Genomic DNA, 239065 nt, shown 5'->3' with positions numbered 1-239065 from the left:
AACCCGCGACCCTTGGATTAAGAGTCGAGTGCCTTACCTACCTGGCTTTGCCGGGCTGAAAGAAGAATTCTTAGAACGTGTGTTTGATCTTAATGTATTTAAAGCTGGATCTGTGCGAGGTTAAATTTCTCTGAAAGTAGTTTTGTGAAAGTGAAAACGAATAACAGGAAACCTCGAAAAATGTCTCCCATTAAAGGTCAAAATCTAGCTGGTGTTAACAACCACTGTTATTCTTAAGAAGTAAAACGAAACGGAAAATGTCTCCAATCATTAAGGTTTTTTTTTGTTTTTTTTTTAATTAAGCACAAAGCTACACGATGGGCTATCTGTGTTTTGCCCATCATGGGTATCAAAACCCAGTTTCTAACGGTGTAAGTCTATACACGTACCGCTGTGCCACTGGGTGGATAAACGGTAAGACTTTAGACTTATGACACTAAAAATTGGGTTTCGAAACCCGCAGACAGCCCATTGTGTAGCTTAACGACAACCAACCTAAAAGCGAATTACGATATAAATCTTCAAAACCTTTCGAATTTTCTTCGTTAGCTCAAAAATGTGCGTAAACGAGCTAACATAATTATTTTAACAAGAGCTAGCTGACCAAGGTGACTGAAAATATTTTCCGAAAGAAATGATGTGGAAACAGAGAACAATGTCTCGTGAGTGTTCTTTAAACTGCTCTAGGTTAAATGTTGTTTGTAATTAAGCACAACGCTGCACAATGGTGTATTTATTCTGTGTCCACCACGGGTATTGAAACCCGCTTGGTCGCGTTGGAAATCCGGAGACATACCGCTGTGTCATTGGAGGTGGAAAGTGTTATATAGACACATAAATAAATGTATAAGGACGTTGTATTCTGATGGATTTATTTAACGTGGTAGACGGGTAATGCTGGGTAGAAGTTTACCGTGAATGTATATGGTACTTAGCCCAACTAGAACTTATATCTCTAGATTTACTAAAAAACATATAGTATCTAACACACCCATAACTTAGATCTCCAGACGTACTAAGTTACATGTGGTATTTAATACAGCCAAAAGTTAGATTTCTAGTGGTACTAAATAACATGTAGTGTTTAACACAACCAGAAGTTAGATTTCTAGTGGTACAAAATAACATGTATATTTAACACAACCAGAAGTTAGATTTCTAGTGGTACAAAATAACATGTGGTATTTAACACAACCAGAAGTTAGATTTCTAGTGGTACAAAATAACATGTAGTGTTTAACACAACCAGAAGTTAGATTTCTAGTGGTACAAAATAACATGTAGTGTTTAACACAACCAGAAGTTAGATTTCTAGTGGTACAAAATAACATGTGGTATTTAACACAACCAGAAGTTAGATTTTTAGAGGTAATAAATAACATGTAGTGTTTAACACAACCATAAGTTAGATTTCTAGTGATACTAAATAACATGTAGTGTTTAACACAACCATAAGTTAGATTTTTAGAGGTACTAAATAACATGTAGTGTTTAACACAACCATAAGTTAGATTTCTAGTGGTACTAAAATAACATGTAGTGTTTAACACAACCATAAGTTAGATTTTTAGAGGTACTAAATAACATGTAATTCTTCGTACAGCTATAAATGATTTTGATTATAAATTAAATATATGGACATTTGTAATCAAAATGAATGACCAACTTCATCACAGTTAAGAAGTTCTGTTATAAATGTGAAATAATGGTTTAAAAAAAGTTTACATTTTACTATAAATATGAGGTTCACGTATATTTTTCAGAGATATTTATTCAAGAGCACACACATAAAGGGCTAAGTACGTTATATCAAAACCAATTTAAATCGGCAAATCAGTAAGACATGTGACACGCACAGTCGCAGTGAAACGAAATATAATAGAACTACATTTTGAATTTGTTTAGCGTCACGTGATTAGTGTGATGTCACTGAAAATTGATTGATTTAGGGAAAGGTATGCCACAGTCTTTCCCAACGTAATATAATCATACACTAAAGTCACAAAAATATGTTGAGATCAGAAGTGTAGAATTTTCAAAACGAGGATGTCTTTTGTATTCAATGACATCAGAAAACAAAGAATATGGATCAACTTGGGGACTTAGGACCAGTCAGAAAGAAATGTACAAAAAGTCGTGCATCAGCCGTGGTAAGCAAAGTGCGGCGTTTTGTAAAATAAGTTAAAGTGTGTATTAAATATGTAATTTTATAAACCCTTATATTCTTAAAGTAATTTCACGTGTGTATAATCACAATTTAAAAACACTGTAGGTAGTGTACTCTATGATTAATTGTAACAAATTAACTTAAAGATATGAGTTTATTCGTTATACAACAGAATATCAACCATGTAGATTTATAATTTAAAATTGCAATAGATTAAAAGTTCACAATAAACCAAATATTTAATGATTATCATTTATAACTTAGTACACAGTTAAATAGTTGTATACACGAGATGTTCAGAAAGTTACCACACTGTTGGTACTAAAGTCAATGTCACGAAGGCCTCGCATGGCCAGGTGGGTTAAGGCGTTCGACTCGTAAACTGAGGATCGCGGGTTCGAATCCCTGTCGCACCAAACATGCTCGCCCTTTTAGTCGTGTGGGGGGGGTTATAATGTGACAGTCAATCCCACTAATCGTTGGTAAAAGAGTAGCCCAAGAATTGGCGGTAGGTGGCGATGACTAGCTGCTCTTCCTCTAGACTTTCACTGCTAAATTAGGGACGGCTAGCGCAGATAGCCCTCGTGTAGCTTTGCGCGAAATTCCAAAACAAACAAACAAACAATATTACGAAGAAAATTTGTTCCACTGTAAAAGGTTATAAGTGAAATTATGTTCCAAATGTTACTCCATTTTTTATATAAATACACAACTAATTCCTTGTATAAACACTTTGACATTAAGTAACAGATATTTCACAGTTATAATCTATATTTGACCTTTATGTAACTGGAGTTTACTCTATAAACTTACTAAACTTAAGCCTAGTGTTTATAAACTGTTTGACAAACATCGTACATGCGTAAACGGTTACTTTCGTGTTTACCTGCAGTTGTTTACAAGTTATTAGACCATAAAGTAAAATTTAAGGAGAATACGAAACCTATTGGTCCAGCTAAGCCTTCCTATCCGTTATGGCCATGTGGTTAAAGCACTCGACTCGTAATCTGAGGGTCGCGGGTTTGAATCCCCATAACTCTAAAACATGCTCGCCCTTTCAGCCGTGGGAGCGTTATAATGTAACGGTCAATCCCACTATTCGTTGGTAAAAGAGTAGCCCAAGCGTTGGCGGTGGGTAGTGATGACTAGCTGCCTTCCCTCTAGTCTTATACTGTAAAAGTAGGGACGGCTAGTGCAGATAGTCCTCGTGTAGCTTTGAGCGAAATTCAAACCAAACCCATCCATTAAATTAAATTAAAATTAAAAAGTCACTTAAAGCTAACCCTTGTTATTCAACCTTTTTTATTCAAATATTTATGTAGCCTTCCCTTAAATTCCATAAAAGCAACTGCATCTACCACGTTTGAAAACATCCGAACCCAAAAGCAAACCACTGTGAGAGAAAAATTAAACAGTTTAATCTGAAACTGACTCCAATCCATTTGTGTCATCCTCGCCATTATGAACGAAGAAAAGATGACACAATGACACTTTCAAATCCTTCAAGGCCTTAAGCACCTCAGTCAGAACTTTTCTTTTCTTAATTATAAAACAGTATCGGATATGTTCTCAAGACGGCTGGTGTGAATGTTAACTTTTTTACTAATAAAGCAGAGAAGAACGTTTCGACCTTCTTAGGTCATCTTCAGGTTAACAAAGAGAGAGCTCACAACTGACCGTTGTCGAGCACATGTCTTAGAGTCGAGTGTATAAACGGCTACAAGACTCTAGGGGACGTTGCAGTTAGATGTTAAGATATTAATTAGTATTGGTATAAAGGTGTTCCTTTATATTGGTTTAATTTTGGTTTTAGTTGCTGCATAAGTAGGACTTCTTTGATTTTTCCTTTGTTTATATTTGTTTCTCTACTTAATATCTGGGTGTTTTCTATGGTTATGTTGTGTTTATTTGATTTGCAGTGTTCAAAAACATGTGAAGGTGTTTTTGTGAATCTAGTTTCCATTTTTCTGCGTGTTTCTCCAATATAAGTCGTGGCAGTTGTTGCATTGTAGTTTATAAATTATGTTGGTGTTGTGTTTGTCAGTGTAGTTTTTACATAATATGGACTTTAGTTTTGTGTCTAGTTTTTGAATAAATTTGGTGTTTACTGGAATGTTGTGTTTTGTTATAAGATTTTCCACATGTTGGTTATTTTTTTGCTGATGTGGGGAACATATGGTATGCAGCAGTGTGAGGTTCTGTAGTTTGTTGTATCTTGGGATTTATTGTTGTTTGTCTAGGTGTGTGGGTATAATTTTTTCCACGGTTTGTTGAGGAAATTTGTTGATGCTGATGAAGTGTTGTTTTATTTTGTTCATTTCATCGTTAATTTTATCAGGTGAACACAGTTTTGTGGCTGTGTTTATTTGGTTTCTTAATATGTTGAGTTTTTGTTTTGTTTCATGTGCTGGGAATGTATAACCCAGTATGGGTGATTTTCTGTGGATTTCTGTTTTGAATTGTGTATCAGTTCTAGTGATCTTGAGGTTAAGAAATACTAGTTGGTTAGTGTTTGTCCTGTTCACAGGTGAACTTAATGTTGGGGTGTATGGAGTTAACGTGATTGAACAAACTAAGTGTGTGTTATCTAGATGTGAATCCAGTATCATCAACATACGTGTACCAGTATAGTGGTGGTCGTAAGGCTGAACTAGTAGCGACCCATCAATATAATAAAATAGTGAAACCTTAACCTTTTCTACACCAAAAGCAGGGAGACGTTTCAGTTTGAAAACTTTAAATAAATTAAACATTTTACTGGAAACTATGTATAACAATCGCTCTATTGTACCTAGTTTTACAATCTACTGCTATAACATGTTATTTTGTGTAGTGATAATGAAGATTTAAAAACAGTGTGGTGGATCTCAGTTTGGAAATTTACGTTTTCTTATTATTATTAAGGTCGCCAGATGGCAGCATAATACATTCAGGATTACAGTTCTAAAGATTGTATCGAAATACAGGTTGAAAAACAAAAACTTTATGATTAATCAAATCAAGTGTTAAATTGAAGAACAAACAAGGACAAAAATATTTAGAATCCCAGAATTATTAGTTAATTAACTAGTTAATTTACAGTTTAGGTCTGGTTGTGTGTCTCTCTGCCTTCCAACCGAATTGTGTATACATTTATCTGGCTGTTTGCTCTATCACTTTAAAAATAAACTTTCAGTTTTCCCTTAGCGTTTCTTTTGTAGATGTAACACGTTAGTAGCTAGTTGATGTTAAAACAATAAAAAACATATCCTAATATTAGGACGGCTGGTATGGGTATTAACACTTTTACTAATAAAACAGAGAACAGATTTTTGACCTTCTTAGGGAATATTCAGGTTAACAAAGAGAGAGCTCACAACTGACCGCTGCCGGGCACAACGACCACACGCAAACTCTTTCTTTGTTATAGGCCCGGCATGGCCAAGCGCGTTAAGGCGTGCGACTCGTAATCTGAGGGTCGCGGGTTCGCATCCCCGTCGCGCCAAACATGCTCGCCCTTTCAGCCGTGGGGGCGTTATAACGTACTGTCAATCCCACTATTCGTTGGTAAAAGAGTAGTCCAAGAGTTGGCGGTGGGTGGTGATGACTAGCTGCCTTCCCTCTAGTCTTACACTGCTAAATTAGGGACGGCTAGCACAGATAGCCCTCGAGTAGCTTTGTGCGAAATTCAAAACAAATAAACAAACCTTCTTTGTTAATATGAAGATGACTTAAGAAAGTCGAAACGTTGTTTTCTGCTTTATTATAATAAATGTTTTATTACCTTTACCAACCGTCCTGAGATACATTTTCACTTCAAGTGGGTTTCTCGACATTACAAATTACTTTCCTAATGTCGTTGTGCAGCATAATTGGAATCGTTTCTTCGTGTTTCTGGATTATTTTTTACCGGCCTTATTTTTCCTGTCTATACTTCTCTTGTCTTTTGCAACAGTTCCAACACACATAACCATTTTTGTATAATTATTTAACATTATCATAATGGCGATTTCTCATTCAATTATTAAATGGTTTGGTGTTTCATGGCGCAAAGCAACTAGGCTATCTCCGCATCTCATTCAATATTTACAAAACGATCCGCTGCTGTGATTTCTGTTTACCAACTACTAACATGCGCAGTGCATTTCCGCCCAAAAAGCGAGGCCACGTGACACTGACATGCGCAGTGCAACTCGTGATGTTTTCACCCTGGAGTGAAATCACGTAAGTTAGCGGAAATTTGGCCCCAGTGACAGCAATACAAAACATTTATACTCTCACAGATTACAATACCCTCCACCACAGAGACCAGAAAGAAACTATTACACATATCTGGAAAAACAAACCAATCCCCAAACAGTTTTAATAAGGTTTAATATCAGAACCAAATATCCGTATTCAAATGCAGTTTTCTTGAACACGTAATTTAAAAATAATTTTTAACAACCAATGGCAATATTATATACTTACGGTCAAGCCAATAGAATTAATTCGATTATTCTCTTCTCAATCATAATACGGAGCGATTGAATTTCTAAAACATTCAGTAAAACAAATTTACAAAAAAAAATGACAGAAAATACATTAAACTTATTTTTTATAAGAACAGATAATAAACTCGTTAACATCAAAATACGTGAGCATTATCACACGAAATTATCGTAATCACATGTTGTTTTAAAAGATCCAAGTTGTATTTTGATCGAGTCAAACAGCTACACTTACTCAGTTAAGAGTCGTTTGGTTTTAGTTTGTTTACAGTTCATTTTCGCGCAAAGTCACACCCTCGCTCTGTCATCTCTTAGTCAGTAAGATCTTTAGTCTTAATATAAAACTTCCCATCTAAAAGCACGTGATTGCAGGTTTTTATATAACTTTAATCTCTTCGACAGTCAAAAGAAAACAGAACATTAATTTTAACGCAAGCTGTAAAAAGTAATTTAGTCTTACTTTAAAAATTCACGTGATTAGAAGGCAATCCTCCCTGGTTTGTTTTGAATTTCGCGCAAAGCTACACGAGGGCTATCTGTGCTAGCCGTCCCTAATTTAGCAGTGTAAGACCAGTAAGAAGGCAGCTGGTCATCACCACCCACCGCCAACTATAGGGCTAGTCTTTTACCAATGAATAGTTTGATTGACAATCACACTGTAACGCCCCCACGACCAAAAGGTCAAGCATATTTAGTGCGACGGGGATTCGAACCGCGACCCTGAGGTTATGAGTCGAGTGTCTTAACCAGCTGGCCATGCAGGGCCACAGAAAGGAAATTAACTAGTGAACAAAACTAGATGGAAGTTAACTAGTGAACAAAACTAGAAGGAAGTTAACTATAAACAAAACTAGAGAGAGGAAAGTTAACTAGTGAACAAAACCAGAAGGAAGTTAAATATAAACAAAACTATAGAGAGGGAAGTTAACTAGTGAACAAAACTAGAAGGAAGTTAACTATAAACAAAACCAGAGAGAGGGAAGTTAACTAATGAACAAAACTAGAAGGAAGTTAACTAGTGAACAAAACTAGAAGGAAGTTAACTGTAAACAAAACTAGAGAGAGGGAAGTTAAGTAGTGAACAAAACTAGATGGAAGTTAACTAGTGAACAAAACTAGAAGGAAGTTAACTAGTGAACAAAACTAGAGAGAGGGAAGTTAACTAGTGAACAAAACTAGAAGGAAAATAACTATAAACAAAACTAGAGAGAGGTAAGTTAACTAATGAACAAGACTAGAAGTAAGTTAACTATAAACAAAACTAGAGAGAGGGAAGTTAACTAATGAAGAAGACTAGAAGGAAGTTAACTATAAACAAAACCAGAGAGAGGGAAGTTAACTAATGAACAAAACTAGAAGGAAGTTAACTATAAACAAAACTAGAGAGAGGGAAGTTAACTAGTGAACAAAACTAGAAGGAAGTTAACTATAAACAAAACCAGAGAGAGGGAAGTTAACTAATGAACAAAACTAGAAGGAAGTTAACTAGTGAACAAAACTAGAAGGAAGTTAACTGTAAACAAAACTAGAGAGAGGGAAGTTAAGTAGTGAACAAAACTAGATGGAAGTTAACTAGTGAACAAAACTAGAAGGAAGATAACTATAAACAAAACTAGAAGGAAGATAATTATAAACAAAACTAGAGAGAGGAAAGTTAACTAATGAAGAAGACTAGAAGTAAGTTAACTATAAACAAAACTAGAGAGAGGGAAGTTAACTAATAAGAAAGACTAGAAGGAATTTAACTAATGAACAATACTAGAGAAAGAGAAGTTAACTACTAAACAACACTCACCACTGTCTTTTGGTCCATGTTTTTCTCACCAAAAAACGGGTTTTGACAGTCACACTTATTTCGCTTCTACTTTTCCAAAGTGCACAACAGGATCTCTCTATAAGGGTATGCGAATATAAGATCATCAAATTCATCAATGTACACGTTAAATACTGGGTTGCACTTAGCTACAGTTCGATTGTCAAATCTCATGGAATAAATAAGTACAATAAAATATATTTTACCAACATACGTTGTTAAACTTTATTATATTTTCTCATATATCCTTTACTTGTGCAAACAAGGAACGAATTATTTATATGTTAATATTGATTCTGTGGCTTCCGGTCTTCCAGTCAATTCATTTACTGTCTTCTTTTTATCCAAACGACTGCCTAATTTCAAAAGCCGTATTATGTTTTTAGTGTAGTTGAATAGTTCTTTGTTTTTTCAAACATGCTCGCCCTTTCAACCGTGGGGGCGTTATAATGTGACGGTCAATCCCACTATTCGTTGGTAAAAGAGTAGCCCAAGAGTTGGCGGTGGGTGGTGATGACTAGCTGCCTTCCCTCGAGTAGCTTTGTGCGAAATTCAAAAACAAACAAACAAACAAACTTTGTTTTTTCTGGTATCCCTGGATAACTCGTAGCATCTGTGATGACTTTGGCAGCTGTCAGATGATCTGAGCAAGACAGACAACAGTTTTCGTTAGGACCCTTTGTAAGCGTGTACAAATTTATTTCTAGTTTGATTGTTTGTTTGTTTTTGAATTTCGCGCAAAGCTACATGAGAGCTATCTGCACTAGAGGGAAGGCAGCTTGTCATCATCACCCACCGCCAACTCTTGGGCTACTCTTATACCAACGAATAGTGGGATTGACCATCACATTATAACGCCACCACGGCTGAAAGAGCGAGCATGTTTGGTGCGACCTGGATTTGAACCCGCAACACTCAGATTACGAGTCAAACGCCTTAACCTACCTGGCAATGCTGAATCCTGCATCAGCTGTGTAATGCAGAAATTACGTACAGAAAGACCAGGTGATCGTAAAACCTCACAAATCAATCTGGTTGGGTGGGCTCCTGATGGGATAAAGGTACGTTTATGGAGTCACATGTTAAAATCTGGAGTTTGATTCCCCGTGTTAGACACAGCAGATAGCCCAACAAAGCTTTGCACTATAATAAACAGTCTGTTTGGGGTGAGCAAAATAATGATGTATTTTCTCACTAGGAGTCCGCCGGCTTTTATAATAAACAGAAGAGCTGATAGGCTACTCATTAAAAAATTAGTAACTTGTGCGCGTGAAAGAGCAGTTCAGGATACGCTTCCTTATTCCATCGGATCAACGTTTATTAGATTTTTCATATTAAGAAAGACAACCTTATGGGAAAAGCATACCTCTTTCGGCCTGACAAGACCATGTGGTTTGTACACGCGACTCCCAGGATCGCGGTTTGAATGCCAAAACTAACAAGTAAAACCAACCAAACAAATCTAATTAAAAGTCAAGATTACAGATTCTCTACCCTCTTAACCGTCAGCTTATGGTTATTTAGTCCTTGCTACATTCTGTTTGATAATTCGATCAAGAAAGGTGTGGTCTGTGCTAGTTTCGCAAAAATAAAAGAAATGCTTATACGAAACGAGATATAGAAATTGTACACTAAATGTCACCCAACAGGTGTCACTAAACACGCTCAATAATATGACTGTATATACCATAAAAGTTTAAAATACACTGTAATGGTAATAATAGGAAAACAGAGAAAAGTCGGATTTTATAAGGCTAAGTACGTGATATTTTGACCCGGCCTGTTGAGGCACTCGACTCGTAATCTGAGGATCGCGGGTTCGAATAGTTGTCACACCAAACAGGCTCGCCCTTTCAGCTGTAGGGACGTTATAATGTAACGGTTAATCCCACTATTCGTTGGTAAAATGGTAGCCCAAGAGTTGGCGGTGAGTGGTGATGACTAGCTGCCTTCCCTCTAGTCTTACACTGCTAAATTAGGAACGGCTAGCGCAGATAGCCCTCAAGTAGCTTAGTGCGAAATTCAAAACAAACAAACCAAACAGTTTAGTCTTACACTGGAAAATTAGGGACGGCTAGCGCAGATAGCCCTGACGTAGCTTCGCGTTTAATTCAAAACAAACCAAACGTGATAATTTAGAAATATAAATCAATAAGTCACATGACAACGTGGATAGATCTGTTTCCACAATATGTACCACGAAACAAAGACGTTCATAATATTTTCTGTATCATAGCCTTTATTACGCAGTTATTTGAAAAACGAAAAACAAAACAAAAAACAGCGGCGCGAAGAAGATTTGTTTTGAATTTCGCGCAAAGTTTCACGAGGGCTATCTGCGCGAGCCGTCCCTAATTTAGCAGTGTAAGACTAGAGGGAAGGCAGCTAGTCATCACCACCCACCGCCAACTCTTGGGTTACTCTTTTACCAACGAATAGTGGGGTTGATAGTAACATTATTACGCCCCTACGGATGAAAGAGCGAGCATGTTTGATGCGACCGGGATTCGAACCCGTGACCCTCGGATTACGAGTCGAACGCCTTAATCCACCTGGCCATGCCGGGGCGCGCGAAGAAGAACATTTCCGAATATCAACAAGGAAAGTTTAGGATGTGAAATTAATTTTTTTACAAGTTGTTTAACATTCGGTTTCTTTCTTTTCTGTCCAGTACGTAACAAAACATTTTTATTTATGGACACACGCATTCAACACTAGCAGAATACATTTATTACCAAACCTGTTTCTCAAGTAATCGAAAATAAATTTTAAACTGACCAACGCCAGAAATCGCGGGACTTTTGTGTATGTCTTAAAGCACGTGATTACTTTACTGTACTAGTAATGCATACCGCAAGGTGTCGTTGTAGTTAGGCTATTTTCCTATATAAAAATTATATTTACATATTTTATTATAAAAATAAGTTGCCTGACATTTTCTTTTAAGTAGTAAAACAGCTAGTAAAACATGCTATTTATTTTAATTTGTCTAATTTTCAAACACAAACGAACAGCTAGTTTCTTGTTAAAAAATCATATGAATAAATCTGTCTATAATCAGTCACCAAAATCAAATGAACTTGAAAGTTTGTTGCGTTATAAATATTTTGACGTAGTGAAATAGTGTGGCTAAACTGCATACAGGAGCTTGTTAAGACCCGGCATGGCCAAGCGTGTTAAGGCGTGCGACTCGTAATCCGAGGGTCGCGGGTTCGAATCCCGGTCGCATCAAAGATGCTGGCCCTTTCAGTTGTGGGGGCGTTATAATGATACGGTCAATCCCACTATTCGTTGGTAAAAGACTAGCCCTATAGTTGACGGTGGGTGGTGATGACTAGCTGCCTTCCCTCTAGTCTTGCACTGCTAAATTAGGGACGGCCAGCGCAGTTAGCCCTCGAGTAGCTTTGCGCATAATTCAAAACAAACAAACAAGCGAGCTCGTTAAAACTCAAGAAGCGCCAACTGTTCAAGTTTAGAGGTTCGGTCACATAAAGTACGGAACTTAACGCTAAAATTAGTGGTTCGATCCATGAAACGAGGTGTTGCATGATTTTGATGCTGCTGTTGACCGCTCAGAGCTTGTAATGTTAAAATTCTGGGTTAGATTCCTTTACAGAAAGCTGTTATGTAGCTCTATTCTTAAGTAAGCGCACGGTGTTTTGCCCCCCGCTAGTACAGCGGTATGTCTCCGGATTTACAACGCTAAAATTAGGGGTTCGATTCCCCTCGGTGGGCTGAGCAGATAGCCCTTTGTGGCTTTGCTATACGAAAAACACACACACGGTGTTTTATTTCTTGAAAAGTATGATAAGTTTTCCGGATTTACATTAACAAAAACACATGTAATTTTTACCAGGAAGTAAAACTGGAATAATCCAGGAATTTTCATGCTAAACAAACTAACTACATTTCAGATCAAAGCCTGAGAACAGAAGGTATTTTTATATATAAAAACAAAGCTAATTGAGAAAAGAAGGCATTTTTAAATGTAAAAATATTTTTAATCAAACACTGAAAACAGAAGGAATTGTTTTACATATAAAAAGATCCAACATAAAAAATTCATTGTACAAGAAAATGCATAAGTGTATAATTATTTAGCGTTTAATTTGTCTATAGAATATTCTGACACTACAAATTACAATGTACTAACGACAGATGTTATTAAAATAAATATTTGTTTGTGTGTTTTCTTATAACGAAGCCACATCGAGCTATCTATTGAGTCAATCGATGGGAATCGAACCCATAATTTTAGCCTTGTAAGTCCGTTGACTTATCGCTGTACCTGCACGAAGTTACATAATAGGTTATCTGTGGTGTAGCCACAAGGCATGTTTTGAAACTCGGTGTTTAGGGTTAGAAGCCTTCAGACTTATCTCTAAGCCACTAGGGCTATTTAAAAGAAATATTTTCACACACATAGACACATTATTGTGATTATTGATGTTAATAGGATAATACAGATCTTATTAATGCTTTGAAGTAATAAACTTGAGAAATACTAGAGGGCGGTGTAAACTCATGGAAATAAACATTAATTAAAGTGAAATTGTTTGCAGCCTGACAGCACGCTCGTGACTTGTTATATTGAGCTGCATTTAGGAAGAGATTATATGGCAGCTACCACCTTATTAGGATATAGTGAGACAGTGGGGCAGCGCGAGGGTCATTAGCCCACATATTTTACTTGAGAGAATGATCTGGTTGCGTTTTCTACCGTAAAGAAGAAGGGTTAAAAAAAACCACTCAGTGTAATTTATCAAGACGATTTGACGGCAAGTGAAACCTGTTCTTTAGCTGGGAGATTATCTTACGCTTACAAAAAATTAAAAACGTTGCTTTCTATTCCCCTCTCTCATAAGATTGTATTTATGATAAAGCTACTCGAGGCTATTTGCTGCAGTCCGCATTTTCAGGTACTTTCGTCACCCACTGTCCACCCAATGAATTGACTGTCATTCTTATAACACATCCGAAGCTTAAAGAGTGGATGGCTTCACCCAAATTCTAACCTATTTCACCAGCTCCAAATTCGAGAGCTCTAACACAGAGACAAACCATATCAACTTGCCATAAATGAAACAACTATTGCTTTCTCTAAGGACTTTTCACCAGCTTGTAACTTACAAGATAACTTAGAGTTCTTATTAAACAAATTATTGATTTTCTAGACATGTTATTCTCACGAGATGTTGTCCTTGTGAGAGGGAGGAAAGTGTTTACGAAGTCATGGCGTTTCTGTAAACGAAACGGTCATTGAAAGTAGTTCACACATTGTCTGAAGTATTTTGTTTTTGACACGTGCTGGTATCGTAGCAACTGATGGACTACGCTCGTTATTTAAGAATATTGTACTACTAGCTTTGTTCTGTTCAATTAATTATTCTCTACCGACAACAAACATATCGCCCCCTCGGCTGAAATGGGTGATCACCTAGACATATCGGGCCGCGTCAAAGTGACACACCAAACTGCAACGAGCTATATCTGAGTCGTTCCTAGTCTTAAGATGACGCATCAAACTAACACGAGGTATTCCTTAACAGAACATTCAGAATTGGTTTGTTTTGAATTTCGCGCAAAGCTACACGATGATTATCTGTGCTAGCCGTCTCTAATTTTTGCAGTGTAAGACTAGAGGAAAGGCAGCTAGTCATCGCCACCCACCGCCAACTCTTGGGCTACTCTATTACCAACGAACAGTGGGATTGACCGCAACATTATAACGCCCCTACGGATGAAAGGGCGAGCATGTTTGGTGCGACCGGGATTTGAACTCGCAACCCTCAGATTACGACTCGAACGCCTTAACCCGCCTGGCCATGCTGAATCCTGCATCAGCTATGTAATGCAGAAATTACGTACAGAAAGAACAGGTGATCGTAAAACCTCACAAATCAATCTGGTTGGGTGGGCTCTTGATAGGATAAAGGTACGTTTATGGAGTCACATGTTAAAATCTAGAGTTTGATTCCCCGTGTTAGACATAGCAGATAGCCCAACAAAGCTTTGCTCTATAATAAACAGCCTGTTTGGAGTGAGCAAAATAATGAAGTATTTTCCCACTAGGAGTCCGCCGGCTTTTGTAATAAACAGAAGAGCTGATAGGCTACTCGTTACAACGAAGCAACTAAATAAACTTATAGCTGTTCGTAAACCGCTGCTAAGAAACAGTTACAAAATGAAGAAACTGGAATGAATACCCGAACACAAACGGTAAAACTTGACGAAAGCTGAACGCGCGTGTTTTTGCAGATGAAACCAAATTAAAGTTGCTAAGATCGATCAACGACAGGTGGAGCGAAGGTGCATAGGAGAAAGTTGTCATGGCAACATAGAACATCTACAGTGAATTATGACGAGAGAGAAATACGAGTTTGGGGTTGCTTCTCAGGCAACAGAGTCGTTGATCTGCACAAAACTGATGGCACCGTGACTGCTGACACGTACAGGAACGCGTTTTATCTGACGAAGATTCATGTTCTAAAACAATAATTATCCCAAACTTACTACAAATATAGTGAAACTATGTAGTGATATTAAAGAAGTCGAGGGAACAGTCATAATAATGGTTTGACCTGCAAAACATTCCAATTTAAATATTCTAGAGTCTGTATTAAAAAAAAACAACAACTTTTCTGAACTGTGGAGAGTAATACAGGGTATTTGGAACAATATTTCACAATCGTACTTACACAAACTACACGAAAGCACGTGAACAATGTTTAATACTCTTTACACACAAAATACTAGCGCCCCCAAGTGGCACAGCAGCATGTCTGCGAACTCATACCGATAAAAAACGGGTTTCAATATCCGTGGTGGACAGAGCACAGATAGCCCATTGCGTAGTTTTGTGTTTAATTCTAAATAAACAAATCTAAATACCAGTGCATTGTACAACTTTCATTACCATCTACTTACCATTATTCGTTGTTTACATGTGTAACATTTACATTTCCACAGTTATTTTAACTACTGTAAATATATATACATACCAAAAATACATATTATTACTATACTGTATATCAACATATAAAATCTAATAATTACACGCAATGTTCATAATCCATTTTCATAAACAGATAAATAACAAAATACACGTAATTGAAAAATGATGTCTTAATACTACATTTAAAATACACAAAAAACAAAAATGATGTCTCAATACTACATTTAAAATACACAAAAAATAAAAACGATGTCTCAATACTACATTTAAAATACACAAAAAACAAAAATAATGTCATAATACTACATTACAAAAACACATAAAACAAAAATAATGTTTTAATACTACATTTAAAATACACATAAATACAAAAATGATGTCTCAATACTAAATTAAAAATACACAAAAAACAAAAATAATGTCTTAAAACTACATTTAAAATACATAAAAACAAAAATGATGTCTTAATACTACATTTAAAATACACACAAAACAAAAATCATGTCTTAATACTACATTTAAAATACACACAAAACAATAATGATGTCTTAATACTACATTTAAAATACACAAAACAAAAATGATGTATTAATACTACATTTCAAATACACAAAAAACAAAAATGATGTCATAATACTACATTTCAAATACACATAAAACAAAAATGATGTCTTAATACTACATTTAAAATACACATAAAAGAAAAATCATATCTTAATACTACATTTAAAATACACATAAAACAAAAATGATGTCTTAATACTACATTTAAAATACACAAAAACAAAAATGATGTCTTAATACTACATTTAAATTACACATAAAACAAAAATGATGACTTAATACTACATTTAAAATACACATAAAAAATGATGTCTTAACACTACATTTAAAATACAGACAAAACAAAAATGATGTCTTAATACTACATTTAAAATACACAAAAAACAAAAATCATGTCTTAATACTACATTTAAAATACACAAAAAACAAAAATCATGTCTTAATACTACATTTAAAATACACAAAAACAAAAATGATGTCTTAATACTACATTTAAAATACACAAAAACAAAAATGATGTCTTAATACTACATTTAAAATACACATAAAAAATGATGTCTTAACACTACATTTAAAATACAGACAAAACAAAAATGATGCCTTAATACTATATTTAAAATACACAAAAACAAAAATCATGTCTTAATACTACATTTAAAATACACATAAAACAAAAATCATATCTTAATACTACATTTAAAATACAGACAAAACAAAAATGATGTCTTAATACTACATTTAAAATACACATAAAACAAACATCATATCTTAATACTACATTTAAAATACACATAAAAGAAAAATCACATCTTAATACTACATTTAAAATACACATAAAACAAAAATGATGTCTTAATACTACATTTAAAATACACATAAAACAAAAATCATGTCTTAATACTACATTTAAAATACACAAAAACAAAAATGATGTCTTAATACTACATTTAAAATACACATAAAACAAAAATCATATCTTAATACTACATTTAAAATACAGACAAAACAAAAATGATGCCTTAATACTATATTTAAAATACACAAAAACAAAAATCATGTCTTAATACTACATTTAAAATACACATAAAACAAAAATCATATCTTAATACTACATTTAAAATACAGACAAAACAAAAATGATGTCTTAATACTACATTTAAAATACACATAAAACAAACATCATATCTTAATACTACATTTAAAATACAGACAAAACAAAAATGATGTCTTAATACTACATTTAAAATACACATAAAACAAAAATGATGTCTTAATACTACATTTAAAATACACATAAAACAAAAATCATGTCTTAATACTACATTTAAAATACACAAAAACAAAAATGATGTCTTAATACTACATTTAAAATACACATAAAACAAAAATCATATCTTAATACTACATTTAAAATACAGACAAAACAAAAATGATGTCTTAATACTACATTTATAATACACAAAAACAAAAATGATGTCTTAATACTACATTTAAAATACACATAAAGCAAAAATGATGTCTTAACACTACATTTAAAATACACATAAAACAAAAATGATGTCTTAATACTACATTTAAAATACACATAAAACAAAAATGATGTATTAATATTACATTTAAATACAGACAAAACAAAAATCATGTCTTAATACTACATTTAAAATACACATAAAACAAAAATCATATCTTAATACTACATTTAAAATACAGACAAAACAAAATGATGTCTTAATACTACATTTAAAATACACATGAAGCAAAATGATGTCTTAACACTACATTTAAAATACACATAAAACAAAAAATGATGTCTTAATACTACATTTAAAATACACATAAAACAAAAATGATGTATTAATATTACATTTAAAATACAGACAAAACAAAAATCATGTCTTAATACTACATTTAAAATACACATAAAACAAAAATCATATCTTAATACTACATTTAAAATACAGACAAAACAAAAATGATGTCTTAATACTACATTTAAAATACACATAAAACAAACATCATATCTTAATACTACATTTAAAATACACATAAAACAAAAATGATGTCTTAATACTACATTTAAAATACACAAAAACAAAAATGATGTCTTAATACTACATTTAAATTACACATAAAACAAAAATGATGACTTAATACTACATTTAAAATACACATAAAAAATGATGTCTTAACACTACATTTAAAATACAGACAAAACAAAAATGATGTCTTAATACTACATTTAAAATACACAAAAAACAAAAATCATGTCTTAATACTACATTTAAAATACACAAAAAACAAAAATCATGTCTTAATACTACATTTAAAATACACAAAAACAAAAATGATGTCTTAATACTACATTTAAAATACACAAAAACAAAAATGATGTCTTAATACTACATTTAAAATACACATAAAAAATGATGTCTTAACACTACATTTAAAATACAGACAAAACAAAAATGATGCCTTAATACTATATTTAAAATACACAAAAACAAAAATCATGTCTTAATACTACATTTAAAATACACATAAAACAAAAATCATATCTTAATACTACATTTAAAATACAGACAAAACAAAAATGATGTCTTAATACTACATTTAAAATACACATAAAACAAACATCATATCTTAATACTACATTTAAAATACACATAAAAGAAAAATCACATCTTAATACTACATTTAAAATACACATAAAACAAAAATGATGTCTTAATACTACATTTAAAATACACATAAAACAAAAATCATGTCTTAATACTACATTTAAAATACACAAAAACAAAAATGATGTCTTAATACTACATTTAAAATACACATAAAACAAAATCATATCTTAATACTACATTTAAAATACAGACAAAACAAAATGATGCCTTAATACTATATTTAAAATACACAAAAACCAAAAATCATGTCTTAATACTACATTTAAAATACACATAAAACAAAAATCATATCTTAATACTACATTTAAAATACAGACAAAACAAAAATGATGTCTTAATACTACATTTAAAATACACATAAAACAAACATCATATCTTAATACTACATTTAAAATACAGACAAAACAAAAATGATGTCTTAATACTACATTTAAAATACACATAAAACAAAAATGATGTCTTAATACTACATTTAAAATACACATAAAACAAAAATCATGTCTTAATACTACATTTAAAATACACAAAAACAAAAATGATGTCTTAATACTACATTTAAAATACACATAAAACAAAAATCATATCTTAATACTACATTTAAAATACAGACAAAACAAAAATGATGTCTTAATACTACATTTATAATACACAAAAACAAAAATGATGTCTTAATACTACATTTAAAATACACATAAAGCAAAAAAATGATGTCTTAACACTACATTTAAAATACACATAAAACAAAATGATGTCTTAATACTACATTTAAAATACACATAAAACAAAATGATGTATTAATATTACATTTAAATACAGACAAAACAAAAATCATGTCTTAATACTACATTTAAAATACACATAAAACAAAAATCATATCTTAATACTACATTTAAAATACAGACAAAACAAAAATGATGTCTTAATACTACATTTAAAATACACATGAAGCAAAAATGATGTCTTAACACTACATTTAAAATACACATAAAACAAAAATGATGTCTTAATACTACATTTAAAATACACATAAAACAAAAATGATGTATTAATATTACATTTAAAATACAGACAAAACAAAAATCATGTCTTAATACTACATTTAAAATACACATAAAACAAAAATCATATCTTAATACTACATTTAAAATACAGACAAAACAAAAATGATGTCTTAATACTACATTTAAAATACACATAAAACAAACATCATATCTTAATACTACATTTAAAATACAGACAAAACAAAAATGATGTCTTAATACTACATTTAAAATACACAAAAACAAAAATGATGTCTTAATACTACATTTAAAATACACATAAAACAAAAAATCATGTCTTAATACTACATTTAAAATACACAAAAACAAAAATGATGTCTTAATACTACATTTAAAATACACATAAAACAAAAATCATATCTTAATACTACATTTAAAATACAGACAAAACAAAAATGATGTCTTAATACTACATTTATAATACACAAAAACAAAAATGATGTCTTAATACTACATTTAAAATACACATAAAGCAAAAATGATGTCTTAACACTACATTTAAAATACACATAAAACAAAAATGATGTCTTAATACTACATTTAAAATACACATAAAACAAAAATGATGTATTAATATTACATTTAAAATACAGACAAAACAAAAATCATGTCTTAATACTACATTTAAAATACACACAAAACAAAAATCATGTCTTAATACTACATTTAAAATACACATAAAACAAAAATGATGCCTTAATACTACATTTAAAATACACATAAAACAAAAATGATGTCTTTATACTAAATTTAAAATACACATAAAACAAAAATCATATCTTAATACTACATTTAAAATACAGACAAAACAAAAATGATGTCTTAATACTACATTTAAAATACACATAAAACAAAAATGATGTCTTACTACTACATTTAAAATACACAAAAACAAAAATGATGTCTTAATACTACATTTAAAATACACAAAAACAAAAATGATGTCTTAATACTACATTTAAAATACACAAAAACAAAAATGATGTCTTAATACTACATTTAAAATACACAAAAAGAAAAATGATGTCTTAATACTACATTTAAAATACACATAAAACAAAAATGATGTCTTAACACTACATTTAAAATACAGACAAAACAAAAATGATGCCTTAATACTATATTTAAAATACACAAAAACAAAAATCATGTCTTAATACTACATTTAAAATACACATAAAACAAAAATCATATCTTAATACTACATTTAAAATATAGACAAAACAAAAATGATGTCTTAATACTACATTTAAAATACACATAAAACAAAAATGATGTCTTAATACTACATTTAAAATACACATAAAACAAATGATGTCTTAATACTACTTTTAAAATACACATAAATCAAAAATGATGTCTTAATACTACATTTAAAATACATATAAAACAAAAATTATATCTTAATACTACATTTAAAATACACAAAAAACAAAAATGATGTCTTAATACTACATTTAAAATACACAAAAACAAAAATGATGTCTTAATACTACATTTAAAATACACATAAAACAAAAATCATATCTTAATACTACATTTAAAATACAGACAAAACAAAAATGATGTCTTAATACTACTTTTAAAATACATATAAAACAAAAATGATGTCTTAACACTCACTACATTTAAAATACACATAAAACAAAAATCATATCTTAATACTACATTTAAAATACACATAAAACAAAAATGATGTCTTAATACTACATTTAAAACATACAAACCAAACATTATGTACTTTAATACTACGTTTGAATATAAACAAAACAAAAATGGCGCTGTTTTCATACTATATTAAAAATATATTCAAAAAATGCAGTTAGTATTGATATTACGTTTGGATATATACGTATCAACATTTCATGTTACATTTAAAAATATGTAATACGCTTGTTTTTCATACTACGTTTAATACCTATGCAAAACAATAATGAGCGTGCTTTCCGAATTACGTCTAAATATGTGTTAATAATGTGTGTTATTTTCATAGTGTATTTAAATTTATGCATACCAAACACACGCGTAATTTTCACAATTCATTTAATTATACAGACAAACTCTTTATTGAATGATTACATACTGGGTGGCTTTGATAGTGTATCTAAAAGTACACGTGCAGACACTTCCACGTGGTTTGACGTTAATTAATTTCTCCTTCGAGGGTTAACGAACTTAAACATAACTTACGCAGCTAATTGACATAATAGTAAACACGGTATCGTTTTATTTTTACATTTTTGATTACTACAATGCGCAATTTTGAATTTTTTTTTTCTTTTTACAGTGAGCATAATTTAAGGATTGTGTGTACAATGTATTGTACGTATATGCACTTAGAAATGAAGTGTTTCTGAGAATGCATGTTACTTTCGATAGCCTTGTTATTAGTGATAACCAAAACAAACCTTCTGATTCTATAAGATAAAAGCAGCCGTTAACCTTACAAGTGAATACAATTAACCCTCACGACAAATTTCTTCTTTGGGGTTTATTTCAAATTATCAGAACTTGTCTGATGTTCTGAATTTTCGTGCAAAGTTGTACAAAGGCTATTTCCATGTAGTCCGTGTAGCTATGCCTAATTTTAAAACGACAGACTGGAGGAAAGGCATTTATCAACCACTACAAAGTCTTCTCTAACCAAACAGTGTGACACGACTGTCTCTCTTATAGAACATCTGCGGTACCAAAGTACAGGGTGCGTTTTTCATGGCAACGAGACACGAACTTTTAACCTTCGGATTCACATCCTGGGTAAGCTAAATGTTAGGCTACACCGGGCCCAAATCTGAAGGAAAACTTTGAAATATTAACCTCAAAATGTTATTGCTGTTGCTACCAACTGATGTTTACCGCAAAGAAACGGACATAAAACACAGCCTCATAACACATGTAAGAAACCGACACATCAACACAGCATCATAACACATGTAAGAAACCGACACATCAACACAGCATCATAACACCATTACAAAACTCATACACAAACACAGCATCATAACACTATTAAGAAACCGACATACACCCATAAAGCATCATAACATTACTAAGAAACTGACACACCCCTTGAGTGCATCATAATACAGCTAAGGAATTAACGCCCGCAACAGAACATCTTAACACCTCTAAGAAACTGACAAACCAACCCTTATAGAGCATCATAACACAGCTAAAAATCTGACAGGTCTCACACAGCATCATAGTACCAGTAAAAAATTAACACATCTTCCCAAAGAACCATAGCCCTACCAAGAAAGTGACACATCCCGATACAACATCATAACACCACTAAGAATCTGGCACCTCCCATATAGTATCATAGCATCATTAAGAACAGAAGATCTACATAGCCATTTAACACTACTAACGGGGTCCGGCATGGCCAGGTGGTTAAGGCGTTTGACTCGTAATCTGAGGGTCGCGAGTTCGAATCGCCGTTGCACCAAACATGCTCGCCATTTCAGCCGTGAAGGCGTTATAATGTGACGGTCAATCCCACTATTCGTTGGTAAAAGAGTAGCTCAAGAGTTGGCGGTGGGTGGTGATGACTAGCTGCCTTCCCTCTAGTCTTACACTACTAAATTAGGGACGGCTATCGCAGATAGCCCTCGTGTAGCTTTGCGCAAAAATTCAAAAAACAAACAAATACTACTATCAAAGTGACATACACAGGTTTTTAAATGATACCTCATATTGTGGAATAATGCACTATTGTGACAGAAAGGAAACAAACTCAAGATAAATATCTCTTATGAAATGTAATTAATCGGATTTTTAAATATAAATCTCAACAATATTTTCGTGTTTAACGAGGCAAGTGTTTCGTTCTAATTATTAAATATTTTTTGTTTAAAATGAAATTAAAGACTAGTTAGCGCTCTATATGCGTGTGAACGCCATACTTTTAAACTACCGTTAAACTTTATACGCAAATAACTTTAAACTCTGGTCATTGAAATCAATTTTTTTTCAATGATAACAGTATCTACTGTGCAACAATTATTGTTCAATGACCAACAATATCGGATGACCAACACTACTTTCTAACGTTTACCTTAAGGTTTGCCCGTTTGGATATTAATTGGTCAGAGCTTCAAATTTTCATCATTAACCGTTATGATAAATATTAAACCGGTTTCACTCAGTGGAATGAACTCTTAGATTAGTCATCCTGTTAAAAATAAATTCCTTCACTGTGAGGTTAACTAACAGCGAGTACTAAGTATTACACTGAAAGATCTAAATATTTCTGTGTACTTAAAACGTAGAGTACAAAATTTAGTTACAGATAAAACTTTCTGTAGAACTGTTTGCTTTTGTTTGTTTTGTTTTATTGAATTTCGCACAAAGCTACTCGAGGGCTATCCGCGATAGCCGTCCCTAATTTAGTAGTGTAAGACTAGAGGGAAGGCAGCTAGTCATCACCACCCACCGCCAACCTTTGGGCTACTGTTTTACCAACGAATAGTGGGATATGACCGTAAAATTATAACGCCCCCACTGCTGAAAGGGCGAGCATGTTTGGCGCGACGGGGATGCGAACTCGCCATCCTCCGATTACGAGTCGCACGCCTTAACACGCTTGGCCGTGCCGGGCCTTCTGTACAACTGCTTGAGGGTCAAGAACTTCTGTAATTACAGATATGGACAAGAATGACATCATACGACGACTCGTCTCTTCCCCCCCTCACGATAGTACAGCGGTAAGTCTGTGGATTTACAACGCTAAAATCAGGGATTCGATTCCCCTCGTGGGCTCAGCAGATAGGCCGATGTGACTTTGCTATAACAAAACACGAGCACGCACTCACGACTCGTCTCGTATGTTCAAATTGGCACAACTCTCACCAGCTACGCTAATGATAAGGTTGAAAACCCCAAAGATTTTTTTTTTTTTAATTTAGACTGAATTGGAAAGAAAAAAGCTCCCAGTTCAAGAAGGGACAGTTTTCCCCATGAAACTAATGTCTGATGTTTAACTTACTCTCCTGGTGTTTCTTCAGTAAAACAAAGAGAAAACAAAAGTTCAAAGTTGACTGTGTAGAAGATAGTAGAGTATTTTTTAAGTTAAGGACCAGAAAGAGGTTTCCCGCATCTTAATAACACAAGAAAGAGAACTATAAGAGAACTGTTTAATGAGTCATTACAAACAAAGTGTAAAACTGTCAGCAGATAGTTTTGTGAGTCATAAAAACGACACAAACATAAGTGTAAAAAGCTTATTTCGTGAGTCATAAAAGACAGAGGGTATATATCTGAGAGAAATGTTTCGTGAATTGAAAACAGCAGATAGCTCAATATGGCTTTGCTATAAGAAAATACACATACACACACATTGAAAACAGACACATGGCAGGACTGTAACAAATATCTTCTCGAGTCTTAAGGACTAGAAATCTTAGAGGTTTCGTTTTGCAAATGAATAATTTACGAAGAATATAACTGACAAAAGATGGGTTGCGAATGTTAAGAAGTCCTTGAACTTCCAAGAATAGGAATGAAGAAGGAGGATTCCGTTTGTTTGTTTTTTTGGAAGATGCAAGGAACAAACCCTCAAAAATGACTTCCTGCGTGACTGACAGACGTGACTTCACAAGCTAAATTTGTAGCAGAGGCTAGACTTTTACAAGATGGATTTCTAGGTCTTGAAGAAACAGAGAGACAGGAATGTCGAAGCACGTGTTTTTGTTTGTTGGTAGAGTTTTCAAGTTAGCAAAAAAAAATATGTTGTTTTCTCTTCTGAGGACACGATGGATAAACCATCCATCAGGAGTTATTTTCTGACCTGAACAACGCCATCTTTTGTTTTTTACAGTTTTGTCTAAAGACATACAGTGGTTTACTTTGGCACAAACAGCATCAAAATAAACAGGATATTTTCCAAAATGAATGAGTTCTGTAAACGAGTTTTAGAGCGTCGAATATGCAAGTCCATTTATACAAGAGCGAGTCATCACAACGTTTCGAATAGAAGAGTTCTGTCAGTTATGAGGCGATTCTTTCTGTTATCATGTTTCTTTTATCTCTTTACCTTCAGATTTAAAGTACTTTAGATGAACACTCATTTGAAATGAGATTATCCTGATAAGGTGAGGACCCAGGTAAAGGTCCTTATAAGTTTGTCCCCGGTTTTTTTCTGGTAAAATTGATTTCTTTTTATAAAAGATGGACGTCCTTTGCTCCTATACCAAGTCCATCGTCAAGGTTACGTTAGGCTCTCATTTAGAACTCAAATAAAAACTGCATTCGTAAAATTCATCCAATACTTTATTTTTTTTTTTAATTTCGCGCAAAGCTACTCGAGAGCTACCTGCGCTAGCCGTCCCTAATTTAGCAATGTAAGACTAGAGGGAAGGCAGCTAGTCATCATCACCCACCGCCAACTCTTAAGCTACTCTTTTACCAACAAATTGCGGGATTGACCGTAACATTATAACGCCCCCACGGCTGAAAGGGAGAGCATGTTTGGTGCGACCGGGATTCGAACCCGCGACCCTTGGATTACGAGTCGAACGCCTTAACACACTTGGCCATGCCGGGCCAAAAACCAAACAACCTTAAAACATGGCTATATTAAAATATTTAGTTTTCAGTTAAATGTAAACAATTTCAACATGATTTTAATGTACCGTTCTTTATCATGTTTACGTTTCAACTTCACGATGTAACAAGCACACAACTAAAACCGTGAAAATTCAGCGTGATCTTACAAGTAGAAAAAAATATTAATAGTTCACAGTCCAAAATCCTGAGCGTAATTTCTAATTGTGACGTTTATCGATCACGCGCCAGAACAGTAAATTAGTTATGACGTCACAAAGAGAGTAAGAGATTGTTTGTTTGTTTTAGAATTTCGCGCAAAGCTACACGAGGATATCTGCGCTTGCCGTCCCTAATTTAGCAGTGTAAGAATAGAGGGAAGGCAGCTAGTATTCACCACCTACCGCTAACTCTTCGGCTACTCTTTCACCAATGAATAGTGGGATTGATTGTAACAGTATAACGCCCCCACGGCTAGAAGGGCGAGCATGTTTGGTGTAATGGGGATTCGAATCCGTGACCTTCGGATTACGAGTCGAGTACTTTACCCACCTAGTAAGAGAAGATAAAATGTACACAAAATCATATGGAAACTTAAACTTTACGAATTTTAAACAAAACACTAACTACAGGTAATCGGTATGTCACGTGGTTATATATTATCCACTGATAATAAACGTATACTTTTCAAGAACTTGGATAAAAGGAATTTGTTTGTTTTAATGCAAAGTCAGGCGCATTGAGCTATCTGCTGTGTCTGCCGCGGAGAAACGAAACCAGAATTTTAGCGTTTTAAATTCGAATCTTACCGCTGACTCGCCGGATGAGCGGATAAAATAAAAATACGGATATTATTTATACATTGTATTTACAGTAAAGCTGTTGAGGCTAACCGTCACGGTCTCACGTTTTAAGCCAGTGACTGGAGTTGAGATGAACTAAGTACTGGGTGATATTCTCAGGGATTGCACCCTGACTTTCTCAAGTTGAAACCAGCTTCCCGGCTGGAGAGGAAGAAAATTTCCTGCAGTGATGACGTCAACGCCTTTACTGAGTGAGTTCTCTTACTGATTCCCCGTATGTTGCTTTTCCTGGCTACACCACGCGGTACCTTTCTGCCAGCAGTCTCTTTCCCTCTGAGCCTTCATTAAGACTTTCCATGGTTGCTGTTTTCATGAGGTCAGTGTCCTGCTAGAAGTGTTGTTCCAGATTTAATAAAGTGACTGTCAGTTTCCTCGTTTAATTGTACTGCTGCATGGCCTGGCATATATACATTCAGGCGATATTCGTAACATACAGTTGCCGTTCCATCAAAGAACCGACTAATCTGAATTTTATTCACCACTAGCTGTGAGTCAGCTACAAATATGTTGGTGGTCCTGTCTATTAATTGTTTAGTGCTTTCAGCAACCCTGAATTAAGATTGCTTCATAGCTTCCTAGGCCTGGCATGACCAGGTGGTTAGGATGCTCGACTCGTAATATGAGGGTTGCGAGTTCGAGTCCCCATCATATCAAACATGCTCGACCTTTCAGCCGTAGGCGCAATATAATGTGATGATTAATCCAACTATTCATTGGTAAAAGAAGAGGCCCAAGAATTGGCAGTTGGTGTTGATGACCAGCTGTCGTCCTTAATTTAGCAGTGTAAAATTAAAGGGGAGGCAACCAGTCATTCTCTTGTTGAGCAATGAATCCCCAGTCTCTCTCGGTATCTTTAATATGGAACCATCTATGACTTTGATGCAGAATAATTATCCACCATGGTTTGTAAACGAAAATACTGGCATGATATGTTTCTGATTCATTACCCCATACATCCACCCTCTGTTTCATATGTTTATGTATTCGAGATCTAGTTCTGATGAATTATTTCAGTAGTAACTGTATAGCATATGTCTACCCATGTCTATCTCTTCAGGTGGCTGTATTGCATCTTTCCACCCATGTCTATCTCTTCAGGTGGCTGTATTGCATCTTTCCACCCATGTCTATCTCTTCAGGTGGCTGTATTGCATCTTTCCACCCATGTATGTCTCTTCAGGTGGCTGTAATGCATTTTTCCACCCATGTCTATCTCTTCAGGTGGCTGTATTGTATCTTTCCACCCATGTATATCTCTTCAGGTGGCTGTAATGCATCTTTCCACCCATGTATATCTCTTCAGGTGGCTGTAATGCATCTTTCCACCCATGTATATCTCTTCAGGTGGCTGTAATGCATCTTTCCACCCATGTCTATCTCTTTTTTTTTTCAGGCGGCTGTGTAACAATTGTTCACTCATATCTATATCCTGTGGTGGCTGTATAGCATCTGTCCATCAATGTCTATCTCTTTAAATGTCTATGTAACCTGTCCACCGATGCTTGTCTTTTGAGGACGTTTTCAGACAATCTCCTGCTTGGTCGATGTATACAGGATAGGTTGCTGTAGAGTTAGAAAGTCCCAATTAAGAAGGGCAGTGGCTCGATGATCTGGTGCATTGTCTTTATACTGCAAGAAGAATTATGATTGTCCTGGCTTGTAAGACATAACAGGACTTTGATGGTCCGTGGCTTAAGAATATCTGATGTCCAGTCTCAAAGAGATGGTTTGTATCTCTTCAATCTTATCCAGCTATGTAGCACTGTTACTAATCATTGATGGTGTGACACCCATGACGGAGCTGATAAGGCTTTGGTCAAGCATAACCAAGTGACCAACTATCCAGTACTTCAAGTTTCAGTATACTGATGTTGTTTTCTCATTCTTATTAACACGGTGTTGATGTGGCCGATGAAGATCAGTTGTCGGTCAAGAGTTAACCTCGGATACTACAATGTTTTCTCCAGAGGGACATCAGAGTCCGCATAAGATGATGAAGTCTTATACCACGTGTTGGTGAGTGTTCAGAAAACGGTTTCGGCTTTTATCTCAGGATTTATGACTTTTCCTGTGCTAGTACATCATTTGATCACCTCGATAAGGGACTGATCCTGCATCCAATTTTTAACTTCAACTTTTCTATATCTTCTGTTGTACACTAGAATGTTGTCATCAACTGATTGGCCTGTCAGCCAAGATCAAGGAAATAACATTCTCCCACGCAAAATCTACGCTAAGGGATTTGCTGTCACTCTTATAACACACTCACAATTTAAATGTGGGGAACCCAACTCTCAAGCTTCAAAATCCAAAGCTTTAACACAAGGCAAGCCTCTGCTGTATAAAGCGCATAAAATAAAAATGTTTTCTGTCATTTCTTTGAAAATGAAACTAAACAGAGTCAAAAATACAAGCTAAGTAAAGTAACTGGTCGAGAAAACTTAAACATTTATACGATTCTTTATCAACAACATTTATTATTAAGTTAGTTCTCGTTAGTTTTGAATTAGATTTGGCTTTATTTTAGAATATTAATCAAAGTTACATTCACATAAGACAGAGTGTTATGCAATATGAAAATATTATGCATGAAAAACTTTGTTTGTTTTTGAGTTTCGCGCAAAGCTACGCGAGGACTATCTGCGCTAGCCGTCCCTAATTTAGTAGTGTAAAACTAGAGGGAAAGCAGCTAGTTGTCACCACCCACCGCCAACTCTTGGGCTACTCTTTTACCAACGAATAGTGGGCTTGGTCGTCACTTTATATCGCCCTCACGGCTGAAAGGGCATGTTTGGTATGAAGAGGATTCGAATCCACGACCCTCAGATTACGAGTCGTACGCCTTAACCACCTGGCCATATCGGGCCTGCATGAAAAATGCCATGCAACCATCACTAAAATTATTTTAAAATGTTGTGGATCCATCACAATTTGTTATATAATAATCAGTAATGAGAAGTAACCTCACATGTAGAGAAATATATAAAATATAAAATATATAAAACAGATCGTTTGGGTTGAGAAAATTGTTTATGTAGAGGAGCGAACAACGTTTCGACCTTCTTCGGTCATCGTCAGGTTCACAAAGAAAGAAAGAGGTAACTGAACGGAAGCTGGCCACATGTTTGAAAGGGATTGTGTAACTGAGTGTCGGAATGTAGAGGGCGTGCTTATATATTTGAATATATATATGTGTGTGTATATATATACTTGTATTTATATTTTAATATCGGTATAAAGGTGTTCCTTTGTATTGGTTTATTTTGGGTTTAAGTTGTTGTATAAGTAAGGCTTTAATTTTGCGTTTGTTTCTTTATTTGGTATTTGAGTGTTTTCTATGGTTATGTTGTGTTTATTTGACTTGCAGTGTTCAAAAACGTGTGAAGGTGACTTTTTATGTTCTTTGAATCAGGTTTCCATTTTTCTACTTGTTTCTCCAATATAGAAGTCGTGGCAGTTATCACATTGTATTTTATAAATAATGTTGGTGTGGTGTTTGTCAGTGTAGTTTTTACACAGTATAGACCTCAGTTTTGTGCCTGGTTTTTGAATAAATTTGGTATTAACTGGAATGTCATATTTTGTTACTAGTTTTTGCCAAATGTTGGTTATTTTTTTCCTGATGTCGGGAATATATGGTATACAGCAGTATATGATTTCGTGATTTTTTGATTCGTGGGATATATTTACTTTTGTTGGTTGATTTTGCTTTCTGTCTAGGTGTGTGCGTATAATGTTTTCTACGGTTTGTGGAGGAAACTTATTGATGTTGATGAACTATTGTTATATGTTGGGCAAATAAATTAAAGATAAATAAAGTCACGGGTTCGAACCCTTGCTGATCCTCATTATCCTGTCTTCTTCAGAGTAATTACTAATATATTTGGTCTTGGTTGTTGTTAAGCGTTAAGCTTCACAACTGGTTATTTATAGCTCATCACGACTATCAAACTTGGATCATGAACGTTGTAAGTCTGCAGACTGATCGATAAGTCACTGGGGAGAGAGAGGGGGAGGTACTAACATAACGTGTAATCTGGGGAGGCAGACAGGGGGAGGTGCTAACAAGATACCATAACGTGTAATTTTAATGCATGTTATTGTTAGGTTATGTTAGTATGTTATTATTTTTTTTGTGACAGAAAATCCTATTGTCACTTTTTAAATCAAATAACAGAAACTTTCTAGTTTCCAAACACTACAATAACAACATCTTATCTTAAGATTCTGACGAAACACTACAATAACAACATTTTATCTTAAGATTCTGACGAAACACTACAATAACAACATCTTATCTTAAGATTCTAACGAAACACTATAATAACAACATCTTATCTTAAGATTTCGAAGAAACACTACAATAACAACATTTTATCTTAAGATTCTAACGAAACACTATAATAACAACATTTTATCTTAAGATTCTGACGAAACACTACAATAACAACATTTTATCTTAAGATTCTGACTAAACACTACAATAACAACATCTTATCTTAAGATTCTAACGAAACACTATAATAACAACATCTTATCTTAAGATTTCGAAGAAACACTACAATAACAACATTTTATCTTAAGATTCTAACGAAACACTACAACAACAACATCTTATCTTAAGATTCTGACGAAACACTACAATAACAACATTTTATCTTAAGATTCTGACGAAACACTACAATAACAACATTTTATCTTAAGATTCTGACGAAACACTACAATAACAACATCTTATCTTAAGATTCTGACGAAACACTACAATAACATCTTATCTTAAGATTCTGACGAAACACTACAATAACAACATCTTATCTTAAGATTCTGACAAAACACTACAATAACAACATTTTATCTTAAGATTCTGACGAAACACTACAATAACAACATTTTATCTTAAGATTCTGACGACACACTACAATAACATCTTATCTTAAGATTCTGACGAAACACTACAATAACAACATCTTATCTTAAGATTCTGACGAAACACTACAATAACAACATTTTATCTTAAGATTCTGACGAAACACTACAATAACAACATCTTATCTTAAGATTCTGACGAAACACTACAATAACAACATTTTATCTTAAGATTCTGACGAAACACTACAATAACAACATCTTATCTTAAGATTCTGACGAAACACTATAATAACAACATCTTATCTTAAGATTCTGACGAAACACTACAATAACAACATCTTATCTTAAGATTCTGACGAAACACTACAATAACAACATCTTATCTTAAGATTCTGACGAAACACTACAATAACAACATCTTATCTTAAGATTCTGACGAAACACTACAATAACAACATTTTATCTTAAGATGCTGACGAAACACTACAATAACAACATCTTATCTTAAGATTCTGACGAAACACTACAATAACAACATCTTATCTTAAGATTCTGACGAAACACTACAATAACACAACATCTTATCTTAAGATTCTGACGAAACACTACAATAACAACATCTTATCTTAAGATTCTGACGAAACACTACAATAACAACATCTTATCTTAAGATTCTGACGAAACACTACAATAACAACATCTTATCTTAAGATTCTGACGAAACACTACAATAACACAACATCTTATATTAAGATTCTGACAAAACACTACAATAACAACATCTTATCTTAAGATTCTGACGAAACACTACAATAAGAACATCTTATCTTAAGATTCTGACGAAACACTACAATAACAACATTTTATCTTAAGATTCTGACGAAACACTACAATAACAACATTTTATCTTAAGATTCTGACGAAACACTACAATAACAACATCTTATCATAAGATTCTGACGAAACACTACAATAACAACATTTTTCTTAAGATTCTGACGAAACACTACAATAACAACATCTTATCTTAAGATTCTGACGAAACACTACAATAACAACATCTTATCTTAAGATTCTGACGAAACACTACAATAACAACATCTTATCTTAAGATTCTGACGAAACACTACAATAACAACATCTTATCTTAAGATTCTGACGAAACACTACAATAACAACATTTTATCTTAAGATTCTGACGAAACACTACAATAACAACATCTTATCTTAAGATTCTGACGAAACACTACAATAACAACATCTTATCTTAAGATTCTGACGAAACACTACAATAACAACATTTTATCTTAAGATGCTGACGAAACACTACAATAACAACATCTTATCTTAAGATTCTGACGAAACACTACAATAACAACATCTTATCTTAAGATTCTGACGAAACACTACAATAACAACATCTTATCTTAAGATTCTGACGAAACACTACAATAACACAACATCTTATCTTAAGATTCTGACGAAACACTACAATAACAACATCTTATCTTAAGATTCTGACGAAACACTACAATAACAACATCTTATCTTAAGATTCTGACGAAACACTACAATAACAACATCTTATCTTAAGATTCTGACGAAACACTACAATAACACAACATCTTATATTAAGATTCTGACGAAACACTACAATAACAACATCTTATCTTACGATTCTGACGAAACACTACAATAACAACATCTTATCTTAAGATTCTGACGAAACACTACAATAACAACATCTAATCTTAAGATTCTGACGAAACACGAACGGTAAATGATCATTAACAATTTTATTTCCACGATTATGAGGACTTGGCGACGCCTTGTAATTACTGGGCTCGAATATTTGAATCTGGGAGTTCGTGGTTCGCGATCGCTTGGCACAAAATCGTGCCTCCCTCATCAGGGTTGTAGGCACGCAATAACAATGACGTCAAATCCCGTGTCAGACGGGAATAGCCCAAGATTTAGCAGTGAATACACTCCTCACTAGCAGCCTTCCTTCTAATCCATTAGTTCAAAATTAAGGATGGATATGTGCGCAGAGCACTTTGTATAGGTTTGAGCTAAAATTCTCAAAGAAAGAGAACACCCTTTTAAATATGGAATTCGTTATTTAATTACTGGTTATAATAAAAAGCCCGAATCTAATCTAGTCTATTAGCTCTATTCTTACTGCCTTTAAATGTTCATGAAAAGCCTGCTTAGAGTTTTTAAAATAATGTAGGTGGCGTTTGCTGGCCAGAAAAGGAAAAGGTGGAGAAACACTTACATAAGAAAGAAGCGCGTTCAGCCCATTTGGTTGGCAATTATTCCGTTGTTTAAATAACCTGGAATTTTGTGGGGTTTTTTTAAATAACGCACCAGTTTTTCAACGCCACCTCTTATCGTAGTTGTGGGGCTGTATCACCTTACCCCCTTGTATCGTAGTTGTGGGGCTGTATCACTTGTATGTTGTAATAAGTTTCGTTTCATATAAACGATGGGTTTAAATACCCATGTTTAGCTTTTGTTTTGCGAATATTGTCAGTTCCTCTCTTCTCACAGTAGTGTGGCTCGTCTCTTGTTACCCTTGATAAAGATAGGTTTTAAAAATCAGGACGGTCTTATTTCTGAGGTAACATCTAAGCTAACTGATAAGCGTAGAGTATTATTCCCAAGGCCTCGGGTCTTGGACTTATCTGATAGCAAAGGTCACGTTCTGTAGGTTGTGAACCTAATAGTCAAACAACCGCGAAACTTTTGCCGTAACCACAGTCTTCTGTCACAGTGACTATTATTACGATACTAAAGTCACAGTGACTATAATATATAAATATCACTATTATTATTATAAATCTATGAAAGTCACAGTGACTATAATATATAAAAATCACAGTTATTATTAAAAATCTGTGAAAGTCACAGTGACTATAATATATAAAAATCACAGTTATTATTATAAATCTGTGAAAGTCACAGTGACTATAATATATAAAAATCACAGTTATTATTATAAATCTATGAAAGTCACAGTGACTATAATATATAAAAATCACAGTGATTATTATAAATCTGTGAAAGTCACAGTGACTATAATATATAAAAATCAGTTATTATTATAAATTTATGAAAGTCACAGTGACTATAATATATAAAAGCCACAGTTATTATTATAAATCTGTGAAAGTCACAGTGACTGTAATATATAAAAATCACAGCTATTATTATACATGTATGAAAGTCACAATGAGTATAATATATAAAAGCCACAGTTATTATTATAAATCTGTGAAAGTCACAGTGACTGTAATATATAAAAATCAGTTATTATTATACATGTATGAAAGTCACAGTGACTATAATATATAAAAGCCACAGTTATTATTATAAATCTGTGAAAGTCACAGTGACTGTAATATATAAAAATCACAGTTATTATTATACATGTATGAAAGTCACAATAAGTATAATATATAAAATCACAGTTATTATTATAAATCTGTGAAAGTCATTGTAACTGTGTGTTTGATGCGTATTTTTATAGTAAAGCCGTATCAGGCTGTCTGCTGTCTCTACCGAGGGGATCTAACCCCTGATTTTATAGTTTCACTATAAAATGACACTATTAACTCTCTTCATGGGAAGTAGGAATCAACATTGTAGTTTATTGACGGTCTTTTACATTAAACATACAAGATTGTTATAAAACATTATATCTATATAAATATAACAATACTGTCTGTTGTATGTCTGTGTAACTACTTATTTATATAAATATAATAATACTGTCTTTTCTATGTTCATGTAACTACTTATCTATATAAATATAATAGTACTGTCTGTTATATATCCATGTAACTACTTATCTATATAAATATAATAATACTGTCTACTGTATGTCCCTGTAACTACTTATCTATATAAATATAATAATACTGTCTGTTATATATCCATTTGACTACTTATCTATATAAATATAATAATACTGTCTGTTGTATGTTCATGTAACTACTTATCTATATAAATATAATAGTACTGTCTGTTGTATGTCTGTGTAACTACTTATCTATATAAATATAATAATACTGTCTGTTATATATCCATTTGACTACTTATCTATATAAATATAATAATACTGTCTGTTGTATGTTCATGTAACTACTTATCTATATAAATATAATAGTACTGTCTGTTGTATGTTCATGTAACTACTTATCTATATAAATATAATAATACTGTCTGTTATATATCCATTTGACTACTTATCTATATAAATATAATAATACTGTCTGTTGTATGTTCATGTAACTACTTATCTATATAAATATAATAGTACTGTCTGTTGTATGTCTGTGTAACTACTTATCTATATAAATATAATAGTACTGTCTGTGGTATGTTCATGTAACTACATATCTATATAAATATAATAGTACTGTCTGTTGTATGTCCATGTAACTACTTATCTATATAAATATAATAGTACTTTCTGTTGTATGTCTGTGTAACTACTTATCTATATAAATATAATAGTACTGTCTGTTGTATGTCTGTGTAACTACTTATCTATATAAATATAATAATACTGTCTACTGTATGTCCCTGTAACTACTTACCTATATAAATATGATAGTACTGTCTACTGTGAGGGACGATGAACAGATGCCTTTCCTCTAGTCTTTTTCCGCTAGATTAGGGGCGGCTAGTGTTTATAACCCTCGAAGTTGATAAAAGATAGAGAAGATAATGATGTTCGAGCAAATTCCCAAAATAAAATAAAATAACTCTCGACGTATTCCAGGTTTTCTGAGAAAATAAACTCTAAGCGTTTAATGAATTGTTGTCCCCCTGTGACACAGCGGCATGTCTGCGGAGTTTATTTTTATTATGTTTTTGAAAAGTTAACTTGTCTTTCTTATTAATTCATGTGTCGATTTTTATTTTACCTCTCTGATCGAGCGTGCCGGAGTATGGATCCATGGGATGTATATAGTTTTGCTTTGTGGGTGCCTCATAAGAGTGACGTTCATTTCTATAGAATAGTCAAAGAACTAGTGACGGGTACTCGTGATTAGCAGTGATTACTACTTGTTCAAGTTAAGGACAGATACTCTAGACATCCTTCATGTGGTACTGTGTGAATATCTGAAAAAGACAGATAATTTTCCTTTGTTCTTCATTGACATATCTGTTAGTTTTTATTTTATTTCTGATAAACGTATCTGTCAATTTCTGTTCTATTTCTCTCTATCTATCATCTAATACTTATGTCGGGCGTTATTGTATTTCATACAAACAAACCTGTCAGTATTTATCGTATTTCACACAAACAAACCTGTCAGTATTTATCGTATTTCACACAAACAAACCTGTCAGTATTTATCGTATTTCATACAAACAAACCTGTCAGTATTTATCGTATTTCACACAAACAAACCTGTCAGTATTTATCTTGTTTCACACAAACAAACCTGTCAGTATTTATCGTATTTCAAACAAACAAATCTGTCAGTATTTATTGTATTTCACACAAAGAAACCTGTCAGTATTTATCGTATTTCATACAAACAAACCTGTCAGTATTTATCGTATTTCATACAAACAAACCTGTCAGTATTTGTCGTATTTCATACAAACAAACCTGTCAGTATTTGTCGTATTTCAAACAAACAAATCTGTCAGTATTTATCGTATTTCAAACAAACAGATCTGTCAGTATTTATCGTGTTTCACACAAACAAACATGTCAGTATTTATCGTATTTCACACAAACAAACCTGTCAGTATTTATCGTATTTCATACAAACAAACCTGTCAGTATTTGTCGTATTTCAAACAAACAAATCTGTCAGTATTTGTCGTATTTCAAACAAACAAATCTGTCAGTATTTATCGTATTTCAAACAAACAAATCTGTCAGTATTTATCGTATTTCATACAAACAAACCTGTCAGTATTTATCGTATTTCATACAAACAAACCTGTCAGTATTTGTCGTATTTCAAACAAACAAATCTGTCAGTATTTATCGTATTTCAAACAAACAAATCTGTCAGTATTTATCGTATTTCATACAAACAAACCTGTCAGTATTTATCGTATTTCATACAAACAAACCTGTCAGTATTTATCGTATTTCACACAAACAAATCTGTCAGTATTTATCGTATTTCAAACAAACAAATCTGTCAGTATTTATCGTATTTCACACAAACAAACCTGTCAGTATTTATCGTATTTCACACAAACAAATCTGTCAGTATTTATCGTATTTCATACAAACAAACCTGTCAGTATTTATCGTATTTCACACAAACAAATCTGTCAGTATTTATCGTATTTCAAACAAACAAATCTGTCAGTATTTATGGTGTTTCACACAAACAAACATGTCAGTATTTATCGTATTTCAAACAAACAAACTTGTCAGTATTTATCTATTTCACACAAACAATACCTGCCAGTCTTCGTGGTACTCCGCACAAACAACACCTATCAGTGTTTATCACATCTATAATTGTTGTTTACTTTGTAAACTTAATTCTTTGTCCATGAGATGACTAGGTAAGTAAGAACAAACAGGGGAGAGATGTTGAGGGGTGGGAGAAGGGAAAGGGGGTACGGCACTTCAGCTGACTCATCTTGCATATGTGATTAGTTTCGCTGACCTTGGGTAAACACCAGGGGTGGGACTTAAGGCAGAAAATTGCTTGGTTGAAGTACCTCGACCTGTATACACTTCCTTGGCTTGTTAGACTGAAAGTAAGGCTTAGCGCTCGGAGCTACCGTGCCTCTCACTGGGACTTAACAAAGTGTAAAACATTCTGTATTTCCGTCACTGTGACACACAGGAGAAGACAGAAATCTGGCAACATTTGAAACTCAAGAAACAGATATAGGAGGTAAGTACTCTCCACAATAATCTGTGTATTAGTATTATCAGAAAATATTGTTAATATTGTTATTTACATTCTATAGTGAATACAGGTGCTTGTATTCTGCTCCATAAATTCGTAATAAAATTGTTTGTATTTGCTAATAGTATTGTGCCGAAGGAACGAGCTGTGTTCTTTTAATATTTCCAGTTTACAGGATAAAGAGACACCTTGGGATTAAGGTTCCGGATTTTAAACATTAGAATTCAGGATAGCGAGCAAATGGCCAGGTTGTTAAAGCATTCGACTCGTAATCCGAGGGTCGCGGGTTCGAATTCCCCGTGACACCAAAGATGTTCGTTCTTTCAGCAGTGGGGCGCTATAAAGTGACGGTCAATCCCACTATTCGTTGGTAAGAGAGTAGTCCAAGAGTTGGCGGTGGGTGGTGATGACTAGCTGCCTTCCCTCTGGTCTTACACTGCTAAATTAGGGACGGCTAGCACAGATAGCCCTCGTGTAGCTCTGCGCGAAATTCAAAACAAACAAACAAACATTAGACTTAGTGTGTTTTCAAATATTATATTCTTTGTTCAGTTCCTTAGGGTTTTTGCAAGAAGAACAATTTAAAATGGTATAAACTGCCGATGAAGCGTTTCTTTCAATAACAGAGCTCATCAGGCGCTCTGGGTTATAACAGAAGTAAAGAATGGATGTGAAGCTAATCTATCATTCAGTTAATTGATTGTCTCTCGGTTATACTAGGGGGAATTCCACCCCTCATCAGTAACTTTGACCGAGGACAAGTCGAATATATAATTCTGGGCTTTGTATAGTGATGGATCGTATATAGTGTTTTATTCACACCGTGGTCAGAACATCGTTTATATAAGCCATTTTTTGTAACAACAACTGTTATTTCGTGAACACGTCGTCCACCGTGGAAATCGTTAATTTAAAGTATTTTCAAAATGCAGGAAACTCCAACTAAACCCTAATATTTAACACTTTCCGGCCTTCTTTTCTGATTCATGGGTTTTATCAGTGAGCAGGAACATAGGTAGTGCCCTCTTTTGATAGATAGAGAAACTAATCCCTCCTGGTAACCACTGGGTTATGCGGTAGTTTAGTCCGGTCATCAGGAGGAACAACTAACGTAACAGTTTTAAAGTTACCACGAACGTTTTAGACATTTTCTCAAGAGTAGGAAGAGTGTGTGTGTGTGTGTTGTCATGTAGCAAAGCCACACTGGGCTATCTGTTGAGTCCACCGAAGGGAATCGAACCCCTGATTTTAACGTTGCAACTCCATAGACGTACCACAGACAATTATGTTTTAAGCCTATATCAGGTACTGAAAGTTACAGTATTTGTGAGTTCAGACCAAAATTACATGTCCAAACTACAGGACTACGTCCAGAAGAATTAGACAAATCAAACACACCAGGTTTTTAGGAAAGCAGAATGAATTACGTTAAGAAAACCAGAACACGAATATCTTCTCTATCTTGAAGCCGATCAGACTGTCGTTCATTCTTACTAATCCACTAAGATTAGGCTGAATGGTATTTAAGAGATCATGTAATTTAACTGAACGATAACCAATGCCGCCATTTTTAATCGCTGTCGGTTTGAAAGAACAAACAAACTGCTGAGTGCGTTGTTAATTTGTTTTCTTGATAAGTTGGATTAAGATAATCTCGACATCTGGTGAGTATTTGTAGAACATCAATAGTGATTTATTTATAATTATTATTTTTTCATGTTTGTTACGCTTTAAGCATCTTCGACATTTCATATTTTCAAGACATTAAGCAAATTTTTCTCCGCTTTTATTTTTGTTTGTCGTTTTGTACACTGCCAACAGATTTGAACCAACAACATAGTCTCCATAACATTCACTGCCAACAGATTTGAACCAACAACATAGTCTCCCTAACATTCACTGCCAACAGATTTGAACCAACAACATAGTCTCCCTAATATTCACTGCCATCACAGTTGAACCAAAAACATAGTCTTATTTATGGAACTTTATAACATTCACTTCCACCAGAGCTGAACCATAAACATAGTCTGATTTAGATAACTTTATAACATTCACTGCCACCATAGTTGAACCAAAAACGTAGTCTCATTTAAGGGACTTTATAACATTCACTTCCGCCACAGTTGAACCAAAAACATAGTCTCATTTAGAGGACTTCATAACATTCACTTCCACCAGAGTTGAACCAAAAACATAGTCTTATTTAGAGAGCTTTATAACATTCACTGCCACCATAGTTGAACCAAAAACATAGTCTCATTTAGGGGACTTTATAACATTGACTGTCACCAGAGTTGAACCAAAAACATAGTTTCATTTAGTGGATTTTATAACATTCACTTCCACCACAGTTGAACCAAAAACATAGTCTCATTTAGGTGTCTAATCAACTTAATTTATCTTACGCGACTTTGTAAATCTGATGACAGTGTCAAACCAACATAATGTTTTTATAACTTTACTATTAGTATCACACCAACAAAATTAACTTCGTGGATTTATAACACTAACGACATTACGAAACCAAATATTCTGAAATACGAAAAGAAAAATTTGAAAATATTACTTTTATTTATGGGCCTGGCATGGCCTAGCTCGTTAAGGCGTGCGCTTCGTAATCTGAGGGTCGCGGGTTCGCGCCCGAGTCGCGCCAAACATGCTCGCCCTCCCAGCCGTGGGGGCGTTATAATGTGACGATCAATCCCACTTTTCGTTGGTACAAGAGTAGCCCAAGAGTTGGCGGTGGGTGGTGATGACTAGCTGCCTTCCCTCTAGTCTTACACTACTAAATTAGGGACGGCTCGGTGCAGTGGGCTAACATCCTACTCACTTACATACCTGTTCATGAAACCGCAAGTGATTGCGGCCCTTTGTTCCTTGACGGAATTGAGTGGTAAATGATGATGATGATGACTTTTATTTATATAAATATTTATACGAACATTAAATGTAAATAAATCACTTTCCACATTTGGGAAAGTCCTAAGTGTATTGTTGCGACTAGATGAAAGAATTTGTTTGACGCCATTATTAAAACCATCAATCTTTCATAATCTCGTCATTGTTATAAAGACATCTAATATACTTTGTTGATTTATCAGTGTAAGACAAGAGGAAAGACAACTAGTCATCACCACCCACCGCCAACTATTAGGCTACTCTTTTACCAACGAATAGTGGGATTGACCGTCACATTATAACGCCCTAATGACGGAAAGGGCAAACATGTTTGGTGCGACGGGGAGTCGAACCCACGATCCTCAGATTACGAGTCGAACGCCTTAACCCACCTGGCTATGCCGGGCCTTATGCTGTTGGTAATGGTACGAACACATTACGTTGGTTCGACACTGTTGGCAGTGTTACATGAAATGGATAAAAACAACTAAACAGTAAATATGTTTCTGTCGTCAGAACTACACCCGTTAGTTATTATGAGGGTGGAAGTTATTAGCCTTTAAAAACCTGATCAAAGGTGATAAATCACGTTCCTATCGGTTATATTCCAAGCTACTTACTTATCCCAATGACTATTCCTCTTTGTCTGGAAACACCTCGAAGTTTCAACAACTATTTCCTTATCGGCAGGAACCTTAAAAACTAGCTTTCTACTCTCTCTGACAGTAGAGTTAGCTAAAAGGTTAGATACATGTTGGGAAAATAACATAATTTGATACCAATTTACACATTTATTTGAATGTATAGAAAAGCAGAAAGGTTTTGATACAAAATTACAGTCTTTTGTGTGAAGCAAAGTAGGCTTAGATACATTCATAAATTACAGTCTTTTGTGTGAAGCAAAGTAGGCTTAGGTACATTAATAAATTACAGTCTTTTGTGTGAAGCAAAGTAGGCTTAGATACATTAATAAATTACAGTCTTTTGTGTGAAGCAAAGTAGGCTTAGATACATTCATAAATTACAGTCTTTTGTGTGAAGAAAGTAGGCTTAGGTACATTAATAAATTCGTTTAATTAATGTTCAATCATATATTGCATTAACTCATAGCTTGAGAGAAGGTTCAAAGATGAGACTCGTTAAACTTGACCCAGCATGGCCAGGTAGTTAAGGCGCTCGACTGGTAATCTGAAGGTCGCGGGTTCAAATTCCAGTCACACCAAACATGCTCGTCCTTTCCGCCATGAGGCGTTATAATTTGACTGTAAATACCACTATTCGTTGGTAAAAGAATAGCCGAAGAGTTCCATTCTTACACTGCTAAATTAGGGACGGCTAGCGCAGACAGCTCTCCTGTAGCTGTGCGCAAAATTCAGAAACAAACAAACTGTTAAACTTATTACAAGTGTGTCTGCCGAAAGCAAGAAGAAACTAGAAAAGATCAGGGTACACTCCCCCCTTCGAAAAGTTTTGTAATTAAAGTAGTAAATTTTACGTATTTTGATGCACGTTAGATCAAGAAATATTAGAAATCACGGAAAACAGTCAAGTGAAAATAAAAATACGTAGATAAGGTTAAATAACCTTCTATCCATTGCTGTTTCTTATCTTATATTATCCTTTATATCTCGCTAATAGTTAATTTTAGGATCATTATATGCTTCCAGTGGTTCGTTATTTCAGACCAAAAGCTCTCTTCAATAGCTGACGATAGCCGAAGAAGGTCGAAACGCTGTTCGCTCCTCTACATAAAATTTTTCTCAACCCAAACGAGCCGTTTTTACATATATATAATTCTGGATCAGCTCTTTTATCTTTTCCGGACACCAGTGACGTAGTTAAATCTTACTCCCGAATACTTTCATCTAGTCAAAATAATTTTCCTAAATCTGGAAAGAGATTTGTTTAAATTTACTGTTCGTATAAATATTTATTTAAATGAAAATAATATCCTTAAAAATTACCAAAATATATTTTTAGATGTTAAGGACACAGAGGGCGTTGTGTACGATTTTGTTTTTGGTTTTGTTTGGAATTTCGCGCAAAGTTACACGAGGGCTATCTGCGCTAACCGTCCCTAATTTAGCAGTGTACGACTAGAGGGAAAACAGCTAGTCAACACCACCCACAGCCAACTCTTGGACTACTCTTTTACTAACGAATACGTAGTAGGATTGACCGAAACATTATAATGCCCCCACGGCTGAAAGAGCGAGCGTGTTTGGTACGACTGGGATTCGACTCCCGCGACCTTCAGATGGCCATGCTACAAGTTACTTCGAACACCCAAAGAGATAATTTTATGTGGAATAATAATAACTGATATTTCGCGTAATTCTATTGCTATGTTCCTTCTTCCTGAAATATGAAAAACCTCAATAATATTGAACGTAACCTTCCTCCCCCTGTCCAGATGTCGCTTTACCAGATAAACTACCAATACCAGTGCGTCACTTCATTATAAAATTCTCATTTATAAACAGAGGTCTCCCGTCATGGTCACCGTGTTTGTAAACAGTAGCTTAAAGCAGTTCGAGATAACACGAGACCTACATCACAAATCATCTGTCATCTACTGTAACCCTCGTCGTCAGCAGTTTACCTTATCACTGGCATTTACTAATGACCATCCGATTCTGTAGACCTTGGTGAACACGAGAAATCAATAGCGATAACTTTTATCTCTTTTCACATGCTAGAAGTTTTGTTGCGTCTTTCTGGGGCTCGCAGAGACTCATTAGCATTGAGGTCACGGTCTTTGAAAAACATTTAACACTTGAAGTTGCTTCGTAATGGCTTACGAATTTAAAACAGACCCTCTGTTGGTGGTGAAGAAATATGCTGTTTTCGTCGGTTCTTCTCCGGGTTTCGGTATACGTTGACCTACATCTTAACCAATTGGGTTTGTAACATTAATACTTTAACGAAGTTGTTGTAGTACACGATAAGGATTCATATTCACAATAATACTAAAAACATGTAATAGGCCTAGCTCGCTTTGCTGATGAGATGTCGCGTATTTACCAACTAAAAACTGACTTAGTGAATTAATTACAATACATTTGTGTCCAATGTTATATTTTAAAGACATATCTGGTCTTTTAACCTTCAGTAGTGCAGGTTTAACTGGTAATAAGAATTGTGATTTTAACTGTGAAATCTTCTGCTGAATGGTAAGCTAAAGACATGGCTACTTACTAGAAGCCAAATTTGGCTATAGGTTTTCTTCAGCGAATAAAGTTGTCTAATCGACTTTAGTGTCTTTGTTTACTTGGATTGGAGAATTATTTCAGTTTTATCAACTGTAATGTCCGGCATGGCCACGTGGGTTAAGGCGTTCGACTCGTTATCCGAGGGTCGCAGGTTCGAATCCCGATCGCACCAAACATGTTCGCCATTTCAGCCGTGGGGGCGTTATAAAGTTACGGTCAATCCCATTATTCGTTGGTAAAAGAGTAGCCCAAGAGTTCGCGGTGGGTGGTGATGACTAGCTGCCTTCCCTTTAGTCTCACACTGCTAAATTAGGGACGGCTAGTGCAGATAGCCGTGTAGCTTTGTGCGAAATTCAAAACAAACAAACAAAATCAACTGTACACGTTTCGATCAATTTCTTAGGTAGATTAAAGCGATAAAGATTTTTCGACTATTTTCCATAATCAAGTTTGAGGGTTAAATCTTTTTTGTTTGCCTTCTTTAATCATAAGGTTCAGTAACTGAGTCAAAGAGCAAACATTTTGATTGTCTTTTTATAAGGGAATTATTAATATATACATACAGACAATTCGTTTACAAGTTGGCCTTTATTACAGGCTGTATTACTTCTCTGAGCTGTCTATGGGTTACTGCTATTTGTTACTTCGTATAAGAAGGCTGTATTACTTCTCTGAGCTGTCTATAGTTTACTGCTATTTGTCACTTAGTATAAGAAGGTTGTATTACTTCTCTGAGCTGTCTAAGAAGGCTGTATTACTTCTCTGAGCTGTCTATAGATTACTGCTATTTGTTACTTAGTATAAGAAGGCTGTATTATTTCTCTGAGCTGTCTATGGGTTACTGCTATTTGTTACTTAGTATAAGAAGGCTGTATTACTTTTCTGACTGTCTAAGAAGGCTGTGCTACTTCTCTGACTGTCTATAGATTACTGCTATTTGTTACTTAGTATAAGAAGGCTGTATTACTTCTCTGACTGTCTAAGAAGGCTGTGCTACTTCTCTGACTGTCTATGGATTACTGCTATTTGTTACTTAGTATAAGAAGGCTGTATTACTTCTCTGAGTTGTCTAAGAAGGCTGTGCTACTTCTCTGACTGTCTATGGATTACTGCTATTAGTTACTTAGTATAAGAAGGCTGTACTACTTCTCAGAGCTGTCTAAGAAGGCTGTGCTACTACTCTGAGCAAGTTTCACTTCATTGTATCTCATGAATTCACTTGTGATTTTTTACTCTGAATACCAAAGTAAATATTCGGGCAAACGGTTTTAAAACTGAGGTTCTCTAAACGAGTAAAACTGACAACAGTTTTTCTTCATTGATTTTATGTGTGCATGAGTACGTATCTATCCAACTCCCTATGTTCAGCTCAACATGTTTCCAAATTCTTCGGACAGTGCTAGCGTTATTATTGTTATTTGAACTCATTAAGAGAAGATACCACGTCACCACACAAAGTTGAACTTTCAGTAAAAATTTTAACAGATTTAGCCAATTTAAGCCGTCACTTCGCTGTCATAACCGATTCCAGATATTAATCAGAGTCACTGAGTTCTTTTCCGGCCCAGTTTTCACTCAATTTACTGTTTACTCGATTTCAAACTAGACACTTAGTTATAACATGTTCGATAGACATAAATCGTATTCCATTAGACAGGCCCAGAATGGCCGAGTGGTTAGAACACTCGACTCGTAATTTGAGGGTCAAGGGTTCGAATCTCCATCACACCAAACATGCTCGCTCTTTCAGCCGTGGGGGCGTTATAATTTGACAGTCAATCCCACCATTCGTTGATGAAAGAGTAACCCTAAATTGGTGGTGGATGTTGATGGCTAGCTACATTTTCTCTAGTCTCACACTGCTAAATTAGGGACGGCTAGCGCAGATGGCGCTCGTGTAGCTTTGTACGAAATTCAGAAAGTAAGCAAACAAATCCATCAGATATCTTATCTTACTAAGAGTTTTTATTATTATATATATAGACACAAAGCAGTCTTAATTTTAAGTCAGCGTTATAGATTACTAGTTGTAATTTGTTCGTGTCGTTAGCAAATCATAATATTCACTCAAGCGTCGCGCTTAACTTTTCGTTCATTGGTTTGGTTTGGTTTGAATTTCGCACAAAGCTATACGAGGGCTATCTGCGCTAGCCGTCCCTAATTTAGCAGTGTAAGACTAGAGGAAAGGCAGCTAGTCATCACCACCCATCGTCATCTCTTGGGCTACTCTTTTACCAACGAATAGTGAGATTAACTGTAACATTATAACGCCCCCACGGCTGAAAGGGAGAGCATGTTTGGTGTGCCGGGGATTCGAACCCCCGACCCTCGAGTTACAAGTCGAGTACCTTTTCATTGATAAAGATATCCACACGTCGCGAATCACTGCTTTTAACTCTCCACACCGACATGAAACATGTGAAAACTCCAAGTGAAGGGGAATCCTATTTATGTCCTACTGGAATTTGTTTTAGCCTAATTATCCGACGAAAGACGTTGTGAGGAAGCTAGAGAGTCAAAGAAACCTAGAAAAACATTCGTTTGAGACTGACTGCAAGCACGCCATCTTAACACAATATTATGCTGTTTAAATAGGTTTTGTTTTGTTTTTTTCACTTCAAGCCTACTTTCAGTTACCTCATACAAAATTTGTCCCTGTGTGTTTTTTTCAGCAGTCTCGCTCGAATATTCTACTACGCAAGAGGTCATCAAAGTCGTCCCAGGTCAAGAATGTTCTTTGCACAGATCGAATGAACTGCATGAAATTATGGTTGTAATAAAAAGTACAAATTGTGCTTATGAAGCACATGTACACGACTAATCTTACACTTACAGAGATTATGATGTAGCAGTCGTCCACCATATTGGAGCGGATTTTCTATGTATTAGTAATCATTTGACCTTGACCTATGATTAATGACCTTCAAACGTTTATCAGGTAGGCGATTTTTCAGTGTAGCACCTGGTCACTATCAATTCATTCTGTAATAAAATATCGTGCTCACAAAGTTAGAGAAGATTTCATGTATGTCAGTGACCTTTTGACTCTTTAACCCATGACCTTGAAAGTTAATCAGTTATAGAACTTTATACGTAGGACTACTTACATAAGCTTGGTCCAAATCCATCCATCTAATCTTTAGATACCCTAACTGGGACGCATAGAGGCAAATCAAAGAAATAACCCCCGTAAATTTCATCAATTCCAAATAAAAATACGCTTCTGTGATACGAAAATATAAATATTAAATAATTAATATCGTTCATATGTAATAACTACTAATGATCATATTAATACACCGTGTGTTTTGTTCAATGTGTTTAACACAAAGGGCTGTCCGTGTATAGCTGTCCTTAATTTTATGGTGATAGATTAGTCACAAGGAAGAGATAACTAGTCAACAGCACACTCTGCCAAGTCTTTGACTACACTTTTCTGATCAAACAGTGGTAAGATTTGACCTTCGCTTTTATAGCATATCCACAACCCCAAAGTGTGGAGCGCATTTAAATATAACATGACATTAAAGGACAACAAAGGATCTTTTGGTCCATCTAAGCCATTCTATCCACGAAATTAAACAATAAGAAAACTCAAATCCAGCTTCTATCATTCAAATATTTATCAAGTTCTACCTTAAAACTCCTTAAATTAATTATATTTACAACATTCCAAAAGCAAACCATCCTGATAAACAAATAAAGTTATCTTAGTTGAAATGATTCCTACTGTACCAAACCTTTTGTGTGACTCCAGTCTTACCACTGTCACGACTAAATATGAACAAAGATGATATATCAACGCTATCAATCCTAAACATCTCACTACTAAATATGAACAAAGATGATACATCAACGCTATCAATTCTAAACATCTCACTACTAAACATGAACAAAGATGATACATCAACGCTATCAATTCTAAACATCTCACTACTAAACATGAACAAAGATGATACATCAACGCTATCAATTCTAAACATCTCACTACTAAATATGAACAAAGATAGTACATCAACGCTATCAATTCTAAACATCTCACTACTAAATATGAACAAAGATGATACATCAACGCTATCAATTCTAAACATCTCACTACTAAATATGAACAAAGATGATACATCAACGCTATCAATTCTAAACATCTCACTACTAAACATGAACAAAGATAGTACATCAACGCTATCAATTCTAAACATCTCACTACTAAACATGAACAAAGATAGTACATCAACGCTATCAATTCTAAACATCTCACTACTAAATATGAACAAAGATGATACATCAACGCTATCAATTCTAAACATCTCACTACTAAACATGAACAAAGATGATACATCAACGCTATCAATTCTAAACATCTCACTACTAAACATGAACAAAGATAGTACATCAACGCTATCAATTCTAAACATCTCACTACTAAATATGAACAAAGATGGTACATCAACGCTATCAATTCTAAACATCTCACTACTAAATATGAACAAAGATGATACATCAACGCTATCAATTCTAAACATCTCACTACTAAATATGAACAAAGATGATACATCAACGCTATCAATTCTAAACATCTCACTACTAAACATGAACAAAGATGATACATCAACGCTATCAATTCTAAACATCTCACTACTAAACATGAACAAAGATAGTACATCAACGCTATCAATTCTAAACATCTCACTACTAAACATGAACAAAGATGGTACATCAACGCTATCAATTCTAAACATCTCACTACTAAACATGAACAAAGATAGTACATCAACGCTATCAATTCTAAACATCTCACTACTAAATATGAACAAGATGATACATCAACGCTATCAATTCTAAACATCTCACTACTAAATATGAACAAAGATGATACATCAACGCTATCAATTCTAAACATCTCACTACTAAACATGAACAAAGATGGTACATCAACGCTATCAATTCTAAACATCTCACTACTAAATATGAACAAAGATAGTACATCAACGCTATCAATTCTAAACATCTCACTACTAAACATGAACAAAGATAGTACATCAACGCTATCAATTCTAAACATCTCACTACTAAATATGAACAAAGATAGTACATCAACGCTATCAATTCTAAACATCTCACTACTAAATATGAACAAAGATGATACATCAACGCTATCAATTCTAAACATCTCACTACTAAATATGAACAAAGATGATACATCAACGCTATCAATTCTAAACATCTCACTACTAAACATGAACAAAGATAGTACATCAACGCTATCAATTCTAAACATCTCACTACTAAATATGAACAAAGATGGTACATCAACGCTATCAATTCTAAACATCTCACTACTAAACATGAACAAAGATAGTACATCAACGCTATCAATTCTAAACATCTCACTACTAAACATGAACAAAGATAGTACATCAACGCTATCAATTCTAAACATCTCACTACTAAACATGAACAAAGATAGTACATCAACGCTATCAATTCTAAACATCTCACTACTAAATATGAACAAAGATGATACATCAACGCTATCAATTCTAAACATCTCACTACTAAACATGAACAAAGATAGTACATCAACGCTATCAATTCTAAACATCTCACTACTAAATATGAACAAAGATAGTACATCAACGCTATCAATTCTAAACATCTCACTACTAAATATGAACAGAGATGATACATCAACGCTATCAATTCTAAGCATCTCACTACTAAATATGAACAAAGATGATACATCAACGCTATCAATTCTAAACATCTCACTACTAAATATGAACAAAGATGATACATCAACGCTATCAATTCTAAACATCTCACTACTAAACATGAACAAAGATAGTACATCAACGCTATCAATTCTAAACATCTCACTACTAAACATGAACAAAGATGGTACATCAACGCTATCAATTCTAAACATCTCACTACTAAATATGAACAAAGATGATACATCAACGCTATCAATTCTAAACATCTCACTACTAAACTTGAACAAAGATGATACATCAACGCTATCAATTCTAAACATCTCACTACTAAACATGAACAAAGATAGTACATCAACGCTATCAATTCTAAACATCTCACTACTAAATATGAACAAAGATGATACATCAACGCTATCAATTCTAAACATCTCACTACTAAATATGAACAAAGATGATACATCAACGCTATCAATTCTAAACATCTCACTACTAAACATGAACAAAAATAGTACATCAACGCTATCAATTCTAAACATCTCACTACTAAATATGAACAAAGATAGTACATCAACGCTATCAATTCTAAACATCTCACTACTAAACATGAACAAAGATAGTACATCAACGCTATCAATTCTAAACATCTCACTACTAAACATGAACAAAGATAGTACATCAACGCTATCAATTCTAAACATCTCACTACTAAATATGAACAAAGATGGTACATCAACGCTATCAATTCTAAACATCTCACTACTAAATATGAACAAAGATGATACATCAACGCTATCAATTCTAAACATCTCACTACTAAACATGAACAAAGATAGTACATCAACGCTATCAATTCTAAACATCTCACTACTAAATATGAACAAAGATAGTACATCAACGCTATCAATTCTAAACATCTCACTACTAAATATGAACAAAGATGATACATCAACGCTATCAATTCTAAACATCTCACTACTAAATATGAACAAAGATGATACATCAACGCTATCAATTCTAAACATCTCACTACTAAACATGAACAAAGATAGTACATCAACGCTATCAATTCTAAACATCTCACTACTAAACATGAACAAAGATGGTACATCAACGCTATCAATTCTAAACATCTCACTACTAAATATGAACAAAGATGATACATCAACGCTATCAATTCTAAACATCTCACTACTAAACATGAACAAAGATAGTACATCAACGCTATCAATTCTAAACATCTCACTACTAAATATGAACAAAGATAGTACATCAACGCTATCAATTCTAAACATCTCACTACTAAGCACGAACAAAGATAGTACATCAACGCTATCAATTCTAAACATCTCACTACTAAATATGAATAAAGATGATACATCAACGCTATCAATTCTAAACATCTCACTACTAAATATGAACAAAGATGATACATCAACGCTATCAATTCTAAACATCTCACTACTAAATATGAACAAAGATGATACATCAACGCTATCAATTCTAAACATCTCACTACTAAACATGAACAAAGATAGTACATCAACGCTATCAATTCTAAACATCTCACTACTAAATATGAACAAAGATAGTACATCAACGCTATCAATTCTAAACATCTCACTACTAAATATGAATAAAGATGATACATCAACGCTATCAATTCTAAACATCTCACTACTAAATATGAACAAAGATGATACATCAACGCTATCAATTCTAAACATCTCACTACTAAACATGAACAAAGATAGTACATCAACGCTATCAATTCTAAACATCTCACTACTAAATATGAACAAAGATGATACATCAACGCTATCAATTCTAAACATCTCACTACTAAATATGAACAAAGATGATACATCAACGCTATCAATTCTAAACATCTCACTACTAAATATGAACAAAGATGATACATCAACGCTATCAATTCTTAACATCTCAAACAGATTCCCTCTAAGGTTGGTTTTTTCAAAAGAAAACAAGTTCAGATATGTTAACGTATCCTCGTATGACAATGAATTAAGATTGATAGTCCTAAGATTGAGAGTCCGAGTTCACTGACCACTAAGCACGCCCGGAATCGTCAGCTGATTAATAAATTGTGCGTCTTTACGAGATATAATTGGCCGTAAATGAAACTTTGTCTGAGTCTAAGATTCTGAGACATACGCCCTTCAGTGGCACAGTGGCACGTCTACGGATTACAGTTAGAAACCGGGGTTTCTGAAGCCGTGATGGGCAGAGCACAGGTAGCTTAATAAGTAGCTTTGTGCTTAGTTATGAGACGTGCACGTACTATTAACAAGCGACACCTTTAGTTGATTTCTGAACATAATTTCTGTTTGTTGGTGACGTCCAGTCCAACTGGAACGTGGCAAACTAACCCGGATTAACAATAATCATCCTTATTGGGTGGCCAAGCATGTTAAGGCGTGCGACTCGTAATCCGAGGGTCGCGGGTTCGCGCCCAACATGCTCGTCCTCCCAGCCGTGGGGGCGTTATAATGTCACGGTCAATCCCACTATTCGTTGGTAAAAGAGTAGCCCAAGAGTTGGTGGTGGGTGGTGGTGACTAGCTCCCTTCCCTCTAGTCTTACACTGCTAAATTAGGGACGGCTAGCCCTCGAGTAGCTTTGTGCGAAATTCACAAACAAACAAACAAACAAACCTTATTGGGTGGCGTGCCTTAGTTGTTACAAACACTTCCGCAGTAATTACACATCACATCAGAGCTTGGCAGTATTTCTTTGAAAATACCTGTCATCCTTTGGTTCACGTGACGAGCTACTCTCGAAGTAGAGTAAAAGTGCATCCCTAGCCTGATTAATGAAATAAAGTAGATTTTAATTACATATGTCACGTATGTACTCGGAAATTAAGAATGGTAGACATTTTAAATATTGTAGTTATAATTACGAGTCCTTAAAACAAATAAGAAATCCAGACTGTATTTTTTCTTATAGCAAAGCCACGTCGGGCTCTCTGTTGTGTCCACCCAGGAGACTCTAACTCCTGATTTTAACGTTGTAAATCTGTAGACTTACCGCTGTACCAGCAGGGGACGGAATCTATAGCTACACGTAAGTTGTAGTTCTACAGACCATAGACGGTATATGCTACTCAGGCTGTAGCCGTGAAGAAGATATGTTATCAGTTATTTCAGTTAATAATAAAATTTTAAAAACGTAGAATTATTAAAAACACTTGGAAAAATGGCAGACACAAACATCCAAAGAAGCGATAGTTTTTATTATCATAGACGTGGAGCATTAAGAATATGTGTCTACTAATGTGCAGGGGACATTTAGAGGGTAGGGGTTGAATGACAAAAACAAAAAACCTACTTTTTAAGCAATCCAAGCGTTGTTGTGAGGGTGGAGTGAGGGTGTTTAGATGATACTATAGGAACTGCGAGTTGTTTCTAGTACACATAGGATAAAAGTTTTTGAAAAAAGCCACCTTTATCTAGTTACTGTATCCACCGCGGGGAATCCAACACCGGATTTTAGCGTTGTAAATCCGTAAGCTTACAACTGTTCCAACTGAAGACACAGGCATGGTCAGGTGATTAGGGCGTTTGATTTGCAATCTAAGGGCCGCAGGCTCGAATCTTCATTCTACTAAACATGCTCGTCCTTTCAGTTGTTGGGGCGTTAAATGGAATCTTTTATCCCACTTTATTGTTGGTAAAAGAGTAGTCCAAGAGTTGGCGGTGGGTGGTGATGACTAGTTGTCTTCCCTCTAGCCTTTTACTGTTAAATTAAGGACGGCTAATGCAAATATCCCTCGTGTAGCTTTGCGCGAAATTCGAACCGGGGAATCTTTGATTCACTTCACCTTATAACCATTTTATGATCAAAGGTTAAACAGTAAATTATTGCATATTTAATAACATATGAAAATGACCTTTTTAAATATGAAGACTCAGACGTCTCTGAGTTCTAAAGTTGAAATCCTCATTAAGTTTCAGGTGCGGAATTAGTTGCATTGAGAATTTTTATGAAGAGAGAAAAAAAGGGCAGTTTTGGAGGTATAAGAGTTTGAACCCCCCCCCCCCCTCTGTCCCTGTGCAGGCCTGGCATGGCCAGATGGTTTGTTTGTTTTCAAATTTCGCGCAAAGCTACTCGAGGGCTATCTGCGTTAGCCTTCCTTAATTTAGTAGTGTAAGAATAGAGGAAAGGCAGCTAGTCATCACCACCCACCGCCAACTCTTGGGCTACTCTTTTACTAACGAATAGTGGGATTGAGCATCACGTTATAACGTCCCAACGGCTGAAAGAGCGAACATGTTTAGTGCGACGAGGATTCGAACCCGCGACCCTCAGATTACGAGTAGCACGCCTTAACCCACCTGGCCATGCCGGGCCATTAATTTTGTTTTGTTTGTTGTTAAGCTCAATACACAAAAGAAAATTTGCTGTGTTGGAATCCGGATTTTATAAAACAAAAGACTTACTGCCCAGCATGGCCAAGTGGTTAAGGCATTCGACTCGTAATATGAGGGCCGCGGGTTAGAATCCCCCGTGACACCAAACATGCTCGCCCTTTCAGCCATGGGGGCATTATAATGTTACTAATAGTTCTACTATTAAGATCAGCCCAAGAATTGGCGGTGAGTGGTGATGACTAGCTGCCTTCCCTCTAGTCTTACACTTCTAAATTAGGGACGGCTAGCGCAGATAGCCCTAGTGTAGCTTTGCGCGAAATTCAAAACAAACAAACATTAGGCTTAGTGTGTTTTCAAATATTATATTCTTTGTTCAGTTCCTTAGGGTTTTTTCCAAGAAAAACAGTTTAAAATGGTATTTCAACCACATTACTTCTGTCATATAAACTGCCGACGAAGCGTTTCTTTCAATAACAGAGCTCATCAGGCGCTCTGGGTTATAACAGAAGTAAAGAATGGATGTGAAGCTAATCTATCATTCAGTTAATCGATTGTCACTCAGTTATACTAGGGGGAATTCCACCCCTCATCAGTCACTTTGACAGAGGACAAATCGAATATATAATTCTGGGCTTTGTATAGTGATGGATCGTATATAGTGTTTTATTCACACCGTGGTCAGAACACCGTTTATATAAGCCATTTGTTGTAACAACAATTGTTATTTCGTGAAAACGTCGTCCACCGTGGAAATTGTTTATTTAAAGTGTTTTGAAAGTGGTTATATTATTTTAATTATTGTATTATGTGACATATTCTTCGATTTTGAAACAGTTTTAACTTAAACCAAAGGAAAAAATTCACTTTTGAAGTGAGTAATTTATGTTTATATATTGAGATATATCGGTGATTACAAAAATTGAAAAGACAGTAAGAAAGACACGTGGTTTTATTAAAAACCTATTAATTCACGACAATATTAAATTTTTTATAATAATTACCTTCACATACTAAATTATATATTTCATTTTGCATAACCTGGTTGTAAGGGCCAAAGTTCATATCTCTTCCTCAAATATGTTCGCTTTTTTAGGAGAGAGGACGTTATAACGTGAAGGTAAATCCCACTGTTCGTTGTTAGAGAGTTGCTCAACAGCTGGTGGTGGATGGTGTTAAATATTATTTCAATATTATGGACGGCTTGCACAAATAACCTTCTAGTAGCTTTGCGCGAAATGAACAAAACAAAACAAACAAAAACAGTATTTCGTAAAGAAAAACACATTAGATTTATTTATCATTTGCGTCAAGAACAGAAAAATATATATAAAACTGAAATCGTTTAAATTTTGGACTGAAAGTGAGAAAGTTCTGTTACATTTCTACGTCTTGCACACAGCTGAAAAACTGGTGCTATTTTTGCCTCGTGACATTCATCAACCAGCCAGTCGTAGAGATATCCGAACTATCGTAAAGAGGGACACTTAACGAATGTTCTTATTTTCAACTGGCAAACTTCCTGTTTCCGTGAAGAGGACCAGCTTATCTTATGTTAGCATTTACTTTCTGGTAACAAACGGTCAAACAACTCGAATTAATAACGTTTCAGATTTCTTCAGCGATAGTTACTAACGGACTTTTCACTCAGTCCAAAGAAGACAGAAGGGGATTCTCCATCTAAACTATTTTGCTTTATTGCAGAGCCCAACACAAACGGACCCCTTACCAACTTTGTTTAAAATGTCCCTTAACTGTTACAAGGAATCTTTGTACAGTGACACGTGGCACCCAAGAACATCAGGTTACTGAGCTGAACGTGGCCCAGTTTTTAGCGTGTTGAGCTATAGATCTAAGATCTATATCGATCTAATTTTAACGTCCTATTGCCACAAATAAAATAAAACTAATGATAACAATACTACACGCGTCAGATTACGGGGGCGTGAGTGCGTTATAAGAGTGATAGTCAAACCTCACTGTTCGGCCAGAGGAGAATAGACGAAAAGTTGACTGTGTATGTGAGGGGTTACAATTTATTATTGATTCCACTCTAATATAACATTCAAAATTAGGGATTGCTATAACATATTGGTCCTATCTGTAAATATCTGCTATCACAGATTGGTCCCATGTGTGAATATCTGCCATCACAGATTAGTCCTATGTGTGAATATCTGCTATCACAGATTGGTCTTATGTGTGAATATCTGCTATCACAGATTGGTCCCATGTGTGAATATCTGCTATCACAGATTGGTCCTATGTGTGAATATCTGCTATCACAGATTGGTCTTATGTGTGAATATCTGTTATCACAGATTGGTCCCATGTGGGAATATCTGCTATCACAGATTGGTCCCATGTGTGAATATCTGCTATCACAGATTGGTCCTATGTGTGAATATCTGCTATAACAGATTGGTCCTATGTGTGAATATCTGCTATCACAGATTGGTCTTATGTGTGAATATCTGTTATCACAGATTGGTCTTATGTGTGAATACCTGAAAAATAAACATTTCCTTTCAGCCTGAGAAAGAAACCCAGCTTTAGAAGCAGAAATGAGTTTAGAAACTAAACTTCGATCACTGTCCATGAGGTTTAAAATGGGGGGTGCTTAATATAAAACGAAAAACCACTGTTACTGTAATGTCCCATTTATAAAACTTCATGACCACTTTCTTATAAGTTAACCACGAGACAATGGGTTCTCTTTTTAAAGGCACTTGACTCGCAACCTGAGGGTTGCGGGTTCAAATCCCCGTCACACCAAACATGTTCGCCCTTTCAGCCGTAAGGGCGTTATAAAGTAAAGGTCAATCCCACTATTTGTTGGTAAAAAAGTACCCCAAGTGTTAGCGGTGGGTGGTGATGACTAACTGCTTTCCCTCTAGTCTTACACTGCTAAATTAGGGACGGCTAACGCAGATAGTCCTCGAGTAGCTTTGCGCGAAATTCAAAATAAACCAAACCAATCTTTTAAAGAATATTTTTTCTACTGTGATATTACCGTCTAATTGTTGTTTGTTTGTTTTGACGCATGCGCTTTATCAGAAGTGAAGGCAGCAAGATGTTAAAAGGAAAAAGAAAACAAAACCAGAACCGTTGTCAAAGTAATCTTATTTAAACAAGTGTGACTGAGTATCATTTATGTGATATTTTATCTTTCTTCCTGTACGTTTCAACAAGTTTGATACTTGTGAAAAGTGTTGTCAGTGCTGCATTTCGGTTTTTTTTTGTAATTTACACTAAACGGTGTTTTGGAAACTTTAAAGATATGTTGACGTCGGACACGTTTTTGGTGAACACAGAAATGATTTTTGAGTCTGTCATTTCTTCACGCAGAATCACGAACTGTTCGCAAAATGATGAGAGATTACGATACGAACGTCCTATTTTGTCCATCGTGTAATATGCCCTTTGACAAAGGAAAAAGGAGACCACTAATTGACAGATGTGGTCACGAGAGTTGTTTCACTTGCATCAGCAACACTGAGAGATGTAACGTTTGTGTGAGTAGTGGTAAGTAACGCTTTCTTTGATTGTTTGTTTGTTTTTACATCGAGAGCCTAACAGTTACAGGAATTATAGACTTAAACGAATTTTGATGTAAAATTAAAAATTGTTTTCGACTTTTTAAAGTATGCCACCTAGTGGTGGAGTAGTTTGTATGCAGACTTACACCTCTCGAAACCGGGTTTTGTTACCCGTGTTGAGAAGGGCATAGATAACCCATTGTATCGCCTTGTGCTTAATTTCAAACAAAGAAAAAAACGTAGGTTATTTTGGTTTGTAAATTACATAATAAATTAGTATTTAATGTTAGGAATAGTCAGCATTTATTTGCCGTAAAAATGAGGTTTAGCATAAATTGTTTTACAGGACTTAGGCCTAGTAATGCCATGAATAATAGAGTGAACACAGGGTATAAGTCACGAATGGAAATTCTGATATTTTGTGTTGTATATATATAACATTTTTATTAAGTATACATTTCTTGAATAATTAACCAGTAAAAATATTTTACTTGACATTGGTATCAAAACATACTAGGCCTTTCAGCTGGCAGGCTACAACCAGAAGAGACCGTTTCATTGTACCGGGCATTGGCGTAAAAACATACCTGAATTCTCAGTCTGAGAGATACGTTTAAGTTACAAAAACTATTAAACATTAAATATTATACATTACTCACTTACTTCCCGCAGACGACAACAACATCATTATACCTAAAAGCGTTGTATACCTAAAGTTTAATTTTTTTAAATTTGCTATCAACAAATTTTTGAAGAGAAAGAAGCCATTTCCCCTCAGTATATGGGCAGTGGTATAGCTTTTGTACGATGTAAAACGTTTGAATCTCATTATTCTTGGACACCTCAGACAGTTTTGTTTGTTTTTAGCTTAAAGACATTTGTCAGGAAGATATCCACTTGATACATCACACTTCTTGCTTGAAGTAACATTTAATCAGTTTTTCCAAATAAAATAAATTACCTCAGAGTTGCAACGTGATGGAACGGCTTACCGACCTCCATGTTCTTTGTTTTCTGAACAATTTCTGCTGAAGATGCTTTAACAAACAAGAAGAGACATCTTCTTTGGTTGACACAAATCTCGATAAAGAGACACATTGTGCTTAAGTTTTCCGTTCTACGTGTTGTCGTTCTCAGTGTCACCTTTCCTACATCTTGTCTTCCTTAGTGTCAGTCAGTGTCACTTAGTGACGTCGAGAAAACCCACTTGTAGAGAACCATAAACAGCTGTTTCTACATATATTTTTCAGTGTCAGTTACGTTATATCTTGCATACCTAGATATAAGGATTGCCTGTTCAGCATCCTGTCTTTTTCAATGTCTCTGTCATCTGTTCCACATCTTGTCTTTGTTGTTAGTAATGTCATCTGTTCCACATCTTGTCTTTGTTGTTAGTAATGTCATCTGTTCCACATCTTGTCTTTGTTGTTAGTAATGTTATCTGTTCCACATCTTGTCTTTGTTGTTAGTAATGTCATCTGTTCCACATCTTGTCTTTGTTGTTAGTAATGTCATCTGTTCTATGTCTAACCCTAAGTTTTTTTTTAAACTTTACTATCTTACTTTCCTCACAGTTAAATGTATTCAGTTTTTTTTAACGTTAATTATCTCAGAAGGCTCGATTCTTGGCTGCAATCAGCGTTTGGACAGTCTGTTGACCGCCCGACCTCAATTAAAAACCAATGGCCATTTCCGTACGTACATGCAAGTCAGGAAAGACGGATTCCAAAGTTCAAAAGAGAGGTCAATGGATAACTATGAAAGTAAGTTGAATTACTTATTTACTGGAGGAGGTTGTTTTTAAAATCCTTAAGTCATTGTGGTTGATAAGATTGTAACTGGGGGACATCTAAGTATAAATATGGTTGATAAGGTTGTAATTAGAGAACATCTAAGTATAAATATGGTTGATAAGGTTGTAATTAGAGAACATCTGAGTGTAAAATATGGTTGAAAGGTTGTAATTAGAGAACATCTGAGTGTAAAATATGGTTGAAAGGTTGTAATTAGGGAACATTTGAGTGTAAATATGGTTGATAAGGTTGTAATTATAGAACATCTGAGTGTAAAATATGGTTGAAAGGTTGCAATTAGAGAACATCTGAGTGTAAATATGGTTGAAAGGTTGTAATTAGGGAACATCTGAGTGTAAAATATGGTTGATAAGATTGTAACTGGGGGACATCTAAGTATAAATATGGTTGATAAGGTTGTAATTAGAGAACATCTGAGTGTAAAATATGGTTGAAAGGTTGTAATTAGGGAACATTTGAGTGTAAATATGGTTGATAAGGTTGTAATTATAGAACATCTGAGTGTAAAATATGGTTGAAAGGTTGTAATTAGAGAACATCTGAGTGTAAATATGGTTGAAAGGTTGTAATTAGAGAACATCTGAGTGTAAACATGGTTGAAAGGTTGTAATTAGGGAACATCTGAGTGTAAATATGGTTGATAAGGTTGTAATTAGAGAACATCTGAGTGTAAAATATGGTTGAAAGGTTGTAATTAGAGAACATCTGAGTGTAAAATATGGTTGAAAGGTTGTAATTAGGGAACATCTGAGTGTAAAATATGGCTGATAAGATTGTAACTGGGGGACATCTAAGTATAAATATGGTTGATAAGGTTGTAATTAGAGAACATCTAAGTATAAATATGGTTGATAAGGTTGTAATTAGAGAACATCTAAGTATAAATATGGTTGATAAGGTTGTAATTAGAGAACATCTGAGTGTAAAATATGGTTGAAAGGTTGTAATTAGAGAACATCTGAGTGTAAAATATGGTTGAAAGGTTGTAATTAGGGAACATTGGAGTGTAAATATGGTTGATAAGGTTGTAATTATAGAACATCTGAGTGTAAATATGGTTGATAAGGTTGTAATTATAGAACATCTGAGTGTAAAATATGGTTGAAAGGTTGTAATTAGAGAACATCTGAGTGTAAATATGGTTGAAAGGTTGTAATTAGAGAACATCTGAGTGTAAATATGGTTGAAAGGTTGTAATTAGGGAACATCTGAGTGTAAATATGGTTGATAAGATTGTAACTGGGGGACATCTGAGTGTAAATATGGTTGAAAGGTTGTAATTAGGGAACATCTGAGTGTAAATATGGTTGATAAGATTGAAACTGGGGGACATCTAAGTATAAATATGGTTGATAAGGTTGTAATTAGAGAACATCTGAGTGTAAAATATGGTTGAAAGGTTGTAATTAGAGAACATCTGAGTGTAAAATATGGTTGAAAGGTTGTAATTAGAGAACATCTGAGTGTAAATATGGTTGAAAGGTTGTAATTAGAGAACATCTGAGTGTAAAATATGGCTGATAAGATTGTAACTGGGGGACATCTAAGTATAAATATGGTTGATAAGGTTGTAATTAGAGAACATCTGAGTGTAAAATATGGTTGAAAGGTTGTAATTAGAGAACATCTGAGTGTAAAATATGGTTGAAAGGTTGTAATTAGGGAACATTTGAGTGTAAATATGGTTGATAAGGTTGTAATTATAGAACATCTGAGTGTAAAATATGGTTGAAAGGTTGTAATTAGAGAACATCTGAGTGTAAATATGGTTGAAAGGTTGTAATTAGGGAACATCTGAGTGTAAATATGGTTGATAAGATTGTAACTGGGGGACATCTAAGTATAAATATGGTTGATAAGGTTGTAATTATAGAACATCTGAGTGTAAAATATGGTTGAAAGGTTGTAATTAGGGAACATTTGAGTGTAAATATGGTTGATAAGGTTGTAATTATAGAACATCTGAGTGTAAAATATGGTTGAAAGGTTGTAATTAGAGAACATCTGAGTGTAAATATGGTTGAAAGGTTGTAATTAGGGAACATCTGAGTGTAAAATATGGTTGATAAGATTGTAACTGGGGGACATCTAAGTATAAATATGGTTGATAAGGTTGTAATTAGAGAACATCTGAGTGTAAAATATGGTTGAAAGGTTGTAATTAGGGAACATTTGAGTGTAAATATGGTTGATAAGGTTGTAATTATAGAACATCTGAGTGTAAAATATGGTTGAAAGGTTGTAATTAGAGAACATCTGAGTGTAAATATGGTTGAAAGATTGTAATTAGAGAACATCTGAGTGTAAATATGGTTGAAAGGTTGTAATTAGGGAACATCTGAGTGTAAATATGGTTGATAAGATTGTAATTAGAGAACATCCGAGTGTAAATATGGTTGAAAGGTTGTAATTAGGGAACATTTGAGTGTAAATATGGTTGATAAGGTTGTAATTATAGAACATCTGAGTGTAAAATATGGTTGAAAGGTTGTAATTAGAGAACATCTGAGTGTAAATATGGTTGAAAGGTTGTAATTAGAGAACATCTGAGTGTAAATATGGTTGAAAGGTTGTAATTAGGGAATATCTGAGTGTAAATATGGTTGATAAGATTGTAACTGGGGGACATCTGAGTGTAAATATGGTTGAAAGGTTGTAATTAGGGAACATCTGAGTGTAAATATGGTTGATAAGATTGTAACTGGGGGACATCTAAGTATAAATATGGTTGATAAGGTTGTAATTAGAGAACATCTGAGTGTAAAATATGGTTGAAAGGTTGTAATTAGAGAACATCTGAGTGTAAAATATGGTTGAAAGGTTGTAATTAGGGAACATCTGAGTGTAAAATATGGCTGATAAGATTGTAACTGGGGGACATCTAAGTATAAATATGGTTGATAAGGTTGTAATTAGAGAACATCTAAGTATAAATATGGTTGATAAGGTTGTAATTAGAGAACATCTAAGTATAAATATGGTTGATAAGGTTGTAATTAGAGAACATCTGAGTGTAAAATATGGTTGAAAGGTTGTAATTAGAGAACATCTGAGTGTAAAATATGGTTGAAAGGTTGTAATTAGGGAACATTGGAGTGTAAATATGGTTGATAAGGTTGTAATTATAGAACATCTGAGTGTAAATATGGTTGATAAGGTTGTAATTATAGAACATCTGAGTGTAAAATATGGTTGAAAGGTTGTAATTAGAGAACATCTGAGTGTAAATATGGTTGAAAGGTTGTAATTAGAGAACATCTGAGTGTAAATATGGTTGAAAGGTTGTAATTAGGGAACATCTGAGTGTAAATATGGTTGATAAGATTGTAACTGGGGGACATCTGAGTGTAAATATGGTTGAAAGGTTGTAATTAGGGAACATCTGAGTGTAAATATGGTTGATAAGATTGAAACTGGGGGACATCTAAGTATAAATATGGTTGATAAGGTTGTAATTAGAGAACATCTGAGTGTAAAATATGGTTGAAAGGTTGTAATTAGAGAACATCTGAGTGTAAAATATGGTTGAAAGGTTGTAATTAGAGAACATCTGAGTGTAAATATGGTTGAAAGGTTGTAATTAGAGAACATCTGAGTGTAAAATATGGCTGATAAGATTGTAACTGGGGGACATCTAAGTATAAATATGGTTGATAAGGTTGTAATTAGAGAACATCTGAGTGTAAAATATGGTTGAAAGGTTGTAATTAGAGAACATCTGAGTGTAAAATATGGTTGAAAGGTTGTAATTAGGGAACATTTGAGTGTAAATATGGTTGATAAGGTTGTAATTATAGAACATCTGAGTGTAAAATATGGTTGAAAGGTTGTAATTAGAGAACATCTGAGTGTAAATATGGTTGAAAGGTTGTAATTAGGGAACATCTGAGTGTAAATATGGTTGATAAGATTGTAACTGGGGGACATCTAAGTATAAATATGGTTGATAAGGTTGTAATTATAGAACATCTGAGTGTAAAATATGGTTGAAAGATTGTAATTAGAGAACATCTGAGTGTAAATATGGTTGAAAGGTTGTAATTAGAGAACATCTGAGTGTAAAATATGGCTGATAAGGTTGTAATTAGGGAACATTTGAGTGTAAATATGGTTGATAAGGTTGTAACTAGAGAACATCTGAGTATAAAATATGGTTGAAAGGTTGTAATTAGGGAACATCTGAGTGTAAATATGGTTGAAAGGTTGTAATTAGAGAACATCTGAGTGTAAAATATGGTTGAAAGGTTGTAATTAGAGAACATCTGAGTATAAAATATGGTTGAAAGGTTGTAATTAGAGAACATCTGAGTGTAAAATATGGCTGATAAGGTTGTAATTAGAGAACATCTGAGTGTAAAATATGGCTGATAAGGTTGTAATTAGGGAACATTTGAGTGTAAATATGGCTGATAAGGTTGTAATTAGAGAACATCTGAGTGTAAATATGGTTGAAAGGTTGTAATTAGGGAACATCTGAGTGTAAATATGGTTGATAAGATTGTAATTAGAGAACATCTGAGTGTAAAATATGGCTGCTAAGGTTGTAATTAGAGAACATCTGACCTTGATTACCTACTTCCTGTCTTGTGCCTGTCTGGGCTGTTTACTGGCCACGTGGTTACAAACTTCCTATTTTATGTCTCTCTGTAAGAAGTTTCCACGAATTTCGGAGATTCTAGGGTGTGTACCGGAGAGAGAGTCTTAAAAATCCTTATTTATCCCATTTTACTTGTTGAAACTGGCAAATATTGTCCATGCACGTATTCCCCGTCAAGTGTGTTTGTGTGTTTTCTTATAGCAAAGCCACATTAGACTATCTGCTGAGCCCACCGAGGGGAATCGAACCCCTGATTTTAGCGTTGCAAATCCGTAGACTTACCGCTACACTAGCTGGGGGCGCCCCGTCAAGCCAACTGTCTAAATTCTGGACTTGAAGTTGGTACCTTTACCTTTATTAATATGAGTAAAGCGAAGAAAAATGTTTTCACAAATAAGACATCCAAACTACTGGAAGATCGCACATGTTCTATGACTGGAATTCGAACCCACGAATAGAAGATTACAAGTGTAACGCCCAAACTACCAGGCGATGCAAGGCCATATTAGTGTAGTAATTAAAAAAACAAAACAAAAAAAAACACAAACTTTTAATAATAATGTTTAAGAATTTTCACTTATTTTGTTAGACCTCCAGTGGCGCAGTGGTATGTCGATGGACTTATACTGCTATAAACAGGGTTTCGACACCCCTAATTGGAGAAACACCGATAACCTTTTGTGTAACTTTGTGCGTAATAACACCACAACAACAAAGCAGGTCGAATGCCCGTTACACCAAACATTCTCGCCTTTTGAGCCGTGGGGGCGTTATAATTTCGGTCCATCCCACTACTCGTTGGTAAAAAAGGTAGCTCAAGAGTTAGCGGTGGCTGGTGATGACTAGCTGCCTTCCCTCTAGTGTTATACTGCTAAATTATGGATGACTAACGCAGATAGCCCTCGTGTAGCTTTGCGCAAAATTCGAAAACGAAGAAACAGCAGCAAACTGTCATTTTGCGCAGTAGAATTATTTTGAAAATTTCAAATTCTCGGTTGAAGCTTTGCATCTACGCTATGATTAACCGAGATAATTTTAACATTTGTTTTAGCACAGTATTATAACCGTTTTTATCGAATTTAGTCTTCTTTGTAAACTTATTTGTATAACTTAAGAGTTTATTGAATTTAACCGTCAAATGCTATGTACTTTTCCCCCACTGTGTATCTAGTGCTGCCATCTATACGGGAGATATTGAATCAACAAAATCCAGAAATTAAACAACAAAGAACAATTGTTGAGTTCATTAGTAACACAGCAAGAGTGGCTAAATCATCTCTACAATTTCCTGTAGTTACCGCCAAATCTTAAGTGATGAACTTTACTAAATTAATTAGCGGTTTAATACAAGATGTATCCAGTTGCTACTGACGTCAGCACTTGGAAAAAGTGCCCATAAAACCAACTGACGCAGAACGCTTCAATTTTCCAGGTCACATTTTACTCGTGTGGAATTATTCTTGCTGCTAGGTTCCTGCCCTCTTTCATAGACCACAATAATAGGTCATCCCGTTTTTGGTCCTTTTGAGTTTTGTTGCTGTTGGTATAACCCGATGAAAAAATTTGGAATTCACATAATGTGTCTACGTTCATGTTTGTTTATTTGTTGTTGTTTTTTATCTTTTGTTGTACTAAAATTTTGACAAAACACTTAATGAGTACTTTATAAGTGCTAAATATTTGCATAGTTTATTATATATTTATTCAGACTTTATCTATATTGACGTCATCATTTCTTCTCATTACTGGCGATATTCAAATCGTTTCGAGACCAATTAAAATTCACGAAAAATCCAGACGAGTGCAAAAAGAATTGATTGCCTTGTGTGGTTTTGTAGCGATCCCCTGGTGTTGTTTTTCTTTTGTAAGTTTATTTATTAATTAAGCTTCAAAATTCAAAAGTATAGGTACATGTTGATGTTTTATCCCACGTTCAATAAAACAGCGTGTTAAAATTTGTTGTTGTTGTTGTTTAATATTTACCGTTTGTTATTTTACTTTTATCTTGGTAAAGTTCCAACAAAGTTATCACGCAGTCCTGGGTTTTCCCATCTCCAGGGGCAACAGTGTCGTCACCTACGACCAAACACCATTAATATTGACAGCCAGGATGATTTATCAGGTGAAGTATATTTAAAAAAATATGTATAAATACATATATATAATTTAATTTTAAGTTTAATAATTTCGATAAACGTGAACAACTAAAACCAATTATATTGAAACTCAGTGTAAAAATTGTCCGTAGACTGAGAATTTTTAACCCTTTACCTACAGCATGCCACGGATCTCCTAATAGTATAGCGATAAGTTTTTAAACTTATAACAAGACAAAAGTAATGAGAAAAGCACATAAAGCCCATTGAATAGCTTAGTGCTTAACACAAAACCAGTCAACCAGCAATACTTGTACTATATACTTTGACTGGATGTGGCCTTTTGAATAGAATGGTAAAAACTGTCTCTCACTGCTGAAAATACGGATTGGGTTCCGCAAGAACACATTTCAAACCTCGCACCCTTCGAACTGCACCCTGGAACATTAGGCACGATATAATTTTTATAATACAATTTTTATCCTCTAAATCTGTCTTACTTTTTTTAGAAAAAATCTCCGATTATTTATGTGAAGTTCCTATGACGAGGAACTTATTTTTAAAAGTTAATTTAATCTTAAATTCGCGAATTAACCAGGATTAGGATGTCATATTTGGATTAGGAATTCCTTTTCAGGTAAACCAAACGTCACTAACCTTTTTCACTGATGGATTATCCACCATTTTTCATCCTTCTTTCTTTGATCATTATGTTCAATAATTTGATAAAAATCAACCGTGTTTTCCAAATGTAAAATGAAAAGATGGTTTGGTTTGAATTTCACGTAAAGAAGCTACAAGAGGAATATCTGCGATAGCCATCCCTAATTTAGCAGTGTAAGACTAGAGAGAAGGCAGCTAGTCATCACTACCCACCGCCAACTCTTGGGCTACTCTTTTACCAATGAATAGTGGGATTGGTCGTTACATATAACGCTCCCACGGTTGAAAGGCCGAGCATGTTTGGTGTGACGTGAATTCGAACCCGCGACCCTCGGATTACGAGTCGAGTGCCTTAATCACCTGGCCATGCTGTGCCAAAAAGATGGGTCCAAGTGCAATAAATACAGTCAATACGAACGTGACTAGTTGTTGGCAATAAATACAGTCGATATGAACGTGACTAGTTGTTGATGAATTCATGTTTATACTTATTCATTATCCCTTTACAGTTTGTTCAAATGTTTCTGGCTAACTATACACTGAAAATATTAACTGATTCTTATCAAAATAGATAACCTTTGACAACCCGTTTGCAAGATGTGGCCGAAATTAATTTCAATCTTTCTTTGTGCTGAACGGTACAATAATCAAAAGTAAAAAAAGAAAAGAAAAAAGTTTGTAGTATCCGATGATTTAAAAATTTATCACCCTTATGTCGTCTCCTAGTGGCTTCTAACACTAAAAACTAGATTTTGATAAACGTAATGTACACAGCACAAATAGCCCATTGTGTAGTTTTGTGCTTAAAAACAATAAAACAAAGCTTCTAAACGTATTGGAAATAACACATTGAATATTTTATCAAAAACAAAAAGCCCGGCATGGCTAGGTGGGTTAAGGCGTTCGAGTCATAATCCAAGGGTCGCGGGTTCGAATCCTCGTCGCACTAAACATGTTCGCCCTTTCAGCCGTGTGTACGTTATATAGTGACACTCAATCCCACTATTCGTTGGTAAAAGAGTAGCCCATGAGTTGACGGTGGATGGTGATGACTAGCTGCCTTCCCTCTAGTCTTACACTGCTAAATCAGGAACAGCTATTGCAGATAGCTCTCGTAGCCCTCGTGTACCTTTGCGCGAAATTTATTAAACAAACTAAACGTATTACATGGCCAGTTAGTGACAAAGTAAATGTATTACGTAGCGACAGATCACAAATACTCGAAAGAATGTTATGAAACCTCTGTTGTTTATAACTTGTTTATATAAGTTTGAAAATAACTTTGATATAAATACTGGGTATTTTGTACTTCATTATGAAAAGATCATACTGCAAGGTGTGGTATTTGGTCGGAGTAGCCCCACCACTTCCGTTGAAGAAAAAAACATTTTTCACCATTTTTCTTTAATTCATTGTGAAAACACTTCATCATGAAGAATAACCCTTTCTATTCAGTAAGAATCAGTTATGTTGTTTGAAATGTTATTCTTTTATCTATTCGCAGAGTTGGCAACAGTAAATCATTGGTCACAGATCCTGATTCGAAAAGTCCGTTCATTGTGGGATATAGGTAAAAATCGGATGGTCTGCGCATGTATAGATGCATTTGATATTTTCGTCTTTAGTGACTATGTCTTAAAGATAATGCTTGATATGTTTAGTTCTAATCCTACATTATTAGATTTACTACGAATTTCGGATACTAACCAACAAGATGGTGATTTAGAAGAAGGGGCGTGGCAGTAATGCCACCTGATTGGTCTAGATAAATAGTGACAGCATGACTTGATTAATGCTTGCACGAATAAGACAGGTGTGCACGAGGAGTGAGTGTAAGAACGTCCATTTCAATACGTCTGAGCAAACACGATCAAGTTAATAAGTTTCATGTTAATGTTACCAGAATTTGTGGCAGAGATATTTTATTTGAACTTCTTGTTTTCTCACAGTTTGATTATAATTGTCCGATACTTTGTACCATGAGCTTGGCACACATAACATGTTCAAAGTCTTCTAGGTAGTTTCTTTTCTTCTTACGATTCTGTGTCATGATGCACAGAAAGCATGTTGTAATGTACACGTTATATTAACATCTGTCTCGGAACTATTTTTATTTTTCTTTATCCCACATTTCTGATCGATTATGATCAATTAGTTTAATGTGATTTATTAATTTCTTGAAAGATTACCAACGTCCTCATTCTGAAGACAAAGGAAAGAAAAATGGCTTCTACGCCCGCCTTGGGGTGCTCCTGGGTGGCAAGGGTCAAGAATCTCCTAGAATGTCATCTCTACAACCTGACTTAACCCACTTGATTACTGAGGACACTTATGCCAATGTGGTTAGTAGTGAAGCGCACATAACACGATCTGCCAACACTGTTCCTGCCACAAGTAAGTCTTAGTTACAATTAGATTAGGTTTGAGCATATGTTTTAACAAACGAGGACAACCGCACCTGTCGCAAGCTGGTACTTTATCAAAAGCACGAGTCTGGTTTCCCATTTTACGCTAGAAATTAAAGATATATTTGAATGCATACTCCTTCTGTTGTATAGAGCGACTGTACCTTTCACAAACTTTGCACTTTATCGAGAGGCCCGGCATGGCCAAGCGCGATAAGGCGTGCGACTCACAATCTGAGGGTCGCGGGTTCAAATCCCCGTCGCGCCAAACATGCTCGCCCTTTCAGCCGTGGGGGCGTTATAATGTGACGATCAATCCCACTATTCGTTGGTAAAAGAGTAGCCCAAGAGTTGGCGGTGGGTGGTGATGACTAGCTGCCTTCCCTCTAGTCTTACACTACTAAATTAGGGACGGCTAGCACAGATAGTCCTCGAGTAGCTTTGTGCGAAATTCAAAAAAACAATCATGCATCATTGTTTTGCGCCCCCGCTAGTACAGCGGTATGTCTCCGGATTTACAACACTAAAATCAGGGGTTCGATTCCCCTCGGTGGGCGGAGCAGATAGCCCTTTGTGGCTTTGCTTGTCGAAAAAGAACAACACACTTTATCGAGAACATTTAAATGCTAGAAATTAAAGTTTCGTTTTAATATATTTTTTCCTCTGACCCAGACTGAACCACTGTGTAGATTTTTTGTGCTTGGCTTGTAAGAGAAGAAAACTGTTGATTGTTAATAAAACAGCTAACAAACAGACTAACATTAACTGTTTACGTAATCAGTGACGTCACATTACCTTCTTACTTATCAAATATAACAGAGTGTGTATACGTTTTATTACAATGGACACATTATGTACAAACAATTTTTGAATGAAATAAAAAATACTATCATGATATTATTATGTACCCACAGTGTATGTATTAAATCGAGATGTTACAATTTCGTGAATACACTACACACCCACAAATGTTGTATTAAATAACATTACCTAACGTCATGGGTACTTGTGTTCCTACAGTTCAATGTACGATGTTTTATTTTTATTTCTGTCTATGCTCTACAGGTTTTACGTTGCCATGGGTACATTATTTTTTATGTGATATAACATATACAACCTTTCGATACTAATTATGTTATTTCTTATCTAAGATAACGTATATAAACTCTCTATACTAATTGTGTTATTTTTTATGTGATATAACATATACAACCTTTCGATACTAATTATGTTATTTCTTATCTAAGATAACGTATATAAATTCTCTATACTAATTGTGTTATTTTTTTATGTGATATAACACATACAACCTTTCGATGTTATTGTTCTGATTATCTTGTTTTTCAGTTGAGATAATATATGTAACTTTTGCTGCTAATTGTTTTAATTACACTATTATTTTTTCATCATTAAGTCTTGACTGTTTCCCGTAATGTTATAAATATTTGATAGGAGAAACAGTGACTTGTTTCCAAGCTCAGGAAGAAGAGTGGTTTGTTTTCAAGGTCCACCTGGGTGATTATATTGTTGTTTTGAAATGTTAGTAAGGTTTTTGGTGATTATAATGAAGTTTTGTGTAGGTTTTATATCCTCGAAATCGCTAAAAACCGGTTTTCGATACCCACAATGGGTACAGCATATTGTGTTTGTGCTAAACTACAAACAAAAGTTTTTGAGAGCACTTTATGAATCAACACTTCTCTAGCAGTACTTAAGTTTTCCTTTATTCTAAATCAAAATTTGGAGTCCTGGCTCTCTGTCTGTGTCGCATTTTCTAGTTGACATAGATACAAGATTTTAACAGGTAATCTCAAGCATCTTATAGCAACTCACCTGCAAGCACCATTTATGGTATGGTTGTATTATTTACGACGTAAGGGGGTGGTGGTGATTAGGTATGGACAAATATTTCAGTGGCTCGTGATTCATCTGGCTATCAGAGACGTACACATTATATGACAAGTTTTTACGTAGCTGGATAGGTTTTTCATCCGAGTAGATCATCCACGGGGATCTAACCTCTTTAAATAGCATTAAATCTCGGTCTAGTAAACAAACAAACTGTTTCTATATAACAGTTTTCGTTTGTTATACGTTAATTGGTTTCTGATATGGGCTGTTTCATGAGTGACTCACATAACGTGGGACTCCCTTCCACGGGGAGAAATTCGTATCTTAATATCATGACCTTCACAAGGGGGTCTCACGAAGCATTGATTTAAAGCTTGTTCGAGGTCTCTCTTTTTCTGTTTTACATGTTTTGAAAATGTTGTAAGTTTCTGTTACACTAGTGGGTATCAAGTGTGTCTAACATACTCGCGTGTGGCTTGGAAGATTTTTTTTTTCGTAAGTTTCTAGTATCCTCAGAAAAATTCACCAGGTGTGGAACAAATGCTCTTCCCATTTTCAACCATAAATCTTACAAACGTCAGATTCTTTAAGGTCATATAAAAAAATCTAACAAAGTACATTTCTTTGAAATTCAAACACCTAATCTATTATATGTATTGGATATCGCACCAGATTCAACATGAAAATATTAATATAGGATTAAACACTATAGCACACATATTACTCCAGTTTTAAGTTAAAATATTAATATAGGACTAAACACTATAGCATACATATTACTCCGGTTTTAAGTTAAAATACTAATATAGGACTAAACACTAAAGCTTGCATGTTACACCTGTTTTAACTTGAAAAAAATACAGGACTGAACACTATAGCATGCATGTTATACCAGTTTTAAGTTAAAATACTAATATAGAACCAAACACAAAGCATGCAAGTTACACCAGTTTTAAGTTAAAATATTAATATAGGACTAAACACTAAAGCATACCTGTTACACCAGTTTTAAAGTGGGAGAGTGGCATACGTAATATACAGACAGACAAACAGATGTATTATAGTTTTAAGCGGTACGTGACTGACATATCTGGTGGACTGATACTTCTTTGTTCTGTAGGTGTAAAGTGTTTCCAATTTACGAGTTGAAGAATGTTTCCAATATGTCTGAAAATGTTGTGTAACGCAATTTCAAGAAGTACGAGAAACATATTTCAATAAGTTCCAGTTCTTCAGGATGTGCCTCAACTAGTCCTAATTTTTCAGATATATGCCACATTAGGCCTCATTCTTTAGGAACGAGTCTGAACAAGTCATAGTTCTTCAGGAACGTGCCTAACAAGTCCTAATTGTTCAAGAAAATTCTTCAATAACTTATATATTCATATGTTGACCTAATTTGTCTTTTACTTTTCTTTATCACTATAGATTCATCAGTTGTAAATGATGCGGGAATAGATAACTTACAAGCAAAGCGTGAGTTGAGTTGTGAGAAAGTTGCAGCGTACCTGACCTCTTGCCCAAGCTGGTCTCTCAGCCCCCTAGCGACGAACTTTCGACGGCAGCTTAGTGAAAGTGAGGTTTTACTTTTCTTCCTCAAATCTACATGTATTTACCTTTAATATGTGACTGTATTAAATAATATAAGGGATTTTATTCAATTTTATCATTAGTCTGTATGAATAATTCTTCTCTCCCGTTGTTAACTATCACGAAAAGTTATTAATTTCAAAGCGTATTTTAAATGCACCAAATATTACATGTTCATAAAATTCAAATTTTATTTTCCTATTTTCCTTTAATTTTCAATGAATTAATGTTTTACTATTTCGTGGTAGTTTCCTTTTAAGCTTCTAGAAATATATAACATTACCTTAAGGAAATGCAGTATGTGTGATATTTGATTTTAGGTTTTATATTCAGGAACTGTCCAACACCATCAGGTAGGTTTTACTAGATGTTTTTTCTATATAAGGGAATTCCGAATATATTTGGTCCGGCATGGTTCAGGTGGTTAAGGCACTCGACTCGTAGTCTGAGGGTCACGAGTTCGAATCCCCGTCCCACCAAACATGCTCGCCCTTTCAGCCGTGGGACCTTATTAAATGTAACAGTTAATCCCAGTATTCGGTGGTAAAAGAATAGCTCAGAGTTGGCGGTGGGTGGTGATGACTAGCTGCCTTCCCCCTATAGGGACGGCTAGCGCATATAGCCATCGTGTAGCTTTGCGCGAAATTCGAAAGAAACCAAACCCAATATATTTTATAAGTGTGTTAGTTTTGAAAAACTCACAATGTGGATTACGTGAACATAAACTTAACTGATGATTTATTTTAGGGATGAAAGAATCTAGTCCAGTTTGGAAAAGGTCAGCTTTCATACGTCGATCTGACAGACGTATAAGAACGTCATTCGCAGCAGATAGTAGAGGTATGAACATTAGAAGAATGCTTTATTTTTAATTTACGACAAGCGATGAAATAATTTGAAAATAACAAAATATTTTGTTTTTATATATGCTCAATGCACAATAACTTTACCCATGCTAAAGAAAACGTAAATATGGGATGTTTGGTTATATCTTAATTTCTTTACAAATTAATTACAATGCAACATTACAGGAAAAGGCTTAGCTGATAAGCTTGTTTCAAAAACGCCTCCCCAATCCCTGTTTGGTGACTCAGCAATAAATTTGATGACTTGTAATGTTAAAACCTGGATTTTAATACCGGTGATCGACGTCGATCAGATAAATCATCGAATAACAACAAGCAAATTATTTCCTAAATATAGTTACTGCTAATTACTTTTTATAATTATTTTAATGTATTTTTATCGAAATTTGGTGAGTTTCAGAACATGACTACGACTAGTTTCAGCTTTGTTTCAAAATTGAAAAACGTTTCTATGACTAGTTTCATTTCTATGTTTCGAGGCTTAAAAACAAACCTAAGGCCAGTTTCAACATTGTGTTTTAGGGTACAGTCAAGCCTACACAATGATTCCTGTCAGTTTAAAACCCATGTTCTTTGAAGTTCCTCAAACAGAAACAGAACCGTTATTTTATGGCAGGCAATGGTTATACAGAGAGATTGAACAAGTATGTATCTTCTTATTTACGTCCGATCAATAACGAAGTATATTTAAGAAAAAAAAAGTAAGATAACAGAAGGAAAAAAACTGAAAATCACCATTTAGTCTTTGATGAAATAATCACTTGATTAAGCCTTTTTTCATAATTTATTGTGATATATTTTCGCCAAAGGTTCAGATTTTATATTTTTACTTATTATCGCTGACAAAATATTTGTTCATTTATGTTCAATTTGATTACTGACAGAATTTTTTTTGTGTCTATTTTCAATTTGTTAAAAGTGTTTGAATGTTATTCTGTTTTCAAAGTGTGAAAATAATCACAAGCAGATACAGAACGAACCACATCTCTCAAATGTGGCTCACACTTTGTTCACATATAGTGAACAAGAACCTATGTGCAGTTAACAAACTACGTCAGCAGCGAACCCGACAGTTTTTTGAAGCTTGAGGTTCTGTTTTTTTCATGACCCATTCACAAACCCAAACATGCTAAGCCAGTAAAACCCAAACCAGAGTTGGACTTTAAAACTAGTCAAAGAGTTTGACTTCGATGTTAATTTTAAGTTAGATAAAGAGTGTATTTTAGATAAAGAGATATTTTATCAAATACATTCAGTAGAACAAAGAACAGTACACTTGAGCAATGAAGCATGCTATGCTACTATAATAATAAATTGTTCAATAACAAATTATAATTAAATAGTTTACTTACATGATCGTCTATACTATTTACACCCTTGTGCAAATTAATTGAAACAAGACGTAAAATTACGATTTTTCGATTTTTTTTTTGCGTTTTATTTCTGAGAATCCAAACATTACTCACAAATTAATACATGATATGACCACCTTTATTTTTCAGAAGATCATTAATCCGCTTTGGCACCGAGTCCAAGAGTTGACTACAATCTTTATTAATTTTTGGATCGCGGTACCACACCTCAATTATGGCCTCAATTAGCTTATCTTTCGTAGTATAGTCTGTTTCCCGAAGTCTTTCTTTACAAATCGCCCAAAGATGTCCAATAGGATTTAAGTCCGGAGAGTTTCTAGGCCAGCCCAGCACCTTTATTCTCGTTGTAGTCATAAAATTCTTCATAAGTTTCGATGTGTGGCACGGAGCCAGATCTTGCTGAAAAATGCCAGATCCATCTGGAAATCTCTTTTTCAATTCTGGAACGACTCTTCTCTGCAAAACTTCGATGTACTGTGGTCCTCGCATCATACCTTCTACGATATGTAAGCCTCCGACGCCATAGTAGCTGAAAAAGCCCCAAAACATCTTCTTCAGAGATGTTTTGCGAACTGATTGATGTGAGATTCTCGAAGTTTCTCACCTGAAGATCTGCGAACATGCAGCTTCTTTGACCCTGTACGAAGAAATGAGTCTCGTCACTGAATAACACCTTCCTCCATTGTTCTTGCGTCCAGTTCTTGTATTTCAGACCCCATTGATACCGTTTTTTCTTCATTGAGTTGGTAAGAAGTTGTTTTTGTTTTTTGACTGGTCTCCTTGCCCTTTTAATGCAATTTCGAATGACGTAATATTCCTCAAAATTTCGTTATACATCCCAAAAATAGATTGACCGTACTGCAAAACACAGTTAATGACGCCGTCTGTGTGAAACAATGACTAATAGAGGAAATCAGCGAGTCCAGCGAGCCAACACCAGCCGTCATGCTGAACATATTGTAACATCTGCGAGCATGCAGACTTCTTTGACTATTAAATGACTATTAAAGGAAATCAGCGAGTCCAGCGAGCCAACACCGGCCGCCATGCTGAAAATATTGTAACATCTGCGTACATGCAGACTTCTTTGACCCTGTACGAAGAAATGAGTCTTGTCACTGAATAACACCTTCCTCCATTGTTCTTGCGTCCAGTTCTTGTATTTCAGACCCCATTGATACCGTTTGTTTCTTCATTGAGTTGGTAAGAAGTTGTTTTTTGACTGGTCTCCTTGCCATTTTAATGCAATTTCGAATGACGTAATATTCCTCAAAATTTCGTTATACATCCCAAAAATAGATTGACCGTACTGCAAAACACAGTTAATGACGCCGTTTGTGTCAAAAAAATGACTATTAAAGGAAATCAGCGAGTCCAGTGAGCCAACATCGGCCGCCATGCTGAAAATATTGTAAAATGACCATTTGTTTCAATTAATTTGCACAAGGGTGTAATACAATGTATTGTTATACATACTTCCTAGTCTATACTAATTAATATCATGTAGTGTTATACATACTTCCTAGTCTATACTAATTAATACCATGTATTTTTATACATACTTCCTAGTCTATACTAATTAATACCATGTTTTGTTATACATACTTTCTAGTCTATACTAATTAATACCATGTTTTGTTTTACATACTTCCTAGTCTATACTAATTAATACCATGTATTGTTATACATACTTCCTAGTCTATACTAATTAATACCATGTATTGTTATACATACTTCCTAGTCTATACTAATTAATACCATGTATTGTTATACATACTTCCTAGCTATACTAATTAATACCATGTATTGTTATACATACTTCCTAGCTATACTAATTAATACCATGTATTGTTATACATACTTCCTAGTCTATACTAATTAATACCATGTTTTGTTATACATACTTCCTAGTCTATACTAATTAATACCATGTATTGTTATACATACTTCCTAGTCTATACTAATTCATACCATGTATTGTTATACATACTTCCTAGTCTATACTAATTAATACCATGTATTGTTATACATACTTTCTAGTGTATACTAATTAATACCATGTATTGTTATACATACTTCCTAGTCTATACTAACTCATACCATGTATTGTTATACATACTTCCTAATCTATACTAATTAATACCATGTATTGTTATACATACTTCCCAGATCTGTGGTTTAAGGTGAAATGAACTTCATACCTGTTGACCTTTTTTTCTTCAGGAACTGATGTCCAACACTCACAACAATCAAGGAGTGGTCATTACTGGTGGTCCAGGTTCAGGGAAAACAAGTATTGTTCTCCAACTTGTGGACTACAGCAGTTTCAGTAGGAGAAGGGAAGACAGTTCTTACTATAGCAAAGGTTTGTTTCACAGTGTAAAAGCTTCAATAGCAATGGAAGACAGTCGTTACTACGGCAAAGGTTTGTTTTATAGTCTAATAGCTTCAATGAGAAGGGTAGACAGCCCATACTACAGCAAAGGTTTGTTTGACAGTGTAATAGTTTCAATAGCAAAGGAAGACAGTCCCTAATACAGCAAAGGTTTGTTTGACAGTGTAATAGCTTCAATAGCAAGGAAAGACAGTCATTAATACAGCAAAGGTTTGTTTGACAGTGTAATAGCTTCAATAGCAAGGAAAGACAGTCGTTACTACAGCAAAGGTTTGTTTGACAGTGTATTAGCTTCAATAGCAAGGAAAGACAGTCCTTACTACAGCAAAGGCTTGTTTGACAGTGTAATAGCTTAAATAGCAAAGGAAGACAGTCCTTAAGATAGCAAAGGTGTGTTTCACAATAGAATAGCTTCAATGAGAAGAAAAACAGTTCATACTACAGCAAAGGTTTGTTTAGCAGTGTAATAGCTTCAATAGCAAGGTAAGACAGTCCTTACTACAGCAAAGGTTTGTTCTATAGTCTAATAGCTTCAATGGAAAGGGAAGACAGTTCTTGCTATAGTAAAGGTTTGTTTGATAGTGTAATAGTTTTAATTAGAAGGGTCAAAAGATGAATGTATTACTGGTCAGAACATTATGAGGACAAAGTTTTAAAGTAAGATAAAATACATTTTTGTAAAGTTTATGTCTACATTAACAGTTAAAGATTCATAAAAAATTCTACACAAACCTCTTTTTGACAAATTATTTTGATAACACATTTTCCTTCTTAGAATAAGTGAACAAAAAGTCTTAGCTGTAGATAGAAACATTTGAAATTTAATACATAAAGAAAACAAAACATGTTTTTCATTAAGTACGAAAGCTACACAATAAGCTGCCTGCACTGTGCCTAAAAAAACAGTATCATAAGCCCTCAGACTTACCACTAAGCATCTGGTTGGGGGTATAAAAATAAGTAATTATTTTAAGATTCATACAAGAACCAACTTCTAAACAAAGAATAAAAACAATATGTTCTTATTTTTCAAAGTCTTTGTGTTTCTATTGAAAAGGAATAAACTTTTTTTTATTAAAAAAGTTAATTTATTACCACAAACATTCATTTTTTTAAAATGAATCTTCACGAATTCTGTGTCTGTGACCTACATTTGTTGGTGATCTTCAAACAAAATACGTCTCCCAGTCTGGAAGATGCCCTTTGTCCTAATGCAATAGTAAATGAATCTTACATGACAGGATAAAATCAAAGTCAGTTTATACTCAGTGTTGTACAGCTGTTATAATATTAAATAGGCTAATTCTTAGAGCTTTGGTCATGGTTAGATGTGAGAGTGTGAATCAGTGAATTTGATGGTCCATGGTCCTCATCCCTTTGCTGCAAAATCATGCTACTTTGGAGCTCTGGGTGCATTTATAGGAATGATGGTTAAATCCTGCTATTAAATTGGAGTAGTCAAACAGTTGGCAATGGATCTTGTTAACTAGCTGTCTTACATTATTTTATCAACTCAACATTATGGACAACTAGTTCAGATGTATATTATATGTCTTTGTGTGGATATAAAGAACAATACACAAAATAAATCATTTAGCTCATCTGGGAAGTAATTATAGTGACACCTAGTTGTTTTGTAACCAAAAATCTTTTCCATTTAATAAACCTTCATCATGATTCTGAGTATTTAAAATGATGTGCATGTGTTTTTGGTTGAAATATGGGTTATATTATCATGAATACTGGAAAGGTTTTAAGGCTCCATTAGATTTATGTTAATAAAAATCTATATTTAATGTGTATATATCTGTAGATACTCTCTCCAGTAGCGGAAGTGATGCAATGTCTACGTCAAGTGGAGACGGCAGTCCCATCTACCAGTCTCAACTCAGCTTGACTCAGGAGGCTGCTCGATTTCTCGGGGGTCACGTGGTGGCCTATCATTTTTGTCAAGCTGACAATAACATCACATGTCTGGTGCCTGAATATGTACACAATATGGCTGCCCAACTCTGTCAGTCACCACAGCTAGTAGGATATAGAGAGTTACTTCTTAAAGAGAAAAGGTAAAAACACAAACTGTTCTAGCTCTTGGTGAGATGTATGATATTTATGTTGTACTGTCTGTTGATCAGAAAAAAATTAAATCTTTAGATTAAAGTTGATATAATTTTACTGACCTGAAAATAGTTGTATTAATGTCATGATCTAGAATGCTTAATAAACATTCTGAATGAGCAGGGTTTAATAAACATTTTGATCTGAGCAGGATTTACCAAATGTTCTTACTGTACATTTTCAAGTTGCTCTGAAATCTTAGTTTTTTCCATTACAAATCTGTTTTGTACAGGATGTTAATAAAGTTTCACAACTCATATTTCGTAAACTACGTAATATAGAAGAATGTAATTGCACTGGGGTATTAAGAATATTGTATGGTTGTAAACTTCACAGTTGTCACATGTTGCCAAGAGTTGCACCACTGTGTTTCTTTAAAGTTAAGCAAAAAACTACAAAATGGACCACTGTGCTTTTCTCACCATGGGTTTCAAAACCCCGTTTCTAGCACTGTAAGTCCGCAGACCGTAGTTCCCAACAACATAACACAACTGTACGTGTTGACATTTCCAGAAAGGGTCAGTTGTGTTTCTTCTGTCAATAAGATATTGCCAGACCAGTGGTTATTGATTTCAAGTCTTGCTAAAAACTGCAGTGCAAAACCAACACATCAGGTCAAGTGCACCATCTTCAGTGCTTGAACATGATACAGCTTCCAAGGAAAGATTCACAAAATTGTCCAAAGTGCCTTACAAACAGCTGAAGTTTGCAGATACAGACATCTGATGGAATAATGTGCATCTGTACTGATTTATTCCACTACTGCTTAATGACAGTTAAGATGCCAGTGTTCTGCCTGTACATGGCATGTCACAGTCTGTATCCCCAATTTTTTTATGAACTTGTGCACAGCAACAAAAGAAGATGGCCCTCTGTGCATATTATCCCCCGCGGTAGTCTCAGTTCATCTCTCTACACACTTGTTCTGTGGTTGACCCTTACACTTGCGGGAAGTGTGCTAAGGAAATCACAATGGCACCTGAGTTGGTAATTTGTAACAATTGTGGCACTTGCATCTGTATACCTTTAACATACCTCTGAAATTTTATCTTCCTGTGCTCTACTGTTTGTCAGATACAATGGATTGAACTGCAAAACTTGCTTGTGTATGTATAATAATTATTTATAATTACTGAAGTTACTAAAGGTGTTTTCGTTTGTTCCGTTCGTTTCTTTACTATCTGGTTAGTGCCGTTGTGTACAAAGCAAAAGTGAATAATGTATTCCTAGTCATTTACACACAAAAATGTTTAAAACACTTGAATTAACTTGCAACATCATAAACTGTATTGTGCAACTTAGGTTTCAAGACTTACTAGCAATGTCGTCCTGTATAGCAGACCCCAGTACCGCTTTCATTAAAGGAATTCTTGAACCCCTACACTCACTCAGAAAACTTGGAAGGATAGCAAATACGTCATGTCTTGTTGTATTAGATGGTTTAAACGAAGCAGAGTTTCACAGGCCTGATTATGGAGACACTATTGCTTCTTTCTTGACAAGACATATTCCACAGTTCCCACCATGGCTCAAGGTTTGTAATTTCAATTAGTCAAACCAAAGCTTTGTGTTGTTGTTCATCTTTTCATTAAATAGTATGATTGCAAAGCATAAACTTTAACTTTTTCTTTATGGCTAGGAAGATAAATTAATAGTATTCTCATTATAGGAATTCTTAAATAACTTATAGTACCATTCTACTTTAGCGTTAGATTAATAATGGTTACAAAGTCAGACTAGTGGTACAATTATGTAATGGTTACAAAGTCAGACTAGTGGTACAATTGTGTAATTTACATGCAAGTAGCACAGTTGTATTTCTAACTGCTGATATCAGTAAGAGTTTTGAACCAATAACTTCTGAGAAAATGTTAGCTTCTCTCAAGTAACTTCAAAGAAACTTGAAGGAAATAGATTCAACTTTTGCCACATTATGGAAATTAAATATTAATTTCATTTGGAAAACCTGCAAAGTTTTATATGTACATGCATGTGAGAGAAGGGTAAAAAGGAATCAAGACAAAGTGCTACAGGTTCAATGTCAAGGCTACTTCCAGCAGGTAAAAAGGAATCCAGACAAAGTGCTACAGGTTCAATATCAAGGCTACTTCCAGCAGGTAAAAAGGAATCCAGACAAAGTGCTACAGGTTCAATGTCAAGGCTACTTCCAGCAGGTAAAAAGGAATCCAGACAAAGTGCTACAGGTTCAATGTCAAGGCTACTTCCAGCAGGTAAAAAGGAATCCAGACAAAGTGCTACAGGTTCAATGTCAAGGCTACTTCCAGCAGGTAAAAAGGAATCCAGACAAAGTGCTACAGGTTCAATGTCAAGGCTACTTCCGGCAGGTAAAAAGGAATCCAGACAAAGTGCTACAGGTTCAATGTCAAGGCTACTTCCAGCTACTCGGTTGAATGCACATGTACACCAGTTTATTTACAGGTTCTGGATAACGACTGTACTGGCATTAAGTGCTCATAAAATGTACAGTTGTTTTTATTTTTTATGGAAGAAAGCTCCACTGACAAAAGAAACTGTAAAACAATTGGCACAGCTTCAGTTCAACTGCCTGAGAGAAACTAAAGTGTATTAGTAGATTCAAGAAACACTTGGGTTCCACTATCAATTATAGTTTACTATGAAAAATACAGGTTGCAGAGTGCTGTTAATAATAGTATAAACTTTGCATGTATTTCTTGTACATACATTATTAGTTCTAAATGTAAAAAGCAGAGTCCAGTGTAATATAACTTTTGTTTGAACAAGGCTTTTTGTGTTTTTTCTTAATTGTAGTTTTTGTTGTTGTTTTTTATTTTTCTCTTTTTTCCACTTTAATGAGGTATTACAACTCTCTAACGTTAAGAAAGGAATAATACAGTGTTTAGAGTGTTGGTTTAAAGAGAAGTTATTAATCTAGTTAATAATGTGAAAGTTTTGTTAGAGGTTCTAATGGTTAGAACAATAAATCTACTCAAACTTAAGATTCATTGTTATCACTATGACACTTAATATTCTTGTAAATACAGATGTATATATATATATATAATAACTGTATTATAGGATTTAACTTCTTTCACAGGTGATAGTAACTGTACGAACAGCATTCCAGGAAATCGTCAGTTCACTGGCTTTCCACTTTATCTCATTAGACAGAGTAAAGGTAAATCATAACTTGGAGCAGGACATGTACGATTACCTTCTCTTCCGAATCAGCTCAAGCCCTGCTATTCGTGCCAATATTTCATTAGCAAACATGAAGTCTGAAGGATGTTCTTACATGAGGCAAGTTTGGATTTAAAATCACCATTTTTCACGTAAATCAAGACTTCATATTTTACATGTTAAAGTAGTAATTTAATTTTTATATCTTACTAGTATACATACCATTAAAAAAATGACAGAACAAGTACTGTCCACCCCAGAGTATATACCCTAATCTCACATTTTATAGATAAGTGAATTAAATAAATTATGCAAACTCAAACTTGACCAATAGAAAGGCAGAATAGTAGAGTTGAGGCAGTCAAACATTGTGAGCCAATCGAAAATAAGATCATTTACAGAAGAATCTGTAGAGTATTCATAGAATAATTATTGATAAAAATCAATTAGAATAACAGTATAGAAAAGCCAGTGCATTTTTGTTAACACTATGTTCCAACAATCAATGGTTTTTGTGTCATGTTACTTACAATGAAAGTATAACCTAATATTGTTGTTAATCTATGTATTGAAAGTGTAGAAAGAAATATATAAACAACAATACTGGAAAAGTATTTGTCGATTTCTTAACTTACAGTCTCTTTTGATTAAAGTTGTTTTTTTTTATTAACATATTGTGGTAGAAAATAGCTTAATTCAGAAACAATTTAAAATAAAAAGTTTAATATTGAATCAATATTAAATTGATAAATGTTATGCACTTCACTCTTAAGTTATGTGATCCCTCACTATGTCTTTATTTTAGACTTATTATACCAACACTTACTACACTTACAAGGTTTCACTACAACCATGATCCCTTTTCATCCCATCAATAAAATCATAATGGGCAGACAGTAATCGAACTATTGTATCTGGACAAATACATTTTGGCTTTTATGACTCCTTCTATTTTGAGAAATCAAGTTTGAAATGACTTGACACGTAATGGCTGTTATAGAGGTTTATATTACATTTCAGAACATGTTTATCATAAGAAATAAGTCCTACCTAGTTCAAAACCCTAGGCCACTGTTTATAAAACTTTATAATTTTTGTAGCATATAGGAAATCATATATATGTCATACCTGTCACAAGTAACAAATTAAAAGTTGTCTTAAATAAAAACAAAACTGACTCTTTCAAAGTTAATACTATTTTAAAAACAGAACAATGCTATCTTCTACAATGTTAATATTTCACTCACTCAGAACACTGTTAGTTTTTGCAATGCTAATATCATTTTTGCTCAAGGCTTTGTTATCCTCTATAAGGCTAAAACTGTCCTCACTCAGAGAACTGTTGGCTTCTCCATTATTAATATTGTTCCTACTTATAATGTTTATCTTCTACAATGTTAAGATTTTCCTCATTCAGGACATTGTTGTTTTCTACAAGGTTAATATTGTTTTTATTCACTGAATTGTTATCTTCTATGTTATTAATATTGTTCTCACTCAGAACATTTTAACTTCAACAATGTTAAGATTGTTTTTATTTCAATCATTGGTGAGTGGAGACCATATGATCAATCAAATGTGGACTTTTTTAGAGCGTAACAGCAATTTAAATCATGAGAGGACGTGGAAGGTTTGTCCTAGGAAATGTCTTAATATGAATAGTTACTTACTGATTAAGTTAGCAGAACAATTTCTTGTCAATAGTTATGAATATTATGACACTACTGAACCATTTCTTGTCAATAGTTATGAATATTACGACACTACTGAAACATTTCTTGTCAATAGTTATGAATATTACGACACTACTGAAACATTTCTTGTCAATAGTTATGAATATTATGACACTACTGAACCATTTCTTGTCAATAGTTATGAATATTACGACACTACTGAATTATTTCTTGTCAATAGTTATGAATATTACGACACTACTGAAACATTTCTTGTGAATAGTTATGAATATTACGACACTACTGAACCATTTCTTGTCAATAGTTATGAATATTACGACACTACTGAACCATTTCTTGTCAATAGTTATGAATATTACGACACTACTGAACCATTTCTTGTCAATAGTTATGAACATTACGACACTACTGAACCATTTCTTGTCAATAGTTATGAACATTACGACACTACTGAACCATTTCTTGTCAATAGTTATGAACATTACGACACTACTGAACCATTTCTTGTCAATAGTTATGAACATTACGACACTACTGAACCATTTCTTGTCAATAGTTATGAACATTACGACACTACTGAACCATTTCTTGTCAATAGTTATGAATATTACGACACTACTGAACCATTTCTTGTCAATAGTTATGAATATTACGACACTACTGAACCATTTCTTGTCAATAGTTATGAATATTACGACACTACTGAACCATTTCTTGTCAATAGTTATGAATATTATGACACTACTGAACCATTTCTTGTCAATAGTTATGAATATTACGACACTACTGAACCATTTCTTGTCAATAGTTATGAATATTACGACACTACTGAACCATTTCTTGTCAATAGTTATGAATATTACGACACTACTGAACCATTTCTTGTCAATAGTTATGAATATTACGACACTACTGAACCATTTCTTGTCAATAGTTATGAATATTACGACACTACTGAACCATTTCTTGTCAATAGTTATGAATATTACGACACTACTGAACCATTTCTTGTCAATAGTTATGAATATTACGACACTACTGAACCATTTCTTGTCAATAGTTATGAACATTACGACACTACTGAACCATTTCTTGTCAATAGTTATGAATATTATGACACTACTGAACATTTCTTGTCAATAGTTATGAATATTATGACACTACTGAACCATTTCTTGTCAATAGTTATGAATATTACGACACTACTGAACCATTTCTTGTCAATAGTTATGAATATTACGATACTACTGAACCATTTCTTGTCAATAGTTATGAATATTATGACACTACTGAACCATTTCTTGTCAATAGTTATGAATATTATGACATTACTGAACCATTTCTTGTCAATAGTTATGAATATTATGACATTACTGAACCATTTCTTGTCAACAGTTATGAATATTACGACACTACTGAACCATTTCTTGTCAATAGTTATGAATATTATGACATTACTGAACTGTTGATCATAAATGCCTGTAAAGACTGACATAGATATCTTACTTCCTTGTCAGATTTGCCAACCACCTCGTGTCTGTCAGCAAAGGCTGTATGTTATACCTGAAACTGACTCTTGATCTCATCGAGAAAGGCCACCTGGTTATAAAAAGTAGCAGTTATAAAGTTCTTCCTGTGAGCATCTGTGAATTATATCTGCTTTGTTTCAACCTGAAGTTCACGACCATCCAATCTTTTGATAGGGTGAGAACAACTTGGATAGGTTCTATTCTGCATTTACTCTCTTGTGTTTTGTTAGTTGTTTGTAATACTGTAGTTAAATTTACAGCTGATTGGACTTAAGTAAATATTCACAACTTATTTCATACTTGCTTCTTTTAACTGGGAATTCTGTTGTATTGAGTTTAGAAAAGCCAAAGGGTAGATAAACGTAAAATGAACGATAGTTGGGAATAAAGTAGCATTATATTAGATATGTTACAACTAGAACACGATACATATCAAACTGTAACACCTGTATCAAACTACAACACATTGTGTATCCAACTATAACACATATATAGAACTAGAACAAAGATATATCCAACAAGAACACAGGAGCATCTGACTATAAGACAGGTGTGTACAACTAGAACATGTGTATCTAACTATATCACAGGTGTATCTAACTAGAACACAAGTGTAGCCAACTGATACGGAAGGTAAACAACTGCTAGTAGACTTGAGCAAGGCATTTTCTTCCTACTATATACAATAATTTATCCTCACAGACGAATATTATACATATTACACATATGATTTATAACTTGAAATTAAGCACAAAATTATATTAAACATATTTTATTATTTTATAGAAAATAATCAGAATCAAAATGCCTTTTCTGCATACATTTTGCCCCTAAATTCTACGCCATTGACTGAGATTTCCAACAAGATCCTGTTTCCTATAAATGACAAAAATAATTCCACTCCGTGTTTGTAGTTTCTCTTGTATAAAATACAAATAGCAAATGACTAAAATAATTTATTTTGCAATTTTTAACAAGTGTATTACATATAATTTCACAATTATTTATATGTTAATATACTGTGATGTATAAACGTAGAATGATTGGTCTGTTGGTACATCTGATCAAACGTTGTTGAATTTTAAAGTATGTATCTTGCATCTTATTAAGGAATTTGTGAAACAAGGATACATCACTTACATGTTTTCATTTTTGACATAAATCATCAATTTCTACTTCTTCTGAGGTTTGTGATATAGTTAATAATTCCAGAAGGACGTGGTAAAATTCTATTGTATACTCATTTTATATCATTATAAAGGTGACCAGCCTACTTCAGTGTTGTCTAGCTGCCTTGTCCCCTCTCACTTCCCTGGAACTCTACCACACCATCAATGCAGGAATTCTGCATCAGCCCATCACGTGGCAAAAGTTCCTTCAACGACTGAACATTTTGACCACTAGCAACTTTCTGATAGTTCGACGAGACAAAACACTCATGTTTGCCCATCCTTCTCTGAGAGAGTGGTTGATCCGCAGAGAACATAACGAAGGCACAAAATTCCTCTGTGATGTCAGGTATCTTAATAAAACATTTTCTGGTAGCACAGCAGTAGAAGTATGGGCTTATTATAAGCTAGTCATCGTAATGAAACATCTCCTGGTGACACAGCATGACAGATTATTACAAGCTAACAGTCTTAATAAAATGTCCCCTGGTGACACAGTATGACAGCTTATTACAAGCTAACAGTCTTAATAAAACATCCCCTGGTGACACAGCATGACGTATTATTGCAAGCTAACAGTCTTAATAAAACGTCCCCTGCTGTCACAGCATGACAGTTTATTACAAGCTAAAAGTCTTAATAAAATGTCTCCTGGTGACACAGCATGAAGCTTATTACAAGCTAACAGTCTTAACAAAACATTCCCTGGTGACACAGCATGATGGTTTATTACAAGCTAACAGTCTTAATAAAACATCCCCTGGTGACACAGCATGACGTATTATTACAAGCTAACAGTCTTAATAAAACATCCCCTGGTGACACAGCATGACGTATTATTACAAGCTAACAATCTTAATAAAACATCCCCTGGTGACGCAGCATAACGTATTATTACAAGCTAACAATCTTAATAAAATGTCCCCTGGTGACACAGCATGACGTATTATTGCAAGCTAACAGTCTTAATAAAATGTCCCCTGGTGACACAGCATAACAGTTTATTACAAGCTAACAGTCTTAATAAAACATCCCCTGGTGACACAGCATGACGTATTATTCCAAGCTAACAGTCTTAATAAAATGTCCCCTGGTGACACAGCATGACGTATTATTACAAGCTAACAGTCTTAATAAAACGTTCCCTGGTGACAGAGCATAACGAATTATTACAAGCTAACAGTCTCAATGAAACATCGCCTTGTGACACAGCATGACGTACTATTGCAAGCTAACAGTCTTAATAAAACGTCCCCTGGTGACACAGCATAACGTATCATTACAAGCTAACAGTCTTAATAAAACGTCCCCTGGTGACACAGCATAACGTATTATTACAAGCTAACAGTCTTAATAAAACATCCCCTGGTGACACAGCATGACGTATTATTGCAAGCTAACAGTCTTAATAAAACGTCCTCTGGTGACACAGCATGACAGTTTATTACAAGCTAATAGTTTTTAATATATTATTCTATTCTTTTTTACATAGTTAAGTATTAAACTCAAAATTACTTATCATTAATCTAATCTTATGAGTCAGATAACTGTAAAACACCAGCAAGTCCAAATTTACAGACTTACAACACTAAAATTTTGATTCGGTTTTCTTTGGTGGACAGAACACAGATAGTCCATTATATATCTTTGCACTATAACATACATGCACATGCAAGACAAAAAACAACAACATAGTATTGTGATTATTAATTTAGTTTTATCTATTTATCTATTATTGACAATTCTTGGAGAATTTTGTTAGAAGTCCCCATGTTTCCTGTGAAAAAATAAATACCAATCTTAAGCTGTCAAACTTGTCTATAAAGACGACCTAGTGTATAATTTAGCAATGCTTGTACAGCCTGTTGCTAGAATCATTATTCCTTTTTATAGTAATGCAACTCTCTCAACAAATGTAACCTAATTTATATCTTTTTTTGTAAAGATTAGTTACTAGCCTAAGTTTGCAGTTTTATTATGACATACATAGGTTTCTTTTTAAAATGCTTAGATATTCAAAGAACTTAAACTTCAAACTTAGAAATTCTTTTCTCCATGAGAAACCTCATCGAATGTGAAAGAGAATCAGGATAATAAACAAATTGTTGAACGAGTTGATGGTTTTTATCCTTCTCTTGCTTAGGACTGGACATGCTCTGATAAGTTTTCGTCTCAGCCGAATGGAAGCTCCACTTGGTCCAAATAGCTGTTTAGAGTTTGGCCATCATGTCTTGAAGGCTCACGTCTACAAATCGATGGGTCGAGACATGCCCCCGGGAATCCACACTCGTGATCTGCAAGCACTGTGGATTTATTACAGCACGTATGACCTGTCAAGGGGTTTGTGTGCGGTGAGAAATGTGTACAATCCAAATGTTAAGGTAAGACACAGCTCGTAACAAAACACTGAACTCCAAAGCACAGTTAGTGCAATAGTATTTCTGCTATTGTTTGTTCTTATGCACAAATATACACAAGGGTCTGTCTGTGTTGTGCCCAGTATTAAAAACCAATTTTTAGCATTATAAGCCTTCAGGGTTACCACTGAGTCATTGAGGTGGTGGGCTTGCCTTTGTGGAATTTGTTTATTCATCTAACAACTTAGTAAATTGAAAGAAAACAAACTGAAAATTATACAAGTACTTGAAGCTGTTATAAAACCAAACTAAAGATTTCAGTTATCTGATCAAGGTACATGATTACCCAAGACATAAAACTAGATTACCAAAGTTAAATGCCGTAAGATTAAGAGGATTCACAAAAGTTTGTTAACCTCATCATTATTTATCATAATATTTATAATTGTTTTAAAAAATCAATATTTCTAAATTTTTTGTAAGATAAGCAGAGTGCACAAAGACTATAATTTGTCCTCTGTTGGTCAGTGCTAAGTTTACAAACATTGATAAAATCCAGGGTTCATTCGCTGCAGTAAGCAGAGTGCACAAAGTCCATTGTGTAGTTTTTATTTGCACTGAAATAAGTAACTTTTATAATCTAGTTTAAAGATAATTTAGTTATTCCTATTTTGATATGCAATAATTTCAAAACTGGTTCTTATAAAACTCATTTTAACTCTTAGTATATTTTTGTGTACTTCCACACCAGTAAATTTTCTGAACTCAATTGCTGATATAAAATTAATCTGTTTCATATGAATTGACAAAAGAAAACTATTCCTCTTGATAGCAAGGGTTCCTTCTGCAACAGGGAAAATTATGTGTCACAAGTGACACACTCTTGTTCTTGTCTTCTGTGGAACATGTTATTAATGACTATTATCTTTTGTTTTTACATTATCTTTTTAAATAAGCAAACATTTTATTTTATAAGGTTTTACTACTTAAAAACTTTTCATTCTTAGGTCAGTCGTTTGTTGCTACTCGCTGGAGCAAATCCTAACAGTAGAACCAATCAGCTGGAAGAAGCTCCTCTTATTGTTGCTGCTGTTCACCAGGGGCAAATAGGCATGGTTTCACTTTTATTGGAGTTTGGAGCATACATTAATGGCATGACATCAACTGGACTGAGTCCTCTGAGCACAGCCTGCAAACAGGGATCTTTAGAGATTATCCATCTTCTGCTGGCTAAAGGTGCCAAGGTAGGCCATTGCACGTCCAACTGGTTTATCTCAGGTTGATGTAAGTGGTTTAATTAGCCAAACTTATCACAATCATTATTGGTATGTGGTTGAAAATTCTCCTTTTTTCTAAACACTTACAAGGAATGCACTTTTATTTACATTCGGTTATTTAATCTATATGTGTGACCTTACGAGTGTTCTTAGATTAGGCTTGGGATGCATAACAACAAAAACAATACTGATTTAATCTGACACACAGACAAACCAACCTGACAAGAGTGGAAAATGTGCACTGGTGCATGCTGCCATGAATGGTCACTTGGAAGTGATCAAAAGACTTACAAAGTTTGAATGGACAGGAGATCCTGGACTGGAAACAACAGCTCAGCAAGCCTTTGTTTCAGCAGCACAGAACAGTCACATAGATGTAGGTGTTTGTATCCCCTCTTTAACCTTCCAAAAATTTCATTTCACATAAGATGCACTGCTTGCAATATTACTTTCTTTGATTTAAAGCCGTGCTTATTGTTTGTAACATCTATTTTAAGCTTTGATTAGAATGAAATGTTACTTTAATTCACTTTCACTGCACTTTTCTTCCTATGTTCTATTCACCCAAGTGAAACTAACTGAAATTTGACAAGTAAAATATCTTAAGAATAAATCATATGACACAGCAATTAACCAGTAATAGTGCACATCAGAATACTGAAAATGAAAAATAAAACATTCCACAGATAAGCCAAACCATGCTGTAATTAATCCAGTAAAACCTTGTAAAGAAAAGTTCAGCCACACTGGAATAATTCAGTAAAGTCTCATAAAAACAACTGAAATCACACTGCAAATAATCAGTAACATTTGTAAAGACAAAACAAAGAAATCTGTGATTACCCATAATCATCCAATAAAGTTAACTCATACCAAATGGCCAATTAATTAATTATTTATTAAAGTCTGATAAAGGCAAGTCAAACCACATGGCCAATTCATCAATCATTACAGTCTGGAAACATGAAGTCAAACCACATGGTGAATTAATTAATCATTAAAGTCTGGTAAAGTGAAGTCAAAAAATGTAGTAATTAGTCAGTAACAGTTTCCAGTGATATTTCAGTACTTGGATCCATAAGTTTTTGTTTGGGATGTAAATCTCTTGACACTAATTTCCTAAAAGTTTCTTTGTTAATTATAAATCACTTATATTTTATAGACTCTTATCTTGAGGCTTGCATGTTGAATATTATTTTAATTTCAGGTATGTAAGTTCATGTCGAATATCATCTTTACTTCAGGTATGTCATTTCATGTTGGACATAATTTTTATTTCAGGTTTATCAGTTCATGTTGGGCATCATTTTTATTTCAGGTATGTAAGTTCATGTTGAATATCCTTTTTATTTCAGGTATGTAAGTTCATGTTGAGTATGGTTGAAGTGAATATAAATGCTACCGATGACCTAACAGGCCAGACTGCCCTTACTGCAGCCTGTTTTGCAGGGCACGTTAAAGTCTGTGAGTTTCTACTAAGATATAATGCATCTGTATTTGCTATCAACTCCCAGGGGGAGCCACCACTGATTTGTGCAGTAACAGCTGGCCATTGGAAGCTAGTGGAGATTTTACTAAATCATAATGCTACGTTAGAAGGAACTAATAACAGAGGTTGCACTGCTTTGATGATGGCAGCTAAAGAAGGCCACCTGGGTGTTCTGGAACTTCTTCTATTTAAAGGTAGGACACATGATATATAACACAAGTAATTTTAAATCTTACTTGAGGATAGCAGTTCGTATAAAGGAAACAGCAGCAGCTGTTATTTTATCTGCTAAAACTCTTGCAAGTTTGTAGAAAGTAGAAACATCCCCGTAAAACAGTAAAAACTGCTTTTACAGATGGCACAGGGGGCTTTAAAATCAACAAAAGGGTCAGTTACTGCTTTTCATGTGAGACAAACACATAGTTGTTCTTTTAATGGACTTTAATATTCACACAAAGCTTCACAGTTGAATATTTTAATGGTCGTGAACAAGCATTCTTTTTGTTTTTAAAAAACAACTTTGAACTAAACAAATTTTAGAACATTGTTTAACCAATTCTCTCAACTGAAATTACACAATCCTTTTTTTTTTTTTTTAATTTACCAGGTGCCAGTGTTAATGCTACAGACAACCAAGGTATGAATGCCCTCTGCTGGGCATGTTCCAGAGGTCAACTAGAAGTAGTTCAAATTCTCTTAAGTCACGGGTCTGATATCCATCATACTGACAAACATGAACAGACACCACTCGACTTGGCTGCCACTCAAGGAGATCCAGTTATTGTACGTAAAAGCGTGTTTACAGTAAACGTATTTATTGAAACCGACATGGACACACACATAAGAACTTTGTAGAACAGACCAAACACAGGCTCCACCTACCTTCAGTTATGGCATCCTGTCACAGTTTACATACGGTGCACAGTCCCTAATTTAGAATCACCTCTGACTGGGAAGAGACCACCCAGCAGCAACGTAGCCTCATTTTAACAACTTATAAAACATATTATTTCAAGTTCAATCTCTTCATTAATTAGAATTTATACTTTTCTGAATAATCATTTACAATCTATATAAGTGATTGATCTATTTTTTAAATCATATTAATGGTAATAACTACTACCCAATCTGCTGTTTATCTAATGCATCATAAAATATTTAAATTATGTATTAAATTCTCCCACTACGGGATTGATTAATCACCTGAACTTCCATTAGATGCTTCCAGTATCATTTACTACAGTTAAATAGAGGTCGCTTTAAATTATTTTCAAGTTTAATTTTACTAAGAGTTAAATATTTTTAGTTGAGTCAAGCAGTGAAGAAAGTGTGTGCCGTGTAACTTAACCGACATGATATCCAGAACAAAGATTAGTATGTGAGTGGTTAGTATTATTAGTGTCAATTATAATAATGTTTAGTATACTAGTTTTTACCATATGTATGTAATATACAATTGTTGGTTTAATATTTCAATGAGATAAAATATAATTAAAACTCGTCAAAAACTAAACATGTCTCTCTCTCTATAATTAAAACCAATTTAATATTGATTAAGTTTACTGCAATGATAAACTAAAATTTTCATGAGTTAATGACTGTGGTTTCTAAAGATTTCACGTAATGAATGTTCATTACCATCTTTAGATTCAACTGCTACTAGATAAAGGTGCCTCAACAACTCGTGGAAATATGAGACCTTTGGACAGAGCAGTGGCCTGTAATAATGTGGATGCTGTATCATGCTTTCTTCAGAAAGGAACCAAACTTGGTAAGCAGTTCTGTCTCAGCTCGCTTAGTTTTAAGAAAGAACTGATCAGTTTCATTGACAGTCCTGCAATATACCAGCAAAAATCTTTAAACAGGATTAAGTATTCTTTTGTCATAACATTTCCTCTATTATAAGTATTGAACGCCATGGCCTATATTTTGACAGGAATCGGTGTTATTGTTGTGTTTTCTTTGATATATGTCATATTTCTGCAGAGAAAGAAGGAGAAAATATGGCTTGTGTGCAAAACATAAAATATTAACATTATGAAATCACACGATCTTTTCTTAAATACTTTAAATTAACTCTATATTTTCATTGCTAACCAACTTGCTTTAAACAAACCTCTCTCTAAATTGGTGGTTCTTCCTCATGTTTAGAAATAAAGTGCTATGGAAAGAGTAGATGGATGCCAAGAGTCTCTTATGGACTTTTATCTCTTGAGCATTAGTACAACTGAATGAAATCTGATGAAATGTCAACAAAATTTCAAACAAATCTTAATTACTAAAAACTTATAGAAGTTTGAAACACAAGAAACAAGTTTAAAAGAACAATGATACAGTCATCAGTGAGGATGATCAACAATAGAGTCATCAGTGAGGATGATCAACAATAGAGCCATCAGTGAGGATGATCAACAATAGAGCCATCAGTGAGGATGATCAACAGTAGAGCCATCAGTGAGGATGATCAACAGTAGAGTCATCAGTGAGGATGATCAACAGTAGAGTCATCAGTGAGGATGATCAACAGTAGAGTCATCAGTGAGGATGATCAACAATAGAATCATCAGTGAGGATGATCAACAGTAGAGTCATCAGTGAGGATGATCAACAATAGAGCCATCAGTGAGGATGATCAACAGTAGAGCCATCAGTGAGGATGATCAACAGTAGAGCCATCAGTGAGGATGATCAACAGTAGAGTCATCAGTGAGGATGATCAACAATAGAGCCATCAGTGAGGATGATCAACAGTAGAGCCATCAGTGAGGATGATCAACAGTAGAGTCATCAGTGAGGATGATCAACAATAGAGCCATCAGTGAGGATCTTCAAGGTCCTGTCCTTTTGCCCCAAAATTTCCTCTTTTTTTCTGTTATAAAACAACTGGCAGCATCTATGAAAATATATACCTGATTCTACACCTTGTTTTCAGTGAACTTTTAAGAAAAAAAAACAGGTTTCACCATTAAAACGAATAGCATATAGGGACTTGTAGGTCTTCACCATATGTGCTTAGTTATAGCAAAGCCAGATTAGGCTATCTGACTTGTCTACCAAGGAGGAACCCTTGGTTTTAGTTTTGTAAGTCCAAAGATTTACTGCTGTCCCACAGGTGTTTACAGTTAAAAAACGTTTTTACATACTATTAAAGGTTAATGTGTAAGGATCTACTGCTTTGTTTTTAAATTGTCAAAATGGTTATAAGACCAGTTAAATAGAAATAAAAAAAAAACATGTCTGCCCTCAGTGGCATAGCTAGGGTTTTCAGCGCCTGGGGATAAAGTCAGTTTTTGCACCCCCTCATGACGAAATGTAAGCCATAATTCATAATTATGTAACATCAATTTGGCATCCCCTCAGATGCTGTGCCCAGGGACAGATGTACCCCCTTGGTCCCCTAGCTACACCACTGCCTGCCCTGCGATGTTTCAAGTGTTCCTTTTGTAAATGAGCCATTTGTCTTTAATACTCTCTGCAAGAACACACCTGTTCTGCCCTAAGTGATGACATGTTCTGTTTAAGATTGAAGTCGAAATTATATATATTGCATTTGTTTCTGATTATCAAATGATAACGATTTCATGTATTGTAATTTTGTACACCAGGACCTCAGACCTGGTCCATGGCTGAAGGGAAAACGGAAGTTTTGCACGTGTTGCTAAGAAAGTTATTGGATGATGGGACAACTTTATATAAAGTAAGTTTGTTTGTTCTAAGAAGATAAGATGAAATTAAATAAATCTGTCTGTTTAAACTGACGTAACTCACTGGCATTAAAGCCACGGGCATGGTCCTCAGAAAGGTATTGTTCATTTGAGACATCATGAAATATTTTTTTTATGTGAGCCGTCACAGTTTTAGCCATTCTGGGGGGGAGGGGAGGGGGGATAATTTCTGTTAAACAGGTAAGAATTAAAAATGAGGTTCATTAAATAAGTTTGTAATTGTTTTTGGTCATTAGTCTTGTGCCCATGTTCTAAAGATCATTTGTCTTGTGCCCATGTTCTAAAGATCATTAGTCTTGTGTCCATGTTCTACAGATCGTTAGTCTTGTGCCCATGTTCTAAAGATCATTAGTCTTGTGCCCATGTTCTATAGATCATTAGTCTTGTGCCCATGTTCTAAAGATCATTGGTCTTGTGCCTGTGTTCTAAAGATCATTAGTCTTGTGCCCGTGTTCTAAAGATTATTAATCTTGTGCCCATGTTCTAAAGATCATTAGTCTTGTGCTCGTGTTCTAAAGATCATTAGTCTTGTGCCCGTGTTCTAAAGATCATTAGTCTTGTGCCCATGTTCTAAAGATCATTAGTCTTGTGCCCGTGTTCTAAAGATCATTAGTCTTGTGCCCATGTTCTATAGATCGTTAGTCTTGTGTCCATGTTCTAAAGATCATTAGTCTTGTGCCCATGTTCTGAAGATCATTAGTCTTGTGCCTGTGTTCTAAAGATTATTAATCTTGTGCCCATGTTCTGAAGATCATTAGTCTTGTGCCTGTGTTCTAAAGATTATTAATCTTGTGCCCATGTTCTAAAGATCGTTAGTCTTGTGCCCGTGTTCTAAAGATCATTACTCTTGTGCCCATGTTCTAAAGATCATTAGTCTTGTGCCCATGTTCTATAGATCATTAGTCTTGTGCCCATGTTCTAAAGATCATTAGTCTTGTGCCTGTGTTCTAAAGATCATTAGTCTTGTGCCCGTGTTCTAAAGATCATTAGTCTTGTGCCCGTGTTCTAAAGATCATTAATCTTGTGCCCTTGTTCTAAAGATCATTAGTCTTGTGCCCATGTTCTAAAGATCGTTAGTCTTGTGCCCGTGTTCTAAAGATCATTACTCTTGTGCCCATGTTCTAAAGATCATTAGTCTTGTGCCCATGTTCTAAAGATCATTAGTCTTGTGCCCGTGTTCTAAAGATCATTAGACTTGTGCCCGTGTTCTAAAGATCGTTAGTCTTGTGCCCATGTTCTAAAACTGTTCTAAATAACTTAATTGTATTGATGTGAACATGTGTAAGATTCTACGTTTGTAAAAATGTCCACAACACATTAAAGAACTAACTCTCTGCAGAAGTGTTATCTAGCATTGCATGGCCGTGTAGAGGTCTTAAAATGAAAAATTCCTGTTTTTTCTATTATTTACGGTTTTTTTAAAGGCTGTTGTGCCTTTGTAATTGGTGCTGCTTAAGGCAAAATAGAAGTAACTTTTTTCCAGTCTGAGAACTGAAATGTGTGTTTTAATATGCAACCGTAGAGAGGTAGGCTTAAGGAAGCAGCTCATCGCTACCAATATGGACTGAGGAAATTTCCACCGGAAGAGAGCCTGGCACGAGATTACCAGCCCACCTTTCGCCAGCTTAAGTTCCAGTTTTTAGTCACACTCTCTGGCTGTAAGAGGAAAATAAAAGTACGTTGGTTCACTGGTAAAATGAGAAACTGGTTTTAAAACCACTTTTGATATTTTATAAACTCTATTTTAATGTCTTATACTTTCTTGGTCGGCTAATTTTTAAACTATTTTTCAATACTATTTTCGTAAAATAAACTACATGTGGTGAAACTACTAGCTGCACTGTTTATTTATGCAACTGGATATCAAGATGGTTTTACCAAAACAAGAAAATTTTGAGGGTCGCGGGTTCGAATTCCCGTCAAACCAAACATGCTCGCCCTTTCAGCCGTGGGGGCGTTCTAACGTGACAGTCAATCCCACTATTCGTTGGTAAAAGAGTAGCCCAGGAGTTGGCGGTGGGTGGTGATAACTGTGTGCCTTCCCTCTAGTCTTACACTGCTAAATTAGGGACGGCTAGCGCAGATATTTCTCGTGCAGCTTTGCGCGAAATTCAAAACAAACCAAACTAAAACAATAATACGAACTTTAAAACTATCTCAGGACGGTTGGTATTACCACTTTTACCACAATAAAGTAGTGTTAAAAGTGGTACTACTTATACCAGCCGTTTTCAAATACATTTTTTACTTGAAGTGGGTTTCTCGTCATCACGAAATACGGAATTTATATATTATAAATTTTATTCATATCCATTTAATAATATATCAGTACGTTGTTAATAGATGGCGCTAATGCGTAGACTAGAAAAAGTTAATTTTGTGTGTATATATATATAATTTTTTTATATTTCTGTTATTCTGATTGAAAGCATAAATTAGTATGAGGTTTTAATTATGTGTTATTGTTTCTAAGGACTATGATTCTGCTATAGAGACAGCGAAAAAAGCGGTAGAAGTTAATCCTAAAGCATTTGAGGGTTATTACGCAAGAGCACGTGCCAAACAAGAATCCGGGTGAGTGCCAGTCTTTCTACAGTTTCATATCTTTAGTGATTGATGTGTATTATAGTGAATAAGGCTACTTAGAAATGCCTTTACATTTAACAAGAATATCTGTAGCTAGATGAGGGACTATTTCGTACACTTTAATATAAGGGGTTGTTGTTCTGTACACTTCAATATTTGGGGTTCTCACAAGTTTAAGTCACCCGCTAAGATAGCGGTAAGTGTTTGGATTTACAACGCTAAAATTAAGTGCTCGATTCCCCTTGGTGAATACAACAAAGAGCCCAATGTGGCTTTGCTATAAAAACAAAACTCATACGTTTGAGAACTTAAATGAAGTATCAGAATAACTGATGCATATATATGTTCAAATACAATAGAAGTAGAAACCACATTTATATATATATGTCCAAATACAGTTGAAGTAGAATCCCTTATAACCCCAGCGCTTTCGAAAGGTGAATCTTTCTTCTTCAGGAGCAATCTGGAAAGATACAACAAACAGCATTACTTTGTTTCTTTGAAGCATCAGATTACCTGTAATAACAAGGAAAGCTTCATGTCATTAGATTGGAAAGTATCTGTGATTATTTACTATCTGTAATAACAAGGAAAACTTTGTGTCATTACATTGGAAAGTATCTGTGATTATTTACCATCTGTAATAACAAAGAAAGTTTCATGTTATTAGATTAGAAAGTATCTGTGATTAGAGGATCGAACAAAATAAATAACAAACAGTGAAAGAAGGTGTAATAGAGATATTGTGATATGACTGCACCCATTATATTGTATTCGTATCTACAACACACTCACATTGGGTGCAAATGTATTTTTTACTATTTCAGTAGGTAGAGTTCTCTTTTAGGGGTACAAACACCACTTCATTATTTTCATTCGAACTTTAAAAGCATTGTTTCAAAGCATCCAGTAGTAAACTGTCTTAATTATCGCATAACATTTAACATGTACCAAATTATTTATGAAATATTAATTATTGCTTGCTGTTATTCACTTAAGACTGTGCTTTTGTCTACCTGTAGGAAGATAGCTACTAGGTGGTGTGATCTTTATGAAATCAACAGTTTTGGCACTTAAGCGATATCTTGAAGTTATGGCTTTCCAGTATTTTCATTGAAAATAACCAGTCACATGGGTAGCACAAGTCGCCCGCGTAAATCTAATGCTACCGATTAAACTAAGTAACATGAATTGTATTCATCCAGTTGCCAAATCTCAGAAGAGCTTCAGATGTAACTCTCCAGTGAAGGATATCCGTTCATTGGATATGTATAGTTCACACACAAACACTGTGGTTTTGTTTCAACACAGATTATTCGTTGTGATTGTTACCAGTCTTCTTTATTTCTCGTGGCTCAGTTAGTCAGAGGAAACAAAATTACTTCACATTAAATATCTTGACGAATTTCATGTTATTCCGTGTACTTATTTTGTCACTTATTAGAAATCAATGACAATATTACAGTGTTTTAAAACGGGCGTTGTTTGTACAAGCCTATAACATATTGCCCAGAACCAGACAAAACGGGCGTTGTTTTTACAAACCAATAACATATTCCACAGAACTAGAAAAACGTGCTCACTTATAACCTGTAACTTATCTTCACTTTCCTGGAATATTTTGTTATATAACGAGCAGTGAAAAGCTTTCCTCTTACAAACGTCAACACAAACAAATTAAAGTAAAAAGCTTTTCTCTTACAAACATCAACACAAACAAATTAAAGTAAAAAGCTTTCCTCTTACAAACATCAACACAAACAAATTAAAGTAAAAAGATTTCCTCTTACAAACATCAACACAAACAAATTAAAGTAAAAAGATTTCCTCTTATAAACGTCAACACAAACAAATTAAAGTAAAAAGCTTTCCTCTTACAAACATCAACACAAACAAAGTAAAGTAAAAAGCTTTTCTCTTACAAACATCAACACAAACAAATTAAAGTAAAAAGCTTTCCTCTTACAAACATCAACACAAACAAATTAAAGTAAAAAGATTTCCTCTTACAAACATCAACACAAACAAATTAAAGTAAAAAGATTTCCTCTTACAAACGTCAACACAAACAAATTAAAGTAAAAAGCTTTCCTCTTACAAACATCAACACAAACAAATTAAAGTAAAAAGCATTCCTCTTACAAACATCAACACAAACAAATTAAAGTAAAAAGCTTTCCTCTTACAAACATCAACACAAACAAATTAAAGTAAAAAGCTTTCCTCTTACAAACATCAACACAAACAAATTAAAGTAAAAAGCTTTCCTCTTACAAACATCAACACAAATTACAGTAAAAAGCTTTTCTCTTACAAACATCAACACAAACAAATTGAAGTAAAAGCTTTGTCTTACAAACATCAACACAAACAAATTAAAGTAAAAATCCTTCATTGTACAATCACCAACACAAATATATCAAAGTAAAACGTTTTCCTTCCCACGTACTTATTATATCTTTGACAGAGCAATCTACTCAAGGTACTGCCCAATCACATGCACTGTAAACATTTCATCTTGCTGGTAGATGTGTGACACCAACATGTGAAACGCATTAGGGCCTGCTAATATGGCGTAAGTCACATGAGCTTCTTGTAAAAGATATTTTGATACTTAATTATGTAGCAGATTCACTTATAATTCTTGTCTCTGAGTGGACAGTATGGTCAGTGAAGGTCAGCTAGCCCACTGGCGTTGCTTGCGTGTGAGTGATTGAATTTCTGTAACAACTTAATTTTACGACCGTTGTTTTGCTGAAGAAACCCGAAAGACTGTTGTGATTAACGCGTAGACCTTTACAAAAATATAACTGGATATTAATTTGCACATAAGCGCATTTTGTTGATTCTTTAGAAGGTTGAAAGAGAATCAGTCTCGAAATAACAGAAAACAATAGTTTTATTACTCGCTGTTGTTCGCTAATAATTTCTAACTTTCATTTCTTTTGAAGGACTCAGCATGGTCAGGTGGTTAAGGCATTCGACTCGTAATATGAGGGTCGCGGTTTCGAATCCTCGTCGCACCAAACTTGCTCGCCCTTTCAGCTGTGCGGGCGTTATAATGTTACGGTCAATTCCACTATTCGTTGGTAAAAGAGTAGCCCAAGAGTTGGCGGTGGGTGGTGGTTACTAGCTGCCTTCCCTCTAGTCTTACCCTGCTAAATTAGGGACGGCTAGCACAGATAGCCCTCGAGTAGCTTTGTGTGAAATTCTAAAACAAACAAAAAATAAAATCCTCAAAATAATAATTAAAAATAACAATAAAAAATATATATTGTTTGTTTTTTCAAGTTTGGTATATTATGTTTTTTTTGTAGTCTTTGCTAGGTTTTCGACAGCTATGATGAGCAGAGCACATATCTTGTAGCTTTGTATTTAAAGATAATCAAACCGAACCACCATTACATTGTTGCTTTAAAGTTGTAGATTTTCTACACAATTATTTTATGACATTTTGTTCTCGCTTTAAACTTATTGAATTATTATTATTTTAGAATATTTGTTTTGCCATTTTATCATAATTTTGGAATATTTCTCCTGTCTTTATTTTCATGGGTCCTTTGTGTTTCTTATATTTTATCATTTAAAAATTGGACCGTTTTCAATCTTTTAAATACGTTCTGTCTTTATTATTGTCTACATATTTTCTCACAGTCTTGCTAAAATCCCCACAGGTTTTTATTCTATGCAAAGAACTGCACGTTTGATGAACAACTGCATGTATTTTTTTCATATATATTTAGAAATTATTTTCAATTTGCTTACTGTTTAAGTTACATGACTGAATAGTTCATTAAACTGTTAAGACTATGTATCAACTTTTATTAGAATTCACACATAACTATCTTCAACATTTGTGCCTGAATGTTTCTCTAATTCTATCTATAATTTACATATATATATATATCCGTCTCGATGGCTGAGCGATAGGTTGTGGGTTTATAACACAGACAGCCCAATGTTTGAACAGCGAACAAAACAGTTTTTACGGTTTTATTCTTGAATCTGTGTACGTTTCTTCTAATAGAAACCCTAGAGTATATTTCTTTATTGGTATAAATGTTTCGTATGTATGTTTTCTCCATTTTAGTCGATAAATGAGTAGCCCAAGAGTTGGCGGTGGGTGGTGAGGACTAGGTGAATTCTCTCTAGTTTTTCGCTACTAAATTAGAAACGGCTAGCGCAGATAGCCCTCATGCGCAGATAGCCCTCGTGTAACTTTGCGCGAAATTGAAAGCAAACCAAACTTTTTAAAATTAGAAACCTTCACGTATATGTTTTTATTGTTAGGTCCTTCACGTATATGTTTTTATTGTTAGGTCCTTCACGTATATGTTTTTATTGTTAGGTCCTTCACGTATATGTTTTCATTGTTAGGTCCTTCACGTATATGTTTTTATTGTTAGGTATCTTCACGTATATGTTTTTATTGTTAGGTCCTTCACGTATATGTTTTTATTGTTAGGTCCTTCACGTATATGTTTTTATTGTTAGGTCCTTCACGTACATGTTTTTATTGTTAGGTCCTTCACGTACATGTTTTTATTGTTAGGTCCTTCACGTATATGTTTTTATTGTTTTGTTTTTCACGTATATGTTTTTATTGTTAGGTCCTTCACGTATATGTTTTTATTGTTAGGTCCTTCACGTATATGTTTTCATTGTTAGGTCCTTCACGTTTATGTTTTTATTGTTAGGTCCTTCACGTATATGTTTTTATTGTTAGGTATCTTCACGTATATGTTTTCATTGTTAGGTCCTTCACGTATATGTTTTTATTGTTAGGTCCTTCACGTATATGTTTTTATTGTTAGGTCCTTCACGTATATGTTTTTATTGTTAGGTATCTTCACGTATATGTTTTTATTGTTAGGTTCTTCACGTATATGTTTTTATTGTTAGGTCCTTCACGTATATGTTTTTATTGTTAGGTCCTTCACGTATATGTTTTCATTGTTAGGTCCTTCACGTATATGTTTTCATTGTTAGGTCCTTCACGTATATGTTTTTATTGTTAGGTCCTTCACGTATATGTTTTTATTGTTAGGTCCTTCACGTACATGTTTTTATTGTTAGGTCCTTCACGTATGTGTTTTTATTGTTAGGTCCTTCACGTATATGTTTTCATTGTTAGGTCCTTCACGTTTATGTTTTTATTGTTAGGTCCTTCACGTACATGTTTTTATTGTTAGGTCCTTCACGTATATGTTTTTATTGTTAGGTATCTTCACGTATATGCTTTTATTGTTAGGTCCTTCACGTACATGTTTTTATTGTTAGGTCCTTCACGTATATGTTTTTATTGTTAGGTCCTTCACGTACATGTTTTTATTGTTAGGTCCTTCACGTATAAGTCTTTATTGTTAGGTATCTTCACGTATATGTTTTTATTGTTAGGTCCTTCACGTACATGTTTTTATTGTTAGGTCCTTCACGTATATGTTTTTATTGTTAGGTCCTTCACGTATATGTTTTTATTGTTAGTTCCTTCACATATATGTTTTTATTGTTAGGTATCTTCGCGTATATGTTTTTATTGTTAGGTCCTTCACGTACATGTTTTTATTGTTAGGTCCTTCACGTTTATGTTTTTATTGCTAGGTCCTTCACGTTTATGTTTTTATTGTTAGGTCCTTCACGTACATGTTTTTATTGTTAGGTCCTTCACGTTTATGTTTTTATTGTTAGGTCCTTCACGTTTATGTTTTTATTGTTAGGTCCTTCACGTTTATGTTTTTATTGTTAGGTCCTTCACGTTTATGTTTTTATTGCTAGGTCCTTCACGTATATGTTTTTATTGTTAGGTCCTTCACGTTTATGTTTTTATTGTTAGGTCCTTCACGTACATGTTTTTATTGTTAGGTATCTTCACGTATTTGTTTTTATTGTTAGGTATCTTCACATATATTTTTCCTGCTACCATATCCTACCGTGGTTGACCACGATAACTGTGGTGTCCATAACTACCATTGTTGTCAGTCTCTGCAATCTCCATGCAACAAGTTTCTATGAAGAACGATTAGGTCCATCTTAAGACCACACATCTTAAAAAACAAACCACAAACTATAAACTAAACGTCTTTGGCTTTCAAGATCAATGCCAAGCAAACTGAATTAAGCCCCTAGATGCAGGGTCAGTCGACTAGGAATAGGGAACAGCAGGAACACCAGTACCAGTTTTCATATTTCGTAGAGACACTGCTGTACTTATAATTGCTGTGAATATTTTCTACTGACCGTCACTAGAATTCAAAGTGTATTTTGTGAAGTTTTGATTTATCATTACATAAGATGCTCGGGACAGCAATCAAATCGGACAAAGTTTTTCTTACAGTCACTTCATCATGTTGGAAAAATGTTATCGCCTCTAATGTGCAACTCTAATGTGCAGAGCTTCTATAATTCCTTGTATAATGTGTCTCTTTCCTTCTTCACACTGACAAGAGTTTTGCGAATTTTCTACTGTGAACTTACCAATGGTAACATCAGTTCTGCTTGTAATGTAGTGTTAGTAAATGCTTTTATCCCTATATGGTCGTGTTGGTTCTTCCTTGATTCTAAATTTAATTAATTAACGTACCTCAGTCTTTGCTGTTTGTTGTATAAATATTCTTCTCTGAGAGTTCTGTAATCCCCCAGTACTCTTCTTTTTTCATGATTCCGTTGACGCAGTAAAGGCTGTCTACACCAAAAGAGCTGAAGGAACCCCATAGCATGATAGAGCCACCTCCGTGTTTAACTGTAGGGACGGTGTTCTTTGGAAGATTTCGTTCCCCTTTCTTACAGAAAATATAGCGAACATCATTGTGGCTGAAAGCTCGATTTTAGTCTCATCTGACCAAAGAATACTCTTCCAATAAGTAAAGAGTTAATCTACATGCTTCCTTGCATACCTCAATTGTGCTTCTAAATGAACAGGCTTTAAATATGGAGTTCTACGAGGACGGCATGCTTTGAACCCAGAAGAACGTACCATGTTTGTAATTGTAGAGGTGCTTACTTCAACCCCAGTTTCCCTTACCAGTTTCTGTATGTCATTACGAGTTAAACGAGGGTTCCTACTAACTTCTCTGAGAACCTTCCTCTTGGTTCTCTCTACTTCAACCCCAGTTTCCCTTACCAGTTTCTGTATGTCATTACGAGTTAAACGAGGGTTCCTACTAACTTCTCTGAGAACCTTCCTCTTGGTTCTCTCTGGAATTTTGGTGGGGCGTCCGGAACGAGGGAGGTCAGCGGTTTATCCTGTAAGCTTAAACTTGGCAATTATGCTTTGAACAGAAGATTTTGGCACATTAAGTTATGTAGCAATACCGGAAATAGACACACGAGACTTGTATTTTACAATAATTCGGTTTTTTAAATCACTGGACAGTTGTTTCCTGTTCGCCATGATGACCAAGCAGATAAGGACGGAGACGGCGCTAACTTGCCGGAAGTACATTTATTGCTGGCTAAATTCCAATAATTATGAACCAAGTGTCTAGTTCTGGAATGGTATAATGTAGTTTATTTGCCAAACTAAACAAAATTTTTATGGAATATCAGTTTTTTCACATGTTCTGAACTGTACGAACACTTTCTGCTCTTCCTATTTTTGGTTATTTGTTTATAAACAGTTTATTTGTCGTTTAATTTACATAAAAATTTATGTAGATGTGTGTTAGTATAATATTTATAATATACTTTACTTCTATTAGCCTAATCGTGATACTTTTTAAGTTATGAGCAAAAAAAATTCTCGAGACGCAGGGGTACGAACACTTTCTGTCGTAACTGTAGTTGACAACCACAGCCGATATAAAGTTACAGTGGAACAACATGCATTAAAACTACATTATGGTTTGTTTGACATGTGTTACCATCTACAATTGATCGCTCTTTAAAAGAGTATGAACTAGCCCTTTCCAACGTAAAATATCCATACGTTCAGGTTAGAAAATTATCTTCAGGTGGGGATTTGGAATGTCCAAGACAGTGATATATTTAGTACTAATCGATATTGTAAACCAAAGGATTAAGTATGGATCAACTTGAAGCATCAGGATCATCCAGAAAGAGACTTGCAGTAAGTCGTACCTAAATTGTAGTAACCAAAATGTGAAATATTGTGACACACAAATCAGCCGTGAAAACAGTCCAAGAATTCCAGGCAATGATATAACACACAGTTAAAGATTTCCATTTCGAAAAACCACACAACTCACGTGTACACAAGAGACATGTCAGTCAAGTGACTGGACGTGTCGCCTATGGAATTCTGTGCGATCCGGACTGTTGAAACAGACGCTAGGAAGCCGTCGTCCAGGTAACTTGGACATGACAGCTTTTTCATATTAGAACTAACACAGCATTGTTGTTTTGAATATCCATATGTACAGCTGTCACAAGACTAGATGCGGAACATGAGTTTAGAAACAATTCGTAATAATTTTAAAATAAATCTGAAGAAAACTATTCTAAAGTTCTTAGATTTACATTCAGACATATTTATAACACAATGTCTTAAATTCTTATATTCAGACATGCTTATAACACAACGTCTTAAATTCTTATATCCAGACATATTTATAACACAACGCTTTAAATTTTTATATTACACTGACATATTTATAACACATCTATATCAATCTGTTTTCCTTTTTTTGACAAACCAAAACTTCTTGCATGGACATCGCGTTGATAAATTGAATACGACAGAAGACAGAATAAATTGATCGAATCTTGTTTTTACGATCCTTGCTACAAACAACTAACTGTTGAAAGTTTTCCGTTCTACCTTTTCCATGTTATTAAACCATGTATGGAAATGTATATATTCTGCTGTGTAATTTGCGATATGAGTTACGTCTTTCTACTCTTTCATAGCTTTAACGCGTGTTTAGATGTTGTGAATTTTGACGTGCTTTTACCATTTATAATATTAATAAATATTTATGTATCTGTTTATTAATTATTAATAATATTTATTTAGACTTTCTACGTTTTCCTTAGTTTAACGTGTGTTTTTTTCTGTTCTGCGAATTTCGTCTATCTACCGTTTTCCTTTGTAATCTCAATTCTGCCTATCTACGTTTCAATGGAATATTGTACATTATAAAAAAAAACAGCATTAATTTTTTCGTCTCACTTTGGTCCTTAGTGTATCGTTAATTAAATACGTCACCCACCAGAGATGCTCTGTTAAGTAAGTCGTTGATAACATGTCGTCAGTCACGCTCTGCACGTGCTCTGAGCAGACAGTATTGTCGCTGTCATAAATTTGAACTCTACTCTATGATCCGTGTGGCTCCCAGAACTCAAGCTGTTATTTCCAGAGGGACTCAGTTCTTTATTACTCAGAGCTTGACCAAATATATGGATCAATTGGCAGACAGACAGTTAGATATTTTATTTTTTTATCTTAGTTGTCGACATTAATTAATGTGCTTTATATTTATTTTTAAGAGCTGTGAGAGTTATTGAAAAGTTAAAACATAACATGCAGGGAGAAACTTTAGAGCCTAAGAGTGCTAAGTGTATTAATATAATCTTCACTCTTAAGTATATATATATATATATATATATATACACACACGCATTATACATGAGACACTAGATTATCTAAACATCTAGGATATGTAATGTTACGATTTAACAAATTACATGTTTTTAGTGTAATAGAAGTTGGTGAAATTAACCCCTTTTAAACAGTAGGTGGTTAAGGCACTCTACTCGTAATTCGCTCGCCCTTTCAGCCGTGGGGGCGTTACTAAGTTACGGTCAATCCCACTGTTCGTTGGTATTTACCTATAATTTAGACCAATGCAGTTTAACTTTAAAAAGAATGAACGTATTTTAAATACACATTCAGTATTTCGAGCAGTTTAGGTAGACATGTAAAGAAACTTCGGTGTCTCACAACATTCGAGACAGACACTTCTCAGCAGGCCTGGTATGGCCGAGTGTGTTAAGGCGTTTGACTCGAAGTCCGAGGGTCGCGGGTTCGAATTCCCGTCACACCAAACATGCTCGCCCTTTCAGCCGTGGGGCGTTATAATGTCACGATCAATCTCACTATTCGTTGGTAAAAGAGTAGTCCAAGAGTTGGCGGTGGGTGTTAATGACTAGTCTTCCCTCTAGTCTTACACTGCTAAATTAGGGACGGCTAGCGCAGATAGCCCTCGAGTAGCTTTGCGCGAAATTAAAAAAAAACAAACTTTTCAGCATGGTCAGGTGGTTACGGGCGCTTGACTCGAAATTTGACGGTCGCGGGCTCGAATTCCCGTCACACCAAACATGCTCGCCCCTTTCAGACATGCGTGGGGGCGTTATAATATGACGGTCAGTCCAATTTTTCATTGGTAAAATAGTAGCCCAATAGTTGGTGATCACTAGATGCGTTCCCTCGTGTAGCTTTGCGCGAAATTTAGAAAAACAAACAGACGTTTTAGTAACTAAAATTAGTATTATTAAACCAGTTTGGAGAAGCCAGGATACATGAAGTTATCACCAAGGGGTTTGTGCGTCTTATTCTCTAGAGGTGAACAGTTTTCAAGTAAGAAAAGAAGGCAGAAGATATTAAAACCAACTGCCCATTTGTTTTAATAATATGAAAGTCGTAGCCATTTAGACCTGATTTTTGAACAAGCTCTTTAGGAAGGACCAAGCTCAAAGATTCAGAATTATTCTCTTATAGAAAATAAAGTCAAATAAATAAAAATATGTCACTGGAAAAAGGTAAAACTGTTCTTCCCATTTCAGAGTATTACGATCTATTAAATAAATGTAGGGTCCCGGCATGGCCAGGTGGTTAGGGCGCTAAACTCGTAATGTGAGTGTCGCGAATTCGAATCCCCGTCATACTAAACATGCTCGCCTTTTTAACCGTTGGGGCGTTATAATGTTTCGATCAATCCCACTATTCGTTGGTAAGAGTTGGCGGTGGGTGGTGATGACTAGCTGCCTTCCCTCTAGTCTTACACTGCTAAATTAGGGACGACTAGCGTGGATATCTCTCGTGTAGCTCTGCGCGAAATTCAAAACAAACCAAACCACTTGTAACTTAGGGACGGCTAGCTCAGTTAGCCGTTGTGTAGCTTTGCGCGAAATTCACAAAATTTAAACAAAAACCTGGGGGAGGTTCAACATGGTGAAAGTCTGTTAAATAACTGTTTACGTCTTTAAACTGTTTAACACTTTCTAAGATTTGTGAGTAGGAAGAAGACAAATGAATGTAAGGTACCACACAGTCCAGCCATTACATAAAATTACCATCTTTATAGCTATCGTGGTATTAGCAGCTGCTGAAAATAAACGGATCGGAAACCTCTGACCTTCTGATTGGTTTAAACTAAATTAAGGACGCATTCAGTAAACTACAAAGCAAGGTCAGTAGGTGGTTCTAAAGCTATCCCAAAGACTACTGACCACAGTTTGATTGAATCCTAATATTCTACCACAAAAAAATAAAAACACTTGTAGAGGGCAGTCAGATTCACTTAGCCAAAACACTTTCAAAAACATTTCCTGAGTAAATCCACTTATCAACCATCGAACACTACAAGACATTGTTTAGTGTCTGACTTATCAACTATCGAACACTACAGCACAGTGTTTAGTGTCTGACTTGTCAACTAATGAACACTACAACACAGAGTATTTAGTGTCTCACTTATCAACCATTGAACACTACAGCACAGTGTTTAGTGTCTCACTTATCAACCATCGAACACTACAGTACAGTGTTCAGTGTCTGACTTATCAACCATCGAACACTACAGCACAGTGTTTAGTGTCTCACTTATCAACCAATAAACACTACAACACAGAGTATTTAGTGTCTCACTTACCAACCATCGAACACTACAGTACAGTGTTTAGTGTCTCACTTATCAACCATCGAACACTACAGCACAGTGTTTACTGTCTCACTTATCAACCAATGAACACTACAACACAGAGTATTTAGTGTCTCACTTATCAACCATCGAACACTACAGTACAGTGTTTAGTGTCTCATTTATCAACCATCAAACACTACAGAACAGTGTTTAGTGTCTCACTTATCAACCATCGAACACTACAGTACAGTGTTTAGTGTCTGATTTATTAGCCATCGAACACTACAGCACAGTGTTTAGTGTCTGACTTATCAACCATCTAACACTACAGTACAGTGTTTAGTGTCTGACTTATCAACCATCGAAAACTACAACACAGAGTATTTAGTGTCTCACTTATCAACCATCGAACACTACAGTACAGTGTTTAGTGTCTCACTTATCAACCATCGAACACTACAGTACAGTGTTTAGTGTCTCATTTATCAACCATCAAACACTACAGAACAGTGTTTAGTGTCTCACTTATCAACCATCGAACACTACAGTACAGTGTTTAGTGTCTGATTTATTAGCCATCGAACACTACAGCACAGTGTTTAGTGTCTCACTTATCAACCATCTAACACTACAGTACAGTATTTAGTGTCTCACTTATCAACCATCGAACACTACAGTACAGTGTTTAGTGTCTGACTTATCAACCATCGAACACTACAGCACAGTGTTTAGTGTCTCATTTATCAACCAATGAACACTACAGCACAGTGTTTACTGTCTCACTTATCAACCAATGAACACTACAACACAGAGTATTTAGTGTCTCACTTATCAACCATCGAACACTACAGTACAGTGTTTAGTGTCTTACTTATCAACCAATGAACACTACAACACAGAGTATTTAGTGTCTCACTTATCAACCATCTAACACTACAGTACAGTATTTAGTGTCTCACTTATCAACCATCGAACACTACAGTACAGTGTTTAGTGTCTGACTTATCAACCATCGAACACTACAGCACAGTGTTTAATGTCTCACTTATCAACCAATGAACACTACAACACAGAGTATTTAGTGTCTCACTTATCAACCATCGAACACTACAGCACAGTGTTTAGTGTCTCACTTATCAACCATCGAACACTACAGCACAGTGTTTAGTGTCTCATTTATCAACCAATGAACACTACAGCACAGTGTTTAATGTCTCACTTATCAACCAATGAACACTACAACACAGAGTATTTAGTGTCTCACTTATCAACCAATGAACACTACAACACAGAGTATTTAGTGTCTTACTTATCAACCAATGAACACTACAACACAGAGTATTTAGTGTCTCACTTATCAACCATCTAACACTACAGTACAGTATTTAGTGTCTCACTTATCAACCATCGAACACTACAGTACAGTGTTTAGTGTCTCACTTATCAACCATCGAACACTACAGTACAGTGTTTAGTGTCTCACTTATCAATCATCGAACACTACAACACAGTGTTTAGTGTCTCACTTATCAACCATCGAACACTACAGCACAGTGTTTAGTGTCTCACTTATCAACCAATGAACACTACAACACAGAGTGTTTAGTGTCTCACTTATCAACCATCGAACACTACAGTACAGTGTTTAGTGTCTCACTTATCAGCCATCGAACACTACAGTACAGTGTTTAGTGTCTCACTTATCAACCATCGAACACTACAGTACAGTGTTTAGTGTCTCACTTATCAACCATCGAACACTACAGTACAGTGTTTAGTGTCTCACTTATCAACCATCGAACACTACAGCACAGTGTTTAGTGTCTGACTTATCAACCATCGAATACTACAGTACAGTGTTTAGTGTCTCACTTATCAACCATCGAACACTACAGTACAGTGTTTAGTGTCTGGCTTATCAACCATCGAACACTACAGCACAGTGTTTAGTGTCTGACTTATCAACCATCGAACACTACAGTACGGTGTTTGGTGTCTCACTTATCAACCATCGAACACTACAGTACAGTGTTTAGTGTCTGGCTTATCAACCATCGAACACTACAGCACAGTGTTTAGTGTCTGACTTATCAACCATCGAACACTACAGTACAGTGTTTAGTGTCTCACTTATCAACCATCGAACACTACAGCACAGTGTTTAGTGTCTGGCTTATCAACCATCGAACACTACAGCACAGTGTTTAGTGTCTGACTTATCAACCATCGAACACTACAGTACAGTGTTTAGTGTCTCACTTATCAACCATCGAACACTACAGCACAGTGTTTAGTGTCTCACTTATCAACCATCGAACACTACAGCACAGTGTTTAGTGTCTGACTTATCAACCATCAAACACTACAGTACAGTGTTTAGTGTCTCACTTATCAACCATCGAATACTACAACAATAAATGTTATTCATTATTATGATAAGAAGCCTAATTAACGGTAAATATTCGTGTTTTCAGTTAACAAGATCTTGAACGGTATGAATATTATTAAATATACTCTCACCCATTATTTATATATGTATAACTTCTGTCCAACCCATTATTTATAAGTTTTTTATATATGTATAATTTCTGTTCCACCCATTATTTATAAATTTTTATATATGTATAACTTCTGTCCCACCCATTATTTATCAATTTTTATATATGTATAACTTATGTCCCACCCATTATTATAAGTTTTTATATATGTATAACTTCTGTCCCACCCATTATTTATAAGTTTTTATATATGTATAACTTCTGTCCAACCCATTATTTATAAATTTTTATATATGTATAACTTCTGTCCCACCCATTATTTATAAATTTTTATATATGTATAACTTCTGTCCCACCCATTATTTATAAATTTTTTATATATGTATAACTTCTGTCCCACCCATTATTTATAAATTTTATATATATGTATAACTTCTGTCCCACCCATTATTTATAAGTTTTTATATATGTATAACTTCTGTCCAACCCATTATTTATAAATTTTTATATATGTATAACTTCTGTCCAACCCATTATTTATAAATTTTTATATATGTATAACTTCTGTCCCACCCATTATTTATAAATTTTTATATATGTATAACTTCTGTCCAACCCATTATTTATAAATTTTTATATATGTATAACTTCTGTCCCACCCATTATTTATAAATTTTTATATATGTATAACTTCTGTCCCACCCATTATTTATAAATTTTTATATATGTATAACTTCTGTCCCACCCATTATTTATAAATTTTTATATATGTATAACTTCTGTCCCACCCATTATTTATAAGTTTTTATATATGTATAACTTCTGTCCCACCCATTATTTATAAATTTTTATATATGTATAACTTCTGTCCAACCCATTATTTATAAGTTTTTTATATATGTATAACTTCTGTCCCACCCATTATTTATAAGTTTTTATATATGTATAACTTCTGTCCAACCCATTATTTATAAATTTTTATATATGTATAACTTCTGTCCCACCCATTATTTATAAGGTTTTTTATATATGTATAACTTCTGTCCCACCCATTATTTATAAATTTTATATATGTATAACTTCTGTCCCACCCATTATTTATAAATTTTATATATGTATAACTTCTGTCCCACCCATTATTTATAAATTTTTATATATGTATAACTTCTGTCCCACCCATTATTTATAAATTTTTATATATGTATAACTTCTGTCCCACCCATTATTTATAAATTTTTATATATGTATAACTTCTGTCCCACCCATTATTTATAAGTTTTTATATATGTATAACTTCTGTCCAACCCATTATTTATAAGTTTTTATATATGTATAACTTCTGTCCCACCCATTATTTATAAGTTTTTATATATGTATAACTTCTGTCCCACCCATTATTTATAAGTTTTTATATATGTATAACTTCTGTCCCACCCATTATTTATAAGTTTTTATATATGTATAACTTCTGTCCCACCCATTATTTATAAGTTTTTATATATGTATAACTTCTGTCCAACCCATTATTTATAAGTTTTTATATATGTATAACTTCTGTCCCACCCATTATTTATAAGTTTTTTTATATATGTATAACTTCTGTCCCACCCATTATTTATAAGTTTTTATATATGTATAACTTCTGTCCCACCCATTATTTATAAGTTTTTATATATGTATAACTTCTGTCCAACCCATTATTTATAAGTTTTTTTATATATGTATAACTTCTGTCCCACCCATTATTTATAAGTTTTTTTATATATGTATAACTTCTGTCCCACCCATTATTTATAAGTTTTTATATATGTATAACTTCTGTCCCACCCATTATTTATAAATTTTTATATATTATAACTTCTGTCCCACCCATTATTTATAAGTTTTTATATATGTATAACTTCTGTCCCACCCATTATTTATAAGTTTTTATATATGTATAACTTCTGTCCCACCCATTATTTATAAATTTTTATATATGTATAACTTCTGTCCCACCCATTATTTATAAATTTTTATATATGTATAACTTCTGTCCCACCCATTATTTATAAATTTTTATATATGTATAACTTCTGTCCCACCCATTATTTATAAATTTTTATATATGTATAACTTCTGTCCCACCCATTATTTATAAATTTTTATATATGTATAACTTCTGTCCCACCCATTATTTATAAGTTTTTTATATATGTATAACTTCTGTCCCACCCATTATTTATAAGTTTTTTATATATGTATAACTTCTGTCCCACCCATTATTTATAAGTTTTTATATATGTATAACTTCTGTCCCACCCATTATTTATAAATTTTATATATGTATAACTTCTGTCCCACCCATTATTTATAAGTTTTTTATATATGTATAACTTCTGTCCAACCCATTATTTATAAGTTTTTATATATGTATAACTTCTGTCCCACCCATTATTTATAAATTTTTATATATGTATAACTTCTGTCCCACCCATTATTTATAAGTTTTTTATATATGTATAACTTCTGTCCCACCCATTATTTATAAGTTTTTATATATGTATAACTTCTGTCCCACCCATTATTTATAAATTTTTATATATGTATAACTTCTGTCCCACCCATTATTTATAAGTTTTTATATATGTATAACTTCTGTCCAACCCATTATTTATAAGTTTTTATATATGTATAACTTCTGTCCCACCCATTATTTATAAGTTTTTATATATGTATAACTTCTGTCCCACCCATTATTTATAAATTTTTATATATGTATAACTTCTGTCCCACCCATTATTTATAAATTTTTATATATGTATAACTTCTGTCCCACCCATTATTTATAAATTTTTATATATGTATAACTTCTGTCCCACCCATTATTTATAAGTTTTTATATATGTATAACTTCTGTCCCACCCATTATTTATAAGTTTTTATATATGTATAACTTCTGTCCCACCCATTATTTATAAGTTTTTATATATGTATAACTTCTGTCCCACCCATTATTTATAAATTTTTATATATGTATAACTTCTGTCCCACCCATTATTTATAAGTTTTTATATATGTATAACTTCTGTCCCACCCATTATTTATAAGTTTTTATATATGTATAACTTCTGTCCCACCCATTATTTATAAGTTTTTATATATGTATAACTTCTGTCCCACCCATTATTTATAAGTTTTTATATATGTATAACTTCTGTCCCACCCATTATTTATAAGTTTTTATATATGTATAACTTCTGTCCCACCCATTATTTATAAGTTTTTATATATGTATAACTTCTGTCCCACCCATTATTTATAAGTTTTTATATATGTATAACTTCTGTCCCACCCATTATTTATAAGTTTTTTATATATGTATAACTTCTGTCCCACCCATTATTTATAAGTTTTTATATATGTATAACTTCTGTCCCACCCATTATTTATAAGTTTTTATATATGTATAACTTCTGTCCCACCCATTATTTATAAGTTTTTATATATATGTATTAATAAGTTTTATATATGTATAACTTCTGTCCCACCCATTATTTATAAGTTTTTATATATGTATAACTTCTGTCCCACCCATTATTTATAAGTTTTTATATATGTATAACTTCTGTCCCACCCATTATTTATAAGTTTTTATATATGTATAACTTCTGTCCCACCCATTATTTATAAGTTTTTATATATGTATAACTTCTGTCCCACCCATTATTTATAAGTTTTTATATATGTATAACTTCTGTCCCACCCATTATTTATAAGTTTTTATATATGTATAACTTCTGTCCCACCCATTATTTATAAATTTTTATATATGTATAACTTCTGTCCCACCCATTATTTATAAGTTTTTTTATATATGTATAACTTCTGTCCCACCCATTATTTATAAGTTTTTATATATGTATAACTTCTGTCCCACCCATTATTTATAAGTTTTTATATATGTATAACTTCTGTCCCACCCATTATTTATAAGTTTTTATATATGTATAACTTCTGTCCCACCCATTATTTATAAGTTTTTATATATGTATAACTTCTGTCCCACCCATTATTTATAAGTTTTTATATATGTATAACTTCTGTCCCACCCATTATTTATAAGTTTTTATATATGTATAACTTCTGTCCCACCCATTATTTATAAGTTTTTTATATATGTATAACTTCTGTCCCACCCATTATTTATAAGTTTTTATATATGTATAACTTCTGTCCCACCCATTATTTATAAATTTTTATATATATAACTTCTGTATAACTTCTGTCCCACCCATTATTTATAAGTTTTTATATATGTATTTTGTCCCACCCATTATTTATGTTTTTATATATGTATAACTTCTGTCCCACCCATTATTTATAAGTTTTTATATATGTATAACTTCTGTCCCACCCATTATTTATAATGTTTTTCCCACCCATTATATATGTATAACTTCTGTCCCACCCATTATTTATAAGTTTTTATGTATAACTGTCCCACCCATTATTTATAAGTTTTTATATATGTATAACTTCTGTCCCACCCATTATTTATAAGTTTTTATATATGTATAACTTCTGTCCCACCCATTATTTATAAGTTTTTATATATGTATAACTTCTGTCCCACCCATTATTTATAAGTTTTTATATGTATAACTATGTCCCACCCATTATTTCCCACCCATTATTTATAACTTTTTTATTTATATATTATATATGTATAACTTCTGTCCCACCCATTATTTATAAGTTTTTATATATGTATAACTTCTGTCCCACCCATTATTTATAAGTTTTTATATATGTATAACTTCTGTCCCACCCATTATTTATAAGTTTTTATATATGTATAACTTCTGTCCCACCCATTATTTATAAATTTTTATATATGTATAACTTCTGTCCCACCCATTATTTATAAGTTTTTATATATGTATAACTTCTGTCCCACCCATTATTTATAAATTTTTATATATGTATAACTTCTGTCCCACCCATTATTTATAAGTTTTTATATATGTCCCATTATTTATAAGTTTTTATATATGTATAACTTCTGTCCCACCCATTATTTATAAGTTTTTATATATGTATAACTTCTGTCCCACCCATTATTTATAAGTTTTTATATATGTATAACTTCTGTCCCACCCATTATTTATAAGTTTTTATATATGTATAACTTCTGTCCCACCCATTATTTATAATATATGTTTTTATATATGTATAACTTCTGTCCCACCCATTATTTATAAATTTTTATATATGTATAACTTCTGTCCCACCCATTATTTATAAGTTTTTATATATGTATAACTTCTGTCCCACCCATTATTTATAAGTTTTTATATATGTATAACTTCTGTCCCACCCATTATTTATAAGTTTTTATATATGTATAACTTCTGTCCCACCCATTATTTATAAGTTTTTATATATGTATAACTTCTGTCCCACCCATTATTTATAAATTTTTATATATGTATAACTTCTGTCCCACCCATTATTTATAAGTTTTTATATATGTATAACTTCTGTCCCACCCATTATTTATAAGTTTTTATATATGTATAACTTCTGTCCCACCCATTATTTATAAATTTTTTATATATGTATAACTTCTGTCCCACCCATTATTTATAAGTTTTTATATATGTATAACTTCTGTCCCACCCATTATTTATAAATTTTTATATATGTATAACTTCTGTCCCACCCATTATTTATAAGTTTTTATATATGTATAACTTCTGTCCCACCCATTATTTATAAGTTTTTATATATGTATAACTTCTGTCCCACCCATTATTTATAAGTTTTTATATATGTATAACTTCTGTCCCACCCATTATTTATAAGTTTTTATATATGTATAACTTCTGTCCCACCCATTATTTATAAATTTTTATATATGTATAACTTCTGTCCCACCCATTATTTATAAATTTTTATATATGTATAACTTCTGTCCCACCCATTATTTATAAGTTTTATATATGTATAACTTCTGTCCCACCCATTATTTATAAAGTTTTTATATATGTATAACTTCTGTCCCACCCATTATTTATAAATTTTTATATATGTATTTCTGTCCCACCCATTATTTATAAGTTTTTATATATGTATAACTTCTGTCCCACCCATTATTTATAAGTTTTTATATATGTATAACTTCTGTCCCACCCATTATTTATAAGTTTTTATATATGTATAACTTCTGTCCCACCCATTATTTATAAGTTTTTATATATGTATAACTTCTGTCCCACCCATTATTTATAAGTTTTTATATATGTATAACTTCTGTCCCACCCATTATTTATAAGTTTTTATATATGTATAACTTCTGTCCCACCCATTATTTATAAATTTTTATATATGTATAACTTCTGTCCCACCCATTATTTATAAGTTTTTATATATGTATAACTTCTGTCCCACCCATTATTTATAAGTTTTTATATATGTATAACTTCTGTCCCACCCATTATTTATAAATTTTTATATATGTATAACTTCTGTCCCACCCATTATTTATAAGTTTTTATATATGTATAACTTCTGTCCCACCCATTATTTATAAGTTTTTATATATGTATAACTTCTGTCCCACCCATTATTTATAAATTTTTATATATGTATAACTTCTGTCCCACCCATTATTTATAAGTTTTTTATAAATTTTTATATATGTATAACTTCTGTCCCACCCATTATTTATAAGTTTTTATATATGTATAACTTCTGTCCCACCCATTATTTATAAGTTTTTATATATGTATAACTTCTGTCCCACCCATTATTTATAAGTTTTTATATATGTATAACTTCTGTCCCACCCATTATTTATAAGTTTTTATATATGTATAACTTCTGTCCCACCCATTATTTATAAGTTTTTATATATGTATAACTTCTGTCCCACCCATTATTTATAAGTTTTTATATATGTATAACTTCTGTCCCACCCATTATTTATAAGTTTTATATATGTATAACTTCTGTCCCACCCATTATTTATAAGTTTTTATATATGTATAACTTCTGTCCCACCCATTATTTATAAGTTTTTATATATGTATAACTTCTGTCCCACCCATTATTTATAAGTCCCACCCATTTTTATAAGTTTTTATGTATGTATAACTTCTGTCCCACCCATTATTTATAAGTTTTTATATATGTATAACTTCTGTCCCACCCATTATTTATAAGTTTTTATATATGTATAACTTCTGTCCCACCCATTATTTATAAGTTTTTATATATGTATAACTTCTGTCCCACCCATTATTTATAAGTATTTCTGTCCCACCCATTATTTATAAGTTTTTTATATGTATAACTTCTGTCCCACCCATTATTTATAAGTTTTTATATATGTATAACTTCTGTCCCACCCATTATTTATAAGTTTTTATATATGTATAACTTCTGTCCCACCCATTATTTATAAGTTTTTTTATATATGTATAACTTCTGTCCCACCCATTATTTATAAATATATGTATATTCTGTCCCACCCATTATTTATAAGTTTTATATATGTATAACTTCTGTCCCACCCATTATTTATAAGTTTTTATATATGTATAACTTCTGTCCCACCCATTATTTATAAGTTTTTTATATATGTATAACTTCTGTCCCACCCATTATTTATAAGTTTTTATATATGTATAACTTCTGTCCCACCCATTATTTATAAGTTTTTATATATGTATAACTTCTGTCCCACCCATTATTTATAAGTTTTTATATATGTATAACTTCTGTCCCACCCATTATTTATAAATTTTTATATATGTATAACTTCTGTCCCACCCATTATTTATAAGTTTTTATATATGTATAACTTCTGTCCCACCCATTATTTATAAGTTTTTATATATGTATAACTTCTGTCCCACCCATTATTTATAAGTTTTTATATATGTATAACTTCTGTCCCACCCATTATTTATAAGTTTTATATATGTATAACTTCTGTCCCACCCATTATTTATAAGTTTTTATATATGTATAACTTCTGTCCCACCCATTATTTATAAGTTTTTATATATGTATAACTTCTGTCCCAACCCATTATTTATAAGTTTTTATATATGTATAACTTCTGTCCCACCCATTATTTATAAGTTTTTATATATGTATAACTTCTGTCCCACCCATTATTTATAAGTTTTTATATATGTATAACTTCTGTCCCACCCATTATTTATAAGTTTTTATATATGTATAACTTCTGTCCCACCCATTATTTATAAGTTTTTATATATGTATAACTTCTGTCCCACCCATTATTTATAAATTTTTATATATGTATAACTTCTGTCCCACCCATTATTTATAAATTTTTATATATGTATAACTTCTGTCCCACCCATTATTTATAAGTTTTTATATATGTATAACTTCTGTCCCACCCATTATTTATAAGTTTTTATATATGTATAACTTCTGTCCCACCCATTATTTATAAGTTTTTTATATATGTATAACTTCTGTCCCACCCATTATTTATGTATAACTTCTGTCCCACCCATTATTTATAAGTTTTTATATATGTATAACTTCTGTCCCACCCATTATTTATAAGTTTTTATATATGTATAACTTCTGTCCCACCCATTATTTATAAGTTTTTATATATGTATAACTTCTGTCCCACCCATTATTTATAAGTTTTTATATATGTATAACTTCTGTCCCACCCATTATTTATAAATTTTTATATATGTATAACTTCTGTCCCACCCATTATTTATAAGTTTTTATATATGTATAACTTCTGTCCCACCCATTATTTATAAGTTTTTATATATGTATAACTTCTGTCCCACCCATTATTTATAAGTTTTTATATATGTATAACTTCTGTCCCACCCATTATTTATAAGTTTTTATATATGTATAACTTCTGTCCCACCCATTATTTATAAGTTTTTATATATGTATAACTTCTGTCCCACCCATTATTTATAAGTTTTTTATATATGTATAACTTCTGTCCCACCCATTATTTATAAGTTTTTATATATGTATAACTTCTGTCCCACCCATTATTTATAAGTTTTTATATATGTATAACTTCTGTCCCACCCATTATTTATAAAGTTTTATATATGTATAACTTCTGTCCCACCCATTATTTATAAGTTTTTATATATGTATAACTTCTGTCCCACCCATTATTTATAAGTTTTTATATATGTATAACTTCTGTCCCACCCATTATTTATAAATTTTTATATATGTATAACTTCTGTCCCACCCATTATTTATAAGTTTTTATATATGTATAACTTCTGTCCCACCCATTATTTATAAGTTTTTATATATGTATAACTTCTGTCCCACCCATTATTTATAAGTTTTTATATATGTATAACTTCTGTCCCACCCATTATTTATAAGTTTTTATATATGTATAACTTCTGTCCCACCCATTATTTATAAGTTTTATATATGTATAACTTCTGTCCCACCCATTATTTATAAATTTTTATATATGTATAACTTCTGTCCCACCCATTATTTATAAGTTTTTATATATGTATAACTTCTGTCCCACCCATTATTTATAAATTTTTATATATGTATAACTTCTGTCCCACCCATTATTTATAAGTTTTTATATATGTATAACTTCTGTCCCACCCATTATTTATAAGTTTTTATATATGTATAACTTCTGTCCCACCCATTATTTATAAGTTTTTATATATGTATAACTTCTGTCCCACCCATTATTTATAAGTTTTTATATATGTATAACTTCTGTCCCACCCATTATTTATAAATTTTTATATATGTATAACTTCTGTCCCACCCATTATTTATAAGTTTTTATATATGTATAACTTCTGTCCCACCCATTATTTATAAGTTTTTATATATGTATAACTTCTGTCCCACCCATTATTTATAAGTATTTATATATGTATAACTTCTGTCCCACCCATTATTTATAAATTTTTATATATGTATAACTTCTGTCCAACCCATTATTTATAAGTTTTTATATATGTATAACTTCTGTCCCACCCATTATTTATAAGTTTTTATATATGTATAACTTCTGTCCCACCCATTATTTATAAGTTTTTTTATATGTATAACTTCTGTCCAACCCATTATTTATAAGTTTTTATATATGTATAACTTCTGTCCCACCCATTATTTATAAGTTTTTATATATGTATAACTTCTGTCCCACCCATTATTTATAAGTTTTATATATGTATAACTTCTGTCCCACCCATTATTTATAAGTTTTTATATATGTATAACTTCTGTCCCACCCATTATTTATAAGTTTTTATATATGTATAACTTCTGTCCCACCCATTATTTATAAGTTTTTTATATATGTATAACTTCTGTCCCACCCATTATTTATAAGTTTTTATATATGTATAACTTCTGTCCCAACCCATTATTTATAAGTTTTTATATATGTATAACTTCTGTCCCACCCATTATTTATAAGTTTTTATATATGTATAACTTCTGTCCCACCCATTATTTATAAGTTTTTATATATGTATAACTTCTGTCCCACCCATTATTTATAAGTTTTTATATATGTATAACTGTCCCACCCATTATTTATAAGTTTTTATATATGTATAACTTCTGTCCCACCCATTATTTATAAGTTTTTATATATGTATAACTTCTGTCCCACCCATTATTTATAAGTTTTTTATATATGTATAACTTCTGTCCCACCCATTATTTATAAGTTTTTATATATGTATAACTTCTGTCCCACCCATTATTTATAAGTTTTTATATATGTATAACTTCTGTCCCACCCATTATTTATAAATTTTTATATATGTATAACTTCTGTCCCACCCATTATTTATAAGTTTTTATATATGTATAACTTCTGTCCCACCCATTATTTATAAGTTTTTATATATGTATAACTTCTGTCCCACCCATTATTTATAAGTTTTATATATGTATAACTTCTGTCCCACCCATTATTTATTTTTATATATGTATAACTTCTGTCCCACCCATTATTTATAAGTTTTTATATATGTATAACTTCTGTCCCACCCATTATTTATAAGTTTTTATATATGTATAACTTCTGTCCCACCCATTATTTATAAATTTTTATATATGTATAACTTCTGTCCCACCCATTATTTATAAGTTTTTATATATGTATAACTTCTGTCCCACCCATTATTTATAAGTTTTTATATATGTATAACTTCTGTCCCACCCATTATTTATAAGTTTTTATATATGTATAACTTCTGTCCCACCCATTATTTATAAATTTTTATATATGTATAACTTCTGTCCCACCCATTATTTATAAGTTTTTATATATGTATAACTTCTGTCCCACCCATTATTTATAAGTTTTTATATATGTATAACTTCTGTCCCACCCATTATTTATAAGTTTTTATATATGTATAACTTCTGTCCCACCCATTATTTATAAGTTTTTATATATGTATAACTTCTGTCCCACCCATTATTTATAAGTTTTTATATATGTATAACTTCTGTCCCACCCATTATTTATAAAGTTTTTATATATGTATAACTTCTGTCCCACCCATTATTTATAAATATATGTATAACTTCTGTCCCACCCATTTTTTATAAGTTTTTATATATGTATAACTTTGTCCCATATATTTTATATATGTATAACTTCTGTCCCACCCATTATTTATAAGTTTTTATATATGTATAACTTCTGTCCCACCCATTATTTATAAGTTTTATATATGTATAACTTCTGTCCCACCCATTATTTATAAATTTTATATATATGTATAACTTCTGTCCCACCCATTATTTATAAGTTTTTATATATGTATAACTTCTGTCCCACCCATTATTTATAAGTTTTTATATATGTATAACTTCTGTCCCACCCATTATTTATAAGTTTTTATATATGTATAACTTCTGTCCCACCCATTATTTATAAGTTTTATATATGTATAACTTCTGTCCCACCCATTATTTATAAATTTTTATATATGTATAACTTCTGTCCCACCCATTATTTATAAATTTTATATATGTATAACTTCTGTCCCACCCATTATTTATAAGTTTTTATATATGTATAACTTCTGTCCCACCCATTATTTATAAAGTTTTTATATATGTATAACTTCTGTCCCACCCATTATTTATAAGTTTTTATATATGTATAACTTCTGTCCCACCCATTATTTATAAGTTTTTATATATGTATAACTTCTGTCCCACCCATTATTTATAAGTTTTTATATATGTATAACTTCTGTCCCACCCATTATTTATAAGTTTTATATATGTATAACTTCTGTCCCACCCATTATTTATAAGTTTTTATATATGTATAACTTCTGTCCCACCCATTATTTATAAGTTTTTATATATGTATAACTTCTGTCCCACCCATTATTTATAAGTTTTATATATGTATAACTTCTGTCCCACCCATTATTTATAAGTTTTTATATATGTATAACTTCTGTCCCACCCATTATTTATAAGTTTTTATATATGTATAACTTCTGTCCCACCCATTATTTATAAGTTTTATATATGTATAACTTCTGTCCCACCCATTATTTATAAGTTTTTTATATATGTATAACTTCTGTCCAACCCACCCATTATTTATAAGTTTTTATATATGTATAACTTCTGTCCCACCCATTATTTATAAGTTTTTATATATGTATAACTTCTGTCCCACCCATTATTTATAAGTTTTTTATATATGTATAACTTCTGTCCCACCCATTATTTATAAATTTTTATATATGTATAACTTCTGTCCCACCCATTATTTATAAATTTTTATATATGTATAACTTCTGTCCCACCCATTATTTATAAATTTTTATATATGTATAACTTCTGTCCCACCCATTATTTATAAGTTTTTATATATGTATAACTTCTGTCCCACCCATTATTTATAAATTTTTATATATGTATAACTTCTGTCCCACCCATTATTTATAAGTTTTTATATATGTATAACTTCTGTCCCACCCATTATTTATAAGTTTTTATATATGTATAACTTCTGTCCCACCCATTATTTATAAGTTTTTATATATGTATAACTTCTGTCCCACCCATTATTTATAAGTTTTTATATATGTATAACTTCTGTCCCACCCATTATTTATAAGTTTTATATATGTATAACTTCTGTCCCACCCATTATTTATAAGTTTTTATATATGTATAACTTCTGTCCCACCCATTATTTATAAGTTTTTATATATGTATAACTTCTGTCCCACCCATTATTTATAAGTTTTTATATATGTATAACTTCTGTCCAACCCATTATTTATAAGTTTTATATATGTATAACTTCTGTCCCACCCATTATTTATAAGTTTTTATATATGTATAACTTCTGTCCCACCCATTTATAAGTTTTATATATGTATAACTTCTGTCCCACCCATTATTTATAAATTTTATATATGTATAACTTCTGTCCCACCCATTATTTATAAGTTTTTATATATGTATAACTTCTGTCCCACCCATTATTTATAAGTTTTTATATATGTATAACTTCTGTCCCACCCATTATTTATAAATTTTTATATATGTATAACTTCTGTCCCACCCATTATTTATAAGTTTTTATATATGTATAACTTCTGTCCCACCCATTATTTATAAGTTTTTATATATGTATAACTTCTGTCCCACCCATTATTTATAAGTTTTTATATGTATGTCCCATATTTACTTCTGTCCCACCCATTATTTATAAGTTTTTATATATGTATAACTTCTGTCCCACCCATTATTTATAAGTTTTTATATATGTATAACTTCTGTCCCACCCATTATTTATAAATTTTTATATATGTATAACTTCTGTCCCACCCATTATTTATAAGTTTTTATATATGTATAACTTCTGTCCCACCCATTATTTATAAGTTTTATATATGTATAACTTCTGTCCCACCCATTATTTATAAATTTTTATATATGTATAACTTCTGTCCCACCCATTATTTATAAGTTTTTATATATGTATAACTTCTGTTTATTTATATAAATTTTTATATATGTATAACTTCTGTCCCAACCCATTATTTATAAGTTTTATATATGTATAACTTCTGTCCCACCCATTATTTATAAGTTTTTATATATGTATAACTTCTGTCCCACCCATTATTTATAAGTTTTCTATTATTTATAAGTTTTTATATATGTATAACTTCTGTCCCACCCATTATTTATAAGTTTTTTATATATGTATAACTTCTGTCCCACCCATTATTTATAAGTTTTTATATATGTATAACTTCTGTCCCACCCATTATTTATAAGTTTTATATATGTATAACTTCTGTCCCACCCATTATTTATAAGTTTTTATATATGTATAACTTCTGTCCCACCCATTATTTATAAGTTTTTATATATGTATAACTTCTGTCCCACCCATTATTTATAAGTTTTTATATATGTATAACTTCTGTCCCACCCATTATTTATAAATTTTTATATATGTATAACTTCTGTCCCACCCATTATTTATAAATTTTTATATATGTATAACTTCTGTCCCACCCATTATTTATAAGTTTTTATATATGTATAACTTCTGTCCCACCCATTATTTATAAATTTTTATATATGTATAACTTCTGTCCCACCCATTATTTATAAGTTTTTATATATGTATAACTTCTGTCCCACCCATTATTTATAAATTTTTATATATGTATAACTTCTGTCCCACCCATTATTTATAAGTTTTTATATATGTATAACTTCTGTCCCACCCATTATTTATAAGTTTTTATATATGTATAACTTCTGTCCCACCCATTATTTATAAGTTTTATATATGTATAACTTCTGTCCCACCCATTATTTATAAGTTTTTATATATGTATAACTTCTGTCCCACCCATTATTTATAAGTTTTTATATATGTATAACTTCTGTCCCACCCATTATTTATAAGTTTTTATATATGTATAACTTCTGTCCCACCCATTATTTATAAGTTTTCTATATATGTATAACTTCTGTCCCACCCATTATTTATAATATTTTTATATATGTATAACTTCTGTCCCACCCATTATTTATAAGTTTTTATATATGTATAACTTCTGTCCCACCCATTATTTATAAATTTTTATATATGTATAACTTCTGTCCCACCCATTATTTATAAGTTTTTATATATGTATAACTTCTGTCCCACCCATTATTTATAAGTTTTTATATATGTATAACTTCTGTCCCACCCATTATTTATAAGTTTTTATATATGTATAACTTCTGTCCCACCCATTATTTATAAATTTTTATATATGTATAACTTCTGTCCCACCCATTATTTATAAGTTTTTATATATGTATAACTTCTGTCCCACCCATTATTTATAAGTTTTTATATATGTATAACTTCTGTCCCACCCATTATTTATAAGTATTTGTCCCACCCATTATTTATAAGTATAACTTCTGTCCCACCCATTATTTATAAATTTTTATATATGTATAACTTCTGTCCCACCCATTATTTATAAGTATAACTTCTGTCCCATTATTTATGTATATATGTATAACTTCTGTCCCACCCATTATTTATAAGTTTTTATATATGTATAACTTCCAACCCATTATTTATAAGTTTTATATATGTATAACTTCTGTCCCACCCATTATTTATAAGTTTTTATATATGTATAACTTCTGTCCCACCCATTATTTATAAATTTTTATATATGTATAACTTCTGTCCCACCCATTATTTATAAGTTTTTATATATGTATAACTTCTGTCCCACCCATTATTTATAAGTTTTTATATATGTATAACTTCTGTCCAACCCATTATTTATAAGTTTTTATATATGTATAACTTCTGTCCCACCCATTATTTATAAGTTTTTATATATGTATAACTTCTGTCCCACCCATTATTTATAAGTTTTTTATATATGTATAACTTCTGTCCAACCCATTATTTATAAAGTTTTTATATATGTATAACTTCTGTCCCACCCATTATTTATAAGTTTTTATATATGTATAACTTCTGTCCAACCCATTATTTATAAAAGTTTTATATATGTATAACTTCTGTCCCACCCATTATTTATAAGTTTTTATATATGTATAACTTCTGTCCAACCCATTATTTATAAATTTTATATATGTATAACTTCTGTCCCACCCATTATTTATAAAATTTTTTATATATGTATTTCTATATATGTATAACTTCTGTCCCACCCATTATTTATAAGTTTTTATATATGTATAACTTCCCCACCCATTATTTATAAATTTTTATATATGTATAACTTCTGTCCCACCCATTATTTATAAATTTTATATATGTATAACTTCTGTCCCACCCATTATTTATAAGTTTTTATATATGTATAACTTCTGTCCCACCCATTATTTATAAGTTTTTATATATGTATAACTTCTGTCCCACCCATTATTTATAAATTTTTATATATGTATAACTTCTGTCCCACCCATTATTTATAAGTTTTTATATATGTATAACTTCTGTCCCACCCATTATTTATAAGTTTTTATATATAACTTCTGTATAACTTCTGTCCCACCCATTATTTATAAGTTTTTATATATGTATAACTTCTGTCCCACCCATTATTTATAAAGTTTTTATATATGTATAACTTCTGTCCCACCCATTATTTATAAGTTTTTATATATGTATAACTTCTGTCCCACCCATTATTTATAAGTTTTTATATATGTATAACTTCTGTCCCACCCATTATTTATAAGTTTTTATATATGTATAACTTCTGTCCCACCCATTATTTATAAATGTTTTTATATATGTATAACTTCTGTCCCACCCATTATTTATAAGTTTTTATATATGTATAACTTCTGTCCCACCCATTATTTATAAGTTTTTTATATATGTATAACTTCTGTCCCACCCATTATTTATAAGTTTTATATATGTATAACTTCTGTCCCACCCATTATTTATAAGTTTTTATATATGTATAACTTCTGTCCCACCCATTATTTATAAGTTTTTATATATGTATAACTTCTGTCCCACCCATTATTTATAAGTTTTTATATATGTATAACTTCTGTCCATTATTTATAAGTTTTTATATATGTATAACTTCTGTCCCACCCATTATTTATAAATTTTTATATATGTATAACTTCTGTCCCACCCATTATTTATAAGTTTTTATATATGTATAACTTCTGTCCAACCCATTATTTATAAGTTTTTATATATGTATAACTTCTGTCCCACCCATTATTTATAAAAGTTTTTATATATGTATAACTTCTGTCCCACCCATTATTTATAAAAGTTTTTATATATGTATAACTTCTGTCCCACCCATTATTTATAAATTTTTATATATGTATAACTTCTGTCCCACCCATTATTTATAAGTTTTTATATATGTATAACTTCTGTCCCACCCATTATTTATAAGTTTTTATATATGTATAACTTCTGTCCCACCCATTATTTATAAGTTTTTATATATGTATAACTTCTGTCCCACCCATTATTTATAAATTTTTATATATGTATAACTTCTGTCCCACCCATTATTTATAAATTTTTATATATGTATAACTTCTGTCCCACCCATTATTTATAAATTTTTATATATGTATAACTTCTGTCCCACCCATTATTTATAAGTTTTTATATATGTATAACTTCTGTCCCACCCATTATTTATAAATTTTATATATGTATAACTTCTGTCCCACCCATTATTTATAAGTTTTTATATATGTATAACTTCTGTCCCACCCATTATTTATAAATTTTTATATATGTATAACTTCTGTCCCACCCATTATTTATAAGTATTTTTATATATGTATAACTTCTGTCCCACCCATTATTTATAACTTTTTATATATGTATAACTGTCCCACCCATTATTTATAAGTTTTTATATATGTATAACTTCTGTCCCACCCATTATTTATAAAGTTTTTATATATGTATAACTTCTGTCCCACCCATTATTTATAAGTTTTTATATATGTATAACTTCTGTCCCACCCATTATTTATAAGTTTTTATATATGTATAACTTCTGTCCCACCCATTATTTATAAGTTTTTATATATGTATAACTTCTGTCCCACCCATTATTTATAAGTTTTTATATATGTATAACTTCTGTCCCACCCATTATTTATAAGTTTTTATATATGTATAACTTCTGTCCCACCCATTATTTATAAGTTTTTATATATGTATAACTTCTGTCCCACCCATTATTTATAAATTTTTATATATGTATAACTTCTGTCCCACCCATTATTTATAAGTTTTTTATATATGTATAACTTCTGTCCCACCCATTATTTATAAGTTTTTATATATGTATAACTTCTGTCCCACCCATTATTTATAAGTTTTTATATATGTATAACTTCTGTCCCACCCATTATTTATAAGTTTTTATATATGTATAACTTCTGTCCCACCCATTATTTATAAGTTTTATATATGTATAACTTCTGTCCCACCCATTATTTATAAGTTTTATATATGTATAACTTCTGTCCCACCCATTATTTATAAGTTTTTATATATGTATAACTTCTGTCCCACCCATTATTTATAAGTTTTTATATATGTATAACTTCTGTCCCACCCATTATTTATAAGTTTTTATATATGTATAACTTCTGTCCCACCCATTATTTATAAGTTTTTTATATATGTATAACTTCTGTCCCACCCATTATTTATAAGTTTTTATATATGTATAACTTCTGTCCCACCCATTATTTATAAGTTTTTATATATGTATAACTTCTGTCCCACCCATTATTTATAAGTTTTATATATGTATAACTTCTGTCCCACCCATTATTTATAAGTTTTTATATATGTATAACTTCTGTCCCACCCATTATTTATAAAGTTTTTATATATGTATAACTTCTGTCCCACCCATTATTTATAAGTTTTTATATATGTATAACTTCTGTCCCCCATTATTTATAAGTTTTTTATATATGTATAACCTGTCAACCCATTATTTATAAGTTTTTATATATGTATAACTTCTGTCCCACCCATTATTTATAAGTTTTTATATATGTATAACTTCTGTCCCACCCATTATTTATAAGTTTTTGTCCCACCCATTATATATGTATAACTTCTGTCCCACCCATTATTTATAAGTTTTTATATATGTATAACTTCTGTCCCACCCATTATTTATAAGTTTTTATATATGTATAACTTCTGTCCCACCCATTATTTATAAAGTTTTATATATGTATAACTTCTGTCCCACCCATTATTTATAAGTTTTATATATGTATAACTTCTGTCCCACCCATTATTTATAAGTTTTTATATATGTATAACTTCTGTCCCACCCATTATTTATAAATTTTTATATATGTATAACTTCTGTCCCACCCATTATTTATAAGTTTTTATATATGTATAACTTCTGTCCCACCCATTATTTATAAGTTTTTATATATGTATAACTTCTGTCCCACCCATTATTTATAAGTTTTTATATATGTATAACTTCTGTCCCACCCATTATTTATAAGTTTTTATATATGTATAACTTCTGTCCCACCCATTATTTATAAATTTTTATATATGTATAACTTCTGTCCCACCCATTATTTATAAAGTTTTTATATATGTATAACTTCTGTCCCACCCATTATTTATAAGTTTTTATATATGTATAACTTCTGTCCCACCCATTATTTATAAGTTTTTATATATGTATAACTTCTGTCCCACCCATTATTTATAAGTTTTTATATATGTATAACTTCTGTCCCACCCATTATTTATAAGTTTTTATATATGTATAACTTCTGTCCCACCCATTATTTATAAGTTTTTTATATATGTATAACTTCTGTCCCACCCATTATTTATAAGTTTTTATATATGTATAACTTCTGTTTTTATATATGTATAACTTCTGTCCCACCCATTATTTATAAGTTTTTATATATGTATAACTTCTGTCCCACCCATTATTTATAAGTTTTTATATATGTATAACTTCTGTCCCACCCATTATTTATAAGTTTTTATATATGTATAACTTCTGTCCCACCCATTATTTATAAAGTTTTTATATATGTATAACTTCTGTCCCACCCATTATTTATAAGTTTTTATATATGTATAACTTCTGTCCCACCCATTATTTATAAGTTTTTATATATGTATAACTTCTGTCCCACCCATTATTTATAAGTTTTTATATATGTATAACTTCTGTCCCACCCATTATTTATAAGTTTTTATATATGTATAACTTCTGTCCCACCCATTATTTATAAATTTTTTATATATGTATAACTTCTGTCCCACCCATTATTTATAAATTTTATATATGTATAACTTCTGTCCCACCCATTATTTATAAGTTTTTATATATGTATAACTTCTGTCCCACCCATTATTTATAAGTTTTTATATATGTATAACTTCTGTCCCACCCATTATTTATAAAGTTTTTATATATGTATAACTTCTGTCCCACCCATTATTTATAAGTTTTTTATATATGTATAACTTCTGTCCCACCCATTATTTATAAGTTTTTATATATGTATAACTTCTGTCCCACCCATTATTTATAAATTTTTATATATGTATAACTTCTGTCCCACCCATTATTTATAAGTTTTTATATATGTATAACTTCTGTCCCACCCATTATTTATAAATTTTTATATATGTATAACTTCTGTCCCACCCATTATTTATAAGTTTTTATATATGTATAACTTCTGTCCCACCCATTATTTATAAGTTTTTATATATGTATAACTTCTGTCCCACCCATTATTTATAAGTTTTTATATATGTATAACTTCTGTCCCACCCATTATTTATAAGTTTTTATATATGTATAACTTCTGTCCCACCCATTATTTATAAGTTTTTATATATGTATAACTTCTGTCCCACCCATTATTTATAAATTTTTATATATGTATAACTTCTGTCCCACCCATTATTTATAAGTTTTTATATATGTATAACTTCTGTCCCACCCATTATTTATAAGTTTTATATATGTATAACTTCTGTCCCACCCATTATTTATAAGTTTTTATATATGTATAACTTCTGTCCCACCCATTATTTATAAGTTTTTATATATGTATAACTTCTGTCCCACCCATTATTTATAAGTTTTTATATATGTATAACTTCTGTCCCACCCATTATTTATAAAGTTTTTATATATGTATAACTTCTGTCCCACCCATTATTTATAAGTTTTTATATATGTATAACTTCTGTCCCACCCATTATTTATAAGTTTTTATATATGTATAACTTCTGTCCCACCCATTATTTATAAGTTTTTATATATGTATAACTTCTGTCCCACCCATTATTTATAAGTTTTTATATATGTATAACTTCTGTCCCACCCATTATTTATAAGTTTTTATATATGTATAACTTCTGTCCCACCCATTATTTATAAGTTTTTATATATGTATAACTTCTGTCCCACCCATTATTTATAAGTTTTTTATATATGTATAACTTCTGTCCCACCCATTATTTATAAGTTTTTATATATGTATAACTTCTGTCCCACCCATTATTTATAAGTTTTTATATATGTATAACTTCTGTCCCACCCATTATTTATAAGTTTTTATATATGTATAACTTCTGTCCCACCCATTATTTATAAATTTTATATATGTATAACTTCTGTCCCACCCATTATTTATAAGTTTTTATATATGTATAACTTCTGTCCCACCCATTATTTATAAGTTTTTCCTGTCCCATATATGTATAACTTCTGTCCCACCCATTATTTATAAGTTTTTATATATGTATAACTTCTGTCCCACCCATTATTTATAAAGTTTTATATATGTATAACTTCTGTCCCACCCATTATTTATAAATTTTATATATGTATAACTTCTGTCCCACCCATTATTTATAAGTTTTTATATATGTATAACTTCTGTCCCACCCATTATTTATAAAGTTTTATATATGTATAACTTCTGTCCCACCCATTATTTATAAGTTTTTATATATGTATAACTTCTGTCCCACCCATTATTTATAAATTTTTATATGTGTATAACTTCTGTCCCACCCATTATTTATAAGTTTTTATATATGTATAACTTCTGTCCCACCCATTATTTATAAGTTTTTATATATGTATAACTTCTGTCCCACCCATTATTTATAAGTTTTTATATATGTATAACTTCTGTCCCACCCATTATTTATAAGTTTTTATATATGTATAACTTCTGTCCCACCCATTATTTATAAGTTTTTATATATGTATAACTTCTGTCCCACCCATTATTTATAAGTTTTTATATATGTATAACTTCTGTCCCACCCATTATTTATAAGTTTTATATATGTATAACTTCTGTCCCACCCATTATTTATAAGTTTTTATATATGTATAACTTCTGTCCCACCCATTATTTATAAGTTTTTATATATGTATAACTTCTGTCCCACCCATTATTTATATAAGTTTTTATATATGTATAACTTCTGTCCCACCCATTATTTATAAGTTTTTATATATGTATAACTTCTGTCCCACCCATTATTTATAAGTTTTTATATATGTATAACTTCTGTCCCACCCATTATTTATAAATTTTTATATATGTATAACTTCTGTCCCACCCATTATTTATAAGTTTTTATATATGTATAACTTCTGTCCCACCCATTATTTATAAGTTTTTTTATATGTATAACTTCTGTCCCACCCATTATTTATAAGTTTTTATATATGTATAACTTCTGTCCCACCCATTATTTATAAGTTTTTTATATATGTATAACTTCTGTCCCACCCATTATTTATAAGTTTTTATATATGTATAACTTCTGTCCCACCCATTATTTATAAGTTTTTATATATGTATAACTTCTGTCCCACCCATTATTTATAAGTTTTTATATATGTATAACTTCTGTCCCACCCATTATTTATAAGTTTTTATATATGTATAACTTCTGTCCCACCCATTATTTATAAGTCCCCACCCATTATTTATAAGTTTTTATATATGTATAACTTCTGTCCCACCCATTATTTATAAATTTTTATATATGTATAACTTCTGTCCCACCCATTATTTATAAGTTTTTATATATGTATAACTTCTGTCCCACCCATTATTTATAAGTTTTTATATATGTATAACTTCTGTCCCACCCATTATTTATAAGTTTTTTATATGTATAACTTCTGTCCAACCCATTATTTATAAGTTTTTATATATGTATAACTTCTGTCCCACCCATTATTTATAAATTTTTATATATGTATAACTTCTGTCCCACCCATTATTTATAAATTTTTATATATGTATAACTTCTGTCCCACCCATTATTTATAAGTTTTTATATATGTATAACTTCTGTCCCACCCATTATTTATAAGTTTTTATATATGTATAACTTCTGTCCCACCCATTATTTATAAGTTTTTTATATATGTATAACTTCTGTCCCACCCATTATTTATAAGTTTTTATATATGTATAACTTCTGTCCCACCCATTATTTATAAGTTTTTTATATATGTATAACTTCCCACCCATTATTTATAAGTTTTTATATATGTATAACTTCTGTCCCACCCATTATTTATAAATTTTATATATGTATAACTTCTGTATAACTTCTGTCCCACCCATTATTTATAAATTTTTATATATGTATAACTTCTGTCCCACCCATTATTTATAAGTTTTTATATATGTATAACTTCTGTCCCACCCATTATTTATAAGTTTTTTATATATGTATAACTTCTGTCCCACCCATTATTTATAAGTTTTTATATATGTATAACTTCTGTCCCACCCATTATTTATAAGTTTTTATATATGTATAACTTCTGTCCCACCCATTATTTATAAGTTTTTATATATGTATAACTTCTGTCCCACCCATTATTTATAAGTTTTATATATATATGTATAACTTCTGTCCCACCCATTATTTATAAGTTTTTATATATGTATAACTTCTGTCCCACCCATTATTTATAAGTTTTTATATATGTATAACTTCTGTCCAACCCATTATTTATAAGTTTTTTATATATGTATAACTTCTGTCCAACCCATTATTTATAAGTTTTATATATGTATAACTTCTGTCCCACCCATTATTTATAAGTTTTTATATGTATAACTTCTGTCCATTATTTATAAATTTTTATATATGTATAACTTCTGTCCCACCCATTATTTATAAGTTTTTATATATGTATAACTTCTGTCCAACCCATTATTTATAAGTTTTTATATATGTATAACTTCTGTTCCACCCATTATTTATAAGTTTTATATATGTATAACTTCTGTCCCACCCATTATTTATAAGTTTTTTATATATGTATAACTTCTGTCCAACCCATTATTTATAAGTTTTTATATATGTATAACTTCTGTCCCACCCATTATTTATAAGTTTTTATATATGTATAACTTCTGTCCAACCCATTATTTATAAGTTTTATATATGTATAACTTCTGTCCAACCCATTATTTATAAGTTTTTATATATGTATAACTTCTGTCCCACCCATTATTTATAAGTTTTTTTATATATGTATAACTTCTGTCCCACCCATTATTTATAAGTTTTTATATATGTATAACTTCTGTCCCACCCATTATTTATAAGTTTTTATATATGTATAACTTCTGTCCCACCCATTATTTATAAGTTTTTATATATGTATAACTTCTGTCCCACCCATTATTTATAAGTTTTTATATATGTATAACTTCTGTCCCACCCATTATTTATAAATTTTTATATATGTATAACTTCTGTCCCACCCATTATTTATAAGTTTTTATATATGTATAACTTCTGTCCCACCCATTATTTATAAAGTTTTTATATATGTATAACTTCTGTCCCACCCATTATTTATAAGTTTTTATATATGTATAACTTCTGTCCCACCCATTATTTATAAGTTTTTATATATGTATAACTTCTGTCCCACCCATTATTTATAAATTTTTATATATGTATAACTTCTGTCCCACCCATTATTTATAAATTTTATATATGTATAACTTCTGTCCCACCCATTATTTATAAGTTTTTATATATGTATAACTTCTGTCCCACCCATTATTTATAAGTTTTTATATATGTATAACTTCTGTCCCACCCATTATTTATAAGTTTTTATATATGTATAACTTCTGTCCCACCCATTATTTATAAGTTTTTATATATGTATAACTTCTGTCCCACCCATTATTTATAAGTTTTTATATATGTATAACTTCTGTCCCACCCATTATTTATAAGTTTTTATATATGTATAACTTCTGTCCCACCCATTATTTATAAGTTTTATATATGTATAACTTCTGTCCCACCCATTATTTATAAGTTTTTATATATGTATAACTTCTGTCCAACCCATTATTTATAAGTTTTTATATATGTATAACTTCTGTCCCACCCATTATTTATAAGTTTTTATATATGTATAACTTCTGTCCCACCCATTATTTATAAGTTTTTATATATGTATAACTTCTGTCCCACCCATTATTTATAAGTTTTTTTATATATGTATAACTTCTGTCCCACCCATTATTTATAAGTTTTTATATATGTATAACTTCTGTCCAACCCATTATTTATAAGTTTTATATATGTATAACTTCTGTCCAACCCATTATTTATAAGTTTTTATATATGTATAACTTCTGTCCCACCCATTATTTATAAGTTTTTATATATGTATAACTTCTGTCCCACCCATTATTTATAAATTTTTATATATGTATAACTTCTGTCCCACCCATTATTTATAAATTTTTTTATATATGTATAACTTCTGTCCCACCCATTATTTATAAGTTTTTATATATGTATAACTTCTGTCCCACCCATTATTTATAAATTTTTATATATGTATAACTTCTGTCCCACCCATTATTTATAAGTTTTTATATATGTATAACTTCTGTCCCACCCATTATTTATAAGTTTTTTATATATGTATAACTTCTGTCCCACCCATTATTTATAAATTTTTATGTATGTATAACTTCTGTCCCACCCATTATTTATAAGTTTTTATATATGTATAACTTCTGTCCCACCCATTATTTATAAGTTTTTATATATGTATAACTTCTGTCCCACCCATTATTTATAAGTTTTTATATATGTATAACTTCTGTCCCACCCATTATTTATAAGTTTTTATATATGTATAACTTCTGTCCCACCCATTATTTATAAGTTTTTATATATGTATAACTTCTGTCCCACCCATTATTTATAAGTTTTTTATATATGTATAACTTCTGTCCAACCCATTATTTATAAGTTTTTTATATATGTATAACTTCTGTCCCACCCATTATTTATAAGTTTTTTATATATGTATAACTTCTGTCCAACCCATTATTTATAAGTTTTTATATATGTATAACTTCTGTTCCACCCATTATTTATAAGTTTTTATATATGTATAACTTCTGTCCAACCCATTATTTATAAATTTTTATATATGTATAACTTCTGTCCCACCCATTATTTATAAGTTTTTTATATATGTATAACTTCTGTCCAACCCATTATTTATAAAAGTTTTATATATGTATAACTTCTGTCCAACCCATTATTTATAAGTTTTTATATATGTATAACTTCTGTCCCACCCATTATTTATAAGTTTTTTATATATGTATAACTTCTGTCCAACCCATTATTTATAAGTTTTTATATATGTATAACTTCTGTTCCACCCATTATTTATAAGTTTTTATATATGTATAACTTCTGTCCAACCCATTATTTATAAATTTTTATATATGTATAACTTCTGTCCCACCCATTTTTTATAAATTTTTATATATGTATAACTTCTGTCCCACCCATTATTTATAAATTTTTTATATATGTATAACTTCTGTCCCACCCATTATTTATAAGTTTTTATATATGTATAACTTCTGTCCCACCCATTATTTATAAATTTTTATATATGTTTTTATATATGTATAACTTCTGTCCCACCCATTATTTATAAAGTTTTTATATATGTATAACTTCTGTCCCACCCATTATTTATAAGTTTTTATATATGTATAACTTCTGTCCCACCCATTATTTATAAATTTTTTATATATGTATAACTTCTGTCCCACCCATTATTTATGTTTTTTTATATATGTATAACTTCTGTCCCACCCATTATTTATAAGTTTTTATATATGTATAACTTCTGTCCCACCCATTATTTATAAGTTTTTATATATGTATAACTTCTGTCCCACCCATTATTTATAAATTTTTATATATGTATAACTTCTGTCCCACCCATTATTTATAAGTTTTTATATATGTATAACTTCTGTCCCACCCATTATTTATAAGTTTTTATATATGTATAACTTCTGTCCCACCCATTATTTATAAGTTTTTTATATATGTATAACTTCTGTCCCACCCATTATTTATAAATTTTTATATATGTATAACTTCTGTCCCACCCATTATTTATAAGTTTTTATATATGTATAACTTCTGTCCCAACCATTATTTATAAGTTTTTATATATGTATAACTTCTGTCCCACCCATTATTTATAAGTTTTTATATATGTATAACTTCTGTCCCACCCATTATTTATAAGTTTTTATATATGTATAACTTCTGTCCCACCCATTATTTATAAATTTTTATATATGTATAACTTCTGCCCACCCATTATTTATAAGTTTTTATATATGTATAACTTCTGTCCCACCCATTATTTATAAGTTTTTATATATGTATAACTTCTGTCCAACCCATTATTTATAAGTTTTTATATATGTATAACTTCTGTCCCACCCATTATTTATAAGTTTTTTATATATGTATAACTTCTGTCCAACCCATTATTTATATAAGTTTTATATATGTATAACTTCTGTCCCACCCATTATTTATAAATTTTTTATATATGTATAACTTCTGTCCCACCCATTATTATATAAGTTTTTATATATGTATAACTTCTGTCCCACCCATTATTTATAAGTTTTTATATATGTATAACTTCTGTCCCACCCATTATTTATAAGTTTTTTATATATGTATAACTTCTGTCCCACCCATTATTTATAAGTTTTTATATATGTATAACTTCTGTCCCACCCATTATTTATAAGTTTTATATATGTATAACTTCTGTCCCACCCATTATTTATAAATTTTATATATGTATAACTTCTGTCCCACCCATTATTTATAAGTTTTTATATATGTATAACTTCTGTCCCACCCATTATTTATAAAGTTTTTATATATGTATAACTTCTGTCCCACCCATTATTTATAAGTTTTTATATATGTATAACTTCTGTCCAACCCATTATTTATAAATTTTTATATATGTATAACTTCTGTCCCACCCATTATTTATAAGTTTTTATATATGTATAACTTCTGTCCAACCCATTATTTATAAGTTTTTATATATGTATAACTTCTGTCCAACCCATTATTTATAAGTTTTTATATATGTATAACTTCTGTCCCACCCATTATTTATAAGTTTTTTATATATGTATAACTTCTGTCCAACCCATTATTTATAAGTTTTTATATATGTATAACTTCTGTCCCACCCATTATTTATAAGTTTTTATATATGTATAACTTCTGTCCCACCCATTATTTATAAATTTTTATATATGTATAACTTCTGTCCCACCCATTTTTTATAAATTTTTATATATGTATAACTTCTGTCCCACCCATTATTTATAAATTTTTTATATATGTATAACTTCTGTCCCACCCATTATTTATAAGTTTTTATATATGTATAACTTCTGTCCCACCCATTATTTATAAGTTTTTATATATGTATAACTTCTGTCCCACCCATTATTTATAAATTTTTATATATGTATAACTTCTGTCCCACCCATTATTTATAAGTTTTTATATATGTATAACTTCTGTCCCACCCATTATTTATAAGTTTTTATATATGTATAACTTCTGTCCCACCCATTATTTATAAGTTTTTATATATGTATAACTTCTGTCCCACCCATTATTTATAAGTTTTTATATATGTATAACTTCTGTCCCACCCATTATTTATAAGTTTTTTATATATGTATAACTTCTGTCCCACCCATTATTTATAAATTTTTATATATGTATAACTTCTGTCCCACCCATTATTTATAAATTTTTATATATGTATAACTTCTGTCCCACCCATTATTTATAAGTTTTTATATATGTATAACTTCTGTCCCACCCATTATTTATAAGTTTTTATATATGTATAACTTCTGTCCCACCCATTATTTATAAATTTTTATATATGTATAACTTCTGTCCCACCCATTATTTATAAGTTTTTTATATATGTATAACTTCTGTCCCAACCATTATTTATAAGTTTTTTTATATGTGTATAACTTCTGTCCCACCCATTATTTATAAATTTTTTTATATGTATAACTTCTGTCCCACCCATTATTTATAAGTTTTTTATATATGTATAACTTCTGTCCCACCCATTATTTATAAATTTTTTATATATGTATAACTTCTGCCCACCCATTATTTTATAAGTTTTTATGTATGTATAACTTCTGTCCCACCCATTATTTATAAGTTTTTTATATATGTATAACTTCTGTCCAACCCATTATTTATAAGTTTTATATATGTATAACTTCTGTCCCACCCATTATTTATAAGTTTTTCCCATATATGTATAACTTCTGTCCAACCCATTATTTATATATATGTTTTTATATATGTATAACTTCTGTCCCACCCATTATTTATAAGTTTTTATATATGTATAACTTCTGTCCCACCCATTATTTATAAGTTTTTATATATGTATAACTTCTGTCCAACCCATTATTTATAAAAGTTTTATATATGTATAAACTTCTGTCCAACCCATTATTTATAAGTTTTTATATATGTATAACTTCTGTCCAACCCATTATTTATAAGTTTTTTTATATGTATAACTTCTGTCCCACCCATTATTTATAAGTTTTTTTATATGTATAACTTCTGTCCCAACCATTATTTATAAGTTTTTTTATATATGTATAACTTCTGTCCCACCCATTATTTATAAGTTTTTTATATATGTATAACTTCTGTCCAACCCATTATTTATAAGTTTTTATATATGTATAACTTATGTCCAACCCATTATTTATATTCACTCCGTATTCTATAGGTGTGATTCATGTACACCCTTACACATTATTTATATTATTATTCAACCTTCAATATTTCTGGGAAGACGTTATTATTGTAACAAAGAATTAGGTAACGTTACCACACTATCTATATATCTATATAATAGATGTAAAGTAGGTTGTCAGTTGAATATTTATATAGATATAGCGAAGGTTACCAGTCATACATTTATACAGACGTGATGTAGGTTGTCAGTCATACATTTATACAGACGTGATGTAGGTTGCCAGTTATACATTTATTTAGAAGTGACATAGGTTCCAGTTATATGTAGACAGATTACCCCGTAGACCAACACAACTGTTTGCTTTTTATTTTTTAAACTCTCCTGTCACAAAATAAGTTACCACACTCTATGTACCATGAAAGTAGATAGATGGAATTATTGTTCGGTTTGACCCAGTTTTGATTGTTGAAGTGTCTGTGTTTTGTTTCTATGGAAACTTTATCATCTTCATTTCTCAGAACAAACAAGAAAGTGTTTTTTTACTTTTAGAGTTGCGTATGCACACTCATCGTATTTGGCTTGATTAGTTTTGAATTTCGCGTAAAGCTACCTGAGGGGCTAGCGCAGATAGCCTGGGATCGCGAAGCCTTGTTAGAAGTAGCTTGGGATAACATTAATTTTATTTCATCAATTACATTTTCATGTCGCGAGTGCCAAAAGGTTGGGAACCCCTGGCTGTAAGACTAAAGGGAAAGGAGCTAGTCATCACCACCCACTGCCAACTCGTGGACTACTATTTTACCAACGAATGGTGCGATTGACCGTCAGTATAATGGTCCAACAGCTGAAAGGGCGAGCATGTATCGTGGGACGGCGACTCAAACCCGCAACCTTTAGACTGCGGATCGAACGCCTTAACCACATGGCGAAACCGGGTCTTTCTCGTGGCATTTTAATATATAATGTAGCGTGTATGCTTTGCACGTGGGAGTACTTAAAAAAAACAAATAAACAGTTATTTGTTTGTCAGTTTTCTCTGGGATTAAATCTGAAATACTTTAATGTGCATTAATTAATTTTTTATTAATTACATTAAAACTTGTTGGATAAAAAAATGTGTATCTTTAAAACACGGAAAAGACAGAAATTCAACCAGCATCTTCCCTTCTTCCTGAACAGCTCGAGAAAGAAATCTTCGAATATATATGAAAACGTTTACCTTCCTAATATCAACAGGCAGTAATTGGTTCATCTGCTTTGGTCTCTGATTATATCACGTATAATTTTGCCCGTTTACAAAGTGTGTGTGTGGCAAGGCGCGTAATCAGTAGCTAAAGAAGGGAGAGAGAAAAAAATGGTGGAAGAATTGATCTCGAGGCTTTCTGATGGAGTTAAACTAACACGTTCATTATCTCGATCTTTACGACCACGTGAATTGCATGTGCTCTTACCCGCCTTGACTGCATCCAACAGCAGAAAGTCAGGGTAACTAGTGTTGTAACGAAGACTGAAGAGACGGAGTTATCGACCAAGATGGGTACAGATGGAAAAGGTGTTATATATGACTAGCAGAGTTTATTTCTTATCCTCGGAAAGAGAGAGGGGAGTCATAAGTTTAGAACCAGCACCCATAAACTTGAGTGCTAGGAACTATAAGAACATTTACAGTAGACAGAAGAAATCTGTGATTATTTTCGTCTTTAATGTTTGCCCTCTGACTGAGATTTGTAAATTGTTATCTCTCGATTCGACAAGAATCGAAGTTGAATATTTATAAATGTTTGTTCGGAGGGCTTACTGCCATGGTTGAATATCTATAAATGTTTGTTCGGAGGGCTTAGTGTCATGGTTGAATATTTATAAATGTTTGTTCGGAGGGCTTACTGTCATGGTTGAATATTTATAAATGTTTGTTCAGAGGGCTTAGTGTCATGGTTGAATGTTTATAAATGTTTGTTTGTTTTTGAATTTCGCGCAAAGCTACACGAGGGATATCTGCGCTAGCCGTCCCTAATTTAACAGTGTAAGAATGGAGGGAAGGCAGCTAGTCATCACCACCCACCGCTAACTCTTGGGCTACTTTTTTACCAACGAATAGTTGGACTGACCGACACATTATAATGTCCCCACGGCTGAAAGGTCGAGTATGTTTGGTGTGACGGAGATTCGAACCCGAAACCCTCAGATAACGAGTCCAGCGGCCTAACCTCCTGGCGAGGCTGGGTCTTATTCTTATAAACAGAAGGAAAATAATAAATAGAATTGTTACTCCAGCGACAAAAAAGATATAATTACACTATGTAACAAAATTACTTTTTTCTTGTTCCTGGGCAGAAAGTGTTTTTTTTCCTATTGCTTACGCCTAAAGTAAATGGAAAAGACCTATTATTTCTCTTCAAACTTTGGTGTTGTGACCTGGGTAATGAAATTTTCAAATTTACTCATTTTCCAAAACATTACAGGTAGATTCAGTGCTGAGTAGCTGATGGAGAATTTTCTCTAACTTACAAGAATTTTCTAGAATGTTGTACAACTTGCATGAATTTTCTAGAATGCTGTAGAACTTGGTGAGCCGCAAGTTAGAGGAAGCGTCATCATATTTTGCAAGCTTCTTTACTCGTAAAGATGGGCTCTGCTTCTGCCACAATGTATCCAGTCCGTGCGAGGCAATTGGAATTTCCTGTAACCCGAACGAGTGGCGCCTCTTCATTGATAGCTCATCCAGAAGCCTCAAAGCTGTGCTGCTCCATAACGTGAATAAGTATCTGTCTCTTCCCCTGGCTCATTCGGTGCACCTCAAAGAGGAATACAGCAGTGTCAAGACCTTGTTAGAAGCCTTTAAGTATGATGAGTATGACTGGGAGGTTATTGGAGACTTCAAAATGGCGACATTACTGATGAGTCTCCTAGGAGACTTTACCAAGTTTCCCTGTTATCTTTCTATTTGGGACAGCAGGGACACTGCAGTGCACTACAACAGGAAGCACTGGCCACAATGGACGGAGTTCTCTGTGGGGAGGCACAGTGCCAAATGTGAGCCACTAGTGGACCTCCAGAAGGTGTTGTTCCCACCATTGCATATAAAATTGGATATTATGAAACAATTTGTCACAGATCTTGATAAGAAGTCTACAGCTTTTAAGATCCTTCGAGACTTCTTCCCTAAGCTGTCTGAGGCAAAGGTCAAAGCTGATGTCTTCGTTAGACCACAAATAAAGAAGATCCTGAGTGCAGATAATTCTCCAAGAAGTTCAGTAGGAAGGAGGAAATAATAGCTTGGGGCAGCTTCGTCGTTCGGGGTTTCTTTGGCATTCACAAGGCCGAAAATTATGTGGAACTTGTTGAGGCTCTGGTGAAGAACTACGGCAAAAAGGGCTGGAGGATGTCCCTGAAAGTACATATCCTTGACGCTCATCTTGATAAATTCAAAGAGAAAATTGAAACATACTCAGTGGAATAAGGCGAGCGCTTTCACTAAGATATACTGGACTTAGAACGCCGCTACCAAGGAGTGTATAACGAAAACATAATGAGAGACTATATTTGGTGGCTGATACGTGAAAGTGATTTACATTACAGTCGCAAATCTCGAAAATTACTCACTTCTAAACATTTTGTTCATTTTGTATAACTTTAGTATAAATACATGTAAATCTTGGTTCATATGTTGTTTTATTCAGACCATATGTAAATAAAAATGTGCAGACTTGTCAGGTTTTACATAGAAAATAAGTTAATTTCTAAATTTCATTATTCAGGTCACAAAAGCAAAGTTTGAAGGGAATAATGGCCGTTTTCTGTACTTTACAACATAAGTAATTAAGAAGTAACACATACTATCCAGGAACAAAATTTGTGTTACATAGTGTAAGATATTGTTTTATGTGTCATGGTAAATCAGAAAGTTAACGTTTGTTTACTGTTATGCGCCAGATCCCAAGAATTATCAGTTATGTGTCACTACGCGAGTCGAACGCTGAATCTTAATGTTAAAATTCCTCAAACCTACTTCTGACTCATCCGAAGATGAAGGCAAAGATGATTAAATTGCAAATACCAGAAGATAATTGCACAAAAAACAAGAGCTCCTAAGAAAAAAACTTAAGAATCGCATTTGCAAACAAATTCTGATGTGTTTTGATCTTGATAAACACAGGCAAACAAAGTCTGATGTGTTTTGATCTTGAGAAACACAGGCAAACAAAGTCTTATGTGTTTTGATCTTGAGAAACACATGCAAACAAAGTCTTATGTGTTTTGATCTTGAGAAACACAGGAAACAAAGTCTGATGTGTTTTGATCTTGAGAAACACAGGTAAACAAAGTCTGATGTGTTTTGATCTTGAGAAACACAGGGAACAAAGTCTGATGTGTTTTGATCTTGAGAAACACAGGCAAATAAAGTCTGATGTGTTTTGATCTTGAGAAACACAGGCAAACAAAGTCTGATGTGTTTTGATCTTGAGAAACACAGGGAAACAAAGTCTGATGTATTTTGATCTTGAGAAACACAGGCAAACAAAGTCTGATGTGTTTTGATCTTGAGAAACACAGGGAAACAAAGTCTGATGTATTTTGATCTTGAGAAACACAGGCAAACAAAGTCTGATAAAGGAACAAAGAAACATGCAAATGAAAAGCAGGCAAACAAAGTCTGATGTGTTTTGATCTTGAGAAACACAGGCAAACAAAGTCTGATGTATTTTTGATCTTGAGAAACACAGGCAAACAAAGTCTGATGTGTTTTGATCTTGAGAAACACAGGCAAACAAAGTTCGATGTGTTTTGATCTTGAGAAACACAGGGAAACAAAGTCTGATGTGTTTTGATCTTGAAAACACAGGGCTCATCTGATGTGTTTTGATCTTGAGCAACAGGCAAAATAAGTCTGATGTGTTTTGATCTTGAGAAACACAGGCAAACAAAGTCTGATGTGTTTTGACCTTGAGAAACACAGGCAAACAAAGTCTGATGTGTTTTGACCTTGAAAACACAGGCAAACAAAGTCTGATGTGTTTTGATCTTGAAACACAGGCAAACAAAGTCTGATGTGTTTTGATCTTGAGAAACACAGGCAAACAAAGTCTGATGTGTTTTGATCTTGAGAAACACAGGCAAACAAAGTCTGATGTGTTTTTGATCTTGAGAAACACAGGCAAATAAAGTCTGATGTGTTTTGATCTTGAGAAACACAGGCAAACAAAGTCTGATGTGTTTTGATCTTGAGAAACACAGGAAACAAAGTCTGATGTGTTTTGATCTTGAGAAACACAGGCAAACAAAGTCTGATGTGTTTTGATCTTGAGAAACACAGGCAAACAAAGTCTGATGTGTTTTGATCTTGAGAAAACACAGGCAAACAAAGTCTGATGTGTTTTGATCTTCAGAAACACAGGCAAATAAAGTCTGATGTGTTTTGATCTTGAGAAACACAGGCAAACAAAGTCTGTGTGTGTTTTGATCTTGAGAAACACAGGCAAACAAAGTCTGATGTGTTTTGATCTTGAGAAACACAGGCAAACAAAGTCTAATGTGTTTTTGATCTTGAGAAACACAGGAGAAATGTATGAAAAGCTATGGACGAGCTAAAGAATATTTTTGTACTAAAAAAAAATCATTAATGTTCTGCCTTGTTATCTTGTATATCGAAAACTAGTTGGAGTACCCTTTCCTGGCCATGTGGTTAATTTGAGGGTAGCGGGTTCTGAATCTCTGTCGCACCAAACATGTTCGCCCTTTCAGCCGTGGAGGCGTTATAATGTAAGGATAAATCCCACTATTCGTTGGTAAAAGAATAGCCCAAGAGTTGGCGGTGGGTAGTGATGACTAGCTGCATTCTCTTTAGTCTTCCACTGTTAAATTAGGGACGGCTAGCGCAGATAGCCCTCGTAGCTGTGCGAAATTCAAAAACAAACAAATAACTTAAAAAAACAACAATATTTTCTGTTGTACGTCTTGTAACGTGAATAATCTTCACCAAAATTGGTATGGATGTTCATTGGGTCTATAGGGAGATACACTGAAGATTTTAGTTTTGCGTTTTCGCAATTTTTTTCTACCAGTACTTCGCCGCCCACCAGTGGCACAGCGGAATGCCTATGGACTTACAATGCTAGAAACCGAGTTTCGATACCGGTGGTCAGAGCATATATAACTAATTTTGTAGCTCTGTGCTTGACTTCAAACAAATGAACAAACTACGTCACCCACTGTTAGTGAATCTACATCAAATCTGGCATGAAGGTTTGTTGTGTCCATGGGGAGTGAAATACGCACAAATTTTCCGTGTCACATTATGTATTTTGCAGTTTTTACAATTACGTATAAGAAGTAACTTTTCATGTGTTAAAATAACCTTTCATTAATCGTGAATTTACATTACATTCGTCCATGGGACGGATGGTTCTGTTTGTTTGGTTTTGAATTTCGCGCAAAGCTACTCGAAGGCTATCTGCGCTAGCCGTCCCTAATTTAGCAGCGTAACACCAGTAAGAAAGCAACTAGTCATCACCACCCACCCACCAATAAGTTTACTTGTATACTCTCTTCAGACAGTTACTTGGTTTCTCCATTTTAAAGACGATATTGAAATCCAGCTTTATGCGAAACAGAAACAAACTGTGAGAATGAAAACGAACTTGTTGGGAAATCAGTGAAATAAAGACATGATTTGTGTCACCTAGAAACCAACTTCTCTTCAACCAAGTTTAATAACAGAAAATCTGTATTAATCTAATTTAACCTGGCAGTTGATGGAGGTGATCTTAAAGTGTATTTACTGAGAACTGTTTTTTTCTTTTCCTGCGAACTTTTGTATGACGTTAAACACGATTGTTATTGCCTAAACTTTACTGTAAGTTCAATTATATTTGACCACGAGCCGCAAGAAACAGACATTGACATTAATTTGGTAGAAAAGGAAGAGCACTCAATGTGAATCGAAAACACATTATTTTTTTTATCCCAGCGTTCAACCATAACGTAATCAGTGCTTGTATAGAAAGAATTGTGTTATGAACAGATCGTGACACAGAAATATTTAAATGCACTCTTATGTATTTTTATATATGTATAACTTCTGTCCCACCCATTATTTATAAGTTTTTTATATATGTATAACTTCTGTCCCACCCATTATTTATAAAAGTTTTTATATATGTATAACTTCTGTCCCACCCATTATTTATAAATTTTTATATATGTATAACTTCTGTCCCACCCATTATTTATAAGTTTTTATATATGTATAACTTCTGTCCCACCCATTATTTATAAATTTTTATTTATATATGTATAACTTCTGTCCCACCCATTATTTATAAGTTTTTATATATGTATAACTTCTGTCCCACCCATTATTTATAAGTTTTTATATATGTATATTATTTATAAGTTTATATATGTATAACTTCTGTCCCACCCATTATTTATAAGGTTTTATATATGTATAACTTCTGTCCCACCCATTATTTATAAGTTTTTATATATGTATAACTTCTGTCCCACCATTATTTATAAGTTTTTTATATATGTATAACTTCTGTCCACCCATTATTTATAAAAGTTTTTATATATGTATAACTTCTGTCCCACCCATTATTTATAAGTTTTTATATATGTATAACTTCTGTCCCACCCATTATTTATAAAGTTTTTATATATGTATAACTTCTGTCCCACCCATTATTTATAAGTTTTTATATATGTATAACTTCTGTCCCACCCATTATTTATAAAGTTTTTATATATGTATAACTTCTGTCCAACCCATTATTTATAAGTTTTTATATATGTATAACTTCTGTCCCACCCATTATTTATAAGTTTTTTATATATGTATAACTTCTGTCCAACCTATTATTTATAAATTTTTATATATGTATAACTTCTGTCCCACCCATTTTTATATATGTATAACTTCTGTCCCACCCATTATTTATAAGTATTTTCTGATCCCACCCATTATTTAGGTAAATTTTTATATATATAACTTCACCATCCCACCCATTATTTATAGGTTTTTTATATATGTATAACTTCTGTCCCACCCATTATTTATAAGTTTTTATATATGTATAACTTCTGTCCCACCCATTATTTATAAGGTTTTTATATATGTATAACTTCTGTCCCACCCATTATTTATAAGTATTTTTCCAACCCATTATTTATAAGTTATGTATATTTATAAAGTTCTGTCCCACCATTATTTATAAGTTTTTATATATGTATAACTTCTGTCCCACCCATTATTTATAATTTTATATATGTATAACTTCTGTCCCACCCATTATTTATAAGGGTTTATATATGTATAACTTCTGTCCCACCCATTATTTATAAGTTTTTTATATATGTATAACTTCTGTCCCACCCATTATTTATAAGTTTTTATATATGTATAACTTCTGTCCCACCCATTATTTATAAATTTTTATATATGTATAACTTCTGTCCCACCCATTATTTATAAGTTTTATATATGTATAACTTCTGTCCCACCCATTATTTATAAATATGTTTTTATATATGTATAACTTCTGTCCCACCCATTATTTATAGGTTTTTATATATGTATAACTTCTGTCCCACCCATTATTTATAAGTTTTTCCCACCATTATTTATAGTATAACTTCTGTCCCACCCATTATTTATAAGTTTTTATATATGTATAACTTCTGTCCCACCCATTATTTATAAGTTTTATATATGTATAACTTCTGTCCCACCCATTATTTATAAGTTTTTTATATATGTATAACTTCTGTCCCACCCATTATTTATAAGTTTTTTGTATATGTGTATGTATAACTTCTGTCCCACCCATTATTTATAAGTTTTTATATATGTATAACTTCTGTCCCACCCATTATTTATAAGTTTTTATATATGTATAACTTCTGTCCCACCCATTATTTATAAGGTATTTTGTCCCACCCATTATTTATATATGTATAACTTCTGTCCCACCCATTATTTATAAGTTTTTTATATATGTATAACTTCTGTCCCACCCATTATTTATAAGTTTTTATATATGTATAACTTCTGTCCAACCCATTATTTATAAGTTTTTATATATGTATAACTTCTGTCCCACCCATTATTTATAAGGTTTTTATATATGTATAACTTCTGTCCAACCCATTATTTATAAGTTTTTATATATGTATAACTTCTGTCCCACCCATTATTTATAAGTTTTTTTATATATGTATAACTTCTGTCCCACCCATTATTTATAAATTTTTATATATGTATAACTTCTGTCCCACCCATTATTTATAAGTTTTTTATATGTATAACTTCTGTCCAACAACTTCTGTCCCACCCATTATTTATAAGTTTTTTATATATGTATAACTTCTGTCCCACCCATTATTTATAAGTTTTTATATATGTATAACTTCTGTCCCACCCATTATTTATAAGTTTTTATATATGTATAACTTCTGTCCCACCCATTATTTATAAGATTTTTATATATGTATAACTTCTGTCCCACCCATTATTTATAAAAGTTTTTATATATGTATAACTTCTGTCCCACCCATTATTTATAAGGTATTTAACTTCTGTCCCACCCATTATATAAATTTATATATGTATATTTATAAATTCTGTCCTGTCACCCATTATTTATAAGTTTTATATATGTTTTTATATATGTATAACTTCTGTCCCACCCATTATTTATAAGTTTTTATATATGTATAACTTCTGTCCCACCCATTATTTATAAATTTTTATATATGTATAACTTCTGTCCCACCCATTATTTATAAATTTTTATATATGTATAACTTCTGTCCCACCCATTATTTATAAGGTTTTATATATGTATAACTTCTGTCCCACCATTATTATTTATAAGTTTTTTATTTATGTATAACTTCTGTCCCACCCATTATTTATAATATGTTTTTATATATGTATAACTTCTGTCCCACCCATTATTTATAAGTTTTTATATATGTATAACTTCTGTCCCACCCATTATTTATAATATTTTTCTGTCCCATATATGTATAACTTCTGTCCCACCCATTATTTATAAGTTTTTTATATATGTATAACTTCTGTCCCACCCATTATTTATAAGTTTTTTATATATGTATAACTTCTGTCCCACCCATTATTTATAAATTTTATATATATAAGTATAACTTCTGTCCCACCCATTATTTATAAGTTTTTCTGTCCCATATATGTATAACTTCTGTCCCACCCATTATTTATAATACTTCTGTTTTTTATATATGTATAACTTCTGTCCCACCCATTATTTATAAATTTTTATATATGTTGTCCCATATGTATAACTTCTGTCCCACCCATTATTTATAAGTTTTTGTCCCATATATGTATAACTTCTGTCCCACCCATTATTATTTATATAAACTTCTGTCCCACCCATTATTTATAAGTTTTATATATGTATAACTTCTGTCCCACCCATTATTTATAAGTTTTTATATATGTATAACTTCTGTCCCACCCATTATTTATAAGTTTTTATATATGTATAACTTCTGTCCCACCCATTATTTATAAGTTTTTATATATGTATAACTTCTGTCCCACCCATTATTTATAAGTTTTTATATATGTATAACTTCTGTCCCACCCATTATTTATAAGTTTTATATATGTATAACTTCTGTCCCACCCATTATTTATAAGTTTTTATATGTATAACTTCTGTCCCACCCATTATTTATAAGTTTTTTATATATGTATAACTTCTGTCCCACCCATTATTTATAAGGTTTTTATATATGTATAACTTCTGTCCAACCCATTATTTATAAGTTTTTATATATGTATAACTTCTGTCCCACCCATTATTTATAAGTTTTTGTCCCACCCATATATGTATAACTTCTGTCCCACCCATTATTTATAAGTTTTTATATATGTATAACTTCTGTCCAACCCATTATTTATAAGTTTTTTATATATGTATAACTTCTGTCCCACCCATTATTTATAAATTTTTATATATGTATAACTTCTGTCCCACCCATTATTTATAAATTTTTATATGTATAACTTCTGTCCCACCCATTATTTATAAATTTTTATATATGTATAACTTCTGTCCCACCCATTATTTATAAGTTTTTTATATATGTATAACTTCTGTCCCACCCATTATTTATAAGTTTTTATATATGTATAACTTCTGTCCCACCCATTATTTATAAATTTTTATATATGTATAACTTCTGTCCCACCCATTATTTATAAGTTTTTATATATGTATAACTTCTGTCCCACCCATTATTTATAGGTTTTTATATATGTATAACTTCTGTCCCACCCATTATTTATAAGTTTTTATATATGTATAACTTCTGTCCCACCCATTATTTATAAATTTTTATATATGTATAACTTCTGTCCCACCCATTATTTATAAGTTTTTATATATGTATAACTTCTGTCCCACCCATTATTTATAAGTTTTTATATATGTATAACTTCTGTCCCACCCATTATTTATAAGTTTTTATATATGTATAACTTCTGTCCCACCCATTATTTATAAGTTTTTATATATGTATAACTTCTGTCCCACCCATTATTTATAAGTTTTTATATATGTATAACTTCTGTCCCACCCATTATTTATAAATTTTTATATATGTATAACTTCTGTCCCACCCATTATTTATAAGTTTTATATATATGTATAACTTCTGTCCCACCCATTATTTATAAGTTTTTATATATGTATAACTTCTGTCCCACCCATTATTTATAAGTTTTTATATATGTATAACTTCTGTCCCACCCATTATTTATAAGTTTTTATATATGTATAACTTCTGTCCCACCCATTATTTATAAGTTTTTATATATGTATAACTTCTGTCCAACCCATTATTTATAAGTTTTTATTTATAAGTTTTTATATATGTATAACTTCTGTCCCACCCATTATTTATAAGTTTTATATATTATAACTTCTGTATATGTATAACTTCTGTCCCACCCATTATTTATAAGTTTTTATATATGTATAACTTCTGTCCAACCCATTATTTATAAGTTTTTATATATGTATAACTTCTGTCCCACCCATTATTTATAAGTTTTTTATATATGTATAACTTCTGTCCCACCCATTATTTATAAGTTTTTTTATATATGTATAACTTCTGTCCAACCCATTATTTATAAGTTTTTTTATATATGTATAACTTCTGTCCAACCCATTATTTATAAGTTTTTATATATGTATAACTTCTGTCCCACCCATTATTTATAAGTTTTTTATATATGTATAACTTCTGTCCCACCCATTATTTATAAGTTTTTTTTATATATGTATAACTTCTGTCCCACCCATTATTTATAAGTTTTTTTATATATGTATAACTTCTGTCCCACCCATTATTTATAAGTTTTTATATATGTATAACTTCTGTCCCACCCATTATTTATAAGTTTTTTATATATGTATAACTTCTGTCCCACCCATTATTTATAAGTTTTTTATATGTATAACTTCTGTCCCACCCATTATTTATAAATTTTTATATATGTATAACTTCTGTCCCACCCATTATTTATAAAGTTTTTATATATGTATAACTTCTGTCCCACCCATTATTTATAAGTATAACTTCTGTCCCACCCATTATTTATAAGTATATATGTATAACTTCTGTCCCACCCATTATTTATAAGTTTTTATATATGTATAACTTCTGTCCCACCCATTATTTATAAATGTTTTTATATATGTATAACTTCTGTCCCACCCATTATTTATAAGTTTTTTATATATGTATAACTTCTGTCCCACCCATTATTTATAAGTTTTTATATATGTATAACTTCTGTCCCACCCATTATTTATAAGTTTTTATATATGTATAACTTCTGTCCCACCCATTATTTATATAAGTTTTTATATATGTATAACTTCTGTCCCACCCATTATTTATAAGTTTTTTATATATGTATAACTTCTGTCCCACCCATTATTTATAAATTTTTATATATGTATAACTTCTGTCCCACCCATTATTTATAAGTTTTTATATATGTATAACTTCTGTCCCACCCATTATTTATAAGTTTTTATATATGTATAACTTCTGTCCCACCCATTATTTATAAGTTTTTATATATGTATAACTTCTGTCCCACCCATTATTTATAAGTTTTTTATATATGTATAACTTCTGTCCAACCCATTATTTATAAGTTTTTATATATGTATAACTTCTGTCCCACCCATTATTTATAAGTTTTTATATATGTATAACTTCTGTCCCACCCATTATTTATAAGTTTTTTATATATGTATAACTTCTGTCCCACCCATTATTTATAAGTTTTTATATATGTATAACTTCTGTCCCACCCATTATTTATAAGTTTTTATATATGTATAACTTCTGTCCCACCCATTATTTATAAGTTTTATATATGTATAACTTCTGTCCCACCCATTATTTATAAGGTTTTTATATATGTATAACTTCTGTCCCACCCATTATTTATAAGTTTTTATATGTATAACTTCTGTATAACTTCTGTCCCACCCATTATTTATAAGTTTTTATATATGTATAACTTCTGTCCCACCCATTATTTATAAGTTTTTTATATATGTATAACTTCTGTCCCACCCATTATTTATAAATTTTTTATATATGTATAACTTCTGTCCCACCCATTATTTATAAGTTTTATATATGTATATTATGTATAACTTCTGTCCCACCCATTATTTATAAGTTTTTATATATGTATATATTTTTATATGTATAACTTCTGTCCCACCCATTATTTATAAGTTTTTATATATGTATAACTTCTGTCCCACCCATTATTTATAAATTTTTTATATATGTATAACTTCTGTCCCACCCATTATTTATAAGTTTTTTATATATGTATAACTTCTGTCCCACCCATTATTTATAAGTTTTTATATATGTATAACTTCTGTCCCACCCATTATTTATAAGTTTTTATATATGTATAACTTCTGTCCCACACCATTATTTATAAGTTTTTTATATATGTATAACTTCTGTCCCACCCATTATTTATAAGTTTTTATATATGTATAACTTCTGTCCAACCCATTATTTATAAGTTTTTATATATGTATAACTTCTGTCCCACCCATTTTATAAGTTATATAGTATAACTTGTCCCACCCATTATTTATAAGTATATGTATAACTTCTGTCCCACTTCTGTCCATTATTTATAAGTTTTTATATATGTATAACTTCTGTCCCACCCATTATTTATAAGTTTTTTATATATGTATAACTTCTGTCCAACCCATTATTTATAAGTTTTTTTATATGTGTATAACTTCTGTCCAACCCATTATTTATAAGTTTTTTATATGTATGTATAACTTCTGTCCCACCCATTATTTATAAGTTTTTTATATATGTATAACTTCTGTCCAACCCATTATTTATAAGTTTTTATATATGTATAACTTCTGTCCAACCCATTATTTATAAGTTTTTATATATGTATAACTTCTGTCCCACCCATTATTTATAAGTTTTTATATATGTATAACTTCTGTCCCACCCATTATTTATAAGTTTTTTATATATGTATAACTTCTGTCCCACCCATTATTTATAAGTTTTTATATATGTATAACTTCTGTCCCACCCATTATTTATAAGTTTTTATATATGTATAACTTCTGTCCCACCCATTATTTATAAGTTTTTATATATGTATAACTTCTGTCCCACCCATTATTTATAAGTTTTTATATATGTATAACTTCTGTCCCACCCATTATTTATAAATTTTTATATATGTATAACTTCTGTCCCACCCATTATTTATAAATTTTATATATGTATAACTTCTGTCCCACCCATTATTTATAAATTTTTATATATGTATAACTTCTGTCCCACCCATTATTTATAAGTTTTTTATATATGTATAACTTCTGTCCCACCCATTATTTATAAGTTTTTATATATGTATAACTTCTGTCCAACCCATTATTTATAAGTTTTTTATATGTATAACTTCTGTCCCACCCATTATTTATAAGTTTTTATATATGTATAACTTCTGTCCCACCCATTATTTATAAGTTTTTATATATGTATAACTTCTGTCCCACCCATTATTTATAAGTTTTTTATATATGTATAACTTCTGTCCCCCACCCATTATTTATAAGTTTTTATATATATGTATAACTTCTGTCCCACCCATTATTTATAAGTTTTTATATATGTATAACTTCTGTCCCACCCATTATTTATAAGTTTTTATATATGTATAACTTCTGTCCCACCCATTATTTATAAGTTTTTATATATGTATAACTTCTGTCCCACCCATTATTTATAAGTTTTTTATATATGTATAACTTCTGTCCCACCCATTATTTATAAGTATTTTTATATATGTATAACTTCTGTCCCACCCATTATTTATAAGTTTTTATATGTATAACTTCTGTCCCATATATGTATAACTTCTGTCCCACCCATTATTTATAAGTTTTTATATATGTATAACTTCTGTCCCACCCATTATTTATAAGTTTTTATATGTATAACTTCTGTCCCACCCATTATTTATAAGTTTTATATATATGTATAACTTCTGTCCCACCCATTATTTATAAGTTTTTATATATGTATAACTTCTGTCCCACCCATTATTTATAAGTTTTTTATATATGTATAACTTCTGTCCCACCCATTATTTATAAGTTTTTATATATGTATAACTTCTGTCCCACCCATTATTTATAAGTTTTTATATATGTATAACTTCTGTCCCACCCATTATTTATAAGTTTTTTATATGTATAACTTCTGTCCCACCCATTATTTATAAGTTTTTATATATGTATAACTTCTGTCCCACCCATTATTTATAAGTTTTTATATATGTGTATAACTTCTGTCCCACCCATTATTTATAAGTTTTTATATATGTATAACTTCTGTCCCACCCATTATTTATAAGTTTTTATATATGTATAACTTCTGTCCCACCCATTATTTATAAGTTTTTATATATGTATAACTTCTGTCCCACCCATTATTTATAAGTTTTTTATATATATAACTTCTGTATAACTTCTGTCCCACCCATTATTTATAAGTTTTTATATATGTATAACTTCTGTCCCACCCATTATTTATAAGTTTTTTATATATGTATAACTTCTGTCCCACCCATTATTTATAAGTTTTTATATATGTATAACTTCTGTCCCACCCATTATTTATAAGTTTTTTATATATGTATAACTTCTGTCCCACCCATTATTTATAAGTTTTTTATATATGTATAACTTCTGTCCCACCCATTATTTATAAGTTTTTTATATATGTATAACTTCTGTCCCACCCATTATTTATAAGTTTTTATATATGTATAACTTCTGTCCCACCCATTATTTATAAGTTTTTATATATGTATAACTTCTGTCCCACCCATTATTTATAAGTTTTTTATATATGTATAACTTCTGTCCCACCCATTATTTATAAGTTTTTATATATGTATAACTTCTGTCCCACCCATTATTTATAAGTTTTTATATATGTATAACTTCTGTCCCACCCATTATTTATAAGTTTTTTATATATGTATAACTTCTGTCCCACCCATTATTTATAAGTTTTTATATATGTATAACTTCTGTCCCACCCATTATTTATAAGTTTTTTTATTTATATATGTATAACTTCTGTCCAACCCATTATTTATAAGTTTTTTATATATGTATAACTTCTGTCCCACCCATTATTTATAAGTTTTTATATATGTATAACTTCTGTCCCACCCATTATTTATAAGTTTTTTATATATGTATAACTTCTGTCCCACCCATTATTTATAAGTTTTTTTATATATGTATAACTTCTGTCCCACCCATTATTTATAAGTTTTTATATATGTATAACTTCTGTCCCACCCATTATTTATATAAGTTTTTATATATGTATAACTTCTGTCCCACCCATTATTTATAAGTTTTTTATATGTATAACTTCTGTCCCACCCATTATTTATAAGTTTTTTATATATGTATAACTTCTGTCCCACCCATTATTTATAAGTTTTTATATATGTATAACTTCTGTCCCACCCATTATTTATAAGTTTTTTTATATATGTATAACTTCTGTCCCACCCATTATTTATAAGTTTTATATATGTATAACTTCTGTCCCACCCATTATTTATAAGTTTTTTATATATGTATAACTTCTGTCCCACCCATTATTTATAAGTTTTTATATATGTATAACTTCTGTCCCACCCATTATTTATAAGTTTTTTATATATGTATAACTTCTGTCCCACCCATATTTATAAATTTTTTATATATGTATAACTTCTGTCCCACCCATTATTTATAAGTTTTTATATATGTATAACTTCTGTCCCACCCATTATTTATAAGTTTTTTATATATGTATAACTTCTGTCCCACCCATTATTTATAAGTTTTTATATATGTATAACTTCTGTCCCACCCATTATTTATAAGTTTTTATATATGTATAACTTCTGTCCCACCCATTATAAGTTTTATATATGTATAACTTCTGTCCCACCCATTATTTATAAGTTTTTATATATGTATAACTTCTGTCCCACCCATTATTTATAAGTTTTTTATATATGTATAACTTCTGTCCCACCCATTATTTATAAGTTTTTATATATGTATAACTTCTGTCCCACCCATTATTTATAAGTTTTTTATATATGTATAACTTCTGTCCCACCCATTATTTATAAGTTTTTTTATATATGTATAACTTCTGTCCCATTCATTATTTATAAGTTTTTTATATATGTATAACTTCTGTCCCACCCATTATTTATAAGTTTTTATATATGTATAACTTCTGTCCCACCCATTATTTATAAGTTTTTATATATGTATAACTTCTGTCCCACCCATTATTTATAAGTTTTTATATATGTATAACTTCTGTCCCACCCATTATTTATAAGTTTTTATATATGTATAACTTCTGTCCCACCCATTATTTATAAGTTTTTATATATGTATAACTTCTGTCCAACCCATTATTTATAAGTTTTTATATATGTATAACTTCTGTCCAACCCATTATTTATAAGTTTTTATATATGTATAACTTCTGTCCAACCCATTATTTATAAGTTTTTTATATATGTATAACTTCTGTCCCACCCATTATTTATAAGTTTTTATATATGTATAACTTCTGTCCCAACCATTATTTATAAGTTTTTATATATGTATAACTTCTGTCCCACCCATTATTTATAAGTTTTTTATATATGTATAACTTCTGTCCCACCCATTATTTATAAGTTTTTATATATGTATAACTTATGTCCAACCCATTATTTATATTCACTCCGTATTCTATAGGTGTGATTCATGTACACCCTTACACATTATTTATATTATTATTCAACCTTCAATATTTCTGGGAAGACGTTATTATTGTAACAAAGAATTAGGTAACGTTACCACACTATCTATATATCTATATAATAGATGTAAAGTAGGTTGTCAGTTGAATATTTATATAGATATAGCGAAGGTTACCAGTCATACATTTATACAGACGTGATGTAGGTTGTCAGTCATACATTTATACAGACGTGATGTAGGTTGCCAGTTATACATTTATTTAGAAGTGACATAGGTTCCAGTTATATGTAGACAGATTACCCCGTAGACTAACACAACTGTTTGCTTTTTATTTTTTAAACTCTCCTGTCACAAAATAAGTTACCACACTCTATGTACCATGAAAGTAGATAGATGGAATTATTGTTCGGTTTGACCCAGTTTTGATTGTTGAAGTGTCTGTGTTTTGTTTCTATGGAAACTTTATCATCTTCATTTCTCAGAACAAACAAGAAAGTGTTTTTTTTACTTTTAGAGTTGCGTATGCACACTCATCGTATTTGGCTTGATTAGTTTTGAATTTCGCGTAAAGCTACCTGAGGGCTAGCGCAGATAGCCTGGGGATCGCGAAGCCTTGTTAGAAGTAGCTTGGGATAACATTAATTTTATTTCATCAATTACATTTTCATGTCGCGAGTGCCAAAAGGTTGGGAACCCCTGGCTGTAAGACTAAAGGGAAAGGAGCTAGTCATCACCACCCACTGCCAACTCGTGGACTACTATTTTACCAACGAATGGTGCGATTGACCGTCACAGTATAATGGTCCAACAGCTGAAAGGGCGAGCATGTATCGTGGGACGGCGACTCAAACCCGCAACCTTTAGACTGCGGATCGAACGCCTTAACCACATGGCGAAACCGGGTCTTTCTCGTGGCATTTTAATATATAATGTAGCGTGTATGCTTTGCACGTGGGAGTTCTTAAAAAAAACAAATAAACAGTTATTTGTTTGTCAGTTTTCTCTGGGATTAAATCTGAAATACTTTAATGTGCATTAATTAATTTTTTATTAATTACATTAAAACTTGTTGGATAAAAAATGTGTATCTTTAAAACACGGGAAAAAGACAGAAATTCAACCAGCATCTTCCCTTCTTCCTGAACAGCTCGAGAAAGAAATCTTTCGAATATATATGAAAACGTTTACCTTTCCTAATATCAACAGGCAGTAATTGGTTCATCTGCTTTGGTCTCTGATTATATCACGTATAATTTTGCCCGTTTACAAAGTGTGTGTGTGGCAAGGCGCGTAATCAGTAGCTAAAGAAGGGAGAGAGAAAAAAATGGTGGAAGAATTGATCTCGAGGCTTTCTGATGGAGTTAAACTAACACGTTCATTATCTCGATCTTTACGACCACGTGAATTGCATGTGCTCTTACCCGCCTTGACTGCATCCAACAGCAGAAAGTCAGGGTAACTAGTGTTGTAACGAAGACTGAAGAGACGGAGTTATCGACCAAGATGGGTACAGATGGAAAAGGTGTTATATATGACTAGCAGAGTTTATTTCTTATCCTCGGAAAGAGAGAGGGGAGTCATAAGTTTAGAACCAGCACCCATAAACTTGAGTGCTAGGAACTATAAGAACATTTACAGTAGACAGAAGAAATCTGTGATTATTTTCGTCTTTAATGTTTGCCCTCTGACTGAGATTTGTAAATTGTTATCTCTCGATTCGACAAGAATCGAAGTTGAATATTTATAAATGTTTGTTCGGAGGGCTTACTGCGGAGGGCATGGTTGAATATTTATAAATGTTTGTTCGGAGGGCTTAGTGTCATGGTTGAATATTTATAAATGTTTGTTCGGAGGGCTTACTGTCATGGTTGAATATTTATAAATGTTTGTTCAGAGGGCTTAGTGTCATGGTTGAATGTTTATAAATGTTTGTTTGTTTTTGAATTTCGCGCAAAGCTACACGAGGGATATCTGCGCTAGCCGTCCCTAATTTAACAGTGTAAGAATGGAGGGAAGGCAGCTAGTCATCACCACCCACCGCTAACTCTTGGGCTACTTTTTTACCAACGAATAGTTGGACTGACCGACACATTATAATGTCCCCACGGCTGAAAGGTCGAGTATGTTTGGTGTGACGGAGATTCGAACCCGAAACCCTCAGATAACGAGTCCAGCGGCCTAACCTCCTGGCGAGGCTGGGTCTTATTCTTATAAACAGAAGGAAAATAATAAATAGAATTGTTACTCCAGCGACAAAAGAAGATATAATTACACTATGTAACAAAATTACTTTTTCTTGTTCCTGGGCAGAAAGTGTTTTTTTTTCCTATTGCTTACGCCTAAAGTAAATGGAAAAGACCTATTATTTCTCTTCAAACTTTGGTGTTGTGACCTGGGTAATGAAATTTTCAAATTTACTCATTTTCCAAAACATTACAGGTAGATTCAGTGCTGAGTAGCTGATGGAGAATTTTCTCTAACTTACAAGAATTTTCTAGAATGTTGTACAACTTGCATGAATTTTCTAGAATGCTGTAGAACTTGCAAGCCGCAAGTTAGAGGAAGCGTCATCATATTTTGCAAGCTTCTTTACTCGTAAAGATGGGCTCTGCTTCTGCCACAATGTATCCAGTCCGTGCGAGGCAATTGGAATTTCCTGTAACCCGAACGAGTGGCGCCTCTTCATTGATAGCTCATCCAGAAGCCTCAAAGCTGTGCTGCTCCATAACGTGAATAAGTATCTGTCTCTTCCCTGGCTCATTCGGTGCACCTCAAAGAGGAATACAGCAGTGTCAAGACCTTGTTAGAAACCTTAAAGTATGATGAGTATGGCTGGGAGGTTATTGGAGACTTCAAAATGGCGACATTACTGATGGGTCTCCTAGGAGACTTTACCAAGTTTCCCTGTTATCTTTCTATTTGGGACAGCAGGGACACTGCAGTGCACTACAACAGGAAGCACTGGCCACAATGGACGGAGTTCTCTGTGGGGAGGCACAGTGCCAAATGTGAGCCACTAGTGGACCTCCAGAAGGTGTTGTTCCCACCATTGCATATAAAATTGGATATTATGAAACAATTTGTCACAGATCTTGATAAGAAGTCTACAGCTTTTAAGATCCTTCGAGACTTCTTCCCTAAGCTGTCTGAGGCAAAGGTCAAAGCTGATGTCTTCGTTAGACCACAAATAAAGAAGATCCTGGAGTGCAGATAATTCTCCAAGAAGTTCAGTAGGAAGGAGGAAATAATAGCTTGGGGCAGCTTCGTCGTTCGGGGCTTCTTTGGCATTCACAAGGCCGAAAATTATGTGGAACTTGTTGAGGCTCTGGTGAAGAACTACGGCAAAAAGGGCTGGAGGATGTCCCTGAAAGTACATATCCTTGACGCTCATCTTGATAAATTCAAAGAGAAAATTGAAACATACTCAGTGGAATAAGGCGAGCGCTTTCACTAAGATATACTGGACTTAGAACGCCGCTACCAAGGAGTGTATAACGAAAACATAATGAGAGACTATATTTGGTGGCTGATACGTGAAAGTGATTTACATTACAGTCGCAAATCTCGAAAAATTACTCACTTCTAAACATTTTTGTTCATTTTTGTATAACTTTAGTATAAATACATGTAAATCTTGGTTCATATGTTGTTTTATTCAGACCATATGTAAATAAAAATGTGCAGATTTGTCAGGTTTTACATAGAAAATAAGTTAATTTCTAAATTTCATTATTCAGGTCACAAAAGCAAAGTTTGAAGGGAATAATGGCCGTTTTCTGTACTTTTACAACATAAGTAATTAAGAAGTAACACATACTATCCAGGAACAAAATTTGTGTTACATAGTGTAAGATATTGTTTTATGTGTCATGGTAAATCAGAAAGTTAACGTTTGTTTACTGTTATGCGCCAGATCCCAAGAATTATCAGTTATGTGTCCGCTACGCGAGTCGAACGCTGAATCTTAATGTTAAAATTCCTCAAACCTACTTCTGACTCATCCGAAGATGAAGGCAAAGATGATTAAATTGCAAATACCAGAAGATAATTGCACAAAAAACAAGAGCTCCTAAGAAAAAAACTTAAGAATCGCATTTGCAAACAAATTCTGATGTGTTTTGATCTTGATAAACACAGGCAAACAAAGTCTGATGTGTTTTGATCTTGAGAAACACAGGCAAACAAAGTCTTATGTGTTTTGATCTTGAGAAACACATGCAAACAAAGTCTTATGTGTTTTGATCTTGAGAAACACAGGGAAACAAAGTCTGATGTGTTTTGATCTTGAGAAACACAGGCAAACAAAGTCTGATGTGTTTTGATCTTGAGAAACACAGGGAAACAAAGTCTGATGTGTTTTGATCTTGAGAAACACAGGCAAATAAAGTCTGATGTGTTTTGATCTTGAGAAACACAGGCAAACAAAGTCTGATGTGTTTTGATCTTGAGAAACACAGGGAAACAAAGTCTGATGTATTTTGATCTTGAGAAACACAGGCAAACAAAGTCTGATGTGTTTTGATCTTGAGAAACACAGGGAAACAAAGTCTGATGTATTTTGATCTTGAGAAACACAGGCAAACAAAGTCTGATGTGTTTTGATCTTGAGAAACACAGGGAAACAAAGTCTGATGTGTTTTGATCTTGAGAAACACAGGCAAATAAAGTCTGATGTGTTTTGATCTTGAGAAACACAGGCAAACAAAGTCTGATGTGTTTTGATCTTGAGAAACACAGGGAAACAAAGTCTGATGTATTTTGATCTTGAGAAACACAGGCAAACAAAGTCTGATGTGTTTTGATCTTGAGAAACACAGGGAAACAAAGTCTGATGTGTTTTGATCTTGAGAAACACAGGCAAATAAAGTCTGATGTGTTTTGATCTTGAGAAACACAGGCAAACAAAGTCTGATGTGTTTTGATCTTGAGAAACACAGGCAAACAAAGTCTGATGTGTTTTGATCTTGAGAAACACAGGCAAACAAAGTCTGATGTGTTTTGATCTTGAGAAACACAGGCAAACAAAGTCTGATGTGTTTTGATCTTGAGAAACACAGGCAAACAAAGTCTGATGTGTTTTGATCTTGAGAAACACAGGCAAACAAAGTCTGATGTGTTTTGATCTTGAGAAACACAGGCAAATAAAGTCTGATGTGTTTTGATCTTGAGAAACACAGGCAAACAAAGTCTGATGTGTTTTGATCTTGAGAAACACAGGAAACAAAGTCTGATGTGTTTTGATCTTGAGAAACACAGGCAAACAAAGTCTGATGTGTTTTGATCTTGAGAAACACAGGCAAACAAAGTCTGATGTGTTTTGATCTTGAGAAACACAGGCAAACAAAGTCTGATGTGTTTTGATCTTCAGAAACACAGGCAAATAAAGTCTGATGTGTTTTGATCTTGAGAAACACAGGCAAACAAAGTCTGATGTGTTTTGATCTTGAGAAACACAGGCAAACAAAGTCTGATGTGTTTTGATCTTGAGAAACACAGGCAAACAAAGTCTAATGTGTTTTGATCTTGAGAAACACAGGAGAAATGTATGAAAAGCTATGGACGAGCTAAAGAATATTTGTGTACTAAAAAAATCATTAATGTTCTGCCTTGTTATCTTGTATATCGAAAACTAGTTGGAGTACCCTTTCCTGGCCATGAGGTTAATTTGAGGGTAGCGGGTTCGAATCTCTGTCGCACCAAACATGTTCGCCCTTTCAGCCGTGGAGGCGTTATAATGTAAGGATAAATCCCACTATTCGTTGGTAAAAGAATAGCCCAAGAGTTGGCGGTGGGTAGTGATGACTAGCTGCATTCTCTTTAGTCTTCCACTGTTAAATTAGGGACGGCTAGCGCAGATAGCCCTCGTGTAGCTGTGCGCGAAATTCAAAAACAAACAAATAACTTAAAAAAACAACAATATTTTCTGTTGTACGTCTTTGTAACGTGAATAATCTTCACCAAAATTGGTATGGATGTTCATTGGGTCTATAGGGAGATACACTGAAGATTTTAGTTTTGCGTTTTCGCAATTTTTTTCTATCAGTACTTCGCCGCCCACCAGTGGCACAGCGGAATGCCTATGGACTTACAATGCTAGAAACCGAGTTTCGATACCGGTGGTCAGAGCATATATAACTAATTTTGTAGCTCTGTGCTTGACTTCAAACAAATGAACAAACTACGTCACCCACTGTTAGTGAATCTACATCAAATCTGGCATGAAGGTTTGTTGTGTCCATGGGGAGTGAAATACGCACAAATTTTCCGTGTCACATTATGTATTTTGCAGTTTTTTACAATTACGTATAAGAGAAGTAACTTTTCATGTGTTAAAATAACCTTTCATTAATCGTGAATTTACATTACATTCGTCCATGGGACGGATGGTTCTGTTTGTTTGGTTTTGAATTTCGCGCAAAGCTACTCGAAGGCTATCTGCGCTAGCCGTCCCTAATTTAGCAGCGTAACACCAGTAAGAAAGCAACTAGTCATCACCACCCACCACCAATAAGTTTACTTGTATACTCTCTTCAGACAGTACTTGGTTTCTCCATTTTTAAAGACGATATTGAAATCCAGCTTTATGCGAAACAGAAACAAACTGTGAGAATGAAAACGAACTTGTTGGGAAATCAGTGAAATAAAGACATGATTTGTGTCACCTAGAAACCAACTTCTCTTCAACCAAGTTTAATAACAGAAAATCTGTATTAATCTAATTTAACCTGGCAGTTGATGGAGGTGATCTTAAAGTGTATTTACTGAGAACTGTTTTTCTTTTCCTGCGAACTTTTGTATGACGTTAAACACGATTGTTATTGCCTAAACTTTACTGTAAGTTCAATTATATTTGACCACGAGCCGCAAGAAACAGACATTGACATTAATTTGGTAGAAAAGGAAGAACACTCAATGTGAATCGAAACCACATTATTTTTTTATCCCAGCGTTCAACCATAACGTAATCAGTGCTTGTATAGAAAGAATTGTGTTATGAACAGATCGTGACACAGAAATATTTAAATGCACTCTTATGTATAAACATGCTTGGTGAAGTGTGAAACTCGAACCAGACTCAGGACCGGCATGGCCAGGTGGTTAGGGCGATTGACTCGCACTGTGACAGTCGTAGGTTCGAATCCCCGTACCACCAAACATGCTCACCCTTTCAGCCGTGGGGACGTTATAATTTAACGGTCAATCCCACTATTCGTTAGTTAAAGAGTAGCTCAACAGTTGGTCTTACACTGCTAAATTATGAACGGCTATCGCAGATAGCCCTCATGTAGCTTTGTGCAAAATTTATAAAACAAACGAACGCGCTAGGAGTATACCCACAGTTCTGTCAGTTTCTCAGGCCATTATGATACTTCTTACGGAGTGCTCAAGAGAAATATAAAGTGCTTCAACAAATTTTAGGGGCCTCGAGGTGATTCATCATATATACTCAAAAATGTTCTCGACAACTTTGAAATGTACGTAAATTTGAGGGTTTTTTTTTGCATTTATAATTGTAATAATACAAAAACAGTATTTTACACATCATCAAATCTTCCTTATACAGAAATTATTAACGATTATTTTTTTAATGCAATTCCAAGTTTTATTCATTTTACAGCCAACTGCAGGATGCCTTTAATGATATTACGGAGGCCTTACGTCTGGCCCCAATGAACCAGAATCTCAGAAAATCACTGTCACGTTTAAAGGACGAGTTGACTTCTGCGCGCGAGGAATCAGAGCAGCCTATAGTGTCATCAACACCTTCTAGATCAGGAAACTTTACTGAGGAAGTCAGCAGGTGAGTTATTCATCAGTGAAAAATTAGTTATATATTTAGATATAAAGAAATATTTTAACTTAGGATTTGTTTTGTTTGTTTGAAGTTAAGCACAACGAACTATGTGTGCCATGCTCGCAACTGATATTGATACCTGGATTCTAACATTGTAAGTCCGCATACATCCCACTGTGCCACTGTGGGGCGTTTAACTTAAAAGGAGAGAGGTCATAACAATTGAACAAGTAGACCCATTCCAATTTATTACTAAAATAAATAAAGTAGCCTTTATAGGCAAGGGACAACTTTTCATATAGGGAAGAGAACACATAGCAGAAGTCATAATAAATCTGAATTGAAAAATGCAATGTTGCACATTGAGAAGAGGCTAATATAACTGAAGTTCAAGTTACAAAGATGAAATTATATGATGTTTCCTAATAGAAGATGTAGAAATAGGATCGGCACAGTCGTGGATAATTAGTTAAAAAAGACGCATTCATGAAATGAAACTAGAACTTGAAAATTATCCCCGTCACACCAAACATGCTCACCCTTTCAGCCGTGGGGGCGTTACAATATTACGATAAATCCCACTATTCGTTGCTAAAGGAGTAGCCCAAGAGTTGGCGGTGGGTGGTGATGACTAGCTGCCTTCTTTCTAGTCTTACACTGCAAAATTAGGGACGACTAGCGCAGATAACCCTCGTGTAGCTTTGCGCAAAATTCAAAACAAACCGAAACCGAACTTGAAAATTAAAAGTGTCCCTCATTCTTTTCCGTCAGTTGTGGGAAGGTAATGTTACATAAAGAAGTAAAAGTAAACTGATAATTACAAGCATAATGAAATATAAAATGTATAAACCAATATATATATTAATAATTTTAGAAAGTAGAACGTGGTATTAATCTCTCTAACTTCAATAATACATTTCATTACCAAACTCAACTTCGTAATCCGTATGTTGTTTAAAAGGGAACCTACAATATGCAAAAATAAAAATAAAAACAAGTACTATCTTACACGCATATTATAGTAATCCAGTTTATTTTGACACATGTTATGTGTAGTTTTGCGCTCAACAATACCCAAACAAATGAGAAAAAAACACTAAACCTTTAACAAATACTAAACACCTTTGTAGCTACCAAAAAACCCGATACAAGTTAAAGTAAAAACTTCTTGGTTCTGATAATACTAACTTTGTATAAGAGTTATTTATTTAGATTAAAAATTAAAATGAACCCTATAACGATTATAGCTAATTAAATACGTTATTCTTACTTATAAATACTGCAAAATTGTATCACTTGAGTATTCTCACTGTTAAAGGTATTTCAGTATTATGTGAAATATATACATATATATGTTTACCGATGACAGTAGTATTCGATTTTTGCCATGTATTTGATGTATATATCAATGATATATATTTGTCTTTATCTTTTTATGTTTATCTTATTCTTATTTTAACTTGGAGAGCAGTCATCTTCCCACAACTGTCAGCAGGCAGTGTAGCGTGATATAGATGTGGGACGTTGTGTGCTTGAGCACCCACATCTCGCTCTCCTAATTTCTAATTTTCTTATCTGGGACTATTGAATTGGACACTAGGACTGATAGACAGTGTATCCCCACCAGAATATGGGTCCTACTTCAACAGTCACCTCCAAAACCTAGGATACATTTTATAATCCCACGTTGTAGCTTATATCCTAGGGTCCTTTTTTAAAATATGCATCATATTTTGTTGCACGTTAATGTGTTTTGTTTATGGCTTAAAAATGTATGATTATAATATATGTGTGTTTACCAATAATAAGATATTTCAGTTTCCACCAGGTATTTGATATATATATATATTTACCAATGACAGTGGTGAAGTGATATTTACAAATGAGAATAACACGAACCTAATATGTGCATGTTTTTCAATAAGATGTATATTAGAACGTCAGTATTTATTGTAGCTGTTGCTTCTGTTTCAGGTTTCATACAAATACAAAACTTCTGAGTGAACCAACAGAGTGTATGGGTACTACTAGTATCGTCAACGTCTTCTCTCAGATACCTTCTAAACCATTAGAGTGCACAATGCCAAGCATCGAGACAATGATCTAAATATTTAGATTATCCGATTAAGGTTAGACTGACTTATGTCAAAGATAGTAAAGAGATTTCGTGTTATAATAGATTTTAAGAAGGACATTTTGGTGCACAAGATAATGGTAAATTTATTCCAGGAATATGAGACACAGTAACGCAGAGAGCACAATGGTTGCCTTTACTTAACGTGCAGCATGCACTGGTTTGTACGTACCACGTAAGGACTTTGTCGGAGAGCGAAGGTTGGGATTTATTATTGTTCTTTTGGGCAAATACATTATGACCCCAAATGGTGTGTCCAGTGGCTAGTCATTCTTGCTTCAGGTTTGATGTACAATCAAAACATTTACCGTATGGCGGAAGCGTTTTCTTAGTATGATTTAGATCTTCATCGTTTGTTGTTCCTGTTTGTTTATTTCTTAAAGAAATCTGGTTGAAACTGGTAAATTGTGTGAACGTTTCTAACTGTAGATGTAGAGGACATAATGACATGAATTCAATCAGGTTTCGTCTTTACTCTATTTAATTGGAATAAGAATCTGCCATCTTGAAATGGATCGAACAATGTGTGAAAAAAGGATGTAATATTCTTGTAATGGGATGTAATATTCTTGTAATGGGATGTAATATTCTTGTAATGGATGTAATATTCTTGTAATGGATGTAATATTCTTGTAATGGGATGTAATATTCTTGTCGACCAGTTCAGTTGTCTATTTCTCGTGTTTCTGTTCACTTTTCATCACAACAATGTCTATCAATAAGTTATACCAAAAACAACATTTCTAATAGCTATGTGGTATTATATTGTTCTTCCAAGTTGAGTATCTAGAATCTGTCTGACCATTACTGGTATTGTATTGTTCTTCCAAGCTGGGTATCTAGAATCTGTCTGACCATTACTGATATTGTATTGTTCTTCCAAGTTGAGTATCTAGAATCTGTCTGACCATTAGTGGTATTGTATTGTTCTTCCAAGCTGGGAATCTAGAATGTGTCTGACCATTAGTGGTATTGTATTGTTCTTCCAAGTTGAGTATCTAGAATCTGTCTGACCATTAGTGGTATTGTATTGTTCTTCCAAGTTGGGTATCTAGAATCTGTCTGACCATTACTGGTATTGTATTGTTCTTCCAAGTTGAGTATCTAGAATCTGTCTGACCATTACTGATATTGTATTGTTCTTCCAAGTTGAGTATCTAGGATCTGTCTGACCATTACTGGTATTGTATTGTTCTTCCAAGCTGGGAATCTAGAATGTGTCTGACCATGTCTGACCATTACCATTACTGTTATTGTATTGTTCTTCCAAGTTGAGTATCTAGAATCTGTCTGACCATTAGTGGTATTGTATTGTTCTTCCAAGCTGGGAATCTAGAATGTGTCTGACCATTAGTGGTATTGTATTGTTCTTCCAAGCTGGGTATCTAGAATTTGTCTGACCATTACTGTTATTGTATTGTTATTCCAAGTTGAGAGTCTGGAATCTGTCTTACAACTAGTGGTATTATATTGTTCTAGGAAACCAGAGAAAAACGTCCATTCATAAGTTTTGTAAAGATACTTGAAATTAAAGTTTGTCTTACAAGTTCAACTAACAGTTTTCATATTAACTATCTGAGATGGTTGAAGTTTTTAAAGTAACAATTGAGCTTGTGCTTCCATAGGATTGTGGTTGTTAATACAACCAGTGATTAGCGCAACTACCCTGATTTTTAAATTAAGATACGGGAAATAAACGGTTTTATTACTGATGGATTTTAATTAATAAAAAATACTTGTAATACTATTTATTAGTTAAGTCTTAGTTTGGTATAAAAAACAATATTAGACTCGCTTATCCAAAGAAAATTAATCACAAAAAGAAATAATGAAACGTTAGTGGAATCACTTCGTAGTAGAAACAGAGCCTGCCAATAAAAGTTTGAACATCAAATATATCTGATGAATTATACGTAAGTTGACGTGTATTTTGGTGTTTTATTTTTCCTGTGGATTGCAGAATTAAACTTCAGTTTATACATTTTAGGCACGTAAGTTAAACCATAGGAAGCCAATATATATATATATCACATTTCTTGTTATTGATTCAATATTGTCCGTCTCAGACCACGAACTATAATCGATAACGAACGATATATATAAATATATATGAGTGAGTTTATTTGTTTGTTTACTTTCGGGAAAAAATAACAGCTCTAGGACCAACTTAATAGAGAGTGAAAATCTCAGGAGAAATTTGTTAAACTCATAACTTAGCTAATGACCCAGCAGAGCCAGGTGGTTAAGGCACTCGACTCGTAATCTGAAGGTCGCGGGCTCGAATCCCCGTCACACCAAGCATGTTCACCCTTTCAGCCGTGCATAGGAGCGTTATAAGGTTCCGTCAATCCCACTATTCGTTGGTAGAATAGTAGCCCAAGAGTTGGCGGTGGGTGGTAATGACTAGTTGCATTCCCTCTAGTCTCACACTGCTAAATTAGGGACGGCTAGCACAGATAGCCCTCGTGTAGATTTGCGCGAAATTCAAAACACAAACAACTTCAATATAGTTTCCATCAGTCTAAAAGACTCTCGGTTACAATTCTCTAATGTTTGTCTCAATACTCAGTTGACTGAGATCGTGTGTTTGCCGAAACAAAAATAAACATTTAAGGACGTTTTAATAAATATTTAATACTAGCCACACAGACTGTTATTATCAAAAAAGGTTTTAGTAATTCTACAGAGAAATCGAACGTTTTCTGATTCCTCTCAGTTCCAATAGGCACGGTAAGGGTAATAATTGTTTGTTGTTGTTTTTTTTAATTTCGCGCAAAGGTACTCGAGGGAAGGCAGCTAGTCATCACCACCCACCGCCAACTCTTGGGCTACTCTATTACCAACGAATAATGGGATTGACCGTCACATTATAACGCCCCCACGGCTGAAAGGACGAGCATGTTTGGTGATTCGAACCTGATATCCTCGAATTACGAGTCGAAGGCCTTAACCCACCTGGCCATGCCTATAACAAGACAAACAAATCGGATGTGTATATATAAACAAATTTCTGGTGTCAGTGTTAGACAGTTAAAATCAAAGAAAATTTAACGATGCAAAAGTTTGTTGTGTAAGACAGTTGAAGATGAAAACAAATAATGTGGTGTTTTGCCTTAAAACAAAACTATGATATTATGAAACATAAGATGTAGAAAATACCGTATATAATAAACACTGTTTTCTATTTTGTTTCTATGCTACACTATTTTCTTGTGTGTGTTTAAGTGACACGCCCAAAACAACAGGAAACACGATAAAATCACTGTATGGAAACTGTTACCTAAAATAGGTGGTGTTTACAAGAAGGGGCTGTCCAAATGTTGAATAATGTTGCACAGATTGGTTAGTATTGTGCTTTATTAGTTTAGCTCTTGTGAAGTGGTTCCACAGATTGGTTAGTACTGCATTTAGGTATTGTAAAGTGGATCCAAAGAGGAGTTAGTATTGTATTTACGTATTGTGAAGTGGTTCCACAGATTGGTTAGTATTGTATTTAGGTATTGTGAAGTGACTCCACAGATTGGTTAGTATTGTATTTAGGTATTGTAAAGTGGTTCCACAGACTAGTTAGTATTATATTTACGTATTGTGAAGTGGCTCTATAGATTGGTTAGTATTGTATTTAGGTATTGTGAAGTGAGCCACAGATTGGCTAGTATTGTATTTAGATATTGTGAAATGGCTCCACAGATTGGTTAGTATTGTATTTAGGTATTGTGAAGTGAGCCACAGATTGGTTAGTATTGTATTTACGTATTGTAAAGTGGTTCCACAGACTAGTTAGTATTATATTTACGTATTGTGAAGTGGCTCCACAGATTGGTTAGTATTGTATTTAGGTATTGTGAAGTGAACCACAGATTGGCTAGTATTGTATTTAGATATTGTGAAATGGCTCCACAAATTGGTTAGTATTGTATTTAGGTATTGTGAAGTGAGCCACAGATTGGTTAGTATTGTATTTACGTATTGTAAAGTGGTTCCACAGACTAGTTAGTATTATATTTACGTATTGTGAAGTGGCTCCACAGATTGGTTAGTATTGTATTTAGGTATTGTGAAGTGAGCCACAGATTGGCTAGTATTGTATTTAGATATTGTGAAATGGCTCCACAAATTGGTTAGTATTGTATTTAGGTATTGTGAAGTGAGCCACAGATTGGTTAGTATTGTATTTAGGTATTGTGAAGTGAGCCTCAGATTGGTTAGTATTGTATTTAGGTATTGTGAAGTGAGTCACAGATTGGTTAGTATTGTATTTAGGTATTGTGAAGTGAGCCTCAGATTGGTTAGTATTGTATTTAGGTATTGTGAAGTGGTTCCACAGATTGGTTAGTATTGTATTTAGGTATTGAAGTGACTGATTGGTTAGTATTGTATTTAGGTATTGTAAAGTGGTTCCACAGACTAGTTAGTATTATATTTACGTATTGTGAAGTGGCTCCATAGATTGGTTAGTATTGTATTTAGGTATTGTGAAGTGAGCCACAGATTGGCTAGTATTGTATTTAGATATTGTGAAATGGCTCCACAGATTGGTTAGTATTGTATTTAGGTATTGTGAAGTGGCCACAGATTGGTTAGTATTGTATTTAGGTATTGTGAAGTGATCAGATTGGTTAGTATTGTATTTAGGTATTGTGAAGTGAGCCACAGATTGGCTAGTATTGTATTTAGATATTGTGAAATGGCTCCACAGATTGGTTAGTATTGTATTTAGGTATTGTGAAGTGAGCCACAGATTGGTTAGTATTGTATTTACGTATTGTAAAGTGGTTCCACAGACTAGTTAGTATTATATTTACGTATTGTGAAGTGGCTCCACAGATTGGTTAGTATTGTATTTAGGTATTGTGAAGTGAACCACAGATTGGCTAGTATTGTATTTAGATATTGTGAAATGGCTCCACAAATTGGTTAGTATTGTATTTAGGTATTGTGAAGTGAGCCACAGATTGGTTAGTATTGTATTTACGTATTGTAAAGTGGTTCCACAGACTAGTTAGTATTATATTTACGTATTGTGAAGTGGCTCCACAGATTGGTTAGTATTGTATTTAGGTATTGTGAAGTGAGCCACAGATTGGCTAGTATTGTATTTAGATATTGTGAAATGGCTCCACAAATTGGTTAGTATTGTATTTAGGTATTGTGAAGTGAGCCACAGATTGGTTAGTATTGTATTTAGGTATTGTGAAGTGAGCCTCAGATTGGTTAGTATTGTATTTAGGTATTGTGAAGTGAGTCACAGATTGGTTAGTATTGTATTTAGGTATTGTGAAGTGAGCCTCAGATTGGTTAGTATTGTATTTAGGTATTGTGAAGTGGTTCCACAGATTGGTTAGTATTGTATTTAGGTATTGTGAAGTGACTCCACAGATTGGTTAGTATTGTATTTAGGTATTGTAAAGTGGTTCCACAGACTAGTTAGTATTATATTTACGTATTGTGAAGTGGCTCTATAGATTGGTTAGTATTGTATTTAGGTATTGTGAAGTGAGCCACAGATTGGCTAGTATTGTATTTAGATATTGTGAAATGGCTCCACAGATTGGTTAGTATTGTATTTAGGTATTGTGAAGTGAGCCACAGATTGGTTAGTATTGTATTTAGGTATTGTGAAGTGAGCCTCAGATTGGTTAGTATTGTATTTAGGTATTGTGAAGTGAGCCACAGATTGGCTAGTATTGTATTTAGATATTGTGAAATGGCTCCACAGATTGGTTAGTATTGTATTTAGGTATTGTGAAGTGAGCCACAGATTGGTTAGTATTGTATTTACGTATTGTAAAGTGGTTCCACAGACTAGTTAGTATTATATTTACGTATTGTGAAGTGGCTCCACAGATTGGTTAGTATTGTATTTAGGTATTGTGAAGTGAACCACAGATTGGCTAGTATTGTATTTAGATATTGTGAAATGGCTCCACAAATTGGTTAGTATTGTATTTAGGTATTGTGAAGTGAGCCACAGATTGGTTAGTATTGTATTTACGTATTGTATTGTGAAAGTGGTTCCACAGACTAGTTAGTATTATATTTACGTATTGTGAAGTGGTTAGTATTGTATTTAGGTATTGTGAAGTGAGTCACCACAGATTGGTTAGTATTGTATTTAGGTATTGTGAAGTGGTTCCACAGATTGGTTAGTATTGTATTTAGGTATTGTGAAGTGACCCACAGATTGGTTAGTATTGTATTTAGGTATTGTAAAGTGGTTCCACAGACTAGTTAGTATTATATTTACGTATTGTGAAGTGGCTCTATAGATTGGTTAGTATTGTATTTAGGTATTGTGAAGTGAGCCACAGATTGGCTAGTATTGTATTTAGATATTGTGAAATGGCTCCACAGATTGGTTAGTATTGTATTTAGGTATTGTGAAGTGAGCCACAGATTGGTTAGTATTGTATTTACGTATTGTAAAGTGGTTCCACAGACTAGTTAGTATTATATTTACGTATTGTGAAGTGGCTCCACAGATTGGTTAGTATTGTATTTAGGTATTGTGAAGTGAACCACAGATTGGCTAGTATTGTATTTAGATATTGTGAAATGGCTCCACAAATTGGTTAGTATTGTATTTAGGTATTGTGAAGTGAGCCACAGATTGGTTAGTATTGTATTTACGTATTGTAAAGTGGTTCCACAGACTAGTTAGTATTATATTTACGTATTGTGAAGTGGCTCCACAGATTGGTTAGTATTGTATTTAGGTATTGTAAAGTGGTTCCACAGATTGGTTAGTATTATATTTACGTATTGTGAAGTGGCTCCATAGATTGGTTAGTATTGTATTTAGGTATTGTGAAGTGAGCCACAGATTGGTTAGTATTGTATTTAGGTATTGTGAAGTGAGCCTCAGATTGGTTAGTATTGTATTTAGGTATTGTGAAGTGAGTCACAGATTGGTTAGTATTGTATTTAGGTATTGTGAAGTGAGCCTCAGATTGGTTAGTATTGTATTTAGGTATTGTGAAGTGGTTCCACAGATTGGTTAGTATTGTATTTAGGTATTGTGAAGTGACCCACAGATTGGTTAGTATTGTATTTAGGTATTGTAAAGTGGTTCCACAGACTAGTTAGTATTATATTTACGTATTGTGAAGTGGCTCTATAGATTGGTTAGTATTGTATTTAGGTATTGTGAAGTGAGCCACAGATTGGCTAGTATTGTATTTAGATATTGTGAAATGGCTCCACAGATTGGTTAGTATTGTATTTAGGTATTGTGAAGTGAGCCACAGATTGGTTAGTATTGTATTTAGGTATTGTGAAGTGAGCCTCAGATTGGTTAGTATTGTATTTAGGTATTGTGAAGTGAGCCTCAGATTGGTTAGTATTGTATTTAGGTATTGTGAAGTGAGCCTCAGATTGGTTAGTATTGTATTTAGGTATTGTGAAGTGAGTCACAGATTGGTTAGTATTGTACTTACGTATTGTGAAGTGGTTCCACAGATTGGTTAGTATTGTATTTAGGTATTGTGAAGTGACTCCACATATTGGTTAGTATTGTATTTAGGTATTGTAAAGTGGTTCCACAGACTAGTTAGTATTATATTTACGTATTGTGAAGTGGCTCTATAGATTGGTTAGTATTGTATTTAGGTATTGTGAAGTGAGCCACAGATTGGCTAGTATTGTATTTAGATATCGTGAAATGGCTCCACAAATTGGTTAGTATTGTATTTACGTATTTTGAAGTGGCTCCACAGATTGGCTAGTATTGTACTTCGTTAGTTTATGTATTGTGAAGTGGTCTCATAAATTGACAAGTAATTTACTTTATTAGTTAAGTATTGGGAAGTGGTTCCACAGATTGCCTAGAAGTGTACTCTATTAGTTTAGATATTGTGATGTTTTGTACTTTTTGGAAAGATCAAAGCCGGGTGTCACGCTGAGTTTATTTGGTTCTCACGTCTGCTTCATGTAGCCTAAAGGGATCTTTAAATACTGCTGTTTCTCTAGAATTTAATTTACTACAACGTACTTAGGGTGTAATTGTGACACATGTGGTTTAGATCGAAAATTCAGGAAATTGCAAATCGTAACTCATCCTAATGAGCCTCGTATGACCTCTTTAATTGTCCCCAGAATAATTTGTTATCAGGTTAATTTTTCAATGTGCCAAAAACATGTGAAGCACATCTTGTTCAGTGGTTCTTTGTATGCTCACGCCTTCTTACGAACGCCATTAAAAGACGGCAATACACGAACTTAGACCTCGGTCTTCCATAAGTTGACGTGAACAATGTTGACAAACACAGCAGTTAGTCCTGTACAAGAACTTGGACATATCTAGTAGTAGCCTATGATTTTGGAAAAGTTTGAAGACGGCGTAAGGTTATTTACATTTAATGGCGAGTGAGCTGGCTTTTCTTTATTTCATTTGTCAAAAGCAAAACAAAAATGGACGACATTAATCAACAATAATATTAAACTGATAATAATAAGACTTGGATTGAAATAACGAGTGAAGTTGTCCTCGGATAAATATAGAATTATTTGCTAATTATTATTTGATGTTTATATACTGTCCAGGCTGCGTATCGGAAGATCAAATGTTCTAGCATCGACACGTGTAAAATTGGTTTGAATTTCGCACAAAGCTACACGAGGGCTATCTGCGCTAGCCATCCCTAATTCAGCTGTGTAAGGCTAGAAGGAAGGCAGTTAGTCATCACCACCCATCGGTAACTCTTGGGCTACTCTTTTGCCAACGAATAGTGGGATTGACCGTAACATTATAACGCCCCCACGGCTGAAAGGGCGAGTATGTTTGGTGTGACGGGGATTCGAACCCGTGACCCTAGGATTACTAGTCGAACGCCTTAACCCACCTGGTCTAAAGCGGTTTAAAGCATTAATTAGTGGATTGTATGTAAATCAAGGATTACCATTAGATAGCAAGTAAGATTCGTTATAATTCATTTAGTCCATAGTTCCTAACCGTGATCAACAAGCAGAATACGTTATAATTCAATTAGTCCATATTTCCTAACCTTGGACAACAAGTATGAGTCGTTATAATTCATTTAGTCCATAGTTCCTAACCGTGGACAACAAGTAGGAGTCGTTATAATTATTTTAGTCCATAGTTCCTAACCGTGGACAACAAATAGGAGTCGTTATAATTCATTTAGTCCATAGTTCCTAACCGTGGACAACAAGCAGGAGTCGTTATAATTCATTTAGTCCATATTTCCTAACCGTGGACAACAAGCAGGAGTCGTTATAATTCATTTAGTCCATATTTCCTAACCGTGGACAACAAGTAGGAGTCGTTATAATTCATTTAGTCCATAGTTTCTAACTGTGAACAACAAGTAGGAGTCGTTATAATTCATTTAGTCCATAGTTTCTAACCGTGGACAACAAGTAGGAGTCGTTATAATTCATTTAGTCCATAGTTCCTAACCGTGGACAACAAGTAGGAGTCGTTATAATTCATTTAGTCCATAGTTCCTAACCGTAGACAACAAGTAGGAGTCGTTATAATTCTTTTAGTCCATAGTTCCTAACCGTGGACAAGTAGGAGTCGTTATAATTAATTTAGTCCATAGTTCCTAACCGTGGACAACAAGTAGGAGTCGTTATAATTCTTTTAATCCATATTTCCTAACCGTGGGCAACAAGTTGGAGTCGTTATAATTCTTTTTAGTCCATAGTTCCTAACCGTGTACAAGTAGGAGTCGTTATAATTAATTTAGTCCATAGTTCCTAACCGTGGACAACAAGTAGGAGTCGTTATAATTCATTTAGTCCATAGTTCCTAACCGTGGACAACAAGTAGGAGTCGTTATAATTCAATTAGTCCATAGTTCCTAACCGTAGACAACAAGTAGGGGTCGTTATAATTCATTTAGTCCATAGTTCCTAACCGTAGACAACAAGTAGGAATCGTTATAATTCATTTAGTCCATAGTTCCTAACCGTGGACAACAAGTAGGAGTCGTTATAATTCTTTTAGTCCATAGTTCCTAACTGTGGACAACAAGTAGGAGTCGTTATAATAAATTTAGTCCATAGTTCCTAACCGTGGACAACAAGTAAGAGTCGTTATAATTCATTTAGTCCATAGTTCCTAACCGTGGACAACAAGTAGGAGTCGTTATAATTCATTTAGTCCATAGTTCCTAACCGTGGACAACAAGTAGGAGTCGTTATAATTCATTTAGTCCATAGTTCCTAACCGTAGACAACAAGTAGGAGTCGTTATAATTCTTTTAGTCCATAGTTCCTAACCGTGGACAAGTAGGAGTCGTTATAATTAATTTAGTCCATAGTTCCTAACCGTGGGCAACAAGTAGGAGTCGTTATAATTCTTTTAATCCATATTTCCTAACCGTGGACAACAAGTAGGAGTCGTTATAATTCTTTTAGTCCATAGTTCCTAACCGTGTACAAGTAGGAGTCGTTATAATTAATTTAGTCCATAGTTCCTAACCGTGGACAACAAGTAGGAGTCGTTATAATTCATTTAGTCCATAGTTCCTAACCGTGGACAACAAGTAGGAGTCGTTATAATTCACTTAGTCCATAGTTCCTAACCGTAGACAACAAGTAGGAGTCGTTATAATTCATTTAGTCCATAGTTCCTAACCGTAGACAACAAGTAGGAATCGTTATAATTCATTTAGTCCATAGTTCCTAACCGTGGACAACAAGTAGGAGTCGTTATAATTCTTTTAGTCCATAGTTCCTAACTGTGGACAACAAGTAGGAGTCGTTATAATTCATTTAGTCCATAGTTCCTAACCGTGGACAACAAGTAAGAGTCGTTATAATTCATTTAGTCCATAGTTTCTAACCGTAGACAACAAGTAGGAGTCGTTATAATTCATTTAGTCCATAGTTTCTAACCGTAGATAACAAGTAGGAGTCGTTATAACCCATTTAGTTCATAGTTTCTAACCGTGGACAAAATTAGAAAAATAAATTTCCGTGTTCTTAAATAAGACAATGAAATAACGTTTTTCCTAACTCAAGAACAAATATATTAGAACTTTCTGCATCACTTTTGTTAGACAACTTATCATTTCAGAAAGAACTTAAAGATATAAATTTATGATATATATCTGGGATTTTAATAATTCAGTCTCTTCTGATACAGCGGTATTTTATAATCGGTTTCTTGTCGTACTGCGACACTCCAAATTTCGATTTTTGCGGTACTGAGACACTTTATAATTCAATTTATTGGGGTACTGCAACTCTTCATAGTGCAAATTCTTGTGGTACTTTATAATTCTGTTTTGTACGGTATTGAAACATTTCATAATTTGGTTTCTTATGGCACTGAGACACTATTTTATTTAATTTGTTTTGGCACTGCAATACTTCATAGGTCAGAGACTTGTGATGCTATATAATTCGGTTTATTATAGCACTACAACACTATATAATTCAGTTTATTTTGGTCTTGCAACACTTGATAGGTCTGTTTCTTGTGGTCCTCTATAATTCGGTTTCTTACAATACTGAGACACTATATAATTCAATTTATTTTGGTACTGCGATACTTTATAGATCAGAGTCTTGTGTTCTATAATTCGGTTTCTTATGGCACTAAGACACTTTTAATTCGATTTCTTATGATACTGCGGTATTTTAAAATTGGGTTTCTTGTGGCACTGCGATAGTTCGAGATAGAAAATTTCAATTTCGTAAATAGCTTGGTGACTTCAAATGTTACGCCCTCCTCCCAGTGACACAGCGTTACGTCTGCGGGTCTGCAACTCTAAAAACCGAGTTTCGATACCCTTGGTAGGTAGAGCACAGTTAGCCCATTGTGCAGCTTTGTGCTCAGTTTCAAACAATCAGTCGGTCAACCAAATGTTATAAAACTATTAACGGACTCCGTTTAACATCAGAAGTGCGACGATCAATGAAATAAGAATGCTGGAGAAAGTTACTTGGTAACTTGATCAGTTTTCTAGCTGCAAAAGTATAGAGCTTCATGACGAATGACACATTTCAACTTGTGTGTTACTTTTGAATTTCGCGCAAAGCTACACGAGAGCTATATGCGCTAGCCGTCCCTAATTTAGCAGTGTAAGACTATAGGGAAGACAGCTAGTCATCACCTCCCACAGCCAACTCTTGGGCTACTCTTTTACCAACGAATAGTGGGATTGACCGTCACATTGTAGCGAATCCACGGCTGAAAGGGCGAGCATGTTTAGTTTGACGGAGATTCTAACCCGCGACCAATTTCAACTTAGGTATGGATTGAGTTGTTAAATGGTTTAACATTTCATATAAAAATATATCAACATTTGGAAAAACTTCCTGAATTTTCTTTTCTTTTGTAAAGCATCAATCATACAAAATAGTTTGTTTTGTGAGTGAAACAATAAATCGTAACAAACTCCATACCGAGTCTCGCGGCTAGAATATTCTATGATAGATCTGGTCACTAGAAAATAAAACACAGGGAAATAAATCGTTCTTGTTGATTTTGTTTTTCAGACAGGATCCTCTTCCCTCTGTTTTCCGGACAGAATCCCTCCCCTCTATTTGTTTTTCAGACAGGATCCCCTCCCTTCTATTTGTTTTTCAGACAGGATCCCCTTCCCTCTATTTGTTTTTCAGACAGGATCCCCTCCCTTCTACTTGTTTTTCAGACAGGATCCCCTTCCCTCTATTTGTTTTTCAGACAGGATCCCCTCCCCACTATTTGTTTTTCAGACAGGATCCCCTCCCCTCTATTTGTTTTTCAGACAGGATCCCTCCCTCTATTTGTTTTTCAGACAGGATCCCCTTTCTTCTATGGTTGTTGTACGTTGAAGAAATCAATGAAACAACCTCATCGATTTGGTTCACTTTGAAAAACCAATGGAGACAAAGTTCTCAGTGCATTAAGTTACACTCCTTTGGACACTTTCCAAAGTTCTCAGTGCATTAAGTTACACTCCTTTGGACACTTTCCAAAGTTCTCAGTGCATTAAGTTACACTCCTTTGGAGACTTTCCAAAGTTCTCAGTGCATTAAGTCACACTCCTTTGGAGACTTTCCAAAGTTCTCAGTGCATTAAGTTACACTTCTTTGGAGACTTTCCAAAGTTCTCAGTGCATTAAGTTACACTCCTTTGGAGACTTTCCAAAGTTCTCAGTGCATTAAGTTACACTCCTTTGGAGACTTTCCAAAGTTTTCAGTGCATTAAGTTACACTCCTTTGGAGACTTTCCAAAGTTCTCAGTGCATTAAGTTACACTCCTTTGGAGACTTTCCAAAGTTCTCAGTGCATTAAGTTACACTCCTTCTAAGTGTTGATTTTGTTGTTGTTTTCAGAAGCAGAACACAAATTTTTTACCAATGTTTATTTTGTTATTTTATTTGTCAGTGTAGACCGAATAGAAGAGGAAAGAGAGATTACTTTCGAGTTTTGTGGTCGTCACCTTACGTTTCTAGTGTTTTTGTTGGCGGCAGTTGTTGCTAATGGAAACGGTATTTCTGGCAAAATTCAAATTGTTTAACCAAAAATCACGCGACAAACATGTCGATCAAATTAACATCCAGTAATGCATGTGAACTCTTGGAAGAACACCATATTGATAAGTAAACGATAAACGATTCGTAATTATAATGCAGCAATTTACTATTGGTTTGTTTTTGAAGTTCGCGCAAAGCTACTCGAGGGCTATCTGCGCTGGCCGTCCATAATTTAGCAGTGTAAAACTAGAGGGAAGGCAGCTAGTCATCACCACCTTCCGCCAACTATAGGGCTACTCTTTTACAAACGAATAGTGGGATTGACCGTCACATAGTAGCGAACCCACGGCTGAAAGGGCGAGCATGTTTAGTTTGACGGAGATTCTAACCCGCGACCAATTTCAACTTAGGTATGGATTGAGTTGTTAAATGGTTTAACATTTCATATAAAAATATATCAATATTTGTAAAAACTTCCTGGAATTTTCTTTTCTTTTTGTAAAGCATAAATCATACAAAATAGTTTGTTTGTGAAACGATAAATCGTAACAAACTCCATACCGAGTCTCGCGGTTAGAATATTCTATGATAGATCTGGTCACTAGAAAATAAAACACAGGGAAATAAATCGTTCTTGTTGATTTTGTTTTTTAGACAGGATCCTCTTCCCTCTATTTGTTTTTCAGACAGAATCCCTTCCCCTCTATTTGTTTTTCAGACAGAATCCCCTCCCCTCTATTTGTTTTTCAGACAGAATCCCCTCCCGTCTATTTCTTTTTAAGACAGGATCCCCTCCCCTCTATTTGTTTTTCAGACAGGATCCCCTCCCGTCTATTTGTTTTTAAGACAGGATCCCTTCCCCTCTATTTGTTTTTCAGACAGGATCCTCTCCCCTCTATTTGTTTTCAGACAGGATCCCTCCCTCTATTTGTTTTTCAGACAGGATCCCCTCCCCTGTATTTGTTTTTAGACAGTATCCCCTTCCCTTTATTTGTTTTTCAGACAGGATCCCCTCCCTTCTATTTGTTTTTCAGACAGGATCCCCTTCCCTCTATTTGTTTTTCAGACAGGATCCCCTCCCTTCTATTTGTTTTTCAGAGAGGATCCCTTCCCCTCTGTTTGTTTTATAGACAAGATCCCCTTCCCTCTATTTGTTTTTCAGACAGGATCCCCTTTCTTCTATGGTTGTTGTACGTTGAAGAAATCAATGAAACAACCTCATTGATTTAGTTCACTTTGAAAAACCAATGGAGACAAAGTTCTCAGTGCATTAAGTTACATCCCTTTCGAGACTTTTCAAAGTTCTCAGTGGATTAAGTTACACTCCTTTGGAGACTTTCCAAAGTTCTCAGTGCATTAAGTTACACTCCTTCTAAGTGTTGATTTTGTTGTTGTTTTCAGAAGCAGAACACAAATTTTTTACCAATGTTTATTTTGTTATTTTATTTGTCAGTGTAGACCGAATAGAAGAGGAAAGAGAGATTACTTTCGAGTTTTGTGGTCGTCACCTTACGTTTCTAGTGTTTTTGTTGGCGGCAGTTGTTGATAATGGAAACGGTTTTCTGGCAAAATTCAAATTGTTTAACCAAAAATCACGCGACAAACATGTCGATCAAATTAACATCCAGTAATGCATGTGAACTCTTGGAAGAACACTATACTGATAAGAAAACGAAAAACGATTCGTAATTATAATGCAGTAATTTACTCTTGGTTTGTTTTTGAAGTTCGCGCAAAGCTACTCGAGGGCTATCTGCGCTGGCCGTCCATAATTTAGCAGTGTAAGACTAGAGGGAAGGCAGCTAGTCATCACCACCTTCCGCCAACTATAGGGCTACTCTTTTACAAACGAATTGTGGGATTGACAACCTCATTATAACGCCCCCAGGGCTGAAAGGGCGAGCATGTTTGGTGCGACCGGAATTCGAACCCGCGACCCTCAGATTACGAGTCGAACGCCTTAACCTACCTGGCCATGTCGGGCTTTTACTCTGGTACGTACCTCGTGTATGTTTGAGCACCACTCTGTCGAAACATGTAGCATGTCCCCCCAAAAAAAAAAACGCTTCATTTATTCTTATACGTAATTGTTTTCCAATTTATTAACCAGTTTGCCCCCCGCTGGTACGGCGAATTTACAACGCTACAATCAGAAGTTCGATTTCTCTCGATAGACTCACCAGATATAGCCCGCTGTGGCTTTGTTATAAGAAAACACACACGTTAACCAGTTTTTGTGTGTTTGTTTGTTATTCTAGTTTTGGGTATATGCATATTATTAGTAAAATACCCACCAGATGGCTTTAATAACATGTCTTTTATACCCACCACTGTAAAACCTTAATTTTTATTGAGTAAAATAGAAGCAGGAGACTGTCGTTTCTCTGGTACAAAGACTGCATATTAATCGAGGTATTTAAGAAACTAACCTTCAAAACGCCTACGCTTTGATGTTCTTGTTTTATACGATATCTTAAAGTCACTGCTTTGGAAACAAAACAAGAGAGTGTTTGAAATGATATGTTTAAACTATTTGTATTTTTTTATATTGTTGTGGTTCCTCTTGTTTTATATTGTTCAAATTCTTACTAAAAATGTAAATATTTATTAAACTCCATAAACATTCAAACATTTTTATGGATATAGTTTAAAAATTACAGGAAATTGCACTCTATAGCACCCTAGTGGGCCCGACATGGCCAAGCGTGTTAAGGCGTGCGACTAGTAATCTGAGGGTCGCAGGTTCGAATCACCAAACATTCTCGCCCTTTCAGCCGTGGGGACGTTATAACGTTATAGTCAATCCCACTATTCGTTGGTAAAAGAGTAACCCAAGAGTTGGCGGTGGGGGGTGATGTCTAGCTGCCTCCCCTCTAGTCTTACACTGCTAATCTAGGGACGGCTAGTACAGATAGCCTATTGTATAGCTTTGTGCTTAGTTCCAAACAAACAAACGATACATTCTGCAGAATATTACACCTTTTTCAATAATTCCCTGTTTCTTCACTAAATGTATTGTTTTAAAGTCTACTTGAATAAATAATATTGTTTTATTAATTCTTACCCTAAATATGTCATTCCTAAATAGCTTATTTAATCCATTTCACATCATACAAATCGTTGTTCATAAAAATTATTTTTAAAATAGCGCACATATCACTACTATTCACCTCTTAGTTGACCAGTGGATGTTTTGCTTTCATTCATAAGTTCTGAGAATTAGAGATAATATAACAAATACGTATAGTGGTCGTGTGAGTGTAAGTGATTACTATCTCAAAGATAATTGGCCTGGTATGGTCAGGTGGTTAAGGCACTCGACTCGTAATCCGAGGGTCACGGGTTTGACTCCCTGTCACACCAAACATGCTCGCCATTTCAGCCGTGGGGACGTTATAATGTGACGGTCAATCCCATTATTCGTTGGTAAAAGAGTAGACCAAGAGTTGGCGGTGGGTGGTGATGACTATCCGCCTTTCTTCTAGTTTTACACTACTAAATTAGGGACGGCTAGCGCAGATAGCCCTTGAGTAGCTTTGCGCGAAATTCAAAGTAAACCAATCTATCTCAAAGGTAATTAGCAACCAGTACATGGACATACTGATATCTGTAAATGTATACCAGTACATGGACATACTGATATCTGTAAATGTATACCAGTACATGGACATACTGATATCTGTAAATGTATACCAGTACATGGACATACTGATATCTGTAAATGTATACCAGTACATGGGCATATTGATATCTGTAAATGTATACCAGTACATGGACATACTGATATCTGTAAATGTATACCAGTACATGGACATATTGATATCTGTAAATGTATACCAGTACATGGACGTACTGATATCTGTAAATGTATACCAGTACATGGACGTACTGATATCTGTAAATGTATACCAGTACATGGACATACTGATAACTGTAAATGTATACCAGTACATGGGCATTGCCCTGAAAAGGGTTGGAACAATTCAGCCCACTCTGACCCTAAAGCAGTAACTAACACCAAACAACTCTGCATGATTATACAAGTAAAGGAAGGAGAAAAAGGTCAAAGAGCGCCTGACCCTTCAGGGTATATATATGATACCCAAAACCCGAGAGAGAGAGAGATAATTAGCTATAATGACGTGTCACTTGTCTTGAAGATTTTCCTATGGCCATTACGTTATTACTTGTTAATACGGTATACGGGCGAAACCTTAACTTGTCCAAAGTTGCAGCTAATAAATATATATAAATAATAACATCTGTGTAACACAGGTAGGAAATCAAAACAAGTATTTTTGTGTTGAATTTTTAATGTACTTTAAGATAGAAACTCAATACACAATCAGTTCATTTCAGTTAATTGGTGGTCAGGGCGCTCGACTCGCAATCTAAGATTCTCTATTCCTATCCCCGGGCCCGGCATGTCCAGGTGGTTAAGGCGTTCGACTCGTAATCCGAAGGTCGCGGGTTCGAATCCTGGTCGCACCAAACATGCTCTCCCTTTCAGCCGTGGGGGCGTTATAATGTGACGGTCAATCCCACTATTCGTTGGTAAAAAAGTAGCCCAAGAGTTGGCGGTGGGTGGTGATGACTAGCTGCCTTCCCTCTAGTCTTACACTACTAAATTAGAGACGGCTAGCGCAGATAGCCCTCGAGTAGCTTTACGGGAAATTCAAAACAAACTATATACCATCCCCCACACCGAATATGCCTTTTCGGTCAGTCAAACTATTTGTTAATAAAAGTGTAACGTGTGGTAATGACTAGCTGCTTTTCACTGCTAAATTGGAAGACAGATAGCCCTCGTGTAGCTTTCTGTGAAATTTAAAACAAAATCCAATTGATTGATAATTTGTAACTTACAATAGGCGTGTCTTAACACCCACCGTTTCATTGCCGTACGAGCTTCTCTGTTTACAAAATTGAAATCCGAATACTAACAAATTGAAGACCAGAACGAAATTCACTCACATATATGTGTTTTGTGATTGGTTACTTTAATTCCTGTAATACTTATATTGAAATCATTAAACAAAATGCAGTAATTAAGGCTGCAGAACTATTTCTCTTATATAAGATAAGGACGTAAAATAGATTCTTAATTAAGTTCTATAAAAATTAAAAAATAATTAATTATATATGTAGTTTGCTTTCACCATAAATCATGAAAGTTAAATTCTGCAAGAAGGAATGTCGACATTTTTATCCATAAAACAAATATGGACGGAACTTTCCAAGGGTTTGAATAAGTAAACAATTATTCACAACGTGAAGAAGTTTCACTGAAGCGCCACCTGTGGAGAGAACTACACTTGTTCAATCTCATCTTTATGCCTTCCACCCACTGTTCTGCTGGTTCAAGTTAACCCTAAAAAAAATCAAGAAATTTAGAATCATCTGCAGCTGTCAGCTTTTCGTTTAGTGTCTCAGTTATAGATGAAAGCGTACTGTTCTACTGCCAGACTTTTTAATCCAAGTCTAATCCTGTAACACTGCTCACAGGTCTGCTTCGATGAACTGCATTACATGTTCAGTGGTGACGTTTATTCCAAATCATTTCAATGTATAGAAAGAGGTGAAGGCTCAAACCTTGTCGATTGAAAATTAAACCTCGTGGATTTTTAGACAGCTTAGTGATACCAACAGGCGGTTTTTTAACATAAATATTAAAAAAAAAACAGGTATCAAAGTGAACAGTCCAATTATATTTAAAAATATACTGGTACGATAATCCTGTAAAAGAAGTGAGAATTTGGGTAAAAAAAGTGTTATAACAGATGTGAATTACTACACTTGGCTGAAAATGAAGGTCTATAAAAACAATTAATCAGTTGCTGAACTCCTGGTTTTAAATATATCTGATAATTGAATTCCAGTGTCTTGACGTAACGTGTGACGTCCAATGAGCAAATTTTCTTTTGTATTTAGAGCAATTAATAATTTACTCTTTTATTTTTAAAAAATGTATTTCCATAGTAAAACAACTGTAAAATATATCACTAATTTGTAGCTTTCCGCGAAATAAAAAACAAACAAACCAAACATTTTCAGTGATAGAAATTCGAACCTACAACCCGCCATGTTCAAGCCGCAAGTTTGAAATTGACAGTTTATGTGGAAGGTTTGTTTGTTTGTTTTTTGAATTTCGCGCAAAGTTACACGAGAGCTATCTGCGCTAGCTGTCCCTAATTTAGCAGTGTAAGACTAGAGGGAAGGCAACTAGTCATCACCACCCACCGCCAACTCTTGGGCTACTCCTTTTACCAACGAATGGTGGGATTGACCGTCACATTATAACGCCCCCACGGATGAAAGGGCGAGCATGTTTGGTTTGATGGTGATTCGAACCTGCGACCCTCGGATTACGAGTCGAACGCCTTAACGAGCTTGACCATGCCGGACCTTTTGTGGACGAAGCTGTGACCTCTGATTTCGACAATACGCTGTGTTCCTCAAAGACATTGTTGGAAAAAATGAAACATACGTTCTAAAATAAAATGATTTTCAAATGAACACGTTAAATATACGAGATAAACCAAAACATAATTAATACTATAAAACATGCGTATCTCATGTCAGATCAGTAACTGATGTGAACGGGACTACAAGTCCTGATACAATCATATTTAATGTAACTCGTACATAGGTATCATTAGCAGCTTGGAGTAACTCTTGGAAAATTTCGTTTCCCCGAGACGATAATACATAAATTTGTACGCGGAAATGCGCAGTAACTAATCGCTAACATAAAGAACAAAATATATCGTCAATTATGTCATATTGAAACGTTCTTATTACTTAATTGTCAAATAAATTACACACGAGCATAATTCCCATTTAACTTGAAAATATAAATACATGTGTGTGTTTTTTTTTACATTCTACAAAATTAGTTGCACGGTTCTACAATACTTTATACGTATATATTATCCTATTGAATCAGCTTTGTATTGTTATTTATATGACAAGAAGTGTATTTTTTGAAATTTTTGTTCCGTGTGTCAGTCATTTCACTCATTTTGTGTTACGAGCTCGTCAGAAGTATTTTGTTTTATGTTTTGAATTAAGCTCAAAGCTATACAATGGGTCGCGGGTTCGAATCCCTTCACATCAAACATGCTCACACTTTCAACCATGGGAGTGTTATAATGTGACGATCAATCTCACTATTCGTTGGTAAAAGAGTAACCCAAGATTTGGCGGTGGTTGGCGATTACTAGCTGCTAAATTAGGGACGGCTAGCGCAGATACCTCTCGAGTAGTTTTACGCAAAATTCAAAACAAACAAACTTTTCTGCAGAAATAACAATAAAAACAAACGTAAATGCAGAAGCCATATCGCAATTCATCTGCTTATCTTTAAGTTTTTCTCTCGTTTGGTCTAAAATTTGGAGTAACTGGTTCTGGACAGTAGCTCAAGGTAACGGTTAATGTTTGTGTGCTACGTAACTGGGTCACACTCTACTATTTCTATAACGTAAATTTCGTTAAAAATATTAATTAGAGTGTTTAATATATATATAGTTTTACTATGTTAAATGTTTTGTTATTTTACTTTTACCGTAGAGATTAGTTTGCATTATTAAATTAGTATATAGGTTTAAAACTCACCTATATCTCCTAAGCTGGTTAAACTTTGTTACATATAATCAGGTTTGCGACCAAAAATATCTTTAACAGCTAAACCATCCAACTGATGAAACAGTGCATTATAACCAGTATAACCAGTACTGGGTTTATTTGTAGTTTAGATATCATTACGTATGTAGCTTATCTTGTTAAGGAGCTGGTATGAACTCTTGTTTTTAATCTATCACGAGCTCAAAATTAGCCAATCAAAGTGCTACACGTGGAAGAAATAAACTAGAATTTGTTTATCTCTTGAATGTTTCTTACACATTTGTAATATTTATGTTGACTCGAGTACATATTAATATTAAATTTAAATAAAGTAACAAAAATTCGGATTCTTTATCTTTTATTATTATTATTAATTACTGAAACCATGTTTTTAGTTACTCTGGTTTTATTTGTAATTATTTTTGCGTAAACTCTATTAGAAACGAAAACAAAACTAGTTTTAAAATGTACATCACTTTATCATGAAACACATTAGTGATTCATAATAAGGATCGCCCATTTTTTCTTTTCTGATATTATTTTTGTTTTGCCAGCCTACAGAAAAAAATGGCTGTGATATTTGCCGTATACCCTGGGTAATATTACTATATACAACATTGTGCATTGTGTGCGGCAGATTTTACGTTTATTTGACTGTCTAGCAAATAAAATAGGCTGTATAACCATTGGCACACAGTTGTTTTATTGTAGTCTGTGGATTATGCGGAGCCATATAATCTGCTACACGGATTCGTACGTAGTCTATGGATGTAATTTAATTATTATATGACACATGCACCATAGTGATTATTGTTGGAACTGTATTGATGTTACTTAACGTTTGTTCATAAGGTTCCTGAACTTTTAAATACAATGCTATAATGTCTAGGCTGTCTTCCACAACAATAATCTTTAAGCCATGGTTTAAAAGATAGAACTACGCTCAGTTCCGAACATCGGATCAGCACGCAGGGTGATGACTGATGGTAAATATCGAATTGTAACCAACACTTGGTGATTTTAAATTGTATAGATACTGCAGATGGCGTAGCCAACCTTGAAATTCATTGTAAGGAGTGGCAAGAATCATGAAAGCAGAATACGGTGACATTGATGAAGATTCTAGGAAAACGTGAGGCAGAAATGTTGTAGCTACATGTTTTATTTATAAAATATTTAATTTCAAGTAAAGTCTGCAGCCCACCTGAGTTTAGGGTCGTCACAATGGAAGAGGCTCATAGAAGTGTCACTACTCAAATTCCATCAGAAATGAGGAGGTATATTAATATAATAAATTCACAGTTGTTTATTAACCCGTTTTAGTTACTGTAGTGTGGGAAAACGTAACTCTGAGAGGAAATCTGACTGATTTTGGCAAAACCTTGACTATGATCACAGGAATATGATAACCATAATGTTTATTTGAATAGATACACTATTATATTATAACACACTGCCTTATATTTCTATTGCATATATATGTATGCATTTATACGATTTGAAAAATTCATATATATATATTTATATACACAGTTTTACAACTTTAACTATAAACCCTGCATCTATATAGTACTGTGAAAAGTTTTAGGACAAAGTCAAAATTAGATTTATGATTAATTTCAAAGAACAACAGAAGGTAAATCACGGATGAAACATTAACATTGTATTAATATTCATGTTTAGTACAACATACTTAGTAGAAGTTCAGTATTTAACATTTCGCGTGTGCCCCTTTTGTTTGTTTCTTGAATTTTGCGAAATATTTTAAAGCTTTAGCTTGATTAATCTGACAAACTTATAAAACTAGGAAGTAGGGTTTGGTTTGTTTCGAATTTCGCGCAAAGCTACACGAGGGTTATCTCCGCTGGACGTCCATAATTTAGCAGTGTTAGACCAGAGGGAAAAGCTAAGTATCACCACCGACCACCAACTCTTGAACTACATTTTACCAACGAGTAGTGGGATTAATCGTAACATTATAACGCACCCACGGCTAAAAGGGCGGGCATCTTAGGATACCCCTTTGCTTTAATAACTGTAGATAGTCTTTCAGACAACGTTACAAGATATTTAATCAAAGTGTCCTTTGGGATTTTTACTCTAAGTGTCTCTAATAAACTCCTATAAAGTTTATTTGGAAGTAACTCTGGATTTGTTAAGTTTTTGATCTATCCAATCTCAGATCTGTTCAACTTTGGCTCTGTGAGGACCACTGTATCAGTTGAATGACTGAAGCTTTTTGACTAAGTAATTTTTGTATAGATTAGATGAGTGTTTGGGGTCAGTAGTAGCGGAATCCTTTACTTATAATGCACAAACCACTGAATACACCATGATGGATCAGTATCTGATGGTACTTGCGCTTGTCTATTACTCCATCTAGTTTACAAATATCTCCTGTCGCCTCAGCAAAAAACACCCCCAAACCATCATATAGTTTCCCCCATGCTTCATGGTAGGTGCTATACATTGAAGTAACTATCTTTCACCTTTCTTTAGCCAGATGTACAACCTACATTTTGAACCAAATGTTTCAAACCATTATCCTGCTTCATCAATGCAATGAGGTATCTTTCACCTTTCTTCCATCAGACGTACAATATCCACTTTGAACCAAATACTTCAAAGTTGGACTTATCCGCCCATAAACATCCTTTTCTCGTCATCAACAGTCCAGTTTTGTATTTCTTAGCAAATTCCAGTTTCTTGAGAATATTGGTGATTAAAGTAAAGGTTTCTAAACTGCTACATGACCAAATATTACATTAAGTATTCCTGATACTGTACATCTGGACAGTTTTCTGTCATCTGGTACATGGTTGTTTATCTCATACTTGAGATCAGTGTCAGTCTTCAATCTGTCCTGAAGGCTACATAAACAAAGATACTTAACATCAGTATCATTGAGGTTTAGTGTTCTGTCTCTAATTTTCCTATAGTCAAACTTATTTGTCTCTGTCTTAACAATACCTAGACAAGTCTACTGTAATTTGTTGGAGAGTTAAACCAGCATCACGTAAAGCTTTTATGCGCAATTTCTGTTCTACTGATAACTCTGTATATTTTTAGGGCCGAGGCATGACAACTAAACATAATATATTGTATTAAATATTGTTTTTATCAAGGTTTTATTGTGTAGCGCTATTAAATTGACTTATTCTATCATATAACAATACCATATACGAGCTTCTTTCTGTATAATTAAGACAATGCTTTACATACTACAACAGTTATCTCAGACCCTAAATTTGATCAGTATGTTCATTTAAACAGAACTCTTATGATATGTCCTTGGTACAAATATATATGAATTATAAACAATGACACGTACTCGCACTATGACTCACTCAACATGTATCAGTGAAGTGTTACCATGATGTTGAAGATTATATTCTCTCATTGTATGGAAGACTTAACATAACAAAATGGAAAGATTTACATAATATTATACTGTCATAACTCTGTGTGTGTGTGTGTGTGTGTGTGTGTGTGTGTGTGTGTGTGTGTGTGTGTGTGTGTGTGTGTGTATTGCATATTAGCTAATACACATGTATAAAACCATACGGTTACAAAATCCAGTCCATATAACATTCCAGTATAGTTCAGTTACCTCATAAATCCAATGTTTTAAACTCTCCGTACATCTACAGGGTATAAATATAGCATCTATATACATTCTACAAACATATACATAACATGTGGTATGTTGAACAATATACGTCAGAGTGACCATACATACAGTACCACTATCAATGGTAACATTGTGACAATAATATCTTTAGCCATTCGATATACATTAAGTTAATTCAATGGTTGTCATTGTTTCCACAGAGAACATCGATTACCAGCTACGTAATTCATTAAACCAACTGTTTTAAACAGAGAATTAATACTGTTATACAAACACGTATCCACTGAACATAGTGACAAATAAAAGAAACAAGATTATTACAAGTTAATTTAATTCATAAGACTACAGAAACAAGAAATGTGGAAAGGCAATCTCGTAAAATATAAATAACAATGTTAAGGTATGAGATTTACTGTTGGTAGTACTTCCTCAACGTATATAAATAACCATGTTAAGGTGTGAGATTTACTGTTGGTAGTACTTCCTCAACGTATATAAATAACCATGATAAGGTGTGAGATTTACTGTTGGTAGTACTTCCTCAACGTATATAAATAACCATGTTAAGGTGTGAGATTTACTGTTGGTAGTACTTCCTCAACGTATATAAATAACCATGTTAAGGTGTGAGATTTACTGTTGCTAGTACTTCCTCAACGTATATAAATAACAATGTTAAGGTGTGAGATTTATTGTTGGTAGTACTTCCTCAACGTATATAAATAACAATGTTAAGGTGTGAGATTTACTGTTGGTAGTACTTCCTCAACGTATATAAATAACCATGTTAAGGTGTGAGATTTACTGTTGTTAGTACTTCCTCAACGTATATAAATAACCATGTTAAGGTGTGAGATTTACTGTTGGTAGTACTTCCTCAACGTATATAAATAACCATGTTAAGGTGTGAGATTTACTGTTGCTAGTACTTCCTCAACGTATATAAATAACAATGTTAAGGTGTGAGATTTACTGTTGGTAATACTTCCTCAACGTTAAACCATTAATATCTAATTTCACTCTTCTAAATATTAAAACTTTTTCACATGGAGTCAGAAGAGGGTCTGTTGTTGTTAAGCGCAACAGTGCATAAGTATCGAACTCCCACTTTTAGCGTTACAAGTCCTCAGGCATTTACCTGAGCCACTGGAGAGATGCGTCATTATAGAGATATGCAGCTTGAGAGGATAATGTTAACAACATGTCTATAGTTATTTGTTTATTGTTAGTTTTTCATTTTAACCTACTTAGATTGTTTATGTCTTTTTTTAAGAGCCTCTATTTCCTCCGAGGGTCGCGGGTTCGAATCCTCGTCGCACCAAACATGCTCGCCCTTTCAGCCGTCGTGGTGTTATAATGTGACGGTCAATCCCACCATTCGTTGTTGAAGGAGTAGCCCAAGAGTCGGCAGTGGTTGGCAGCTGCCTTCCCTCTAGTCTAATACTATCTAAATTAGGGACGACTAGCGGAGATAGTCCTCGTGTAGCTTTGCGCGAAATTCAAAACCGAACCAAACCCTATTTCCAATTTTTATAATTTAGTCAGATTTATTTTCCTCAAACTCTAAAGCCTTAAAATGTTTCATCACATTATTAGGTTGAAGTCTATGGTACATTACTAGTCCCCTGGATCTACACAACTAGATTGTTTTTAGTGAAATCTTGGTTGCCAACGGCAGCACAGTTGTTGCACAACCAGAATATCGTCATTAAAATTAGGGTTGCACAATTCTTCTAAACCAAGATCCTGATATACTAACTTACTGCTTTGCTATGGATATCGGTTTATTATTGTTCATTTCTGTACAGCTATTCTAACTGAGGTAGAGATACTTATCAGCTTTTCACATTCACTAACCAAACAATCTGTTCTCACTTTCATAAGCGAATTTTCATCGATACAAAATACCTTAATTTCAGAGCAGTTGGCACAAATGTGTGACGTAATGTCTTCATTTCGAAGAGTTAGGCGCACACACGCACACACACAAAATATGCACTAATGAATAAATTACTTTCTAATGTACTTCTAATGACATAGAAAAAAATAACTACAACACGGACAGTCTTACTGATAGGCGGAGCCTTTGGAAAAATGGATGCTTTTTTCTCACACTTACGAATTGTAATTTTAACCACGAAGTTCCATATATGTTCAGATTCCACTATAGTTAAATCACATAAAAAGAAGAGCATGTCAAAAAGGATGTTAACTTGTTAAATACTTTTACACCTCATGAAACATTAATGTTATATCTTCGAAAAGAAATCGTTATTTTGTAACAACTGTTCTGCGTGTTTTTAAAACATTTGTTCTTCCTTTCCAGTGAAAATGATCGATCCTTCTTTCCTATTGACAGTTCCTATCTAATCAGTGGTTATGCATTTTATCAACTGTTTCAGCTCATAAGATAGGCCAGATACAGTTTGTCAGCTATTCAATGATGTCTTTTTAAAACGTTACGTATGTAAATTATTGTGATAAACATTATACATTCGTATAAAAACTGAACAGCAATTCTTTCGAGCAGTATTGAGTTTTTCTTTCTACAAGAGTATGTTTGCTTTAAACAAATTGTTAAGTTAAAGTGCTCGACTCGTTTTACCACAGATATTTGTTAAGAATATGAAGATTTAGTTTTTAATAAAACGCAGATCACCCCCAGTGATGTGAATGAACAAAAGTTCACCTGAGACTTTCTTTGTGGAAACTCTCATCTAATTCACAAATGTTCACCATACACACGTGTGAATAAACGTAGGCTTCTCACACGTATTTAATGATTTTGTTACAATTTTAATATAGTAAAGAACAAGAATTTACAAATATTAACAATAATAAATTTACCAAAATTACACTTATATTTGATTTTTTTTTACTCTGAATAATAAAAGTGTTTCTTCCTTCTAGACTGTGGTCACCACTTTTAGGCTGTTTTCATCATTTCTATACTGTGACCACCACTTCAAGGCTGTATTAATCACTTCTAGACTGTTGTCACCACTTTTAGGCTGTATTCATCATTTCTATACTGTGGTCACCACGTTTAGGCTGTATTCATCAATTCTATACTGTGGTCACCACGTTTAGGCTATATTCATCAATTGTATACTGTGGTCACCACTTCTAGACTGTATTCCTCACTTCTATACTGTGGCCACCACTTTTAGGCTGTATTCGTCAATTCTATACTGTGGTCACCACTTTTAGGCTGTATTCATCATTTCTTTACTGTGGCCACCACTTCTAGACTGTACTCACCACTTCTGGATTGTATGCTGTTTTTCGGCTGTGTGTACTCCAGTTACAGACTGTGTGTTGTCCGGTTTCATGCTGTATATTCTCCAGTTGTGGATTGTATTCTATCCGATCTCAGGCTGTGTACTGTCCACTTACGGATTGTATATTATCTTCATATCATGTTGTGTATTCTACAATTCCAGATTATGTGTTATCTGTTTTCTGAGTATATGCTATTCACAAATGTTGCTCGTTTTCAAAATCTGCGTTATGCACTTCAGTTCTGTGCATTTTGCACTTCAGTTCTGTGTATTATTCTCTAGTTTTCATAGCATAATACCTTTTTCTGGACTGCTTATTTAGGACTAGTTAGTATCTGTTTCCAGACTATTTATTACTCTTTGCTACCTGTTTCAGGACAATTTATTAAGTGTTTCCGGATTGTTTCTTATCTGCTTCAGGACTATTTGTTATCTATTTATAAACTATTTATGAAAACAAGAATAAATTTACTTTAAATTATATGATAAAAATATTTTTCAAATTTTGAGAACATTATTTATAGGATTAGAAATATTTAACTTTACATCAAACACAAGATAAAGCGTTGCTACTGGTTACAGAATGTTAATTAATAATTAGATGACATGTTCCATCACCTTAATTTCAGTTAGCATTCGAGTATCCTCGAGCCACGTTTCTAGAGGTCACATAACATTACTGTGTGTTCTGTATACGTCATATTTAACTGTTAACCACGGGAGTCTCTCGCTTGTCATAAAGTAAGAATAATACCACGAGAAAGTCATTTCACTAAACATTGTCACGGAACAATTACTGTCACCCAGCTTCTCACGCGGGTTAGTCAAATTAAAGAAAAAACTACTTTACAAATGACTGTAAGGACGCAACTCGTGTTGAAACTGATGTAGTCTTTCCTGTCTCAAACGGTACAAAAAATACTTTTTTGTTAAGCGTAAAACTACACGAAGCTATCAATGCTGTGCCCACGAGTTTCGAAACCCGGATTTTATCGTTATAAGTCTTACAGACCTACTGGGGGAAGACGTGGGGGGTGAAAGCAGGAAATTATTAAAAAGCTGTTGAAGTAATCGATATTTCTAGTTAAACCTAAATATCGTGACATTTTCGGAAGTGAGAGTTATTGAAGTTACTAACAACACGCATCGCCACACCTGATCACCAGCTTAATTCATCGGATCGCCTCGATTTTCCTATACGCTTAATCCTACAGCTTTCCATCTACGTAGCCTAACGAAGGTGACTCGTTTTTTTTACCCACGACTTTGTTCTGTTTCTTTCTCTCTCTCTAGTGATGGAGATTTTTCTTAACGACAGTGGTCGCCATTACGATACATAAAGCATCTCTGATCATTAACGAAAATACAATTAAAATATGCTTAGGTTCATTGATGAAAGCCAAACTGTAATATGTCTCAGACGTCTCTCTCAGTGTTCGTTCACACCATAATTTTATGTGTTTTGAAAGATAGGTAAAGGTGTTAATGTTGTAATTATATCAAGGTTTAAAAAAATCTAATAACGCATACAAAAAACTGCTAAATGTTTAGGGAAACAGATTTTTATTGTTAACAATGATAAAAGTGTGTTCCAAACGTTCAGGTGTTAAACGTTTGTCGGTGATACACTAGCGATCTAAACATTCAGGTGTTAATGTTTAACACCAAGTAATAAAAGGGTGGTATAAACATTTAAGTGTTAAACATCTATCGGTGGTAAATTGGTGATCTAAACATTCAGGTGTTAAACTTTTATCGGTGATAAGCTGGTGGTCTAAACGTTAATGTGTTAAACATCTGTCGCTGATAAAAAGATGGTCTAAACGTTCAAGTGCTAATGTTTAACACCAAGTAATAAAAGGGCGGTATAAATTCTTGATGACGAGAAACCCCCTTGAAATAAAAATGTATCTCAGAACGGCTGGTATGGGTATTAACACTTTTATTGATAAGGAGAGAACAACGTTTTGACCTTGCGAGGTCATCTTCAGGTTAAGAAAGAGAGAGTTTGCAACTGACCGTTGCCGGACACATGTCTTAGGGACGAGAGTATAAACGGGTACCGGATTGTAGGGGGCGTTGCAGGTGTATGTTAGGTTATTAATTAGTATAGGTATAAAGGTGTTCCTTAACATTACATTAATTTTGGTTTTAGTTGTTGTATAAGTAGGACTTCTTTGATTTTGTGTTTGTTTATATTCGTTTCCCTACTTAATATCTGGGTGTTTTCTATGGTTATGTTGTGTTTATTTGATTTTCAGTGTTCAAAAACGTGTGAAGGTGTTTTTGTGAATATAGTTTCCATTTTTCTGCGTGTTTCTCCAATATAAGTCGTGGCAGTTGTTCCATTGTAGTTTATAAATTATGTTGGTGTTGTGTTTGTCAGTGTAGTTTTTACACAATATGAACTTTAGTTTTGTATCTAGTTTTTGAATACATTTGGTGATTACTGAAATGTTGTGTTTTGTTATAAGTTTTTTTTCCAAATGTTGGATATTTTTTTGTTGATGTAGAGAACATATGGTATGTAGTAGTGTGAGGTTCTGTAGTTTGTTGTATCTTGGGATTTATTGTTGTTTGTTTATTGTTGGTCTAGGTTTGTGTGTATAATTTTCCACTGTTTTTGGAGGAAATTTATTGATGTTGATGAAGTGTTGTATGGGTGATTTTTCTGTGGATTTCTGTTTTGAATTGTGTATCAGTTCTAGTAATCTTGATGTTAAGAAATGCTATTTGGTTAGTTTTGTCCTGTTTACAGGTGATCTTAATGTTGGGGTGTATCGAGTTAACGTGATTGAAAAACTAAGTTTGTGTTCTGTAGATGTGAATCCAGCAATTGTATCATCAACATACCTGTATCAGTATAGTGTTGGGTGTAAGGCTGAATTGATCGCTGGAGATTCAGTCTGTGTTATAAAAACGTTGGTTAGAACTGGTGACACGGGATTCTCTTTACTTAGTCAATTTATTTGTAGGTAGTTTTGGTTATTGAACATGAAGTTAGTTTTGGTGGTAGTGAATTCTATCAGGGTTGCTAATTGGTTGCTGGAGATGTGTATCAATGGGTTGGGGTCTTGGATATAAAGTTCTAAAGCTATCTTGCAGGCTTCAGTTGTTGGGTCTTCTGTGAAGAGGGAGATTACATCAAAACTGACCATTAAGACTTTATGATTTAGTTGATTAAGAATAGATTTAAAGTTAAAAGTCTTTGAAAAAGGAACTCGGCTGATGTTACATATTTAGAAAACACGCTATATATTTACGGAGGTTGTAGTTAAATGATTCGTAGGTCGATATTATGGGTCGTAGTGAACAATAAGGTTTGTGAGTTTTGGGGGTGCCGTATATTGGTGGTGTGCATGAATCGGTATTTCATAGGTCACAATAAAGGTTTTCTCATATTGTGCTGGTATTTCTCACTTTTTGTTTAATTGGTTTTCATGTGTTTTTGTTGGATTTGTGTGTATTAGTTTAGGTGTTAAACATCTGTCGGTGATAAACTGGTAATCTAAATATTCAGGTGTCAGTGTTTAACACCGAGTAATAAACTGGTAGTCTAAACGTTCACGTGTTAAACATCTGTCGGTGATCAACTGGGGATTTAACTGTTTAGGGGCTAGTATTTGACACTAAGCAATAAACTGGTGGTCTAAACGTTCAGGTGTTAAACATCTGTCGGTGTAAAACTGGGGTCTAAACTTTCATATGTCAAATATTTGTTGCTGATAAACTGGTGGTTTAAGCGTTCAGGTTAAAAAACATCCGTTGCTGATAAATTGGTGGTTTAAGCGTTCAGGTTAAAAAACATCCGTTGCTGATAAATTGGTGGTTTAAGCGTTCAGGTTAAAAAACATCCGTTGCTGATAAACGCGTGGCCTAAAAATTGAGGTGTTAAAACTTGTCGCTGATAAGCGGATGGTCTGAGCGTTCAGCTTTCAAAATTTGTCAATGTAACAAATATAATGTAACAGTTTTTTGGTTTTTATTCGTTCAAAATGTGCATAAAACACAGCGGTAAATGAAATTACATTTAGTCTTTGATTAAAAACGTTCTATGGTTAAACAAAATATAAAAGTTTATTGAAATATATAAAAAACGGTTACACGCGATCTCTTAATATAAAACTTCGATAGTCTGTCTTTTGCTGTGCTGTGACCAAGTGTATATAAAATGTATAGACTCTTCTTGGAGCAATAATCACAAACATTCGGGTGCTGTACGTCTGTCGACACCAGGTCTTTAATTCACGCCAGAGCAACAACACATGCACCAACATGATTAATGTCGGTAAATTACAATGTATGACTACTAAATCTCATGCTCAAATTCTTACATCTAAATTAGCCCAATTACTTCGTATGTAAAAGTTTGAAACCCTCCCTCTCTATTTGATGGGTCTCTAGAGAGAAGTTCCGGTCATCATTTCGCTAAAACTTTCGATTATTCTGACAAGTTTACGCTTTAGCGATAACCACGTTTCCGAGAAAGACAGTTGGGACATTTCTAAGGAAAGCACTTCGGTATCAGATGTGGAAATAACCTACTAAATTTTACGTTAAGCATTAGCTGAACGGTATTTTGTTGCTTTTTTAAAAAATATATTAAGTTAGTTTCAATAAAATTGATAAGTAAAATCAGTAGCTTCCGATGGGTAAGTATAATCAGTGGTACCTCATGGGTAAGTATAATCAATGGTACCTGATGGGCAAGTCTAATCAGTGGTACCTCATGGGTAAGTCTATTCAGTGGTACGTCTTAAGTAAATATAATCAATGGTACCTCAAGGGTAAGTCTAATCAGTAGCTTCAGATGGATAAGTATAATCAGTGGTACCTCATGGGTAAGTCTGATCAGTGGTACGTCCTGGATAAGTAAAGATCAGTGGTACCGCCTAGAATAATAAAATTAATGGTACGTCCTTGATGAATATATTCAGAGGTTTTCTCAGGGTAAGCAAAATCAGTGGTAAGCCCTGGGTAACTAAAAATTAGTGGTAAATCCTGGGTGAGTAACAAATCAGTGGTACCTTTTATATAAGTGAACGCAATGACACATCCTGGATAAATAAACTCACTGGTTCTACGTGGGTAAATGAAATGAGCTAATCATTTATTATGGAAATCTGTTAACAACCTAACAGGAAGTTAATCAGTACAACATTAGTGTATTTGTACAATATTACTGTATTTGTAAAGTTAATCAGTACAACATTAGTGTATTTGTACAATATTACTGTATTTGTAAAGTTAATCAGTACAACATTAGTGTATTTGTACAATATTACTGTATTTGTAAAGTTAATCAATACAACATTAGTGTATTTGTACAATATTACTGTATTTGTAAAGTTAATCAGTACAATATTAGTGTATTTGTACAATATTACTGTATTTGTAAAGTTAATCAGTACAATATTAGTGTATTTGTAAAGTTGATAAGTGTACAGTATTACCGTACTTGTAAAGTTGATAAGTACAATATTACTATATTTGTAAAGTTGATCAATACAATATTACCGTACTTGTAAAGTTGATCAGTATACAGTATTACCGTACTTGTAAAGTTGATCAGTATACAGTATTACCGTACTTGTAAAGTTGATCAGTATACAGTATTACCGTACTTCTAAAGTTGATCAGTATACAGTATTATTGTACTTGTAAAGTTGATCAGTATACAGTATTACCGTACTTGTAAAGTTGATCAGTATACAGTATTACCGTACTTGTAAAGTTTATCAGTATACAGTATTACCGTACTTGTAAAGACATTATTTAAGTACACTCTTCTGATACATTAATCACCAAGTAATTTCTTTTTTTTCTGTTACGACTGAGAAATACAGTGCGATACAACCAATGAAAGTGTGATAGCTAATACATAGTAATACATACTGCCACCTAGTATTACATAATAATACATTGTAATACATACTGCCACCTAGTAATACATAATAATACATAGTAATACATAATAATACATAGTAATACACAATAATACATAGTAATACATACTAATGACAGTATTAGAGGGTGAGATCAAGAGTTTCTAACACTTGGAACACTCCATATTATAGCAGTGTTAGAGGGTGATATCAAGGGTTTCTGACACTTGGAACACTCCATATTATAGCAGTGTTAGAGGGTGATATCAAGAGTTTCTAACACTTGGAACACTCCATATTATAGCAGTGTTAGAGGGTGATATCAAGAGTTTCTGACACTTGGAACACTCCATATTATAGCAGTGTTAGAGGGTGAGATCAAGAGTTTCTGACACTTTGAACACTCCATATTATAGCAGTGTTAGAGGGTGATATCAAGAGTTTCTGACACTTGAACACTCCATATTATAGCAGTGTTAGAGGGTGATATCAAGAGTTTCTGACACTTGGAACACTCCATATTATAGCAGTGTTAGAGGGTGATATCAAGAGTTTCTGACACTTGAACAATCCATATTATAGCAGTGTTAGAGGGTGATATCAAGAGTTTCTGACACTTGGAACACTCCATATTATAGCAGTGTTAGAGGGTGATATCAAGAGTTTCTGACACTTGGAACACTCCATATTATAGCAGTGTTAGAGGGTGATATCAAGAGTTTCTGATACTTGGAACACTCCATATTATAGCAGTGTTAGAGGGTGATATCAAGAGTTTCTGACACTTGGAACACTCCATATTATAGCAGTGTTAGAGGGTGATATCAAGAGTTTCTGACACTTGGAACACTCCATATTATAGCAGTGTTAGAGGGTGATATCAAGAGTTTCTGACACTTGGAACACTCCATATTATAGCAGTGTTAGAGGGTGATATCAAGAGTTTCTGACACTTGGAACACTCCATATTATAGCAGTGTTAGAGGGTGATATCAAGAGTTTCTGACACTTGGAACACTCCATATTATAGCAGTGTTAGAGGGTGATATCAAGAGTTTCTGACACTTGGAACACTCCATATTATAGCAGTGTTAGAGGGTGATATCAAGAGTTTCTGACACTTGGAACACTCCATATTATAGCAGTGTTAGAGGGTGAGATCAAGAGTTTCTGACACTTGGAACACTCCATATTATAGCAGTGTTAGAGGGTGATATCAAGAGTTTCTGATACTTGGAACACTCCATATTATAGCAGTGTTAGAGGGTGATATCAAGAGTTTCTGACACTTGGAACACTCCATATTATAGCAGTGTTAGAGGGTGAGATCAAGAGTTTCTGACACTTGGAACACTCCATATTATAGCAGTGTTAGAGGGTGATATCAAGAGTTTCTGACACTTGGAACACTCCATATTATAGCAGTGTTACAGGGTGATATCAAGAGTTTCTGACACTTGGAACACTCCATATTATAGCAGTGTTAGAGGGTGATATCAAGAGTTTCTCATATTTGGAACACTCCATATTATAGCAGTGTTAGAGGGTGATATCAAGAGTTTCTGACACTTGGAACACTCCATATTATAGCAGTGTTAGAGGGTGAGATCAAGAGTTTCTGACACTTGGAACACTCCATATTATAGCAGTGTTAGAGGGTGATATCAAGAGTTTCTGATACTTGGAACACTCCATATTATAGCAGTGTTAGAGGGTGATATCAAGAGTTTCTCATATTTGGAACACTCCATATTATAGCAGTGTTAGAGGGTGATATCAAGAGTTTCTAACACTTGGAACACTCCATATTATAGCAGTGTTAGAGGGTGAGATCAAGAGTTTCTGACACTTGGAACACTCCATATTATAGCAGTGTTAGAGGGTGATATCAAGAGTTTCTGATACTTGGAACACTCCATATTATAGCAGTGTTAGAGGGTGATATCAAGAGTTTCTGACACTTGGAACACTCCATATTATAGCAGTGTTAGAGGGTGAGATCAAGAGTTTCTGACACTTGGAACACTCCATATTATAGCAGTGTTAGAGGGTGATATCAAGAGTTTCTCATATTTGGAACAGTTTCTTCTCGTACAGAACATACAAGTCATAACAACGTTTCTAGACTTTACTATGTTTCTTATGGTATAGAACACATAGTTAGCAACGTTCCTAGACTTTACTATATTTCTTCTATTATGGAACATACACAGAAGCCTTACTTTTTATGATGCTATTTTGAAGCTTATTGTGGAATTCTTACGATTGGAACGAGTTATTGCTGAGCTCCTTGATAAATAATTTAAACCAAAACTCGTAAGATCGCTTTAATATAGCCAAGAGTAACAACAAGATACTAATAACAAGTAATAACAATATACTAATAACAAGTAATAACAAGATACTAATAACAAGTAATAACAAGATACTAATAACAAGTAATAACAAGATACTGTGTTAGTTTGAAATGAAACTCGCTTACATTTTGACACTTTAATTCTATTATTAACCAAACAGAAGACATCGTTTTATATCCATTATTAGGCAAACAGAAAACATTGAAATTATCAACAGGAACACTAAACATTCTAAACAGCCACACTTTGCACATATAGCATGGCATAAATCAAACAACAAATCTGAGATACGATAGAGAAATGGGTGTATGTGAATCAAATCAAGCCAATTGGATTAGACTAATTTCATGTAAACACGCTGTAAACATGAGTTGAAAGTAATTGTGAATTATACTTATTTCATGTAAACATGCTGTAAACATGAGTTCAAAGTAATTTGAATTATACTTATTTCATGTAAACATGCTGTAAACATGAGTTCAAAGTAATTGTGAATTAGACTTATTTCATGTAAACATGGTGTAAACATGAGTTGAAAGTAATTGTGAATTATACTTATTTCATGTAAACATGCTGTAAACATGAGTTGAAAGTAATTTTGAATTATACTTATTTCATGTAAACATGCTGTAAACATGAGTTGAAAGTAAATGTGAATAAACACAGAGTGAATTAGGCTAATGTTATACAAACGTGTTTCAAAATTGAGTTCGGATTAATCGTAAATAAATACGAATAAACACTAGGTTAGAGTAGTTTTACACAAAAGTTGTAAAACAGTTACTGTCTCGGTATCACGGTCCTCCTTACCTAGATTCACCTTTTTCCAAGCTCCACCATTTTTCTACCTCTCAGCTGCATAGTTAAAAAGAATCTTTCATATTTCTCGAGGTTGAATTATCAATGATACAACCATAACCACTTGGATTTCTTGTTGGATCTGAACTATTTATCACAAAGGGTTAATAATCACAACGAATTAGCTTTTTAATCAAAGCTAATTACGAACTGTCCTGTGGCTGGAGTAACTTTAACATTATACTGTTTAATAACTTCTGCTAAATATCTGAGAAACGTTGACTTTTTGAAAAGTTACTGATATACCAAAATATTTATCCATTTGCAAACTGTGGGCCTTTTCTTTAATGCCCACTGAAACCTGTCAAATCACAATGTAACCAATAATTATTAAAATAGACACTCCTTCTCGTATAAATGGTGCTATAAAAATATAATACAGGTCACGAAATTAGTTCAGGTTGGTCTTACACGCTTTATGTAATGTTATAATTTTCCTCTGATACGCAGCAGTGACACACTGATCCAAACACTGGATTTGGAGTGTGTGGGAGCAGAAGGTTTGTGATCCAAACATTGGATTTGGAGTGTGTGGGAGCAGAAGGTTCGTTGAAACTGTGAATCAAACTTATCTATTGATTTCCTTGTTCCTGTTGGTTTAAGAAACTTCTTAGTTATGTATGGCCCGTGAAAGACGCACCATGTTCAACTCCTTGCTTCCCTATTGGTTGTTCGAAACGCTCACAACTACGTGCAAACGTAACCAATACAAAATGACGTCAGAAATAAATTATGATAACAGCGTAGCATTTTGTAATAAAAGGTATAGAACATTTCGTCAATAGCCCATAATCTTGCAACTTCTAAAAGAGAAACGAACGAAGACATACTTGGAGACTCGATAAGTGAAACTGATTCAAAGGTGAGCCTCGATACTTTACATACTAGCTAGAGCATAGGGAGTTAGTTGTTCCTGTAAGAAACACAGTTTCCATGTTCGATTTAACCGAGATAAAACTATCTCGTGTTTTATGTCACATGTAGCCTCACTTCTTCACTTATTATATTACGTAATTAATAACCTAAGTAGCTCACCATGGTAACAATTATAAATATATTTAAACAAACGTTTCGGAATCTTTAAGTTGTATCGTCAGTGATTTACACAAAGCGAAGCTTAAACCGATTACAACTTTAAGACTTTTCATTTTAAGTGTTTCTTGAGACAATATTTGTGAAATAAGTGTAAGATTTGTCTATAAACTATACCACACCGTAACATTATCAACTATACTGTTAAAGTTCAGTATAAATGTTGTAACTGAAAACAGGTTTATTATTTTGGTAGTATTATAAATATGTATAGAAATATACTTGTAATATCGAATGATTCTCTTTCATAGTAGTGAGATGCTAACGTGGACTTGAATACGGTTGGCATTTTCAGTTACACAGCAAACTTATTTCTTGAGTAAAATACTCATTAGAATCACATACTTATAATAGTGTGGTTTATATCCTTTATATTGGGAAATATCGAACCTTGTTGCGTATCATTAGGTTGCTGTTAGGCTAAACAAAATGGTTGAAAAATACATTAACATCCAAAATAGTGATGCAGAAAGACAAGTGGACATTAAAAACAGTTCCTACGTATGAAAAACTTACTTTCAAAGAAGGAGTGGTGATTACAAAAGTGTTTCATGTTTCATAAATCATTCTAGCCCCCATAAATTATGTTTATTCGGCGCCTTGATCGTGAAAGTGGGTTTTCTCGAGGTGTTCCTGTTTCCCCCCACAACAAATTCTGAGGCTTTTGGATTTACAGATCCTTATCCTCTCGTATGTTTTTTTTTTTTTGGGGGGGGGCGTCAATATTTAAACTCTCGCAGACAACCACGAACCTTTGCCACTAACCTACAGTATACTGATAATCTGGTATACTTAAAATTTTTTCGCTTTAGCTATTAATCATTAGCTCATCAAAATTTAACATCATGAGTAGAGCGAAGAGAAGGTCCCATCTGAGCGCCCTTGATGGCTTTGCGTTTCTTTCTGAGGCGCAAAGTGTTAAATCGGAATACCTGCCACGAATTTCATTTGATTTAAAGTCATTCTAACCCCCAGAAACCTGTTTGTTTGTTTGTTTTTGGATCTCGCGCAAACCTACTCGAGGGCTATCTGCGCTAACCGTCCCTAATTTAGCAGTGTAAGGCTAGAGGAAAGGCAGCTAGTCCTCACCACCCACAGCCAACTCTTGGGCTAATCTTTTACTAACGAATAGTGAGATTGACCGTCACATTATAAAACCCCTACGGCTGAAAGGACGAGCATGTTTGGTGCGACGAGGATTTGAACCCGCGACCTTCACATTACGAGTCGAACGCCTTAACCCACCTGGCCATGGCGAGCCCCAGAAACCTGTAAAAAAAATAACTTTACGAAGAACAACCTGGCCCCAAAATGAAGTTCAAGCTTAGAAGATCAATCTAGCCCCAAAAAACTGATGGTTGTAAAAGTGTAGCAGGACAATCTAATTACAAATGAAGGCTGGCGGTTATAAGAGAAGAAAATGGCTACAATCCACACGTGGACACCATTATTCCTTTGGACAGTAACTCTAATATTAAATATGTCTCATGAAATATTATAAAAAAAAGTTTCTCTTACGAAAGTCACCGTACAGCTAACACCATTAAGGTACATACAACCATATGTTAGCCAACTTCACTGTCTCTAATTTCTCTCTTCTTGTTTTAATCATTCTGTGTTGCTAAGCACAAATCTACACCATAAGCTAGCTGTTCTGTGCCCATCATAAGGATTAAACCTAGAATTCTAGCCTTATAATCTTTATATTGTAGCTATGAGTCACTGGAAGACTTGTCTTTGATTTCTATTATTGTTTTTCTTGTTGTAGAGCCCAGGAAAAGCGTTTTATTTTGAAACGTTTTCCTCGTGGTATAGTGTCTTAGTACATTCACAATTAATTTTATAACTTATTTTGTATAGCATAGTGTCTTAGTACATTCACAATTAATTTTATAACATATTTTGTATAGCATAGTGTCTTAGTACATTCACAATTAATTTTATAACTTATTTTGTATAGCATAGTGTCTTAGTACATTCACAATTAATTTTATAACATATTTTGTATAGCATAGTGTCTTAGTACATTCACAATTAATTTTATAACTTATTTTGTATAGCATAGTGTCTTAGTACATTCACAATTAATTTTATAACTTATTTTGTATAGCATAGTGTCTTAGTACATTCACAATTAATTTTATAACTTATTTTGTATAGCATAGTGTCTTAGTACATTCACAATTAATTTTATAACTTATTTTGTATAGTATAGTGTCTTAGTACATTCACAATTAATTTTATAACTTATTTTTTATAGTATAGTATAGTGTCTTAGCACATTCACAATTAATTTTATAACTTATTTTTTATAGTATAGTATAGTGTCTTAGCACATTCACAATTAATTTTATAACTTATTTTTTATAGTATAGCATAGTGTCTTAGTACATTCACAATTAATTTTATAACTTATTTTGTATAGTATAGTGTCTTAGTATATTCACAGTTAATATTATAACTTATTTTAAGTCAATAGGTTCAGTTATCTATGTCAAGCTACAGCCTGCATATTAATCCAGTGAACGGGGTTCACTATAAATAATAATAAAACAAGTACAGGTTTGTTTTATCTGCTTTAATGAACGTTTTCCTGTTGTTATTTGCTTGACTGTTTTATTTTTAAGCTTTAATTGGTTAGGTGTGTTTTTGTTTCTTTAAATCTTTTATAAAATTTTTAGCTGAAAAGATCGAACATCAAAAATAATTGAAGAGAGAGGATATACAGAATAAGAATCACATTTATTAATGGTAAAAAGGATATTGGAAATAAGGTTTAAAATTGAGAAGCATTCATACAAAACAGCATGCTGTAAGAATAAGGCATTCAACAAAAACACAAAGTAATTCGAAATACTGATTGACCAATGTCTAAGTTTATTTTATATTCGCTAAACGACTTTAAACCTTAATAATTAAGGATCTCATGTCTTAAGCTTTAATAGACTCTCCAGATTTGGTTTATTTTTTAATCATTCCGCGAAAAGATCCGAGTTAATCAAACTTTCTTTTCATCCAAACTTTTAATCCCTCGAGACATTAGAAAAGTAAAGAGTCACAACATGAACCTACTTTTCCATAAGGTAACATTATTTTATAAGTTAGCCAACTTTTAAACTACTGTTTGTTTGTTTATTAGATTTCGCGCAAAGCTATTCGAGGACTATCTGTCGCTAATTTTGAAGCGATAGACTAGAGGAAAGATAGTTACTACTACCTACTATCACCTCTTGGATTACTTTTAAGAACAAATGGTTGGATTGACTGTTGCATTTATAACGCCCTCACGGCTGAAAAAGTGAATACGTTCAGTGACGAGATTCGAACGTGCAAATTGTGAGTCGAGTGCACATGTCAAGTCTCTAAACTCTAGAAATACAGTTTTGGGTTTCGATACAACTGGTGTAGGTTTAAGATACTAGGGCATCTCTGACAGAAACAAAGAAATATTTATATATAATAACAACAGTGTTTTGTCTATCGTTTTTTTAAATGTATATTAACATACATTTTATCGATATACACACTTTATATTATTGATTACAAAAATTGCTTAATAAAAACTGTGTGTGTTTTCTTATAGCAAAGCCACATCGAGCTCTCTATTGAGCCCACTGACGGGAATCGAACCCCCTGATTTTGCGTTGTAAATCCGTAGACATACCGCTGTACTAGCGGGGAGCCAATAAAAACTCAAAATATAATTTTAAAACACAAGAAACTTATAGTAAGAGTTTCGTTTTTCCGTCATCGGGTTTCGAGCCACGAACATCCGGAATAATAACGTGAACACACTAACCGTCACATTACACCCAACTCGAGTTTCAGCTGTTGTTTCTGTATAGTAGTGACAGACAGAATATGTTCTGGTTCAAAGGTCATTGTACTGACGTCATTGTTAGTCATTCTTTGCTCTTCTCTGAAGCCAATCAACTGAGTGTGGGTCTGAGGGTCCGTTATGAGCGACCCTAAGTTTATGGGACATATCCGAGAAGGGTATAGCATCTATTCGTGCAATGGAGTGACTGGTATGTTTTGTTGTCTTGAACGTGTAACTAAATGTGTTGTCTTGATGAAGCTATAACTAAATGGTATAAAATCTGGCATTTTCTTACTGAACATTGGTCCTATAAATTATACACTTAGCCTTATTTTCGATTTTTTTTTATCCACGTCTTTAACTTCGCATTATAAATATACTCCATAATGACATCTGAAATACTGTATAAAGAGACAAACAATTTTTGAAGACATTTATATAGACATACATTTTGTCCAATGTGATGGCACACTCCCTTTTTACCACATGACAGACACATGTTCTTTCGTTGTGTTACGTGCTTAAGAAGAGCTAGATATGAGATAATGGATTTTGCAGCATTCTGTGGAAGTAAAATCCGTGTAAATTATCTTGTTCACTGTTCACAGGAAGGTTCATACTTTATCAACAATGAACCACTTTTACCCTCACGAAGAAACTGTTTTACTTTTATCACTGTCGCTGATGGTTGAATAGCCTAACAACGTGTATCTCTTGTTGAAATCATGCTTCCTTTACCTAAAACTTTCTAATAGTACAAAAATATATTTCTCTGAAACCCTGAGGTTTCGTAGTTGCATATTTTTAATTGCAAAATAAAAGAGCTACATTTCAGAAAATTATGTAACGAGATCTCCCCCCCCCACTGAGGAATCCCTTTGGGCACCATTTGCACTTTAACAATTACATGATATGAAAATATATAAAATTTAGAAATATTAAGTTACGTATGACACTACTTCAGATTATTAGTTATATATCTGTAATGTAAATTTCAGATGTATTAATAACAACTGTATATCATAATACACTGGATTATAATAATAAAAACAAAAGATCTGAATACATGAAGTTCCTGTATTGGTAATCAGAGAGCTAATCAGTACTAGACATTTTACGCTTATGTTCGTGCATTAACAAAACACAGATTTCGAACACTTTCTTTCGAAGATTTTAAACAAAAATTTTCAAATGATTCTAATATATCAAATGGTTCATAAAATTTTTAGGTTTCAAATAATATTGACTGTTATTCATGTTGTTGTTTTGAATTAAGCATAAAGCTACACATCGGGCTATCTGTACTCTGCCCACAACGGGTATCGAAACCCGGATTTTAGCGTTGTAAGTCCGCAGACATACCGCTGAGCCACTGAGGGACTACTGTCATTCAAACACCAAAGAAACGCATGTTTTAGCGAGCGGAATTTCTGATATGCTGTTTGGTTTCAGCACAATGCGAAACCCGGCATGGTCAGGTGGGATAAGGAGTTCGACTCCTAATCTGAGGATCGCGGGTTCGAATCCCCGTCCCACCAAATGTGCTTGCCTTGTCAGCCGTGAGGGCATTATAATGTTACGGTCAGTCCCACTATTCGTTAAAAAAAGAGTAGCCCAAGAATTGGCGGTGGGTGGTGATGACTAGCTGTCTTCCCTCTAGTCTTACACTACTAAATTAGGGACGGCTAGCGCAGATAGCGGTCGTGTAGCTTTGCGCGGAATTAAAAACAAACCGAACCAAGAAATATTGTTACTGATCCATTAACGACAAAAAACGAGTTCCTAGGTGTATTAGTGATTGAAAAGCGTTCGCTTAACGTCTTAAAAGTTTGCTAATTTGATTTGTCTATAAAAAATAAAACTGTACTTCCGTATTGGGATTATAATTCTACAGAAAACATTATTCGTATATTAAGAATTTGACTTAAAACTAAAAGTTTACTGATAAAACATTCGTATAAAAATACATATTAAACAGCGAAACACAGAAACAAATTTTGAGAGGCTTGTAAGTAAACTGCTTAATGTTCGACAAAGTCTTATTAAATTCAAGTAATCCCCTGTCACAAACTCCGATGTCACATAAGAATACTGGGCATGATTATCATCTGTGGTTAATACTTATCAAAACAAGATAAAGCTAGTGGTATAGTGATGAGTCTAAAGACTTATAACTCCAAAATACTTTGTGGGCTCAGCACAGATAGCCCATTGTGTAATTTTGGGTTTAACTAAAAAAAAAAAAAAGCCGTGAAATTTCAGGAAGTGGTTTTTAAAACATAAAGTCCTATATTACCTGTAATAAATCTCTTTACCCCATACACGCCTATCAGTAACATGTAACAACTCTCATCTTATTCAACCCTAGTAATGGACGGTCTATGTAAGCTGCCCATTTTGTTCAATATCTGTCATAGTTGAAAGGCCAGCTTCGTATCTAGTTAGCAGGTTGAGTGTTTCCGAGAAAGAACGACAATATATAGGATTATTCATATGGGGTTGAATTCCCTCAAACCACTCTTAACAAGTGGAAAACCGAATGGCAAACAGAGTTTAATATTTCTCCTTAGGATCTTAAGTTGTGTGTCTCCTATTTATTTGTTTATTGATGAGCACTAATCCATACAATGTACTACTGTGCTTTACCTACCGCAGGTGCAGAAGCGCAATTTTTTAGTGTGACTTAGACTCACAGCTGAGCCACCGGGACAAGGGGAGGAATGTGTCCACTAAATAATTCAAAATAATATATTAATATAATAATTGTGAAATAGTATTCACTAGAATGAAATACTCACGTTTCTCTTCAGGATTCTAAAGTCCCCTAGTGATTCAAAGAGTTCTCAATGCACCATTCAAACCTCAACATATTGTTCATTTAGTAAGTGAGAATTGGTTTTGTTTTTTGATTGCTTTTTGAATTTCGTGCAAAGCTACACTAGGGCTATCTGTGCTAGCCATCCCTAAGTTAGCAGTGTAAGACTAGAGGGAAAGCAGCTAGTCATCACCACCCACCGCCAACTCTTGGGCCACTCTTTTACCAACGAATAGTGGGATTGACCGTAACATTATAACGCCCCCACGGCTGAAAGGGCGAGCATGTTTGGTGCAACGGAGATTCGAACCCGCGACCATCAGATTACGAGACTAACGCTTTAACCCACCTGGCCATCCTGGGCTTTTTTATATGGCTCTTTAGGAAGCAGAATTGTAGAGCTACAGAGAAAAAGTTGGTGAAAACTTCAAATTTAAACAATATTACAGAGGTACACACCCTTAGTTTGAAGTGTCAAATTTAAACAATATTACACAGGTACACACCCTTTGTTTGAAGTTTCAAATTTAAACAATATTACAGAGGTACACACCCTTAGTTTGAAGTTTCAAATTTAAACAATATTACACAGGTACACACCCTTAGTTTGAAGTTTCGAATTTAAACAATATTACAGAGGTACACACCCTTAGTTTGAAGTTTCAAATTTAAACGATATTACACAGGTACACACCCTTAGTTTGAAGTTTCAAATTTAAACAATATTACAGAGGTACACACCCTTAGTTTGAAGTTTCAAATTTAAACAATATTACACAGGTACACACTCTTTGTTTGAAGTTTCAAATTTAAACAATATTACACAGGTATACACCCTTAGTTTGAACTTTCAAATTTAAACAATATTACACAGGTATACACCCTTAGTTTGAAGTTTGAAATTTAAACAATATTACACAGGTACACACCCTCAGAATTCCTTTTGTAAGTGTGTGAAGCTTCAGGTCTCTAGGTTATTTTCTCTTGAAGGTATATTAGTCACAGACACAGACAGAATGTTATTATATTATTATTAATTACACTTACTAAAAACGTCCACAACCCCATATAAAATTAGTTTGTGACAAATAAATGTAACGTTCTAAGATAAATTGTTCCTTACAGTAAGTATTCTGAAATATCTAGAACAGTTTACGAATCGCACCTATACTCAATTATAATTAAATTAAATTAAACGACGTATTTCAATACTAGCTAGAGTATCCATTCCAATACTAGCTAGAGTATCCATTCCAATACTAGCTAAAGTATCCGTCTTAATACTAGCTAGAGTATCCGTCCCAATACTAGTTGGAGTATCCGTCCTCTGGACGGAAATTATGTAAGTTCATGATTAATGAAAAGTTATTATGGGACATGAATAGTTGCTTCCCTTATATGTAACTGTAAAAAAAAAAAACCTATAAAATTTGCAAAACACAAAATGTGAAACTGCAAATTTCTATGTATCTCCGCATGCATCCATTAAACATGCATGCTACATTTGGTGAAGGGCCATGAAGAGAGGGAGAAGTAGTGATATAAGTGAAAATGTGTACCTGATGAGCCTGCTTACCTGTTTTGGTGAAGATCTACCTACACCTTGCAAAGTAGTGACACGAACTTACAACAGACAGTACTTTTATTTTTATACAGATTCTATTTTGACTCGTAAATAATTACTGCTCTCCAATAGACGTTGTTTGAAGACTTCTACGTGTTGTAAATAAAGTATTTTTGTATAACAAACGACGTGTTACCTTTAAAAAAAACACAAGATAATATTAATAATATTATGTGTTTGTGTTGTTTTCTATTGAAAAGCACGGAAATCAAACGTTGCAAATCTATAAATGTACCACTGAACCCATCTAGGAACAAAAATATCACGTTTCTGTGGGTTACATTTGATGGAAGCCCCATAAATCCCAAGTTTTATTACCCAGCAACTCCTTTGTTGATTCATAACTTACTGTTTTGTTTTAAGAAAACAAAAGAATAATAATATTTTCTAGGGTAACGTGTCAAATCTTCTTTCTTCTCTTTGTGTTGTTATAAAGACTCTTACATTTCTCATGTTATTCCTTTGGATAGGGTGCTCGATATGAAAATAAGTGGGACATCTTCGTCTCCGAGCACTTCCGCTCTTCTGTTATTGTTGTTTTTGGCGTTGACACCAGAAGTCGCCAAACCCAGTCAAACTACAACAACAACGGAAACTGTCCAATTTGAGGTAAGTTAGTGCAATTTCTAGTTCTACGAACGTGATTTAAATAACAGCGAGTGAAATATTAGTTCTAAAACTTCCACACTGCCGTAACCATCTAAAAAATTACAATTATTAATCCATGTACAATCACTTAGACGAAACGACGGATTACTAAATGCATGAACAAAGATGTCTTTAATAGGATAACAATTTTCTTTGTATTTGTCATCAAAAAAAAATTATAAAAGCATTGGACAGTTCAATTGTAGTACCAATTTTCAATCTCTGTATTAGAGACTTTGTCCTTACGTCCATAAGATAGCTATAATTATTATTTGATATAACGCTAAAAAAAAAGGCCTAGCTTGGCCAGGTGGTTAAGGCAATCAACCAGTAATCTGAAGGCCACAGGCTCCAATCCACGTCACACCAAACATGCTTGCCCTCCCAGCCGTGGGGGCGTTATAATGTGACGGTAAATCCCACTATTCGTTGGTAAAAAAGTAGCCCAAGAGTTGGCGGTGGGTGGTGAAGACTAGCTGCCTTCCCTCTAGTCTTACACAGCTAAATTAGGGACGACTAGCGCAGATAGCCATCGTGTAGCTTTGCGCGAAATTAAAAAAAAACACAACTTAAATGACAAGCCGTTCCTAATTTAGCAGAGTAAGACTAAAAGGAAGGCAGTTAGTCATCAGCACTCACCGCCAACTCTTGAGCTACTCTTTTCACCAACGAGTAGTAGGATTGGCCTTTCAGCTGAAAGAACAAGCATGTTTGGTGGAACTAGGATTCAAACCCGCTACCCTCAGATTGCAAGTCGAGCGCCCTGACCACTTGGTTATGCCGGGACATCATTAGCGTAATAGGTAGTTTGAAACCAGTAATTCGAAGTTTAAGGTTCCATCCAGACAGTTCCTTCAGAGGCCTGGCATGGCCCAGCGCGTTAAGGCGTGCGCTTCGTAATCTGAGGGTCGCGGGTTCGCGCCAAACATGCTCGCCCTCCCAGCCGTGGGGGCGTTATAATGTGACGGTCAATCCCACTATTCGTTGGTAAAAAAGTAGCCCAAGAGTTGGCGGTGGGTGGTGATGACTAGCTGCCTTCCCTCTAGTCTTACACTGCTAAATTAGGGACGGCTAGCACAGATAGCCCTCGAGTAGCTTTGTGCGAAATTCCACAACAAACAAACAAGTTCCTTCAGTATCCGCTCACACAAAAAGTACAGATGGAATTAATGAACAGAAGAAAAGGGAAGGCAGCCAATCAGAAACACTAAAATATTGACTTCCATTCTTATAACGCATTCACACATTAAAGTGCGACAAGTATTTATGGTATTTTATAGACTTAATCCTGACTTTCCATCTCCAAAATCCAGATTTCTATCGAAGGCCAATCCGACCCTAAACAAATTATCCCATCAGATTCTGCTATTTCTTTGTTCAGGATTTTTTCTTTATTACCTTTGTACTAACAATACACATAATACACTTCAAAACAAGTACTGTGTTCAGGTTTCGATTTTTCCACGCTAGAAAATAGAATATACTTTTCACTGGCTACGATTTAAATAAACTAAAAAGTTATGTAAAGAATAAAATAAAAAGACGGTAAAATATGTATTTTTAAAGATTAGCATTATAAATTTTACCATTTATTTTCACAGGCAAATGCTGATTATGGAGATAAAAGTCTTGTACCTATCAGTCAATCATCTTCTCTGAAGGATGTAAAAGAAATTTATAAACGTTCAAGCACTTTTTTCGGCTTAAGAGGAAAAAGACAGGATTTTGATGAAAAAAGAGAAAGTCCGTTTTTTGGCTTAAGAGGAAAAAAAGAAGATTTTGACGAGAAAAGAACAAGTCCGTTTTTTGGCTTAAGAGGAAAAAAGAAGATTTTGATGAAAAAAGAGAAAGTCCGTTTTTTGGCTTAAGAGGAAAAAAAGAGAGATTTTGATGAAAGGAAAAAAAGAAGATTTTGACGAGAAAAGAGGAAAAAAAGACAGGATTTTGATGAAAAAAGAGAAAGTCCATTTTTTGGCTTAAGAGGAAAAAAAGAAGATTTTGACGAGAAAAGAACAAGTCCGTTTTTTGGCTTAAGAGGAAAAAGACAGGATTTTGATGAAAAAAGAGAAAGTCCATTTTTTGGCTTAAGAGGAAAAAAACAGAATTTTGATGAAAAAAGAGACAGTCCATTTTTTGGCTTAAGAGGAGGAAAAGAAGGATTTTGATGAAAAAAGAGAAAGTCCATTTTTTGGCTTAAGAGGAAAAAAACAGAATTTTGATGAAAAAAGAGACAGTCCATTTTTTGGCTTAAGAGGAAAAAGACAGGATTTTGATGAAAAAAGAGACAGTCCATTTTTTGGCTTAAGAGGAAAAAAACAAAATTTTGATGAAAAAAGAGACAGTCCATTTTTCGGCTTAAGAGGAAAAAAAGAGGATTTTGATGGCAAAAGAGAAGGTCCATTTTTTGGCTTAAGAGGAAAGAGACAGGATTTTGATGAAAAAAGAGACAGTCCATTTTTCGGCTTAAGAGGAAAAAAACAAAATTTTGATGAAAAAAGAGACAGTCCATTTTTTGGCTTAAGAGGAAAAAAACAAAATTTTGATGAAAAAAGAGACAGTCCATTTTTTGGCTTAAGAGGAAAAAAACAAAATTTTGATGAAAAAAGAGACAGTCCATTTTTTGGCTTAAGAGGAAAAAAACAAAATTTTGATGAAAAAAGAGACAGTCCATTTTGGCTTAAGAGGAAAAACAGGATTTTGATGAAAAAGAGACAGTCCATTTTGGCTTAAGAGGAAAAAAACAGACAGATGAAAAAGAGACAGTCCATTTTGATTTTGATGAAAAAAGAGACAGTCCATTTTTCGGCTTAAGAGAAAAAAAACAAAATTTTGATGAAAAAAGAGACAGTCCATTTTTCGGCTTAAGAGGAAAAAAAAACAAAATTTTGATGAAAAAGAGACAGTCCATTTTTTGGCTTAAGAGGAAAGAGACAAGATTTTGATGAAAAAAGAGACAGTCCATTTTTCGGCTTAAGAGGAAAAAAACAAAATTTTGATGAAAAAAGAGACAGTCCATTTTTTGGCTTAAGAGGAAAAAGACAGGATTTTGATGAAAAAAGAGACAGTCCATTTTTTGGCTTAAGAGGAAAAGACAGGATTTTGATGAAAAAAGAGACAGTCCATTTTTCGGCTTAAGAGGAAAAAAAGAGGATTTTGATGACAAAAGAGACAGTCCATTTTTTGGCTTAAGAGGAAAAAGACAGGATTTTGATGAAAAAAGAGCAAGTTCGTCTTTCGTCTTAAGAAAAAAGAGGATTTTGATGAAAAAAAGGCAAGTTCGTCTTCCAGCCTCAGAGATAAAAATCAATATGTTGACAAATCGAGATTGGTTTTCGGCATAAGAATCAAAAAAGAGAATTTTGATGAAAAAAAAGTAAATTCATCTTCCGGCCTCAGCGCGTCCTTATTTATACTTATTGTATGTTTTATTTACCATATTTCTAGAATTGGAGAATCAAATGCTGATTACCACCATACCTGAGGTAGTGTATCGGGTTAATAAGAGAAACAGTCGTTGTTGTTTTTTTTATTTAAATATGTTTACAAGTTTACCTTCTCTGTGAGTTATGTGATATTTTTTTTAATTCGTTAAGTGTTTTTTTTCAGTTAAATTACATTAATTCTTTCTAAGCAAGTCCTTTTAAGCCTTGCATATTTCCTGGTTTCCAAAATGATATTAATAGTTACACAATTAATAGAGTTAAAAGCTACAAAGTCTGATAACGGTGGCGCTTATCTTGTATATAAATATGTATATATATCTCTGTCAAAAATTGTTCAATGTACCGTTACTACGGTCGAACAATAAAACCTTCATTATAGAATAATGCGGACGAGTAACAGTTGTAATAATATACACACTTGTTCGTAAGCCTTGTGTTATGCACGTTACCTATTAGTATGTACTATCATACATACGGATGGCATGGCCAAGCGTGTTAAGACGTGCGACTCGTAATCTAAGGGTCGTGGGTTCGCATCCCCGTCGCGCCAAACATGCTCGACTTTTCCGCCAGTGGGGGCGTTATAATGTGACGGTCAATCCCACTATTCGTTGGTAAAAGAGTTGGCGATGGGTGGTGATAACTAGCTGTCTTCCCTCTAGTCTTATACTGCTAAATTAGGGACGGCAATCACAGATCGCTCTCGAGTAGCTTTGTGCGAATTTCAAAAACGAACAAACAAACATATTTCTCAAATGATTATTAATATCTTCACTACACCTTGTGGTCAAATGAAGCGTTATTAAAGCAGATAATAGAGTTTCGATCTTCATAGGTCATCTTCAGGTTAATCGTTTGTTAACCTAAAAGCTTTAATACCCGTACCAGCCAACTTGAGATATATTTTTACCTCAACAAACCCAGTTTCTAGCGGTACAGGTATGCCGCTGTGCCACTGGTGGACAAATAGGATGGTTTACATTCCAGAAGATCTTGGGTTTTCAATATATTCTAATCTACAGGTGCGTTTGTTCTTAAGGAAGATTTTAGGACCGCGAGTAATCTTTAAGATATTCAATAACGAAACGTTTAGTTTGTTTTGAATTTCGCGCAAAGCTACACAAGGACTATCTGCGCTAGCCGTCCCTAATTTAGCAGTGTAAGACTAGAGAAAAGACAGCTAGTTATCATCACCCACCGCCAACTCTTGGGCCACTCTTTTATCAAGGTATAGTGGGATTGACCGCGACTTTATAACGCCCCACGGCTAAAAGGGCGAACATGTTTGGTGCGACGGGGATTGGAACCCGCGACCCTCAGATTACGAGTCGAACGCCTTAACCCACCTGGCCATGCCGGGGCCTAACAAGAAATTGAAAATTCCCATCAATTTTATTTTATTAAATTAAAGTTTACCTAATCTATATGTTTATATAGACATTGTTGTCATAAATACATAATGTTCTCTTTACACCATCGGTATTGAAATCCGTATTTTAAGGGTATAAGTTTGCAGACTTATCGTTGGTCCATAAGAAATTAATAAATTTAAGTAAAGAAATTTAAACCTCAGCATCTTAAGCATTCTGTCAGTTTAAGTAAAGAAGTTTAAGGTCGAACATGCAATTAATCTGAAACTTTAAACACAGACAAGAAAACTATAGAATGAAACAAAAGGTTTTAAACTTGTGAATAAATTGTAACACCTCAGAGGTGTACGAGTCAGATACAAGAAAATAGGTTTCTCTGAGATGCACATTAGAAGATTATTTATTTCTTTGTTTCATTTCGTGCCAAACCACTCGAGGGTTATCTGCACTAGCTACTCTTAATTTTAAAGTGATAAAATAGTAGGAAAGCAGATAGTAAGCACCACCTACCGTCAACCTTTGGGTTTCGTTTTCACCAACAAATAACGAGAATGACCTTGCATTATAGTGGATAAAAGGGCCATCGTGTTTAGAAACTATTGAAATGGATGATAGAATTCAACAGGGAGAAGACTGACTGTTGGAAACACCAACAGGGAGAAGACTGAATGTTGGAAACACCAACAGGGAGAACACTGACTGTTGGAAACACCAACAGGGAGAAGATTGACTGTTGGAAACACCAACAGAGAGAAGACTGACTGTTGGAAACACCACTGATGTTCGATGAGTTGGACATATTCCAGTTACAATGAAGGATTCCGCACCAGGCATTACAAAGCTGGGATATTATACATCAAATACGCCTACTATCAAGTGGATATTAGCATTTTGGCAACGAAGCTAAAAGCTACGGGAGTCTTGGACATTTTATTATGATGGATATTGACTGTATTAGACATCAGGCGCTGTCAGTTAGATTTGATTAATAGAAACCTAAAATTATGAAATCTGCTCTGGTTTCCTACTAGGATCCCTGTTAAGTCCCGTCCTCATCAGTATTTACACGGTTGGTTTGGTCAATGCAGTTAAATCCTATTCTCTTGAATGTTTACACAGCTGATTTGGTTAATGCAATGGAAAGTAGTGTATTTTCGCTGTATATATATATATATATATATATCTGTGTTAATGATATAGAAGTTAGGAACATCTCTCACTCTTCAATGGGAACGGTAGCAAATCTTCAATGCAAGAAGCCACCAACAAAATAAACCTCTGACAGTGGACTATAAGTAACAAAATGCCCGTCCAAACTGATAGAGCCTGCTTCTTGGATATTAGTTACAAATCTCACATAAACACTACCTCTCTTCAAGTTAACGTAAGAGTTCCACAGAAGAGCTCTCTTGCTTTCCTGGTTCTTATATTGGATCGTACGATGAGAATGTTCGCACATTTTGAACACTTGAAAGAATAACTAGTGTGCAGTCTCACTCTTCTGGAATATACTGGAATTTTATCAAAGACACTTCAGCTGATGAGATCGAAATTCTTGAGTAGAATGAAATAAGAAATCTATTTCTGTGTATCAGCAGACAAGGTTACAGAAGGTGCAGAATATGAAGCCACGATGATAAGAACAGAAGCCGACAAATGAACTCAAGTGTCACTTTGTATTTAATTTCATTAGCTTTACTACTTGGTAAAGAGTTCCAGTAAGCGAAGCACTACTCAGATCAGTCACAACACCCACTACACTAACACTTGAGAAAGAAAGCAGAAAAGGAAGAAATACAGAGATTGAAATTTGTCGACTTCTTAGGTTAATGGGACCATGAAAGATGTAGAGGACAACAATCGTATTGGTTGGATCCAGGCAGAAGGAAATAAGCTAAAAATTGACGATCGACATCAGAATGACAAGATCACAAATGATCAAGACAGTCGAAGCCATGGAACAGATACACGAGCACCGCTACTGACAATAATCATATCAATGAATCAATAAGGAAAGACGTAGGAGCCGTTCGAAGAGATATACATCTAATGTTTGAAAATAAACATACTATATAAAAACTACAATGACAAACACAACACCAACATAATTTATAAACTACAATGCAACAACTGTCACGACTTCTATATTGGAGAAACAAGGAGAAAAATGGAAACTAGATTCAAAGAACACAAAAAACACGACACGTTATTGAACACTGCAAAGTAATTAAACACAACATAATTATAGAAAAACGCCCAGATATTAAGTAGGGAAACAAATATAAACAAACGCAAAATCAAAAAAGCCCAACTTATACAGCAACTAAAACCAAAATTAAACCACTGTAAAGGAACACCTTTATACATAAACTAATTAATATCCTAACATTGAACTGCAACGCTCCCTACAATCTCGTACCCGTTTATACTCTCGTCCCTAAGAAATGTGTCCGGCAACGTTCAGTTGCAAACTATCTCTTTGTTAACCTGAAGATGACCTCGCAAGGTCAAAACGTTGTTCTCTCCTTATCAGTAGTAGTGTTAATACCCATACCAGCCGTTCGGACCAGCTTCCTTCCCATGTTAGACCATACCCTGACTCCCATGTTAGTACCATACCCCTGACTAGCTTCCTAAATCCCATGTTATACCCTGACTAGCTAAATCCCATACCATACCCTGACTAGCTTCCTTCCTAAATCCTATACCCCTGACTAGCTTCCTAAATCCTATAGTAGAACCATACCCCTGACTAGCTTCCTAAATCCCATTAAACCATACCCTGACTATCCTAAATCCATTAGAATGACTAGCTTCCTAAATAAAACATACCATTGAATACAACAACAGAACCATACTTCTGACCGACCCCCTAAACCCCTCATGAAATTGGAAACAAGTTTTGTCCGTAGAACATTAGTGAAACCTTTGAGATAGTAAAAAGACTCATCTTATGATGACTTATATTCCAAGACACAACAAAATATCATTCAACGATAAACTGAGCCCTTGAATACCTCTAAAACAACAGGGGGCAACTACTGTATCATACTGGTTGGATTAAGCCCATGTGCCCTCTAGTCTCCCTAATATCTTGTTATACCACGATAGGTGACAACGCTATATCATCTACAGGCCTCACGAGTTGCCACACTACCATTAAAATCTCTCCATGATGTCGTCAGAGAAATATGATTACGCTAAGAAAACAGAAAGACATGCGGTAGAGGTCGCACTTGTCACTTGGACGGCTGGTAGAAAGAGAATGGCGAAAAGAAGAGGCTACTTAAATCAAACTGAACAAGACATAATTAATAGGAAAATCTCGGTAAATTATGGGGTGAGAACCAGTGTTTTACCCAATTCAAATTTCTCAAAAGCATAACAGTAGAATATTGATTTGGTTTGCGCTAGCCGTCCCTAATTTAGCACCGTAAGACTAGAGGGAAAGCAACCAGTCATCATCACCCACCACCAACTCGTGGGCCACTCTTTTACCAACGAAGAGTGGAATTGACCGTCACATTATAAGGTCTCCCCGGCTGAAAGTGCGAGCGTATTTGGTGTGACGAGATCCGAACCCGCGACCCTCACATTACGAGCCGAGTGCCTTAACCACCTGGCTATGAATAACTGTAGAAGAAGGAACAGCGTTAAAACCATCTTGATTACGTTTGATTTAACATATTTACATATAAGGAAACATATAAAAATTGTTACACGGTAAACAACAAAAAATCCCCACACTAGGCTATCTCTGTTCTGTCCGCCTCAGAAAAGCAAACTTTTGGTTTTAGCATTGTAAGTTCGGTAATCTGCCACTGACCCATTGGAAGACCTATCGGGTCAGGGTCTCGGAATAGGGTACGATCCTGGTCTGCGCATTGACGAACGTGTTGCGACAAGACTCCACGAGTGGAGAGAGGACTTGGCTGGTGCTAAACATGAAATTCCTCTAACGTGTAAATACATAAATGAAAAATTTTAAAGTCAAAAATCTTTCAGAAATCTCACAATTAATACTTGAAAAATCTGGAAGTTCGTGTGCAGGTGGCTCGTGTTCAATGATTTAAGAAAGTTAAATAAAAAAGTTTAAGTTTAACACAAGTGAGTAAACCATTCACCCAAATCAATTTTAAAGTTTCTTTGAACTTAAATGTTGTGTTTTTTGTTTCAGTTTCAAATAAGGAGGTAGCCAAAGTTAACTTAATTTAACATTATAGTTACAAATATAAACCAATCATATTGGCTAATTATCCTTATGACAGTCTGTAAATTCTGATTTACCAAAGATAATGCGATCCTAGGTCCAACATCGTGATTACATAAGCCTAGTATAAAACATATCACACAATCTTATACAGTTTAAGAAAAGCTTTCTGTGTTGGGCGTGGCTAAGCATTTAGCCTATCCAACTATGAACCAGATGGTCTGTGGCTCGTGTTCCCTTGGTGACAAATCATGCTTCTCGATTTGTGACTGGGATTCTATTATAATAATGATAGTCAAAACTCACCATTCTATTGGAATAACCCAAGAGATAAAATTAAGATTTGTTACCTAGCTGTCTTTCCTCTAGGGACAGTTATCACTGATAGCCCTTGTATAATTATACACTAGCTGTCTTTCTTATAGGGACAGTTATCACTGATGGCCCTTGTATAATTATACACTAGCTGTCTTTCCTAAAGGCAAGGAGGTCTTGTTACACTTGATATTCATTACACTATAGACAGGGAGACTTGTTACACTTGATATTCATTACATTATAGACAGGTAGGACTTGTTACACTTGATATTCATTACACTATGGACAGGGAGACTTGTTACACTTGATATTCATTACATTATAGACAGGTAGGACTTGTTACACTTGATATTCATTACACTATAGACAGGGAGGACTTGTTACACTATGAGGGATAAGGGGAAAGATTATAATATTCATTATACTGTAAAGGATAATGTTTTTGCTATTCTAGAAAATGATTTATCACGTTTAGCAGTTGTTAGTCTCAAAGAATTTTTTTTTATAATATTGTTGAATCCCGTTAATGATTGGATAATTTACAATGTATTTGTTACACTGTGAAAAAAGAACTTACAATGTAATCTCACTTTGGACTCAAATGTTTACTCCAATTTTTTGTGTTAATCTTACTTCAGACTCGAGCGTTCTCTTAAATCTATCGAAACATTAATTTAGTCTCAAATATTATCACCAGGTTTTCTTTTGACAGTACAACAGATAGCCTGATGTGGCCTTGCTACAAGAAAACACACGCAAACTATTGACGATAACCCTAATTTTTAATTTGTTCTAACCAAAGTTTTCACACGTGGGTATAACCTCTACTTTTTCTCGCTCACGTGAACTTTAAATTTACGCTTAAATCATCTCACTAAGCCTCTTTTTACGTTAACCTCAAGCAACAAGACTCCACTTGATGTTAACCTCACGCAATTATGTTTGAATAACACGTCACAAAAATTGAGTAAGTGTGAAATTGAGACTTGATTTTAAGTAGAATGCATTATCTAGGCCACCTAGTTTACAAATTATTAAAAAAAAAAGAAAAAAGTAGCTTCTCTATAGAATTTTATTACTCTGTTCCTATTACTTATAATAAAGAGAAGTGCTACCTTGAGACTGGAGATTTTTCTATAATATGAAGATAGGGAGTCACCAAGGTACAAATAGACGACATGAAAATTGAAATGTTGTCTTCTGAAGTAAAACTTGTCTATGGAGACTGTACTTTATATATCACCAAGAAAACAATAGATTAGGTGGGAAGGGTAATAGCTGGAAATAGGCTTAAGTGAAAGCCTAGCTTGACATTTTGTGTTCACTAATAATGTGTTCAGAAGGTTTTATTTTTGAATGGAGTTAAAAAGGTTTGGGTGTGTAAAAGCCGAAACATTGTCTCCCAGCTACTTAGCCTGCTGTTTAGAAATATAATGTGATGGCTAAACCGATTTTCCACTTCAAAGATGATCCGGCGACCAAGAATCCATTAGCATCCCCTAGGGACAAGGTTGTAGACTCCGAGCCATTAGTTTGTAAATAATGCTTTAAACAGAAGAGAATCTTAGCTGGGGTATATAAAGAGGGTAAACATTAAAGTAACCCAGAAGCTAAAGAGACTTGACAGGACCACCTCCACCATCTTCTGGATCCAAAGCAGTGGGACAAAGAGTAGAAAGACTCGTGGCTCGTATAACGGCACTCAAAACACCAGAGTAAGTATTATATGAATTAGGGTTAGCTATATCTAAGAAATTATTTAATAATCGTAAGTTTTCATACAGCAATAATAAGTAGACTTTTTAACATTCAGTGGCGTTAACTTTAGGATTTTCAGTAAACGTTGCCCAAGTCGTTCTTGTTTCTAATTCGGCTCATCCTTCCACTCAGTACTTTAAAGGGGTCTTTACTTTTCGTTCGGTGTATGTAAAACAACCAGACATTCCGTATTTTAGTCCTCTTACGATCGTCATGACATCCATACAGTTAGCATTCTAAAAGCAGCAACGATTTTCATACAGCAGTATCAAATAATTCGTAGGGAACAGAAAAGTATTCATGCCATGTTGATTGCTTCGATGCAACAGCTGTTGGTAAGCAGGGAGAAAGACCGATTTAATAACTTATGTTGTCACTTTTCAACTGGTGATCAACTTTGTGGTTTGAAATCCAACTTAACTGAACTGTATTTTTCATTTACAAAACTCATTAAGCCGTTTTCTCTTCATAGGGATTTATAATAAAAACTTATTAAGTCGTTTTCTTTATTAAGGGTTTCAAACAGAAACTTCCCTCTCCAGTACAGCGGTAAGTCTACGGAGTTACAACGCTAAAATCAGGGGTTCGATTCCACTCGGTGTACTAAGCTGATAGCCCGAGGTGGCTTTGCTAAATAAAACGCACGCGCGCACACACACACACTCAAGCCGAAACTTAGTCACTTTTTTTTTTTTTATTTAAGGGATTCAAACCAAAACTAACTCAACCGTTTTCTCCACGTTTAAGGCTCAATCAAACCTTAGTAAATAGTTTACTTTATTTACGAGTTTTAAAACACATCTCCATAAATCGATTACTTCCTGCAGGTGGTTCAGACCAAATCTAATAAACAGTGTGTTTGCTCGTTTTTTGAAATTCTCGCAAAGCTACACGAGAGCTATCTGCGCTAGCTTTCCTTAATTTAGCAGTATAAAACTAGAGAAAAAGCAGTTAGTTATTATCACTCACCACCTGAGCTACTCTTTTTACCAACGGATAATGGGATTGATCGTCGCATTATAACGCCCCTTTGGCCGAAAGGGCGAGCATTTTGGCGTGATGGAGATTCGAATCCACGACCCTCAGATTACGAGTCGAGGGCCTTAACCACCTGGACCAGGCCAAAAAATAGTATTGTTTTTTTTTTATTTAGAGAGGTCAACAAAATCTCAATAAAGGTTCAAACAGATTCAAACCAAATCCCAGATGTCGTTATCTTTGAACACGGATTCAAACCATTTCTTATTGATCCCTTGTTCTTAAGTATAGGTCCAAACCAAACTGAGAACATGTCATATTTCTTGTCCAATTTGACACTGTTGCGTTTCATGAGAAACTGTACAGATGGGGTAAACAACTTATTTTTCATAATGGCTAATGAAAACAACGTTGGCCACACTATTATAAAAAAATTGAAAGATGTTAGTTTAATTAAACTAATTGCATTTCAACTAACCTTCAATGTGAAAATTGAGGGGTTTTCATCAACAAGTTTCGTGAAATTTGGCTTAATATCTATGTTCAATGAACGTCTCAGCTCTGTCTCTGAATTTATGTCAGAGAGATCTGTATCTAGACTTGAAAAAATTTAGTGTAGAAAATGTTGACTCACACACCCATGTGGATCCAAACATGGAAAATAATTTTGAAATTGCTATATTTAAATTTGGAAGACTCTCACTTATCAGAATAGTGAGCCACATCTCTCTGATAGAACATTTTTGTTTACCTTTTGTGTGTTCTACATTTTGCAGAGTGAGCATCTCGTCTTCAAATCCACACTCATCCAAAGACTAAAAAGGTGTAATTTCATTACTGAAATTTCCTGAAATGGATCATGCAAATATCAATTTCAATCTTTTAAATTCGGAGAAACGTGAATCAAATTTTTGAGAACTGGATTTTTGATCCAGTTTACACAGAGATCATCCTTAGCATCAAATTTGCAAAATGTGTCAAATCATTCTCTTGTAATTGTTCCGCAAGGAAGCTTAAATTAAAATTCATGAATAGACTGTGATTGCTCGCTTATTATTTTACCGCTTCCTTGAAGCTTCGTATTTAAATTATTCAAGTGAGCCATCATGTCACACAGAAAGTATAAATCACAAAGTTTCAATTTCAAGACGTTTCCTCTACTTTACCATCATACATTTACAGAATCAGTAACATCATCAAGAGTACAGTCACTGCTTTTCTTCAAAGACTCAACAAACTGTAGATGGATGAAAAAGCTTCCACTTCTAATATAATTCATGATTTTTACAACAATGTCCATCAGATTTTTCAATTCATCACTTTTAGACATCCGAGCACATAAATTTTCATGATACAAAATGCAATGGAAAGATGGCAGCGTGGACTTCACATTATTTTCAATTAAACTCTGCGTCAAAAGAGAAACAAATCCTAATTTCTTCCCAGTCATGGCGGGAACACCGTCTGTTGTGACAGAAACCAGTTTGTTTGTTTTTTAATCCAAATTGAATTTTTTTGACATTTCAAGAAATTTTTTCAAAGATGTTTTTCAACATCTTTGATCTCGTAATCTACAAAGACCAAGCATTTCTTTCCTCACTTGAAGATCTGAAGTTACGTATCGAACCCAGGATCTCAACTGTACAGTGTCACTAACATCTGTTAACTCATCTAGTGCTACAGAAAAATACAAACAGTCGTTTAGTTGTTCAAGCAATTCATTTTCTATGTCTTTCACTAACTCTAACATTCTGTGGACAATTGTTTTCCGACTTACTTGCAAATTATTTACCTTTTGAAGAATATTATCTTTTATTTTTAATCATAATTCTCCAAAAGAGTTTCAATGACAACAATCAATATTTCTTTAACCAGTTCAGCATCAAAAAATGATTTCTTTTTTTTATCTAGCATCCAAGCTACTTTATATCGAGCTAACGTAACTAGTTCTATTGATGATGATAATCATTTTAGAACTCCTTTTTGTTCATGAAGTTGTTCTTTCAGATGATTAATTTCATTCAAACGATTTTTGCTATCAGCTGGAAATTTTACATTAAATTCACTGTGAAAATTGTTAAAGTGTTGCTTAAGGTTGTATACCTTATTATTCCTAAACACTTTGTTACACAAAAGACACATTGGTTTATTATTTGCTTTAATCACTGCAAATTTCACCTCCCAACTTTCATTAAATTCTCGTGTCACGTTTTTCCAGTCACGCGCCATTCTATTTTCGTCAGTAATGCCAGAATCAGTTAAATTGTATTTATTTTCTGAGTGTTCACCATCATTTCGATTCTTTCGTTTTATGGGATTAAAAACAAAATATATTTAAACACTTGAAAGTTGAACAATAAAAATATGTTTACAAGCGCATGCACAACAACGCACACTCGATAACAAACATCTAAACCAGGCTGACGTTACAAAACGGGCGGAGTCTGTGGCAGTGATGAGGCGCGCAACAGTAGTGATGACGTCAGTCAGTGCAGTTGCTGATTACCAGATTTACGATAAAAAAAATAAATGATGGGAAAAGTTGATTTTTAAACTCGAACTGACCACAACTGCCCACCCCTGCTCTTGAGCATGCAATAATTGTTACATTTGTTCCATATTTTCATTGTAATCGATTTTAACAACGACATTTTTAGGTTTTCAATTTTTTATACTTATATCGTATAACAATATCCCTTCAAATTTCACGTGGCCTTGATTTTAAAAAAAGCTACAAGGAATCGTTAAAAATTTTGAATTAAATTCAAAACTCCTCTGATTAGATGTATGTCTATTACATCATCCAAGAAAGTTAGTTTATTGTTGAACAATTTTAATAATTTAAAATATAAGTAATTTTTTTAATAGTAACTGAATGTGCAGTCAGAATCTTTGCACTAAATATAAGATTGTGGTCTAAATGAGTCATTCCCTTTTTATGAGAATTATTTTTTAAAGTATAATACCATCAATGCCTCATCAGCCAAAGCCAGAGAACACAGTTTTATTGTATAGAAGTTTAATTGAGTTGGAAAATGAAATACGTTCTGTCCAATCTGTACTTCTTTTCCACAGGTGATGTGGCGTCAGCCTGTTCTCTTCTTATCAACTATGTGTGTCTTGGGAGCGGCTGGAGGAGTTGTTTCTTTGAACCCTTTGTTGACCACAGATACTCAGAATGACGACCTGACGGACGTTAAAGAGGTAAACGTTCCTCCAGAGGACTTTGGATATTATCAATTCGGTCCATGGAGCAAAAACGGGAACATGCTGGTTATTGGAAGTCATGACAGCGATCCGGAATGGGACCCAAAATCTCAAAATATCATTACGACCAAAAGACAGTTTGGAGCCTGGGGTGGTAAAAGAAACGATCACGTAGAAGATGAGAATGATTCTGGAGATCTCGGGAAAAGACAATTTAAACCATGGGGAGGAAAACGAAACACAGCATTTTCTCAAGGTTTAATCCCTAGCATGAAACGCCAGTTTGATCCCTGGGGCGGGAAAAGGGGATTTAACCCATGGGGTGGAAAAAGGGGATTTAACCCATGGGGTGGAAAAAGGGGATTTAACGCTTGGGGCGGGAAAAGAGGGTTTAACCCATGGGGTGGAAAGAGGAATTTCAACGCTTGGGGTGGAAAGTAATATTTATTTACTGATTACTAATATAACTGACTAAACAACTGCAATCCTTCTTAGAGTTGATGATCAAACCAGAAGATAAGATTTAGTCTTTTCCATTAAAAATAAAACTGTACATAAAATGCAATTATGAAATAAAGCCACCAATTCTTGGTTCACTGTATATCTTCTTTGTTTTTTTTCGTGATATTTTCAATCTGACTCGAACTTCACTAACAAGTAGACATAATTCATGAAATCATCTTTTATTTATTTAATATCGAGTAATAATTCGAGTTATGACGAGACAATGTTAAATTAAGTCATCTGAACGTGTTTCGTTTTTTCCTTTTACAACTAAAGACACTAAAACATCGATACAATAAACGAATCATCGAAAGTTTCCTCTCAATGTAACTTCGCTTAGAATCGTAAAAGCTGAACAGCAACTAAAATGAACTAATAGAAAATACAGTTATTCATGTAACACTGAATACAAGATAATACAGTTATTCATGTAACACTGTTTTTTTTAACTCGTCAATTACTTCAAGTAGGCTTATTATTCAAAAAGTTTGCAAATTGACAAGTTAGACCCCCAAAAGTTCAAACTAAAGAAGAAACACACAAACTCGACTACACTAACGCTACAGAAAACCCAAATTAATTAGACTGATATTAGAAAAATGCTCTCTGAGACAACAGTCTTTCGAAGCATTTGCTATAGTAGTGACTGTATTTTTGATGGGCGGTTTACTGACCAACCACCTTAAACTCTTTCCATCAGCCAACCAACCTTGCTTAGCATCTACCTAGTTGTGTATACATACGTCACTTGAAATCGGTCTATTTGATACCGTGTTTAGAAGCATATGAAGGCCTCGAAAAGAAGTTTTCAAACATTTTCGGGAAGAGTGAGGCTTTTATGCATATAAAGAAGTCTCATAAATCCTGAGAGACTTGAGCAGTCTGAAATTTCTCGCATAAAACACTGGGACATGAAAAAAACAACAACTGTTATTTACAGGTATTGTTGCAAAGTTCTGTATTATTGGGCGAGTTCTTATACAATTAAAATATGGCAAAGTATGGGTCGTTTAACGAAACCGCAAGAGTTTTATTTTTTCAAGTTTCTGTATGTTAAGTTCGCTGGTTGGGCCTAACGTGAATAAAACTAGTTTCATGTTGTTAAATTATTCTCGTATTTACAGTACTTTCTGACTTAGACTCTAGATAACTTAGCCTGGGTCAACTGACCAACAATTATCTAGAGTTTTTATAAAATATATTATCCCTCGAGTCTATAGGAAGTTCAACATATTATTATAAAGTCACGTCCCGGCATGGCCAGGTAGTTAGGACGCTCGACTCGTAAACTGAAGGTCGCAGGTTCAAATTCCCGTCACACCAAACATGCCCGCCCTTTCAGCTGTTGGGGCATTATAATGTGACAGTCAATCCCACCATTTTACTATTGGTAAAAGAGTAGCCCAAGAGTTGGTAATGGGTGATGATGACTAGCTGCTTTCCCTCTAGTCTTACATTGCTAAATTAGGGACGACTAGCGCAGATAGCCATCGTGTAGCTTTGCGGGAAATTAAAAACAAACAAAAAAAACAATAACTTCTACCTAGTGACATCTGAAGTTACAAAAGCAGTAACACATCACACACAGCGACAGGTACAGAGTTGTTAATGATATTTTATATAGCGCGTAAGGCGTGCGACTCGTAATCCGAGGGTCGCGGGTTCGCGCCCAACATGCTCGTCCTCCCAGCCGTGGGGGCGTTATAATGTGACGGTCAATCCCACTATTCGTTGGTAAAAGAGTAGCCCAAGAGTTGGCGGTGGGTGGTGATGACTAGCTCCCTTCCCTCTAGTCTTACACTGCTAAATTAGGGACGGCTAGCACAGATAGCCCTCGAGTAGCTTTGTGCGAAATTCCAAAACAAACAAACAAACAAACAAGATATTTTATACTTGCTAAAAATCGTGTTTTTAAAAATGCCTTACAACTTTCAGAAAGTTTAGGCTTAGTAAAAGGACTTCAAAATAAAATAATTTCTTATTAATATTTTGTTGTTTGTTTGTTTTTTAAACGCAGTCTTAATTAGTTTTGTAATTAATATATGGAAACAAAATAATTTCACACTCGGGTTTATTTAAGCCGATTAATCAAATACGTTATTAATTTAATGAAATCCTACACTTGTAGAATGTGAAAACAATCGGAATATCGTGAAACATAAAATAAATAATGAAAAACATTTAAACGTTAAAATCAAGTTTTGATTGGTTAAACAATCAGACATGCGCTAATTAGCAGACACTTTGTAAGGCATACATTTTATTAAAAGAATGTGACAAAAGACTGTAAGCAAACCTGATGGTTCTGATTACCTTCAACGCTTAATACACTGAAATTACATGAGTACAGTTTAAATAAAAACGATCCTGAAGATTGAAGAACGTATCGATTTTTCCTTGTTCGAACTGTATACACAATTATATGATTGTAGAAGTGATACAATTCAAATATAAAGAAGTGCACGGAGAAAAACTTGGATCTCTGATCATAAATATATTGTACAGATGAATAATATATATTTTTTGTTTGTTTGTTTCTGAATTTCGTGAAAAGCTACACGCGGGCTATTCACGTTAGCCGTCCCTAATTTAGCAGTGTAAGACTAGAGTGTTTGTTTCTGAATTTTGCGCAAAGCTACACGAGGGCTATCTGCGCTAGTCGTCCCTAATTTAGCAATGTAAAGTAGCTAGTCATCACCACCCGCCGCCAACTTTTGGGCTACTCTTAGCTACAGCTGACGTTAGGTGTGACAGGGATTCGAACCCACGACCCTCAGATTACGAGTCGAATACTAGCTCCCCTCCCTCTGGTCTTACACTACTAAATTAGGGATGGCTAGCACAGATAGCCTCGAGTAGTTTTGCGCAAAATTCAAAACAAACCAAAAAAAAAATTTTTTTTTTTAAATTCTTGCTTGTTTCACCACAAATCTACCCAACAGCCTGTCTTCACGATGTTCATAGTGGAAAATCGAACCCTAAATTTTGGCCTCTAAGCCCATAGACATGTTGACATTGTTAGTTTAATACACATAATTTAGAAAATGACTCAAAAATAATATTTAATATCTTCTTTCATTCCCGTTAGATTCCTTGACAGCGCTGACAGACAGCCCTGGTGTAGCTTTGTGCGAAATTCCAAAAACAAACAATACATTTCTTGACATTGTTCTGAGGAAACTTTAATACATTTATGATGGCACTTTTATTAGAGAAGTTAATTTACATTGTTAGTTTAGTATACTGAGTTAGGATTAACCTAAGTCTTGCAAGAATACCCAGCCTGTGAAATAGATTTCCTTACAACTTAAGAATACTTTATTTGGAAAGTTGAATTCGTTGACAGTATTAACCCCCACCCCCATTTAAATAACTAACATTAATACAAGTCACGAACAGCTTGATGGGATGAACTCTGATAATCTTGAAAGCCACTGGTAATTGTAAGTTTAATATTACGGGTCAATTACTTCCACTAATGTAAAACATCAGTTAAAACCTCATAATGAAAAGTGTAGAGATGTCTCAGGTTACTGAGATAAACTTACCATCTTCATAAAAACTATTTACAATGACTTAGGGTTAAAAATTATCATGCATAGAAATAATATTTACCACATGTACGTTTACTACACATGCAAGTACGACTGGCAAAGACATGAAAAACGACAAAAGAGAAAGGTCCAGAAGCTTCATAATGATCTATAATATTCACATGTATATTATAATGTTTCTTTGTTGTATTTGCATTTCAGTGGTGTGTCACAGTTTATTTGTTTGTTTGGAATTTCGCCTGAAGCGACATGAGGGCTATCTGAGCTAACCATCCCTAATTTAGCAGTGTAAGACTAGAGGGAAGGCAGCTAGT

General features: G+C 33.4%; 4 protein-coding genes across 7 annotated transcripts; all 4 read left to right on the top strand.

Annotated features, from left to right (window-relative positions):
• The first annotated feature begins 38712 nt into the window (after positions 1 to 38712).
• Positions 38713 to 173565, top strand: LOC143222375 (protein TANC2-like). 4 transcript variants are annotated; one of them, XM_076448828.1, is made up of 27 exons: positions 38713 to 38875; positions 53684 to 53800; positions 58453 to 58629; positions 60257 to 60406; positions 67069 to 67176; positions 69318 to 69383; positions 69998 to 70207; positions 73498 to 73644; positions 74407 to 74499; positions 75048 to 75169; positions 78122 to 78263; positions 80107 to 80359; positions 81714 to 81945; positions 83488 to 83690; positions 86782 to 86968; positions 88055 to 88311; positions 90106 to 90343; positions 91327 to 91563; positions 91805 to 91972; positions 92952 to 93279; positions 93693 to 93868; positions 94733 to 94856; positions 96691 to 96782; positions 98333 to 98485; positions 99284 to 99384; positions 170032 to 170214; positions 172183 to 173565. In XM_076448828.1, the coding sequence occupies exons 3-27, from the start codon at positions 58473 to 58475 to the stop codon at positions 172313 to 172315; spliced, it is 4260 nt and encodes a 1419-aa protein (XP_076304943.1). In that variant the 5' UTR covers positions 38713 to 38875; positions 53684 to 53800; positions 58453 to 58472; the 3' UTR covers positions 172316 to 173565. The 4 variants fall into 4 exon arrangements, with proteins under 4 accessions (XP_076304943.1, XP_076304942.1, XP_076304944.1 ...); XM_076448827.1 differs by lacking the exon at positions 53684 to 53800; XM_076448829.1 differs by lacking the exons at positions 53684 to 53800; positions 69318 to 69383.
• On the top strand, positions 172216 to 221277 carry LOC143222378 (uncharacterized). The gene is made up of 3 exons (XM_076448834.1): positions 172216 to 172337; positions 219232 to 219370; positions 221011 to 221277. Exons 2-3 carry the CDS (start codon positions 219242 to 219244, stop codon positions 221275 to 221277), a joined length of 396 nt encoding a protein of 131 aa, XP_076304949.1. The 5' UTR covers positions 172216 to 172337; positions 219232 to 219241.
• A 22-nt stretch (positions 221278 to 221299) lies between these two features.
• LOC143223905 (uncharacterized) lies at positions 221300 to 222139 on the top strand. Its single transcript, XM_076452379.1, has 2 exons — positions 221300 to 221371; positions 221555 to 222139. Exons 1-2 carry the CDS (start codon positions 221300 to 221302, stop codon positions 222137 to 222139), a joined length of 657 nt encoding a protein of 218 aa, XP_076308494.1.
• An 8229-nt stretch (positions 222140 to 230368) lies between these two features.
• Positions 230369 to 235286, top strand: LOC143224145 (uncharacterized). The gene is made up of 2 exons (XM_076452591.1): positions 230369 to 230465; positions 234562 to 235286. Exon 2 carries the CDS (start codon positions 234565 to 234567, stop codon positions 235132 to 235134), a length of 570 nt encoding a protein of 189 aa, XP_076308706.1. The 5' UTR covers positions 230369 to 230465; positions 234562 to 234564; the 3' UTR covers positions 235135 to 235286.
• Positions 235287 to 239065: the final 3779 nt, after the last annotated feature.

The sequence above is a fragment of the Tachypleus tridentatus genome, chromosome 8 (assembly GCF_004210375.1).
Source record: "Tachypleus tridentatus isolate NWPU-2018 chromosome 8, ASM421037v1, whole genome shotgun sequence".
Lineage (NCBI taxonomy): Eukaryota > Metazoa > Arthropoda > Merostomata > Xiphosura > Limulidae > Tachypleus > Tachypleus tridentatus.
Note: the sequence above shows the minus strand (reverse complement) of the source record. Positions and strands in the feature narration are given on the sequence as shown.

Excerpts from the sequence above, each read along its gene's own strand:
- LOC143222375 (XM_076448827.1), top strand. The coding sequence starts at position 58,473 with ATGATGAGAGATTACGATACGAACGTCCTATTTTGTCCATCGTGTAAT. Across the intron at positions 74,500-75,047 it reads ATTCGCAGCAGATAGTAGAG|GGTACAGTCAAGCCTACACA; the intron begins GTATGAACATTA and ends ATTGTGTTTTAG. Across the intron at positions 96,783-98,332 it reads ATGGGACAACTTTATATAAA|AGAGGTAGGCTTAAGGAAGC; the intron begins GTAAGTTTGTTT and ends ATGCAACCGTAG.
- LOC143222378 (XM_076448834.1), top strand. The coding sequence starts at position 219,242 with ATGAAAATAAGTGGGACATCTTCGTCTCCGAGCACTTCCGCTCTTCTG. Across the intron at positions 219,371-221,010 it reads CGGAAACTGTCCAATTTGAG|GCAAATGCTGATTATGGAGA; the intron begins GTAAGTTAGTGC and ends TTATTTTCACAG.
- LOC143223905 (XM_076452379.1), top strand. The coding sequence starts at position 221,300 with ATGAAAGGAAAAAAAGAAGATTTTGACGAGAAAAGAGGAAAAAAAGAC. Across the intron at positions 221,372-221,554 it reads TTTTGATGAAAAAAGAGAAA|GAGGAAAAGAAGGATTTTGA; the intron begins GTCCATTTTTTG and ends TTGGCTTAAGAG.
- LOC143224145 (XM_076452591.1), top strand. The coding sequence starts at position 234,565 with ATGTGGCGTCAGCCTGTTCTCTTCTTATCAACTATGTGTGTCTTGGGA.